At 46.8% G+C, this 288,358-nt stretch overlaps 4 protein-coding genes and 2 long non-coding RNA genes across 12 annotated transcripts in view; 1 reads left to right on the top strand and 5 right to left on the bottom strand.

Annotated features, from left to right (window-relative positions):
* Positions 1-2,968, bottom strand: part of Eif2ak1 (eukaryotic translation initiation factor 2 alpha kinase 1) — an 84,926-nt gene extending 81,958 nt beyond the window's left edge. Inside the window, exon 1 of one of the 2 annotated variants that reach the window (NM_013557.2) lies at positions 2,752-2,968. In NM_013557.2, coding sequence (NP_038585.2) covers positions 2,752-2,869 — 118 coding nt within the window. In that variant the 5' untranslated portion in view covers positions 2,870-2,968. The remainder of the gene's footprint in view (positions 1-2,751) is intronic. The other variant, XM_017320685.2, reaches the window with a different exon arrangement.
* Positions 2,969-55,817: 52,849 nt separating this feature from the next.
* On the bottom strand, positions 55,818-62,406 carry D130017N08Rik (RIKEN cDNA D130017N08 gene). The gene is made up of 2 exons (NR_015486.2): positions 61,971-62,406; positions 55,818-57,086 (listed from the first exon to the last, which is right to left on the bottom strand). It is a non-coding gene; the product is annotated as an RIKEN cDNA D130017N08 gene (long non-coding RNA).
* On the top strand, positions 61,007-110,435 carry Usp42 (ubiquitin specific peptidase 42). Of its 2 annotated transcripts, XM_006504754.4 has the most exons (26): positions 61,007-61,025; positions 64,915-65,071; positions 66,023-66,184; positions 67,389-67,550; positions 74,829-74,970; positions 76,505-76,635; positions 77,913-78,063; positions 82,716-82,815; positions 84,147-84,303; positions 92,734-92,980; positions 94,071-94,271; positions 96,755-96,865; positions 97,549-97,651; positions 98,406-98,473; positions 99,057-99,127; positions 99,530-99,612; positions 100,372-100,483; positions 100,893-101,033; positions 101,166-101,266; positions 102,683-102,836; positions 103,279-103,986; positions 104,089-104,183; positions 104,680-106,158; positions 106,923-107,224; positions 108,772-108,810; positions 109,418-110,435. In XM_006504754.4, the coding sequence occupies exons 10-25, from the start codon at positions 92,743-92,745 to the stop codon at positions 108,777-108,779; spliced, it is 3,975 nt and encodes a 1,324-aa protein (XP_006504817.1). In that variant the 5' UTR covers positions 61,007-61,025; positions 64,915-65,071; positions 66,023-66,184; positions 67,389-67,550; positions 74,829-74,970; positions 76,505-76,635; positions 77,913-78,063; positions 82,716-82,815; positions 84,147-84,303; positions 92,734-92,742; the 3' UTR covers positions 108,780-108,810; positions 109,418-110,435. The 2 variants fall into 2 exon arrangements, with proteins under 2 accessions (XP_006504817.1, NP_084025.2); NM_029749.2 differs by lacking the exons at positions 61,007-61,025; positions 64,915-65,071; positions 66,023-66,184; ... (4 more) ...; positions 82,716-82,815; positions 84,147-84,303 and adding an exon at positions 88,480-88,597.
* On the bottom strand, positions 85,329-88,305 carry Gm38737. Its single transcript, XR_868672.3, has 3 exons — positions 86,908-88,305; positions 86,053-86,206; positions 85,329-85,702 (listed from the first exon to the last, which is right to left on the bottom strand). It is a non-coding gene; the product is annotated as a predicted gene, 38737 (long non-coding RNA).
* A 74-nt stretch (positions 110,436-110,509) lies between the features above and the next one.
* Positions 110,510-198,313, bottom strand: Cyth3 (cytohesin 3). 4 transcript variants are annotated; one of them, XM_017320729.2, is made up of 14 exons: positions 198,087-198,307; positions 170,151-170,233; positions 136,282-136,364; positions 134,223-134,287; positions 133,716-133,782; positions 128,094-128,212; positions 122,964-123,044; positions 119,329-119,441; positions 119,015-119,163; positions 117,835-117,946; positions 113,600-113,676; positions 113,450-113,521; positions 113,211-113,365; positions 110,510-112,927 (listed from the first exon to the last, which is right to left on the bottom strand). In XM_017320729.2, the coding sequence occupies exons 4-14, from the start codon at positions 134,258-134,260 to the stop codon at positions 112,855-112,857; spliced, it is 1,056 nt and encodes a 351-aa protein (XP_017176218.1). In that variant the 5' UTR covers positions 134,261-134,287; positions 136,282-136,364; positions 170,151-170,233; positions 198,087-198,307; the 3' UTR covers positions 110,510-112,854. The 4 variants fall into 4 exon arrangements, with proteins under 4 accessions (XP_017176218.1, NP_035312.3, XP_030110069.1 ...); NM_011182.4 differs by lacking the exon at positions 170,151-170,233 and having other exon boundaries at positions 198,087-198,313; XM_030254209.1 differs by lacking the exons at positions 170,151-170,233; positions 198,087-198,307 and adding an exon at positions 169,334-169,523.
* A 57,915-nt stretch (positions 198,314-256,228) lies between these two features.
* On the bottom strand, positions 256,229-272,040 carry Fam220a (family with sequence similarity 220, member A). 2 transcript variants are annotated; one of them, NM_026050.3, is made up of 3 exons: positions 271,626-272,040; positions 269,219-269,351; positions 256,229-258,003 (listed from the first exon to the last, which is right to left on the bottom strand). In NM_026050.3, exon 3 carries the CDS (start codon positions 257,923-257,925, stop codon positions 257,143-257,145), a length of 783 nt encoding a protein of 260 aa, NP_080326.2. In that variant the 5' UTR covers positions 257,926-258,003; positions 269,219-269,351; positions 271,626-272,040; the 3' UTR covers positions 256,229-257,142. The 2 variants fall into 2 exon arrangements, with proteins under 2 accessions (NP_080326.2, NP_598464.3); NM_133703.5 differs by lacking the exon at positions 269,219-269,351.
* Between the last annotated feature and the right edge of the window lie 16,318 nt (positions 272,041-288,358).

Raw genomic sequence — 288,358 nt, 5'->3', positions numbered from 1 at the left:
AGTCCTTGCCTAGCAGACACGAAGCCCTGAGTTCAACCCCCCAGGCACAGTGGTCACACATAAGTGTGCCTGTGACTCCAGCAACATCGAGGGAGAGGCAAGAGGATCATAAAGTCTAAGTTTATCCTTAGCTACATAGCAAGTGAGAGGCTAACTTGGGATACATGGAACCCTGGTGTTAACAAAATACCATAAAATAATCTAAGAAGATGACAACGTTGAAAAGGCCAATACAGGCTAGAAAACTGGCTCAGCAGTCAAGACTACATAACCCGCTGAGGACTGAGATTCGGCTCCCAGCACCCACACCACGGGGCTCAGGAATCCAGCTCCAGGAGGATCCCATGCCTCTGGCCTCTACAGGGACCTGCTCTCACGTGCACACGCCCACACAGCGTCACACGTAATTAAAAATATTCTTTTAAAGGCTAACACTCAAAGTAAGTAAAATGGAAAACAAAGGCTGAAGAAAGTTCCAACTTCCCGGCCTCATCTACAAGCAGAAGAGGAAACATAGGTAAAAGGAGAAATGACTCCAAGTTCTCAAAGTACAAAGATGTCAGCTGCAGGTGCGAGCCGAATTGAGTTCTAGCTGCTTGCCAAGCAGGATGTCGGTAAACATACAAGACAGATAATCCGGAAACATGCTCCCAACAGCCAGGCCGTCAGTAAGGGAAAGCCTGGTCAATCAGTCCTCGTGCCCGCTACCTGGGAGGCTAATGCAGATTCCAATCCAGGCTGGGCTTCCGAGTGAATTCAATGGGCAACTTAATGACACCCTGAACAACGTTAACAACGTTAGCGGAGCGGAGCAGAAGCTCAGCTGCGGGGCACTTGACGAGCGTTCACAAGATCCTAGCTCAATCCCCGGCTTAACAAATAAATAAAGTATTGTTACTGTATTATTTTGTTTTTAGACAGGTTGAAGGATTAATCTAAGGTAATACTTTTGAAACACTGGTGACAGCTGGGCGTGGTGGCGCACGCCTTTGATCCCAGCACTTGGGAGGCAGAAGCAGGTGGATTTCTGAGTTCGAGGCCAGCCTGGTCTACAGAGTGAGTTCCCGGACAGCCGGGGCTACACAGAGAAACCCTGTCTCAAAAAAAAAAAAAAAAAAAAAAAAAAAAAAAAAAAAACCAAAACCAACCCTGGTGACTAATGAAAGAAAACGAATGTCTTGGAATACAGACTGGCTTCGAGACTGCGGTCTGCTGCAGCGAGACTGCGGTCTGCTGCAGCGAGACTGCGGTCTGCTGCAGCGAGACTGCGGTCTGCTGCAGAATTCCTACAGCGAACTGCGATTGCTCATTGAGGCTTTGACTTTTCTGACTCCACCGTGAACTGGCAGTATGATCTCTTCAAAGCATTCAGACCACCTGTAAGACATCACCTAACTCTTGGCCTTACACCCATTAAAAGTGATACTGAACGTTCCACAGACCTTTCTATGTTTAAAGGCAAAGAATCAGCTGTGGGTGAATACTCGTCATCTCTTTAGAAGAGGCATCACCACGGAAGCAGAGCCGTATTAACAGGAAGAGGGCAGAAGTTCGAAAGTTTGTCCTCGCTCACTCCCTTCCGGAATAATCTTTGGTGTGCAGACACTCTTATCACGGCGTCACAGAAGAGATGGACCTGCATGTTTACAGCTGGGCCCTCTCCTAGGACACACACTTGCTCGGCTCACGGGCTACAGTAACATGCCACTTGCCGTGTGGGGAAAATCTGCATATTCATTTAAAAGTTATCTTACAACCAGCCTCTATACAGCCTACTGAGTCACCACGATGAACAACTTTTATTTCTCATTGTGGTCAATTATTACAGGCAGGATTTAAAAATGAAAATGGAGAAGAAAAAAAAAAAACCCTGAATTTAGTGTACACTCCTAACTCCACTACAACATACTCATTTCTAGCTTTACTGTAACCTTATAAGCATTCTGTGTATACAGCTAAAACCTCCTTGGATGTATGTTTTGGGGGCTGGAAGATAAACCCAGGATCTCACTCATCCTAAAACATTCTCTGTCACTGCTCCACCGTCATTATCCTTTTTTGTTAGTTCGAGATAGAGTCGTATGTACTTCAAACTGCCCTGGAACTCAACATGAAGCTCAGGCTTGCCCTTCAAGTCCCGATCCTCCTGCCTCCACTTTCCATACGTCTGGGTTACAAGAGTGCACCACGACTCGGTGTATTCACTATCGAGAGCACAATTTCAGTTTTAAAACGGCTCAAGCAACTGGTACCAACCAACTGCACTTTCTGTAAAATACCAGAACGTTAACCTACATAAGAATCGATGTTTTGAAGACGACGCGCCTTACGTTACACAATTTGATTTACATGTATCAAAAGCCTCAAGAAAACTGGAGCGTTCGTGTACTACCTCGCTAAAAGAAATCATTACTTATCTAATCTTTACTTATCTAATCTCATTCTAGCAGTGAACAAAGATTACACTCAGCGAAGAAAAACAAGAAGCGAAAAGCGGCCTCGGGGAAGTGGCGCAAAACAGAAGTCAAGAAATACAAATGCCCACAAACGGGTAGAGCGTAGACGCTCTTGTAGTAAATATTTACCTAACCCTTGACAGCCTGCCCGCCACCTCCCGGTGCCCTACAGCTCTGGGCCCGAGTTCGAGCCCCGAGGCGGCCTAGGATCTTAGGTGACCACCGGGGACCACTGGCGCGCAGGAACTCATATGAACAGCGAACCGTGGGACTGCGCGAGCCATCCCTGTCTCACCATCATACTTGGGGTCCGACACCTCTGCGGGGAAGTCGATGGCAGGAGGCGCGGCCACCGCCCCCGCCGCGTCGTCGTCCGTGTCGCGCTCGCCGTCCACGGAGCTGCCCCCCAGCATTGCCGTTCGGAGCGTGGATAGTAACCTCGCTCTGCCGGTCCCCAGACGCTGCCGGCCACTAGAGCCTCCCCCCAAGCCGGAAGTAACACAAGAGCCAACGGAAGTCCCGCCCCAGTGACCAGGAAGTTTCTGTAGGGGGGCGGGCTCTCGCTGTCCCGCCCCTTTTTTCTCTAAAGGAAATGATTGGCTGATCCACTGCGGGTGTGCCCCGAGTGGGCAGGACAAGCAGGGGTGTGCTGGCGCGGCGTGGTGCGGCGCTGCCTGTGTAGGAAGGACCTTTCTCCTTGACCCTGTGGGTTGTGTCTGGTTCTCTGTTCTTCCCATATTATCCCTGTAGGCATCATAAACGCTCAGATCTCACACCTGCAAACTTTTCTCTGGAAAGTATAATAAGCAAGGGGACCCACACTCGGAAAGACAAAGACCGCGTGTTTCTCGCTCAAATGCAGATATCCTAACCTGTAATGGATATACGTGGGAGTAAGTGTGGGTAAAGCCTAACAAACCAGAAAGAAGACCAGAGAGAGTGAAAACTGATGTTGGGGCAAGGGCAAAGTAAATAAACCGAGGGGAAGATACATGGTGCGCGGGGGAGGGAGCGGGGAGACCGGGAAAGTAGAAGCAGTATTTTATGGATGTTGGTATATCAACTCTGCCTTCATATGTGTGTCTGTTGCCTATGGAGGCCAGAAGAGGGCATCAGATCCCCTGGGACTGGAGTTACAGAGGACTGATAACTGATGAGAATTGGACTAGGTCCTCTGCAAGAGCAGCAAATGCTGTTGACTACTGAACCGTCTCTCCAACCTCTTCTTTGTGTTTTAATTTCGAAAATCCAGCCATCTAAGGGACCTAATTTTAGAAGTGATGCATATATATATATATATATATATATATATATATATATATATATATATATGTACATGTATATGTATAAGTGATACGTATATATATAAAATAACTATCTTTTAAAAAAATCACCCATCGTAGTGGTTTATATGCTTCTAATTTTTAAATTTGAGCACTTGAGAGGTAGAAATGAGAGGACCAGGTGTTCAAGTACATAGTGAGTTTGAGGCCAGGCTGACTTAAATGATACCCTGTTTCAGAACAAAAACAAATTTATCTACAAGTCCTGACTCGAGTAGAGCAAACTTGCTTTGATCCATCACAGACCATAGCAAAATGGGAAATGCCAGAGAGAATCTAATCTAAAGGAAATTCTTGGGTTTTGAGACTAACTTTCCAGTTGGTTTCAAACCAAAGGTTTTTTTTTTCCTTGTGACCACCTGGAACCCACCCACCCACCTCCAAAGCTACCCTAGATGATGAAGTTAAGATTCAAAAATCGATGCTGGGACTTGGGAGTAAGTTTACTTGTTGCTCAAGCCTAAGGACCTGAATTCAAATCCCCAGAAACCCACACAAAAGCCATTGGCTACAACTGTGCATGTTATACTAGAACCTGCAAGGGACAGAAACTGGAGAATCCTTGGGGCTTGTTGGCCAGCCAGTCTTACCTAATCAGAGAGCTCCAGGATCGATGAGGAGCCCTGTCTCAAACACACACACACACACACACACACACATACATACATATGCATATATATGGTGGAGAAGGCTCAGTGGTTGAGAGCACTTGTTTTCAGAGGACCTGAGTTTGGTTTTCAGCACCATGTCTAGCAGCTCAAAACTATCTGTAACTCCAGCTCCAGGGGATCCAACACCTTCTGGCCTCTGTGGGCACACACACATACACACATCCTCACACATACACATATACATATACAAATACACACATACCCTCACACAGACACATACACACCCTCACACACACACACCCTCACACATACATACATATACACATATACACTCATACCCTCACACACACACACACACACACACACATATATATATATATATATATATATACATACATACACACAAATACACACACAAGTTTAAAGAAATAGGGTGATGAGCAGTAAAGAAAAACTGATACCATCCTCTGGCCTCCATATATGCATGCACATGAACATGTACACATGAATATACCACACATAAACATACAATTGTTTTTTAAAGGTTAACGTCTTTGTCCTCTGGTAATGTCCCTGCTTTGATTGTCAGTGCAGTGCTGTTGAAAATAATCCATAGTAGCTCTCAATGCAGATAAGTACAGCTGGCATGAGCATCTTGTTTTGTGCTCCGAATTTAGCGTGGTATGAAAAATTGGTAGAGTTGACATTTTTATTTTAACGTATGTTCCATATAGAGTCACGCGGTTCTATACAGCCTCTCTCGTGTGTGGGAAGAGAGCAGCCCTCCAGGAGAATGATTTAACTGAATGCATCCATGGGTTTTTTGGTTTGTTTGGTTTTTTTTGAGACTGTCCTAGAACTCACTTTGTAGACCAGGCTGGCCTCGAACTCAGAAATCTGCCTGCCTCTGCCTCCCAAGTGCTGGAATTAAAGGCCTGCGCCACCACGCCCGGAGCTGCACCCATGTTTTTTAAGCCACTGCTTATAACTCAACAATGCCCTTCACAGGAATGCTTCCCAAATACAAGGCTGAGCAAGCATGGTGTTGCGGGCCTGTGATCTCAGGACCTGAGTGTGGAAAGAGGAAGATCAGGAGTTCAAGACCATCCTGGGCTACATTGTCTGTTCAGAGAACAGCCTGAGACACATGAAACTCAATTGTTCTGTATTTAAAAGCCAAACACACATATAAATATCCATACAGGGATATAGACTGTAGGCATTAAAAACATTGATATGGAATCTGGTGAGATGGCCAGGGGTCTGGGGTGGGGGGGAGGTGGGGGAGGGAATGTGCTTGCAAGCTGTGCAAGCCAGAGGATCCAAGTTCAGAGCCCCAGCATCCATGCAAAGCCAGGCAGTACCAGGCTATACCAGTTCCTTTTCTGTTGCTGTGACAAACATGACGACTGAAAGCAACTTGGAGACGAAAGGATTCATTTCCTTGCAGGTTGCAGTCCATGGTGGAGGGAAGCCAAGGCAGGCACCTAAGGCTGCTTCCTGGCTTGCACCCTGGCTGTTGCTGTGACAAAGCATGCACCAGGAGCAAGTTGGGAAGGAGAGACTTCCATATCACTGCTCACCATTAAAGAACAGGAACTCAAATCAGGGCAGGAACCTGGAGGCAGGAGCTGATGCAGAGGCCATGGAGGGTGCTGCTTACTGGCTTGCTCCTCCTGGTTTACTCTGCCTGCTTTCTTATAGAATCCAGGATCACCAGCCCAGGGATGGCCCCACCCACAATGGGCTGGACTCTCCCCATCAATCACTGATTAAGAAAATACACTACAGCCCGATCTTCTGGGGGGCATTTTCTTAGTTGATGATCCAGTGCACTCCCTCTGACTTAATCAGCGACCATTTTTTAATTATTTCTTTTTACTTTTGTCTCACTCCATGGCCTGGGACAGCCTGGAACTGACATTGTAGACCAGGGTGGCCTTGAGTTCATAGACATGAACTTGCCTCTGCTTCCAGAGTGCTGGGAAAGACGTACGCCACCACAGACAGCTTCAGCACCATTCTTACACAGCTCCGGTGATTAGAAATTAAGAGAATGCCTTGCAGACATGGCCACAGCATGGTAGTCTGATCTGAGCACCTTATCAGTTGAGGTCCCTCTTCCCAGCTGCCTCTAAGGTTGTGTCCGGTTTACAGATGAAATGAGCAATGAGAGGGCTCTAACTCCAATGTGGAATTCTTTAGGAAGAGACAAGAAGAGCCTGGAGAACAGCTGGCCTGCCAGGATGGCTGAAAAAGCAAGGTCCAGTTCAGCGAGAAACCCTGCCTCAAAAAACAAGATGCAGCTTGATTGAGGAAGACAATCCTAACATCAGCTTCTAGCCTCTGTGAGCACCTCCATGGATGAACGAGCATGTGTGTGTATGTTCCAAACACACACGCGTACACAGGCATGCATACACAAGCACAAAGAAGACATAAGTTAGAGATAGAGCTTTAGATCTCAGTAGTAGAGCACTTGCATAGCATATACAAAGTCCTGGGGAAAGGAAAATGTGCTATGCAGTATCTGGCCCACGTCACTGTTTCACCATCAGTAGACATGCCCAGCGTTAACAAGGTCAGTGCTTTCAAGCAAGCACACAAACTAAGCAGAGTTTCTAGACGACAACATGCAACTTCCACTACCTGCTAGTTTCACTTCTACTCATATACAGTGTGATGGTTTGTATATCCTTGGACCAGGGAGTGGGATCATCTGGAGGTGTGGCCTTGTTGGAATAGGTGTGACCTGGTTGGAATGGGTGTGTCACTGTGGGTGTGGGCATAAGATCCTCACCCTAGTTGCCTGGAAGTCAGTCTTCCACTAGCAGCCTTTGGATGAAGACATAGAACTCTCAGCTCTGCCTGCGCCATGCCTGCCTGGATAATGCCATGCTCCCACCTTGGTGATAATGGACTGAACCTCTGAGCCTGTAAGCCAGTCCCAAGTAAATGTTGGTTTTTTTTTTATATAAGACTTGCCTTGGGCTGGTGAGATGGCTCAGTGGGTAAGAGCACCCGGCTGCTCTTCCAAAGGTCCAGAGTTCAAATCCCAGCAACCACATGGTGGCTTACAACCATCTGTAATGAGATCTGACTCCCTCTTCTGGAGTGTCTGAAGACAGCTACAGTGTATTTACATATAACAAATAAATAAATATTAAAAAAAAAAAGACTTGCCTTGGTCATGGTGTCTGTTCACAGCAGTAAAAACCCTAACTAATACATACAGGAATGCATACAAAGGAAATCACCAGCGTGGGAAGTTAAGATGAACCTGTAAGGAAATCCATGAAAGTGTGGCTCTTTCCCATTTTTGTCGCGTGTATGAGTGTTTCCCCTGCATGTATCTCTATGCACTGCTTGTGAGCCAGGTGCTCAAAGGGCTCACAAAGGGACATTCATCCCCTGGGACTGGAGCTACACATGGTGATGATGTGCCATGTAGATGCGGGGAGCCCAGGTCCTCTGGAAGAGCAGCCCAGGACTCTTAACCACTGAGCCATCTCTCCAGCTTCAATTTAGTTTCTTATTATTTTTGGAGGTGTGCATGAAGTGTGTGGGTGGGTGGATGGCCACAGTGTACATGCGGAGGTCAGAAAATGACTTTGCTTAGTCTGTTCTCTTTCCACCGAGGAGGTTTTTGGAATCACTTACTTGGCTGGGTTTGTTCAGCAAGAGCCTTTATTGGCTGAGTGACGGCGCACTTGTCCCCAAAGTGTGGTTCCTAATACAAAAGTCGAAAAGTAAATACTAGCAGAAGAATAGTCACAGCACATTACCATTACTGAACCTTTACGAGGCCACTGCAAAGTTGATACAGCATATTTCTTTGTTTCCATAACAACACATTCCTCTGGGGTCCCCCCCACTTTGGGTTAGTTTGTTTGGTGGTGGTGGTTTGTTTGTTTTTGTTTTGTTTTCTGTCTTTTGTTGGTTTTTTTTTTTTCCTGATTCTTCCATCTCAGTATCCTTTTTTTTTTTTCAAGACAGGGTTTCTCTGTATAGCCCTGGCTGTCCTGGAACTCACTTTGTAGACCAGGCTGGCCTCGAACTCAGAAATCCCCCTGCCTCTGCCTCCTGAGTGCTGGGACTAAAGGCATGTGCCACCACCGCCCATCATCAGTATCCATTATTGAATCTTTGTCTCTAGATGTATAAATTCTGTAGGACTCATATTATATCTGTCTTCAAATTCACTTAGGCAATACAGATGCATTACTGTGTCACCCCAGCCACGTTGACACATACCTACAATTCCAAAACATCAGAGATGTAGGCAGGTCCTAGTCAGCTACAAGGGAATGTGTCAAGAAACATACCCCAGAAATACCGGTGCCCAAGGGTATGCATTTGATGGTGTTTAGTAACAATATTATTGGTATTATAACAATGTTAAGAGCCCAATATCTGTAATGGTTAATGTTGTCAGCTTGATAGGATCTAGAATCATCTAAGAGATAAACCTGGAGGCACGCCCACAAGGGATTTTCTGTATTAAGGTTAGCCTCTGAGACTGTCCTTAAAGGATTATATAGATTAAATGTGTTATAACTCTGATTGGCACCATTTGCTCTGGGCTGGATTAAAAAAAAGAAAGAAAGTGAGCTGAGTACAGGCATCCATAGCTCTCTGCTTCAACACATTCTTTGTTTTTCTCAGTGCCAAGGACGGAAGCTGCGGCCTCACGCATGCTAGGCAAACACTACACTGCTGAGCTGTGTTCCCGGTCCTCTCTTGCTTCTTCTTGAATTTAAAAAATCACATTCTTATGTATTTTCCGTGTGCGCACATGGCTGTATGCATGTGAGCATGCGCTCCGTAGAGCATGTCAGAGGACACTTTGTCGTGTACATTAACTCCGTCTGAGTTGATCTCACCTTTACCACGTGAACCCTGGGGCTTGAACTCAGGCTGTCAGGCTTGGCTACAAGCCCCTCTTATACACTGAGCCATCTCGTTGGACCCGTTCTCTGCTTCTTGGCTGTGGACGCAGTTGACCAGGTTATCTCAAACTTTTACTGTTGTGACTTAACTGCCACAGTGGACTGTGCCTGTAAACAATGAGCCATCAACAAACAAACAAACCAAACCTCCTCCGTCCTTACGTCACATTTGTCGGAGTATTTTATCACAGCAGAGGAGAAACCTAGTCAATGTCCGTCAGCAGGAAGATGGACAAAGATTGTGAATGTAGAGTGACTCTTCCTGAGCACTGAGCAAAATGCTGAGCAACTGCTGGTAAGGAGGTGTCTTAATCAGGGTTCCACTGCTGTGAGCAGACACCATGACCAAGGCAACTCTTATAAGGACAACATTTAATTGGGGCCAGCTTACAGGTTCACAGGTTCAGTCTGTTATCATCATGGCAGGAAGCATGGCAGCATCCAGGCAGGCAACATGCAGGAGATGCTGAGTTCTACATCTTGATCTGAAAGCAGCCAGGGGGAGACAGTGACCCCTTTTATTCTTGACTCTAAGCCACATGGCCAAGGCTGCCAAGTTCTGCTTCTTGCTGGAGCTGGAACAGGCCCCCTTATTCTATTACATCTTCACCAGCTTTCTGTTTTCGATTATTTCCTCGACTGCCTAAGCTTGCCTGTTCTAGAACTTGGCTCAGTAGACTGACCTTGAACTCAGAGATCTGCATGCCTCTGTCTTTTGAGTGCTGGGATTAAAGATGCGTGCCACCAGACCAGGACCTAATTCTTTCTTTACCTTTTCATAAGATCTTTGTATATTCTGGATTGTAGTTCACTCCAGATATGGTCAAGTTGACAACCAAGAATAGCCATCACGGGGGCTGGAGAGATGGCTCGGCGGTTAAGAGCACTGACTGCTCTTCTGAAGGTCCTGAGTTCAAATCCCAGCACCCACATGGTGGCTCACAACCATCCTTATTGAGATCTGACGCCCTCTTCTGGTGTGTCTGAAGACAGCTACAATGTACTTACATATAATAAGATTAGCCATCACAGTAGTTCAGGTAGATCATCAGAGACATTGAATCATCCTAGTGAAGGCCCTAAGTCACAATGTAACTATAGTCATTGCTCCTGTTTACTGAACACTGTCATGTTAGCCCTACTACCCATCTTGCCTTAAGTATTTTCACTCACTGATTCCACATAACAACCATGCCATAAAGATACTGCGCTTATCTTATTTTATAGACAAGAACATAGGGGCACAGGAAGCTTTTGAAATACTTAGCCCAAGAACATACGACTTACACGTCGTGCAATTAGGATTTTTCCACATATTAATTTCCATTGGTATTTATATATTTTCCCTATTTTGTGGTGTGTATGTGTGTGTGTGTGTGTGTGTGCTCTGAACTTATGTGTATGCCTGTTCAAGAAGGAAGATACACATGTGTGCACATGCTTGTGAAGACCTGAAGTTAACATAGGAGTCCTTCGTTTCCCTTCCTCTTACTCACTGAAGCAGGGGCTGTCAATCAAACCTGGAGCATCTCTGATACAGCCAGTCAAGCTACTTAGCATGCTCTGGGAATCCCACCCCTGCCATTTGGGGCCACCATGCACACTCAGCATCTATGTGGGTTCTGGGGACCCAAACACCTGTATCTATTTTATGATAGTTTTGTTAAAATATAATTTGTATATTATAAGATTCACCCTTGTAAAGTGAATTTAGTATGTTCAGAGAAATTCAGAGCTACCGCGGATAATTTTAGACATTCTCATCACCCTGCAGAGAGACAGATCCTCAGCAGACTGAATTGAAACCCAGGCAGTTTGAGTCCAAATTTAGCTTCAGAAAGAACAGCATGGTGTCACATATGCAAATTTCTTTACATATGCCAAAAATGTATGTTATCTCTGCACATAGAGTCATACTAAAATGCTAAGACACACATGGAAATGATTCTGACCTTATTATTACTCTTCTTATTATTTTGGAGTTTATTTTTTCCTTTGAGACAAAGTCTCATGTAACTGCAGCAAGACTTGAACTTCCAATGTAGCCCAGACTGGCCTTGAACTCCTGATCTTCCCACCATCACCTCTCAACTGATAGGACTACAGAAATCCACTCTTGCCATGCCTAGCTTTTTACTTTATTCTTTGCAATGCTAAGGACCAAGCCCAAAGCTCCATGAACTCTACCACTGAGCTCTGCTCCCACTTAGCACTGGAATCGTCATCTTCTTCATCATCACCACCACTATCATCATCATCAACGTCATCATCATCACCACCATCATCACCACCACCACCATCACCACCATCATCATCAAAATTGAGAGATGATTTCTATGCATTCCACATTTGCCCAAAACACAGTATATAACCCAGACGGATCTTGAACTTTCAATTCTCACACCAAAGCCTCCTGAGTACTGGGATTACAGGGAAGTACCAACATGCCCAGATGGTTCCTGACTTTAAAAGCATAATTACTGGCCGGTCAGTGGTGGCACACGCCTTTAATCCTAGCACTTGGGAGGCAGAGGCAGGCAGATTTCTGAGTTCAAGGCCAGCCTGGTGTACAGAGTGAGTTCCGGGACAGCCAGGGCTATAGAGAGAAACCCAGTCTCAAAAAACCAGGTTAGGTAGATGGCTCAATTGGGAAAGTTTGAGTTTTTCGTGTCCTTGTATGCACAAAGACCTGAATTTGATACCCAAAGATCCAAGTTTGAGGGTCACAGAATTCATTTAAAAAAGAAAAGGAAAAGCTGGGCATGGTGGAACCCTCCAGTAGCCTCAGCATTGTGGTGCAGTGTGCTCCTCTCACAGTGAGAAGAGCCTCCTTAGTGAGCTCTAGGCCAGTGAGGGACGGTGTCTCATAAAACAGGCAAAAGTGCCAAGCCTGACAGCCTGAGTTCAATCCCTGAGGCCCACGTGGTGGAGAGAAAGGGCTGACGCCAGCAGGTTGTCCCCTGACCTCCACACATGCACCATGGCACGTGCCTGTGTACACCAGCACAATAAACAGAGTGTGGTTTAAAAAAAAACCCAAGGTGGATGGTGTCTGGGGAACAATACCCAAGGGTGTCTTCTGTTGTATACACACATACGCACATGCACACGCATACCTGAACACACACATATACACAGGCACACCTGACACACACAGGTATACACACAGGATAAGAGAAAACTCTAACTCTCTCTCTCTCTCATTTATTTATTTATTTTTTATTGAGACAGGGTTTCTCTGTGTGGCCCTGGCTGTCCTCGAACTCAGAAATCTGTCTGCCTCTGCCTCCCAAGTGCTGGGATTAAAGGCGTGTGCCACCACTGCCCGGCTTCACTATATTCTCAGTATGTAGCTAAAGGTGACCTTTGAACTTCTGATATCTCTGTCTCTACTTCCCAACTGGTTAGATTACAAGACTCTAACAACAAGCCCAATTTTATGTAGTGCCAAAGATCGAACCCAGGGTTTCAAGCACGCTAGGCTAGCACTCTGCTCACTGAGCTATGTTGCCACTCTTCAGAGCACTTATCTCAGGGTGTAAGGGGAGTGATTTCTGAAAGACTGGCATTTGGAATCCAGCTCTATCTTCGATCATCAGTTCTATAATAAAAGTAGTTGATACAGTCTGAGTGTGGTCTTCCCCCTTTCGGAAACCCATATCGAAATTTAATCTTTCTTATGAGATTAAGAGATGAGACTGGGTGGGACATCTAAAAGGAGATTAATTATCTGCCCTCATGAGTGGATTAAACCACTTATGCAATTAATGGACTAGTGGATTTTTTTGATTGATTGGTTATTTCAGGAGATTGCTGTAAAAGCCAGTTCAGTTGTCTTTCTCACGTTCCTGTTCTCTCACCATTATGACAGTCTGTGCAACCTAGGGACTCTGCTAGCAGGAGGATCCCAGATGTAGTTCCTCTAATTTAAACGTTAACTGTGAACTAAAATAAACTTCTTATCATAATGTGCTCAGCCTGTGGTAGTATATTATCCACTACATAATTTGTGTAAAGACACAAGTAAAATTCGACAGCAATGGTTAACTTGGTACATGGGGATGTGGGTATATTCTTTGTTTTCAAACTTTCATGTTCTTTGCTGTTTTACTTTGAAGTATTAGTGTTATGTGGATGGGTTTTTTTGTTTTATCTCGTCTTGGTTTTGTTTGTTTTGTTTTGTTTTGTTTTGTTTTGTTTTGTTTTGTTTTGTTTTGTTTTGAGACAGGGTTTCTCTGTGTAGCCCTGGCTGTCTTGGAACTCACTCTGTAGACCAGGCTGGCCTCGAACTCAGAAATCTGCCTGCCTCTGCCTCCCGAGTGCTGGGATTAAAGGCGTGTGCCTCCACGCCGGGCTCATTATTAATTTTTAGACAGAGTTTCATGTAGTCCAAGCTACCCACAAAGTTTCTAGGTAACCACAGACAGTCTTGAAGTCTTGACCCTCCTAGCTCTGTCCCTTTCAACAAAGAGTACTGGGAACCGGGCTGAAGCAGGGAAATAAAAGTAGATCCCTCTCTTCTTCTCTTGCCCTGTAGGAAAGTCAACTCAAAATAGATTTTAAAAAGAAAAGAAAAAAAAAACTACTTGTAATGGCTAATCCTGGTTGTCGACTTGACTATATCGGAAATTAACTACAATCCAGAATTGGAGGGCTCACCTGTGATCCAGGCCTTGAGGCTGGAAGACAAGTTTCTGACCTGGATCGTGATAGGGAGATCTTGAGGCATGGTGGCCATGAAAAGTTTAGGCCCAGGCCAGGTAGAACAGGCCTTTATTCCCAGGAGGTTGAGGCAAGGAGATCTCTGAGTCCAAGTTCAGCCTGGGGCAAAGCAAGTCCCAAATGCAGGCGTGGTGGTACACACCTTTAATCTGGAACATACCTTCTACTGGAGACCTACAGAAGGACATTGGAAGAAGGAAGATTCGCTCTTCGACTGCCTTCATTTACTTGCCAGCACATCTGTTGGAATCTACTTCTACAGAAGACCAGATGAAACAGCTAGCCTTGTGGAACTGAGCGACTACTAGATTCTTGGACTTCCCATTCACAGCTGACCATTGTTGAGGAGTTGGACTACAGACTGTAAGTCATCACAATAAATTCCCTCAATATAGAGATTCATTCCATAAGTTCTATGACTCTAGAGAACCCTAACACACTAATATATGACTTATACCCTAAAATTATTATAGGAGACAGTTTGTGTTGGGGTGGGGAGACTTCAAAACAGGCATAGGCAAGGACTTTCTGAGGGGGTTCTATTCACTCATCACGCCAACAACTGACAAATAGGATTGCATGAAATCAAACAGCCAGTACTTAAAATATAAAGTACAAGTGACCAGTGAACAGAGAAAAGAAGTTCAACATTATTGGCCATCAGAAGACTACTAATTAAAACTTCACTGAGGGACTAGAGGATGTAGGTCAGTTGCTAGAGTCTTTATCTAACATGCAAGAAGTCCTAAGTTCAGTTAACAGCACCTCATGAACACTTACTTAAACCCGGTACAGCAGTATATGCCTGTGATCTTGACACTCAGAAAACAGAGGCAAAAGAATCAAAAGCTCAGTGCCATGCCCAGATGTCTAGCAAGGTCAAGGCCAGATTGCTCTATATGTGACAGTCTCTGAGGGAAAAAAGTGTCACTCACAGGAAAATGATACAACTCGAGATGATTATAGTAAGCAAATTAAGTCAAGTCAATATCACATTAGAGGCAAAGATCACAGCAAGTTTTAGGCCTTTCTGTCCTATGCAGCAAGACTGGAAAAAGAATAAAGAAAAGAAAGAGCTGGGCGGTGGTGGCACATGCCTTTAATCCCAGCACTTGGGAGGCAGAGGCAGGGAGATTTCTGAGTTCGAGGCCAGCCTGGTCTACAAAGTGAGTTCCAGGACTGCCAGGGCTACACAGAGAAACCCTGTCTCGAAAAACCAAAACCAAAAACAGAAAGGAAGGAAGGAAGGAAGGAAGGAAGGAAGGAAGGAAGAAAGGAAGGAAGGAAGAAAGAAAGGAAGGAAGGGAGAAATGTTAGGCTTTGAAAATTGTTCCTTTGCATTTATTTCCTTATCTTTAGTTAGTGTACAAGTAGGGAGATTCACACGTTAGTGAGAACAATTTTCTGGAGCCAGTTCTGTCCTTCCGCCACATGAATTCTGGGGACATCAGTCTTGGTGGCAGGCACCTTTGCACCTTGAAGCATCTCTTTAGCCTAATGTCACACTTCTAAAGTCCTCCATTGGGTTGTCTGGGACCCCTGGGTAAAAGTAAAGAATTGCCTGGGAAAGCTTAATATTATGCTCATATTCCCATGATCCTTTAATCTTTGCCCTTTGTAGATTTCATTTCCTTTGTGCAATTATTCAAGTACTGCTTATAGCAGTCTTGTCCCCAAATGATGTCGGCTACTAATTACTAAATTTCCTAATGTTTTATTTTATAATATACATAACATCTTCTTAATTTATAAAGAGGATCTTGATGTTGCCCAAGTTACATTATGTAAACTGACACATCTACCTGAGGCTTTCTCTCCCTGTTACTGAACACCTGTCTTTTCTTGGCTGGGCTCTGATACTTTATTTTTCTTGGCTTTCTGAGCAACCTGGTTATAGATAATAATGCACTGCTGTCATTTGTCAGAAAGCATCTTCTCCCCTCGCATCCCGTACTTTTTCACATGAGTGTCTTCTGTCAGATGTGGTTTTTCTGTTAAAAGAGAAATCAGGGAGGCAGCGGGAGGAGAGGGGTAGGGAACCTGGGAACGAGGTCAGGTACTGAAGCATCATCATACTCCACGTTCCTAGATCTTGTGTAGTGTCCAGGCCAGGGGCAGCGAGGCCCCATTTGGCACCGGTACTTGGAGATGGACACCATAGCCGGAAGTAGCTTTTTGCCCAGGGGAAACTCCACAACAGCCACGTTTGCACATGGCAGTTTTGCTGCAGGCTCAGCATGGGGGTGGTGGGTGGGTGGGTGGGTGGTGGGTTTGGGCTGGAGTGGTGTTGGCTCAAACTTGGGGTGTAGTTTTCTAGTGGGTTTTTCTTGGGGTGGCCGGTAGCAGCGATGGACGTAGGACGCGGCTCCTGCCACCCTTCCAGGCTGTCTTCAAGAAAATCTACCCTCCTTTTTGGACTATGGTGCTCAGCCTGGCTTTCTGCCTTGCCCAGAAGTAAGCGTTATCTGCCGAGTGTTATCATGGGTTCGATTCTGTTGCATTCCATATACGTCTATATAGTATACAAAAATTGTAAGTAAGGAGCCTGATGTGGTGGCCTCTGCCTAGCATTTATAAGGGAGAGAATGAGGAGCTGAAGGCCATCAAACTGGGCTCCATAGATTGGTGTCAGCCTGAGTGCATTCTAGGAAACATCCTGTCTCCAAAAGCCAATTAAAAAAAATTATTAGAAAGAGAAAGGGAAGAAGAGGAGGAGAAGTAAGCAAGGGGAAGAGAAAAAATATAAACAGTGAGCAGGGGAGAAATGGCTCTTCTAGTGGTGGCTGAAGGATGGCCATGTGTCAAAGGGTTGTACCTCAAAATGTAGAGAACTAAGGCCCTGTTGCTCCAGGGTATAACCATGCTGTCTACTCCTTGACTCACAAGCTCAGCCTGCTCTACTTATAAAAATAAAAAGCAGAGACTATGCCGGGGCCTAGCAAACACAGAAGTGGATGATCACAGTCAGCTATTGGATGGGTCACACGGCCCCCAATGGAGGAGCTAGAGAAATTACCCAAGGAGCTAATGGGAACTGCAACCCTATAGGTGGAACAACAATATGAACTAACCAGTACCCCGGAGCTCTTGTCTCTAGCTGCATATGTATCAAAAGATGGACTAGTCGGCCATCACTGCAAAGAGAGGCCCATTGGACTTGCAAACTTTATATGCCCTAGTACAGGGGAACGCCAGGGCTAAAAAGGGGGAGTGGGTGGGTAGGGGATTGGGGGGGTGGGTATGGGGGACCTTTGGGATAGCATTGAAAATGTAAACGAGGAAAATACCTAATTAAAAAATAAATAAATAAAAAGCAGCAAACACAAAGCGATTGGAAGGAGCTTTTATGTGGGGCCAATTGTGAAGCCTTTCGCAAGGCTTCAAAAGGTGAGCCAAGCCTGGTGTGCTGGCCCACACTTGTGGGCATGGTTCTTAGGGATGAAGACAGGAGGGCTAGTTAGGTTATGGTGAGACTGAAACTCAGGAAGCCCTGGCTGGCCTGGACCTTGTGACCTTGTGACCTTGCGACCTTGTGACCTTGCAACCTTGCGACCTTGCGACCTTGCGACCTTGCAGTGCAGCACAGGATGACCTGCTTCTCCTGCCTCTGCCTCCCCAGGAGCTGGCATTACAGGCATGGGCACCACACTTACATTGGGTGCTGGGGAATCAAACGCAGGGCTTCAGGCAAGTTAAGCAAGCACACTACTACTGAGTTACAACCCCAGCCCTCGTATCTTTTCTAAGAATGGTCTCGAACCTTTGCTTCCAGGAGTCTGAGCTGCACTGCCAGTGCTGACTGGTGTCGTCCCTGCCAGAGGCCGCGGACCTTAGTGGTCGTTTCCCTTCACTACCTTTCGCCCTTAGGATCTCCCTTCAGAGAGAAGGCCCCATGGCCTTTACATTTCTGTCATGTTTCTTAGGGGGAGTTCAAATATCTGACTTTCTTTTTCATCTTAATCTTTTCCAACCCATTTCCTTTATAGCCTCAGATGACAACAGATATGAATGGTAAAGAATTTATATCCACGAGGTTGTAACAGAAGGGGACTTGGAAGGAAGATGGTTGTAATATCAAAAATCCCACTTAGAAAAGAGGTTGCTACATGTCAGGCAGGACAAAGATTAAACCCCGAGATTGGATAAAGTGGCTGGGATACTTTCCCTGGGGAGATGCTATACAACTAATAGGGAACGCACCACCTAAGTCTAACTTGGTGAACCAGTGAGTTTATTGGAATTACTTATAGGAGTATGGGTGAGGGGTTACGCACAGAAGCAGGGATAACTCAAAGTCAGCTGCATTAGTAAAATCCATTCACACATGGCCGACTCATGAAAGCTGGCGCTCTAGATATCAACAGGTTGAAGCACCTCTTCCTGACAGCTCCTCTGGTTCTAGTCTCCTCAGCAGACATTACTGTGTGTATAACCTTGTGGGGGTGGGAGCTTGTGCATCTGTTCAGTTTCAGGAACTTCCTGAGACTCGTGGGTTATTTACTTCCTGAATTGTAACCTCCATTCTGACCTTCCTGAGTTTTAGCCATCTTCCTTTTGGGATGAAATATTTCCATTAGAAGGAAATTGCTGCATATTTGGCGGCAAATGCTTCATGGGGTGGTATAGGTCCCAGTGCCCAGGAGGATGAGGCAAGAGAATAAGCCTGAGCTATAGTAAATTTCAAGCTAACCTAGGCTCGCAAAAGAAGTGAGATGATAGGGAGTCCTGAGGCAGAACCTTTATTGACAGTGGAGGGGGGGGGGAGCAGATAAGCTGCATAGCCTTGGAAAATTGAAATAATTCAGTTGGTTTCTGTTGTAAATGACATTTCTTTTCTTTTTTTTTTTCTTTTTTTTTTTTGGTTTTTCAAGACAGGGTTTCTCTGTATAGCCCTGGCTGTCCTGGAAGTCACTTTGTAGACCAGGCTGGCCTCGAACTCAGAAATCTGCCTGCCTTTGTCTCCCGAAAAGGAAAACCAACCCCCATGGATACTTAATTCCTCCTTAGAATAGTGAACAAAATACCCATGGAAGGAGTTACAGAGACAAAGTTTGGAGCTGAGACGAAAGGATGGACGACCCAGAGACTGCCCCACCTGGGAATCCATCCCATAATCAGCCACCAAACCCAGACACTATTGCATATGCCAGCAAGATTTTGCTGACAGGACCCTGCTATAGCTGTCTTTTGTGAGGCTATGTTAGTGCCCGGCAAACACAGAAGTGGATGCTCACAGTCATCTACAGGATGGAACACAGGGTCCCCAGTGTAGGAGCCAGAGAAAGTACCCAAGAGCCGAAGGGGTCTGCAACCCTGCAGGTGGAACAACACTATGAACCAACCAGTACCCCCAGAGCTCGTGTCTCTAGCTGCACATGTAGCAGAAGATGGCCTAGTCAGCCATCATTGGGAAGAGAGGCCTCCTGGTCCTGCAAACTCCATATGCCCCAGCACAGGGGAACGCCAGGGCCAAGAAGTGGGAGTGAGTGGTTAGGGGAACAGGGTGAGGGGAGGGTATAGGGGACCCTTGGGATAGCATTTGAAATGCAAACGAAGAAAATATCTAATAAAATAATTTTTGGTATTTATTTCATTTACATTTCCAATGCTATCCCAAAAGTTCCCCACAAGCTCTCCCACCCACTCCCCCACCCACCCACTCCCACCTCTTGGCCCTGGTGTTCCCCTGCACTGAGTCACACAAAGCTTGCATGACCAATGGGCCTCTCTTTCCACTAGGCCATCCTCTCATCCATATTCAGCCAGAGACAGGAGCTCTGGGGCGGGGGTGGGGGTGGGGCACACTGGTTAGTTCACACTGTTGTTCCACCTATAGGATTGCAGATCCCCCCAGCCCCTTGGTTACTTTCTCTAGCTCCTCCACTGGGGGCCCTCTGATCCATCCAATAGCTGACTGAGCAACCACCTCTGTGCTTGCCAGGCCCCGGCAGAGTTTCACAAGAGACAACTATATCTGGGTTCTTTCAGCAAAATCTTGCTAGTGTATGCAATGGTGTCAGCGTTTGGAAGCTGATTATGGGATGGATCCCCGGATATGGTAGTCTCTAGATGGTCCATCCTTTCGTCTCAGCTCTCTGTAACTCCTTCCATGGGTGTTTTGTTCCCAATTCTAAGAAGGGGCAAAATGTCCACACTTTGGTCTTCATTCTTCTTGAACTTCATGTGTTTAGCAAATTAAACAAGTTTTTTTTCTTTTTTGTTTTTTGTTTTTTTTGGTTTTTCGAGACAGGGTTTCCTCTGTGTAGCCCTGGCTGTCCTGGAACTCACTTTGTAGACCAGGCTGGCCTCGAAATCCTCCTGACTCTGCCTCCCGAGTGCTGGGATTAAAGGCGTGCGCCACCACGCCTGGCTAAACAAGTATTTTTAAGAGATGTATAAATCTTCTCTGTTAACTCTTTGAGAAACCTACTCACTAAGCATGCCTTCACATTTCCCTAATTTTTATTATTTGCTCTTTTTTAAAAAAAATAAGGAAATCATTCTTTCAGTATTTTTAAAAACACACTTAACAAAGGTGATTAATATTTTAAACTTTTATTTATTTATTTATTTAATGCATGAGTGTTTTGCCTTTGTGTAAGTATGCACCATGAGCATGCCCAGGGCAGGTGTTGGGGTGTTGAATCCCCTGTAACTGGAGTTACAGATAGTTGTGAGCTGCTATCTGGGTGCTGGGAATCAAACTTGTTGTGTAAGTTGAGGGTTTATGTTGCTGTGATAAAATACCATCACTAAGGGCAACTCGGGGAGGAAGAGGGTTATTTCATCTTACACTTCCAGGCAGTACTCCACTACGGAGATGTAGTCAGGACCGGAACTCAATCAGGGCAGGGCTGAAGTAGAAGCCCGTGGACGCATGGCTGCTTACTGGTTTGCCACACTGCTTGCTCAGCCTGCTTTCTATACAACTCAAGACCATCTGCCCAAGGAAAGTGGCACACCTGATGTGAGCTGGGGCCTCCCACATCAGTTATTCACCTGATGTGAGCTTGGCCCTCCCACATCAGTTATTCACCTGATATGAGCTGGGCCCTCCCACATCACTTATTCACTTGATGTGAGCTGGGGCCTCCCACATCATTCAATCTAGAAATTGCACTATAGACTTCCCTGCAGGTAAATCTTATAGAGGCTTTTTTTTTTTCAACTGAGAGTCCTTCCCAAATGACCCTAGCTGTGTCAAGCTGTCATAAACTAAGCAATTCACACGCGCACTCCAGAGTCTTGGTGTGCATATACTTGACTTCAGTAGCTTATTCAGTGGAGGAGTCACTGGTGACATTCTAAATGCTCACAAGTTTTCTGTCATTAATGTGCCTTCGTCTTTGAAGTGCCTCATCTTTGCCTTAGGTAACGGTTTTGTCCTGGCAGTGCTGACTGAGCCCATATGGGTCAGGGGACCTCTAACCCTAGTGGTCACGGCCATTCATTAGGCCTCACACCGTTAGGATCCCACTAAACAGGAAGAAATAGTCAAGGGTGACAGTAGTTAATTTTCTGTCTTGGACTCCTCATCAAGGTGAGTTAGATATTTGGCTTATCATCTATCACATATCCAAGCCAGACCCTTTCTACATACCCAAAGCAAAGTATGCTACGCCTAACCCTTAGCATACTAAGAATGCCCGTGTTGGAGGTAGGATGCCTTATTTTATTATTTTTCTCATATCCATGGTGTGGGGAGCGGGTGTGGCGGCAGTCCCAAAGGCGCCAGGGACTGCAGCTAAGTCATATGACTTGCACCTGACTTCCTCATATAAGACACAAACATCTTGAGTGCTGCGCAGGTGTACCAGGATACAGGTGAATCCAATTTGGTGGAGATTTGCCCCTGCTGCCCTGATTAGCTGAAGCTGCATGCCTGGTGAGGTGGCGTGGCCTGCTGTGCGTGGATGGGAACTGAAAGTATAAAAGAGTGAGAGGCCCAGGCTAGAGGGAGGATTATTATTCAAGAGAGGATTACTATTAGTGGGGAGATATAAAAACAAGGGAGATATGAACAAGGGAGATATGAACAAGGGAGATATAAACAGGGGAGATATAAACAGGGGAGATATAAACAGGGGAGATATAAACAGGGGAGATATATAAACAGGGGAGATATAAACAAGGGAGATATATGGAGAAAGAAGAAACAGGACTGAATAAATGTGTGCAGAAGGATCCTGTAGCAGCGTCGTTCTTCCTGGCCTGTTGAGCGCGCGCAAGAAGTGGTGCCGAGGGGGGCTGGTGAGATGGCTCAGTGGGTTAGAGCACCCGACTGCTCTTCCAGAGGTCTGGAGTTCAAATCCCAGCAACCACATGATGGCTCACAACCATCTGTAACAAGATCCGATGCCCTCTTCTGGAGTGTCTGAAGACAGCTACAGTGTACTTACATATAATAAATAAATAAATCTTTAAAAAAAAAAAAAAAAAAAAAAAAAAAAAAGAAGTGGTGCCGAAACCCGGGACGAGAAGACCTGGGACGAGAAGACCTGGGACGAGAAGATCTGAGACGAGAAAACCCGGGAAAAGAAACATCTTCAGGCAAGAGCGAAGACCCCCTGCTACAGGGAGGATTCAGAACTGCATCACGGGGAAGGAGTGGTTAATAAAGGTTCCCGTAAAACAGACTGTTGAGAAGGATCCGGCGTGGATTCAGAACTCTTCAGCTGGGGAACGGTACTGATGAAGAGAAAGAAGAAAGATGAGGACGGAATAAACTGCTGTTAGAAGGACTGGTGGTCGCGTCGTTCTTGCTGGTCGAGAGCGGGCGCGACAATTGGTGGCCCGTACGGGGAACCGACTCCCCCACCGAGTTCAGAACTTTCAGCAGTCAGTGGTTGCTGGCAGGGTAAGTTCACAGTGAGTGAAACTTGCGACCCCAGGAGTTTGGGAAGGACCTCGGTTAAAATAGAGGGGAATATAAAGTTGCCAGGAAGCAGGTACAAGGTAACTAAAAGTTCAAGGTTTTGGGATAAGTTAAGGTTCCCGGTTTGGGGACAAGTTAAGGAACTATGATAAGCTCAGTGTAGTGATCAATAGATCCTCGCTGTGTAGTTATGCTTTTTTCTCCCATTGACCCTTTGTGGGTAGGTCTGATAGTTTTGGTCTTGTTTGTTCTGATATATGGACTCTGTTACTGTTTGAATCGAGAGACAGTCAAGACAGGTCAGAAAATCCTTACAGAGCAACAAGAAAGTATGTCGGAAGAGGAAAAGGGCTTAAAAAGAAAAAGGAAAAAGAAAGGAGACACAGTGTTATCAGGTGGTCAGGAAGGACGAAACAAAAGAGCCGAGGCGGAGGAGGAAGGCGAATTAGCTTCTGTGCCTCCTCCCTATGCCTCCTCAGCAGTGAAAACTTGACTCTCATATTGACTCCCCAGATGGACACACAGGTGATTGAGGTTATGGTCTCATCACCACGAGGTATTGTGTCCATCCCCCCTGGGGATCGAGTAGATCAGGTGTTGACATGGGCGAGAGGGTCTGTTTGTGTGTTTCCACAGGACCAGACGGAACCTCTTTGGGTGCCGGAGAGATTGGTGAGACGCTGCAAGAATGAGGCTCCTGATCCAGTTGCCCCTGTGGATGTGGTGGATGATCCCACAAGCACAAACGATGGAGCCGAGATGGGAGATCCTTTCGGTATTCCAGAAGCCGATACCAGCTCGACATGATATTCTTTCCACGCTTTTTGATCCCTGAATTCCCCTTAAAGAGATAGCCCCGCTGGCCATCTATCCCTTGCTTCAGGGAAGATGAGTGGGGATGAGAGCCCTGGGATGTATGCTTGTTATAGTGTGTGTGTTGTGTGTTTGGCACATGTGTTAGGTGCAGAGTGTGCAGGCCCGCACTTTCGCCATGGTAGCGTAGGCTTTTGCTGCAGTGGAGGCGGGACAATCTCCTCAGATTTGGTTTGCCGCTCTAAAAGAAATTATGCTGCATTATGCCGTGGGGTGCGAGGCTAAGCACTGCACAGAGGATAGCTTGCTGTTGGCATCCTGTGGAAGGCACGTCTGATTGCATGAAGGTTCAGTGTCCTAGTTCCCTTCCCTCAGGAAAAACGACACGGGAGCTGGCCAAGACCTCTCTGGGTGATGAGCCTAAGAGATGGTTTTGTGTAGGGCCCCTATGCTTGCACACTGGGGATCAGACCTCTACCTTCACCCATGAGGCTTGCTTGCAGCAATTAAGATCTGGCCATAGGTTAATTAACATCCTGGCCTTTTGATGCACCTGCCGCAAGCAAAACACAATCTCCCCAGGTGTGGCTTGGCATAATAGAGAGGTAGTCAGTGATAAGACTCCCTGGGCATGTCACCAACCTAAGACAGGGATCAAACCAATGCTGTTTGTCACCCAAGGACGGGTAAGGGGCATGGCTGCGGGGGGCTATCTACAGACATTCTCTCTGCCAAAAAAGAAAAAAGGGGGAATTGTGGGGAGCGGGTGTGGCGGCAGTCCCAAAGGCGCCAGGGACTGCAGCTAAGTCATATGACTTGCACCTGACTTCCTCATATAAGACACAAACATCTTGAGTGCTGCGCAGGTGTACCAGGATACAGGTGAATCCAATTTGGTGGAGATTTGCCCCTGCTGCCCTGATTAGCTGAAGCTGCATGCCTGGTGAGGTGGCGTGGCCTGCTGTGCGTGGATGGGAACTGAAAGTATAAAAGAGTGAGAGGCCCAGGCTAGAGGGAGGATTATTATTCAAGAGAGGATTACTATTAGTGGGGAGATATAAAAACAAGGGAGATATGAACAAGGGAGATATGAACAAGGGAGATATAAACAGGGGAGATATAAACAGGGGAGATATAAACAGGGGAGATATATAAACAGGGGAGATATAAACAAGGGAGATATATGGAGAAAGAAGAAACAGGACTGAATAAATGTGTGCAGAAGGATCCTGTAGCAGCGTCGTTCTTCCTGGCCTGTTGAGCGCGCGCAACACCATGGCAAAATACCAACAAAGCCAGTTTAATGCAGCAGGTTTCCGTTGGTCCACAGCTGTAGGATGCAGTTTGCTGTGACAGCAGGAATTGGGGACCACTGATTACATTTCCTCATGGTCAGGAAGGAAAGATGATGCTGATGCTCAAGTCACTCTCTGTCTACTCATTCTAGGACCCCAGCCCACTGAATCACAAAGGCATCCATACCCCCGGAGACAGAGCCAACAGTCAAGGGCAAAGAGGCAAAAGCCACTCCTACCCTACAGTCTTTAAACTGACCCTGCAAACCCACACCTCTGCCTTAAACCCAGATGTATAGTGGACCCCTGCATGCAGGTTCTCTGCAGAATAAACGCTCTTTGCTGTTGCATACTATTTGAGTCTGGGGTATTGTTCTTCACGAATCACAGGCCTTTACAGTACAAAGTACTCAGACTTTCTCTAATGGCGTAGTCTCAGTAATGACCAGCACTCCTCTGGCTCTGCCTTGTCTGTAAGGTCGGTTTATTTTTTTCAAGGCTAGATGCTTTTCCCTGCCCGACAGCACATTTTTAATTCCTTGCTTCTTCACATTTGCTCTCTTTCATCTCTTTCATCGTAGACCTGGATAAAGGCAACTAACAGTGCCCTTACTGAAGCCTGAATGCTGTCCTGTCTTGAAATTTCTTCTGCCAAACAAATTAGTTCATCATCTTCAAATTCAGCTTCACCGAAGTTCTCAGGACAGGAGCAGATTGCACACAGGTTCTTTACCACAATACGGCACAAACACCCCCAGCCCAGTTCCCGATAGTTCGCCCTCTCCTCCCTTGTCTGTGTCTCTGTTAGTATTTTTGTTTTATAGGACTGCCACCAGAATGGCCATTAAGTTCTGCCTGCAGTAGTTTATGCCTCTTGTGGCCCACAAATGCATCTTTCCCAGGTTACCCACAAACCAGTTGAAACAGCCTAAGAACCACATTGTCAGGTTATCACAGCAACACCCCCACTCCCGATACAATTTTCTATATTAGTAATGTTCTTAGTGCTCTGAAAAAAAATACCTTACAAGAAACACCTGAAGGGAGGGAGGGCTCACTTGGACCACAGGGAAGTCCATGATGGTAGGGAAATCATAGTAACAAGAATGAAGAAAGAGCCAGGCTTGGTGGCGCACGCCTTTAATCCCAGCACTAGGGAGGCAGAGGCAGGTGGATTTCTGAGTTCGAGGCCAGCCTGGTCTACTGTTATTAACGCGTTCTCACGCCCGGCCAGGAAGAACACCACAGACCAGAATCTTCTGCGGCAAAACTTTATTGCTTACATCTTCAGGAGCAAGAGTGTAAGAAGCAAGAGAGCGAGAAAACGAAACCCCGTCCCTATTAAGGAGAATTCTCCTTCGCCTAGGACGTGTCACTCCCTGATTGGCTGCAGCCCATCGGCCGAGTTGACGTCACGGGGAAGGCAGAGCACATGGAGTGGAGAACCACCCTCGGCACATGCGCAGATTATTTGTTTACCACTTAGAACACAGCTGTCAGCGCCATCTTGTAACGGCGAATGTGGGCGCGGCTCCCAACATCTCCCCCTTTCCTTTTAATAAGAGCAAATAGGCCACCCATATTAATGAGAGTGGAGATAGAGGTCAAATCCCCAGTGTGTAGGTAAAGGAGCCATGTACAGGATTAGCTCTTAGGCTCACAGGCTTTTACCCAGAGCAACCCTGACCTGCTCCCGTGTCGTTTTGCCTGGAGAGAAGGACACTTGGACACTCAACCTTCTTGAAAGATGACATGTCTCCCTAGAATAGGCTCATATATGCCGCAGAGCCTTTCTACTGCAGTGCTTAGCCGTGCAACTCTCTCGGGCTGCTGAAGCACACTCACTCTATCCCGTGCAATGAGACTAGCCTCATGGGATATAAGAGCTGAGTGGCCAGCGACCTATTGCCTAAGCATAGATATATCAGGGGAAGCTCCATGTTCTAGTCCTGCAAGCGCCTGGGCAATAACCACCTTGTCTCTCCTAGTTTGGGCCTTAAGCTTACAGACCAATCAAAGAAGCAACACTAATCCACAGCAAAGTGTATCTCCAAATAATATTAATCCCACCCATTCTTTAAAGAAAGAAAATGCTGAGGAGATCCAATTGGGTAATCCTTTGGTCAGGGACAGGTCCAAGCGCGTGGAGTTGACCTGAAGTCTCAATTCCCGAAGGATCTGTTCAAATTCAGCCATCCAATTCTGTAACATATACTGAAAAAGACTTTTTGACAAATTAGCTGCCCTAGTAAATTTAACATACTGAATGGAAATAACACACAATCCCGGAAACTTTTGTTCACATCCCTGCTGAGTTATTTGTCATAATACATCTAGTTGTATCTGGACAAGATCCATGAGTTGATTAACCAGCATGAGACCTCTCTGTATCTTGACATTAGCTGAGGCCTGTTCATCTATGACTGTAGTCACTGAGGCTGACAAAGTGTTAATGGTGTCAGTCGTCTGGACCTGTCCAGACAGAGCCAAGGCTGTCTGAATTAAGGCCAAACCCAGTTCCCAGTTAGTGGTAAAAAAGCAGGAGAATACTTGAGCATTATACATCACCGTCATTGGGAGTGGAAATATCGACATTATCCCCCAACGCTGCTCTCTCTTTATTATTGACGCCCTGGACATCACCAAGACGAGGGACATTAGTATTCCCTTGGTCAGTCTGGATTTTTCGGGTGAGTCTTTCTGGTATCCAAAATGGGTTGTCTTCATTCTGTGGGAAAACACAGATAGCTCCCCTGGATCTTATCAAAATAGGATCCGGGCCATACCATTTATTATCAAGGACATTTTTCCATTTAACCATCTCATTGGGCCTATCTGGCTCTGTACAATGACGTTCAGCCGCAGTATGGCCATGAGCATCAATATTTAAAAAATTGAGTGTAAAGAGTGCCATAGACACAGACACTCTTGGTGCTCGGGGTAAAATCTCTTCAATTCCCCTCTTCTGTTTTATAAGATAGGTTTTGAGGGTGCGATGCGCACGCTCAACAATACCCTGTCCTTGAGGGTTGTATGGAAGTCCAGTCAGGTGGGTTACGTCCATCTGACGGCAGAACTGTTGGAATTTTTGAGACATATAAGCTGGTCCATTATCAGTCTTAAGGAGTCTGGGTTTCCCCCAAGCACTCCATGCCTCAAGACAATGTTGAATCACATGTGAGGCTTTTTCTCCGGTTAACGGAGAAGCAAACATGATGCCAGAACATGTGTCAATGGACACATGGAGATATTGAAGTTTTCCAAAGGAAGAAACATGTGTAACATCCATTTGCCAGACCTGTAGAGGTCGAATACCGCGTGGGTTAATTCCCACATGAGGAACTGGCAAGAACTCACAGCAGCTTTGACATTGAGTAACAATGTCACGGGCTTCTTTTCTTGTCAAGGAGAAACGACTGCGTAATGTTTCAGCCGTCACATGAAAATTGTTATGAAAATTTCTTGCAGCCTCTACCGGGGATGATAGGGCAGCAGCCACCACTTTAGTGGCCTTATCTGCCAAATCATTTCCCAGAGCCATGGGGCCAGGTAGGCCTGAATGGGCTCTAACATGAGTAATATAAACAGGAAATCTTCTAGATAACAAAACTAATTGTATCTGCTGAAAAATATTGGCAACTCTACTGGAAGGCTTAATCACTCCAGCCACTTCTAAAAGATTTACTGCATTAACCACATAATAGGAATCTGACACAATATTAAGGGGTTCTAAAAAGGTTTTTAAAACTTCTAAAACCACTAAACATTCTACCACTTGAGGTGAAATTTCATTATACTGTTTGGATACCACTTTACCATTAGCCACATAGGCACCTATGCCAGTTTTTGATCCATCAGTATATACCACAATCCCATTTTTAAGTGGGTTTCTTACTGTTATTTGTGGAAACACAACAGATTGATTTTGGGCAAACTGTAAGATTGGATGCTTTGGATAATGGTTATCTATTTTTCCTGAAAAGGAGGTAACTAAAACTGCCCAATCATTAGATGTGGCTGCCAAGGTTTGAACCTGTGCAGCGGTATAAGGTACAATTAAAAGATATGGACTTCGCCCAAAGTGGGTGATTGCTGCTTTTAGACCTTTAAGGGCAAGCTGTGCAATTGCATCAGGATACCAATCTATTATTTTAGCTGGGGATACGTTTGGATGGATCCACAACAATGGCCCATTCTGCCACAAAACTGCAGTTGGCAATTGTGCTGTCTTAAAGACACACAAACTGAAAGGCTGCGAATCCTCAATACGTTGTAATTGTGCATTCTGTAAGGCTTTTTCCACTTTTTGTAAGGCCTGGTTAGCAGCTAGAGTAAGAGTCCTAGGGGAGGAGATATGAGGATCTCCTTCTAAAATACCAAACAAAGGCCTTAACTCAGCGGAAGGAATCTTTAAAAAAGGTCTGAGCCAATTAATATCTCCCAACAGCTTTTGAAAATCATTTAAGGTATGGAGGTGATCTCTTCTTATCTCTACCTTTTGGGGCACAATCTTATCTGGGGACACCACAGAGCCCAAGAATTGTCCTGTATCAGAAATTTGGACCTTTTCTGTGGCTATCTGTAAACCCCACTGACTTAAAGTTTTAAGTAGAAAAGGATATGCCTTTTGTAGCATGGTAAGGTCTTTATGGCACAGGAGGATGTCATCCATGTAAAGGAGCAAAATTAAAGAGGGGAATTGTTCCCTCACTGGCAAAAGAGCTTCTTGCACATAAAGTTGACACATAGTAGGACTATTGGACATTCCCTGTGGTAAGACCTTCCATTGATACCTCTTATCAGGTTCCATGTGATTAATAGAGGGGATGGTAAAGGCAAATCTGGGCCTATCTCTTGGACACAAAGGTATAGAAAAGAAACAATCTTTAATATCTATAATAATTAAATTCCAGCCACGTGGTAAGGCGGAAAGTACAGGGAGACCCCTCTGTACTGGGCCAAATAAGTTCATTTGCTCATTAATGGCTCTGAGGTCATGGAGCAGTCTCCACTTTCCTGACTTTTTCTTAATTACAAAAATTGGAGTATTCCAAGGTGAGGTAGATGGCTCAATATGGCCTAGTTTTAATTGTTCCTCTACCAGTTGAATCACAGCTTCCAGTTTTTCAGAGGATAGGTGCCATTGAGGAACCCACACTGGGTCCCCTGTTTTCCATGGTATGGGTCGTGCTGCCCCAATGGCCACTAAGGAAAAACCCAGACCCTGTCTGTCTTGGTTTCCATTAGGTGAGATGGGCTCTATCCTTCCCTGTTCTTGATGTCCTAACCCTTTTCCTTCTTTATAACCCATCTTTGCCATGATATTTTTTGCTTTAGCTGAATACCCTCCCGATGGGGCGTTTTCATTGGACAAAATAAGGCCCAAATGCTGCATAATATCCCTTCCCCAGAGGTTAACCGGGAGTGGGAGCACATAAGGTATGAATTTCCCTTGCTGTCCTTCAGAGGATTCCCACGTCAAGGCAACGGAGCTTATAGTGGGACATGATTGATATCCTAGGCCCTGTAATGAATGAGATGACTCTGTGGTGGGCCATGCTTTGGGCCACCAATGTGTAGAGATTATACTTTTATCTGCTCCGGTATCAAGGATGCCTTCAAACTCTTTTCCATTAATCTTAAGGCGGAGCTTAGGTCTATCATTTAAAGATACAACCAAATAGGCAGAATCATTTCCTGAGGAGCCCATTTTCTTTATCTCAGGTCCTGCAGATTTCTCCCTGGTATTATCAGGGAGGAGCAGCAGCTGAGCTATCCTATCTCCTTTACTAATAGAAAAAACGCCCTTAGGGCTTGAGCACAGGACCTGTATTTCAGGGGAATGTTGACAATCCATAACTCCAGGGTGGACTACTAAGCCCTGCAAGGTGAGTGAACCCCGGCCGAGAATAAGGCCCATGGTTCCCGGGGGCAAGGATGGTATAGGCTCCACTGGCACCGGCTGAATACTCATTTGAGGCATTAATAGGAAGTCGGAGGCGGCACGCAGGTCCACCCTTGTGGGTCTTCCTGGGTCGCCTCTCTGACTGCTTCCTGGGTCCTGACAAACCGGTTCCCATATCTTTGAGGGCCCTGGGACCGAGGGCCCGATGACCCGTTTTTTGGCACATAAGCTGATTGACTATCAGGTGGGGGAAGAATTCTGCCCTTTATATCCCTCACAGAGCGACACTGGTCGGCTCTATGATAACCCTTGCCACACTTAGAGCAAAGAGTGAGAGTCCCTCCCTGTTTATCTGGAGCTCTGCAATCTTTCTTAAAATGCCCAGGTTTTCCGCAATTAAAACATGTCCTCTGATCATTTCTGCTCATGGAGCGGTTCTGAGATTGGAGGATGGCGGCCGCTAAGCCTGCATTGGTGAGAGGTCCCCCAAGCTCTCGACAGACCCTGAGCCAGTCTTGTAAGCCTTTGTTCTTTCTTGGGGCTATGGCCGCTCGGCACTCCTTTGTGGCTTGCTCATAGATTAGCTGTTCTATCAGAGGCGCAGCTTGCTCTGACTCTCCAAAAATACGCTCTGCTGCCTCTGTCATTCTGGCCACAAAATCTGAGAAGGACTCCTGAGGTCCCTGGACAACTTTTGTTAATTGACCAGTGGTTTCACCTGCTCGGGAGAGCGCCTTCCAGGCCCTAATAGCCGTGGAGGAAACTTGGGCATAAGCTCCCCAATGGTAGTTTGTTTGATCAGCAGAATAAGCTCCCTGACCCGTTAACAAGTCAAAAGTCCAATCTCTCTGCTCTGGAGTCAAAGCAGCTGCGTTTGCTCGGGCCTGCGCTTGTGCAGTTTCATGCCAAAGAGCTCTCCATTCCATATATTTGCCCATACTAGGGAGAGCGGCTTTTACAACCGTTTGCCAGTCGGCAGGAGTTAGTGCCATGCCGGCGAGCCTGTCTAACTGCACCAAGGTAAAATTAGCATTGGTTCCGTATTTACGGACCGACTCGGCAAGTTCTTTAATTTGTAAGTATTCTACCGGAGCGTGGACACGCCCACCCTCGGCTCCTTCAAAGACCGGAAATGCCTGTTGTATTTTCCTTTGTTCCTCTCTGGGAATGAATGAGTCTGCGCACTGCCTCTCTGCGCACTGCCTCTCTGCGCACTGCCTCTCTGCGCACTGCCTCTCTGCGCATTGCCTCTCTGCGCATTGCTGACGCACTACGCAGGGCGGGGGCTCCGCATAGGGCGGACCTTGAAACCGACTGCCCGGAGGTTGAACAGTACGCTGGCTTTCGCCAGCCGCTTTTGGCTTTTTTCTTGACCAATTAGCTGGCTGGTAATGGGCTGCTTCTTCCTCCCAGTCTGTTTCCTCAGAGGAGAATTCTTCATCTGCTTCAGAGCTACTAAGAGCTGGCTTCCTGAGCTCATCTAGTGACGAGTATCTCCTAGAGACCTCCGCTAATCGATCTTTTTTCTTTTCTTTTTTCTTTTCCTTCCTTCTAATCTCTCCCCAGGTATTCTTACCTGACCTAAACTTTTCCTCAGGTTCAAGACCCGTGGAAAGGCCTGTACGCTTATTTTGTGTACCATATTTTCTCTTTGCTCCTACTCTCTCTCCCCGCTTTACTTCTGATAGATTGTCCTGAATTTCATCTAGAATCCTCCCTGCCTTAACCACTTGATAACATGTGAAAAGGAACAAAAGGGCTTCTAACACTAGAAAAAATTCAAGGCCAAACATAACTTGTAAAGCCATTTTCCACTTTACTTCTGATAGACTGTCTTGAATTTCCTTAGAAAGTTCAAGACCAGACTTACCTCGTAAAGCTGTACTCACTGGTACTCTCGTTCCCCAGCTGAAAAGTTCTGAATTCATACAGTTGAATCCTTCTTAACAGTCTGCTTTACGGGAACCTTTATTACCGCGACCCGCAGTTCTGGTTCTGGAATGAGGGATCTTCCTTGCGCCAGTCCCGAGTTTTTTCTCGTCCCGGAATTCGGCACCAATTGTTATTAACGCGTTCTCACGCCCGGCCAGGAAGAACACCACAGACCAGAATCTTCTGCGGCAAAACTTTATTGCTTACATCTTCAGGAGCAAGAGTGTAAGAAGCAAGAGAGCGAGAAAACGAAACCCCGTCCCTATTAAGGAGAATTCTCCTTCGCCTAGGACGTGTCACTCCCTGATTGGCTGCAGCCCATCGGCCGAGTTGACGTCACGGGGAAGGCAGAGCACATGGAGTGGAGAACCACCCTCGGCACATGCGCAGATTATTTGTTTACCACTTAGAACACAGCTGTCAGCGCCATCTTGTAACGGCGAATGTGGGCGCGGCTCCCAACAGTCTACAAAATGAGTTCCAGGGCAGCCAGGGCTATACAGAGAAACCCTGTCTTGAAAAACAAAAAAACAAAACAAAACAAAACAAAAACAAAACAAAAACAAAACAAAACAAAACAAACAAGCAAAAGAATGAAGAAAGATGGAGCGGAAGTGTATACCTGTATTCCCAGCACAGGGGAGGCTGAGGCAAGAGAATCAGAGTTCCAGCTTACCCTGGTTATATAGGAAGTTCTAGGCTATCCCAAGCTCTCAAAATGGGGAGGGGGATAGAGTTAAGGGAGAGCCTGAGGCAGAGCCTTACTTGGAAAAGCAAGCCAAGGAAATGTACACAATAGAAGCAATTTTATGGGTGGCTTCTACCCCACTCTATTCCGTTTAACTTCCAAGTAATGTTCAGAGAGACATCAGATCTTATTAACGAACTGCTGGCACTGTGCTGGGCAAGTTCTGAACTCTCCTCACCCAACTAGGCTATTAATAACCAGATAATGCCCCGTTACTCGCCATCTGAGTCTTGCTCTGTCCCATGCGTGTCCTCAGGGTGAGCCACTTGGCCATGTGCTCCATCATGTCATGGCCACCTCCTTCTTCCCTTTCCTTTTTCTTCTCATGATCCCTACCTGAGATCTCCTCACTCAGTCCAAGGTTCTGTCTCCCCTGCCCAGTCACAGGCTCAAGCTTTTTCTTCACCAATCAGAGATTTTGGGGGAGCATTCTTTATAGCACATTGGTCAATATAGTGCCCATGTCCACACTGCATCTTGATTCTCAGTGTCTGAATACACCATGCACAAGACCAACCCCAACAATACACTGCTTAGCACTAGGAAACTGGACTGATTCTGCTGGGTATGGTGTAGGTGCAGTTCTAATTGTCTAGTACTTGACTTTGGGTAGCTTAGGTAAAGAGAACTACTACCTTGTGTGTTAAAGTTAAAGAAGTTGTTGGGAGTTTAGACAGGATTGGTTTGCTTGTTGATGAAATCCATATTCTTGCTAGAAAACTGTATTCCCCCAAATTAGCTAGTCTAGAAGTGAAGAATCTTTCCCAACCCAGGAAACTTTAGAATGCGTCAATAATATCCTAAGACAGTCTGGAGAGATGGCTCAGTGGTTAAGAGCACTGACTGCTCTTCCAGAGGTCCTGAGTTCAATTCCCAGCAACCACATGGTGGCTCACAACCACCTGTAATGGGATTGAAAGACTCCGAGAGGAGCCCCTCGCTCAGGCCTCAGGACAATAGCGGACACCCAAGAACTCACAACAGACCGAGCTTGTTGCAAACCACATGAGGCTTTATTCGGGGAAAGCCAGAGCTCTGGGGACGACTCATATCCCACGCAGGGGTAGAGGAGTCGACCTCGAGGGGAAAGAGTTCCCAGTTTTTATAGACCCTCAGGGGGGAAAGGAGAAGGGGAAGAGTAGGGAATTTCCAGATCTAAACAATATATATTCTCAAGAAATGGGTATGGGAGGGGTACAAGGAAAGAGTCTAATGAAGGTACAGCAATGGGCACATACCTGGTCAGAACATTGGCAGACACACAGGTTCAAGGAGTGGCCAAAGCATTGTGCACCTCTATTTTTCTAAATCAGTGAAGCTAGTTCTGCTAACACTGACGTCTATCTTGCCAACTTCAGGGCTTCTGTGTCCTTTTACATCCTGCCAGGATCTTTCAGGATCAGATGCCCACTTCTGTGTGTGTCTGAAGACAGCTACAGTAGATAACTAGTATAGGAGATAAAGCATTTATGTCAGAGGAGATCTGCTGTTTGTCCCATGTGCCATTGAGAGCTATTTGGCTACTTGCCAAGGACTGGGAACCAGATGGTCCCTTTTTGTAACCCATCATGGTCACAGGACGATCTGGGATACCATACGTGTCCTGAAAATCGGTCTCAGGATTACACCACTATCTTGTACTTGGAGCAACTTTGCACGAGGAAAGCACACTGGATGAAATTCCCTATGTATAGTATTCTATAGCCTCGTCAGAATGAGGACCTCCTTCGGAAAGGTATGTTAAACGGAGTGAAGTTAAGCCTTTGATAAAATGGGAAACACCTTTCCGCTGTTTGAAATTCCTCCAGAGGAGGATGAGCTGCTGTCCTCTCTCCTGGGTCAGGAGAGGGAGCCCCCCCCCCACTACTCCTCAGAGGCCTGGCCTCTTCCTGAGCTCCCCACATTCGCTGCAGAGTCTCAGCCCGCTCACATGGAGGCTGCACAATAACTTGATGTATGAATTTGCCTTGCTCCAGGAAGATCCTGGTTCTCCTAATTCCTCGAGCTGGTTATCCTTCCGCAGGAGCTTATTGGTGCCAGGCTTTTAGCTATCCAGCTTGTGGCTGCTGATATAAAAACAGTTCTAAAGATAAAAGGACTAGCCAAGCAAATGTGGTAGAGAGAAAGGTGTCTATTCAAGAAGGCTTACCACTGGCTGGATAAAAAGTCTGTTTCTTTCCTTCCTCCCTTGAGTTGCCCACTTACCTATGCAAGCAAGCACACTGATGACGCCAACACAGTTAAAGCACAGAAGTAAGTAACCATGCTCTTAGTGCCTGGACTCTAGGAGGAGCAGACCCTGGCAGGATTATCCCTTTAGATAAATAAGTTCAAGGATATTTGCTATCTCGGGCAGCACCTACGGATATAACCACTAGATCATTTAGATGCATGTGAAACCATGAAAAAGCAAGACCAGAAAAGAGAATCTATTAGAAATCCAGCAAAGTTGGGTTCCATTCTGGGGAGCAGAAACACTATCGGGAAGATGCTGGACCTACTTAGTGACAGGCCTTCTTTTAAAGCACTGAGCTTGGTTAGTTTAAAGCACTGTCCTGCTTAGGTCTCTCCAAGCCTCAGCTCAGGAGGGGAGGCACCTGTCTTCACTATCCCTCATTCTCACCTCCTTTCCAGGTAAGGCAGTCAGAATAGGTTGTCCAGCTGCAGCTACACCCTATTTGTCAAGGTGGGCAGATTGCAGCCCAATGACTTGCAGATCCAACTAGTTAAATCAGTCATTTCAGACATCAGGTGGGGAGCAACTAGGAAGTGGTGAAATCTGAAGCAGCGAGGCAGGAGAGGGTTTGAACTCCTACCTCCTGGCTGACTTGCCAAATGTTAACAGATGTCATTATCTGGACTGGGTGATTCCAAGTCCTTGGCATCTTAGCCAAAGAATGGAACACACACGCACTCGTGCATGCACGCTCGCATTGGCATTGCATCGGCAAGGGAACTTGAGTCCTATAGGTCAGACACACTGTAAGTGAGCAGTGGGCTCCTTGAATTAGAGTAGGCAAGGAAGGGCTCTGGGTCACTGCCAACCAAGGAGGAGCAACTGGCTGCTAAGGGGCATGTCATGAACTATGGATTGCTCTCCATTTGAAGTGTGTGACCCATCCTAAATGGGGCAGCAGTTTCTGGTGATAGCTTAGATAAAGGCAAGGAAAAAGGAAACTACTTTTTGCCTTCTTGCCCTCACTCTTGCTGGCATGTTCATCTGTTCTGTTCTTGCTGCTGCTGCTGCCGCCTCCCTGTTGAAAATTGAATGGACTCCTTTAGACTTCCGATGTATAATGAATACTAGAAGCTCTCCAGGGATCCTGTAAACTTTCAGCAGCAAATTGGGACTGCTGAGACATGCAATGCAGCTTCATGGACTGAGGAACGGCTGGATTCTCAGCCACTACAGTTGTGAGACAGCCATTGTTGAATTATCCAGACTACATCATGTAAGCCATGTATGAGATTTGCATATGTCACACACAAGTGTGTGTGTCTGTGTGTATTCAATGCATTTCACAGAAGCACATGTGAAGGTCAGAAGACAACTTGTGGGAGTCAGTTCTCTCCTTCCAGGTCATGTGGATTCTAGCAATCTAATTCATCAGATGCCCTGGAACCACAGTTACAGGTGAGTGTGATCTGCCATGTGAGCACTGGGAAATGAACCCAGTTCCTCTCTCTGCAAGATGAGCCAGCGCTCTTAGCCACTGGGCCATCACCGCAGCCCCCAGGAACAGAACCATAAAAAGCAAGCGACCTTGTTGGCGGCCGCCTCCCAGTGCCTCCCAGTCTCTAGGAAATCTGGAAAGACGGCATCTCAGGCAGGTGCCTCCGGACTCCATGTGGAGCCCACAAAACTGAGAGCCATGAGCATCAGCAGGCGGCCATGGGAAGAGGATTGCCCTAGCTGTTCTTAGACAAAGAAGGTAAGGACCAACTTGACCCTTAGCTCCTTCTTGCAGAAGGTTAACAACGAACAACTATGGGGCAAAGGGGCTCCCTGATCTGGCTTCCTATAGTTAGCACTGTTCAGATTTTCTCTGAGGAGTCCCAGGATCTGTCTACGGATGGATCTGGAGAGGGAGCTGAATTCTTTACACTGGAGCCAAATATGTTGTGTTCCCAAAAGAGGAGTATCCTGTTCAAGAAAGAATGTAAATTAAAGGGTATTGAAGCCAAGCAATAGAGCCCGTCCAATAGATTTAAAGCAGTGGTTCTCACCCTTCCCAATGCTGTGCCCCTTTAATACAGTTCATGTGAGGTGACCCCCAACCATATTTTGGTTACTACTTCATAACTGTAATTTTGCAACTATTATGAATTGTAGTGTAAATATCTGATCTGCAGGATATCTGATATGTAGCCTCTGTGAAAAGGTCACTCAACCTCAGAGAGGTCGTGGTGCACACCTTTAATCCCAGCACTCAGGAGGCAGAGGCAGGTGGCTACGAGTTCGAGATCAGCCTGGTCTACAGAGTAAATTTCAGGACACCTAGGACTACTCAGAGAAATCCCGTCTCAAACAACAACTACTACAAAAAGTACGTTAACTTTTTTAAAGATTTCTTTTATGTGCATTGATGTTTTGCCTGCATGTATGTCGGTGTTTGGGTACCAGATCCTCTAGAGCTGGAGTTACAGTTAGAAGCTGCCATGTAGCTGCTGAGAATCGAACCTAGGTCCTATGGAAAAGCAGGCAGTGCTCTTGATCACTGAGCCATCTCTCTAGGCCCAGTAGTACTTTGTAATTTAAGATTTATTTTTCCTTTTTTTCCCCCCCAAGAAGAGCAGGACAAACTGTTACCCATTGAGCTTCTCCAGGCCAGGCTTTTCCGATCTTGACTGAAAGGATTATACAATTGTCAAGGAAAAGGCACAGGTGTGTCTCAAGGACAGTCCAGCAGCTGTGCCTTATAATCCCCGGGGACAGCATTGCCTTCCTCCCACGGAAGCTGGCTTGTTGCCAGCTAGTCAGTCCAAGACCCTAGAGGCAACCATGGGGACTCTCAGGCATGGCTCTCAGGTTTCTGCTGTCTTTGGACTCCACCTCATATTGAAAGACCCCCGAAGGGAGACCCTCACTCAAGCACTCAAGCCCCGGGACAGCCGCGGACCCAAGAAGACACTGAGACCGTACTCAAAATGTAGAAGGCAAGATTTAATAGAACAACAGCAAGAAAGCACATGGAACATAGACCAGAGCTCTGGGGTCGAAACTCATGCACCTAGTGGTGTAGAGGAGAATCGACGACCAGCCAAATTTTTCACAGGCTTATATAGTAAAACTCAAGGGGGGAGAGCTGGGCAGGGAAAGTACAAGTTTACATCACTAGGGGGTTCTGCCAAGGGACAAGGGGTTCTGCCAAGGAATCTACGTAACTAAGGGGTCATGTCCTATTATTTGGCAATGTACCCGGTTCATTTTGAGGTTGTTCCAGGAGGCCCTTATCTCAAAAATGTTCTTGGAACAGTTTTTAGTTGGGAGGGTTCGAACTCTAGGGTGAGGAGTTCAGGAATGCATTCTGGGGTGAAGAGTTCAGTAAAAATTTTTATTCTTCATTCCCCACTTCTTTTAGGAGATAGCTCTAATCTTAGAGCGAGTTTTCAACCTCCTGAAGGACCCGATATTGTTGCCTTAGTACCATAACTTGGACTGCGTTTATCCTTTCTCTAATAAAAGCTACTAACTTATTAAGGATGCATGGGCCAAAAGTAAGCAAAAGCATAAGTGTAATTAAAGGTCCTGCTATAGTGGAGAGGAGAGTGGTGAGCCAAGGGGACTTATTAAACCAGCTTTCAAACCATCCTTGTTGGCTTTCTCTTTCTCTTTTACGTATATCTAGGCGTTCTCTAAGTTTAGCCATAGAATCTTTGATTACTCCTGAATGGTCAACATAAAAACAACATTCTTCTTTTAAGGCAGCACAGAGTCCTCCTTCTTTAAGGAATAATAAGTCTAATCCCCTTCTATTTTGCAGCACCACTTCGGACAGGGAAGTTAAAGATTCTTCTAATTTGGTTATAGACTGTTCTATAGTTCTAAGATCAATATCCATAGCTGCACGTAGTTCTTCATAGTATTGGGGGGTCTTAATTAAGGCAGCGGTTCCTGTACCTACTCCAGCTGCTACTCCCAATCCTAATAGAACTGCCAAAGTTAAGGTAACGGGTTCTCTTTTCCAGCGGACCCGATGTTCAAATTTATCTAAAAAAGAGCTATCATCATGATACAAGAGTCTGGGAATAAGCTGAACCAAAATGCAGAAATCTTTGGAACTATTAAAAACAGACATAGACACACAAGGAGTGAGACCGGTATTGCAAGCCCACACTGTGTCTAGGGGGGGCACTAGATACTGACCACTTTTGCTAGACTGGATGTTCTGGGTCTGATTACAGAGGTGCCCTTTATCCTGAGGTACCTGGCCCAAGCAAAGCCCTCTTCCTGAAACTGCTGCTAGAGTCAACTTTCTGTTTTCTCCCCAAAGACATTGAGAATGATCTGAAGTGATATTATAAGTCCTGATCTGAGCTATTCCTTCATAATAAGGGGGGCTAGAGGCATAGCATAACCAGCATGATTGAGTCATATTAGGGTTAGTTCTATTTAGAACTAAAAAAGCTCCTTGGACTAGACTGACCAGACGGTCTTCTGTTCCTAGGGGCGGTGGGGAAGCCAAGGTAGGCTTTATGAGGAGAGTATTAGTTCCTAGGGAGGGTACCACTGTGTTGGGCTGTGGAGTTGGTGGAGCTGGTACAGTCGGGACCTTTGGGGGAGCCAGTACGACTGGGGGGCCCTGTTCTATAAGGACCTTGTTGGGCCCTACGAGTGTCACTGCCGGGTCTCTCACTGTCAGTCTGATCGTGAAAATGAACCCAGGATCTCTTAGTGGAATGTATACGCGCCAACCCCACCTATTTCCTTTAAGCCAACTTAGACGGTGTTGTTTCCCGTTCTCGGTGAACCTTATACGTAGGGGGTTGCAGTATTTATCTTTGCATGGTCCTGAGGGTGCTCTGTTTTTAAAAGCGCACCCACTCTCTTGATATTTATAGGGGTTTCTTTCTCCTTCGTTTGACTTATCATAGCCACTACCTCGTTTTACCGTGATTAGGTCCCATTTAGAGGAGGGCTTCCAGTAAGCATCCCCTGTCGTTTCACATGTCCATTTACCACAAAAGTAATCTGATGCCCCCCCCCCCCCCGCATTCTTGTTGAAGCCTTTTGCTCTGACCCTGACCAGGGCAAACATAAAAATGTGCAGCTCTAAGATTAGCTCGGTAGAACTGCCCCAAACACCCATATGTGCTCCCTATCCCATTTGGGACACACCGCTCCTCAGGGGGTGGGTTGCTAAGATCAGTATGATTTGAGAGGTCCCAATTGGGGGATCCTGCCGCTAACTTACAGATGTCAGGCGTGAGATCAGGCCACCAAGTCCAGAGGGGATGGACTGCAGTGGTTGCCCATACAATGTTTCCCTTTTCATTAAGCACCTCCCAGGACTGTTGAATTGGAGCATGAGGGTTAAGGTTCCCTAGGTCTAGAGTGGCGCCTGCGGCGCAGACGAAGCTTAAGAGGATTGTCAGTGGCTGCCACTGTCCAATTGTCGTCGTGGTTTTCTTCATCTTGACTGGCGGCCCTCTTGACGTGGGAGGCGTGGATCCAGGAGGCGATTCCGTCAACTTTTACCGCAGTAGGGGTTGTCAGTAACACCAAATAGGGTCCCTTCCACCGTGGCTCGAGGTTGCCGGTTCGATGCCGTCTGACCAAGACTTTGTCTCCAACTCGGAACCCGTGGGGTACTGCGGTGGTCCCTGGGGTATAGGCTGCTTTCAGTTGGTCCCAAATCTGGGTCCTAATCACTTCTAGGGCCTTTAAATGAATAAGCAAAGAGGAGGGTAAGACAGGGTCAGAGTCGGAAACTAATGTTCCACCAGCTTCCATTAAGGGGGGAGGTCCTCCATACAGAACTTCAAAAGGAGTGAGCCCGAAACGATCAGGGGTGTTTCGGGCTCAGAAGAGCGCAAGAGGAAGGAGAGCCACCCAGTCTTTTCCGCCGGTCTCAATGGCTAATTTAGTCAAGGTCTCTTTTAAGGTCCTATTCATCCTCTCTACCTGTCCTGAGCTTTGAGGGCGGTAAGCACAGTGTAATTTCCAATCGATGCCCAACTGAGTGGCCAAGCCCTGACTTACCTGGGCAACAAAGGCTGGTCCATTGTCGGACCCGATTACCTTAGGGATTCCAAATCTTGGCAGGATTTCTTCAAGGATCTTCTTGACCACAATCTGGGCAGTCTCTGTTTTAGTGGGAAATGCCTCAACCCATCCTGAAAAGGTGTCTACAAATACTAACAGATACTTGTTACCATACATTCCAGGTTTAACTTCAGTAAAGTCTACCTCCCAATACACTCCAGGATGGTCTCCCCGTTGCCTCTTTCCAGGTTCTCTGTAGGCTTTAGTTGCATTAGTGAATGCACATGGTTTGCAGGAGTCTATAATCTTTTGAGCCACTGACTTCAGGTTGGGGACTTGGTATCGGGAATTTTTAATTAGTCTCATCATTTTTTCAACTCCCAGGTGGGTGAATTGGTGTAGTCCTTTCACAAATTTTATTCCTTCTTCGGGAGTTAATTCTATTTTTCCTTCAAAAAAGTATGGGAGGGGATCACTGGTCCACCATAGCTCTTTTATGTTATACCTCCCATCCTCAGGGCTTTTGGGCAGATCACCTTTTTCAGTTAAGATCATGGCCCCTTGAGCAACTTGTTTTGCCACTAAGTCTGCCATTCGGTTGCCCTTGGCCACCAAGTCTTCTCCTTTTTGGTGGCCGGGGCAGTGGATGATGGCTACCTTCTTAGGTGCATGTATGGCTTCCAACAGGGCCAGAATTTCTTCTTTGTTTTTAATGTCTTTACCAGCCGAGGTCAATAGCCCTCGCTGCCTGTAGATGGCCCCATGGATGTGTGCGGTAGCAAAAGCATATCGGCTGTCAGTATAGATATTAACGATCTTACCTTTAGCCTCTCGGAGGGCTTGTATAAGCGCTATAAGTTCAGCCTTTTGTGCCGATGTTCCTTCAGGCAAAGCGCTTGCCCAAATTACCTTTTTCCCGTCTACCACCGCAGCTCCAGCCTTTCGCTTCCCCTCTATCAGGAAACTGCTGCCGTCCGTGTACCAACTGGGAGCTCCAGGCCAGGGTTGGTCAGTCAGGTCACTTCTGGTCCCAGTTTCTTCAGCGAGGATGTCCATACATTGATGTACTGGGACGGAATCATTTGTTAGAGGGAGAAGGGTAGCTGGGTTGAGGATGGCAGGGGGCGCAAAGGTTACACGCTCATTTAGCAGCAGGCTCTGATAGTGTGTCATTCGGGCATTTGTCATCCATCTGTCAGGTGGCTGCCGCACGATACTTTCTAAGGCATGAGGGGCCACAACAGTCACCTGTTGTCCCATTGTCAATTTGTCAGCATCTTTGATCAGCAGGGCCACTGCTGCAATAGCTTTCAGACATGTGGGCCATCCACTAGCAACAGGATCTAATTTTTTTGACAAATAGGCTACAGGTCTCTTCCAGGGTCCCAGTGCTTGTGTCAACACTCCCCTGGCTACACCCGCTCTCTCGTCCACATATAGGACGAAAGGCTTAGTCAAGTCTGGTAATGCTAGCGCGGGGGCAGTCATTAAAGACGACTTGATAGCCTCAAAAGCTCTTTGGTGTTCTTCTTTCCACTCGAAAGGAACCCCTTCCTTAGTCAAAGGATATAGAGGTGCTGCTAGGGTTGCAAAGCCTGGAATCCAGAGTCTACAAAAGCCAGCAGTCCCCAGAAACTCACGTACCTGCCGTGGGGTAGTTGGCGATGGGATCATCATAACAGTCTTCTTCCGGGCCTCTGTGAGCCATCTTTTGCCCCCTCGGAGGGTATACCCCAGGTAGGTTACCTCAGTTTGACAGATTCGTGCCTTTTTAGCCGAAACTCGATACCCCAAGTCACTCAGTTCTGCGAGGAGCCTCTCAGTTCCCTGGTGACACAGCTCCTTCGAGGCCGCCGCGACCAAGAGATCATCCACATACTGTAGTAGGGTAAGCTGAGGGTTTCGAGCGCGAAAAGGCGCGAGATCCCGATGGAGGGCCTCGTCAAACAGGGTGGGGGAGTTTTTGAACCCCTGTGGTAGCCTAGTCCAAGTTAGTTGACCAGTCTGTCCGCCCTCCGGGTCCCTCCATTCAAAAGCAAACAGGAGCTGACTCTTAGGGTGCAAGTGCAGGCAAAAGAAGGCATCTTTTAAGTCCAGGACTGTATACCATGTTCTCTCAGGTGGGAGAGAGCTTAATAAATTGTACGGGTTCGGGACTGTGGGGTGAATGTCCAGGACCCTTTTGTTAACCTCCCGGAGGTCTTGTACCGGGCGATAGTCATTGGTCCCTGGTTTTCGAACCGGCAGAAGTGGTGTATTCCAGGGGGACTGACAGGCCACTAAAACTCCTTGGCCTAGCAACCTCTGGATATGAGGCCGGATGCCTTCTCTAGCTTCCTTGCTCATGGGGTATTGTTTTACCGAAATGGGGGTGGCATCAGCTTTAAGTTCTACCACAACCGGAGGCACTTGTTTAGCCAACCCCATTCCTGCTTGTTCTGCCCAGACATTGGGGAACGCAGTTAGCCAACCTGAAGAGACTGCGTTTTTGGGTTGTTCTTCATGTAACCGGTACTCTTCCTCTGTGTTGAGGACAAGGCAGGCAATAGGGGCCTTTCCCCAGCTTACTTGTGGGCCTTCTGAAGTAAATTGGACTTGAGCCTTTAGTTTGGTTAGCAGATCGCGCCCCAAGAGGGGAGCAGGGCACTCAGGTATCACCAGAAAGGAGTGGGTCACTATATTCTTGTCTATCTGAAGAGCTCGTTTGGTCGTCCAGGGGTAAAATTTACTACCAGTGGCTCCAATTACCATGGTCTTTTTGGAGCCTAGCTTGCCTAGGGGGTTAGTGAGTACTGAATGCTCTGCTCCGGTGTCTATCAGGAAGTTGACGGGAGTCCCCTCCACGGACAAAGTTACCCTAGGCTCAGGGAGGGGGTCTGAGCCCCGACTTCCCTAATCATCTTCTAGGGTCAGGACCTTGGATCGCTCCCGTTTTTTAGGGCAATCTCTAGCCCAGTGTCCTTTCTCTTTGCAATAGGCGCATTGGTCTTTTTCCAGTGGTATCTTTCTGCCACCTGGCGGTTTCACTGCCCTGTTGCCCAGGAGCCCTATTTTACCTTTTCCTGACTGTCTATCATTCACAACTGCGGCCAAAATTTTACTCAGATTTCTCTCCTGACGGCGATCCCGTCTATTTTCCCTCTCCTCCATTTCTTTCTTCTCTCTCTCCTGCCTCTCTTCTTCTGTTTCCCTCTTATGATAGACTTTCTCTGCTTCTTTTACTAAATCTTGGAGCGTATGATCTTGGAGCCCCTCCAGCCTTTGCAGCTTTTTCTTAATGTCGGGAGCGGACTGACCAATGAAGGCCATGGCTACAGTGGCTCTCTGCCCCTCTGACAAGGGGTCAAAAGGGGTGTATCTCCTATATGCCTCCATTAGACGCTCAAGGAAGACTGAGGGTGGTTCAGTCTGCCCCTGCAAGACCTCTCTTACCTTAGCCAAATTGGTGGGCCGTCTAGCGGCTCCTCTGAGACCTGCCACTAGAGTCCGGCGATAGACAAGGAGGCGTCCCCTACCTTCCGCGGTGTTGTAGTCCCAGTTGGGGCGGTTCAAGGGGAAAGCTTCATCCACGAGGTTAGGGAGGGCAGTGGGTGTGCCGTCCTCTCCCAGAACATTTTTTCTCGCCTCCATCAGGATTCTTTCTCTTTCTTCTGTGGTGAAAAGAACCTGCAAAAGCTGCTGACAATCATCCCAAGTGGGTTGATGGGAGAACATAAGTGACTCAAGGAGCCCAGTAAGTCCAGAGGGGTTCTCTGAGAAGGGAGGGTGGTTAGTTTTCCAATAAATAAATCAGAAGAGGAAAAAGGCCAGTACTGTAAAGGAATGAGATCATTAGGTCCTGGTGCTGGCCCTCCCACATGTGCTCTGAGTGGCAAGGCAACTGTTGAGTCTGGCCCCCCTTCCTCCCCGGGGCTTCGGCCTCGGCGACTCCGAGTCCCCCCCGCCGGTCCCTGAGCCCCTCTCGCTATTGGTCCCTGTGGTGGGGCAGCTGCAGGTGGCTGTTGGGGTAGGGGGTAAGGGGGAGGTTGGGAGTCCATCCAGAGGAGGTCGTCAATCTCTGGATAGATCTTGGGGGGTGCTGATGGGCCGGACTTTCCGGCTGCATCAGACTGGGCAACCACGACCGTCAGTTTCGAAGAGATTGGGGTCCAAGGCTTGACCCACGGAGGTGGGAATTGGACGAGATTCTGCCAGGTCACAATGTAGGGGATCTGATCAGGGTGACCCCCTTCCTCCTGAAAAACAATTCGCCTGACGGCGGCGATTAGTGACAAGTCAAAAGCACCCTCAGGTGGCCAGCCTACTCCAAACGTTGGCCACTCGGAGGCGCAAAAGGTCTGCCACGGACCCTTTCTGACCTCCACCGACTGGTTGTGGGTTTTGACCCGCACCTCCTTCCAATGCTCCAGAGTCAGAGAAAGGGGAGTGGACACAGATTGTCCCATTTCTAGAAAAACAGTAGACACAACAAGAGCGGACACGAGACTAAGACAAAAAAGAAACCAGAAACGGCGGCGACTCTGCGTCGACCACAAGCAACTCAAAGAATCAGATGGCCTTTCTAAGGCCGGCCGATTGAGACCCTCTGCACGAGGTGGGACTCGAACCCACGATCCCGTGACCAAACGCGAGGTGAGACTCGAACCCACAGTCTCGCAACAAGGCGCGAGGTGGGACTCAAACCCACGATCTCGCAACAAAACGCGAGGTGGGACTCAAACCCACGATCTCGCAACTGGGCACGAGGTGGGACTCAAACCCACGATCTCGCAACCCCAAATGGTCTCTTGGCCTCCAAAGGGGTCCACCAGGCGTCCCTGGTCCTCCCCTGTTCCTCCTGGGACGTCTCCCAGGGTGAACGGACAGTGGACACCTGGACACGTCTATCCTTATCCACCCCGCGTTCCCTCTCGGAGCGCGGTCTCACTGAGCGTCCGCAAAACCGAAACTGCGATCGCACCAAACTTAGAAACAGAACACAAACATCAGACCAAAACAGAACAAAGAACCTTACCTCTAAGTGGGTCTAGGACCTCTGGGTGGTCGCGCTGATTCCCGGCCAATGCACCAAAATGAAAGACCCCCGAAGGGAGACCCTCACTCAAGCACTCAAGCCCCGGGACAGCCGCGGACCCAAGAAGACACTGAGACCGTACTCAAAATGTAGAAGGCAAGATTTAATAGAACAACAGCAAGAAAGCACATGGAACATAGACCAGAGCTCTGGGGTCGAAACTCATGCACCTAGTGGTGTAGAGGAGAATCGACGACCAGCCAAATTTTTCACAGGCTTATATAGTAAAACTCAAGGGGGGAGAGCTGGGCAGGGAAAGTACAAGTTTACATCACTAGGGGGTTCTGCCAAGGGACAAGGGGTTCTGCCAAGGAATCTACGTAACTAAGGGGTCATGTCCTATTATTTGGCAATGTACCCGGTTCATTTTGAGGTTGTTCCAGGAGGCCCTTATCTCAAAAATGTTCTTGGAACAGTTTTTAGTTGGGAGGGTTCGAACTCTAGGGTGAGGAGTTCAGGAATGCATTCTGGGGTGAAGAGTTCAGTAAAAATTTTTATTCTTCAATATCACAAGCTGTAAGGACCGGATGCTGACTTACTTGAGTGACATGGACCCTGTAATTAAGCCACTAAAAAACCTAAAGAAGCCACTGGTGAGCATCTCTGCATTAAGTTCTGTGCATGAAAGGCAAGAGCTTGCAGCAGGTGCACTAATGCCCACACTGGAACCCTATGTCTGTGCAATTCGGGTACTGCCATGTTTTAAGGCAGTTGCTGCAACTTGCCTGCTAATAGACCAGATCTAACTATGGGCAGCCTCTGAGTTTGGGCCTCATACCAGGTGTCTAGAATTGCAGAAACAAAGAGCCAACACTGATTTTATTTTATTTTTTTAATCATGTGTTCATGAACTCCTGACCAATGCAGACCTGTTCAACCAAGGGTGTCTTCTGCTATCCAAGTCAATAGTCAGCTAGCTCTCTCAACTCTTGAGAGGAATTTTAGTTCTCCTGGCTCAGTGTTTAGTGTCTTGAAGCTGGTAGAAAAGGTATATATATCCAGGTGTCCTGGCAGGCGGGTGCCCTCCCTGAGCTGCCGCCACCCACCCAGAAAAATGTGCTTTCTTTTTCCTTCAAGAAACAAAACAGAAAACTTTACCTTTGTTAAAAATATATTCAGAAGCCAGGTGTGGTGGCGCACGCCTTTAATCCCAGCACTCGGGAGGCAGAGGCAGGCGGATTTCTGAGTTGGAGGCCAGCCTGGTCTACAGAGTGAGTTCCAGGACAGCCAGGACTATACAGAGAAACCCTGTCAAGAAAAACCAAAATATATATATATATATTCAGTGTCATACAAAGGGCTCTGTAAGGCAAAACTTTAATCTTTTAACTACATTACATCCCTCCTCCTTCCAGTCTCACCCCACAAAACCTTCCCCTCATTACAGCCCCTACTCTCAGAGAGGGGGAAGCCCACCTTGGATGTTGATCAGGAGGGTGCAAGCCACAGAGCAGGCAGCAGGTGGAGGGGGTCTGGGCACTTGGTTTCTATTCTAATGTAGTGACTGTCATTCCCCATTGGCTGGGGGCTGACCTCACAGACTTTTGAATTGACTATTTGTAAAAGACTGGGGTAAAGGAAATGTGGAAATTGGGAAGGGGTCTGCTGCTTCAGTCACCAAAGTTCTGAGACTGTAGCAGGGGCTTTGTATTCAACTACAAAGGTTTACTAGGTCTCGAGTCGGGAGGAGGAAGGGATAAACATTTGCATAATAGTCTTACAAGGTGGGGGAGATAAAATGATTTGAATTCATTCTCACAACCCAAGGTATTTATTTATTTATTTAATGTATGTGAGTACACTGTAGCTGTCTTCAGACACACCAGAAGAGGGCACTAGATCCCATTACAGATGGTTGTGAGCCGCCATGTGGTTGCTGGGAATTGAACTCAGGACCTCTGGAAGAGCAGTCAGTGCTCTTAACCACTGAGCCATCTCTCCAGCCCACAACCCAAGTTTTACGGTGGCTAATAGAAAAAAAAATATTTAATGTTTCTGACAAATCCCTCTTTGTTCCAACTCTTTAAGAAGGTGGTGACTTTCTTTTGCTGTCACATCTTGAAGTCAGAGACTAGGAGGGCGTTCGTGTTTAGTAAAAGCTGAATCAATAACCCTGGGAATGAGCCCCCGATGCACGGGATGGTCTAGCATGGTTTAAGGTGCGCACACATGGGTAGGGCTGCTCCCTTGGCCAGAAGACTGATTCGGCCCAACTACTCTCCTGACCAGAAGTGTTCCTGCTTTCTTCTTCCTTTTTCTTTATTATTTTTGTTTATATACTTATTTACTTTTTTTTTTGAGGCAGGGTCTCTCTATGTAGTTGTGACTGTTCTAGAATTTACTATGTAGACCAGGCTGACCTCGAATTCAAAGATGTGCCCGCTTCTGCCTCTCAAGTGCTGGCCAGTTTTTTTAACAGGCCTTCATTGACAATTTTTACACCCCCTCCCCCTCTGCAGCACACCTCCCCCACCCCATCACAAAAAAAAAATCATAGAATCATTTAGGAACCAAATCAGATTTTTGGCTCTTTGGTTTCTGTCAAAGAGGAGGCTGCCAAGAGTTCCAAGAAGCTTTCTGGCTGTTAGCCAAGAGATAAATTGTCTGTCTGTCTGTCTGTTTGTTTTTCCCCTTAAACTGCCTAGCCAAACCTCACCTGCTTTTACCATCCCGCTCCTCCTCTGAGAGATAACCTTAGGATTATCTGTATAACAGCCAGTTGTAGAGAGGGAAGAAAAGAAGTCCTTGCTTGGTACCCGAAGAGGGGTATGAGGCAGAAGTTATAGCAAGTTATTTGCAGAAACAAGGGAAGCCAAAACGGAGTGTTTTAAACATCCAGATCAAAGTTCACTGGAATCTCTTACCAGGCTCACAAGAACCTCCCTCTATTTGGCTCCTCTTCATTTTCCTTTGACTTTTAAGACTGGTCTCCAGTGATGGTCTGACCGATTGAGACCATCTGATAGATAGCCTTCGGAGTGGCAAGTCAGCATGACACCCCTCCCGTTTGGCTTCTTAAGGAGAGAAAAGAAACTCAGCCATTGTTTGATTTCTAGGTTAAAGCAGTTATGGGCCTGTCTCTCCGCTACTGATAGGCACTGCAGTTTTGAACTGAGGCAAAATCTGAAGTCTTACATCTGGGTTGCATTTTCTTACCAAGAAGAAAATTCTTAGTGAGAAGTAGTTATCTAATGTCTCATGGATTTAAGTCCAAAATCTGGGGAATGGATCCTTGGACTGTCAAGAAAACAAAACAACAACAAATCCCACATACTGAGCATCTTAGTTTGGGAGTGTATTTTCTTATTGGGTGTTTTAAGATCATATAGATGACCAAAATTAATCATTTGATTTTTATCGTCAAGGCCAGTTGCGGATCTGGTCCTCAGGGGTCACTTGGGTTTAAGAGGAGCCTCTGGCTGTGAGGACAAGTCAGAGGCCTTGCTTAACCACCCACAGCCTTCGCTTGGAAGCATGGAGGAAAAATGTCCTCTTTTTTGTAGACTGGTATGAGTTCACTCAGTAGGCTCACCATGGGCTCCCTGAACAAAAGGGCAATGACTTCCCAGAGTCACAGAACATTTGAGTAGGCCCCTGGCACCCGCTAACCTTGGAGGGTAAGGGGAAATATTCTCCTTTTAAGTCCCTTTTACAGGTAGTAGTGGTTCACAGCTTCAATCCCTGTGATCAGGAGGCAGAGACAGGCAGAGCTCTGAGTTCAAGGCCAGCCTGGTCTACAGAGCAAGTTCCAGACAGCCAAGACTCTCTCAAAACAACAAAACAGAACAAATCCCTCTTACCATATCCGTATAGGCCTCTAAGTATAATTATCAAACTCTTAGGGTTTCCATTGCTGTGAAGAGACACCATGTCCACAGCAACTCTTAATGAGGACAGCATTTAATTGGGGCTGGCTTACAGGTTCAGAGGTTCAGTCCGTTAGCATCAGGACAGGAAACATGGCGGCATGCAGCGGACATGGTGCTGGAGAAGGAGCGGAGAGGTCTCCATCTGGATTAGCAGGAAGAGTGAGGGAGCCACTGGGCCTGGCTTGAGCTTCTGAAACCTTAAAGCCCATGCTCAGTGACACCTCAGTGACACCCTTGTAGAAAGTCCTCCAACAAGAAGGTCACACCTAAGAACAGTGCCCCTCCCAGTGAGCCTATTTTCATTCAAACCACCACAAGCACCCAGAATGTCAATTATACCCTTTTGGTAGTTTTAACTACCATGTTATATTTAGATGAAACGTGAGCCAAGACCAAACATTTCAAAATAAACTTTGATTAGACAAACATTTTAAGCACTTCTTGTCATTGTTATCAAGAGCAGGTCAATAGCCCCCCTGATTTAAGCAGAGGCTTGATATCAGTATATTGGGCTTAAATTCTGAATACCGTCTGTATCATGTCTACACCTCGTCCTTTACATGCCTTAAATAACTTAGTCAGACCTTCACAGCTCAAATGAGCTTTCTGGCTTTCTTTTTACATCTGGAAACATCAACCATCTCAATATTCACTCACAAATCCTTTTCCTACCAAAATAGTTTCGTTTCTATAGCCTTCTAATATTTTTTGTTTCTTTAATACCACAAGGCATAATCACATTAACAAATGAATGTGTCGTTTATTGTGAGAGTTTTCCTTGCAGGGGCAGGGACCCTAAGCAATGTCTATTCCCACTGGACTCTTCACCCAGCGTATATTACAGCCTCCCCATCGATGCACAGGTGGAGCCCCCACTACCTAGTTTTTCTTAGAGCATATACTCTAGTCTGTCCCCCTCAAAAGAGCAACCATGAGGCCTCATAACATTAGGGCAGAATTACATCCAGCTGGTAGGAGAGGCTGGGTACTCAAGTTGAGGGTCCAGTGACTGTCCTTAACTCTCTTTTGCTATGAAGGGACATCTACAGGCAACAAACTCAGCTGGCACTGCAACAAGGCAGGGGACACATCTCTTCCAAGGAGTGGATCTGAACACTCTCCCAGATGGATCTGAAATCCTGGAAAAGCCCCAAAGTGTTAAAAATATTCTCAGGGTCACACGGAGGAACACCCAAACAAAGCCTAAGCAAAACTTTCCTCTTGATCAAAGGAAGCACTCAGAAAGGAAAGTGCCCAGGCGAGGAAGGACAGTTGGTGTTTATTTTAATGCCGGTGGTCTTTTCCCCATTGGCTGGGTCTGACCTGAGTTGTTGGTTAACTAGTTGAAAAGACTCAGAGCAAATGAAACAAAGCAAGAAGCAGGCTGCCTCTTAAGTCAGTTTACTTTGTGTAACAAAGGTTTTACCAGGTTGGGAAGGGATTAAAATATTTGCATAAAAATCTTACAAGGTGGAGGGATATATAGCATTGGAAATGTAAATGAGCTAAATACCTAATAAAAAATGGAAAAAAAAAAACAAACAAAAAGCCTGAGCTTCGTCATGCACATCAGCTTCACAGTATTTGATAGCGGCTAACATTTCTTATATTGCACCCTATGCGGGCTAGGCTGCACTGGCTTCAAACACAAGTTGTGAACCCATTGTTGTAGATTACACAATAAATTAATTCCATTGCAGATTCTGCACTGGTTTGTATTTGAAAGACATGCTCCCGGTCGGCACCAATTTTATTCCAAGAAACAGTGACCCTGCAGGGGTAAGAGGCGCTACTCAAGCCAGAAAGCTTGGGAAGATGTGAAAACAACCTAAGATACAGCAAGAAGTCAAGGATGACAGTGGACACACATCCAAGCCCAGCACTCCGGAAGAAGAGGCAGAGAATACTGCTGTGAGTTCCCTAGCAGCCTAGGATACAAAGTGAAACACTTGTTTCAAATGAGTCCATCGAAAGGAAGCAGGGAGACGTTCACCCACAGCCCCAGTCTAGAGGTTAAAGCAGGAGAATCAGGAGTTCAAACTGTAAATCTAGGGGCTGGAGAGAGAGCTCTGAGATTGACAGCACTGGCTGCTGGTTCAATTCCCAGCACCCACGTGGCAGCTCACAACTGTCATTAGCTCCATTCCAGGGGATCTGTCACCCTCATGCAGACATACAGATAAAACAATGCACAAGGAAATAAATCATTAAAAAAATCATCACCCTGGCTACATACCAGCTTTGAGTCCAGACCTTGTCTCAAAATTAAAAAAAAAAAAAAAAAAATTAAAGCTTATACACCATAGTGTATGACAAGGGTATTACATCAAAGACATAGTCTGTCACTCAAGGATCAGGGTTACATCAATCATAGGTTGGCTATTAGGATGGCCAGGGTCATGTCTCTGGCCAAGAGAGCTGATTTCCTGGGCTGGCTGTCCTGGTGATCCTCTGCAGCTGCCGTGAAAGTGACGATAATAATCTAAGGTGACAGGGTTGTGATGTCAACAGTGTAGCCACTCGCCAGGGAAAGGGTTTCATGGCTGACGGCCCCCTGCTCAAAATTCTTGTCGTGGACAGTTTCCAGGTTGGTTTTTATGACGCTAGGATTCATGTGGCCCAGGCTGGCCTGTAGATGAGGAGACCCATGAAGTCTTGATGATCCTCCTGGCTCCATCTCCTAAGTGCTGACCTGACAGGCACAGCTACCGTGTCTGGCTTTAAAGGTATTTTTCAGAGAGCCTTGAGTTCCCTCTAGTAACTCTTAGAGACAAGCTTTCTGCTGTATAACAGACAAGTCAAGGTCATAGCAAACACAGGCTGAAGCGAATCACCCTTCATAGAGCTTTATTAGGGAGAGCTACAGGCTCATGAGCAGAGGCGCCCACGATGGGGCCTGAAGCGGGAGAGCATAAGGAAAGAGAGCCACCAGGTACAGCATGATGGGGACCCTGAAGGGAAAGAAAGGGGACATTTTACAATTTTTTGGGGGGTGGGGGGAGGGTGATAAGATCCATATCACTTGACCTAGCTAGCCTATGTGGTGTGAGTCACAAGACAGGAAGGAACTAGATATAAGTAGAGTTATAAGTCGAGGTTGTCTGGGCATCAGTGTCTGGGCTTGGCACTGTAGGGGGCTTAGAGAGAATGGAACTCTGAGAGCTGTGAGGTCACAGCAGCTCTCTGAAGCTGGCCTTGAGAGACTGAGGGGTGTGGCCTCCCTCATTCTGGGGAGAGGGAGCAGTGGGTAGAGGACCTGGCTTCTGCCACTGCCCTCTGAGCACTCTTTGCAACCCCCTGTGTTGTGTCGATTTTTCTTTAAACTTTCCTGAGACTGGGACTCAGGAAGCCCTGGCTGGCCTCGACCTTGCGACCTTGCGACCTTGCAGTGCAGCACAGGATGACCTGCCTCTCCTGCCTCTGCCTCCCCAGGAGCTGGCATTACAGGCATGGGCACCACACTTACATTGGGTGCTGGGGAATCAAACCCAGGGCTTCAGGCAAGTTAAGCAAGCACACTACTACTGAGTTACAACCCCAGCCCTCGTATCTTTTCTAAGAATGGTCTCGAACCTTTGCTTCCAGGAGTCTGAGCTACGCTGCCAGTGCTCACTGGTGTCGTCCCTGCCAGAGGCCGCGGACCTTAGTGGTCGTTTCCCTTCACTACCTTTCACCCTTAGCATCTCCCTTCAGAGAGAAGGCCCAAGTCTCTGCCCTCTATTTCTTGAGGTTAATTACATCCCTGGCTTGGCATCTGTCCTGTGCCCTACCCAGCCCCTTTCCCCAACACCTGCAGTGTATACTATTCTTGCAGAAGTGGGAGGTGGCTTGGTAAAGACTTTATAATCCTGAGAGAGGACCTGAAGCAAGGAAGATGGCGATACAGTCACAGATCCCACCCAGAGAAGAGTTAATTCATGGCAGGCAGAGTGGAGGGATGTCCTGGGCTGGATCAAGTGGTGGAAGATAAGAAAGAGGGCCAAAACCAGCATGTGGTGATGTGGGCCTCTAATCCCAACAAGTTCAGGTCCCAGCTCTCCTATGGTTAAGAGGGCAGGCAGAGAGAGGAGGCTGTCTGCAGAGAGAGGAGGCTGCTGCAGAGAGAGGAGGCTGCTGCAGAGAGAGGAGGCTGCTGCAGAGAGAGGAGGCTGCTGCAGAGAGAGGAGGCTGCTGCAGAGAGAGGAGGCTGTTGCAGAGAGAGGAGGCTGTTGCAGAGAGAGGAGGCTGCTGCAGAGAGAGGAGGTATCTGGAGTTCATGGATCAGCTAGCCTGGCATATGCAAAGGACAACAAGAGACCCTACCTCAAGAAAGGTCAAAACTAAGATCTGATGCTCAGTGAGGCCCTGTGGCCTACCATCTATCCACCATGTCAGGTATTGGACAGACACACACACATACACACACATACACACACACACACACACACACACACGAGAGAGAGAGACAGACAGAGAGAGAGAGAGAGAGAGAGAGAGAGAGAGATTAAAAAGAATGAGAATGAGCAGACATTCAGATTCAGAAAGAGAGATTGCATTTCGTGGTCCCATGTAACCATGTAGGATATAACAAAGGACTCACTATAAGCCAGGTGTGGTGGCGCACACCTTTAATCCCAGCACTCGGGAGGCAGAGGCAGGCGGATTTCTGAGTTCGAGGCCAGCCTGGTCTACGGAGTGAGTTCCAGGACAGCCAGGGCTACACAGAGAAACCCTGTCTTGAAAAAACAAAACAAAACAAAACAAAAACCCAAACAAACAAACAAAGGACTATGTCCCCAGAGAAGAAAACTCCTGGTCCAGCTACCCCACCCTCAGGAGTGCAGGACTGAGCCTGGGCTGCCTTTATGTGTTCTGGCAGAAGGAAGGCATCGTTTTCTGCACACTAGACTGGTAGCACTCTGCAGTTGCTTTTTGTTCCTCGGTCCTAATGCCTTTTCTATGAATGTTTTATCACGTTCTTTTCTGTGTGCTGGCAGAGGGTGTGCAAGCCTCAGTGCACATGGAGATCAGAGGACACATGGAGGAGTCAACTTGTTCTAACGTATGGGTCCTGGGGACAGAACTTGAGTCATCACAGTTTACCCACTGAGCCATCCTTCTGGCCCCTTGTATCCTTTTTAAATAACAACCCCTTATCTTTTTTTCTAGAAGGCCTATTGGTGTGACAGATAGTAACTAAGTCACCAGGTCCTAGAACCTCTGACTCCTGTGGTCAAGTCTGTTGCCAGCCCCCCGCCCCCATCCTCCACTAAGAGGATCATAACTCAAAGAGGAGAATTCCCAATAGTCTCCGAGTTTCTTTCATCTATTTCTTGAGGTGAGTTAAGACTTTTGGCTTATCATCTGTGTGTCCTCATGCCACTTTCCTAGACACCTGTACTTGCTAAGGATGGGATTGAAGGTGGGATGGTAATAGCCCTGGGAGGGGACCAGAAGGAAACTTGGGAGATGGTTCTACTGCCACAGATCCTACCCAGAGAAGGGGGTGCCCCATGGCTAGGCAGGGCCAAGGGTGAGCACCAAGTCTGTCTGATGCAGTAGAACACAGGTTGATGGGAGGAGGCTCAGTGTGCAGATGTGCACGTGCAATCTCAGCACTCAGGAGCCTGACGCAGGAGAATCACAAGTTCAAGGTCAGTAGGCTACGTGGAAAGTTGCAGAGTAGCCCAAGCTCTTAAAACAAAGACGCAGAATGTGGAGGTAAGTCTGAGGTGGAGCCTTTGCTGCCATTCCTAAGGGAGAGGAAAACTTGGGCAGGCAAACAATGGCAAACTGGAACAGTTCAGAGGGTTTGGATACACAAGTGGTGGCTTGTCGCCTGATACCTGGCTCTGGGTGAGTTAGGAGAAGAGAAAAAATGGTTTGAGTGTGAGACTTAAATCAGGAAGTTGTCAGGAATACAGACTCAGGACTGGTTAGTTTGTTCAAGATAGCCACGCCCCTGGTAGAGAACGTTTTGAGGCTCCAAACAATGACTTACCCTAAGAGCATAAACTTCCCCCAAGCCTTCAAACTTTGGGAAATACCAAACCATCCTAACATACAGAAAGTAAACTGAGTGTGGTTATATACACCTGAAAACCCAGCACTCTAGAGGCCAGGGCAGGAGGCTTGCTGTAACTCAAGATGGGTTACAAAGTGAGACCCTGTCTCAAAATACAAAGCAGAGCTCTGCATGGTAGCACATGCCTATCATCCCAACACTCTGGAAGCTGAGGCAGTATGTCTGTCTGTCCAGGAGTCCAAAGCCAGGCCTGTCCATGTGAGTTTCAGGTCATCCAAGGACACCTAAAAAAAACAAAAAACAAAAAGAGAAATTTGTTAATAAAAGTTAGCTGGGTATGCAGTTTAGTGTTTGCCTATAATACTAGTATGTGGAAGGCTCCGTCTAGGAGATCACGAGATCATTAGTTTATCTGTTGTACCTTCAGGTAATGTCTCATAGTCTTAGTCCAGACAGGATAGAAGTCACTATGTAAGCCATAGGCTGTGGCCTCAAGTATAATAAAACCCTCTTGCCTAAGTGCTGGGATTTCAGACTTGAGATACCACATATTAAGCTAGGATTTCAAGTTTGAGGCCACCCTGAGTTATGGATTGAGACTCTGCTTCAAATAGTATCAGCACCATGCCCTCTGCCTGCCTTAACTAGCATGCAGGATCCATGAGGAGGAGGTAGAGGAACCGGCACAGGGGACAGTCAACCTCAAAGGCTTCCTTCCAGCTCTCACTTCAGTTATCAAAAAGCTGGGCGATCCTGCACTCCCAGCTGCTCAGGAGGCTGAGGCAGGAGGATCACTTGAGCTGAGAGATTTGGAACAGAATGAGATACTTTTTCTTTAAAACACTTTTAAAAAGTCAGATGTGGTACACTTGGAGCATGGGGCCTGCTGAGAGCAAGGCCAGCTGTGGCTAATTCCAGGCTATGAGACCCTGTCTCAAAAAATGAGGAGTACACCTGTGTGGCTTAGTTGGTAGTGTGCTTTGACCTCTATGCGGGGAAGCCCTGGGTCGATCCCCAGTGCCACATTATCCAGGTAGGGTGATGCACTCCCGAAATCTTAGCACTCAGGTGACAGCAGCAGGGGGTCTGGAGAGCAAAGTCATCCTTGCCTGCAAGTTCCAGGCTGACATGGACTGCCAATAAATAATAAAAATAAATAAAATCACCCTAGGCACCAAGACAGTACTGGGCAAAGAGAACAATGCTGGAGCTCTGGCCATATTTCAGGTTATCTTTCGAAGCCACCATAACTAACAGCATGGCACCTGCGCCAGATGGACACTGAGATAACAGACTGGGATGGAGACCCGGATAGAAACTACACAACCAGTCACCTGATTGTCGGCAAAGGTTCCTAAATATACACTGGAGAAAAGATGGTCTCTTTCAACAGTGTTGGCGAGTGAAACTGTGTAGATGAGTGTAGATGAGTGAAACTGGGCCTGTATCGTCTCTCCCTGGTGATCAAAGAGCCTAATGGAAGATGAGCTCTGCCACTGTCAGGAAGTAGGACACGGACTCTGAGACATAGACAAGGACTTCCCGAAAAGAACCTCACTCACTCGCATACTGCTAGCAACTAATAGGATGGCATAAAACTATAGGCTTCTCTATACCAAGAGCTGCATCTGGGTGAAGACAGCTTGTTGCCCACTGGAGAGGATCTCTGTGGGGACTCTCACCCGAGCCAGGGATTTAGAGCTACAATATACACACCTAATTCAAACACCCAACCCAGTCCATGAGTGTGCTAATGAATTGCCCAGCCAGGTCTGAAAAGATACAGATAACCAATGTACTTGGAAACATCATGCCGGGCGGTGGTGGTGCACGCCTTTAAATCCCAGCACTCGGGAGGCAGAGGCAGGTGGATTTCTGAGTTTGAGGCCAGCCTGGTCTACAAAGTGAGTTCCAGGACAGCCAGGGCTATACAAAGAAACCCTGTCTCAAAAAACAAAAACAAAAACAAAAAACAAGAAAACATCATTAGCCATCTGAGAAATTCCAATGAAAACTGCACTGGATGGCTGTGTGTCTAGCTCAGTACAGTGATTACCTAATCCACAAGTCACTGAGTGCCACGGAGATCCACTGCAACTGGCTAACACCTACCTTCTACATCAGGATCATATGTAAAATGTAGGTTTCCTTCATGACACAGTAAGGGCAAACTCTAAAGCAATGCCAATCTGTAATCTCTGTCTCTGTCTCTCTCTCTCTTATGTTTGTGCTTATTGATTGTCTACAGTCTCCTCTAACAACTACACCTTAATATGGGTCCTTCTATCTACATCCCTGTAGACTTAAGATCAGCCCTCTCAGGCTAGAGGCGTGGCTAAGTGGTATAGGACTTGCCTAGCATGCAGGAGGCCCTGGCTTTGACCACTTAATCACGAGCTCAGCTCTATAAATCACTACAAGTCAGCAGTGCCAAAAGGAAACTCAAGTCTCGACTACAGTCATGATTGCCTGGATATTTCAATAAGGTTGCTAACTGACTGCTCTGCATGGGTAGTACCACTAACTGACTGCTCTGCATGGGTAGTACCACTAACTAACTGCTCTGCATGGGTAGTACCACTAACTAACTGCTCTGCATGGGTAGTACCACTAACTAACTGCTATGCATGGTTAGTACCACTCATAAAACTGCATTTACTTGGAAGCAGAGAGTTAAGACCAATAAACATATGTAAGTATATACACGGTATCACATTTACACTCCTTCATTTCTTTAACAGCTCAGAGCACTTTGTAGATATTTAGTAATTGCTAACGAGAGAGAGTAATTTCCTTTTGGCTTCCATCCTCTTGCGAAGTTCCCTTTCACCCTAGTGAGAGTAGTCCGTCAAAGAGTATCACACGACTTTAAGATGGCAATCACCTTGTCACCTCTCATCTCTGTTTTAAGGTTGGGGGCGGAACCCACCAATGCACACAGATCTTGACCTTTTAAAAACTCAAGTATTTGTTTAGGGGTAATTTATGACATAGGAAGAAGGAATAGATGAATTAAACTAAAATGCCATATTAGGGGAAGACTGGCCAGTAAGACTTTGGTTGATTTGACTAGCTACCAAGAAGTGCTTGTGAGGCCATCAAGATTAGCTTACAGACTACGGCCTATGCTGTGACAGCCCAGGCTGGTCTAGAACACACAGCATAGTCCAGGCTAGCCTCTAAGTCAGTGCTCCTTCCGCCTCAGTCTCCCAAGTGCTGGGTCATACTGATTACAGCAGTGTACCACCACATCCAGCTTGCCTTCTTCACTTCCCCAAAAGGATCCTCACTGAAACCAACTCCTCCCATCCCTTGGTTCAACTAAGACATCTTGCGTGATGATTTCCACAGTTAACTGCCAATCCTTTCAGTCTTGAGGTCTCAATGTCAAGAGGCAAACACATTGTTATAAAGACTTATTTTTTTTGTTTGTTTGTTTTAATATAGGATCACAAAACTGTCAGGTGCCAGACTTTGGGCAAAGCCTGGCTAAAAAGTAGCTAGCCATGCAGAGTGGCTCATCTCCGTAATACATATATACCTGGGAGGTAAGGTAGGGGAACTACCTCAAGTTTGAGGTTACCAAGGACTGCATAGCCAACAGTGAGGCCCGCTGGGCTGCATGACAGCCGGCCTCCCAAAATTACGAGGATCAGGGATGGTGGGCATCTTGGGACATACCTATAATCCCAGCACTAGATAGGCAGACTTGGGAGCCCTGCCTGGTCTGAGGGAGAGGGGGATGAGTGTGCTTTAAATTAGACTTTGAAAAATGGCAGTTGCTAGCCTTCACAATGGTGCCTACCAAGAGTTACTTCTGGCTGCCACACCCTCGCCAACTTTCCTTGTGCTCTGTTGAGATTGGTCTGTGTGTTCAAGACCACAGAATGAACATTACATGCCTGTAAGATACGTTCGAGACACCAGAGTAGATATCTTGACCCTCTCATCTGTTTTTAAGGGAAGAAAAATAAAATCACACTGATATTTGGACTGTCAGAGACTCTAAAGTATTTGTTAAGGGGTAATTTGTGACACAGGAGGAATTAATAAACAAGTTCAACTATGTCTCAGGCATCAGGCTGGGGTGAGAACTGGCCAGGAAAACTTTTGTTTACTTGGTGCCAGGCAACACTTGTGATGTCATCGAGATTAGAACCCTCACTTGGTAGGTCCTCACCTACACAGTGACAGTTAGCGTGCAGACTCGGCTGACTCAGCAGGTGAGCACACCTACTTTTGCTCTCTCTCTCCTCCTCCTCTCGACTTGGTGTGATGCTGGGGGTCCGACCCAGGGCCTTGCCTGACCTAGACAAGCAAAGCACGACTGAGCGACACCCCAGCCACTTCTGCTGTGGTTCTTTTTAAAATATTTTTCCGCTTTTCAGTTTTCTGGCACAAGGTATCACTCTCTTGCCCAGGCTGGTCTAGAACACACAGTGTCATCTAGGCTAGCCTCTCAGTCAGCGATCCTTCTGCCTCAGTCTCCCAGGTGCTGGGATTACAGGAGCGTACCACATCTGGCTTGCCTTCTTCACTTCCTCCAAGGCGAATGGCTAAGGAATCCTCACTGAATTCCTTGGGTCAACTAAGACATCTTACATGGCGATTTCCACAATTAACCGCCAACATGAGAGGGTTGCTCCAATTTCAATCCTTTTGGCTTTGAGGCCTCAATGTCAGTACAAGAGGCAAAGGATATATTATTACATTGCTTTAAAAAACAAAAAACCTTTTCAAGAAAGTACACAAAGCTTCTGACAAAGCTTTAACAAACGCCTAGCCAGTAGCACAGTGCTGTAATTCCCAGCACTTATGCAGGATGAGAGGCAGGTAGGGGGTGCCAAGGCAAACCCCAGCTACAGCCCAAGTTTACAGACAGCTGAGCTAAAGCACACCCAGTCTGAAAAAAAACAAAGGCTGGACATGATGTCAGGCCCTGTAATTGCAGCATTGTAAGGCAGAGACAAGATTAGCACAAGTGTATGGGCTGTTCACAGCAAGACCTCATCTCAAAAATAAATGAGAAAAAAAGTTACCCTAATATTTTTAGTACCATTATAACAGTGGGTCCTAAAATAATGTCATTTTTGGCAGGGGTTGAGAAAACTATCTCCACGCACACGCACATGCACACACTGGTGAATAAGGATGAAGTTTTACTTAACCTGTGCCACGGCCCTTCATTTGGGAAGGAGATCTGGATGTTACCTAACTTGCAGGTTCCAAGTGAGATTAAATAGCTGGCGTATTTACAGCAGGCTCTCGGGAACTCATACCCCGTGTTGTGATCTTTGGTGAGCTCGGATCCTGTAGCCTTGGATCTTAGGAGATTTGTTTAAATTAACGCGCACCAATTCTTTTTTTCAGATCGATTTCAACTCGACTGCGAATCTGTGCGGTCGGGTCGGGTAGTCTTTTTTTTTTTACTTAGGTGAGCTGGAAACACATTCTCCAACACGCTTTGCATGGTCCTTAGCTAGAGCCTCAGCTGCTACCTAGATTCATATTTCCTGGTCCTTCAACATTAACAGGGGCTGGGTCCGAGGGTCCACAGTTTCTGAAGCATCACTGTATCTGAACTCCCAGAGGCCGGTGCTGTCCGTTAGTAACGCCCACTGCGCGCGGGATGCAGGGACAGCTCGCAGGCGCACTGCGCTGGCCGCGCTCGGCACCCGTAGGGTTAGGTTGGGGCGCAGTAACTGGAAGTGTCCCCTCCCCGGGAGGAAGTTACACATTGGCCTCTTGCGCCTGGTGGAGATAGAACTTCCGCCGGCTCCGCCCCCTTCCACTTCCGGTAGGGAAGAATGGGTTGGTCCCACATGGGCAAAAACTGGCTGGAAGACTTTAGTGGTGGCGTTTTGGGAGCGGCAGCCAAGGGTCGCATTCGACTGTGTGGCCCTCCTGCCGCCTTTACAAACTGTCTTTCAGAGAACCTAATCCCCTTTGACCATGACACCTAATTTCAGTCATTCTGCTGTGACCAAAAGTAAGCTCCGTGTCCACAATGGCCTCCTACCTTATACTCCCAAACACTATACATCCATGTAATATATATTTAAGAGCCACCCGGGTTTGGTTCTTTTGTCTTACTCAGACATCATGAGTAAGGAGTCTGGTGTGGTGGCCCATGTCATTAATCCCAGCACTTAGGAGTAGAAGCAAGTGTGTTAGGAGTTATATATCATCCTGAGGTGTATAGACCATTTGGTGAGAGCCTGGGCTACATTCAATGTATGTATAGAAAGAGGGAGGGAGGAAAGGAGAAGAGAGACCAAGGAGAGGGGAAATGCTGAGCAGTGAGGAGGCGCTGGTAGGCTATTGACTAGTTGACCTGGGCCTCCAAGTTCAAAACAGGAGCTAGGCTGGACTATTTAAGTCCTGAGAGTCACAGGCTTATGGTTTCAGGCCCTGACCCTAACCTGGAGTCTACTCTTCATATCACCACCTCAGGCCTGCCATACTTATTTCAAAAACCTAAATATAGCAAAAGATTTATGGGCCTAATGTAAAAAGATGGCAATGGCTTACTGCTTCTAAATTGTAGTCAAACCTAGTGAGGTATCAATATTTGTAATCTGGACATATGGGAAATAAAGACAGGGTGAGGAGGAGGTAATTACACAATTAGGTAAGGGCTACGTGAAGCCCTGTCTGAGAAAGCTGAGACAAACGGCTTTGGGTCGAAAAGGGTATGTGTAGCGAGAGTATTACAGCCATCATGACATTGTCCATAATGCAAATGAAGGATCGAGTTTGTACCAAAGGCCTTCAGGGAGAGTTGGGCAGGGGTAGCATCCTCCCCTGGCCCCTGTGAAATGGCTTCAGGGGCCTGTAGAGTTTCCTTTATTCTGTCTTGTTTAGGAATGCTGCTTTCTAAGGCCGGTGGTCTAGACCGGCTGTAACCATGGCAGGTCTTCAGCCATGCTTGCAGTGCAGCTGCTGTGGGGTCCTCACCATGACTGCAGTGTGGACGGCATGCGAGCTGCCCTGAGAGATGCACCACCTCAGCAATGAGGGTGCGCTTGACTGGCAGCTCCCACTCAACAGAAATGCCTTCCTCTGTTGGCGCTTTTGAAAAGGGTGTCATGCATCCTAGGCTGGCCTGTAGCGGACAGAAACTTGAACTCTTCATCCTCTGGTGTGCATCTCCCAAGGACTGGATGTACACACTTGCAAAACTATGAGAGATTATAAATATATTTTTCATAGATATATAATTTTTGTCCAATGACACCCAACAGAAGATACCAACAGAGGCCTCCTACTTTTACATCTACTTTTACACAAGCAATCCCATCAACCGAGAAAAGCCTTTCATCCCCAGGCACACGGACTGACACTCATTATTTGATTGTGATCAACTAAACCTAGAAGCTACAACATGAAAAGTAAAAGGACAACTACAATAGTCTCGTTAGGACCGTATGGCTTGATAATTACATAAACCAAGGGAGGGTGAGACCAGCGACACAGGAGCAGAAGATAGCCTTGCAAATCAGACGCACGAGCTAGCACCTCCAAGAGTGCTGGGAAGAAATGGGGTCCTGTAGAATATTTCTGTGATGCTAGGTTTGGGGGCTGGGGAGATGGCTCGCTCAATAAGAGCAATCACAGCACAAGTAAGAGGACATGAGATCAAGTCTCCAGTGCCCATGTAAAAGCCAGCGCGGCCAGGCATGGGCACACATGCTCGGAGATACAGAGGGACAAAGGCAGCACAGCCAAAATAGCTAGCGAGCCTCAGATTTAGTGAGCAGACCTCTTAGAAAAGTAAGGTGGAGAGAAAGGAAGGACAAAGTGTTCTACACTGATTGCAGTACACACGTGCAAATGAGTGTACGCAAACTGGACGAGAGGACCAGAGAGATGGCAGTGGGTCATGGTGCTGGCTGCCTTGCCTGATCACCTGAGTTGGGAGTCCCAGGACCCACATGGTAAAAGGGCAAAAACAACCTTTGCAAGTTGTCTTCTGACCTCCATATGTGTACTGTGGCATGTGTGCAGACATACATATGCATGAACACAAAAATTATGACTTTAAAAATCAAAATGGGTGATGTGACTGACTGATTTAAGATAGTTAATGAGTTTTCAAATATTTGTCCCTAGTTGTCTTGTTGGTGTGTGCGGACAGTAGGAACCAGTATTGTCAGGTCCCGGGACCTCTGACCCTTGTGGTTAAGTCCATTACTGGACCCTGCCAAGAAGCTCTCCCCTGCAGTAGATTTCTCCAGAGCCTCCACGTTACCTTCATCTATAGCTTGAGGTGAGTTACACACTTGGCTTAACACATGTACTAGACTCCCGCACGTAGATACTTCTGCACGCACACTACACACACAAATGGCAAGAAGTGGGAGGTAAAGACCTCACATCAGCAGGAGAGGAGACAAAGCACACTGGGGAGATGGTTAGATAGTCATAGCTACAGAAAGGGGGAGGGGCCAAAGGGGGAGGGGCCACCTGGCAGACAGGGAATCTCAGGTTGAATCAACCAGCTCGAGGATGCAGAGTCTGAGTACCCAGAGCACATTTGAAAACCGAGGGAGTACCACGGGCCAGCAATTCTATGGTGCAGTAGTAGAGAAGGAAGTCTATGAGGAGGCCTGTATGCATCTAGCCTAAATCACATATTGCAGGAGAGACTTTGTTTCAGAAAAGTTAGTCGGTGGGGACCATCCCAGCTACATCCTATTGCATCCATTAAGACAAGCCAGGGCATGTGTTTGTCACCACACAGAGTATGGAAATGAGATGAGATTCTGATGGAGAGCTTCTAGTGACATTTCATAGTCCCATGTAGTCAGGATTATTAAAGTCACTGTGTTAACATTAAACTAGTGATTAACTGCCTCCGTCTCTGGGAGAGCGAGACTCACATAAGTAAGCTCTGGGTGCCCCATATGCAAGGCTGGGAAGGAATAAATGGCCCACACCATGCTGTGCAGCACTTAATCAACCGACCTTAACGTTGTCACGATGCCCTTCATTTCATAAAAGCATTTTAAAATATTGTGTATGTTGGGGGTAGGAAGGGTGTGCTAGCATGAGACGAGGCAGCTGTGTGGTCACCCCCACTGAGTGGGAACCGCACATTGCACCATAAGGTTCTTAAGAATCAGAAGAATGGCAAAATGTGGTGGTAAAAGCCCAAACTTAGTGACAATCTACCGGACCAATATATCATGTTGGTGACAACCCTGAATCTTTCTCCTAGGAGGCTCGTGGGTTTGCCCCGGCCTAGGCCTAGGCCTAGGCCGTCAGGTCTTAGGACCTCTGACCCTCTGGGTCAAGTCCATTCCCACCCCACCCCTCACTGGAGCTCCCCGGCAGGAGGAGACTTCTACTCACCTCCCAAGTTACTCCTCTGTTTCTTGAGGTGAGTGGGATACTTGGGTTATCATCTGTTTCATGCCCCACTCCAACTCCTTCCCTAGACACTGAAGGATTTTGCAGGTGCAGTTGCAGATGGAGGTAGGGTGGTAAAGACCTTTCAGCCCCAGGGGGTCCAGAGACACCTTGGAAGGAAGATGGCTCCACACTTACAGATCCCATAAGCAGAAGCAGTGGTTCTTGGAGGGGCAGGAGGGAAAAGACTTGGATGGGTCAAGAGTTGTAAAAGCCAAGAATGGTGGCCAAGAGAACATGTAGTTGAAGGTGGTGGGGTGTGATATCCCAATAGAGATTTACTATTTAGACATTGCCTTACTATTTATATGCTTGCCTGGGAAACACAAAATCTGGTGCTTGCCTGGACTCCTAGCAATGAAGGAGAAAGAGAGTACTGTGGAGATGGCTTTAATGGGCAAGCCAACTCCCAGCTAGCATGAAGATCCAAATTTGAATTCTAGGAACACAGGCAAAATGATAGTCCCTACCCCTCTCTCTGTCCACCTGGGAGGCAGAAATGGAAAAAGTCTAGGAGCTCCCAGGACAGCTGGGAGGACTCCACAGAGTAAAGGGAGCAAGGGAGGAATCGCATCCTATGACGCCCGCCCACTGTCCTCCAGATTCTCATGGGAGTTGAGTGTGCATGAGTCTTCATGTGTGGAGACACACAGAAGAACAACTAATGACGTGAAGCAGAATGAGTGGAGATTCTGAGGGATAGCCATTAGTGGCCCCTCTAGGCTTCATGGAAACATGTGGGGCTGCCAGGGCCTCGCTGTGTCTCCATGGAGAACTTCAAACTGCTGTGACCTCTGCTGTCACCTTTGGGAGTGCCAGGATCACAGGCTTGTGCTGCTCAGTTACTGAGCAGGGAACCAATGGCTTCTGCGTGCTAGACTAGCAATCTGCCGACTAAAGGTGTTCCCTGCTAACACTATGGCTTCTCTTATTAAAGTTATTTGTATCCCATGGATTGTTTGAGGTGTGAACCCAGCAACTGTGTAACAGCACAAATGTGGGTGGGTCTTAGGACAACTTGTGGGTGTCAGCTGTCTGCTCCCTTGAGGGTCTTGAGGGAAATCATAGTTCACACTAGTACTTGGACTGGAAGCAAAAGCCTTTATCAACTGAACCACTCACTCACTCACTCTTAAAGTCCTTTCTTAATGACAGTCCTTCATCTTTGCTCCTAGGAGGCCCATTGGTGTGCCTGTCCACTAGAGACCGAGGACATCAGGTCTGAAGACCACTGGCACTCTGGATCAAGTCCAGTACCTCCCTCCCCACACCCATTGGAGAGCTCCCCTGCCGGAGACTTCTCCAAGCCTCCCAAGTTACTCCCCCTATTTCTTGAGGTGAGTTAGACAGTTGGCTTACCTTTTGTCCTGTGGTCCTCTAGCCCCTTTCTCAGATGCCTGCAGGGTGCTGAGAGTGAGGATGTAGGATGTAGAAAGGTAAAGGCCCTACAGCCTGAGTGGGGCCTGAAGCAGCCTTGAATGGAGCATGCTCGTATGTCTCATGTCCCACCTAGAAAGAGGATAGCCCATCACAGGTGGGCCAATGGGGAGCCTGTGATGACGTCATGTGGGAAAACACAAGGATGAGCAGGAGCAGTAGCATGCAATGGTGTGAGTGTGGAAACCCCAGTACACAACAGGCTAAGGAGGGGCATGAAGACATCCCTGTTCATCCTGGGAAATATAGGATGGTCCAGGGGACACTTTACACTCAAAACAGGGGTCTAGAGTACTCTGGTGAGATGGCTTGAGGCTTGTCCAGTGAGCATAAGGTCCGGTGTTTGCATCCAAGAACCCAAGTAAAACCTGAAGTGTAACTAGTCCAGATTCTATCATACCTTTGGTGAGATGGTAGAAAGAATTAGGTGGGAATTTTTAAGTTACTGGACTAGCTAGCCAGCCCTGGGCAGAAGATGACTCGAGACCCTACCTCCCAGAAGGTTGAAGGTGAGGACCCACATCTGAGTGTCCTGTGGCCTTCTATGCAGGCCAAGGTCATGGATTGCATATAATGTGTTTCTGCCTCTGTCTCTCTCTCTCATCCACTTTCCTTACTATCTCACACATACACATAGAACACACACATACCTGTGGACCCAATGGGACCCACAGTGACACACATAAAAGGGCACAAATTTACAAACTACCAGGATAAGAGACTATTCCAAGGGTGAGCCTTTAGTGTCTTTTCCTGATTTCATGTAGCCATGTAGGGTGCTTAACGGGTCGCCATGTCTCCAAGGAGGGCACTGACCCCTCATCCTGCTCCCCCACCTTCAGGAATGGCGAGGCTTCCCCCCTGAATCACTGCATGTGCTTTATGCCACACTAGGTAGGACCTCGTCACTTTGGGCATGGCAGGTTAGCGCTCTGCCAACTGAGTTTATCCCCCAGAGCCAATACCCCCTTTCTCCCCTAATCCTTTATGGGTTGATTGTTTTTATGTCCTGTCTGCTTAGCACACTCAGGTATGAGAGAAAGACGACCTCAATGTTATCAGTTATTTCTTTGTATTGTGTGCGTCCACAGATCAAACTTGAGTGGTCAGGCACATAGGCAGAAAGCTTTATATGCTGAGAATCTCGCCAAACCCTAATATCTTTTCTTTTTAAAAAAATCATTATTTATTTGTATGGATATTTTGTATGCATCTTACTGCTCATTAGACATGTCCCTGCCTGGTCCCTGTGGAATTTAGAACAGGAAACCAGATCCCCTGTTACAGGCAGGTGTGAGCCACTGTATGGCTGCTCGGAATGAAACCTGGGTCCTCTGCAAGAGCAGCCATTGGTCTTAACTGCTGAGCCATCTCACCAACTCTCCCTTAATGACAATCCTTCATTTTCCTCTTAGGAGGCTCATTGGTGTGCTCAGCCTATAAGTACCTCAGTGTTCTGGTCCCAACTCCCCTGACCCTCTAGGTTCAGCCCTTACCCACCCACCTCGCACCCACTGGCATTCCCCTGCAGCAGGAGATATCTCCCAGCTTCCCAAGTTACTCTTCCTATTTCCTGAGGTAAGCTAGACCCTTGGCTTATTTTCTTTCCTTACAGCCCCCCCCACCCCCACCCCCCACCTCCCTGTTCTAGCAACCTTGAAATATACAAAGATGCTGCAAGTGGTGTGGCAAAGTTCTTACTGCAGGACACCCAAAGGAATCTTGGAAGATGGTTCTAGTGCCACAGATCCTACCCGTGAGGGGGTTGCTCCATGGCAGGCAGGGTTGCATGGAAGTCTCAGAGTGCAAAAACTGGCAGAAGACAGGGATGAAAGCCTAAAGCAGCATATCCCATCGTGGAGCTGTAATCTCCACCGTCAGGGACCTCAGAGAAGGGACTGTCAGGTAGAAGTCAGCCTAGGAAATAAAGGGCATTCCAGGCTGTCCAAGCCTCTAAAGAATGTGAACCAGGAGGGCCGAGGACATGGTTCCATGGGTAAAGTGCTTACTAAACAAGCATGCCGCCGCCGCCGGGCAGTGGTGGCGCACGCCTTTAATCCCAGAATTTGGGAGACAGAGGCAGGCGGATTTCTGAGTTCGAGGCCAGCCTGGTCTACAGAGTGAGTTCCAGGACAGCCAGGGCTACACAGAAAAACCCTGTCTCAAAAACAAACAAACAAACAAGCATGAGGACCCGGGTTTGAGTCCCAGGAAGGCATGTAAGAGCTGAGGAGGCAGCTCCTCTATGGCTATCCGGAAGCATTCAGTGCATCTGAACTGGTCAACACAGCAGAGAAACAGAGACCTAGCACAAGGAAAGGTCGAAGGTGAGGGCCAGCACCAGGGAGCTGTGACCTCCACACTCATGGCATGACAAGTGACCCCCAACTTAGCACAGGCACAAAGAACAAAAAGGATGAACACAGTCCGAGGAGAGCCTTTAAATGGCATTTCAGAGCCTCACATAGCTGTGTGGCGTGGTCAGGGACCCACTGTGTGGCCACAGATGACTCCTGAACTCTAGACCCAGCCGCCTTCCCTTCTGGAAGCTAAGATCACAGGCCTACTGTGTGCCCTTTATGCAGGGTTGGGCTAGGCTAGCACTGCACAGAGTTTATTTAACAGCTTTTCTTGAAAACAGTTTTGTGTTACATTGATTGTGTGCACCCAAGCCGGCACTGTGACCCACCTAGGTAGATCTGAGATCAACTTGGAGTTGTCAGTGCTTTCCTGCTACCATGAGGGCTCAGGGAGCTGGGTGGTCCATTTAAGTGGTTACACTGTTACGAAAGCCTTCATCTTCTGAGCCGTCTCACTATCCCCAAATACAAACATAGTTTTCAATAACAGTCTCACGTTTTTGTTCCAAGGAGGCCCATTGGTGTGCTTGGCCAGTAAGGACCTAGGTCAGCAGGTCCCAGGACCTCTGACCCTTGGGGTCAGGCCCATGACTGACCTCTCTGGCCTCCCACCAGGAGGAGCTCCCTGGCAGCAGTAAGAGGATTCTTCAAGCCTCCCAAGTTACTTCCTTATGTCTGGATGTAAATCAGACTTCCTGCTTATCTCTTAGCTCATACCCTCCCAATACCTTTTCTAGAAGCCAGAAGGGTATTCAAACTGCAGATATCAGACTTTACAGCCACAGGTGTGGACATGAAGGAGGCCTGGAAAGAAGGTGGTTACACAATGACAGATGTCACTCAATCAGGGCAGAGCTGCGGGAGATCTCAGATTGGACAAAGTGGTAGAAGAGAAGACTGAGGGCCAACAGCAGTGTGTGAACCTCTACCTGAATTGTCCAGACACTCAGGCAGGAGAGTCATTAAGTTGAGGCCCACTTAGGAGAAACAGGAAGTGCTAGCCTGGATTCTCAAAAGGAGGGAAGACCGAGCACCAGGGGAAACAGCTTAATGGGCAAAGTGCTTGGCCACAAGTGTAAGCCTTGGTTTGAGTCCCAAGAAAACAGGGGAAAGTCCAGTGGCCAGCACATACCTGCACTCCAGCTGCCCACGGTAAGGGCACCAACAGAAATTGAGGGACTCTGCAGAGTCAGGAATCCTGGTATGCAGCAGAGATCAAGAGATTTTATGTCAAAAAGGGGGACAGTGAGAACCAACACCTGAGGTGACATAAGTCTCACACAAACACACACACACACAAACACACACACACACACACACACTCTTCCCTCAGATTCTTATGGAGAGTGTTTAATGGAATTTCATCGTATCACGTAGCCATATAGGGTGGCCAGGATCTCAGTATGTCACTAGGGTGACACTGAACCCAGATCCAGGCTCCCCAGTTTCAGGAATGCTAAGATGATAGGCTTGATGGAATTTGTGCCCTTTATATTTAATGTTGGGGAGAGGACTCGTGACTTTCTGTATTATAAGATAATACTGTACCCGTTGAGTTTATTCCCCACTTAACTCTCAGTTATTAAAAAGCATTTTATTGCATTTATTATTCTTTATGAGCACTGCTGTGTGTGCACAAGGCAGGGGACAACTTTCAGGAGTCTGTTCTTTTACTATGTGGGCCTTGAAGTTCAAACTTAGATACTCAAGCTGGGGGCCCAGGAGAGCGTTTATCTCTAAAATATCTTGCAGGCCTGTAAACTATTTTCTTAACGATGAAACATCCCCTTTGCTCCCAGAAGGCTCATTGTGTGCTCGGCCAGTAGGAACCTAGGTCAGCAGGTCCCAGGACCTCTGACCCTTGAGGTCAAGTCCACTTCTTCCCCCCCTCCTCCCCCCCCAAGCCTCCCACACTACTTTCCTATGTCTTGAGGTGAGTCAGATGCTGACAGTGAGAACCAACATGCCAAGGAACCACTGTGGAACATATCACAGCCACCCCTCAAATAAAACCATACAAAGGATTAAAAAGGAGGAGAATGAGCAGGTGAGAGTTCTCCCAGCTCCCCTGTGACCAGATGGCAGGCCGATGTAGGAGATGACCTAGAATCCCATGGGACAGGGAGCCTTGTACATGCAACAGAGATCAAGAGATACCGAAACTAGAAAGATGCCCAGTGAGGACCAGCACCTGTGGATGCTATGTGCACCCCGTGTGCCCCATAGCACAATCACAACTATGCCCCAAACACAAGTTGAAAGAAAGAAAGAAAGAAAAAGAAAGAAAGAAAGAAAGAAAGAAAGAAGTCTCTGAGGGGGAGTTGTTAATGAAGTTCCCCAGTAAGTCCTAAAAGATTACACTTCTTTTCCAGCCTTCTACACTTTCAGGAAACTAGGATGGCAGGCTAATCTGCCATGTGCCATTTATTTTGTGCAGGGAAGGAATTCCTGGCTCCCTTTACTCTTGGCTAGCGCTCTACCAGCTGACCTTATTTCTATGTCTAAGTATCTTTTCTTTTGTTAAAAAAATTTACTAGCCAGGCAGTGGTGGCGCACGCCTTTAATCCCAGCACTCGGGAGGCAGAGGAAGGCAGATTTCTGAGTTTGAGGCCAGTCTGGTCTACAGAGTGAGTTCCAGGACAGCCAGAGCTACACAGAGAAACCCTGACTCAAAAAAAAATTTTTACTATACACACACACACACACACACATATATATGTATATATATATATATGTATGTATGTATGTGTATATATAGTTTCTGTTGTCTCAAACCTCCATGGCTCCATATCTAAAGAGGTTAGAACATGAATGAATTAAGGCAGTCAATTCTTTCAGTCTACTATTTGTGTCCCAGGGGTTGAACTCTGATCATCAGATTTGAAGGCAAAAGCCTTTATCTGCTGAGACATATTCCCAACCACGAGTATGCCTTCTTTCCTTTCCTTTCCTTTCCTTTCCTTTCCTTTCCTTTCCTTTCCTTTCCTTTCCTTTCCTTTCCTTTCCTTTCCTCTCCTCTCCTCTCCTCTCCTCTCCTCTCCTCTCCTCTCCTCTCCTCTCCTCTCCTCTCCTCTCCTCTTTTCTTTCTTCTCTCTCTCTCTCTTTGTTTTTTGTTTTTTGTTTTTGAGACAGGGTTTCTCTGTGTAGCTTTGGTTGTCCTGGAACTCACTCTGTAGACCAGGCTAGCCTTGAACTCAGGAATCCGCCTGCCTCTGCCTCCCAAGTTAAAAGGCGTGCGCCATCACCGCCGGGCTCCTTTTCTTCTCTTTTAAGATTTATTTATTTATTATAAAAAGTACACTGTAGCTGTCTGAAGACAGCTCCAGAAAGAGGACGTCAGATCTCGTTAGGGATGGTTGTAAGCCATCATGTGGTTGCTGGAATTTGAACTCAGGACCTTCGGAAGAGCAGTCAGTGCTCTTAACCACTGAGCCATCTCTCCAGCATGAATATGCTTTCTTAATAGCAGAAAATCTAAATCTTTCTCCCCCCAGGGAGCTTGTTGGTGTAACTGGACAGTGGAAATCAAGGTCTTCAGGTCCCAGAACCTTTGAACCTTGGGGTCAAACCCATTGTTCATTCCCTACCTTTTGGAGCTCCCCAGCAGGTGGAGAAGTATCCAAGCCTCTCAACTTAATTCCCTTATTTTTTTTTGAGGTGAGTTAGACAGGCCTATCTTCCCACTTATCACCACCCTAGAGCCTTCTCTAGACATCTGGAGTGTACTAGAGGAAGGAGAGGTCCGAAGTAAGATGGTAAAGACCCTGCAAGCCTCAGACTGTGACATGAAGGTGACCCTGAAGGAAGGTAGTTATAAACTCACAGATCCACTCAGAAAGGAGATATCTATATGCCACAGAGGAGAACGAGGAGTCCTAGATTGGATCAAATAAAAGAAAGCAAAACTGAAAGCCAAAGGAGGTGGTTTGGGCCTATAATTCCAACATAAGGCCCAGGCAGGTGATTTACCAGTTGAGGCCAGCCTGAGAAATAAGTGTATTCCAGGCTAGGCTGAGCAATCAAAAATGGGGGGTGGGGTAGTAAGGGAAATGGTTTCAAGCATAGAATTGTTGTTGAACAAGTGTGAAGACTTGAATCGAGTCCCAAGAACACGTACGGCAGCCTGGCAGGTAGTGGGTGTCAATATGCCCAGCTCTCCTCTGACCAGAAGGCATGCAGACATCAGCGAGTGCCTGGGAGTCCAGCAGGAAGCTAGCCTTGTATATGCAGCAGAGAACAAGGGACCATCAAAATCTGTGGACAGTGAGGCTCTATCCCTGAGGATGCCTCATGTCCTCCCCAGACCACACACTGCACAAGTTACAATCTCCCCATCAAACTCAAGATTAAAAGAGGGGAGAAGAGTCGCTGAGATAGACCCTTCAATGACATTTCACCGTCTTACCCAGCCACATAGGATGGCCAGGTACTTCCTTATATTACAAAAGAGGACACTGACAGGGATGTTTCCACTCTCAGAAGGGCTGGTACACAGGCCATGTTCTTCAGGGTTGGGGAGAGGACCCGTGGCTTCCTGCCTGCTTGCCTATATTTTGCCAACTGAATTTATTCCCAAGTCACAAGTGTTTGTATGTATCGTCTAGTGTGTGTGTGTGTGTGTGTGTGTGTGTGTCCCTTACATGCATGGGACAGTGTGGGAGAAAGTAGAGGACAGTGTGTGGGAGTCTTTTCTCTCCTTTTACCATGTGGAACCCGGAGATTGAACTTCGGGCTGCTGGAAAGCACCTTTGTCTGTTAAACGATCTCACAGCACCCCCAAGAGCTTTTCTAATGGAGAAACTTCCTCTCTGCTCCTAGGAGGTTCATTGGTGTGCGCGGCCAGTAGGACCTAGGTCAGCAGGTGCTAGGACCTCTGACCCTTTGGGTCAAGTCCATTGCCCATCCAAACCTATTGGAGCTCCCCCGCGGATCTCCCACGCCACATCCCTCATTTCCTGAGGTGAGTTAGAACTTGTCATCTCTTCTGTCTTCTGCGCCCTCAACACCTTTCTTAGACACCTGCAGTGTACTAGTGGGTGGGGATGGTAGAGCTGAGCAGATGAAAACAGCCTCAGCAAGGTGACCTAGAGGAGACCTGGAAGGGAGGTGCTGATACACTCAGTGACCCACCCAGAGAGGAGGCTTCTCCCGCCAGTCGGGCATACGAGGTTTCCCGGTTTGGATCAAGTGGCAGAAGACAAAAATAAGGCTCAAAGCAGCGTGTGGTGGTTTGGGCAGTAATCCCAATACTCCAAAGGCCCCAGCAGGTGATTTAACAGTACGAACTCAGCCTACCGAGCAAGTGGGTGCCAGGCTTGTCTGGGTTTTCAGAAATGGGGGGACATGAGAGGAGGGTGAATGCAGTATAAAGTTTCTGTTGAGCGAGCGTGAGGGCCTGAGTTGGGTCCCAAGAACATGTGCAAAGGCCTGGCAGATAGTGAGTGTTGGCACTCCCCGAGGACAGGCAGGCAAGGCAAGTGTCTGGAGTGCCATGGGGCAGGCAGCATAGTTTATGCAGCAGAGAATGAGACACTAAATAAAGACAGTTGACAGTGAGGATGTCTTGTGCCCTCCAAATGTCCACTATGACATGTTATAACTCTCAAACAAAATACAAAAACATAAAGGAGAACGAGCAGAGACTTTGTTTGTTTGTTTGTTTGCTTTATTGAGACAGGGTTTCTCTGTAGAGCCCTGGCTGTCCTGGAACTCACTCTGTAGACCAGGCTGGCCTCGAACTCAGAAATCCACCTGCCTCTGTCTGCCAAGTGCTGGGATTAAAGGCGTGTGCCACCACCACCCTGCTCAGAGACTTTTTTTTAAAAAAAGAATTACTTATTATATTTTATGTACATGACTACACTGTCGCTCTCTTCAGACACACCAGAAGAGGGCCTCAGATCCCATTACAGATGGTTGGGAGCCTCCATGTGGTTGCTGGGAGTTGAACCTCTGGGAGATGAGTCAGTACTCTTAACCAATGAGCCATCTCTCCAGCCCAAGCAGAGACTCTTAGGGATAGTCTTTAATGGCATATAATGGTTTTATGTCGCACCTAGGATGACCCAAGGACTCCTTTCTCATCAATGGTGGCATTGAACCCACTTCAGCCAGCTGCAATCGTCTGAAGTGCTAGGATTATATCCGGATCTACTTTGGACTCTGTATTTAGTGGGGGTGGGGTGGGGAATCCTATAGACTAGGCTAGCACTCTACCAACCAAGTTTATCCCCCATTCCTAATACAGTGTACCTTGTTAAGATATTCTTATGAAATGTATTTATTCTGTGTGTGCATGCCACTCTATACAGGAGAAAGTTAGTGGATCAGTGGGAGTTTCTTCTCTCTCTGCTTAGTGGATCCCAGGGATCAGAATCATGTTAAGCCACAGAAAATTGCCTTCACCTGCTAAAACATCTGGCCAGCTCCCAAGATGGTTTTTGTTTGGTTGGTTGATTTTGTTTTTTAATGCTAAGCCTTCCTTCTGCTTCTAGGAGACTCATTATTGTGCCTAACAAGAGGGGACCAAAGGCCATCAGGTCCCAGGACCTCTGACCCTTTGGGTCAAGTCCACTGTTGGTTAGTGTGGGGGAATCTGCCCACCACCAATTGGAGCTCTCTGCAGGTAAATTTTCCAACTCTCTCAAGTTAACTCCACTATTTTAAAAGGTAAATTAAACCCTTGGCTTCTCTTCTTTGTCTTCTTGGCCCCTTTCACGGGTACCAGAGGGAGAAGCCAAAGGTGGGATGCTAAAAAGCTTCTACCCCCAAGGAGAAACCTGGAGGAGATGTAGAGGGAAATTGATTTTCTGTGTAGTCACAAAGGGGACTCCGCTTTGACAGGGGAAAGGAAGTCTCAAGTCAGACCAACTGGGAGAAGACAATTGGGTCCAAGGTAGCACGTGGTGGTCCGAGTCCCTAAAGCCAACACTTACGATGCTCTGGCACAGGAGTTACTAGGTTGAGGTCAGCCCAGGAAACATGCTCCAGGCAAGCATGAACTCTCAAAGAGGGTTGGGGCGTCGTGGGCAAGGCTCAAAGTCCCAAGAAGACACGTAAAACCCCAATAGGGGACACCAGCAGCATTTAGCCTGGTCCACGAGGAGGCAATGGATAATAAAGACGGCCATCTGAGGACGACAAAATGTGCACTCTGGCTCACACCACCCTTGCTATACCACACACACACACACACACACACACACACACACACACACACACACAGTTGATTTTGTTTGTTTTGCTTTTCAATACAGGATTTCTCTGTGTATCCTGGGGTGTCCTGGAACAGAAACCCCTGCTACAAGCTGGCCTGGAACTCATAGACACCTGCCTGTCTCTGCCTCCTGAGTACTGGGACTAAAGACATGCACCACCACTGCCAGGCCAGAGTTGATTTTTCTTTTTTTCTTTTTTTTTTTTTTTAAAAGTACCTGCGGTTCTAAAGCAGAACCTTTATGGTTTCATGTTACTATGTTGGATGACCAAGGACTGACCCAGTATGTCACCAAGGGATATTTTAAACTCCTGGTTCCAGCTGAGTCTGCCATCAGGAGTACCAATACTACAGTCCTGAGCCACCATGCAGCATTCACTGGGTGCTAGGAGAGAATGCATGCCTCCTTCCACCCCGGCCAGCTCTCAACCAACTGACCTGATTTCCAAGTCGAATGTCTCTTTTGTTGTTCTTAACAAATTTTAATTCCATTTATTTATGAAAAGCCCTCGGAGCATTAAGGAGGTTAGAGAGCGATGTAAGGTGTTCAGTACTTCTTCCTGGCACGATCTGGACCCATAGACTGAACTCTGGTGGTCAGGCTTTCAAAAGTCGTTATCAGCTGTTATCTGCCAGATATCTTGCCAGTTCCTGCTTTCTTAAAAACCCATTTCTTTTATCTTAAGAGAGAGACTCATTGGTGTACCTATACAGAGGAAACCAAGGTCATCAAGTCCCAGGACCTCTGACCCTTTGGGTCAAGTCCCCCACCTATTGGAGTTCCCCTGCAGTACAGAATTCACCAAGCCTCCCAAGTTACATTTCTTATTTCCTGAGGTGAGTTAGACATTTGTCTTATCTTCTGTCTTCTGTACTCTTGTCTTAGTTAGGGTTTTACTGCTGTCAGCAGACACTATGACCAAAGCAACCCTTAAAAGGACAACATTTAATTGGGGCTGGCTTACAGGTTCAGAGGTTCAGTCCATTGTCATCAAGGCAGGAACACAGCAGCATCCAGGCAGGTATGGTGCAGGAGGAGCTGAGAGTTCTACATCTTCATCTGGAGGCTGCTAGAAGAATATTGGCTTCCAGGCAGCTAGAAGGAGGGTCTTAAAAGCCCACACCCACCATGACACACCTACTCCAACAGGGCCACACCTCCTAATAATGCTACTCCCTGGCCCAAGTATATACAAACTATCATATTCCACTCCCTGGCCCCTATAGGCTTGTCCAAATATATGAATCTATGGGGACCATACCTAAACATAGCATAATGCAAAATACATTTAGTCCAACTTCCAGAGTCCTCATAGTCTATAGCAGTCTCAATAATATTAAAAGTCCAAAGTTCAAAGTTTCTTCTGAGATTCATCCAATTGCTTAACTGTAATCCCCAAAGCAAGATAGGGGACCAGCTGGGCAAACTCCAAACTCTGCATCTCCATGGCTGATGTCAAAGCAGTCTTCAGATCTCCAACTCCTTTTTCATCTTTGTTGACTGCAACAAACATCTTTCTCCTGGGCTGGTTCCACTCCCTGTTAGCAGCTTTCCTCAGCAGATAGACCATGGCCCTGGCATCTTGAACATCTTGAGGTCTCCAAGACAACTTCAATGTTACAACTTCTTGTTTCAATGTCTGGGATCCACACTTGATCTTCTGGGCTCCTCCAAAGAGCTGGCATCACTTCTTCAGCTCTGCCCTCTGTAGCACTCTAAGCTCAAGTTGATCCACTGCTGCTGCAATCTTGGTGGTCATTCCTGGCACTGGCATCTTCACTACACTGGGGTCTTCCACTACAACTAGGCTTCACCAAGAGCCTGTCATAGGCTCTCTTCATGGTGCCGGGCCTCAACTCCTTTGCATGACCCCTTCAGTCCTGGGCCATCGACTGCAACTAAGGCTGCACCTTCACCAATGGCCTTCCATGGCCTCTCACAGTGCCGAGCCTCAGCTGCTCTTCATGATGCCTTCATGCCTTCAAAACCAGTACCACCTGGGTAACTCTTATATATTACCAAGTACAACCGCAGCATGAGGTACAACCTTGACTATTTCTGGAACACAGCCTCTGTGCTCTCAGAAAACACTTCCTCAGTGATGCTATCTCTTTTTAATCACCACTCATTCCTTAGCTCCAGGTAACCAGCATCAATTGTCCCAGGAGTCTCTTCCTCTTCTTGACTACAAAGCCAGAGACACATGGCCAAAGCTGCTGAGTTCTGCTGCTTGCAGGAGCTGGAACATGGCCCCCATGTTCTATTACATTATCACCAGCTTCCTCTTTTCCTACTCCTTCACTGCCTAAGCTTGGCTGTCCTGGATCTTGCTTTGTAGATTGACCTTGAACTCAGAGATCTGCTTGGCTTTATCCCCTGGGAGTCAATGTGTGTACCACCATGCCTGGATCTAACTTTAGCTGGGTAGAATCTTGCCCCAAAGTCCCACTCCCTTCATTTGTTATGTCCTTGGACACAGGATTCAGCTCCATTTCACATCCTGTTGCTCCTTGAACCATATATTTATATTTTTCCTTTCTCAGTTTGCTACACTTGTTTAAGTGCTCTTCATGAGACTTAATCAGAGAACAAAGTCCATGATGGGCATTTCTGAGACTTCCTTTGTCAAAGCAATTAATCTGACTCTCTTTACCTTAGCCTCAGGTAGACTCTTCATACAAGGGCAAAAAGTAGCCACACTCTTCACCAAAATACCACAAGACAGTCTCTAGGCCACATATGGAATTTCTCCACTGAAGCCTCTTGGATCAGTTCTGCACAATTCAAATCACTCTCAGTAACAAAGTCTTCCATATTCCTACTAGGATAACATGTTAAGCCCTACTTAAAGCATTCCACAGCTTTCCAAATCCAAAGTCCCAAAATCCACATTCTTCCAAACAAAAACATGGTCAGGCCTAGCACAGTAATACCCAAGTCTCTGGTACCAACTTTTGTCTTAGGGTTTTACTGCTGTGAACAGACACCATGACCAAGGCAACTCTTATAAGGACAACATTTAATTGAGGCTGGCTTACAGGTTCAGAGGTTCAGTCCGTTATCATCAAGGTGGGAATATGGGGGAATCCAGGCAGGCATGGTGCAGGAAGAGCTGAGAGTTCTACATCTTTATCTGAAGGCTGCTAGCAGAATACTGGCTTCCAGGCAGCTAGGATGAGGGTCTTAAGCCCATGCCCACAGAGATACACCTTCTCCAACAGGGCAACACCTTCTAATAGTGCCACTCGTTGGGCTGAGAATATACAAACCATCATAGCCGTCTATGTGGAACTAGACGTTCTAGACACCTGCAGTGTACTAGTGGGTGGGGATGGTAGAGCTGAGCTGATAAAAACCCTACAGCCTCCACAGGTGACCTAGAGAGACCTGGAAGGGAGGTGCTTATTCACTCACTGACCCACCCATAGAGGAGGCTTCCCCCTGCCAGGCCTGGTATTAGGAAGTTCATAAGTTGGATCAAGTGATAGAAAACAAGATCTGGGGGCAGGGGAGGCTCAAAGCAGCATTTTAGGGTATGGGCAGGCAATCCGAACATTCCAGAGGCTCAAGGAATCTGCTGGAGGTTAACAAGAAAACCTGTTTTTTCAGGCTAGGTGGGCTTTCAGAAATGGGGGCATCAGGATAGTTCGCTTCACCCACTAAGTGGTCACACTTGTTCTAAGATGAGAACACATGCCAAGGCCGGTCAGGGAGGCCAGTGGGGGACATCAGTACTCATGCTGTCTTCTTCAAGAAAGCAGGCAGACACAGGAGACTGACTGTAAACTCAAGGGACAACAATCCTGGTGCAGACAGTGGAGGAGCAACCCTGCATCTAAAGCGTAGGACTGAGGACCAACCCTGGAAGATGTCTGTCCTCTCCACACACCCAGTACTACACAGCACACAAGCCAGCACCCTCATCCAACACCCAAAAAGGCTAAGAAGAAGAACGAGCAGAGATTCTGAGAGGTTGAGAGCGAGAGCCTTTAATTCCATCACATGGTCTCACTGACCTGACCATGTAGCATGGCCACCATTGGTGACTTGGAACCCCTGATTAAGCTGCCTCCATGTTCAGGAGCGCTAGAACTACAAGCCATATCTGCTTTGTACTCTTTTTTTTTTTTTTTTGGTGCTGGAGAGAGGACACATGGCTTCCTGAACGCTAGGACAGCACACTGCCAACTCTGCTCGATCCTAATATCACTTCTTTTGTTAAAACATCTAATTCCACTTATTCTTTATTATGTGTCATCGCTCCATGGGAAGGCAGAGGACAACTTCATGGATTCTGTTCTGTCTTTCCACTCTGCAGACCCTAGAGGGAACTCAGACAGCTAGCCTGGTGGCAAGTGCCCTTATCAGTTAAACCATCTGCCTTGTCCCTAAAACCTATCCTTAATGACAGTCCTTTCTCTTTTGATATAGGGCAGTAGGGCCCTATATCAGTAAGTTTCAGGACCTGTGACCCTTGGGCTCAAGTCCTCTGCCAGCCCCCACCAATTGGAGTTGCCCTCTCCAAGCCTTCCAAGTTACTTTCTCTACTTTTTTGTTTTTGGGTTTGTTTGTTTGTTTTTCGAGACAGGGTTTCTCTGTATAGCCTTGGCTGTCCTGGAACTCACTCTGTAAACCAGGCTGGCCTTAAACTCAGAAATATGCCTGCCTCTGCCTTGCAAGATCTGGGATTAAAGGCGTGTGCCACCACTGCCTGGCCTTTCTCTACTCTTTTGGGTGAGCTAGACTCTTGGCTTCTCCCCTTAACCCCCTTTCAAGATAACAACAGAGAACTATAGAGGAAGAAACACTGATTTAAAGCATGTATATGGCTAGGACCACACTAGAGGGAGGGCTTGATAAACTTCATCCTCACTCACGCATGCACACATATTAAAAATGACAAGGATTGGACGGGGTGGGGGGGGGAGCTTTTAATGCCACATCACCTTCTCATGTAGGTTGGCCATGGACTCCCTGCGTCTCTCATTCTGACACTGAACTCCCATCTCAGTTCCCTGCAGCTTTGTTGTTGTTTCAAGACAAGAGTCTCACTGTCTATCCCTGGCTGTAGTCTCATTGTGTATCCCTGTCCTGGAATGTAGACATCTGCCTGCCTCTGCCTGCCAAGTGTTGGAATAAAAGTCGTATGCCACTCTCACCGGCTTTTGCCTGCACATTTGGGAATGTTGGGATTCAAGCCTGACCTCCCACAGGCCCTTTCTACTGTACTTGGGAAGGAACCCATGGTTTCCTGTATGCTATGCTAGCATTCCACACAATGAATTTGACATTCTAAAGTAATTTCTTTTGTTAAAATATTTTATTACTCTGTGTGCTCTACATAATTTGCAATGTCAGAGGGTACTCATTGTTCCCCTTTCACTGGGTCCTGCAGGTCAAACCTGAGGAGTCTGCGCTTGCAGCAAACACCTTTATTCCTAAGCCGTCCTGCCAATTCTTAATAACATGCTTGTATCTTTGCTCCTAGGAGGCTTACTGGTGAGGTCAGCCTATAGGGACCAAGGCCACCAGGTCCCAAGACCTCTGACCATTCTTCATCTCCCACATTACTACTTATAGTTCTTGAGGTAAGTTGGACACTTGGTGGGTCTTCCATCTCCCTTTTCCTAGATGCCTGCTGAGGTCCAAGGGCGTAGATGTCAGAGCGGGATCTAGGTTCACTCTTACAGCCCCAGGAGGGCATGGGAAGACTTGTTAGGAATATGGTCACACAGTCACAGATCCTACACAGAGAGGGCGCTGCATCACACCAGGAGCAGGGTCAAGGTGAGGCCCCAGGCTAGCTGAAGAGGCATATGCCAGAATGAGATCCCAAAGCAGCATAATAAATAGGTCTGTAACTCCAAGACTCCGCAGCTTCAAGCAGGGAATTCACTAGTTGGAGGTTAGCTTGGGAAACACAGGATGTTTCAGATTAGCCTGGACTATCAAAAATGGGGACTGGGAAGCTGAGAAGAGGAATTTATGGGTAAAAACTTGTGTCAACAAGCATGAGGACCCGCCTTTTATATTTCAGTTTAAGTCTGCTGAAGCTGTGAAGCTGAGGTGAGGGGCCAGCACTCTAGGCTCAGTACCGTGAGAAGGCAGGCAGAGACCAGAAACAGTCTGCTGGGGCAATTAGCTTAGCATACACAGTAGACAGCAAGAGACCACTTACAAATGGTGAAAGGTGGGGCTAGAGAGACAGTTAGGTGGTAAAGAACACTCAGGGCTCTTCCAGAGGTCCTTGGTTCAGTCCCCATCACCCACAAGGCACTTTACGACAACCTGTATCCCCTGCTCTAGGTGATCTGGGGCTCTCTTCTGGCCTCTGCAGGCACCAGAAATGCACGCGGTACACTTAAACACATACAAGCAAAATACCCATACACAGAAAAAAATATATATTTTTTAAGATGAAAGATTAGGGACAACACCAGAGGCTGTCCCCTGGCACCTCTCCCTCCTCTCCCGCCTCCTCCCTCCCCTCTGAGATTCTGGGGCAGAGCCTTTTAATGTTTCATGTTCTCAGGTCACCATGTAGGATGGCCATGGGCTCACTGCGCTGCTCACAATAAGACTGAACTCCTGAAGTAGTGCTTCCTGTCTTCGGAGTCTGAGCATTACAAGTCCCAGCTACTATTTGCCCTTGATTTGTTTATGGAGAGGGGACCCATGGTTCTCTGCATCCTAGGGAATCACTCTATCCTCTAAGCTCAGGGGTTACATCATCCTTGTGTCTTCCTTTCAGAAAGGCTCCATTACATTTCTAGTGTGCTAGAGGTTAGAGGACAATCGTACAGCACTTGTCTCCTTCTGCTGTTGTAGGGATGGAATTCAGGTCATCAAGCTTAGAGCAATGCCCTTGACCTGATGGGTCATCCTTCATAATGACAAGCTCACCTCTGTGCTTCTCTAGGAGACTCATTGGTGAAGGCAGCCCTCAGGACCAACACCACCAGGCCTGAAGACCGCTGACCCTCAGGGTTAAGTCTATTGCCGGCCTGCAACCAATTACATCTCCCCAGTTGAGGAAAATTCCTCGAGTCTTCTACATTACTTCCTCCAGTTTTGAGGTAAGTTGATCACTTGGTGTGTCTGCTGTCTTATTGCCCCCTTTCCAGATAACCTGTAGTATATTAAGGATGCAGGTGTCAGAGGCGGGGTGATAAAGACATCATAGCTCCAGGCAGCTCTGTAGGAGCTCTGGAAGGAAGTAACAGCAGCTCTGCCCAACAGGGCCTTGATCCGTGTCAGTTGGGTCAGGCGGGTGCCAGGTTGGAATAAGCATTAGAATGAAGACAAAAAGCACTGTGAGGTATGGGCTTGTAAGCCCAAAATTCAAGATGCTTACGTTTGATTTAGTCTGAGAAACAAAGAGTATTCCAGGATTAGTCTGGACTGTCAACAGCAACAACAACAAAAGTAGGATTTTGGGAGCGTCTTAGGAATAATCTTTACTGGCATTTTTTATTAAAAGTAACATAGGCGCCAGTCGTGGTGGTGCATGCCTTTAATCCCAGCACTTGGGAGGCAGAGGCAGGTGGATTTCTGAGTTCGAGGCCAGCCTGGTCTACAAAGTGAGTTCCAGGACAGGCAGGGCTACACAGAGAAACCCTGTCTTGAAAAACAAAACAAAACAAAACAAAAACAAAACAAAAACAAAAACAAAAGTAACATAGGCAGTTAGGCAAGATAGCACTGACAAATTGTAATAATTTTAGTGAAGACATAGTTGCCTGTCACTTGTTTTTCATGATTTAGTGGTAGCAACATACATATTTGACAGTGAGTGGGGTAAGGATGTTTTTGTGAATAGAACATCAGCTAGTTTGCTTTGTGGATGGAAGACATCCTCTTGGTATATAAACTGTCTTTCAACAGAGTCAGCTTCTGTAAGAGGGGGAGTCTCCCCAAGTCTGCAAAGTTGGTCAGGATGATGTCAAATGTCATAAGATACAAGTTGTAAGTTACATCTAGTGTTTCATATTTGCATACCCAGCACTCAGGGAGCTAAGGTAGGAGGATTGCTTTGAGTTCTAGGCTAGCCTGGGCCACAAAGTGAGACCCTGTCCCAAGAAATGTAACCGTGGATGAAGGAGATGGGTCCTTTATTGAAACAGTTTTACATTTATTTGGTGTTGGGGGTGTTGCACATCTGCTGCAGCATGCTTGTGGCGGAGATCACAGGACAACTGGAGGAGATTAGTTCTCTCCTTCTTCTAAGTTGGTCCCAGAAATCTAACTCAGGCCCTGAGGCTTTCAGCAAGCGCCTTTTCAAACTACTTAGCCATTTCACTGATCTGTCCACCGATCCTCCAGTAAAGTTCTGCCAAGCAGTAAGAACTGAGATAGATGGCCATAACTCATATGCAGCTGTGGTGACATGGACTTGCTTGCCTAGGTCTGAGGTGGTAAAGCCTTTATCGCCAATGAGTCTAGCCTTCTTGGCATGTTCCAGGCCAGTGAAAGTCACTGTCTCAAAAACAAAACAACACAATACAAAACAAAACAAAACAGGATCTAGTGATGCCTGAAGTTCTCCTCTGGCATGCATACACACACACACACACACACACACACACACACACCCTACAGATGGTGTACATGTTTGTACACCCCAGTTATCTCAGTTCTCCTGAGACTGGTGCAGGAGGATCTGTGGTTCAAAGTCAGGTACACAGCTAGTTTTAGGCCAGCCAGGACTATATGATACCCTTTCTCAAAAAAGCCTGCTGTCAGAGAAGGAATGATCCGGCCATGGCATACCTCTATTGCTTAGAGTGGTGGCTATGGTAAGAATTGCAAGGGGGCAATTCTCTTACCTCTGAGATGTCTGCACGATCTTCTAGAATGCACTCTGTGCTTTGGGAGAGCTACTTTCCAAGGCCACAGCAGACGACCTGAAGTGCTCTCGGCGGGAACAGTGTTTCAGGCATAGTTGCAGTGGTCTTCTGTAGATGCTGTCTTGCCCTTCCACTTCCAGGGAGTAGAGAGGGGACATAGCACAGGACATGTGGATCTCAGGGGTTTGATGGATGCCATCTAACCAAGCTCTCAGTTCAGTGTGACACACGAAGATGCCAAATGTTAACCTCTGTTCTACACACACACATACACACACACACACACACACACACACAGAGGAAATATGAGAGCTATTAACAGTTGACTTCCTAATGAGCATGCACACCTGCAAGTGTGTCCATACACATACTACACAAATATGGTAGCAGTTGAAAAAAAAAACCACTTGATGTTGACCTGTTTTTGACATACACACACTCAGACATATCACACACACGCACACACACACACAAAATGCTTTTATAGTCAAATTGTTAAGGTGACCTGAATTAAAGAACATCAAACTTTGTGTAAAATCAAAGCAGAAGTGAGGGCCATTTGAGAATGTTTTGTCCACTGGGGCCAAATTCTCTTTCTTCCCTCATTTAAATCTGTAAGCCCAGCACTTGCAGATTGAGGCAGAGGTTGTAGAGTTTAAAGCCATTATACAGAATAAGACCCTGCCTCTAAAAACAAACACCAAACCCCATTCTTAATAAATCCCAACAGGGGCGGGGTAAACTTCTGGGACCTCAAAGGGAAGTGTTCTGAAATACCATAACGTTTAGCTAGATAACTAGTCCCTCAGTTCCTCAGCATTTGAATTTAATTACCTGGAAAAGGCAAAGTACTGAGCAGGTAGTTCTAGTCGCACAAATTGGTCATTTTCCTTGAGATGGGGTCTCAGTCTATAGTCTTGGCTGACCTGGATTACAGACAGGATTTTACTCTGTAGTCCAGGCTGGCTTGAACTCATGGCAATCCTTCTGCCTAAGCTGCTGAATTCTAGGATCACAGACATGGGTTATTTTACCTTTTGCAAATCTCTTAATAATGGTCTACAGTGGTGAAATTCCATAACCATTTTTTGTAAAGAAAAAAGTTGTGGTGTTAATTTTGACAGGAGATGCTGAAATGTGAGCAACTAGGATTCTCTTTCTCCTTTTTAATTCCTCAAAGTACTTGAGTTTTTTGCTCCAAATACTCAATAGACATTTTATAGCCAACCTATAGGGACTGTAATGAAGTTGGTAGCATGAGTAGGTATAGGCTCCTGACCTCTTTATAATGTTAAAAGCTTAACATAGCATGCTGTGGCTGGAATAAATGAAAGGAAAAAGGAAATATGGAGTTGGGTGTTTTGTTTTGAGACTGGGAGTCCTTCTGTAGCACAGGGTGTCTTCAAACTTGTGATTCTCCTGTCTCAGACTCACCTGTACTGGGAATCATTAAAATGGGACTTTTAATGCCCAAGCTAAAGAGCTTAGCTTCTTCTTCTGATCTGTGTTTTAAAATAAAACAAAAAACTGTGTCCACAAGAGTATAGTGAAACCAGAGTGGAGTGCTGGAGGAGTCAGTTAGACTAGGCTTAGTGAGAGAGAAGGCAAGTGGGTGGTGGGCAGGACCACAGCTCTTTAGGTCAGTAGGGTGTAGTGAACTGGTGGTCTAGGGGGTGAAAGGTTTTGATCAGCAGTGAATGCTCTTCAGGGGTGTGTACTAAATGGGTACCACAGGCAGGCGCTGGAGGGGAGAGAATACAAGGATGAACTACTTTGTCCAGCCTCAGGATCCAGGAAGTAACAAGAAGCATGACTGTAGGACTGGGGCGCAGTTGCCTCAATCTGGAGAGCTAAGACTTGAAGTGAGACGTTGAGGGGGGTGCATGGTCTGCTCTTTAGCCTGGCAGGGCTACGTAAGGTAGAGACAGCGGAGGCCCCATCGCGGTGAGGGCCCGTGGATCGCAGAGCCCAGTGGCCTCGCCACCGTAGTCCGCAGGGCCACGCGTAGGAGAGGCATGAGTCTCCCGGGATGGGAGCTCAGGTGTACTGGCTTTAGGGCCCCAACCCGGGCCACTCCGGGAACTCTGAACGGAAGCGGCCCCTCCCCGCCCTGCTGCCGGACACCCAGCCAATCAGTGCATCCCGCCAATCAGGGCGTCGGACCAATCAGTGTGCTTTCTCCGGCGGAGCCCGGCGCTTAGCTGACGCGTGAGGCCAGCCCGCGCCCCGCCGCCCTTGGGCGACGGCCCCTCCCGCGTTTGCCCGGCCCGTTAGCTGCGCGCCGCGCCTCTTGCGCGACGGCCCCTGGGCGGCGGAGGCCGTGGCGGCGGCGCGTGCGGGCGCGGCCCTGGTGCGCCCCCTGGCGGCCCGGCCGGCAAGCTGCGGGTGCGGCGCTGACCCGGAGGCGGCGGCGGCGGTGCCCGGATGGAGGCACGTCATTGTCCCCCGCCGGGCGGCTGGGCTGTGTGCGGCGGCGGCGGCGGCGGCGGCCGAGGGGGATGGAGCGAGTGCCGAGCCGGGTCAGGTAAGCTCCCGCCTCCTTCCCGCCCGCTGCAGGCCGGCGTGGGGCCGGGCCGCGTGTCCCTGGTTCGCGGCCTCAGCCGCCCCGCCGCCTTCAGCCGGCCGCGGCCCGCCGGGACTAGCGCGGCCCCTCGCCCGCCGCCCCCTCTACAGCCGCCGGGCGGCCCGGGGACCCCACGGCTGCGGGACTGGCGCTGCCGCCGCCCGGCCGGGCCAGGCCCGCAGAGCAGGAGGCGGTGGCCACGGCGGGCGGGCTCGCAGCGAAGGCAGCGCCGGGGTTGCACGGAAGGGCCGGACCCCCCTGGTTGCCATGGCCACAGCGCTCCCACCCCCACCGGCCCCAGCCCGCCCCCTCGGTCCGCTGCTCGGGCGGCCGGCAGCTACCGGGCCGCCCGGCGCGTTTGGAGCTGCCGGGGTGGGCGTGTGCACGCCGGGACAGTGTAGCCGGCGTAGCCGGCGTCCGGGGCCCGCCCGCCGCCCCCCCGCGTGGCTGCCACCTCCGGCTCCAGGGCGCCCCTCGGAGCTCCGGGCTGGCCTCCCCGCCCCCACCCCACCCCGACAAACTTTCCCACCCGGGCGCAGTCCACTAGGCTCCTCAGCAGAACACCCGAGTTGCCCACGCCGTAGCGGAGCGGACACCCGCAAGAGAGGCGGACAGCCGGGGGTGTTGGGGTGGGGGGGAGGAGCCCCGTAGCTCTTTCCCCTCCGAAAAAGCGAGTGTGCCTTCCTCCCCCAGGCTCTTTATCTTTTGGGGCACAGAGAACCAACTTACCTGGAGGAAAGGGCGGGTGGGAGGGATCAGATTCAGATGTTTGAAATGAAAATTTGACGGGACCAAAGTTTTACAATCTAGGACTTTAACCTCCCTAGAATACAGTTGAGATTACTTTTGTTGAATAGCTCTTTTATATCTGAAGGCCTTAGGACTTGCTTGTTTGTGGTTCTTTCAAGTAAATACACTCAAGTAACAAAAAGTGTCGGGGAAACTAGTTAACGCCCCTTTTACAAAGTAACAACCGGATCCAGGTTCGCACAGCTGTTTATGGAGGAGAACTTTTCTTCAAAGCATGCATTTTAAACGTTCTGCTTTTACCATGTCACTCATTCAGATGCTTAGGTCTGTGAATAATGAGTTACACTTATTTGTTTTTACTCAGGGACAGTTTCACTTTCTTTTCTGTAATCATTGATTCAAGACTACAGTAAGTACTTGGTTTGCAGAGTTTTACGGCTAATCATTCTGTTTACCAAAATACAATTAAAAACCAAGTGGTGTCTTTTTTTAAAGTTTCTTAAAACTGAAATGTTACCAGAACTTGTATAATACTGTTTATGAAGAGTTCGCATAACAGGTTTTTTTTAATGCGTTGACCTTATTTCTTCAGTGTATGTGGGGGGACACAATGTGTACATAGTGATATTCTTTCTTAAAATGAGAAAGATAAATGTAGCCTGGCATTTACTTATCGTAAAAGAGACCTAAGCAAGTAATTAGTCTTGCACATTTATTCAGCTTTGGTCCCTGGTCAGGTTTCAAAATGGACTGTTGTAACTTTGTATATCATGAAAAGGTGTTGGGACTGGCTGGGCTTTGAGTAAGTAGTTACCATTCACAGGCCGTTTTGAACACTAACTGTCAGACGCTTCACTTAGACTAAAAACAGGAGCCATATGAACCTGTCTTACACAATATAGCTGGGTTTTAAGAAAGGTTGGCTCTTATAGGTGGAGTTTAGTTTGATCCCTGGTGACTTTAAGGTGATATTCATTGGCTGAATATCCAAGTGAAGAAGATAGATGGGTTCTGTTATTCTTGCCAGAATCAAAACAATGACATATTTCTGATGACTTGAGTTGTGTTTTCCTTAATATTTATCTCCTAAGCCTATCACAGCATCTTTGCTAGAATGAGTACGGTGTTTTGTTTGGTTGGTTGTTAATCATTGTATGGAAAGGTTGCTTGTCCCAGGAAAATCAAGGGGTTTTACTATAAATGTTATTTTAAGTAAGGATAGACTAGCCTTTCCTTATTACGGAGTTTTGTCTCCTTCCCCTAACTCTCCCTCCTGTTCCTTTTTTTCCATCAATACACTGTGTGTGTGTGCACGTGTGTGTGTCTGTATGTGTATATAGAATTTCTTTTGCCTGTAGCATGAGAAATATATAAACTTTATTTGGCTAGTAGGCCCAAATTTTCTTGTGACTGAAGGTGATTTATCTTCATTTGATTAAGTATTCAAGTTATTGACTTTCTGATTTTATGTAACTGCCCCTACATTGTTAAGGTTGTAACTTCACTTGAATTAAAAATTGTAAACAAGAAGGTTGAAACTTTTAAGGAACAACTTGACTGTAAGCACCAACATGGGGACATCTGTTCACTGAAGTACACAAGGATTTTATTACCCTTTGTACTTTAAAAGGGGTGAACTTTTTAAAGGCCAAGTTTTAGAGGTACTCCCTTTAATTCAGAGGTTTTAAAGAATTAAATGAGATGCCATATATAAATCCCTAAGCACAAGCTGGTGCTACAAGCAAACACTAGTAACTTCCTGTTTGCACGATTTCATTCATTTGTTGAACACATGTTTGGAAAGCTTCCCCCATACCAGGTAGGGTGGAGTTAAGTTTTTACTACATGCTACCATGGAGATCAGCACAAGGACTTTTTAGGATTGGTTTCTTACCCAATCTTGGGGTGAAAGGTGTTGTCAAGGAAACCCTTTAGGATGGGTTTCTAAAAAGCATTGTAGAGGAATGAGTTCTAACCCTGACAGGGGAAGTGTTAACTAAGCAGAGGTAGGAGATGGAGAACATGTGAAGAATAGCTTGCAGGACCTCAGCAAGGAGCTTGGACTAAAAATGGGCCCTGTCTATGGTGGGAGTGTAACGTGCGGAGTGTTCCAGAGACTAAAGCGTGCCAAGTTCAGATGCTGGGAAGAACATAGGGAGGGCAGCTGAGCACTCCTGAAAGGTTTTCTTCAAGGTCTGACATGTAGATTTGGCTGCCTGGACATTTTGAGGACCATTCCTTAAAAGCACTTTGCTGACTTGGGTTGCATAATGGCTAGACAACGGTCCTGCTGGGTGCTGGGTGCTGGGTGCTGGGTGCTGGGTGCTGGGTGCTGGGGCTCAGTCACTGACCTTGCAGATTTTGGCTGATCTTCCAAAGGGTTATCATGAAAATTTAGCAAATAAATAAATATTCAGCAATTAATATGATACCTAGCACATCAAAAAAACTCAATTAGTAGATTTAAAAATAAGATTCAGAGATTTAAATACATATTTGTGTTCAAAGTTTGATGTTAGCAAAATTACAGGTTTAATTCTAAAAGTTGAAATACTTATAAATGCTGGACTTTTTCAGAAAAATGTATTTGCTTCACTGGTAAGACTTTTCTGTAGCTAAAATTTTTCAAAACTTCAAATTTCATACAATAGTATTTTAGACTTTCAATTAAAAATTAAAGCTAAATATTCTCTTTATGCAATTTAATTGACTTTTTTCCCTGAAAAATGGTATATGATTTAAAAATGTAATCAAATATATTAAATTGTAGACTGTTCCTAGCTTTAAGCAGTATGTATGTATGTGTATGTGTGTATATATATATATATATATATACACACATACACACACACATATATAAAATATATGTGTTTTTAGTGTATATAATTGTGTATATCATACACATATACACATATATATGTGTGTATACAAATATTATATACAATATATATATATATATGGTGTTTTTAGTGTACATAATTGTGGATTGAGGAGCCTGAGTATAACCTTGCATGGTTTGCGGGATGTGGTACAGGAAAAGGGTTTTTTGGTAGTGGTGCTGCTGCTGCTTCCAAAACAAGGTCTTTCCAAGACAGAGTCTTGTACTGAATTCTTGATCTTCCTGCCTCCACTTCCATTGCTGGGATTACAGGCATGTAACCACTAAGGCTAGGCAAGACCTCTACCACTGGAGCTACATTCCTGTTCCCACTAATGGTTTCTCTTTGTTGGATGATTTGTTTAAAGATAGTTTCACTTGGTTAGACACAAGTTTGGAGGACACAGTGACTGGCAAGTAGACTGCTCTGTTCACTCTTTGAAACAAATGTACTTTTTGTCTTTTGCAGGGTTGAAAAATGACCATAGTTGACAAAACTGAACCTTCAGACCCATCAACCTGTCAGAACCAGCCTGGCAGTTGTGAGGCGGTCTCACCTGAAGACATGGACACAGGCTCTGCCAGCTGGGGCGCTGTGTCTTCAATAAGTGATGTCTCAAGTCACACACTTCCATTAGGGCCAGTGCCTGGTGCTGTAGTTTATTCTAACTCGTCTGTACCTGAAAAATCAAAGCCATCACCACCAAAGGATCAAGGTATGAGTACAGAGTTACTGCCGCCAGGGGCTCCCATGCCGGGGATTCAGAAGGGCATTGGTCCAAGATTGACACCATTTCATTTTGCTCTAATGAGCATTCATTCATTTATCTACCACACCCACCCACAGATCATTATTACCATGTATAACAAGTAGGATAGATTGATTTTTAATTGTCAGATGAATTTTTTTTTAAATTCCCAATTTCTTGAAGGATAGACTTTTATCTTGGCCTCAGACTCATTATGTAGCCAAAGCTGGCCTGATTGTTTTGTCTTCTTGATTCTCTTGTCTCTGAATGCCGGGATCACAGGGGCATTGTGTGGGGATCAAACCCAGGACTTTCTCTGCATTCTAAGGAAGCATTCTGTGAATTGAGCTACATTTCCAGATAATTATTATGGAAAAAATAAAAAGTTGTAGGTCCAGTAAACCCATATATCCATCAGCCAGCTGCCGACAGTTCATGGCCTCTTAGCTGAACCTCCAACCACAGACCTCCCTCGTTTGTGTGTGTGTCTCTGTCTGTCTGTCTTTCTGTCTGTCTGACTTACACCCTCTTCTGGCTCTCACAGCACCAGTGCTTACATGTGCACAGGTGTGGCACACAGAAATGCATCTAGTCAATATTTAGATTCCTCTATTATATAATTTTAAAAGTATTATTTGTGTGTTTCCATGCTATGGTATATATGTAGAGGTCAGAAGATAAGTTTCTGAGGTCAGATTCTCTGCTTCTGCTGCAGGTTCCATGATTAAACTTGGGTTGTCATGTTTGTGTGGCAAGTTCTTTTACCTGCGAGCCCTCCTGCAGGTCCTCCAGTGTAAATGAAGCCCACGTTTGGCTTTAGGTGGACTTATGTCTTTGAAGATTCTTTAATTTGTTAACACCCCCCCCCCCCCGCCCCGGGTCCTTGAAGATGATTTGTTGAAGCCAAGTGAATGTGGAGTTAATGTCACCCTAGGCTTTGGACTTTGTCTTCTGTGTTTGTGGCAGGCTAGTAATGAGGTGTAGGGTCCTGATCAGATTTAGACGTTGCTATGTATTTTGCTTATTTGTTTTTAATTTTTTTGCTCTCTTTTTTAAGTCCTAGGTGATGGCATTGCTCCTCCTCAAAAGGTCCTGTTTCCATCTGAAAAGATTTGTCTTAAGTGGCAACAAAGTCATCGAGTTGGCGCTGGGCTCCAGAATTTGGGCAACACCTGTTTTGCCAATGCCGCATTGCAGTGTCTGACTTACACGCCACCCCTCGCCAATTACATGTTATCCCATGAACACTCCAAGACATGTGAGTGCCTCATGCTCTTGAGAACCTGTTTTCAGTGCTGTGGTCTGCTTTCCTGATGCTGTCTTCTTCTGAAATGAATGAAGAATGTAGTGACATTACACTACCACGGGCTGGGTGTGTAGCTCAGTGGTAGTAGCTCACCTAGCATGCAGAAGGCTCCAGGTTCAGTCCACAGCCTGCATTAAAAAAAAATCAAAAAAATCCAAGTTAAATGATCACAGAGAAGTTGGTTTGCTGGTTCAGAAGCTAGGGTGGGTGGGAGGGACTTTTAGGATTGGTTTTGGGTTGCATAAGGAACATTTCACACCTAATTTGATCTGTAAAGTATTTTAAAAGAAGTTTATTTATTTTGTTAGCTTTTGACATTTCAGAATCCCTTGGGGTGTGTATGTGTGTGTCTTGCTGTGTAATCTTCAAATCGAGTCCAAAATCCTGCTCAGCTTCCAGGTATGACCTGGCATTCCTAGATTTTTACATTTCTTTTAACTCAGTAGAAGCCCAGCTTAGTGTTGGCTAGAGAAATTTGAAGGTTGTCTGCTGTCCCTATCCCTCCCTGCCACAGTTCTTTTGAGGTGTGATTGATAGAAAGCCTGTACTGTAGATTCACACGCTGATGCGTGTTGACTTTGTGTCTCTGAGACGATGACCACAGTTATATTCATCAAACCCGAAAGTTTCCTGGTGCCTCTTTGCAGTCCCCACTTCCTCAGTCCCAGGCAACTGGCTGATCCACCTTACAACACATTAGCTTGATTTTATTTACTTTTTTGTATGTTGCATATATGGAGTTACAACATATATATTGTTTTATTTTGCCCGATCTGACATAATTCAACATTATTCTGTTGGTTGTGTGTATCACAGATTACACAGTTACACACTTGGGAAGTGAAGGCCAGGGGACCTCCAGAGTGAGTTCAGGCCAGTCTGGGTTACCTGGATCCTGTCTCTAAGAAATAATGAAAAAACCAAGTCTTTGTAAAACATTTTTTTTTTTTTTTTTGGTCTTAGGTCCATGTGTAAGAATGAAATGGCTTCCTCGTGTTCTGGGCACAATAACTTTTAAACATTTCAGAACCAGCAGGGGGTAAAAGTTCTGTTCACACCATTTCCCAATACAAGATGTGCTCAGGGCGTTTTGGTTTGGTTTGTTTTGGTACTGGACCTTGAGGCTGCACGCCTGTTAGTAGGCAAATGGTCTATCCCTCAGTTGTACCCTCGGCCCGGTCTTCACCATTGAGAGCATTCTCAGGAGTCTTCTGACTGTGGGGCTCTGCTCTGCCCTTCTCTGATTAGTAATGATGCAAACATCTTGTGGGGATTTGAACTCTAGATGTTTACTTGGCTGAAATGAAATGTCTTTTCGATTGTTTTTCCTGAGATAGGATCTCATGTAGGCCGGACAGGCTCAGCCACTTCTCCTCCTCCATCCTCCTATTTTTACTCTTGAGTCCTGGGTTTACAGGTGGTCATAACCAGGGCTTCCCACATGTGAGGCGAGCAGTCTGCCAATTGAGCTACAGCGCCTTCTCCCTCTCCCCTTCAAATAGTTCATCTAGTTTTCCAATATGTTGGATTTTGAGGGTTTTATAGTTTTTGGAAATGGTAGACTGAGATTTGTAAATGTTTTTTTCCTGCCTCACAGGTGTCTTTTCATTCATCTCAGTGTCTTTTGGAAATTGAAAATACTTGTCAGGATTTGTAGTTCATTAATCTTTTTTATTTTTTATCAGTTGTGTCTTAAATGTTTTATTAAGAAATACTGAGCTGGCAAGATGATTTTGAGGGGATCAGGCTGCTTGCTGCCAGGCCTGACAAGCTGAACTCACTACCTGGGGCTCCTCTTGTCGAAGGGAAGAGTTGACTCCCTCAAGTGGTCCTCTGATCCCTACACACGGCCGTGCGCGTCCAAACGTAACACATACATAAGACATAAGAGATAAAAAATCTTTGCCCAGTCTGAGGTCAGAGAGAGTTTTACTACATTTTCTTCTATACATTACCCAAAGGGCTTGTGATACCTTCTTAGTTAATTTTTGTTTGTGATGTGAAGAATGTGGGTTGTTTTTTTTTTCCTTTTCAGTGCTGGGGAATTGAATGCAGGGCCTCACATACGCCAAGTGAGTGCTTTGCCCACGGTGCCACAAAGACGTCTACTGTTGCAGTTGTTCATTTACACTGTTTGTACTCAGAGAGTAGTAGCCTTTCTCCACTGAAACACCCGGCACCTTTGCCTTGCATATCTGCTGCTTAATAAATACTTTCCTCTGGGTATATTTCTCCTCTTGATTTTAAAGTAGTCAGGCTATACTCATCCCTCGGTGTCCTAGATGAATTAAATGACCACTAATGATAGTAGTGAGCTCTGCACACACACGGTAGCTGGCACTGTTGCTGCATCCTGGGCACCTGCCCCTCATCTCTGCTCTACCTTCCTGTTGCACATTGTCATTTTGCTCATTTGGATTCTCATTATCTTGCAGGCCACGCAGAAGGATTTTGTATGATGTGCACGATGCAGACACACATTACCCAGGCACTTAGCAACCCTGGGGATGTTATCAAGCCGATGTTCGTCATCAATGAAATGCGGCGTAAGTCTCACTGCAGTAGCTCAGGGCAGAGCCATGTCTAGTTATCCTCCATACCCTTTCCTTCTTGACACATCTCCCGAATCATCCTCTCAGATGCTGACAGGGCCAGTGTACCACGTGCGGGGCTTGTATGCGCTTTTTTCTTCTTACCCCTTTTGCTCTCTGAGACAGCATCTCCTTTGTCTCAGTCTGGCCTGACTCCTCTGATTCCCACATCCCAAGCACAGAGCGTAGGTGTGTGTTGTCAGACCCACTGGATGATGTACTTTTTGCTTTTCCTACTGCAACTTTTTATCATTTAATTAATCAAGTTGTAATAAAAAGGAACACAAAACGCGAGGCTTCTTGCTGAGTAGCTGGGTGGCGAGTTGATTTACACAGTGACAAACTATCAGCCTTTTGCTTAAAAAGCTGCTGAAAGTCAGAGACTATGTGAGTGTGCTGATGCACATTTGTAATCCCAACACTTGGAAACTGAAGGCAGGAGGCTCAGGGGTTCAAGGTCATCTTCATTAAATGGAGAGTTGGAGGCCTGACTGAGATACGGAAGACTCGGCCTCAAAAAACCAAACAAGTCATTCAGGGATTTTTCCAGGCGCATACTTCAAGGTGTTGCTTTTAGGAGTGTTGCTATGGCATAAGGTAAGTAATAATAAAGCCTTGTCTTTCTTCAAATCTCATAGGTATAGCTAGACACTTCCGTTTTGGAAACCAAGAAGATGCCCATGAATTTCTTCAGTACACGGTCGATGCCATGCAGAAAGCATGTTTAAATGGCAGCAATAAGTACGTATAGCAGAGCATATGTTGCTTCATTAGATCATGCACTTAGCCTGTCTCCTTGAAGGCACACAGATCCATCAGTCTGATGTATCTTGGTGTCTCATCACCTTGCCCCAAGATTTGCATAATCTTAAAATGATATGCTTACTATAACCATTTGATTTTGTTGCTCTTAGATGCTGGGCAATAGGCTTCTGTCCTGTTGCTGTTTAGTTTCCAGGTCTGAATGTAGCTCCTTTTACTTTGTAGCCATGCTTAATGGTTTCCTTGTTCACCTTCAGACTCAACAATCTGCCCCAGCCCCACTTTAGTCAGCAGTTCTGCAGTTTCTTAAAACCCAAATGTAGACTCAGGAGGACTGAAGATGAAGGTGCTAAGGCAGCTGCTGTGTTGCAGACAGCTACGCGCAGCGCACACCTTGCTGTTGCTCTCAGTCTTTCCCGGTTATAGGATTGGCTCGAGCAAACGCTGGTGCCGAGCAGAGGAAGGCGCTGGCCTTCAGCTCCCCTGGCCAGGCCTTGGCAAAGAAGGCCAGATTTGCAAAGAGCGTCTTCTCCATTCTCTGCCTCAAGTTCCCTCATGACAGAGTGCTTTTGTGTCCTCTTCACATCTCTAGCTGAGACACATTCTGATGTCATTTGTGATTCTCCTGAGTTCTTATTCCTGTATAAGCATAGATGGCTTTAGAATGTAGACGCAGTGTCTCTCCATAGCAGTGTTTGCCTGGCTCTCATGTCACCGTCTGACTGTTTTTCAGATTAGACAGACACACCCAGGCCACCACCCTGGTCTGCCAGATATTTGGAGGCTACCTAAGATCCCGAGGTAAAATTTTTGTTTGAAGGTTCATCATAACATACATGCTTACAGTTTTAAATGTTAACAGTAGGGGCAGGATAGTAGGGAAAACTAGATCCCAGGTCTGCCCAGACTTCTGTTTACAGTGTAGCCTTCTGGTGCTTCCTTATGCGTGCGCAAGCTGGGCGCATGTTATGCATAAGATTTCCATAGTTCTCTTACTGTTAGAAATCTTATGTGTGAACACAGAGATGTAAGAAGTCAGTTCCATTTTATTTCCTAGTGAGGGACAAGTCAGTTCCAGTTCTGATGGTATCCGATACACGTACCTTCGTGTGTGTGCAACTGTGTGTTCAGGGTAAAGTTTTTAATTTCTGAATCATGCAGTATCCAGAGGGTATAGCAATTTATATTCCAACCAGGAGCTCCTAGGGACTAGGCTCATCGCACTTCTACCCACAGTACAGAGTATCTATTTATAGTTGTTTTTCCATTGTAATAAAAGTTGTATTCTTAAGTTCTTTATTTGGAGTATTTTCTGTTCTTTCAGTAGTTGGTAAGACAATAAGTACACGACCTTACTCACTATTGATATTTTCTTTTATTTCAGTTAAATGTTTAAATTGCAAGGGTGTTTCAGATACCTTTGATCCATATCTGGACATAACGTTGGAGATTAAGGTGAGCTCAGCGTTAACCGTAGGGAAGTTACGCAGCCTACTGTCACCTCGGACTCTTTATGCATTCTTGTCGCTGTCAAACTTAGATGGTTGTTCCTCTTAGAAACTTCAGCCCATTGAATTTTTTTACACATTCTTTTTTTGTTATTGCTTGGAGCTTTTGCTTTTCTGATTATAGATTCAGTTCTATGCTTTCTATATAAAGAAAATATTTCAGAGAAATGCAAAACTTGCCTCTCAGAGTTCATTCTTTAGTGCTGTGATCTATTCTGCTTCACAAGGAGATTGCTTGCTTAAAAAAAAATTAATCTTCAATGTATACGTGCATGCATGTTTCGTCTGTCTATTCCTCTCAACCTGTGGCAGTACGCATGGTGACCTGATGTTTATGCCCCTTTCCTAGGCTGCACAGAGTGTTACCAAGGCGTTAGAGCAGTTTGTGAAGCCAGAACAACTGGATGGAGAAAACTCCTACAAGTGCAGCAAGTATGACTGGGTGGTGGGCTCTTCCTGCTTGCCCGTGATGATCCAACTTAGAAACTGGCTCAGTTTTCAGTGCTTTTTTTTTTTTATTGATTTTTTTTTCCTTTGTTTTGTTTGTTTGTTTGGGTATTGGGTGTTGGGTCCAGAGTCTCACATGTGATAGGCAAATGCTGTTAGCCACTTAATGTCATCATTTATCGAGTGCTTGTCATTTTAAAGGCAGGTCTTCTGTGTGGCCCAGCCTGGCTTTAGATCTTTGATTATTCTGAACTGCCAGCTTACATCTCCTGTTATTGGTCAGTTCCCTCTGTAATTATTATTACTCCTCTGTGTGTGTGTGTGTTACAGAGGATTGAACATGGGCCCTTGTGCATACTCAGCAAACGCTCCACTGCCGACCTCCAGGCCTCATGGAATTTTAATTTTATAATTTTGACTATTGGTCTAGTTTCCTTGTTTTAAAATACTTTTTAAAAATTTTATGTACATTGGTGATTTGACTGTGTGTGTGTGTGTGTGTGTGTGTGTGTGTGTGTGTGTGTGTGTGAGTGATATCCTGGAATAGGAGTTGTGAGCTGCCACGTGGGTGCTGGGAATAGAACCCAGGTCTTCTGGGAAGAGCTACCAGTGCTCTTCACTGCTGAGCTACCTCTCCAGCCCTTGTTTTAAAATCTTAACGTAAGGTGTTTTAGAAAGTACAGACCAATACACTTGAGATGTTTCTACACTGAGTATCCCAACCCTTCCTTCTTGTGCTTTAAGGTGCAAAAAAATGGTTCCAGCTTCAAAGAGATTCACAATCCATAGGTCCTCTAATGTTCTTACCATCTCACTGAAGCGCTTTGCCAACTTCACCGGTGGAAAGATTGCTAAGGTATGCCCATGATTCATGACTGTTCTCATCTCTGTACAGTGAGTTTTCCCCTTTTCTTCACAATTAATGAAGGGTAAAGTGGTCAAGATGCACAGTCATGTGCAAGAGCTACAACACCACATGCTCCAGTCACAGAAACGTTATGAGTAATGTCTAGAGCTGTTGCTGCTGCTGCATTTGTTGAACATTCACAGTGTGGATCCTTCCTTATTGATGGCAAATAAAATCAATGGGGGTTTCCTTCAGGTCCCTTCTGTTCCAGGCATTAGGTTTCTGGGGTCAACAGTTGTAGGTCCTGCAAGTCCCTTCCTCAAAGCCCTTCCTTAGGAGTTATGCCAGTAGCTGAAAACGTGGGGTACCTGTGTCTTCAAAAATGGCAGAACTTTCTCTTGTTTCCATTTATCTTTAGGATGTGAAATATCCTGAGTACCTTGATATCCGGCCCTATATGTCTCAGCCCAATGGAGAGCCAATTATTTATGTTTTGTATGCTGTGCTGGTGCACACTGGTTTTAATTGTCATGCTGGCCACTACTTTTGCTACATCAAGGTAAGCTGTTGGGTGACTAATAAGTCTGTTGTGGGACAGCACTGTAAACATGGGGTAAACAGTGGAGCGAGACTGAATGACATCAGACTGAGTGCACTTACCACCCCTACCCCACCCTCCATCTCTTTGCAGGCTAGCAATGGCCTCTGGTATCAGATGAATGACTCCATCGTGTCCACCAGTGATATCAGAGCAGTGCTTAACCAGCAAGCTTACGTGCTCTTTTATATCAGGTACTGCTGTGGAAACAGGTGGTCAGCCTTACTGTTACAGCCATTTCTTCTCCCTCATCTGGAGAGTTAGTTACACTTGGAGCTAATTTGTACAAACAACAAGTTAAACATGAGTTGCCATGCACCCGAGCACAAGGAGGCCTTTCTGAGTGATGAGTTCGTTGTCACTTCTGACAGGTGTAGAAGGCGGGAATGGCCCTGAGGAGTGGTCTAGGGACAGTGGAAGCCATGGGAATGGGTTCTGAGTGCCTGTGTGCTCTCAGCCAGTTGAGCACAGGCCTCCAGTCAGGCCCTGCCAGCGCCAATGTCTGACCTGCTGCTGTAGGTGCAAGCTCCTAACTCAGCAGTGCTCTCTAGAGAAATGGGATGCCTGCCCCAGGCTGGCTTCTCTCTTTGTGAGGTACTTGGGTTAGAACCCAGGGCCTCCTCATGTGCCAAGACTTCTGTCAGGCCAGGCTGCATCCCCACAAGGTATCCCAAATAGCTGAAAATTAAGGCTATCTGCAGATACTCACCCATGACAGAGTGATCGTATCCACATGTTGAAATACTATGGCAATGTTAAGAGTGATTTGTTTGTTTGGGAAGTTGTGGGAGATAAGGGTCTGACTGGTATACAGGCTGACCTTGATTTCTTGATCTTTCTGCTAAGAATGATTTTGCATAAAGCCTTTTTAAAAATGTTCTGGGAAAGTGCTTGATGTATATGGAAGGAAGGGAAACAAGTCGAAATATTAAATGCAGGTATTGAAAAGAACAGTGGGCTGAAAGCCTATGGGAGAATGTAAATCAGAAGGGGAGATGTGGGCTTAGTGACAGTTCTCTGAGGAACAGTTTTGGATATTACAGGGTTTCTATAATGCTATATACTTAAAATTGAAAACATAAACAGAAAAATAGCTTTTCAGATAACAACTATCAGGATATACAGTTCAAAAAAATGAATTGAGAGCCAGACATGGAGGCTCATTCTCAGGCAGGAGGATTGCCACAAGTGTGAGGCAGTGGAAACTGCATGAGGGTTCCAAGCCATCCAGAGTTTTAGAATGAAACTTCCAAAACAGTAACAAAAAGACAGTAACTTAAGGCATAAAAACTCAAACTGAAACATTTCGTTGACTCATTCGGTGCTAGGTGTGGTGGCACACAGCAACACTCAGAGGCAGAGGCATCTCTATATGTTTGAAGCCTAGTCTACGCACCCAGTTCCAGACTAGCCAGGGCCGTATCGTGTGTCTTAGGGGGAGAAGAAGGGGTGTCACTGAATCGTGCAGCGCCTAATGCAGGTGATGTGTGCAGCTCTGAGTTGTCCGGAGCTCCAGCTCCTGTGTCTGACAGGCTGAGTAGTTGGATTTGTGGGTAAATCTCCTAAGGCCCCGCCCTTCCTTACACAGCCATTTCATTCTGTGTCCCCAGGTCCCATGATGTGAAAAATGGAGGGGAGTCTGCTCATCCTGCCCATAGCCCCGGCCAATCCTCTCCCCGCCCAGGAGTCAGTCAGCGGGTAGTCAACAACAAGCAGGTGGCTCCAGGGTTTATTGGACCCCAGCTGCCTTCCCATGTGATGAAGGTAACACTTGAGAGTCAACATTTTTCCCTTTCTGCTTGAATCCAAACCTGGGATCACTGTAGAAATTGCCTCATCTACAACTGAGCTTCTGGCTTGAGGGCACTGCAGCCCGTTATTACAGAGGCCTCAAGATGGGCGAGTGATCCAGTGGCTGCCTAAGGACTGTGTAGCAGGTCCCACTTACTGTGCACTCCCACACTTCTTACAGGCTAAATAGTTGGACTTGGGGAAGTGAAGCTCTTTACATTTTGTTCATGTCTGTGGGGTCATCTTAGGAATGTGGCAGTGTAAAAGGGGCTTGGGCTCATCAGTAGATGAGAGAATGGTAGGTATTTTATAGAGGTGAAGCTTGTTAGTCACCAAGACCAAAATGAGAAGGGTCCTAGCCATTGTGCGTCTTGTGTCCAAAGTGCTGACCCAGCTGTTCTCTTCCTCCTTCTAGAACACGCCACACTTGAATGGCACCACGCCAGTGAAAGACACACCAAGTAGTTCTGTGTCAAGCCCTAACGGAAACACCAGCGTCAATAGGGCCAGTCCTGCTACTGCTTCGACTTCTGTGCAGAACTGGTCTGTTACCAGACCCTCAGTTATTCCAGATCACCCCAAGAAACAAAAAATCACCATCAGTATTCACAACAAGTTGCCTGCTCGCCAGGGTCAGGCACCACTGAATAACAGCCTCCATGGCCCTTGTCTGGAGGCTCCTAGTAAGGCGGCACCCTCCTCCACCATCACTAACCCTTCTGCAATACAGTCTACCTCGAACGTACCCACAACGTCGACTTCCCCCAGTGAGGCCTGTCCCAAGCCCATGGTGAACGGCAAGGCTAAAGTGGGCGCCAGTGTGCTTGTCCCCTATGGGGCCGAGTCCTCAGAAGAGTCTGATGAGGAGTCGAAGGGCCTGGCCAAGGAGAACGGTGTGGACATGATGGCCGGCACTCACTCCGATAGGCCAGAAGCTGCTGCAGATGACGGTGCTGAGGCTTCCTCCCATGAGCTTCAAGAACCCGTCCTGCTAAATGGTGCTAATAGCGCAGACAGTGACTCACAAGAGAACAGCCTGGCATTTGACAGTGCCAGCTGCCAGGTCCAGCCCGAGCTACACACAGAAAACCTCTTTTCCAAACTTAATGGTCTTCCTGGAAAGGTGAGTGGGAGGGAGGATTCTCAGACCTCAGAGCTCCCATAGCTGGGGTTCAGTAGGCACGGAGCTGGCCGCAGGAGCTCAGGTACCTTTGTTTCATTGTAGGTGACGCCTGCTCCTTTGCAGTCTGTTCCTGAAGACAGAATCCTTGAGACCTTCAAGCTTACCAACCAGGCAAAGGGTCCAGCGGGTGAAGAGAGGTAGGAGCCGTGCCACCGGTGTGCGCCACCACGCCTAGTGTGTTAATAATGAGGACACAACCCAGGGCTTTGTATGTGCTGGGTGAGCACTGCCACCTGAGCCACAAGCCCCAGCCCGGGACGTGTTCACACGGGATCTCACCGTGTGGTGCAGGCTGGCCTCAAGCTTCCTGTGTAGATCGGCCTTGCTTCAAGTTCTTGCCCAGTTTCTCAGATGCTGGGCTTACAAGTATGTGTAGCTACCATTCTCGTCTACACTTGGCTCCTCAGATGAGATAGATACTTACCTGAAAGTATGAGGTGTCTAGAACTACAGAGCTGTGAAAACAGAAGGTAGTCTTGCTACAAGTTTTAGTTTTTACTGAATGAGAGAAGGGATGATAAGCTTGGTACTAGGTTTCATCAGATATGCTTAAGCTGCAAGTAGTTGAGTAGACCTGTCGGGTAGTCCTGTGTGGCAGGCAGGCTGTGACTTGGTTTCTTTGTCTTGCTGTAGTTGGACTACGACAGGGGGAAGCTCTCCAAAGGACCCTGTTTCACAGCTGGAGCCCATCAGTGATGAGCCCAGTCCCCTTGAGATACCGGAGGCTGTCACCAATGGGAGCACACAGACCCCTTCCACCACATCACCCCTGGAGCCCACCATCAGCTGTACCAAAGAAGACTCGTCCGTTGTTGTCTCAGCTGAACCTGTGGAGGGTTTGCCTTCCGTCCCTGCTCTTTGTAACAGCACTGGTACTATCTTGGGGGATACCCCAGTGCCCGAATTGTGTGACCCTGGAGACTTGACTGCCAACCCGAGCCAGCCAACCGAAGCAGTGAAAGGTGATACAGCTGAGAAGGCTCAGGACTCTGCCATGGCTGAAGTGGTGGAGAGGCTGAGCCCTGCTCCCTCAGTACTCACAGGTGACGGGTGTGAGCAGAAACTCTTACTTTACCTCAGCGCAGAGGGGTCAGAGGAGACAGAAGACTCTTCCAGAAGCTCGGCGGTCTCTGCTGACACGATGCCCCCTAAGCCTGACAGGACCACCACCAGCTCCTGTGAAGGGGCTGCCGAGCAGGCTGCTGGGGACAGAGGCGATGGAGGCCATGTGGGACCCAAAGCTCAGGAGCCTTCCCCAGCCAAGGAAAAGATGAGCAGCCTCCGGAAAGTGGACCGAGGACACTATCGGAGCCGGAGAGAGCGCTCCTCCAGTGGGGAGCACGTGAGGGACAGCAGGCCCCGGCCGGAGGACCATCACCATAAGAAGCGGCACTGCTACAGCCGAGAGCGGCCCAAGCAGGACCGACACCCTACTAATTCATACTGCAATGGGGGCCAGCACTTGGGCCACGGGGACAGAGCCAGCCCTGAGCGCCGCTCCCTGAGCAGGTATAGTCACCACCACTCACGGATTAGGAGTGGCCTGGAGCAGGACTGGAGCCGGTACCACCATTTGGAAAATGAGCATGCTTGGGTCAGGGAGAGATTCTACCAGGACAAGCTGCGGTGGGACAAGTGCAGGTATTACCACGACAGGTACACGCCCCTATACACGGCCCGGGACGCCCGAGAATGGCGGCCTCTGCATGGTCGTGAGCATGACCGCCTTGTCCAGTCTGGACGGCCATACAAGGACAGCTACTGGGGCCGCAAGGGCTGGGAGCTGCAATCCCGGGGGAAGGAACGGCCCCACTTCAACAGCCCCCGAGAGGCCCCTAGCCTTGCTGTGCCCCTCGAGAGACATCTCCAAGAGAAGGCTGCGCTGAGTGTGCAGGACAGCAGCCACAGTCTCCCTGAGCGCTTTCATGAACACAAAAGTGTCAAGTCGAGGAAGCGGAGGTATGAGACTCTAGAAAATAATGATGGCCGTCTAGAAAAGAAAGTCCACAAAAGCCTGGAGAAGGACACGCTAGAGGAGCCAAGGGTGAAGAAGCACAAAAAGTCTAAAAAGAAAAAGAAGTCCAAAGATAAACACCGGGATCGAGAAAGCAGGTGAGGGCTGCTCGCGGGCTGGCCTGCTCTGTCCTGCCGGCACCAAGCCAGCAGTATCTTTGTTTCACTCTAGAGATTTCATTAGTTTACATCTCTACATTTTCACACAGCTTTGAAGTTGTTGGTCCCTCACAGTTCTTCCAGGCCTATCACACATGTCATTATATCTTGTAACTGTTGCAGTTTCTTCTCTGCCTGTTTGCCTGCTTAGAGTGAGCTTAAGACACACCATTTATTTCTTTGGCCTTTTGTCTCCTTTTTAGGCCACCATTTCTCATTTTGAAGTCTAAATGTTTTTTGTATCTTTTTGAGGCCTGCGCTGGCCTCAAACTTAGATCCTCCTGTCTCAGTGTCCCCAGTGCTGGGTTACAGACTGTGGCCAACCACCTGATTGGTTTTACATAACTTAGGAGCTTAACTGTTGGCGATTGTCTTAATGGATGCCTGATTGGTAAGCATGAGTGTGATTCCTGGATTTTTTTTTTAGCTAATAACACTTAGCAGTAAACTAGTCAAAAACTGCCAGAGTCTTTGTGACCAGCTACAGACCACAGCTGCCTTCTGTCCTCTGCTTGAACACTGGGCAGACATGGCTGGGGAAAGTGGTGGTGGACTTAAAGACTGTGCTTAAAACTTGTTTCCATGGAAGGAAACCACACATGAGCAGGAGGCATCTGCCCACTATTCGTAAGCAGTGTTCCGGGGGACAGGGAGCGTAGATGGCAGTTTCCCTCGGTGCTAACCTCTGGCTGCTTCTTCTGCAGGCACCAGCAGGAGTCTGATTTTTCAGGAGCATACTCTGATGCTGACCTCCATAGACACCGGAAGAAAAAGAAGAAAAAGAAAAGGCATTCCAGGAAGTCGGAGGACTTTATAAAGGATGTTGAGATGCGTTTACCGAAGCTCTCCAGCTACGAGGCCGGCGGCCATTTCCGGAGAACAGAGGGCAGCTTTCTCCTGGCTGATGGTCTGCCTGTGGAAGACAGCGGCCCTTTCCGGGAGAAAACGAAGCATTTAAGGATGGAAAGCCGGCCTGACAGATGCCGTCTGTCGGAGTATGGCCAGGGTAAGGGAAGCAAGGACACAGCTCTGAGTCAAGTACTTTGGGAAAGGTGATAAACACAGAAACATAAGAGGCACAGAAGGGCCAGGCAGTGGTGGCGCACACCTTTAATCCCAGCACTTGGGAGGCAGAGGCAGGTGGATTTCCAAGTTCAAGGCCAGCCTGGTCTACAGAGTGAGTTCCAGGACAGTCGGGCTACACAGAGAAACCCTGTTTAAAAAAAAAAAAAAAAACAAAATCAAAACGGCACAGGAGGATATGAGAATGGACTCGATGACCAAAAACAAGACCTGCCTGTGAGCAGAGGTGTGCTTTAATCTCTGGCTGGGAGTGTCTAGCTCTGTGGAAGGCCTAAGTTGCAGAGAGCTAGCTAGGCTCAGCACAACCTGTGTACTCAGATCCCTGGAACTTGGAGCGTCTGTGAGTGTCACACAGTAGAACTTGGGCTATTAAAGCATTCTGTGCCCATATATGTTTTTATGTGCACATCTTTGTGTGTGTTGTACTAACTTCTGAACCCCTAAATGCACTAGTGTACCCCAGCTCCTAAGTCATAAATCAATAGTGTGATTGATCTCTAGAGGTGTAGCTGCAGTGTGGGGCTCTGGTATCCTTCAGGCTGCTGGTTTCTGGGGTGGTTCTTGCTGATCTCTAAGTGAGTAGGTCTGTATACAGCAGCCCCTGTGCCTTGACTTTCCTATGTAGTCCAGGCTAGCCTGCACTCAGAGTTTTATGTTAGCATCCTGAGTGCTGGGATTACAGTCCAGTGCCAGTGTGCTTGGCTGCTTTCTCTCCGTGAACATTCATTCTCTCTGGACAGGAGCATTGGGCTTGTAGAAACTGCATAGGCTGTGAACATCGGTGGGGCTAGTGCAAAGGCTGGCAACCTGCAGCCAGTCTAGCCTGGAGTTAGGAATGGCTCTCAACAGTTCAAAGTGCAGAAGACTGGCATGTGTTCACAGCGAGCACCGAGGTGGGAGGGTCAGGGTCAGTGCACTGTGGAAGCCCAGGTGCTATGTGTTAGCTCTGGTGCCACTCAGTAGCAGTGGACATAGCCTGTCCACTGAGACGTTTCTCATCACCTGGCCCTTGATATAAAAAGCTTGACAATTCTGCCTCGGACACCCAAAGATCATGGTCACAAATAAAGGACATGTGTGTCACTACAGAGATGTGGGCATCTTGGTGACCCCGAGTGGAACCTTCTGCTCCTTGGCAGTCCATTCATACACTGCAGCTGGATCTGCAGCTAGACACCGCTGCTCTGGGTCTGACACCAGCCCTTCCTCCAGCTCTTTGTATGACTCAGCTCATTGCTTCAGCCTGAAAGGATGGTCACCCACCCGAGAATGTGCAGCTCTGTGCTGGGGCTGAGACCTGGTCCCTCTTGTGTGGCTCTTGACGGTCCTGTGCCGGTGCTTTGTGGCACTGCCAGCTCATGCTGCTATCCGAGTGATTTTTCAGCAGCTGATAATGAGCTGTAGGAACTGATTATCGTTAAGTCTGCAGAACACACGCATAATAAAGATGTTCCTTACTTTGCCTTCTAGGTGACTAAACAGCCTTGGCCTTACAACAACAAAATTACGGTAAGCAATTGTCCCCGTTTTGGTCATTTGTGGAAGTGCTGAGTGGATATAGGTGGGTTTTCTGGTGAAAACCAGGGGTGGTGAAGGGGAGGGTCCTGGCGTGTCTGTGCCTCTAGGACTCAGTCACTAGCTAGCATCCAGATGTGGAAATTGTGCTAAGAAATGGAGTTAAGTATCTGAGAGCAGAGAGAGGCCAAACAAGGGTCAGGGTATATCTGGTTCCTAATGCTGGTGTTGTGTTGTGTGGCCCTGAGACACAGGAACTCAGAGCCCGAACTCTGTGATGGAGGGCAGGTCTAGTCAGCAAAGGCTTTAAAATGAGCTGCTGCTCTCGCCTCAGCTAATTCGCAGGCTTCCTCCGTGTCATGGAGACAAAGCCTCTGGGCCTCTCTCCTCCTCTGCCCAGTGAACGTGGTGTCTGAGGGCTGAGTGATTTGCAGCTTGGGGCCCAGCAGGTGGCGCTGCCCTGGCATTCCAGGGTTCTCTACTGCAGTTCAGGAAGGTAGAGAGGCAATTTCAGGAACTTTCAAAAGCCTTGGGAACACATCCAGAGAGTGTGAGACCAACCTCTGTTCGTCTAATGCCTGCTGCACCTCTTATCTTTCAGATTCAACATTTTGAACAGAAGCCATCCCCAACCCAGCTTAAATTATAAACATAGAGAATAACTTTGTCCGAACTGCGTGGTGCTTCTTTAGTACATACTGTACAGAGTTTACCATGGACAACTGTTTCTTTTTTCTTTTTTTTCTTTTCTTTTTTCAGTTTTTACCTTTTCTTAATTGCCCTTATTCCAAACGGATACTTTCTACACTGCTGAACATTGTAAATTACCGTGTACATAAAATCACACTGACAATAATGCCCTGGAATAGACCATCTCAAATGCTGCTTAACCACAGACTCAGGTTGACTACTTGTATCTCATGTAATGTTCCTCCACGCTAGACACCTGGTGCACGGCCAGCTGGGAACCATGGACTTCAAAAGGACAAGCGACAGTGCGTCTATTTAAATTAAAGACTTATTTAAAGACCCAAGCTCTCAGCGAGACCTTCGAGGGCTTCCTCTGCAATGTCTGATATAGAAACTAATTTGTTCACATTTTAGTTGTATTCAAGATTTGAAGATGTATTTTATAGACAAGTTCTGTTTTTGAACTTTGTGGAACTATTCCAATCAATTTACCAGTTATGATGAGTATTTGCATTATGAATGTATAATCCAGACATTATTTGTAAAGCCTACAGTATGTTTTTTTTACCTAACACTTTTTATACTGTGTCTCGTCTCGACAATATGATATTGAAGTCTGAGTCGTCAGCTTGATCCCTTCAAGTTTCTAGTTACAGACAAAAATCATACTGTGATTTTATTTTTAATATGGATATGCTATAAAACTGTGACACTTATAATTCACTGGTCCTGCATCAGGAGACGGGAGTGGGGAGAAGACTGTATTTAATACAGTGTGTATCTGAATACTCTGTATGGTTTATACAGTTTGTGTTGTTCAGAGATGTCTAAAGTTGATCTTTGTTTTTTTAAGATTAAAAAAGCACTTGCCCCACTGTATATATACGGCATGTAAGATTTATATAGTATATAAATGGCAGCAAATTAAACAACCGTCTCAGTTTTACTCTGTTCTCCGCAAGCTCATAGCCATGTCTGTTTTAAAGAATTGAGTCTTAGGCAGTTTTGGTTTTAGCAGTATGTTTTTATTTAGGGAACACAGTATTTGCAATAGTTCTGACAGCCGTAAGGCCCTCCATTTTACTAGCTGTTTGCTTTGCAATAAAATAGCCAGAAATTCTGATATCAACATTAATAGGATATTTCTTCATGCAGGTTGTAGGAGTATATACATTGTATAACACTGAAGAAATTAATACATATGTACATTATTTACATAGTAACTATTTATTGTAAATAGAAATGTTTTCTAAGATAAAAAGAAATCACAACATGGTTTCTGGTCTGTAACGACCTAACTTGTCAGCAAAGCACACCTGTAGCTCTGAACTCAGCATGACAGGAAGCACAGTAAGTCCCATCCCCAGACGGTTCCTAGTTACTCTGCAGTACCACATCAAGTCTTCTGAAACCCAGGAATGATGCCCAGGGCCCAGCAGGACAGGGAACTGTCTTTGGGCAGAGTAGGGCTTTAATGCTTCACTGACGAGTGCAGACAAAGGGTGAAGGGCAGGAGTGCCTGAGCCTTTACAAGCTCTGGGAGTGGCAGATGCCCTTGGGTTTAACACTGTCACAACATAACCTGAGTTAAGTGACTCCATGTGGATACTCCAAGAGCCAGTAACTTAGGATTCTTAGCACCAACAGCCATCAGGCAAGGTCCCCTCAAAGATGACTATGGCATCAAAGACAACATTAGGTAGCCTCATGCTTAACGTCCTGACCTCAATATCCCACAGAGAGCTCTGTTGCCCAGGGCCACACCTGGGTTGAACATCTGACCGGCTCACCATGGTCCTGATTGAAAAAAATGCCAGTTCCTACCTCCCTACAGGTGCCCCACCAGCAGTAAATTCAGGTCTGGGGTGGGGAATAGGGGATAGGGATCATGGAAGACTGGAAGCCAGGCTGCATACACACCAGCCAGGCAGCTCAAATGCAAGGGTTTCAGATTTGAGGTATCAGTAAAAGCAAAGCCTAGAAGCTTGGGAATAAACCAAAAAGTGATCAGTCTGGTGCACGAGCGAGGGAGCTCTGGCCTGCACATCCTTCTGTGCCATCTTAGATGGCAGCTACCACCAAGGTCAGGCAAAAAGCCTTAAGACAGCTCACTGAAAGTCTCGTGTAAGGGCATTTGGTTGGCGGTTTTCAAGGGCTCTCAGAACACCAGCTCCACGTGCAGGGGAAGACCATTTTCCAAATAAGCCATGAATGGGCCCTCTCATCTTACCCAGTCTCAGCCCAAGCACATATGCCCTGAAGGCATGCACTGGTGTGTGTGTGTGTGTGTGTTAGGGGTCTGGATGTCACACGTGTCCCTCAGTGCCATCTTCAGTTTTTCACCTCCTCCAAAGGATGTCAAATGTTGGAAAACATGGCACTCCAGAGAACAGGTGGATTACTTCTGGCTGCTTCTGCTTGCTTACTACATCAAAATATGTGTTAGCACTTAACCCAAGTTTGAAACAGCAAGCAACAAAAGTACCAAAGTCATGAGCCATGTGCACTCGGACCACATGAAACTGTCCTGTATGAAGGTCAGACAAGAGGAGGTTCTGCACATAAGTGGCCTGTTTTCCAGAGAAGGAACTCCATCTCCAGGCCTTGGCACTGACAGGATAAATACCCCGGCCATAGCTGTACCTTACTGATTCATCTTAGAGAAGCATGTGAGGGGAAGTGGCAGTCACGCCTGAATCTCCCAAGCACACTGCTCTCCACACTCACCCCAATGCCTCTTCACCCAGCTGACACTCTGTCAGGATGACTGTGCCCCAGCTGCTCTGGCCCCAAGTGCATGGGGGCTGCATATATAGACTGTTTTCAGTGCACAGTATATACGTGTGTCCAGGAGTTAAGTTTATAGCTGCCATTCTAAAAATACTACTGTTAGAAATTAAGTATCTTTCATTATAATTTTCAGAATATAAAAAGGCATATAAAAGCTATAATCCTATATATCTGAGAAAAATTCTGAATAAAAAAGTGGTAGGTTTTCCTTTCCCATTTTGATATAAAACAGCGACTTCTAGAACATCTAGTGTTGCCCCAAAGAGCAGGTGTGGCATGGTGTGGGTGAGGCTCTGGCTCCAGAACAGGAGTCCCATGTGGGCTGTGCAGATCTGGAGGCTGTATCACCAGGTGCTGTTGTGGACAAGGGTCCCCAAAGGTCAATGCCAGGCCGGTGGCAGGAAGGAGACACTCCCAGCTGACCAATGTCCCAGAGCACAGGCTTGAGGGCTCAGGCCTTGGCTGGCTGTTCTGGAGGGCCCGTGGGCACCACATCGTCCCCGGTCCTGCCGCTGGGGAGGCCAGTGTATCTGCTGGAGTCTGGATCCTGACATTTACCTATTTCTTATTGGCAATCCTCCTTTTCCTCGTGGCCAACATGTCATAGAACGGGTCCCTACTGATGCTTGCTCTGGGGAAGAAAGGAAGTAAAGTGGGCTGGAGCTTCGAGAAGGTCTGGCTGCCTGCCTCACCCACAGCTTCCCAAGCAGCAGGGTCAAGGGTGAGTTACCCAGGCTGGCCTGCTCAGTTGCTGACACACTGAGTAAAGGCATCCAACATGCATACACGTGCCCACACCCCTGACATGCAAACACGTGTCCACACACCCCTGACATGCACACGCGTGTCCACACACCCCTGACATGCACACGCGTGTCCACACACGACTGAGCAGCCTGGCTGTGCCCACTCACTTGATGGACTTCATCCACTCCTCCTTTTCCTCCGGGCTGGGGGCAGAGATCCGGTACACAACGTGGTTGCCCTCCACCACACGGCCATCGGCCTCCGTCTTGCAGGCCTTGATGACTTGACCTTTGTGACTGGGGTTATACAGCTCAAAGCAGTTCTGACAGAGAGAAGGGGGTGAGTGTCAGGGGCGTGGGGGTTGGGTAGGGTGGAAGGCAGGCCGCGGGCACAGGGCAGCACGTACCGGCTTCCGGGGGTCCTCCACCTCCCTGATGCTGAGGTTCTCCAGGGGGATGATGCCCCTGGGCTCCTTGTCCTAAGAGAGAGGCATGTGAGGCAAGGCCTGACAGACACGAGAATGCCAGGGCTTCGGAGGGTGTGCGGCCTCACTTACCGTGGTGTACTCAAAGTAGTAGAGGCAGTTATCTGTGAGGATGAACCAGCGCCGTTTCCAGGTCTTCACACGACCCCCTAGGAGCAGAAGAGCCCTGTGAGGCAGGTGTCCTGGCAGCTGGATCCCCAGGGCCCAGAGTGGGGCCCAGAATCCCCTACCCCATATCACTGCCTTGATCAAAGGCCACAGGAGCCAAGCTCATAGCTGGGCTTCCTTCCTCTTCAAACCATCCCATATGACCACAGTTATAAGTCAAGGGCAAGCCATGAGGCCTGACCATCCAGGATGGCTGGGTGCAGGGCTGGGGCCCCCATGCACCCCCACCCAGGGCCCACGCAGGAACTCTTTCTCCATGGCCACCCAGGGTCACCCTAGGTCACACACTGATTTAAAATCTGCTTCCTGGAAAAGTTAGTTGTAATGGATGGGTGTAATATTTCCCCCGTGAAATGAACACGATGAAGTCAGTGCCGGCTCACACAGGTCTGTCCAGGCTTAATCCTGTTACGTCAGGGTTGTTATCGCATTACTGGGACTCTGAGCAGCCCTGGGATCCATCAAAGTCAATTACTCTTGGCCCAGGGAATTATTAGATTGAATTAATCTTTTAACAAGATCTGGAGCTACACACACACACACACACACACACACACACACACAGAGTTATCTGTAACACACAGGGTTATCTGTAACTAACACACACACACACACAACCACACACACAGAGCGCTATCTGTACCTGCTCTTTACTATAGAAAAACCCTTTTTTCTGCCTTCTTCCCTGACATATTCAGTACTCTCAGTTACAATTATTTCTACTGACAGCTTCTGCTCTTGACAAGAAGTTTGAAAACACAAAGGGGAAACTGCTGGTGCTGACAAAGTCAAGTGTTCCACGGGGTGAGGGCAAGCGGGCCCTCCTTGCCCCAGAGGCTCATGGAACTGACAGTGCTCACAGAGGCCTTGGCTTGGCTTTCTCTAGGTGCTGAGAGGTGGGGTGCTAAGTGCCTGGGGCTGCATCTGGTGCCTCCTAAACTCTGCAGGCAAATGCAAGGGGCTGCAAGTGTGGGTAGGCTGTGGGAGGCACAGAAGGTGCCCAGCGTGTGGCTAGAGACATACAGTAGACAGTAGGAATAGGGGAGGAAACTTTACCCTGACAAGAGTGGAGAGTCTGGAAGGTAGGGAGGGGTCTGTAGAGCACAGAGGAATGTCAGGCCAGCCCCAACCTACCACACACCCTCCTGCCTCTTTCCCAGGCTGGAGCCATTCCTTTCTCACACCATCCTTCCTGGTGCCTGTCCTGAACTCCTGCTCCCCACGTTACAGCTTCCTCACTAGAGTCCTGCCCCAAGTCAGGGCCTGTCTCACTCTATTGCACTCTAGGGACTTATGGGAAGCCCCAGCCCATGAAGGGGCCCAGAAAAAGCTCAGTTCTGTCCCTCATGGCCCTAACTCCTCCAGTGAGAAGCAGAGAGAGGCATGCCAAGATCTAGCCAAACTAGCTTCTCTCAGCTGCTCTTTCAGGCCAAGGCTGTGACAGAATCAGGTGACAGAAAACTCACAACGTAGACACTAGTCTGCTGCCTCTTCTTCCCCTGGGGACTCCCACTGCATGGTCATCCTAGCTACAATGCTGCCTCCAGCCCTGGGCAGGCCGCCTTCCCAACAATAGCCAAAGCACTTGGAAATTAAAACGCCTAATTTCCCTCTCCAGTCTCGGGCTCCTCCTTGGCAAAGCTGCTCTGGTCTTGGTGGCAGCAGCCGCTGGCACACAACCCATACTAGCTGTACTTGCTCTTTACTGCGGGAGAGTCCTTCCACCTTCTGCCCTGACATACTGAGTACTGTCAGTCAAGATTACTTCCACTGACAGCTTCTGCTTTTGACAAGAATTTGAAAACACCTGGCTGTCAGGCCCGTCTGTGCGCCACTCAACCTCAAGCTACCTGGCCTGTCAGCCGTGGGCCCACAGCTGCCCAGTGGGCAATCTGTGAAGATGAAGGGCCTTGGTTCAATACCCTGGATAGCTCCACTGTTCTCACCGCCAGGCAATTGCTGGAGCCTGGCCAGTAGGTACCTACACTGAGCAGCACCGGCTGGGTTCCAGGCTGCCCAGCAGGGCTACCATTCAGCTCAGATGCAGGTCTAGAAGGGGTTGGGCAGTCCCCAAACTCCAAGTCACAGCAGACTCTGTTACAAAGGGTTGGGACGCTCTCTGCTAACCGTCCTGCAGCCAGCCCTGTGCAGAGGAGCTGTGCTCCAAACCCTTCCATGTCTGCATGTTTTCACTTTCACAGGTGTTAGCAAGCATGTGTAAGTGGACACACACAGCTGCACACACACAACACACTGACATGTACATGCCTACACACACCTTTTCCTCCATGATAATTCAGCTTCATCTACATCCAATGTACATCAATGTGTTTTTACTTGAATGCTCAAAATCCAACACTGTACACAGCCCCAAGACTGCAGAGGCTTCCAGCAGATCATCCAGTGTCCCTCCGGACACTTTTCCAGGAGCATCAGCCAGTTGCAGCAAATGCTAGCTATGTGCCCCACACAACTGAGGGAGACCCAGGGTATCAGGCACTGGGGAGAGGCCAGTGCAAGCTCTCCGTGCCACATGCTGGGGTGCCATCTACACCTCATGTAGCCATGGCTCTGGCTTCAGACTACCCCTAGAGCAGCGCAAACACAGCAGCTGCTGGTGTGAGCGAGGGAGAGCCTGGGTCCCTGCATCTGGCTGTACTGTGTGGAGGCCCAGCCCAGCCCAGCCCATCTCAGCCCAGCCCAACTCTGCACACCGACTTCATGGCCTGTTTAAAAGACCAACTAGAAACTAGGCTGCAAACCATGAGCCATCCTACAGCTTGATGTCATTCATTTGTCATCTTAGGGACTGGCCTCTTCCTAGCACAGGAGCTGTTTGTGCCACCATCCTCAAGGGCTCCCTCCCGGTGGGCTGTGGAGCCTCGCAAGCGTTCCTCTTTTCTCTGCTGCAGGTCCACACGCACAGCACACCTGAGGCCTGTAGTGTGTGCATCTAAGTCTCTCAGATGGCCAAGTTCAAGGGTACTGTCATAGGTTTAAGGCCAACATTGAGAGCATTTCTAAACGCTGACCCAGGGAGAAGCAAAGAGGAGGAGTGAGCAAAGTTTCCGAGACAGCAGGGCTCAGGGCCGACACAGTAGGCTACGGCAGCTGTCCCTGGCGTCACACCCCATCCTCCTTGGATCTTTTAAAAAATACCCTCAGAATTCTATATCCCTCATGTCTTTCTTGCTACAGAGTAATGACATTACCTGAACAGGGTCATGTCACGTGTCACAGGCTTTACTGTCAATCTGCAGTGACACTTCATCCCCCCAGAGTCAAATGAACCCTAAAAGTCTCAACTGTCCCATATGCAGGAGTGATTAACTTTCCTAGGGAAGCCCCTGTCCAGGCACAAGCACTGTTGGTAAGTGGGGTTGGGGTGTGGGGTGTGGGGGTGACACTGTAAGGACAGGCTGGTTACCAGCTTCCTCCCTGCTGCAGGGCCCTGAAGACAGAGGCAAGCTTACTCCCACAAGCCTCCCCATGCGCTTCTGTCCCAGGTGCTCTGGGTCCTGCTGCTGGTGGGTGGGTGTCACACACACTATGCCTGCATGATGCTGCCCCAGCCGAGTCCAAAGCCAAATGGATCAGATGAATGGCAACCACAGACCAGAGCTTCACACAGACCAACGTGGGGGAGAGAATGAGCCGCTGGGGAGGGGAGGAAGCCACTGGGTACCTACCTCCTAACGCAGGACAAGCAGGGACAGCCCGTCACAGAACAGAAAGGTGGGAGCCACAGGCAGAAGGAAAACAACAAGAAGGCACATTTAAACCACTCGTCAGAATCACAGCCACGCCAAAGCACGGGAAAGCACACAGGCTCTGGAGAGAAAGGCACTTGCTTGCTTCTCAGGCAGAGGACTGCCCGGATCCATGTGGACACTAACTCAGTAGCTTTCTGGGATGGGTCCTGCAGTGGATGCTGCGAGCATGACCCACTCTGGAAGGCCACAGCTCAGGGACAGAGCCACCGGTGCTGGGGGTGTGGCTGCCCAGAGTGGGCTCTGGCTTGACTGCACTTTTCCTTTTTAATCTTTCTGCCTTGTAGCTGGGGGCTGCAGGGCAAGGAGCCCCGGAGGTGCTGCTGTGGGCAGGGGCGCAGTGCAGGTACCCCCGCCAGGCTCACTCACCCAGCTTCAGCAGCCAGCCTTCTCGGTCTGGGTTGAAGAACGTGTGTGTCAGGTCATTTCCGTCGTCTTCTGGGATCTTAAACGGCTCATTCTTGATACTTTCATACAAGTTCTGTAAGGGAGGGCAACAGCCAGTCAGGGACTATACTGGGAAGCAACCATCCTTTCTCGCTCCTGCACAGAGTCCCCGTGCGGCCCGAGAGACCAGGTGCTTAAGGAGACAATTGGAAGACACCTTTGAAATCAACAAACCAGCATTACTGATTCTCACTGGATTGAGAGTATCTGAAAATGAAAAATAACTTTTGAGGCCGGGAGATGGCTCAGCTGGTGAGGTGCTCACTGGTCAGCAAGATTCCTATTCTGGGTCCCCAGCACGATGCCTCTGCGCATGTAAGAACCTAGTATCTGTGCCTGTCATCTCAGAGACAGACACAGGGGGATCCTTGGGACTCACCAGCCTGTGAGAGACCCCGTCTCCAAAAACAATAACAACAAATACCTGGAGGTTGGCACAGGCCCAGCAGGTACAGGCACTGGGTACACAGCCTGGCAACCCAGTTCCATCTGCACAGCTCACGCACACATGGAGGGAGAGAGCCAACCCCAAGTATAGTTCTCTGACCTCCACAGGCCACCACCTCACACACAGCATGGGCACACATCCACTACAAACAATAGTGATAATAGTAACAATACAGGAGAGGAATAACTGAGGGAAAACCCAACACAGAGCCCTCCATTCCTGCACACACACAGTAGGGAAACCCCAGGAAAGGCAGCAAGGACGGCGGCCATGCTGGCTCGCCTTAACTGTCAGCAAGACACAATCTGGAATCACCTGAGAAAGACTTGTTAGTGAGGGACTGTCTACATCAGGCTGCCTGTGAGGAGGGAAGAGGCAGCCTCACTGTGGCTGGTGCTGGTCCCCTTGTCTGGGTCCCACAGTATAGAGAGCAAGCGAGCTTAAGATGAGCATGCTCTGTGTGCACCTACCCCCTCCTCTGGCGTGGTGCCTGCCCTGACTCCCTACAGGGACGGACTGTGTGTAAACCTAGGCTTTGTAAGCTGAATAAAGCCTCCCCCTTAAAGCTGCACTTGTCGGTATTTGATCCCAGCGAGAGAAAGGAATAGAGGACAGACAGACGCAGAGCAGAGAAGCCGCTGCCTGCAGACTCACCCTCAGCAGCTCCTCAGGAAGGTCCCCACCCTCGTTGATGCCTCGGTTCATGGTGATGAAGCGCTCAGCGGTGGGCTTGTCGCGCACGTTGTGGTTGTGCAAGCTGGTGTTGAGCATGATGATGGCAAAGGAGAGCACGTAGCATGTATCTGCAACAGCCACAGACAGGGAGGGAAGCTGGAGCTCACTGGTGTCCCGCAGGGAGGGCCCTGAGCTGCCTCCCTGGCAGGATGGCCTGCCTACTTAGAGGGATGGTTCCCTACAGAGACAGCAGGGTTGACGGGGAGCGATGGTGGGGCACAGGGGCTGCTGACCTGTGGACTGGAAGACCCCAGGGTTGCACAGGCAGTATCGGGATGCAAAGGCCTCCATCATGCGGTCGATCTTCTGTGCCTCTCCAGGAAGTCTGAAGCTCCATAGGAACTGCCTACAAAGACACGATGCCTCACTGAGGGGCCCTTGGAGGACAGATCTGGCCAGGGTCCCAGCAGTTCCTGTCCCACACCACAGAAGAGCCTGGCCTGCTCAGCCGCCAGTGAGAACTCCCATGAGGGCAGCTGGTGTCCTCTCGTCCAACAACTGAAGACTGCAACTGCCCCCTTTTGTGTAACTACGATCAATTCTTCCAGATCTGCTGCAGATGCCTCAAACCTGTCCGGGATCCCAACACATTGCCTCTCATGTCCCCATCTCGTCCATGCACCAGATGGTCACCAGGGCCTGTAGGGGCACAGCTGTCATAGTTCTGACAGGATAAAGGGTCCTGCCTCTCAGAACCTTTCACCACAAGGCAAGGTCAGTCAATAGCCAGTGCCTACCCACACCTTCCAGGCCACAGCCATGGTGTGTGGTACCATTCCTGATTCTAAGGACCAGGCCAAGCTCAGAGACACTGCTGTCCTCATAAGTCCTTTCCCAGTAAGGTCTCCACTGGACACCCTATGTGAAACGGTAGTTCCTGCTCGATGTCTCCAACTCCTTGCCTCACTTTCTCAGTCTGCATGGCACCCACCAGCACTTCCCACCTGTCTGCCTTAAGTACTGTGGAGAAGGTATGGCTGTCCTGCCCTTTAAGGTCTCCCTGGCCAGTGAGGCTTATACCCAGTGCTCAGGAATAGCTCGCAACCATGGCTAAGAATGAAGATGAGAAGACACGTCAAACCCACAGGCTGGAGAAACCTCCTGGACTGCTGTGGGTCTATAGACATAGCTACTACAGTGATACCAGGGAGAAGGAGTGGTGTCCCTCTGGGCTCCTCCTCCCACCTGCGCTGGTGAGATAGGCTGGTTTCCTCTGGGCAGGGCCACCGCTCCCTCCCCCTTGCCACTGCCCTCTGCTTCACTGCAGAGGGACTCCTGCCACAATCAGTCCTCACTCAGCCAAAGCCTGGCTCAAGGCATCTTTAGTGAGAATTCTGGTTTCTTTACCAAACACAGAAATAGGCATGCTTTCCTTTTAATCTCAGATGTGGGTGTGAGGGGTGGGGCCGCTATAGGTTGGCCTCAGCAGCTATCATTGGCCTCGTATTCTGGTGGCAGGGGCATGATTTTGCCAACTACAGATTGCTTCTGTGGTTGTGTGACATTTGGAATTTTGGGGACGTTTTGGAATGTATGTAAATGCTGGGGCCCCAAGAGGCACGGTGGGTTGTTGGTTGGTGTTGGTCATGATTTGTTAAGTACTTGTACACAAAGAAAAGGAGGAGAAAGAGGAAAAGGAAGAGGAGGAAGAGAAGGAAACGGAAACTAGGTGACGACCTCACAGTGAAGATCAAACAGGAAGTGATCCAATGACAACATCAGCATCTCTCTGCCCCTGACTTTATCCCGAGACCTCACTCCGTCCCTCTCTATGCTGTTTCTCTCCTACCTAGTGGTAGTGGTAGGAAGGGTTGGAAGTGATAGAGAAGGATGGAAGAAAGAAGAGCCATCAAGTACTCAAAGAACAGCTACAAGCACGCCATGCTGATGTCCTGTTCCTACTTTCAAGGCAGCTGGTGGAGCCCATCTCTGATACTTCCCACTCTGCTCTTTACAGTCAGCAAAGTCCCACCAACATGCTCTCCCTGCCCCTCATCCCTGGAAGCCAGTGGCACATCTCTGCCCACCCCCGACCCCTACCCTGTAGCAGTTCTTCAGACTACAGGGCAGCAGCATCCACCCAAGCAGGGCCTGTGTCCTGGTTCCTGGTGCTTGCTCCATCCTCGGTTCTGAGGGTGGCCCCTTCACTCCACTAGTCTGATAAGTTCTTACTCAGTCTCACACTTTATCCCCACAGGAAGTAGTTTCTCAACACTACAACAGGCATTAGCAGTGCCACCCACCCCCCAAGGGATGGCACTATTAGGAGGGAGCCTTGTTGGAGTAGGTGCGTCACTGTGGGCGTGGGCTTTAAGGTCTTCTTCCTAGCAGTCTTCAGGTGAAGATGCAGAACTCTCTGCTCCTCCTGCACATGTCTGCCTGAATGGTGCCATGTCCCCACCTTGGTGATAATGGACCAGACCTCTGAACCTGTAAGCCAGCCCCAATTAAATGTTGTCCTTATAAGACTTGCCTTGGTCATGGTGTCTGCTCACAGCAGTAAATCCTAACTAAGACAAGGTCTGAGCCAATAGGACCTAAAATCAGTGACCCGGGTCCTCAGCACTCATGTATGGGTTTCTGACAGGAAGCTTTAAGCCCATGCTGAGCTGCTGAGCAGGGTTCCAAGGGCTACAGCCAAAGGCTGCCAATTCTTCAGTCTGGCTGAAGTAAGGCTGCGGAACAACCCTGAGGCAGGAGGAGAGGTATGAAGATACAGCAGACAAGACCAGCTATGTGTGCTTAGCTTGCAGCAGGCGGTGACCCCACCAGGACAGTCCTGTTTCCTCTTCCTATACCAGCTGGTACACCCTGGTGATGTCACAGTCCAAATGCCACACCTCCACAGAACAAGACACCAACTGCACAAGACTGAAGACCCAGCAGCTTGACTGGGCATCTGAAGTACATGCTATGTTCACTAGAAAAGCAGAACGCTGAGGGCCATCCTCCTTCCCTTACAAGTCAGAAGCCACAGGGTGACATCTGATGGTACACATCCTCTTTTGCATGCTTGGGGCCTGAGGCCAACTCTAGTGATAAGAGGCCAAGGAAACACTGAGGCTGCACCAAGCATCGCACAGGAAGCAAAGCACACACATGCTGTGATGGTTAACCTCCACTGTCAACCTGACTGGATACAGAATCACCACGGAGACACGCTATGGAGGGCTATTGAGGATGATGTTCCCAGAAAGGTTTCAATGAGGAGAGCCCGATCTGAATGTGGATGGTATCATCCATGCACCAGGACTGATCCCTCCCATCTCCCACCTCCACAAAACCTGCAAGAGCAAGAAACCGCTCTATCCTTAGAGCAGGAGGATCTGTCTGTCTGCCTTGTGGAACCTAGCATGCCATGTCTACACAGCAGTTCTGCTGCTTCAAGGCTGTACCGTAGCTGGGAGCCTGTAACTCTCCAAATAAAGCTATAGGGAGCACCTTACCTCAGATTCCTTTCTGCAACCTGTCAGCATCTTTTCTTGTTTATATGTATACCTTAGGCAGCTGCTATGCCTCCCCATCGTGACAGACTGCACCCTCAAACTGTGAACCAAACAAGCACTTCCTTAAGGCATAATCAGAGCCTTACGTTAGCGCAACAGGCACGGCAACAGCAAGTGCAGGGTCCTCAGACTGAAGGACAGCAAAGAGACTGAGAAGGGGCCGAAGCAGTGTCCACAGCGAGGCAAGCGTGCAATCTGCCCCTGAGTGAGTCTGCTTTCTGCCTAGGACTGCTAAGTGTCACACAGGAGAGGGCGCTGAGGCTGAGCAGCCAGAACTAAAGGACTAATGGGGAGTCCATTCAATGGCTCCTGCCACCCCAGCCTGCCCATCTGTCTACTCATGCTAGGAGGCAAGCACTCACCTTAAGGCCTGGACAAGGTTGAGATCAGCAAACTCATGCAGCTCAACAAAAGCCTGAAGAACTTTGATATTAAAGTCATCCCTAGGAAAGAGCACACAGGGAGAGCACATCACATCCCAGTCCTCTGCGGAGAATGCTTATCACACACATCACATCCCAGTCCTCTGCGGAGAGCGCTTATCATGGCAGGCCTTACAGATGACAACAGCTGACAACAAGCAACCATGTCTTCACTGTAAATTTGTCTTCTGAGTTTTTATTTGTTTTGCTCTTTTGAGAGAGTCTCTCACTAGACTGGAGAAGGCCTGGAACTCAGGATCCTCCCGGCTCCACCTCCCACATGCTGAGATTACAGGCTCCCAGAACCCGTGCTCCCCATCTTCAGGGTCAGTGCCAAGGACGCTGAAAGGCTCTCTGCTGAGTATTTCCTAACAGACAGGAGATGGAAAGGAGTCCACCAGAAAGCCTCAATTCATCTTCAGGCCAGCTCTACCTATGACAAGTTGTGAGGCCCCGGAATCTACATACACCCTGGAACCTCTCTCTGATAACCTCTGCTTCATAAATGGGGTTTCTGAGCATAAGGAAAAAGCAGCAGCACCCAGGTGATAAACCATCAAACGCAGCGACCAGGAAAGTCTAGGGAAAGACGTCATAGTGGGGGGATTTGATTTTGGAGGGGGGTGAGATCAGGTCTCATCTGTAACTCTATGTAACCCAGAGAATGCATTGTAATCCTCCTGCCTCAGCCTTATGAGTTCTGGGATTACCAGCACAAACCATACCAGTTTCTAAAAGTTAAACATGAAAATGCAATAAAAGGCTTTTAACATTGAAATAGAAATAGAAGGAGAAATGAAGTGTCTGTGTGCTTCACTGGATTGTACCTCAAGTCCCGCCGCAGGCTGCTCACATGTGCTCTACAGACATCCCCACTAGCAGCACCATGCCAGAGGTCACCTGCCCTGGCTCAGGACTAAAACCCACCATGAGGGCCAAATACCTACAACCTCAAGAAACACAGGGATTAGAGCAGACCTGGCAGAAAAGCTGGTCTGTACCACACAAACACTAGACATATCTTAGGCAGTGACCACAGTATAGTGCTGCTGCCCGTTGGACACCTCCCCCCCCCCCCCCAGGTGGAGGCTTCAAGTTAAAAGAAGGGAACACGGAAACAAAGCTCTGGTGGAGAAACATGGTACTGTTATCTCCAAAGCCCTTGATGGTTCCTTAACCTGTGTCCCCAGAAGGGGGCATGATGAGATCTTCCCAGGAGGCAAGCAAGGCCTATTCCTGCAGATCACAGAGGCTGGCTTAAGTCCCCAGTCTTGCAACACACATGTCAGATGAGCCACTGAACTGGCAAAGTGGCTTTGTGTGAGGCACACTTGAGCCAGGTGAGTGTCCACACATGCATGTCCCACTGCTGCTCAGTGTGGAAGGACCACAGTGGCAGCCACGCTAGGGCCACAGGTAAGGACAAAGCCTGTAACCACAGCAGCTTCCAGAGCCTCAGGGAATGGTGCCAGAGGCAGTGCTAAGGGCAGGACTCCCATCCTACAGTATTAGGATGTAGGACTGAGGCAGGTCAGACTACAAGACTTCTTCATATCTCCAGCTGTGTCTTATCAGTCATCAAGTATGATTTTCAAATGCTGCTCTTTGGGGGAGCTGCCCCACCTCTCTCTCTTTCAGGTTCTTCGAGACAGGGTTTCTGTCCTGGAACTCCCTCTGTAGACCAGGCTGGCCTCCAACTCAGAAATCCGCCTGCCTCTGCCTCCCAAGTGCTGAGATTAAAGGCGTGCGCCACCACTGCCCGGTTTCTGGACCATTTTTATCCTTATGTTAGTTGTGTGTGACCGACGGGGAAGGGGATGTACAGGTGTGTTTAGGTACAGCAGAGGTCAGAAGAGGACACCAGGCCCCGGGAGCCACTAGATGTGGGAGTCGCAAATACAACTTAGGCCCTCAGCCGAGCTCCTGCTCTTGCCTGCTGAGTCAGCTCTCCAGCCCCACAGTCACACGTCTGTCCTTGCGTCAGTATTGTACTTTATTGATTAGTATAATTTTTATTTTATTCTGTAACCAAAAAGTGGTTTTTTGAACTTTGTTCTTTTTCAACACTGTGGCTATTTTGATCCCTAAAATCTTCCACGTGAAATTTCATAATTAGCTTATGGAGTTATGTGAAGAAGCCAAATAGGGTTTTGGTAAGAGTATGGGATCTACCCATACCCGGTGGGGGTGCCGACTGCAGCAAGGCTCCCTCCCAACCCATCACTGCAGGCTGGACTCCCACCCACTCAGATCTCTGCATTGCCTGAATCCTTTCAGGTTGCAGGCTGTCTGCACGTCTTCTGCTAAATTCACTCCTGGTCTTTTTATAATGCTACAGACCTCCTTTCTGTCTGCTGAGGTGAGACTGACTTACAGAAACAGGACCGACTGTGGTACATGGAGCTTGACCCCGGCAACCCTGCTGAGCTTGCGTGTTCACAGTCTGGGGTGTGTCCTGGCTGGGTTTACTGTCAGCTTCACAAAAGCTGCGGTTACTGGGGAAGGGGAGCCTCAATTAAGAACAGTATCTATCAGGCTGGCCTGTAGCCATGTCAGTGAGGTTCTCTTGACTAATGGCTGTCCGCTGTGGGTAGTACTGTCCCTAGGCAAGTGGATCTGGGCTACAAAGGAAAGCTAGCTGATCAGTGGAGCTGGTTTGGCGGTGTGAGTGCAGGTGAGCCAGCCCTGAGGGCGTGAGGGCTGGAGAGCCGACCCTGCCTCCTTTGATGGTGGCATTGGATGGCCTACCTGGAGCGATGCTGGAGAGCTTGCCCTGGTGGTGTGGAAAAGGGAGAGCTGGCAGGCTGAGCAGCCCAGTTACCAACCAGGCCCAGTTCCAGGGCTCCTGAGTTGGCCCACCCCCAAGTCTGTATCACCTGTGACTGTTGGGGTTGTAAAAGGGCTATACTTGCTAATCCAAAGCTGCAGAATCTCCACGACACGAGGCAACAACAGGATAACCAGGAGTCCTAGTGGGAAGCCAATTATTGATGACATCACAGAAGCCAGAGGCCACAAAGCAGACCAATGGCTCACTGCATTTAACATTCGTAAGGTAAGATGTGTGGACAGAGGAATCTACTATGGGACACACTGTGACACTGCTTTCTAGGCTTTGTTTTGTTTACTTCTGTTTGTGTGGCTTTTTTTTTTTTTCATTTAGGCAGGGGGAAGGAGGTTGCAAGGGCAGAGAGTGGATACCAGGGGATGGGGAGATGAGTGGGGGGCTGGGGTGCATGGTGTGCAACTCTCAAAGGATCAATAAAAAGTAAAGAGAAAGATGGCAGCCAGCTGAGCACGAGGCTGCGAGCAAGGCAGAGCAAATGCTGCTGCTGCTGCTCCTCCGAGTCCTGCTCAAGTGCCTGCTCCGCCAGCCTCCCTGGAGCCCAGACAGAGATGTGTGTGCCACAGACATTCTTTCCTGCCCAAGTTGCTTTTGCTCTGAGTGTTTTATCACAGCAACAGAATGATATCAGGACATCGTGTATATGTATGTATGGTGTGTGTACATGCCTGCTTGCAAGTATGTTAGTACACACGTGTGTTTAGCTACATATGTGTGGAAGCCAGAGGCTAATGTCTCAACCACTTTTTGCTTTACTTTCTGAGGCAGGGTCCCACACGGCCTCTGCTCGCTTTCTGTAGGATTCTCTAGACACACGGATCTCGTCACCTGCAAACAGTCCACTTCTACCTCTCCAACATGCACTTTTCTCACTGCTGACTATGTGACCTGGCCAGCATCAGCAGCAGTGCTCCTCTGAAGAGCAAGAGTGAGGGCAGGCAGACTTCCTGTGCCCTCTCACTTCAGGCCTGACATGTGCACTGTCTGTCATGCTGAGGGAAACCCCTGCCTTTGCTACGTTGACTGAAGTGTCCCCATGAGTGTTGCTGTTTACTCTAAAGTATGTGCCACCATGACCAGCTTACGCAGTGCTGCCCAGGACTTGCATGTTATACAAGCACTCGAACTAATGATCTATATGGCTGGCCCTGAATTACTTGGTGTGTGTGTGTGTGTTGCTGCTGTTGTTGCTCAGGATGAATGCAGGGCCTCGTGCACACTAAGCAAGCATTGTACCACTAAGCATCACCAAAGCTCTGGGACTGACGTGACTGAATTAACTGCCCAGGGCCAGGAAAGCCAGGAGCTAGCAAGGAAGTGAGCGATTGAACACAAAGAAACGGCCATGTCACTAGAGGCTGTGTAGGCACTCGTGAGGCCTTTGGTACATAATCTTCACTTACTGATAAGTCTGATGTGCTAATTTGTTTTAAAAGTTCATTTCTATAGGCATAAGATGCTTGTTTGTAGCTTTTGGCTCATCAATGTCTTCTTTGGGTATTAACTGACCTCCCTGCATGAGTTGTTCTACTTTAGATCAAGTATTTTTAGTAATAAACTAGAAGCAGACCTGCCCTGACTAGGCAATGTTAGGCTTTAAATGCCCCCAACATTGGGAGTGGGCACCTGCTGCCACCGTCTTCCCACCTAGCCCCAGCTAAGCACAGCAGACGGCCCTTCAGGGACTGGTGATCCCCAGTAATCCCAGCCCTTCGAGCAGAGGGAAGAGATAGATCTAAGCATGAAGCCAGGCTAGGCTACATACACAGCAGGTCCTGATCTCAAAAACCAACAAAGACAAACAAACTAAAACCACCAGCAGACAGACCTTTAGCTGAGGTGAGAAAGTCACCTCGAGTGACAGGGGAGAGACCCATGAAAGGGCTGGGATACTTGTGGGCCTACCTGCAGACAGCACACATTCTTTTGAGGGCCAGGAAGGAATGACACTGGTGACAGAGAATGGTTCCAATGGGACACAGACCTGCCTGACTCTCAGTCACCCACTCCTGCTCTGTGTGCTTCTGCTGCACATCTGTCCAGATCATCAAGTTCACCCCTACGCCTCCTAAGTAGGGCTTTGGTCCACTTTAACATTTGGTGCCGTATGATCCCAAATGCCCGGGTGTCCCCATCCCTGTCCTCACTCGGCCCCCAGCAACCTGGGGTCAGTGCCTCTGTCCTTCAGCTCGCAGCTCAGGGGCTTGAGGGCCTCCTCAGCTTACCTCTCACCCAGGTAGTCTCCGATGACGGTCTTGTTCAGGCCCTCTCCTTTGTACAGAAACTGGGCGACATCCTCTGGGGAGCTCTGCAGCAGGTCGTTCTCAATTAGGAACTGAATGCCCTGAGGAACAAGGTGGAATGGAACATGCAGGTCAGGAGGGCCACTCACGATCCATTTTCACAGTTAGAACCCAACAGGTTTAGACACAGTGAAAATGCCAGAGACCTAGGAGGGCACACGGTCTGGTTTCATCCACTCGAGAAGGAGCCACTCTGTTTGTCAGGTATTACCCAAGCAGTTAAAAATCATCTTCACACTTGTAAAGCTAAGGGAAACATCTCGCTCCTGCTGCACAGACTTCGCTGTGGTGAGAGATGCTGTCAGCTGGGCAACCCAATGCCTGCCCCTAAGCACCAATCTCTGGAAACCTTGTATTTCTGTCTTATGTATGTGACTGCTTTGCCTGCATGGATGTCTGTGTACTACATGCATGCCTGGCAACTGCAGAGGCCAGAAGGAGGAGTCAGATCCTCTGAGACCGGAGTTACTGAAGGTCTGAGCTACCATGTGGGTGCTGGTAATTGGCCTCAGTCGTCCGGAAGAGCAGCTGAGCCATCTCTCCAGCAGCCCTTCCCCACCTTTTACAAGATAACTGTAAGTTATTAAACATAAGTAAACTTATGTTTACTTATGTGTGTGAGCCCACACACTGGCCATGATCAGAGGTCAACTTGCCATGGACTGGATCTGTGCATTTACCATGGTGTCCTGGGGATGGAACTCAGAGCTTCAGGCTTGGTGGGGCCTTTGCCTGATGACCTCCTTGTTCACTGCGATTGTGTGTCCCATGTGTGAGTGTCGTGTATGTGCCACAGTGCACAGCCTTCAGAGTCACACCCTGAGGCTGAACTCAGGTTACCAGGCTTGTGTGGCTTCCCATTCTGCCCCAACCCAACCCTTTTCAATGACCTAAGACATAGGCCTGGCCAAGCTGACATAAACGGAGGCCTGGAGGGATGCACGCTTCTACTGCCTTTCCTCTTTCTTTCCACCTTGAAGTCCATGCCATGACAGCACCACGGCGTCCCTCATGTGAGAGAGAGAAAGACTGGGATAAGCATCTTGTGCCTGTCACTTGGAAGACACTTATTGCCACAGCATCCACATGAGAAAATAAATTCCATTGTGTAACCAATTGGAGGGTGTGCGTGTGTTTGTTACCTGAAGCCAAAGACATGTTAACTGGCACACCGCCACTGAGCTTACACCAAGCAAACACATGCCTGCTTGAAGAACCTGCAAAGTGCACTGGCGGTTTTGAGAATGGGTCGTCCCGAGCCTAAATCAGCTGCACTACACCATCTCACGGGACTTCCAGGACCCATAATAGCAAACCTTCACCTTTCACACAACTTGAGAGCTGGTTTATACCAAGCTACCTTATTCCAGGCTGGGGAGAGCACTTGGGAGTCTGCTATCCATGTGCCAAGAGGCGTTTCTACAAACTCAGGGAGGCTTTTCCAGCTGAAACTCCCAGGCCTGCTGTGGCTTCCTCATCCACCCACAGTCCATCTGGCAGCCATATTTAGCATTCCCAAAAACTTCATACAGCAGCAGACAGCCAGTAAGAGAAAAGATAAAGATAGATGATGGAAGACTGCAACCGGGTGGAGAGAACAAAATGAACAAGAGCTCATAGACCTGGGACACAGCAAAAGACAGCGCAAGAGCACACGTGTGTAAATGCATTATGATCGCTGTGTGCGCGGTGCAGGCATGTGCATGTGCACATGTGGCTCATGCATGGAGGCCCTACGCTACTCTCATGTCTTCTTTGTGCTCCATTTTTAATTGTTGAGGCTGGGTCTCCCACTGAACCCAGAGCTACCAATCCTAGTCTATCTACTTAGCTACCTTGACCAGGGCTTTCCTGTCTCTGCCTCTCAAGTGTGGGTCCACTATGCCTACTCGGGTTTTGTGTGGGTTTGGAGGCTCAATCTCTGGTCCTCAAACGTGCACAGCAAACTCCACAGCCACGGAAGCCGCCTCCCCATCCCCAGGCAGGTGTATTTTCATTCTGCTTGCGCAAGGCTTAAAAAAGGAAAACCTAATTTTGGTGATCGTGTGGGATACCTGGGGGAATGGATCGGAGAAACAGTGGCCCCAGAAAGGTGGCCTACAACGTTCTGCAAGTACAGTTTGTTCTGGGCTGAGGGTTTTGTTTCTTAATTCGTCAGGAGGCTTCAGGACTTACATTTAAAATTTGTGGGCCATGCAACGTGCAGTTTAAATCTGACAGTCCTATGTTAACTCTTGTGTGTCTCTGAAGGGTCTATCTGGCCCCTTCTTGCTGCTTTTCTCTGCTTGCTGCCTCCACAAGCAAAGGGCCACTGCCACACCTGCTACCACACAATCTTCTGCCCCACCTCAGGCCCAGAGCATCCCGATGACCATGCCTGACTCTAAAACCATGGGCCCAATCTAATCTTTTTCCTTTAAACTCTGCTCAGTGATGAAATGTCTGATGCAGACTAAGCACAAATGGAGTCAAAAGCCAGATACCAAGCAAGTGGGTGTAAGAAAGTCTCCATCAGAGAGAGATACAGAAAGGAAGCAGAGGCCATGGGAGCAAGCCTGCTGAGTCCAGTCATCAATGTCCATAAAAGAGCAGTTAAGCCAGGTACTACGTAGTGTCACATGCCTGCACCCTCAGCACTTCAGAGGCTAAGGCAGGACGATCTTGAGTTCTAGGCCAGCCTGGACTACACAGTAAAAGGGAATGTGCACAGAAGAGAGAGAAAGCACAGAGGCTGGAGGCTATGTTCACAGCTAAGGCACACCGCTGTCAATCACCTACAGCTAGGATAGAGGCCTGGACAGACTCTCTATTCAAGTTTGAAAGGTATTTTGCTTGGACCTTCAGCTTGGACTCCTTGTCTCCTGTATGAGGATATATTTCTGTGTCTTAAGTTATCTAGTTTGGGGTAATTTGTTACAGAAGGTAAAGAGTACTAGACATTAAAAAAAAAAATCAAATGTCTCATTAGTAAAAAGGTTTTTGTTTTTTTGTTTTGTTTTGTTTTGTTTTTGAGACAGGGTTTTACTGTGAAGCCCTGGTTGGTCTGGAACTCACTTTGTGAACCAGGATGGCCTTGCAGTGAGTGATCTGTGTGCCTCTTCCTCTCTCTTCACTTCAGTCTTCCTCTAAGGGCATCTCACCCGAGAGGTGCTGGTGTGTGAGTCCTTCTGTGTATGTGCTTTGCCTCCATGTGTGTCTGTGCACCACAAACACACAAAGGCCAGAAAGGGCTTCAAGTTCTCTGCAACTGGAGTCATAGTGGATGTGAGTCACCCCGTGAGTGCCAGTCTCCAACCCACACACCTCGGACCACTAAACCGCCTCTCCGTCCCTGCTGGTATTACTTCTAACCTAGGTAATTTAGCCAAGTCAACAGCTTACTCTTCTCATCCCTTAGCTGGGAGATTTTTTTGGGGGCGGGTCTTTCGGAAGGAAGAGTTCATGAAACTCTGAAGCCAGGCCAAACCCGCCATGACCACGCCAAACCCGCCATGATCACACCAAACCCGCCATGACCACACCAAACCCGCCATGACCACACCAAACCCGCCATGACCACACCAAACCCGCCATGACCACACCAAACCCGCCATGACCACACCAAACCCGCCATGATCACACCAAACCCGCCATGACCACACCAAACCCGCCATGACCACACCAAACCCGCCATGATCACACCAAACCCGCCATGACCACACCAAACCCGCCATGACCACACCAAACCCGCCATGATCACACCAAACCCGCCATGATCACACCAAACCCGCCACGACCACACCAAACCCGCCATGATCACACCTTCTTCTGGAAATGTATAAACCTTAGTTTCACCCTGCTTTTCATGGCAGCCCAAAATCTTGACATTTAAACCTGTATGTGCCTCTCAATACCTAGAAAACCTCAGCAGTTTTTATTCCTCTCCTTTCTTATAAAATATACTGAGCGAATTTGGGTCTTCTAAAATACATTTTTTCATAGAACTCTCTTCTTGTTTAGACTTGGGGTTTGTTGGTTTCTTTTTGTCTTTTGTGTGGCTGTTTTAGGAGACGGCACATATCACATTCTGTGGTTTAGGCTGACCCTGAACTTGATGATCCTCCTGCCTTAGCCTCCCCAGTACTGGGGTTACAGCACCCCTGGCTCTGTGCACCTTCTGTATTCTGGGTGTGTTTCTTGTTTTAGGTATATTTACTCAGTTTCTCAATACTCAGACAAGGTCTTAGTGACTAACTTTTTGAGTCCCTGCATGTCTAAAACTGTCACTGCTTTGATTTTTCCATTAGGGACAGTCTGGACAGAGTTCTCAGTTTTAAATCATTTCTCCCCTTACACCCTAGAAGAGACTGTTTCGCTACTGTGCCTGACACAGCATTCTCTGGTAATACAGCTCCAGACTTCCTTGATCTAATCAAACCTTTCCTGATTTATTTATAAACTCTAGTGTTACTTCTAGACTCTAGCCCACTGAACAAAGTCAAAGCTCTTTGCTTAAAGTGTCATCGCTCAGAGGCTGACAGTCCCTCCTACCTGAGACTAGTCACTCTGGCATTTCCTTGTGCTTTCATGAGGTGACATGGCACCCTATGACACAGGCATAAATAGTGTTCTGAGCTACAAAGTGAGATTTTCTACTGTGTCTGTGGACTAATTGTATATGTCCCTCAAGATGCACACACAAAGCCCCAACCCTGTGACAGCCAGTGAAGGCAGAGACTGTGGGGTGATCAGGTAAGACAAGCTCATTTGGAGGTGCCGGGGTGGGTCAGGGCATACAGCGCCTGAGAAGAGGAACTCCAAACCCAGCTTCCTCCACAGCCTCAGCACATGAAAATTCAGAAAGAAGGCTGCCATCTGCACGGAGAGGAGGGACCTCAGTGAACACAGCATGAAAGCACCCATGGGTTCAGACCTGCAGGCTGAACAGAGAAGTGTGAGAAGAAAATCTCTGTGGTTCCCATCCCTGGCCTGGGTGCTGTGTTCACTTCCATGCATGCCAGTTTGTATGCATCCCAGGCTAGCCTCCAGTTGGCTTTGTAGGTCAAGACGACAGTGAGCTTCGGATCCTCTGGCCCTCCTGTTTCTACCTTCCAGCACTGGGCTTACAGCCTCACTCCACCAACCTGGTTTTCAAGGTGTGGTATTTTGCCATAACAGCTCAAGCTGACTAAAGCAAGTATCACAACCAAGTCTACAATACTAAATGATTTAAAAAAAATTCATGTGCAGACTAAATGAGCTTTAATTATAAATAGTTGAATAGAACCAGTAATTAACATAAAATTCATAAAAATACTTTCAGGTCAAAAGGGACATCGAGTGAAACCTACTAAGCGATTCACCACAGCCTGACTAAGCCCTGACGCCCTTGGATGTGGTGGGCAGACCTGGGGCTCTCAGCAAGTGACCGACAGGCCTGCACCCAGAGCCCCAGACCATGAGAAAGGTCCAGGTGCTTGTGACAAACTGAAACATCAACTCCATCTTTTCACAAGGCCATGGGAGTCAGCCATTTGCATGCTGAAGGCCAGAACTGTTCCTCACCTTTTTGGGGTCCATGTTGAATTTCTTCCTTCCCATGGCTATTTGCTTGTTCCTCTGAGTAGTTTTGCTATTGGTTTTAAACAATTTTGAAAAATCATTAGTATTTCACAGAGTACAGCAGAACCACACATCCCTGTTCCTTTTCCATCTCAGGTCAACCTGGGCATAAGGCAGTGGTGTCCCGCAGACCCTACTGCCCTCCACAGGTGACACTGCTGCAGCGTTTTGCATTTTCATGAACAGTAAGACTTCTTCAGAAAGGCTAATGGTGAAAAGCAGGGCCTTGCTACAAAGCAAGACTTTAGAATCCTGTTCTCATAATACAGAGTTAACTCAGAGTCCCTCTGCTTACTCCCACACCTACAAAGTTGGCGAGGACACAGGAGGCATGAGGAAGGATGGCCAAAAGCCCAACTTCCCAGCCCAGCCCTTGCTCCTGCTATAGTGGCTGGAGGAGGTGGCAGAAATAAAGAGGGGGAGGAGTCTCAACAGCCACAAGCATTTTACCTCTCCTCCACTGAAGTCAGGTTGTCAATCTCCGTCATCACTTCTGCAATTTCATATTTCAGCCTCTGTTAGAAAAGAAGGAGCCAGGTCATGGGGTATCTTCACTCTCCTATACTCATAGGCTCAGAGACATCCGATCTTCTCCAGGCACACGCTTTCCTAAGGACTCATATGAGCATCACAAGGCCCAAACTCAACATCTGTACCAGTAAGGTAGACTCAATGCCAGAGGCAGCACAGCACAGAGAACACAGGCAAGCAAGCATACACTCATGCACGCACACTCATGTACTCACACACTCATGCACACGCATATTCATGTACGCCCACACTCATGCTCGCCCACACACAATCTCCACCTCTCATCACACATATCACATGTGTCTAACTAGGCAGGCTCTTGAGTATCTGTGTAAAAAATCAAGAAGGGAGTAAACAATACAAAAGCATGGACAGGCAAGCCGGGGTCCTTAGCTAAACCATGTGGTCATCACATATAACCAGACGCATGGGTAGCCTGCATTCTGAGGGGAGCAGAGACTTGGATATGTCTAAGTTGACATCAGGTTTGCCAACCAGTCTCATGACTGTCACTTCATAAAAGATGAAGCCCCTCAGGGCTAGAGAAACGGCTTAGAAGTTAACACACTGTGCTACCCTCTTCCAGAGAACCTAAGTTCAATCCGTGCACACACATCAGATGGCTCACACCACTTAAGTCTAGCTCGAGGGGGTCCCATTCCTCTGGCCTGTGGGCACCTGCACTCATGTCCATAGATACACACACATATACATCATTTAAAATAATAAAAATTCAAAGTGATGATTAGTTACGATTCTCTTTTGTTTTTTGGTTTTTCGAGACAGGGTTTCTCTGTGTAGCCCTGGCTGTCCTGGAACTCACTTTGTAGACCAGGCTGGCCTTGAACTCAGAAATCCGCCTGCCTCTGCCTCCCGAGTGCTGGGATTAAAGGCGTGCGCCACCACGCCCGGCTAGTTACGATTCTTTTTAAAAGAGCAACATGAAGCCCTAAGAACAAGGCCCAACTCAGAGACATCAGAAACGGAGGGGACAGAAAAGGCTCAACCCCCTGTGGCTGGCTTCCCCACCTCTCTGCAGTCAGAGTTCAGGGAAGGGGCCGTGTTATTAAGCAGTACAATCACTCTGTCCACACGATACCCACTCTCACTCTTTAGATAAAGGACTTCTCTGGTTTGCAGAATTTTCCAAGAATGCAGGCTAACCTGACAGCCAAACAGCCACCAATTACCTCTCAAGTACAAAGACATTATATTCAGAACCCTATTATGTATGTGCCAACAAGTTCAAACTTAAACAAGTTCCTAGAAAGGAGCCATTGTCTAGGACAATCGTGGCCTGTGAAGCAACATTTACTTTGGCAGTGACAGTGACTAGGAGGCCCCTCAAGCCAAGCCACACAACCATCTTTCCTGAGGACCAGGCGGCCCCTGCGTGCCGTCTGAAGCAGCTCAGATCCCCAGCTCTGAATGTATTGTATGTAGCTTCACTCAGCTCTTGCCCTGTGGGACACCCTCCGCCCTGGCCTCCGAGTCAAGTCCACAACTGTGGGAAGGCACTGTTTACCCATCGGTTTTATTTATCTTCGTTTAAATTTGTTATTCTGCCCTTACCAAGCAGGCACATGGTATATAGTTAGAATCCAACAAGTATGCTTGTCTGTCTATTCAAAGGACACAGACTGCCAAAGATATAGCAGGCACTTCTCTAAGTGCCTGGAATAATATACACAGAAAAGGGCAGCTTGTGCAGGGCTGTTGCCACTGCTTCCACTAACACTGTACCTCTGAGGCCACATGACAACTACTGGGAATGTTAGTCCCATCGAGGTCTCTACCAGAGCTTGTGCTTTCTGGGATGGACAGTCTTTGCTGCGCCAGTCTGGAGAAGCCATCTCCTCTGTCTCTGTATTTCTAATACACACATACTGAAGATTCAATGTCACGTGTTCCTGAAGCTACCCTACTCAGTATGCCACACAAATCCACACGCTAAGACACTCTGCTGTTGCTGATTTACCTCAATGTCATCAATAAGTTCCTTTTTTCTTCTACGAATGTCCAAAAGTTCTTCTCGCTCTTCTAATGACAGGTCTTCAGGCACTGAAAAGAAGAAGAAAGAAGAAAGAAAGGTCAACACCTTCGGGGAACCCGGTCAGGCTGGAGACTGGAGGCGGGAGGTTGGGTTGGGAGGCCCCGCCTGCTGCTCTGGAGGAAAACAAAGCTAAAGGACACCAAGCACCTCTGTGCACACCTCACCCCACCACAGTGCTCATTATCCCGCCCCCGTGCTTTAGCACAGAGACCTGAGGAGAGGTCACCATGGTGGGGTACTTCTCTGTACCCTCTTACAGGCTGTAGTGCTAAGATAGACACAGATGCAACCAGCACACCCCAGCACGCAGCAGGGAGCAGTGGGCAAGGTGGGCCTGCTGTACTCAGCTCTCAACTGCATGTAGCCTTTCACTGAAGTGCTACATATGTAACGCATAAAACAAGCACTGAACCAGACACACACCAGTAAGAAAGGTCAACGTGGTTACACTCTGGGGACTGAGAAATGCAGTGGGAAGGCAGCGCGGTGCTGGCCGCCTACACTCAGCTCCACCGTGAGCCTTGTAGAACTAGGGGCTTTCTTAGGCACAACTATGAAACTGCATGCCAATCTCACTAGCTGGCTGTGCTGGGCTGGGAGCAGAGCTGGGAGCACAAATGAGCAGGAGCTTGGGGAAGCACTCAGGTACATCAGACAGCATCCAGGATGCAGCACTCTGCAGCAGTGCAGCTGGAGTGCAACAATGTTGAAGAAGCACATTTTATAGATTAGAAATTATCCAGGAAGTTAAATGCCACCCACAGGAGGCAGGGCAAGCGGGCTGGCCTCTCACAGAAAACCAGTTGCTATCAGGTGATTTCAGAATATCTGTGTAGACACTGCACACATTCTCTTACGAACCTCAAGAACAAAAAATTAAATAATAAATTGTTCAGGTATTTTCTTAGCTTTGTTCCCCACTGCCATGATAAAATACCCTGACAAAGCTGTATTAGGGGGAAAGGGTGCATTTAGCTCACAACTCCAGTCCACTGTCATAGGGACTCGGTGGAGTTTGAACACGCATCCAAGAGCAGACAGAACGAGTGTGTATGACCATGCTAGTGCACAGCTTGCTCTCGTCACTCACTAGGACCCAGCCTGTGCATGAAATGGTGCTGCCCACACTCACAGGAGGTCTTCCTCACCTTAACCCAATCAAGAAACTCCCGAACGGCCACAACCACAAACCAATCTATTCTAGAGAATTCTTTACTGAGACTCCTTTTGCAGGAGATTCTGTATTATATCAAGTTGGCAATTAAAACTACCCACGGATAGGCTGAAGAGATGATCCTGAGGTTAAGAGCGCTGGCTGTTCTTCCAGAGGACCTAGGTTCAATCTGCAACACCCACATGGCAGCTAACAACTTTAACTCCAGCTCAAGGGGATCCAACATCCTCAGACAGACATACATGCAGGAAAAACATCAATTCACATAAAACAAACAAATCATTTAAAAAAAGAAAAACTAACCACATAAATACATGTCATAACATGATCAGAACAATGAATGCAGAATGTGTAATAAGTACATCCTGTAAGGTGTGGAGGAAGGAGAGGAGCAGAGCGCCTGTTACATTGCTACCTCTTCTTCCTCTGCTCGCTCCACACCGAAACACGAATGGTGCCTTAGTGGTGTCCTTAGGTAACCCTCTATGCCAAAATGCTACTAAGGAAACGGTTACTGCTCTCCAAATAACAGAGGGCTATAAAATACCTGGACCCCTCAAAACACCATGAGGACAGTCATTACTAGCCCTATTTTAAAACTGAGGCCAAGAGAGATCGAATGATTTTTCCCTAGGAAAGAGATATTGAAGAAAGAATGGGGGTGGAAAGATGGCTCAGCACTTAAGAGCACTTGGTGCTCTATCAGAGGCTCAGAGTTTGATCCCAGTACCTACATCAGGCAGTTCACAAGTGTCTGTGACTGTGATTCCAAGGGCCAAATATTTCTTTAGGAGTCACTGAATGGATACACACACCTAGATAGATAGATAGATAGATAGATAGACAGACAGACAGACAAACTTAGATTTCCACAAGGTCCCTGGAACCAGTGTCTTCCTTCTACCTTGCAAAGTGCCAGCTTCATCATGGAGCTGCCTCCAGCCCTGCTATGCAGTACTTGGTGCTGAGGCTATGTGCTTCCTCACCCCAGAGGCTTCTACAGAGCCTCTCCTAAGTCTCACTAGCCTGAGCTGTCTCAGGTTGCCGGTCTCAGCTCAGACCAATCAGCAAAAGTAGGAGGCATGTCCAACACACACACACACACACACACACACACACACACACGACATTTTATGCCTTTTATGTCAAAGAAAAGACATAAAAGGAGCCAGCAATGCCCAATACCCAGAAAGATGAAGCATAAACAAGCATACATGTTTTCTCTTCAAAACTATTATCACAATCATCAACTTTAACAAAGAGAATATTTCTCAAATTAGGCAGCCTTTAGTGGTATTAGCCGGATATAATGTCAACCACACCGATCAGCTGCCTAAAGCCACCCTTAAGAAAGCCTAAGGCTTTTCTTCTGCTGACCTCTCCGACGTACGTACGTACACAACACAAGAGTCTAGAAGCAAAGAGCTGCAGATTTCAGGCTTCTGCAGATGGCTTCTCTAAAGAAACGGTTTCCTCTCCTGCCCTGGAGACAAGAAAGCTGCTAAGAATGAACAAAGGTAACGGAAACACCGAGATGGTTTCATCCTAAAGATGCCAGTGCTCATCCATCAGAGCCTTCCCACGCCTGCCTGGACCTCTCTCTTCTACAATGCCTGTCTTAGTCTTTAAGGCAAGGAGGCACTAAGCAATAAAGTGCTGCCCATTCACCTTGCCAGGAAGTCTCATCTTAAAGAGGAGAGGAGCTAGAGAGGTGGCCACAAGCAGAGTGCTTCCCGCCAAACCCAACCTGAGCGTGAGCCCCAGGATCCACATGTTAGGAGGAGAGGACTGACTGCCATATGTGTACCATGGGCATGCTTGCACACACACACACACACACACACACACCCACATGGGTGGGGGAGGGAATATGTAATTTTAAAAATATAATTTTTGTCAGGTAGGATAATTGTTGCAGTTATATAGGAAATATCCTTATTTTCTAGAGATTTATAACCAATTATTTTGTGGTATAAGGCTATTAGATCTAAATTTTACTATCAAAGACTTCAGAAAAAAATTGAGTAAGCTAAAAATTACAGAATCATTTGATTGGTTATCAGTTCTACATTCCAAGTTTGAGATTTCTAGGCCAGGTATGTGGGGCATGCCTTTAATCCCAGCACTCAGGAGACTCCAGCAGGTGGATCTCTGTAAGCTCAATAGCAGCCTGGTTTTCATATTAAGCTCCAAGGCTACACTGTGAGACTGTCTCCTGGACTAAGGTGGAAGAGGAGAAAAAGAAAGAAAAGAAAAGAAATTAAAATTTCTCATAATAAAAAGCCCCCCCCCCAAAAAAACCCTCTTTTGACTCAAACAGCTAGTAGCATCTCTTCCCGTAACATCTTTTGAGGTATCTGGCAGGAAACGGGACACTCTTCCACACATTAGAGAGACTAACAGGGCTGGGTTGTGTAATACAGCACTAATGCAAAGGATAAAAGAACATGATCCACTATCCCTGGACCAATCCCTGCATTTCCTCTGTCACTACTACACCTTTCCACACTGTCATGCTGTCAGGTGCCAGGATGCATCATGAACGTGGCAAGCACTGTTTGGTACTACACCTGGCATCTCTCTGCAGGCCCCTTCACATGCTCAGCTGCCATGTGAAGAGTGGAATGGCATGTGATGCTGGGGAAGGCTCACTAACGCTGCAGACCCTCCCCAGCAGCGGGCCGGTCCTTGCCCAGCAAAGTCCATACAAAGCTTGGACTCGCTTCTGACATCCTGGGCTCTGCTTTGTCACTTTAAGTGTCTTGGCTTAGGAGAAGTAAAGTTGTCTTAATGAAAAATATTTCCTCCAAGTTCAAGTAAGAAAAAAGGCAAAGCTGTCCACCCAGCACAGTCTTTAACATTTGGGCGTTTCCATTTTGCAAGAAGTACTCAACAGAAGGCGTGCTTTCTTTTATGAGAATCCCGAGTGACAGCTTCACTGTGGAGGGCTGTGAAGCCATTTTCTGTGAGTTGAGCTTTCAGCACGGGTGAAGGGTGTACCTGATGGTCATCTGATACGTCACTGCTTCTCCTGAGTAGCATCAGCTTAAAGTCAGACTAAAGGCAGTGCAGTGAAGAGCAATAGACGGGTGGTTCCTGCAAGCACTGCTGGCTTACATAGATCTCTGCTAGAGCGCAGAATGTTGCTCCCATCCCTTAGAAGTCAGATCTGGAGGCCTGCTGCAACTTCATGATTTCCACTACACCCTATGGAATAGAGACTGTTGACACGGCCTTCTCAGGCGTCTCTGCACTCTTGCTGGTAGTGGCCACAGATAGCCCCAGCTGGCGGTTAGGCTGCTTTTGTTGTGCACATTTGCTGTGATGACTGGGCGTTTGTGCATCCCTCTACTTCCTGTAACTTATTTTACTGTCACCATCCCTGAGAGTGTCATACTACTCAGAAAATTGTCAAACATCCGTCCATTAGAGGAGAAGCACTCCTCTAACTGTGGTAAAGCTTCCTCGATATTACTAAATAAGTCTCTGGGGATTTAATCCTCTTGCCATTCCTTCCTCTTTTCTTCTCTCCTTTCCTCCTCTTCTTCCCCTTTGTTTGTGATGCTGGGTATTTGTGTGGTCCTGTGCATGTGACGCTGTCACCTACCACAGAACTCTATCCCAGCCCAGCTTTGATCCCTTTTGTGTCGGAATAGGGAGCCTTGCACATGCCAGGTAACTGAGCTACATTCCAAACCCTTTCTTTATTTTGAGACAGTCTTGCTAAATTAACCAGGTTGGTCTTGAACTCATACAGTCTTAATTTCTTTATAAAGTTTTTAGGTTGGTGGCTAGGCAAAAGTTGGCAATTCCTCAACTCATAACATTTTCACCATATCCTACCCAAAGGCCGCAGCAGTGAATACAGAGTGAGAAACACTTCCTCGTGATCGCAAGCAGTGGAGGAAGAGAAGCAGAGGGGAGGCACTCCCTGAGCATGCCCACCCTGTCCGTCCTGCGTGTTCTCACTGGGGATGGACAGGATCTATATACTTTTAAGATGCCTTAAAAGAAGAGGATCCTTTGATGACTCTTTCCAGAAACTGAAGTGTTTATAGTGCTATGGTTTGCAGAAGGAGATGCTGAAAGAACCGCCAGCTTTGTTATCAGGAGCAGAACAGGGCAGCTTGACAGCCACTACATAGAAGAGCCCAGCTCCAAACACCAGGAGCCTTTACAGTCTGCCAGTTCAAGATCTACTCAGCAAGTCTGAACTCTGCTGCTCACTGCAAGCATAGCTCACATAAACCATTTGCCATACAGCGTTCTCATGTCAACAGGTGTGGTATGAGAACAAATAATGCCTTCCTGATTTCCAGGGTGAACGGTTCCAAAGTGAACAGCTCTGACTGGTGTGTGACTCACACTTCATTCCGAGTGGGGAAAGGGTGGTAACATCTGGATTCTGGATGTGGGCTGTAGTGTTTGCTGTTTCTCGTCTTATTCTACATGGAGGCAGGCCTGAGTTCTGTGCTCACATAATGAGGAGCCATACAGAACATAACTTCCATGACAGCAGAGAGCCCTAGCAGCACAGCACAGGCTAGATGCAGGACAGCAGGTACAGTTTCAGTTTGGTCCAAATTCTAGAGAGCAAACAAATGCTTTCACAAGGTAAAACAGTAGGGAAGGAAGGCAGGAAGTCCCGTGTTTCTGCTGCTGGCACAGCTTCAGAGAAGAGTCACAACAAAGTCATGACCAGGACCAGGCCTTGCTTTCTCAGGTACCTGCCTCCTTCAAATGAAGATTTGCAAATCAAAGCACCATAGCCTGCTGCTAGAGTCTGCTGCCAGCCAGGGTGGGCAACTAAACCTGGCCTTGACTTTGTCCGAAATGAAGGAGAAAGTGGACAAAATTCCAAACCTTGCAAAATAACTTTCAGAAAAGGTGAAACCAGCTACTTTTCAGACAATAAAATTTTAAAATAATTCATTGGTAGCAGATCTGCAGGCAGCCAGCTGTGGACTACCAAATGAAAAATCTTTATCTCTACAAAACAGTGTCCAGTGCTCAGAGGAGCAGCGTGAGCAAAGGTTCTCAACCTTGATGCAAGGCTCTTAAAAGATTTGGTGCTGCTGTCGGGACCAAAAGCAAACGGTGCACTGCTTTAGTAGGCATGAACAAGAACACAAGACTTGGAAGAGAAAATCAAATCACATTGTTCTGACATTCTTAACCTAGCTAACACCTGCAAACAGCTCAGGGCTGAGTCAAGAGAACCCCAAGTTCAAGGCCAGTCAGAGCTTCAGAATGAGACCTTGTCTCAGAAACACTAAAACAAGACAGATAACAAAAACAGGAGAAACAATATTATTTTCCTATATGAGAAATGGTATATAATGTTGGTGATAGACTATAATAAGTTGAAAATAAATTATTACAGGGCTAGAGAAATGGCCCAGAGGTTAAGAGCATCGGCAGAAGACCTGTCATGGGTTCAAGTCTGAGAGCCCACTTGGAACTCCAGGGGACATGACACCCTCTTCTGGTCTCTGTAGGCACCAAGCATGCATGTGGTGGACAGACATACATACAGGCAAAATGCCCATACAGATAAGCACCACTGTCTTTATAAACAGAATATAGTGTAGTGGCTGGGAAGATGGCTTAGTGCCTAAGAACACTCGCTGAGCAAGTATGTGAACCTGAGCGTACATCTCTAGCAGTCACAGAAGCAGCTGTCGTGGCTGTGCGCAACTGCAACCCTGGCACTGTGGGGACAGAGGTAGGAGGATTACTAGTCACTACATGCTCTAGTGAATAAGCCCAGCAGGACACTGAACAGCCTCCTCTATCCTCCACACAGAAACACAGCCCCCACTCCCCCCCCCACACACACACTATAAACCCTGAAGCAGCTAACAAGGTCGGAGACACTGTATGGAGAGAGTGGAGTCGAGTGCTGCTCTGTTTACCACATTCAATAAAATCCAGGCATGCACCCATTATACACTGCCTGTTCACAGACATTGAAGGATAGAAGTATTTACATCTCAGAATCAAGGAAAAATAGGGCCTTCTGTATATAGCTTAGAAAACATACTGGTATTTAAAATGTATGCTGACACTAAAGAATCAACAGTTACCTCCAAGATGAGCAAGCACTTTGTAACAGTGAAGTTATGTGAATAACTCATGTGTGACAACTTACAGGTGCCAGAAGCTGTCACTTCTCAGCTCTGGATTGTTGCTGTACCTAAGGTTCCCTTGTAACTCACCCCACTCCCCCACATGAGCATTGTCTCCCTGTGTCTCTCTCACATACTGTCCATAAGGCTAACATTCTGTTCTACAACTCTCCGGAGAAAAGATAAGAAGATATGAACTGTAACCAGAAACATTATGTTTTAATGTTTCTTTTGGTCAAAAGTCAAACATGTTAACAAATGATCCAATAAACAGAAATCTGACCACTTGGTTACTCAACCATATGTTCTGGCCCTCAACAGCAGACTGGAAATGGTATCTGCCACTTTCAAGTTTACTATCACTGCAAGGAATCAACACTAGCGCACCAAGCCTAACTTCCCTCTTGCCATTTGACAGCTTTTAGATTTTCTTGATTAGGGACATGCCAGTCCTACAGGATATTAACAAGGCATGAGCCCAGACACTGGTCCCCACTGATCCACTAAAGAGCCCTGTAAAGAGAAGCACCTCTCCTGCATTCCAAACACTAGCGACTCAAACATTAAGCATGGGTCAGAAAGACAGTTCAGAGCAGGGAGATCTGACAGCCAGGACAGAAGGGCAGCTGGGCACAGAAGCAGCGCTGAGCCTGTGGGTCTCACCAAGAGCCTCCTGACCTCTGAGGTGATAAGGCCAGGCAACACACTCACATCCAAGTGGGTCACCTGGCCAGTCACATGATGAGCTGGCTGGATGCGGGACTGAGCCACAGGGCCAGGTAAAACTGGGAGCCTCAAGGTCACATGGGAATTGCTAGTGCATGGTTACTCTCTTGGGTCCCCTCAACCTTCACTGTTCCTCTTTATTGTCCCAGGACTCTTTGCCTGGTCTTCTTTGAATTAAGTAAAACAATTACAGAGAAGTAAAAAGTGAATACTTTGCCACCTGGACACGATTGTTAGAGGAAACCCTGAGAAAGGACCGTTCAGAGAACAGATCTGAGCCAGGTGGAGAGGGAAGCCAGAGAGTAAGCACAGGCCCCTTCGGTCCACTCTGAAGGAAAGCCATGATGCAGCAGACAGTATCTCACAGAATAAAGAACTAGGAACTGGAGGCGGCAGCCAATGAACAGCAAAGCAAACAGGCTTCCCTCATGCTCCTGCGCGTTATGAACCATCAAGTGGAATCTTGACAAGATTTTATACGAAAATGTCCAGGCTACGCAGGAAAGGAACTGAGTTTCAAATTCCAAAGATTGGGGGATTAAGATTGGACTGAAGGAAAAATATCTATATCTATATCTATATCTATATCTATATATGTGTGTGTGTGTGTATATATATATATATATATATATAAATAAATAAAATAAGTGGGCCAAGGTGGTGGTCATTACAGCAATAGCCCTAAGTTCCATCCCCAACAGCACAAAATAAAACAACCAAAGACAAGAGACACCACCACACCACCAAGAGAAATTCAAAATATAAAAGATTAAAGCAGAAAAAATAGTGTATTGGTTCCTACTATAGGAGAGAAAAAAATAAGTCCTCTGTAAATTACAGTTCCAATCACGAAGAGGAATCTGTTTCTGACAGTGACTGCAGACTACCTTAGAAACTTCCTATGACCAAAGGAAGAGGGCAGATGTGGCAGTGTGCCGGGTCAAGGCCACAGAGCCTAATACCTCACCTCTCATATCTTGGAATCTGAGACCACCATGCTCTGGAGAAGCTAAGGTCCACAACCCTGAGGGGAGAAACCACACAGAGACAGAGCTGCAGACACCCCAGCTGGCACAGTCACCTCAGCTAAGCCCCCAAACACCAGGGTGTCACTGTGTATATGAGCTCAGCTCCCACATGACCTGCCAGCTTAATGTAGCAAGATGAGTGAACCCAGCAAATCAGGAGACAAAAAGACTATAGTAGCCAACATGCTACTGCCAGATTATAACAACTGTACTGGACAATGTGGTCTGCCATAACATGTAACTGGTATTTATACAATAAATATAAAAGGAAAACAAGTCACATTTAAAACCCTAAAGTTAAAAATAGAACAAAAATAAGGCTAATTTTTATGAAGAAGTGGCACATTTACAACAAACATAGTGTGTAACCGTTACAAATAAAAGCAAGAAGGTAGTGAGCAGGGAGATGGTCAGCGTGTACAGTGTCTGTCATGTAAGCACGAGGGCCCAAGCTCACATCCTTAGAAACCACATGAGGGTATGAGAGTGGGAGAGCTGAGAGCAGACCAGCTCAGGCCCAGATCCAGGGCTTTGAATTGGCCAGCCCCATCATCTACCCCATCAATCAACTGCTGGAGTACAGTTCCTCCAGAGCAAAACCACAGGATCTCATGACACAGGGCAACAAGAGGACTCCAGTATTGATAGAGTAGCAGAAGCCAGAGGCCTTGAATGAGAGCAGCGAGTCATTACGATCAACATTTGCAAGCAAAGAAGTGTGGAAAAGGGGTGTATTGTGGGACACACTGTGACACTACAGCTTCCACAACGAGACTTTTTCTCTGTTGGGGGGGGAGGTTAGCAGGGTGGAGGGCAGGTACGAGGGGAGGGCAAGATGAGTGGGATTGGGGTGCATGCTGGGAAGGCCACAAAGAACCAATAAAAAGTTTTAAGAAAAAAATCTAGGAGACTGGTGCGGAGGTGTAAGAGCAGTGGCTTTTGCAGGTACCCAGGATCAGCTAGAGCACCCAGATCACAGCTAACAGATAGCTGTAGTTCCAAAACAACCAACTCTGTCTTCTGGCCTCCAAAGACACTGCACGCATGTGGTGCATCAACACACACAGACAAATACAAACACACACACACAAACACACACACGGGGGGGTGCAAAACATAAAATAAGTTCTTTTTAATGTCTTGGGGGCTTGGCAGAAAGAGCAGTGTGGACTAGAACAAGCTATGCAAGAATAAGAACCCAAGTTTGAATCCCCAGCACCCACAATAAAGCTGTAAATGACCACACAGGCATACACCCCAGAGCTGGGGAAGCAGGGATAGGAAAATCCCAGGAGCTCTCTGGTCAGGCAGCCTAGCAAAACAGCAAGCCTCAGGATCAATGAGAAAGCATCTTGTTTCAGGGAAATCAGGTGAAAGCCATATTCATGCATAAGTGCATACACCTGTACATGCACATGTACAACACAAACACTGTATACATGTTTAAAATCGTTTTAACCTTTGGTGGATGTACAATGGATATAGTGTGGGGCCTAGATTAGATTCTGCATCACATGCGCACACGCGCGCACACACACACGCACACACAGGCACACGTGCACACACTTTCCCTCCAAGGGACTGGTGAGAGACACCTAAAGTATCTTTATCTATAGGTCTTGAGCCTTACTTACTCTGTGAAGACAGAGTGATGCTGGTCAGACAGAAGAACTGGCTCAGGGCTTCTGCAGAGCACGAGTAAGACAGTTAGGAAGCCAACTGCATACATGCCTACTGCTGAGAACAGAGATCTTTAAAAGCAGTACTGCACACATGAGGTAGTAGGTGTGGTTAGTGGCTTGATTTAATCATCCCACAGTATATCACACAGCAAAACATTATACTGTAGGGGCCTCCACCTAATGGATAAAGGTGCTTTCCTGCCAAGTTTAGCCACCTGAGTTTGAAACCAGAAACCTAAGTGGTGTCAGAATAGAGCCAACTCTCACAGGCTGTCCTGACATTCACATGTGTCATGGCACATGTGTGCCATCGCCAACATACCAAAGAAAGTAATTTTTTTTTTTTTGGTTTTGGTTTTTCCAGACAGGGTTTCTCTGTATATCCCTGGCTGTCCTGGAACTCACTCTGTAGACCAGGCTGGGCTTGAACTCAGAGATCCACCTGCCTCTGCCTCCCGAGTGCTGGGATTAAAGGCGTGCGCCACCATGCCTGGCTAGTAATTATTTAAAAATTAAATAAAAGAACTATCTAGCACACTGTCAATATACATGATTTTTGTTACCTCTACCTTAAAACTAGGAAGAAAAAATTTTTACCTTAAAATGACATTTCCAAATAGCTGGGAATGAGAGTGGATCCAGCGCCTGGAGACAGCACACAGGCCAGACACAGAGGCAGGTCAGAGTCCGCCTAGGCTTCTCTACTGGCTGCTTCTCAGAGAGCAGCAGACTGGGAACGGAGGGTTTCCTAGATCAGCATCTATTCACCCATGGAGTTTATTCTCTACAACTCTAGAACCTGTGAGCCCACTGCAGCCATGGCCATCTCCTAATTCAGGCTCCACCTGTCCCCGATAGGTGAGTCTGGAACTGAATGATTCCAGGCATGGCCACAGAGGTGAGCTCTCTCTTCTAGCCGTCCCACATAGTGAGCAGCCCATTATTCCTCATAGCACACCATCCATTCCTGCTAAGTCAATCACAGTGCTTTATTCCTTGGCTTTCATGGGAAGACCACATTCTCTGACCACAGAACCGTTAAGTCAGAATTCAGCAACAAAACAGTCACTAGAAAAACCACTTGTTTAGAATTTAAAAAACAACCTTAGAAGGGCATTATGTTAAATGAAATAAGACAAATACCACATGTTCTATCTCCTATGTGGACGCTAACAACCTGGACATCAAGTAGAAGAGAAAACAGCCGTTACACCAGTAAGAAAGGGAGGGGAAGGGGACAGAGAGTGGTGGCAGCATGTTCCAAAGCACAGTTACCTAAGAAGACAGTGCGTGCTCTCAAACACGACAGAGTGGCCAGGGCTGGCATCTGCCACAGAGGAGGCTCCAGGAGGAGGCAGGAGTTTCGGTCCCTGCTGGGCTGCATAGACCCTGAGGGGAGACCTGGAAGAGCGGGGAGTCTGCGGTGCAGAGCAGTCAGGAGAGATGCTAATTGCCTGATCTGATTAGTGTATGTTCTACTCAGGGATTAGAACTTTATCCCAAACAACCTGTGCAACTATGACGTTAACCAGAAAGAGAACGCTAAGGGTCCTAATGCAAGTAAGCTACTGGTCAGAGAAGACATAGTAAAAAATGGTTTCTCATAGTGAAACTTTTTTAAAGACCTAAAATGGACCGAGTGTGTAAAAATGTCACATACCAATGTTCATTGGCTATAGCTCTAATACTTAGAAAACCACAAGCTAACATGACAATTTTAGAAAACGAACTGAAAATGTACTCACTTTTTAAAGTAAGAAAAATAAATTGCTCAACCCTAAAGAAGAAAACACTTATTTTGTTAAAATGTGATACATTGTAGCCATTTTGGTGGCGCTTGGCAGATCTTCAAAGACCCAGGCTGCTTAATGCTGCAGTTCAGCTCCTAGGTGTGCATGGCAGAGAAGTGAGGACGCATGTCAACACAGAGCCCCGCATGCCAATCTCCAGAAGCACTGTTGACAACAACAGTCAATAGGTGAAGGGCGACATGTGTACATACATACTACAGACAGACAGACAGACAGACAGACACATAGAGTGAGAGGGAGGGAGAGAGGAAGATAGAACACGTGTGTGCCTAGTTATGTAAGAAGAGGCATCAGATCCCCTGGAACTGGAGCTGCACGTAGTTATAACCCACCATGTGGGTGCTGGAAGCCAAGCCTAGGTCCTCTGTAAGAGAAGCAAGTAACGGCTAAGCCATCTCTACAGCCCTCAAGACCACATTTTTACTAGGAAAGGTTGAGAGTAGGCCAAGAATAGACAAACCAACTCATGGGGATAGAAATCTGGGCAGTGGTAAATCTGAGGGTGGACGGTGCTGCCTGAGAAAGGGCACAGCGGAGCTTCTTAGGGGTGCCAAGTGCTCCATGCTGACGTGGGTGGTCACTACCCAGTGCGTGTATCCAGCATAGGCAGACATAAGACAGCTTGAGCTCTAGGATTACTTAGCAACTGAGGCCTCTGTTAGTCATATTCCTGTCACCGTGACAAACATCCAGGATAATCAGCTACAAGGGAAAACGTTTATTCTGGCTTGGAGTTTCTGAGGTTTTTAGTCCATAGCTGTTTGGCCCTGTTCCTTCTGTGTTTGGAGCAAGGGACAAATGGTAAAAAGAAACCACTTCATGGCCAGGACTAGACAACAAACAACAAAAAAAACCAAGAATCTGAAAATCTCTTCAAGAGCACACTTTTGATGAATTTTTAGATTTTTTTTTCACTTCCTCATTCTAGGCCCCATCTCTTCAAGGTCCACCATCTCTCAAAAGTGCCATACTGGGAACAAAGCCTTTAACTAATCCAAACTATAGCACACTAACCTAACCTTTAGCACACACTTTATTGTCCTGAAAGGTATCTATCTAGGGGCTGGGGAATGGTTTAGTGGGTTAGAGTGCATGCTCTGCAAACATGAGGAACTGAGTTCAAATCCCTAGCACCCATGTTAGAATCCAGGCATGGCTATGCAAGCCTGTTACCCCAGCATAAGAGTAGTGGAGACAGGTGATACCAAGAACCCCTAACCAGCCTGCCTAGCCAAACCAGTGAGTTTTCTGGTTCAGAGAGAGGTTCTTTCTAAATGCAGAAAGGTGGAGAATTTGTTCTGGTCTGCACATGTGTACACATGGGCAGTTGCTTCACACACACACACAAACACACACACACCTTAAAAAATTTAAAGAGTACACCTGAATAGTTGACTCCTTTCAACCCTTGATGAAAAAAAAAAACAGTGTTTGCTAAAAAAATAAAAGCACTAAGATAGTTTCTGAGAACAGACAGTAAGAACCAGCGACCAGCGTTTATCAGTGACTCCAGCTAGCAACAACACTGACTTTGTATACAACAGCCGATTTTTTTATCCAAAGTTACTACCTTTATCTCACAGTAAATAAAATTGTTTTAAAATTAGCACATTGCATATAGATTAAAAACAGCAGGGACTGAGAATCAGAGCAGTCAGTATAATTTTTAAATGTCAGCCTTGTCTTTATACAATGTTGCATATTAAAAAAAAAACCCTGTCATTGCAATGTCCTCGAATTAGCCTTTTGGAATCCATATAAACATCCTCTTGACAACTAGCATGCCAACCCACAACTGTTGCTCTTCCTGTTTGATGATGCAGTCAACCACCGCCAAGGAACAGAGGAACCACTGTAGTCCTGTGTTACTGTGGCAGTGGTAGAGGGCAGTTTACTCCCTGGCTCCATCCAACAAAACTAAACACAAAGACAAAGGACTCAGCCAGCTCTCTAAAACATGCAACAAACATGTTCCTTTAGGGTCTCTGATTCTAAATCATTTTCCACAGCAGTTTTCCACCATGTGGCCTATGGACCTTCTCCACTCAGAAGCACCTAACTGGGTCTGAGAGATGCTCAGTCAGTAACTGCTGACTTCCCAAGTATGATGTCTGCAGTCTGGGCTCCCAGTACTGCAAACAAAGCCAGGTACAGCTGTGTGACTGGGGACAGACGGGAGGAACCCTCAGAAACTGCTAGCCTGCTAGGCTGGCCACCAGAGTGAGCTCCAGGCTCAGTGAAAGCCCTACCTCCCAAGTGAGGCAGCGGGCCCTGACACTGACCCTGACACTGACCCTGACACTGACCTTGGGCCCATGCTAGGTCTCAAATCTTCTATCTACCACAGGCTAGTTGGGTGGCCCTGAGCTACCCATTAAGCTTTATGTGACTCAATCTTCTCAACTGTAAAAGAGCAGTGCAATTACTTTTAAAAGTTAGTCACATCTCTTCTTGATGTTGAAATTTTAAAATAAGTACTCTCTTTTTAACAAAAACAAGAAATAATTTTAAAATTTGAAGAATACTTGAAAAATTAACAGTGGACAATGAGACTTTCTACCCCCAAAAACAGTGAGGAAATAAATGTTTATATCAAACCTGACAGGGGGATTCTTTCCACACCCAGAGGTTGAGGTTGTGGAAGAAAGACAAAGGTTCACAAATATGTGAATAGGAGCTGTGTGCCAGCCTCTCACAGAGCTAAACACAGGCACGCAGTACAAGCCAGTGCTGCATTCCTAGAGACTTACCCAGCAGAGCTGAAAGCTGTGTCCACAGGGAGACCTGCCCATGAATATTTATAGCAGCTACTTCATTACTGGCCAAATCTAGATGCAACTGTGATGCCCTTCAATAGGTGAATAAAGACACTGATACTTGTCAGGCAGTGGTGGTGCATGCCTTTAATCCCAGCACTCAGGAGGCAGAGGCAGGTGGATTTCTGAGTTCGAGGCCAGCCTGGTCTACAAAGTGAGTTCCAGGACAGCCAGGGCTATACAGAGAAACCCTGTTTAAAAAAAGAAAGAGAGAGAAGAGAAGAGAAGAGGAGAGGAGAGGAGAGGAGAGGAGAGGAGAGGAGAGGAGAGGAGAGGAGAGGAGAGGAGAGGAGAGGAGAGGAGAGGAGAGGAGAGGAGAGGAGAGGAGAGGAGAGGAGAGGAGAGGATCCATCCCTACTATGGAACAGTATGCAGAAATCAAGTCTAAAGCTGTGTCAGTGGGGTTTTCACTGCTATGACAAACACTTAGAGACAGTCTAAGGATGTGACCCCTTCCCAGAAAAGCTGCAATGATCCAACCTCCTCACCTCAGCCTCCAGGTCACTCTCAGGTCTCACCCACCTGGGTGCTGTCCCCTCCTTGTTGGCACCAGTTCTGCTCACACTCCCTCCCCTTGAGATTTGAGCTGTAGCCTGACCTGCCCCAACCTACCAATAAATTAAAGACCCACAACCACTGCCTAGACGACATCACTCTGACCTGGCAGCGTTAGCAAGTGATCTAGAAGCAAGAGCCTGACTGAAGACTCCGTGCTCCAGGGTCAAGCCCAGGGTTTCATTTCTGGCTCTGTTCACTGGCTAAGCTGTGTGACACTAGGTTCCTGTGTTTCCCTTTACTCATTTAAGAACACCGAATGTTTGTTTGCTTGCTTGCTTGTTTCCAAGACAAGGTTTCTCTGTGGCCCAGGCTGTCCTGGAACTCATTCTGTAGACCAGGCTGACCTTGAACTTCCAGAGATCTGCCTCACTATTTACCATCATAGCCAGGTAATGTAATATGCCTGAAATTCCAGCACTTGAAGGAAGGGGCAGAAGAGTCCAGCATATTTGAGACCAGTCAGGGCTACATACTGAGACCATCTTTTTAAGACAACAAAATCAACCATTATAACCACTTGTGGGGGTGGAGTGCACCGGTGAGCATGCCTGTATCTGGGGACTGAACCCAGGACCTGACTGATTCATACAAATGAAACACTTTTCCGACTGAGCTACATTTCCAGCTCCTTGTGACAATTTTTAAATAATTTTATTTATGTGCATTGGTATATTGCATGCATGCACGTCTGTGTGAAGTGTCAGACAATCAGGAGCTTTGAGTACTGGGAACCAGAGTCCTCTGTAAGAGCAGCCACTCTATAAATGCTCTCAACCACCCAACCATCTCTCTCCAGCCCCCTTCATGACCATTAAGAGTGCAGTTCAGGGGCTGGCAAGATGGTTCAGCAAATAAAGATACATGCTAAAGGTGTTTACCACCAAGCTAGCTCCAACTCTGGGGTCCACAAGGTGGAAGGAGATAAATGACTCCCTCAAATTGTTGCTCAACTTCCACACATTCTGTGACATGTGTGAATGCATAACACACACATGTACACATGATAGATAGATAGATAGATGATTGATGGGTAGATGGATGGATGGATGGATAGATAGATAGATAGATAGATAGATGATTGAAGGGTCAATAGATAGATAGTTGATGGATGGATGGATGGAAAGGTTCCATAGTGTTACTAACACTCACACATCTTACAGATACACATCTGCATTAAATACTAAGCTAACCCCACTGTTCTTCACCCTTGAGAGTCACCATCCAAACCATCTGTCACTAAGAATCTGACCACTTACAGACACTTCATGTAGGGCTCTGGGAGAGGCTTACTACACTCAGGCCAGTGGCACCCTTAGGGTTTATCCAGGTTCTAGTATGTGATTTCCCTCCTTTAAAGAAAAAAAAAAGTCTCACTTTGTAAACCAAGGCTAGTCACGAATTCAAGGTAAGCCTTTTGTCTCAACTTGCCCGCAGTACTAGAATTATAGCATGTACAAGTTTAGAAAAAAGCAAGCTCTTCCTTCTAACGGCTGAATAATATTCCATTGTAATAACCTACCACATATTGCTTATTCATTTGTCAAAAGAACATTTTATTAGATTTATTTTATTTTATATTTATTTTGCCTGGATGTATGCATGTGCACCACATGTGTGTGTGTGGTGCCTGTAGAGACTAAGAGGGTATTGGATCCCCTGACACTGGAGTTACAGATAATTTTGAACCACCTTGTACGTGCTGGGACTCAAACCTGGGTCCTCTGCAAAATGAACAAGTGCTCATATGACTGCGCTCCCTCTCCAGCCCACAGTTTTCACATTTTATCTATGATTGGGGTCATGTGGCGTTCAACGCTTACTTTGTCAAGGAACGTCCACACTACCTGTAACAGTTATGCCTTTCACATTCCCACCCACAATACACCAGAGCCCTGGTTTGCCCATTCTACCATCTTTAATGGCAAACACAGGGAACACTGCTTTCCCATAACACTGGGAATGCTATGTATCAGTATCACCAGTAGCATCATGCTAAATTACTGTTCAGTTGTGTCTAACATAACACACAGTAGGTGCTCAGAAATTATCTCCGGGGTTGGATGCAAGCAATATGCTCTTGCAGCATATTTAAATAACTGGAAGAGACAGATAAGTGGAGAGAATTTTCAGAATACTTACAACACAGGTTTTTTCCTCTTCAAAAAATTGCTCAAGGGATCAGAGGCATTTGCTTATTAATGCCTTATAAAGAGCTGTTTCATGGGGCTGGAGAGGTGGCCCAGGAGATAAGAGCACATGCCGCTCTTCCAGAGGATCTGAGATCATTGCCAGCATCCATGTTGGTCTGCCTGTAACTCCAGCTCCAGGTAATCTGATGCCCTCTTCTGAACTCTGTGAGTACTGTATGTATATACACATACCCACACACATACACACATAATTAAAATGTAATAGTTTCTTTAAAAGAAAGAGTTGTTTCACTATTATTTTATAGTCCTAGTGAATTCCTGAAATCGGTCCTAGCACTGGCTGCTGTGTCAAATTATCTACAAAACAAAATTTGGGGAGGAAAAAAATATCTCTAATGATACATCAATAATATTTTAACTATTTTTGTGTCAAATAATTTTAGAGTTAGGATTCTTTTAATGACACAGAGCCCAGAATGTTAAGCTCTACAACACAATGAGGCAATGTAATCCTGGTTTGTGAAATACAATCTCATTCTTGGCAAAGCATCCCTCTTCCTTTTCCTCCTGGTCTTTAAATAACCAGTGAAAGTAAGTTTTAATTCTCTTGGCCCAAAACTCCCAGGGCTCTTGAGAATCAACGGTCTAGGCAGGTGCAGTTCTTCAGTGACTCTCACTGCCTTTGTGAGCTCTTTTAGTCCCTAAGAACAAAATCCATTCCTAGACTCCCCATCTAATGCAAGAGTATACCCTAAAACGAGATGAGCATTCCATCTTAGAGCTGGCAAAGCAAGAGTCTATCACTCTGGGGATGCTCTCCTGGACCACCTGACAGAACTCTACTCCACGTGGTTCCAAGATGCAACACTAAGCATCTGTCTGGGCAGGGGCACTCATCTTATGGTCTTGTAGGAAGGCTTATGGATGTAGCAGGGAAAGACAGGGAGTGAGACAGTCCCTGTACCTTTACTAGTCGCCACAGCTTCTTAGAGAGCACGGCTTCAATGGGCCCACCATGGAGTGTGTAAGATGAAAACAGGCCAAATGATAAAGTATATTGATAACTGCAACCGTGAAATGACCCCAAATATGGACTAATGGACAGTAAGGGATGGATAAACAGACAGATATGTGATAAAGCACACTAGGCAAAAGGCTAATTCTAGATTCGAGACAGTAGTTGCATTTCCAAAAGGGTCTCGGGCAGCCCAGACTGACCCTGAACTTACTATATATCCAAAGATGATACCTTAAACGTCCGACCTGATTTTCATCTTCTGAGTACAGAGACTACATGCAAGCACCACCAGGCCTAGTCTATTCAGCACTATGAACCGAGCTCAGAGCTTCATGCATACTGGGTAAGCTGCTGTAACAACTGAGCTACATCCCAAGCCCTCAGCCTAGTTACTATGAAAACTGTCAACTTCTGGGTATGAAAATTTTCATAATAAAACACGGAGCAACATTTAGATAAGTTCCAAGCTAGCCAGGGCTACATAGAGACCCTGTTTCCAAAGTGGGGGTTGGGGAGGCATAGGGAGGAGAAAAGAAAAAGAAAGAAATGAAGGATCTTTAAGAGCTGCTATAGCCAAGAGTGGTGGCGCATGCCTTTAATCCCAGCACTCGGGAGGCAGAGGCAGGTGGATTTCTGAGTTCAAGGCCAGCCTAGTCGTCTACAGAGTGAGTTCCAGGACAGCCAGGGCTACACAGAGAAACCCTGTCTCAAAATTCCAAACCAAACCAAACCAAACCAAACCAAACCAAAACAAAACAAAACAAAGCAAAAAAAGAGCTGCTATGCTCTTCTCTTCTACCCTAAAGGACAGAATAGCCAGGACGTCTCACAGCAATGTAGAATCTGCACTGGGATACAAGTAGACCTAAAACACAGGCTGCAATCAGTGCAGCATCCCTGCAGAAGGCTGAGCCTCTTTCCTGCTGCACTCACAGGGCCAGGGAAGAGATGACAGCATCCTCATTTCAATCAGCTTAGACACAAGACTCAAAATTCTTTTAGTAAGAAACAAATTTTCAACCAAATGCACCTAACACGATATAGAGTTCTTTTACATGTGAAGAGAACAGACTTGGAGGGAAGGTCTCCTGTAGTTCTGTGTGTAGGTTTGTTGGGGTAGGGGTGGAGCACGGCCAACGGTCAACATCACCTATCTTTGTCCAGACTCCCCACCTTACTTTTGAACACAGAATCATTCAGTGGGGCCTGGGTCTCAACTGTTCGCTAGACTTGCTGACCAGCAAGCCCCCAAGGATCCGTCTGTCTGCAGCTCCAAGCTCATCATCCCGTATGGAATGTGCAGCGCCACACACAGAGATTTTTATATGGGTGTTGAGAAGCTCGTGCAGCCGAGCCATCTTTAGCTGCACCTTTGAGCACGTTATCTGTGTCTCTCCTCACATGCAAGAGTGCTGCAGACAGAACATGCAATTCCAATGGGAGCCCCAAGTCAATAAAGAAAGGCCCTGAAGGTTCCTGATGGACCCTTCTCTTCAAGGAGCCAAAAGAAGGACCTACTCCACAGCTAAAGAGACATGGCAATCCACAGAGTTGTGGAGACCTCCCCAACCCAACCACAGACAAAGACTGCAAGCTGCAAAAAAATTTCTTTTACGGCTAAAAAACTTCTCAAGCAAACTCCCCCACAAACCTATAAATTCAAGAAGTTTATCCAAACAGGATAAACCTAGAGATCTATGCCAAAACACATCATAAATACACCCCTAAAAGAGAGGGGAAAAAGATAAAAGTTTCCAGCCAGAGAGAAAAATGTCTTACCTAGAGGAGACAGACATCCAGTCAACAGTGTGCTCACCAAAGCCTCCCGGTCTGAGGAAATAGCACAACATTTTTCAAGTGAAGAAAGAAAGAGCTGTCAACACAGCACATCTGACAAAATTATCCTTTGGGAACTAAGGGGAAACTGAAACATTCTTGAACAAAGGAAAAGCAAGCTGCATTTGCCAGGGCCAGAGCTCCCCTTGAAGGCCAGTGGAAGGCCACAGTGCAGAAAGGAATCTCGAGCCTTAGAGAGAACAGGTGGGTTGGTGAGGTGCTACGCCTACCTAACTGTGATGACACTCCACCCTGGCTTGCCTCACGTAGTACGGTGTGGACACCTTTAATCTCAGCACTCGGTAGAGCAGAGGCAAGAGATAGTGTGAGTTTGAGGCCAGCCTGGTCTACAAAGTGAGTCTGGGGCCGTGCTATATTTTATCTTGTATATATGGGAGGGTATGCATGTGTTACAGTGTGAAAGGGCAACTTATAGGAGACATTAGATGGCACGAAAAGTAGCCCCTGGAAGGCCAGTAAGATGGCTCAGCAAATAAAAGCATGTGGCACCAAACCTGATGATCTGAATTCTATTCCTGGCACATGGTAGATAGAAGTTGACAAATGACTCCTTCAAGTTGTTCTCTGATCTACATTTGCCATGGGAGAAGCATGTGCGCACACGCACGCACGTGCACACACACACACACACACACACACACACACACACACTCTTTCACTATTTAAGTACTACTGATAAATCAGGTACTTCTTCTTGGGTAGTATTATATATACACTTCATACCCTTTTTTGTTTGTTTTTTTCAAGACAGGATTTCTCTATGAAGCCCTTTCTGTCCTGGAACTCAACAGCCTCGAACTCACAGAGATCCACATGCCCCTGACTCATGAGTGCTGGAATTAATTCATAAATTACCACCATCCCACCAACTTCCATAGTTAGTCTACAAAAACCAAAGTGTGTTAATGCTGTTCTAAAGTAATTTCAGCTTTCACAGAATGACTCCTCCAGTGCTGTGGGACTGAAAGCTGTACAGCCACTCTGGAAGTCAGTCTGGCGGTTCCTCAGAAAATTGCACATAGTTCTACCAGAAGATCCAGCAATACCTCTCCTGGGTATATACCCAGAAGATGCTCCAACATGTAATAAGGACACATGCTCCACTATGTTCATAGTAGCCTTATTTATAATAGTGAGAAGCTGGAAAGAATCCAGATGTCCCTCAACAGATGAATGAATGGATACAGAAAATGTGGTACATTTACACAATGGAGTACTACTCAGCTATTAAAAACAATGAGTTTATGAAATTCTTAGACAAATGGATGGATCTGGAGGATATCATCTTGAGTGAGGTAACCCAATCACAAAAGAACACACATGATATGCATTCTCTCATAAGAGGATATTAGCCCAGAAACTCAGAATCCTTCTTAGAAGGGGGACCCATGGAAGGAGTTACAGAGACAAAGTTCAGGGCAGAGACTGAAGGAACGGCCATACAGATACTGCCCCACTTGGGGATCCATGCCATAAACAATCACCAAACCCAGACACTATGGCAGATACCAACAAGAGCTTGCTGACAGGAGCCTGATATAGCTGTCTCCTGAGGGCCTTTGCCAGTGCCAGGCAAATACAGAAGTGGATGCTCACAGTCATCCATTGGACAAAGCACAAGGTTCTCAATTAAGGAGCTAGAGAAAGTACCCAAGGAGCTGAAGGGGTCTGCAGCCCCATAGAAGGAACATCAATATGAACTAACCAGTACCCAGAGAGCTCCTTGGAACTATACCACCAATCAAAGAAAACACATGGTGGGACATGTGGCTCTAGCTGTATATATAGCTGAGGATGGCCTAGTTGGTCATCAATGGGAAGAGAGGCCCTAGGTCCTATGAAGGTTCTATGCCCCAGTATAGGGGAATGCCAGGACTGAGAATGGGAGTGGGTGGGTTGGGGAGCAGGGGAAGGGGTGAGGTGATAGGGGATTTTTGGAGGGGAAACTAGGAAAGGGGATAACATTTGAAATGTAAATAAAGAAAATATCAAATTAAAAAAGTGAGAAAAATACATAAAATTAAAAAAAATAGTCAGGTCAGGCTGAGGTAGTAAAAGCAGGCCTCTTTCATCACTCTGAGGTCCACACAATGCAGTACTCATAGAAGCTCACATCCTAGACGTCAACTCTGCTCCCCGTGAGCCACCCCTCTCTCCCCTGTAGCTTCCCTCCTTCCCACGAGCTCCAGTCCATTGGTAATAAACATGTTCCAAGCCCTCCTGCCCCCACACTCTGAAAGTACACATTCCTTTCTCCTCGTATAAACTATGTGAGAGCATGCTGATCCTCAACTCTGCTTCTCAAAAACAGGGATGATTTGAGTATGATCAACAACTTCAAGTTGGTAGGGAAACACTGGGGCATCTAAACATCCAATGATACTCTGACAAAAGAATATGGCACAAAAAAATGGGTAAAGCGAGCAACAAACTAAACTACAGAGCTTTAAAGCAGATAATCACATATTAAAAGTATTCAACACACTGCCAGGCATAGTGGCGCACACCTTTAATCCCACTACTTGGGAGGTTCGGCAGGTGGATTTCTGAGTTTGAGGCCAGCCTGGTCTACAAAGTGAGTTCCAGGACAGCCAGGGTTACAGAGAAACCCTGTCTCAAAAAAAAAAAAAAAGTATTCAACACAGAAGCTTTAGTGTGTGTGTGTGTGTGTGTGTGTGTGTGTGTACACTCTAAATGAAATCATCAAATAACAGGAGACATAGAGTCCCAATTGGTCATCTCTTGTCATCAAATGAAGCTCCGTATACTGGAATTGGATTACATCTAATTGAATTGTTAGCCAAAGGGGGTCCTGTGGGAATCCCAAACAACTCAAGCTGTTGCCAAGACTATAGGTTGCTTTCTACAACTGACAGCAAGGCCCCATTGCTGAAGCCAACACCTACACACCTCACTGAACATGGAGAAGCTGAGCTGGTGCCTACATAGAGCCTTTGCCCCTATGTGTCTTTGGTACAGGAAGGTACTTTGCACTCTACCAAAAGCTACCAAGCCAGCTACTAACCCTTTGATCTAAATGGTATACTGCCTGCAAGATATGTTAGGGCAGGAAAGCTTGTGGCACAGAAATTGCACGAGTAACCAACTAAAATCTGATTTGACTTAAGGCCCACACCATGAGATGGAGCCCATACCAGACATTATTTGGGTGACCAAAAACCAGAGACTAACTAGCCAGGGACCTCGGATAAAACCAAAAATCATGTTCTAAAAACAAATGACCAACAACAAAAACACAGTAATAAGATGACCCCTAATGACATTCTGCTAGACTCATAGCAGTGCCTTTCTCAGCCATCACCAGAGCAGCTTCCTCCTGCAGCAGATGGGAACAAAGTTTATTTATTTTAGGAGAAAGATGGATCAGGAGGTCAAGGTACTTGCTGCCAAACAGGACAACTTGACATCCTGAGTCAATCCCTAGGAACCACAGTAGTGGAGAAAACCAAAGACCTACAGCCAGACGTTATGCAGAAGGGGAGAGAGACCTGGGAACACTCAGCCCTACCTGGGACTTCTCTATCCGTTCCCTCGGGCATCAGAGAACCCGCAGAAGAGGAGACAAGAAAGGCCTAAGAGCCAGAGCAGGTAGAGGGCACCAAGAGAAAGGCCCAGGCCTGCGCCAGGTCCTCGGCATAGGTATTATGGCTACTGACTTGGTATATTTATGAGACTGATGAATGTGCTCTTGCTCTTGTCCTCTTGGGCTCTTTTTGTTCTACTTGTTTGCCTTGTTCAACGCCAATCTATTGGGTTTTTGTCTTATTTTATTTTATTATTATTATCCCTTAGAAACCTTTTGTTTTCTAATGAAAGACAGAAAGGAAGTGGATCTGGATGGGAAGGGAAGTGGGCAGGAACTGGAAGGAGCAGAAGGAGAGGAGATGGTAATCGGGATGTCTTACGGGAGGGGAAGCATCTATTTTCAATAAAAAGAATGAACTCCATAGTCCCTTCAAAAAAGTATGCCGAGACGATGGAGTACCAACAGGAAAAAGATCAGGTTATACTCCTACCCTCATATGATATCCAAAACTCCACTCAAAACGGGTAAGCTCAGGGTTCCTGCAGAGGTGGAGGCAAGGCCACAGGGCCTTATCAGAGCTATCACATGACCGTAAGCGCAGGGGCAGGAGGGGAGTGCAGTCGAGCTTGGGGTACTCTTAGAACTCAGCTCTCTGAAGTTAAGGTAGGAAGACAACAAGCTCCAGGCCAGCCTGAGCTACAGTAAGCCCACATGGAGACAGCTGGAGGAAGGGCAAGTGGTGTCTGGAGTAACAGCTCGCTTCTTAAGTGCACTACTGCTACTGCAGAGGACCTGGGTTCAATTCCTGGCATCCACATGGGGGCTCACAATCATCTGGAACCCAAGTCCCAGAGCATGCCACACCCTCTTCGGCCTCCCAAAGCATACACATGGTATACACACAGGCAGGCAGTCAAAACACTCATACACAAAAAATAAAATTAAATTTAAAAATTATTATGTACAAATGCCAACAAACACATGAAAAGAGACTGAGTACTGTTAGTCATAGAGAAATGCAAATCAAAACACAATATTCCATTTCATAGGCATGAGAATGGCTTTAATGTTTTTAAAACATAAAAACTAGTGTTGGCAAGCATGTAAAGAAATTAACTGTCCTGCAGTGCAAGTGGCAATATAAAATGGACTAGTCACTGTGGGAAAGATTGTTGGCCTCTTCAGAAAGTTGAACACCAGGTAAGCCTGCCATATGGCTTCTCTATATATATATATACCTGACAACAAACACTATAAACAATGTTCACAGATGCACCACTCACAGTAGCCAAAGGTGGAAACAACAGAAGTGTCCACCATGCCATGAGTGGATAGAAAACAGCTGTGGCAGGAGCTGAACGATGGATGGCTCAACAGTTAAGAATGGATGCGGCTCTCCCAGACGACCCAGATTTGCTTCCCAGCACCCACGTCAGGTATCTCACCATCTTCTCCTACTCCCTCCGTCAACACTCCCTATTCCATAACTCCAGCTCCCGGCGATCTGATGTTCTCTTCTTACCTCCTCAGACTCTCATACTCACATATGCACTGCCCCCAACACACACACACACACACACACACACACACACACACGTAAATGTAATAATACGATGCAGCACAGGACCCGGCTGTATCCTTGTGAACACCTGTAAGGCTGGCTGTGTGGGAATCTGACGCAGGAGGATCACTGATGTTCAAAAGACAGCCTGAGGAATTCTGTCTGATCTAGGCTTGCATACATACACAAACACACACTCACACACACACTCACACACACACACTCACACACACACACTCACACACACACACTCACACACACACCTAGGAACACAGAGACGTACCCAAAGGCACTCCTAGAAGTCTAGACCAACAAGTAGTCCATCATTACTGAATAAAATTTCTGATATTAATAAAGTCTATAAATCAAACAAATCAAGCCAGCACAGTGTGCCAAGATGCTTACACATCCCTACCACGTATCCAACTGACTGTAGCAGAAATGCTTTCTACACAAAGACCAAACTATGGGGTAAACACTGATGAAGCTCACACACACAAAAAAAATTAATCTACAGATTATCATGACAAAAAATAAAAGTTAGGTTTTGTCCTTAAACAAAGAAGAAATCAGTCTTAAGTGTTTGTTAGTGTCTTTTGACATATGTCTAATGAAGTAAGCCACTAAGTCTAATAAAATGTACCTCAGGCAGACACTATATGAGAGAAGATGGGGGGTGAAATGTCAAAGAAAGTGAGACAGGGTGTATGCAAAGACACACATGTGTGCATCATGTACATGAGGCTGGCTCCCTACCCCACCCCTTCCTCCATGGGGGTCAAGGCTTGGCAGGAAGTAAGTGCCTTTACCCAGTGAGCTGTCTCGCAGCCCCCCCTTATTTATTTTTAATTGTTTTCATGGGCATGGGTGCTTTGCCTGAGGTCAGAAAAGAGGGTTGGATCCTCTAGAGCTGGAGTTACTGATAGTTGTGGGCCACCATGTAGATGTTGGGAACCAAGGCCCAGGCCCTCTGGAAGAACAGTAAGTGCTCTCAACCAGTGAGCTGTTCTCCAGCTTCTTTCTTACATGAAGGATCTGACGGTCTCCACACAGGCTGAGGTGGCTCTGCACCGATCACACAAGCACAAACGATGTTTTTCAGTCAGTTGACTTAAGGAGCCTTGGAGATGCTCCCTCCCTTCTTGCTGGGAAAGCCTGAATCACTACTCCCTCGGAGGCAAACTGGATACAGCTGCAGAACATATGGCATTCCATTTCCCACTCACAAACATTTAGAAGGTAGAACACTTGAGGAATTTAATGTTGGGGTGGGGGTAGGGAAGTGCTATTTTAGGACACAGTGGGCAAAGAGGGGTGTAGCCCATCTGGTTTTCATCTTACAACCCAGGCATGAAGGTGAAGTGAGCAGTGGAGGCTGAAAAGGCTGCAAGGCTTCTCCAGCCACTCCAGGGCAAAGTCCTCAAGGAGCCTGTGGTCACATCTCAACACTACTCCAAGCCTTCGCTCTCCATCAGGGCCTCAAAGGAAAGGCCCTGTTGTAACATCTCACAGGTGGTCAGAACACCAAGGTTCCTATGAAGCAGAGAGTGAGCCAGGAAGGTTGCAGTTTGAATTGCAGGGGTGAGCTGGAGAGGGCAGGGTTAGCACATGGGTAGACTCTGCCTCTCATCTAACCCCTAAGTAGCACAAGTGGCTTTTTACAGAAAAACCACTCACGGTTCAGAAATGCTACTTTTTTTAAAAAGGACCATACTGAAGAAAAGCTTTCAGGAGACACAGGCGGCAGACTGAGAAGTTCGTATTTTAGAGTTTGAAGCCTGCAGTCACTGGGAATGCTTTGTTCACACTCGAGACAGAACCACAAAGAGGAGGCTCGATGTCCGGCTGCTGCACAGAGGATTTGGTTAGAGCATCAGTCTAGCAACCCAGAGAGAGTCAGGGCCTGAGAAGGGCCTTACCAGGTTAAAGGGGTTTGCCACACCACCCCAACAACATGAGTTAGGATCCCAGAACCCACAGAAAACCTGACATAGAGATGCATATCTGTAACCCCAACAGCCCTCCCTACCTTAGATGCGAGGCAGAGCTGGTGAATGCCTCACAGATCAGGGGCCAAGTGGCCCCAGTAGGAGGAAAAGCAACAGCAGAAAACCCTCCCTCAAACAACCTAAAACTCCACACTCGCACTGCTGCATATGGGAAATCCACCCAACACACACACACATCCTGACTCAAAAATTGTTTTGTTTTTAGTTAGCAATGTCCAGTGTGGTGGAATATGGCTTTGGGAGCACTTGGGAGGCAGAGACAGTCAGAGGGAGATCTGAGTTTTGAAGCCAATTTGATCTACATGGGGAGTTCTAGGCCAGTCAGCACTACAATAATGAGATCCTGTGTCACATGCACACACATACCATGAAATTAGGAATGAATGTGAAAATATGAACTTTCCCCTTCATTTACATTCTAAAATGCTCACTTTTTACTGTTAACTCGAGGATCATATAGGAATGGTCTAAGAACCAGAGGAATATACACATGAAGCAAGCATTTTAGCACAGAACTCCACCTCAGCCCACAAGTTATCTTCTTGACTCTTTATTCTCTCCAACCATCTGAAGCTACTGCTGATAGTGTTCCAGAGGCACGTTAGAAAGCAGATCACACACGTACAGTGCATTCATGAAGACAAGACTGTTTGCTAGCTTCAGAGTGCATGTTCTTCTATGGCCATGGGGACAGAAGAACACACTCAGCATGCCCTCTGGCTAGGCCTCTGCTCCAAATACTCAGCTCCAAATGTGGAGGTTAGGAGGAGGAGAGGGGCTAGAAAGAAAGGTCTTTGTGCGCTAAGGATCAAGTTCTTGATTTGTGTGGGAGGGTAGGATTCAGGGGTCAGGTCACACTGAGAGAGCTAGGCTGGAAGCAAAGACAGCCCCCACCCCATGGCCTTATTTAAAAAAAAACAAAAACAAAAAAACAAAAAAAAAACAAAAAAAGAAGAACTGTTTTAAACCAAAAAGTGGAGGCAAAAGAACTTATCTACAGCCAAGCCAATGCTCAACTTTAACATTTAGCTTCTGGAAATCCAGGCTGCCTCCCCCTGCTGAGTGCCCTCCTACTCCATCCTCCACAAAAGGATTCCCTCAATTCAGGCACTCTGCCTCATTTATAAAAATGTAAAAAGTGCCCCTTCTCATGGGGACTTCCTCCTCCCACTAGCCTTATCGTCCTTCCCTTCATTTATCTAAGGGGACACAGAGTCTAGTTTTGTTAGACGTTTTTATTGGTGGCTCGTGAGTTAGAGGCTACAGTGACAGGGAGGAGCATAAAGCCCTTTGCAACCGCTTCATTCTGAAGGCACTGAGTGCACACAAACAGGATACAGGGAGCCACTGTAGAGACGAAAACAACTGCAAGTTCTCAGAGGAGAGCAACAGATGTTTAACAGCTGTCCAGTGACAGTCTGAAATAGTGGAACAGAAGGTAAAACTTGAGCTAGCCAAATGAAGTGTAGAGGGAAATCCAAGGAGGAAACAGTTATATTCGAGTTGGCTGGGGAGCCCCAGTGCCCTACTGACTTGTGCCTCTCAATGGCTACGTAGCTACAGCTGAGAAAGGAAAGCAGCCCTGCTGCTCCTAAGTGCCCCAAAGGTGGCAAAAATCTGCTTCTAGTTTGAAAAATACAGTGCCTCTTTAGCCTTCTAAAGATGTGCAATTTTACTACCAGCTGTGCTTTAGCCCAGAGAGCAGGCTTGTTTGTCCAGGCAAGGCCCGAGAACCAGCAACCATGAGGCCACAGCTCAACTCCACCTTAGGTGTGCCATGAGGATTATTTACACAGGATATTTCATCTGATTAAGTCCCCGTTTTCTGGTCTAGTGACTAGGATTTATAGTGACTGCACATTAAAACTCAGGAAATTTACCAAGCTTATTTAAGAAGTAAACAAAACTCAGGACTCTTAGGAAGCTCCTGAATCCTACAAGATTCACAAGGCCCTCCCCAAGATTATTATACAAGCTACAACAACTGCTAAAGAGAAATGCTGTGGCCTGCCAAGGTGCCTGCATGCTCAGTGACACTACAGTGGATTTCTTTAGGGGATGCAGCTGCCTATGAATGTCATTCATACTCGTGTAGAAACCCCAAAATCTCACTGGTTCACTAAAGTGGAGTTGTATTGGAAGAACAGAAACATCTCCCCAAGAAAAATCATACTGAGCCGGGCAGTGGTGGCACACGCCTTTAATCCCAGCACTTGGAAGGCAGAGGCAGGTGATTTCTGAGTTCGAGGCCAGCCTGGTCTACAGAGTGAGTTCCAGGACAGCCAGGGCTACACAGAGAAACCCTGTCTCCAAAAAAAACCAAAGGAAAGGAAAGGAAAGGAAAGGAAAGGAAAGGAAAGGAAAGGAAAGGAAAGGAAAGGAAAGGAAAGGAAAGGAAACTCATACTGAACATGAGCAACCGACTCAAAAACTGTAGTAAAGATTACAAGTGAGCTCATAGCTCAAGTGGAAAGCGATGCCTCTACCACTGTATTGCTAGAACTTATAACCACATTAAATAAGGAGCCACAAGTCCCTAAAGCTAAAGTTCCTATCACTGTTCTAGACAGAGGAAAAGGAAATTGAAGTGAATGAAGAATGTCAGATGACTAATGCAAATGCCAGAACTATTCAAAAATAAAAATGAAGCCAAGTGTGATAGTGAATGCCTGAACCAACACGCAGAAGCTGGAGGCAAGGGAATAAGGAGTTCAAGGCCAGCCTTGTCTACGTAAGACCCCGTCTCAGACAAACAAACAAAAACAAGATTCCAATGTACATTCTACCTTACGAACAATCAGACTTAGAGAAAACTCTGTGTCTTGGGGAACTGACAAGATGGCAGAAAAAATATCTATTTAAGTAAAAAAGAGTCGCATCTCCACACAGAAGCTCACAACCATCTGTAACTTTAGTTCCAGGGAACCTGATGCCCCCTTCTGACCTCTGAAGGCTCCTGCATGTACACGGTGCACATAAACGCATGCAGGCAATGCATTCTTAGGCTTTTGGGTTTTTTTTTTTTTTTTTAAGTAGCAACTGCTGAACAAAAAGGAGTTTGAGGCACATGAGCATTTTCTCAATGTTCGCTGTCACAGGCAAGAGACTGTTAGATCTTCTAGATGACCAAGAAGTTACTCCCCCCCCCCCCAAAAAAAGTTACCTCCCAGAGTAGGACCCACTAAGAATCAGAAAACTGAGCAAACTGGAGAGGGCCACTCGTCTCACTACTGACACTTCCCAAGCACCTCCCAGCACCACTTCATCCCTTGAAGAGATTGATGGGTTTCTTAACAAACACTACTCATAGTGGCATTCCAGGCAATTCCACAATTTGGTTATTTCTGAAACAAACAGGAGACAAGTGGGCCTCTGACCCTGGGTATACCTACAAGAAGTACCCACTAGGACTGGAGAGTCAGCTCAGTCAGTAAGGTGCTTTGAACCACAGGAGTGAGACATAAGGCTAAGACCCAGCACCATGGGGAGGAGGGGGGGCGGGGGAGGGGGCAGGGGCAGGGGCAGGGGAGCAGCACCCTGACTGCATGTGCTTGTAAATCCAGTTCTGGGGAAGTAGAAACAGGCCTATCCCTGGGCTTGCTGATGAGCAAGTCTAGCCTAATTAGCAACCTACATCTTGATGAAAGAGTCCTATTAAAAACTAACAAACAAAACAAAACAAAACCAAGACGTTACCTCCCAGAGTAGGACCCACTAAGACAATGAGCAATACCACAGGAGGTTGACCTCTGTTCTCCACATCCCTCACATGAATGAGTACCCCACACACACATGCACATGCACTTTGTACATACTGACTGACCAGGCTCCAAGTCTACTGCTAGTTTAGGTTAGCTCATCGATCAGGATCTCTACCAAGTGTCCCCATGTCCCACCCTCTAACTGTCCCTCTCCCCAGCTGCTCCTTCTCTGCTCCTGTGACAATGGATCACACTGGCTGTCATGATGGGCAGGCTGCCATCACAGAAAGAAAAGAGCCCTCCTGTTGTGAAGCTGACCAATATGTGTACCCATGCTTGATAAAAATCAATCGAACAACAGCAACAAACAAACAAATAAAAACCAAACCAAGTAACTCAGAAAACCTTTTGCTAGCACTAGCAACAACCAGGAGCCTATAGTGGCAGCTGCAGCAGCAGCCACAGGGCTAAAGCCAGACTGCTCACACGGCCTGGCTATAGCTGTAGCCCTGGTTCTGGCTCTAACTGCCACTTCCCTTCCCTCTGGTCAGTTTCTGGGTATGGCTTTCCAGACTGCCTGTAGACTCTGGGACTTCCCCCTCATCCTTCCAGAGACTTCCTTACATACTTAAATGAACTAACACCATCTTCTGTGATTTGCAACGGAGAACTATGGTAGGCACAGACATGAGTTCCCAGTCCAGGCGTGGTACAGGAACTCCCGACCTCCCATGCGCCTCCCCGCAGTCTTCTGCTTTGCTCAGCCACAACTGCTCTCCCAGCCTTGCACTGACTTCTCAAACTCTTTCTGGCTCAGGTAACCCCGAGTTCTTTTCCCCCAAGTACCTTAACTAGTACTGGCAAGACCTTGTTCTTCAGTCGCCATACTCCTCATTGTAAATTCTCTCCTGGTTTTATCCTTGTGCTCAGTGCTGCTGCAACTTCACATATCCCCTGAGCACCAACAGGCTCCAACACAAAGTGCACATCTTCACTGGGAAAAGCTATACATACATCACGATGCTGGCAGAGCCGCCTGTTGCCTTGTCCTCTGCAGTCCGTTTCTACCCTGGACTCAACTCAAGCCTCTGCTTTCCACAATGTCAGACCAGCCCTAGCTTCGGCCCAGAGCGAAGACCACCAAATCCTGCAGACTGCACCTTCAAGTATAGTTGATGCAGCTGCAGTTTCTCCCCGCTTCATGCCCTTACCCTTTCTCCAGCCTCTACACTTTCTGTCTGTCTGACTGCTGTAACAAGATGCTCTTGATCAAGCTGCTTAGAAAGTACAGAAATGTATATGTCTTCCAGTTCTGGAGGTTGGAGTCTATGACTGGTGTCCGGAGGAACTTCAGTGTCTGGTGGGGGCTGCTCTCAAGGTGGCCATCTTTTCGCTGTGGCCTCATGGGGTGGAAGATGCAAGCAACTCTCAGGGGTCTCTTTTATGAGGGCACTAATCCCCATTCATGACCTAATCACCACCAAAGACCCCCAACTCCTAACCATCACCTTGGGGCTAGGATTTTTTTTAAAGGTTTTGTGTGTGTGTGTGTGTGTGTGTGTGTGTTGCCCGCAAATATGTATGTGCATGCCTAATGCCCATGGAGGCCAGAAGAGGGCATCTAATCCCCTGGAACTGAGGTTGCAGATGGTTGTGAGATTCCATGTGGGTGCTGGGACCCAAACCTGGACTTTCTGCTAAAGCAGCAAGTGCTCTTAACCACCAAGCCATTTATCCAGCTTAGGGGTGAGGGTAGGGGAGATGGTGCTAGGATTTCAACAGACGCATTCTGGAGCTGGACAGGTGGTCCATACCCACAGTCCCAACTACTCAGAAGACTGAGGTGAGAGGAACACTTGAGCCAGGGGTTCAAGGCCAGGCTGAGTGAATGTCCATGTGGCCGGCTGAGTCCAGAGCCACACGCCAGCTAGTTAGGGCCACTGAATCACAAAGCACCTGGATGGTTACACTCAACTTTTCAGAAAGCTGCCATGGGCTCTTCCTTCCACAGGGAAGCAAGCCACTTACCTGGAAGTGGTGACTAAATGACAAGATGTGCAGTCAAGAGCAGGCAGTCCCTTCCAACTCTCATTCACACAGTCTCCTGACACCTGAAAGTCAAGGACATTATACAACCCTTGAGGACAGAAACCCTCTCCGTTCTCTCCTCAACCATCTACAACACGTCTAACTACTTGTTAGGGAATACTGTTCTCAAGAGCTCCAAGTACTGGAGGCTACAGAGACAGCTCCATCCATAAACTGCCTGCCACACAGATGTGAGGACTTGAGCTCAGAACCCCTAGCATCCATATAAAAAGCCAGGCATAGCAACATCCATCTGTCACTTTAGTGCAGGAGAGACTGAGACAGAGGATCCCTGAATCTTGATGGCTAACGGGTTTAGCTCAATCACAGAGTTGCAGATTTACAGAGAGATTCTGTCTCAGAAACAACCACTGAAAAGCTGGCTCCATGGTTAAGAGCAGCTGTTCCTACAGAAGACCTGAGGTCAGTTCCCAGCACCCATCCTGAGTGGCTCACAACCGCCTAACCCTAGCTTCAGAAGATCCAATGTATTCCATGTGTACAAAGACAAATGCACACATAAAACTTTAGCGGCTAGAGAGATGGTTAAGTGGCTAAGAGAACTTGCGGCTAGTTCAGAGGACCTGGTTCTGCTCCTAGCACCCACATGGGAGCTTACAACTGTCCTTAACTCAAGTCTCAGGAGATCCCCTGAACTCTTCTGGCCTCCACAGGTACCAGGCATACATCCTGTGCATATACATACACATAAGCAAGACACCCATACACATAAAATGAAAAGTAAAAATTCAATTTAAAACACAAAATGTTTTAAAAGTTGAAGGATCTAGAGAAATGGATCAGAGGTTAAGCGCACTTATACCTCTAAAACAGTGCCCAGGTTCAATTCCCAATTCAATATGTGGTGCTTCACAACCAAATGTAATTCCAGTTCCAGGGGATCCAATGCCTTCTTCTGGTCCTCATGGGCACAAGGCAGCCATATAATACACATACATACACTAAGGCAAAATACCCATACACAAAATAAATTTTTAAAGGACACTACACTCGGTACAGAAATTTACCTGACTCCAGTATCGCGGGTCTTGCTTGCAGTCCTCTCAGAAAGCTATACACAAACTGTCTTAAGTCAAGTAGTGTAGAGTAGAACTGTTGGGGTCAGGCACTCAAAGCACAGGGGAACGGAGAAAGCACAAGGCTCGGAGGCCTGGAGGACAACCAAGGCTCCAGCAGTCTTCAGAGGACAGCTTGGCTCCATCCCACTGATAGATAATAAACCTCAGGAAGATGTGACATCACGAACTGAGACAAAGCACTAGCTCTCCAGCCATTTGGCTCTAATTTCTACTTTAAGACATGTTCATGAGCTAGAGAGACAACTCAGTAGACACAGTATGTGGGACCCAAGTGTGGATACCCAGCACCTACATAAAAATCCAGGTGTCCCAAAAGTCACATATATACAAAATCCCAGCATTGAGAAGGTAGAGACAAGGAGGGTCTCTGGAACTCACTGGCCAGCTAGCCTAGCCAACTGGAATGCTAGAGACTGATGGGAAAACACTGGCCATCAGCCTCTGCCTTCACACACACAGACACATGTGAGCACCGAGTGCTTACTCCCATCAGAAATTACCTGGGTAATTACCTAATTACCTGGGTCTCAACTCATGGGAATTGGAAGTCTCAATTTCATCTAATTTCCAGAGAAGACAAGAGAGGCAAAACACAAAAAAAGAACTTCATGATGCTCAGGGAAGCACTTGCCCTCTGTTGTTAGAACAGGGCCTGTACACCAATTTGCCTAGGATGTACAATTAGTGGAATTGGCTCTGTGCAAACATTGTAATTTACAAAAGAAAACATTGTAACAATCTGAGGCAACTGTTATATTTTATCAAGCACCCTTGCAAATGGTTGTCATTCAAACCCAGAAACAGACTATAGCTACCAGCACACAAATTAACTATTAATATTTTAACTCAGATGTGTTCTTTTTTAAATTAATTGCTTTTAAGTACAAGTTCATAAAAATGTTAAGCATCATGAAACTTGGTATCTATGTAATTGCTTCATTTGTAGTCAAAAGAAATAACCCTGGGGCTTGCAATCAAGCATAGGCCTCCCCCACAGGTAACTGCTGAGCAGTTTCCATTAAAGGAAACTCCATAGTCTTAAAAAGAAAAGGGTGGATGTAAAAATGGCCAGATTAAGAAGTGACTGCTAATACCCAAGATGAAGCTCTCTAGAGAGGATGCCTGGTAGGAAATGCAAAGTGCCGTGGAACGTAAATAACCTATACACATGGAGAAGTGTGCTGTGCAAAGATAAAAAATGTGTTAAAGCCCTGTAGGCTCAGGATCTCTCTCAGGGTAGTGTAAACTTAGAGTTCTCTTCCTAGTACCAAAGACAGGAGTGGGGAGGAAGAGAAGAAAGATTAGGAAATGGGAGCCCTTCAGTGCAACTGCTCTGTGACACTACAATGAAAACATGCACACTGTAACATTCAAATTTGTAGACCAGATACCAGTAAGGTAAAACCCAATCTACACCATGGACCTGGGCAGGGGTGTTGCACCCCAGTGGATTTCCACATGGCTACTGTTTGTCCAGTGTCCAACGGACAGTGTGTCCTCGTATGTTAAGGGCTTGGTTACCAGCTGACAGTCTTTTTGAGAGGTGCCTGAATCATGAGGGTTCTGACTTTATCAATAGACTAACAATCCATGTAAGACTGCTTGGAAGACCGAGGATGCTGAAAGGCACGGTCGGTCCCATGAGATGACCAACTGTCCTCCTCTTCTGCCATGATATTCCTACCTCACCATGGGCCCCAAAACGCCAGGCCAAGCAGCCAGAGACTGAAACTTCTCAAGCTGCATGACAAAATAAATCCTTTCTTCTTCACCTTTGTCAAAACAACTAGCAGGTGACTAACAGACAGACTTCAGCACATATATGGCTATAGCATGAGTGTGACCAGTGGGGAAAAGAGCAGGCGGGGCAGAGTACAGAGTACCTCCTTATCTTCAAGAACATATTCTGTGACCTCTAGGAGACATCTAAAACTACATATAGTAGCAATTTGTGTGTATATATATATATATATATATATATATATATATATATATATATATATATATATATATATATCTCTATTTTCCTCCACAGACATCTGTTGGTCTGATGCTGCTTATACTTAGTGCTAAATACTGGTTCCTCAAGATGTGGCAGCCACTGACAAGCAAGAGCCCACGGTCTCAAGTGAGGCCAGGTGGACCTTCTCCCCAGCTTAACTGTCGCTCAAAGGCCTGGGACTGGGCAGAGGAGGGAGAACGTGGGACTGCAGGTTTGAGAGACAGGGTTGCAGACAGAGAGAGGAGGAGAGGAGGAAGGAGGAGGAGAGGAAGATGCCATGGACAAGAACTGTGTGTCCAGGAGAAACAGCAAGTAACAAGTGGCATTTTTGTTGGGGAATAAGTTAGTATAGCCTAGATCTGCCCAATCTAGGCATACAGCTTATAAATACAATATTTGGACTATGTGTCTTTTGTATGGGCTTATTAGAACTCTAAATTCTTACTTCAGATATCTAAATAAGATCTGACTTATTATTTAGGTACTATAGAAGATTAAAAACCATTAATTGAGCCAGGCAGTGGTGGCGCATGCTTTTAATCCCAGCACTTGGGAGGCAGAGGCAGGTGGATTTCTGAGTTCAAGGCCAGCCTGGTCTACAGAGTGAGTTCCAGGACAGCCAGGGCTACACAGAGAAACCCTGTCTTGAAAAAAACAAAAACAAAAACAAAAACAAACAAACAAAAAACAAAAACAAACAAAACATTAATTGACTGTTGTAACATTTTTTTTTAAAGTTGCTTAAAAGTAATGAATATTTCTAGAACTTTCCATTTGGTATTTTGAGACCAAGGTGAGCCATAAGAAAGTGAAACTGCAGAAAATAAACCCACGTACAACCAAAGGCAGAGGATGGAGGTGACCACTGGGTAAGGGAACTCACTACAGGCTGCTCAGTTTTGTTGCTACCCAAATTGTTCTAAAAGAAGTCTGTTAAAAAGACAACATCTCTAGAATAAGGAGGTTAAGGCAAGACCAAGTTTAAAGTTACCATAGGCTATTCAAGACCTTGTCTTTAACAAAAGAAAAATAAATAAAAGAGGGACTTCTTTCCCATCCTCTCTGGTCTTTACACATCACCACCCACAATGCTAGGGTCACTGGGCCCTCAGCTCTGTCCTCTTTCCCTTTAACAAACACAAGTTCCCAATATTTCAATTCACCACCTACAAGTTAATGACCTCCAAAGCTGATGGGATACCTAATAACACTGTCAACTTGAGAGTATCTAAACTGCATAGAGAAGGGCAGCCGAGTGCCAGTACCCATCCGTTTCCTGACTATAGACAGGGTAAACATCTGCCTGACAGTCCTGCAGCCACGCCTTCCCTGCAATGACAGTCTACATCCTCAAACTGGGAGCCCAATTCTTCCTCCCTTAGGTTGCTTTTGTGGGGTTTTTGATCACCACAATGAGAAAATTAACTAACACGGCTGAGTCTAATCAATCGTTCTGAACTAGAGTACCAATGGCTGCTGAGACCAACAACTTACAGAAAATACTGGGTTATCTCTCTTTCATCTCTTTGTGGTAACATACCAGAGGACTTTCATGTATGGAGATTGTCAATTAGCTAGAGTGGGCAACAAAAGCTACAGAAAGTATTAGGAAGAACCACGAATATAAAATAACTGTTTTTCTAAGTTTTGGGTTGTTATTACATTTATACACTTCTTAAAATGTGTTAAATCATTGTGACTTTTGGTCCATTACAACGAAATACCTGAAACACACATGTTTATTCTTTCTCCCTAGACATGATCTCCCTGTGCAGCCCTGGCTGGCCTGGTACTGTAGACCAGGCTAGTCTCACACTCACAGACTCCCCTGCCTCTGCCTCCAGAGCACCGGGGTTAAAGGCCCCATAAATTCTCTCTCCGTCACTGCTGACCTGAGCTGCTGCTGTGGGGCCTCTCTCTCCCTTCGTTGCTGTTTACCACAGATCCAACCGAGAGCCTGGAGAAAGCATGCCTTTGAGAGATACCTATGCCTTTGCTCAGACCCTAACTCATCTCCAACCTCTAAGAAATTCATAAAGATCTAGCTTTAAATACCTCACAAGAATTTTGGGGTGAATTATAGGTTATCAAAATTTTAAATAAATATGGTCCTCCTCTCCCATCAGTATCCTACACAAAATGCCACCTGCTTAAATACTTCCTAAAAAAGAGCTGGGGAGAGAACTTCACTGGGGAAACATTTGCTGCACCACAAGCATGACCCAAGTTCAGCTCTCCAGCACCCAGCAGCCATGAGTCTCCGTTACCCCAGTACAGGGGTGGGGCGGGGGGGCAAAACAGGAGCATTCCAGTACTAGCTAGCCAATCAGTCTAGCCAATGAGCCCCAGGGTCAGCAAGACCCTGTCTCAGAAAGGAGGAAAGCAGCAGGGAGGGCATCGGAGGCTGGAAGACATGAATTCACAACGTGTGTGAGCACATGGAATCTCTACACTATAACAAAGTATTTAGTTATATTCTGAACAAAGGAAGGGAAAAACAGACCACAGCACGTTTGACTGGAGGGCCTGATCCCATAATCTGTTTTGTTTTCCTCCTCTTATGTGAGATGCCTTTATCTTATTTTAAATCTTCTAGTAGTTAGCTTACCTTCATATTGTCTTTTTAAATCACAGTACTAATACATTTCTGTAATTATCAATGTTAAAAGTAACAGCAAGTCTGGGTCCCCACCCTCACCTTGCCAGCTCCTCTAGTTCCCAGACTCATTTTATTAGAACAGCTCCCGAGGAACCAGCTGTCTTCTGTTCTGTTTTATCTTCTCATTGAATTCACTCAAACAGTTATGTTTATAATTAGACAAATTTATGGTTAAATTTCAATGACAGTGTTTTGGTTTCAATATCACAGCTTTCTCATTTAAGTTCTTTCACCTTTTTTGCCATTAATAAGACAGACCCTTCCTCTGTTGCCAGGCTGACCCTGAATGCTCCCATTTCAGGCTCTCTGGAAGCTGGTTTCAGGCACACCAATTAAGTCTTTTAGTTGAGGGTCTACTATGAAAACATTGTCTCTTTTTACAGAAAAACTCCTAAATGACATCACATCCTTGAACAGAAAGGACACTCTGGTGCCTGTCCAAGGATAGGTGAGCTCCCACTGAGGCCACATGCTACCTCTACCCTTTGCGTGTGCATGTGTGCAAGAATCCAGAGGTCGATGTAGTGTGCGTTCTTTTCGCTCTTGGTCTTACTTCTGAGACAGATGGCGGTAGACCAATGAGTTCCAGGGCTTCTCTGTTCCCCAGCGCTGGGCTACTGATGGATGCTCCACACCTGGCTTTCCGCGTCCGTGCTGGGGATAAGACTCAGCTCCTCGTGTCTACACAGCAGCTTTCGTGGACTGAGCTGGCTCCCACACTCCTAGCTCTCCCTTCTTTGTAGATTCAGAGAACTCCTTTCTGTTGTCTTTACAAGTTAGCAATGAGGGTGATTGATTCTTGGATACAATCTTTCTCCTAAAAACTTTCAGTCTTACTCTATCCAACAATATTGTAGGAAAGTCTAAAAGCATCCTGACTTCCCCCTTCCTAGGTAACCTACACACACACACACACACACACACACACACACACACTTGCTTTAGTTGGGCTGTTTTGGGTCCTTTATCCTGATATGTCTTTCTTACTACTATTTCAGCTAACGCAGAATAAGCCCACTGAATAGACAAAAGCATCTGGTGTTTTTCTTTCAAGTCAAAGACTTTCTCCATTGTACCTCTGATTACTGTTTCCATTTTGTTTTGGTATCTTCTCAGGAACAATACTTATTTAGATCACAGCACTAATTTATGTGCCACATGGCCAGTTTTCTTCCTCACAGATCCTAGTAGAGTTTAAAATTCTGCAAATGCATTTAGTAATCGTATTTTCTTTCTCTTGGCTTATTCATTTCACTTCATAATTCTGTCTCTCATCTCAATAAACTAGTTTTCAACTTGGCCTATGGCCTTTTTCATCTCTGTCGTGTGTGTGTGTGTGTATGTATATGCACACAAGCATGCCCGTGTCATGCGTATGCAGTGGCTATGAGGCCAGAAGAGGGTAGTGGATCCCCTGGAGTCATGGGAAGAGGGTGCTAGGAACCTTGCAAGAGCAGTAAGCACTCTCAACTACTGAGCCTTCTCCCTATCCCCACCCCCTTTAACTTTTTTTTTTTTTTTTTTCGGTTTTTCGAGACAAGGTTTCTCTGTGTAGCCCTGGCTGTCCTGGAACTCACTCTGTAGACCAGGCTGGCCTCGAACTCAGAAATCCACCTGCCTCTGCCTCCCGAGTGCTGGGATCCCCTTTAAAATCAACAAAATTACATTTTACCTAAAATTTTCTTCAAGTTTTTATAGTTCATTTTCTCTCATAATCACATTTCAGAATCTGTATCCCCCTTCATTTTATTTTGGCAGCAAGCTGTTGCTATTATTATTGAACAATGGCTTCCAAGCCCGAGCTTCCCCACCCACCCCCAAACAGAGTGGCTGGCCCTGCTTGTAACACCGCCAAGTTTGGCTGGGTTTGTTTTGTTTTACTTTTCTACCTCGCATGTGTGAGCAGGAGGGGCTGTGCACACCTCAACCACAGGAGCACTCCTGGGGTAGTCCAGCTTCACCCCTCAGACATTTTGTCAGAGTCTCCTAGGATAAACCCATCCTGTTGATTCTGGATCCTGATGTCTGTACCTAACTCTGACCTGGTTTCCACTCCAGGTGGCTGGATTGCTGCCCATTGCTCCAGGGGAGAGACTGCAGCGTGGAGGCAGCAGCCTTAGTACGTCTGAGCATATGGAGTGCACATGTGTCCAATGGCCTCCCAGTCCAGCAGCTCCTGATGTTAATTACTGTGCAGGAACAAATCCACCCCTGGCTGTCTGAACTCACTTGGGATCCATCATCCAGGCTTTTTCCTACTTCCCAAATTAGCAGAGCCCATATCACAGTTTACATTGTTTCTCGCAGCACTGAATGCTTAGGAAACAGTAAATGAGTCAGGCCCTGGTATTTCTTCACCCGATCCCACCTATTATGATTCAGCTTTTCACTCTCTTTCCTCTCAGTCACTTCTATCAGAAGCTGCTGATTCAGGAGGCAGGAAGACTGAAGTCAGGGGAACTCCAGCACCTATTCACTCACCCCATGTAAGTTGCCAATGATCATGTTTTAAAGTGTTCTTCCATCTTTTCAATTCTCTTTCTTTTGGCGTCAGCTATTCTTTCTAAAAATATTTTGAATTAAATCTCTCTCATGCTAATGGGTTTTTCCACCCATCTGGATATCCTTGTTGTCTGTACACATTTAAAAGTGAGATACCATTAGCGATGTGGCATCCTTCAGTGTTGTAGGCAAGTGTCTTCCCTCAGTAGATTCCCTCTTAAGGTTTGCATTTTGAGTTGAGAAAGTACATTAACTTTGGGGTTCATAAGCAAAGCCTAGACACTACCTTCCATCATGGTGAAAGGTGAGATAAAGTCTGACAAGCTCAGAAGCCCTCAGAAGGCAAAAATAAAAATAAGCAACTTTATTTGGGTTCTCAGGATATGTCCAGAGAGCCCCAATTCCCCTCTAGACAGAGAACTCAACTTTCATAGAGAAATGTTTGCCTAAGAATAAATATCTATCAACTATGCCCTTACTAAAGAGGAAAAGGTGCAAACGGAGGGAAGAGTCTGGGGAACATTGGGGCACAATGGCTTCCAGATGGCCTTTTGAATCCAGTTTGTGTGTGAAACAATTCCCACACTGGCTGCCCTTGCACAAGCATAGCCCTGCAAGAGGCTGCCAAGAGCCTTTCCTGCTTCTTCTAAACGCCCATTCCCACACTGCGCCCATTCTCACACTGCATGGTGGTGCCACAGATCATCATCCCAACACTCTGGGGGGAGGCAGAAGTATCAATTCAAAGCCCATCTTGGCTACAAAAGAACTCCCTCAAAAAATAACCCTCATTCTGTGTGATGTGTTGGTAGGTTTCCAATGTCTTGTTCCTTCTAACAGCTTAACTCTCCCTCTCTACAAAAGGGTCTGTCCTTGAATTTGTCTCCACTTAAACTATAGCATAACTGCCAATGAAGTCCTATGTATCAGAGGGGTGTAGTGCCATGCACCTTTAATCTCTGGAGGTAGAGGCAGTGGACTCTATGTGAGTCCAAGTTAGGTCTAATCTATAAAACGATACTCTGTTTCAAAGAGCTATTTGATATACATACATATCATGAGATGATTATCATTCAAGCCAATTAAAATGGCCACCTCCAACAGTTACCAAATGTGATAAAAACTAAAACTGATGAATTTCAAGTATATGATACAGTACTAAGCAGTCACCATGCTATACAATAGCTATCCAGAATTTACTTACAATGCAACCATCTCACTACCTGCCCCATCCCCTTTTCCTAGCCTGTCCTGTTGGGAGTTGTTTTTAACTTTGCTATCTGTCAGAACTTCAGAGTGAACAGGGGCTGACGGTCTGGCATCCAATGTCCCTCAGAAATAGATCTCCCACAGCTCTGTTCATTTAGCTCAGCTTCTTGTATCTATGCACTGGCCTTCAGAGTAAACACCTTCCAGACAACCTGCTTCTGCCTCACATGCTACTGCTGCCCATACACACCGAGAGGACACGACCACAGTCCTGCTCCACGTGTAGTGATGCCTACCTAAAACACAACTGCATCTTCTCTTGTGTACTCTCATGTGCACTGGGCTTCCCCATCACTCTTCACTCTTTTTATTGGGGTAGGGAAGGGGCACCCCATGGCCTGTCTGTGGAAGTCAGAGGACAACTTTCGGGAATTGGTTCTCACCTCCTCACTTGCTGAGGTAGGCCCTCACTTGTTTCTGCAGGTCAGCTGGATAGAGAACGTGTGCACAAGTCTCCTGACTCTGCCTCCCATCTCACAGGGCAGTGCTGGGATTAAGGGTGCTTGCTTGCCACTGCGCCAGCTTTCTTCCATAAGTTCCAGAAACTGACCTCAGTTTCTCAGACTTGGGCACCAGGCACGCTTGCCCACCAAGCCATGCATCGGCCCCTTGCCTTACTCTTTGGTACAAACTCTGATGAACCCAGAGCTTGCCTTTTCACTAGACTGGCTGAACAACAAGGACTTTCTCTGCCTGTCTCAAGTCCCCAGGCTTGGAATTACAGGTGCCTATCCAGCTTTAATTTAATTTAACTCATGTTTGTACAACAAGTACTTTCAACAGTTGAGCCATCTCTCTAGCCCTGCACTTCAACATTTGTCAATGTGACAAAAATTCAAGCAAATCTAAAAGCCTTCAGGATAATAGACCAGCCACAAGTTCAAGCACAACACACACCGAGGACACAAGGCGAGCAGACTCCCACCACTCGCAAAGCTCAAACCAATCAGCTCCTCACAGGAGTCGCACGGTGCTGGCTGCTGCGTCTATAACTTGCATGAGCCTGGGACACTGCAACCTGCCACAGCATAAATGAATCTGCCAGGGGAAAGGAGTGGAGCACAAAGGCCCTGTGGTCTACAACCACACTAATATGAAATGGAGTAGATAAGTGGTTGCCAGATGGAGAGACTGTTGGAGGTAAGGACAGACTTGTGAGATGATAAAAATTTTCTAAAACTGGGACAGTGCTGATAGTTCAACGTTTGTAAAAACTGAGACAAGTGTCTCATATAACCCAGGCTGGTCTTGACCTCTCTGTATAACTGAGGGTGACTTTAAACTCCTAACCTTCCTACCTCCACCTCCATATCCCACCCCAACCGCTCCCCACACTGGCATGATAGGTCTGTACCCCCACATCCAGTTTCCATAGCACTAGGGATGGAATATATGAATTCTGTCATGCTACGCAAGCATTCTGCACCTACTAAGCTACATCCCAGCCCTCAACTGCATACATTAAAAGGCTGACACGTAAGGGCTGGGGGTATAGTTAAGTGGTGGAGTGTGTGCCTAACACGTGCAAAGCCAGGCCCTGGGTCAGTCCTAACACTGTGTCCCCCACTAGATGTTACTGTTATGACATTAATTTTAGTGCTTTAAAAAATTAAGTATTTTATTGTCAAAGAGTCTAAAGGGTTACAATTCCTGTTAGTTTATAAGATCTAAAACTTCTTACAGATCTTTGATGCTATAAAAAAAAAACAGCAAGTCAATCATTTATAAGTAAGAAGCTATCAGATTATTCTAATGTTAACAAACAAAAAGGTAGGTAGCACTGATGAGCCAAGAAGTGGAAGTTGTGCAAGAAGTGCCTCGGGTATAAAGCTGCTCCTCTAGTAGGAGGCAGAAAACCAACAGAGGAGGACCAAGGAGACAGTACCCTTCCTACTGTAAGATAGATAGGAGACAGTACCCTTCCTACTGTAAGATAGATAGGAGACAGTACCCTTCCTACTGTAAGATAGGAAAGAAGACTTAGAAACCTGGCACAGACCCAGCAACACTCTAGGAAGTAGATTTTCGTCCCTTAAACTTGTCCGGCAGTGCTAGACCGTTACACACACAAAAGCACCACTAGCGTGGTTTTCTATAAAGTCGAAATAGCCTTTAGATAGTGAACATTTCTGTGCTAATATGTATGTATTGCTAATGCCCTGAACCACAGAAACATAGATCTAAAAATAGTGCATGGGAGTTTTCAAGGAAACCTGCCTATAAAATCAAATCTAAGAAGACTAACTAAGAAGGCTTCCACAGACCGCATGATTTCTTCACAGGCAGCACTGGTCTCAAATAGCCCCCAAACAGGATGTCTGGCTACAATTAGAAGAAATATGAGAAATGTGACTCCCACACACACACAGAAGAAAAACAAAATGTCCAAGATGCACAACTGTGTGAAAGCCACTAACTAACCTTACAATCAGTCCACTAATCACAAAACTATTTCCCTTCAGTTACAGGGTGATAGTATATTGGTTCTTAAAAGGCACCAAGATCCAATGGCTTTCTATAGAAAGACTTAAACAGATGCAAATTAAATTTTTCATTGAGCTGCTGACTCTGAACTTAATGGCTTGATGGTAAATGCACACATAGGAGTATTCCAGAAAAAAGGAAAAAAAAAAATGAGAGAACCTGGCTTTCCTTAACGGAGTGGAGCTGGCGCTATCCCACCCTCAGCATAGACTGCGTTTTGAAGAATTCTCACTCTGTTTTCCATGAGGCGCAGTTGGGTCCTCTGGGTTCTCACATGTTACTATTTTCTGCCTCCCACTGAAAATGTGTCAGCCTCACGTACACTCTCTGGTTACATGGTGTATGCATAATATTAAAAGGGAAAAAACTAAAACGCCTACTAGACTAGTCACAAACAGAATTAATACCTCAGAATGGAATTTAAGCCGGCCTCTGAGCGGGAGACTCCTAGATCCCGCTGCTATTTCTTGAATGCTTTTATAGGGTGTCACTCTTTCCCACCCTGCCCTTTTCCTTTATTGAATTTTCATACAATGACTTTGCTATGACCATCACCGGATGTAAGAACAACAGCAAAAAGTTACAGCTGGATCCTGTATTGGCTTCAGCTGCAACTAAAGTTCATTTCTTTTTAAAGACTGAGGAGAGAGAGGGAAGAAAGAAAGACCATTTCCTGCGAGAATTTAGTGTGCTCTATATCCAAGGATATAACGGCAAATATTTCTTTTATGCTATATAACTACACTTTGTTTAAATTCTTCAGTCCTATAGTCCATTTCATTATAAAACCCTGGCCAAATATTCAAATAAAATCTTCACTATGTCAAGCCAGACGAGAAATCACCTTCACATGGATGTGAGTCTAACAAGCCATCAGGCCGGCCAGTTCCAATAGCTCTCTCTCTCTCTCTCTCTCTCTCTCTCTCTCTCTCTCTCTCTCTCTCTGTCTCTGTCTCACACACACACACACCACTGGCATCTGAGTCATTTGGTCACTTCTTCTGGTGACCAACTTAGGCCACATTTACCAAAAAACACAAGAAATGAATACAACTTTGACCTTGAATTTATACAATGATTTTAACATATTTGTAATGAAAGTGGCATTAAAGAAGAAACTAAGTCTTTAGAGCATCTCTCTAGCTCATATAGATAATCTAGTCTACAGTATGCAAAGAATATTAGGCAATAGGACTATACTCATCATAAAAAAAGGAAAACTGAAAGACCATATGATGTAAATCTTAATCAGACCTAAATATGTAAGAAAAATAAACAGTGCGGCTGAGAGATGGATCAGCAGTTAGGAGCACTGGCTCCTCTTCAGAGGACCCAGGTTAGAGTCCCAGAACCCACATGGCAACTCACAACTTTCTGTAATTCCAGTCTCAGCAGATCCACCGTCCTCCTCTGGCCTCCACAGGTACCAGGGACACACACAACATACAGATGAACATTCAGTCACAGCATCATATACAAAAAATAAACAAGTAAGGCTTAAAAGGAAAAATAGCTTGAACAATCTGAGATAACTGAATTTGGATTATTATATAAAATACTATGAAATACTATGTGTGTGTGTGTGTATGCACATGTGCATGCATGCTTGACACAAAGTCTGACTGTCTACTTGTCCAGGCTGGCCTAAAAGTTACTAGATTAAATGGGCAGCATCCTGCTTCAGTCTCCCAAGTGCTGAGATCACAAGCCTGAGCCCCAGGTCCGTTGGGAATTGCTGTTACTTTAAGTGGAACCATGGTTGCTGATTCTACCGAAGTGTCCACAGCAAGCCAGATACTTAAGTATTTATGGAGAAAATGTAATGATACGTAGAAGTTACTTTCATATAGCTTCTCTACACACACATACACACACACACACACGACCATTTAAATTATATAAAGAGGAGAATGAACAAAATGTCGGCAGTTCAGATGCAGAAAACAAACAAATGAAAGCTGACTGAACTGCTGACTCTGACCTTGGCGGCTCCGAGGGAAACGTTCAGGACTGTTTGTCGTAGTCTTCTTTCCAAACATGTACACTTAAAGACATGCAGAATACAAAGCGTAGAGATAAAAACTACTTAGCTTGCAAACCACAAGTCTCTCCCGCACCCAAAGAAGCCAGTCCAGCTCACTGTCTGCCTGAGCCTGGGGCAGGCAAGCGGCTAACACACTGAGGACTGGCAGATGTGTCTGTCCACTATTTGAAGATTCACTTAGAGCTCTGAACATTCACTGCACATATGAGAAATCTGAAGCTCAAGGAAAGCAACTTACACAAATCAGGAAGGTAGAAACAATGTACATGTCAATGCCAAGTGCAACTACTAGGTTCACCATGTCCACAAACATGTTTATGTATGTAAGCACACTAAGTACAGACTTAATTCAGAAGTCTCAGACTTTATAGCCGATGCTTCTGCCACCAAGGAGAGGGTTGATTTTTTTTTTCAGTGCCTGATCTAGACTATGGGAAATGGGTAAGTCTGGGTAACAGGAGGTGTCTTAAGAAGAAATGGCTGCTCAGCTATTTCCAGCAGCACAATTCCTACCATGTCAGCCATGAAGATGAAGGCTGGTAACAGAAAAGGCTCAGGTGCTGTGGCAATCCTACAGTTCCAGAGGCCAATTAACTTATGGAAGTAATGATCTCTACATGGAGGTAAGAGAAAGGCATGTCCAACACATTAAGAACTACGGACATCAAGTTCAATCCACACAGAATAGAAGCCACGCTCTCTGACTTGTATGTGACAGCCCAAGCCTGCCAGCCTTCTTCTTCTCTATCAGTGGCTGGCGGAACAGCCCTGCCACCAGCACTTTACAACTCTCTAGTTACGGAAAAGTTACACCTGTAAAAACCTGTTCCTGAAATCGCTCACCACTAATCTACTAAAAGCAAAACAAAAACCAGCCACCCCAAACTCCTCAAACGGGGCGAGCGCCCTGGAGAACTCGTTCCTCTAAGGCAGCAGCCCTGAAAGCACACTCCCACGTTCTCAGGCTCCTGGGCCACTGCTCCGTGCTTCACTACGGCTGTGCTGAGGATGGGGCCCAGAGCCTCACACTGCTCAGCTACTGAGTCCGCCTAGCCAGACTGAATTCTTTTCTGCCCTATCAAAACCCTTTATAACTAAATCAGGAAAGTCAAATAAATAAAAGTTCTTGATGTGGAACTTGTAAAAATCTTCTAAAATAGATGGTCTCCATCCCTCTTCAGATGCAAGACCAAAATAATCCATAAAAATGGACAGGGAGACCAACTATCCTCTACTGTGAAGGAGAAAGGTAGAGGCAATGTGAAGGCTAACAGTCTTAAAATCTAAAAACTAAATGTCAAAGCCTTAATAGCGGCAGGATCCCAGGGGAAAGAGCGTATGTTCTTTTCAGATTTAAAAAGAAAGATTAGTCATGTTCTGCATGTCCAGCCATATTACCAGGCATCTTATGAAACAGAACTGCTACCCCAGCAGCCAAATGAGGGTGGGACACATATGTCCTACTTTGACTCTGCTCTGCTAATGGTTGTCGTCAGGAGTGAAGGCCATGGGACAAGGCTTGGGGACCGAGAGGCAGAGGAGGCAGAGCAATCTGAAGGGAGGAAGGGAAGGAAGCTCGAGCCCTCTGTTACCCACGTGACGAGCATAGAGTCCAGCCCTGTTTCAGAGGACAGAAGCTAGCAAGAGCCAGTCTCTAAAACAGAGAACGGAAAGCGTTGGAATCAATCACTGGCAGCCATACTCCTGAGGAAATGCAGTTTTGGAGGCTTGTCTTACATGACGATTCTCGCTCTCTGCCTGTGAAAGGCATCCTCTTCTCACACCATCCATACTCGATCTCAACAATGCAGTCTGTACTGCACCAGGGTCTGCACTCACTCAGCCTCCCTCCCACACGTGCATGTACAGCCTTGTCATAGGAGCAGGCCAGACACTAAAAGACGCTACAATCCTCTGCTTTCCCATACTCTAACACAAACAAAAATGAATTCATTTGTCTGATCTCTCTCAACTCAAAAAAATTTTAATCTAATTGGTGAAATTTGGCAAAGGGCATTCTTGATCATTGTCCTTTATTTCCTCTCTGCTAAGAACTGAAAGGGAGTCTGTCTTCTAACAGCATGTTATGCTGCCCATGCCCGCTCCACTATTCCTCGCTGCATTAAAATATATATATGCTTGAAAGAACCATAATCATAAATGTCTGCCAAGCGCAACTATAAATACATCCTAAGCATATGAAAACATAATTTTGTTTATATATTTTATGCAGAAGAACAAAGTGTCGATCTCAAAAAGAAAATATAACCTACCTCAGTTTTTAGAAAGAAAAATATATATGATTAATATACTTACAGAAAAGGAAAATACCTTTCACTCTGCACTCTATAGCAATGTAATCCTCGCTGAGTGAGAGAGACGGAAGCTTCCCTGCTGCCTCACTGCCTCAGGCCTGTCACCTCTGACTCTAAGAGACAACACCTCTTCCTGGCCATTCTAATAAGGAATGTATTGCCCCTGTGTGACAGGAAATATAGAGACAACAATGCTACAGGAGGGGTAAATCTAGCAAAGTCACCTTCTGTGAGAATGTGGGCTCAGAACTCCGGCATAAAGGATACCATGCCTGCAAACTGGCTAGCCATCAAAGCTCAAGGAAGCTCAGTGTAATGAAAAGAACCATATCCCCCATGTAGTTATTTAAGATGGGAAATTTCCCCAAGAAACCCCTTTGTGCTGGCCCACCTCCCGGGACTGGCGATAAGCAGAGTAGCTGGACTATCAGACTCTGTGGTGTCCTGATGGGGAGATAGCCTCTGCACAACTCCTGGTTCTGCGCACAAGAAGAAAACAGGGTGGAGCTGTGGCAGGAGAGCAAACACAGCAGTGATGACACGCTTCCCAGAAGCAGGCAGCAGAGGAACGAACAGGCTGCTCACTAATCCTTCTCTCCTGCTCCCCTCCCACCAATACCTAGGTCCTGGTTTATGGTTTCACTCACAGAGCATGACTTAGGTACTGCTTTATAGAAAAGAAAAAAATTACTTAATTCCATCAGCCACCCTATTATTTAAATCAACTCTAGAAATAGCTAAATAGTTGCTGCTTTAATGAACCCTCACATTATCAAATTGTGGTTTTTAAAGAACCTCCAGAATGTGAAATAATAAATGCAACCCAGATGTTCACTAAAAAAAGAAAAAAGAAAAAAGAAAGAAAGAAAGAAAACAAGACTGTTTTTACTTCATAGCAACCAAATAGGTCAGCCCATTTCCTCCTTCCGAGAATCCTCAGGGGACCGCAAACGCCACTCCAAGAGCATGTGTTTCATATGCATCTGTCCACAGAAATAGGAAATGCCGCTGTCCAAAGTAAACGGGGAATGTTACATGTTCCCATGAAAGTGAATTTAAGACTGCAGTCAGACCGTTTTCTCTAAGTTGCCAAACATCTGGATGAAAACAGGGGGAGGGTAATTAGTAATTACCTTTCAGTCATCATCAAAATGCTTAGTGTTATGGGACATTTCTGAGCTTATTTATCAATTACAGAAGTATGTTTGTCAAAAGGGGAAAAAACAAAAAAACAAAAGGAGCCCAGCACTGACTACAGCCCTGCTGAGAGCTCAGGGCCGGAGCTTTATCATCCCCTATTTGAACAGTGTTCTTGGTGACTTACTAGAACTGAGACAGCCCAGAAAGTCAATTTGCTCTGTGAAAGTAAATTACAGAATCATCTTGGCCAACTAAGCTGACTTGAGTAGGCCTCTCCTAATATTTACTCAGGACTGAAAGACATTTATCTGAAATAAAAAGCTTACTGGGCGGTCTCTAGGCAGAGTACGCAACATTTCTGAACCCCCAGCCTATCTTACCATGCTATTGGAAAGGCAGACAACAGCTCTAAAGTTCATGAGCACAGTTAGCTTCAAGTCTGAGGAAGACGGGAGGCATTTTCCACCCTTACTTAAATCATTCACTGTTTTCCCAAAAAGTCAAAATATTTTATGTATCTTCAGCAGATTTTAGGCTAGGTTGATAAAATGTACTTTTAAGACCGTTTAAAGAGCTGGAGAGCTGGCTCAGTAGTTAAGTACGCTCACTGCTTTTGCAAAGGACCAAAGGTCAGCTCCCAGGATCTATTGGTAGCTCACAACTGCCTTGTATCTCTAGCTCCTGGATAGTCAAAAGCCTCTCCAAGCTCTATGACTCTGAAGCCAGCCTGGTCTACATAGCAAGCTCCAGCAAAACAAGGCTACACAGTAGAGAACTGTCCCAAAAAGCAGGGGGCAGAACCCAAAAAAAGTTTTTCACTTAACAATCGTCCTGTGTGATATAGACCTGTATTACACACTGACAAACTCACTTCCTCCAAAACTTTTCATCAGCTTCTTGAAGCTCATCGACCTCTTTCCAAGGGGTGACTCCTACCAGTGCTGCTGAAGCAGTGTGGGGTGCTCACCTATACTCTAGCATAAGGAGTCACTCACAAATACATGCAGGTGCACACACGCACACACACAGAGCTTTAAATAATGAGAAGCACAGAAACTAGTCTCATATGTACACACACGACAACACAGAAGACACACCTAGTTACATGCAATCAGCGTTTCAGGAGAAGGATCAATGACGAGACAATGACCAAGAATTCTGCACATCCTATTTAAGATCAAGCCTTGGCATGGCCTTTCCAAGAAGAAAAACAGCAGCAGCAACTCATCCCAGGCAGGACAGATCAGAGGGAAGCCACCTCGGGCCCAACACAGCTGACCGGCAAACAAGAAGACGGCCGAAGGTGAGCTGTGGAGAGTCATACTAACTTCAAAGGAGCAGTGAGCCTGAGCAGATTGCCCCAGAGACACTGCAGCCCATGCATGGCGATGGATGAAACAAACTGTCCCTTCCCAGCACCTTGGGAATAAACTTGGTACTCAATAAAAACAGCCTTTGAAGGTAGAGAAGGCAAAGACATTTTTGACAAAACACGCAAATGAACCCTCTCTTCTGCTCTCTAAGCCTACTCACAGAAGCTAAAAACCCCAAATCATCTTCCACTGCTAACCCCTCCAAACTGTTAGTGTGTCCCTAAAAAAGCAGCAAGAGCTACAGCTGTGGGGCTGCAGCAGTGGCTCCAAGGCTGGGAGCACAACCTGTTCTTCCAGAGGTCCTGAGTTCAATTCCCAGCACTCACACAGTAGCTCATAACATCTATAGTGGGTCCCAACACCCTCTTCCGGTGTGCAGACATAGGTCCAGACAAAAGACCCATATACTTACAAAGAAAAAAGGATACATTAATGTATCTGACTCTTGAGGCAGGTGGACATTTAGGATAAGAGCCAGAGCACCAATGTGGATTAAAATGCTGGGGCTGCTGGGAAATCAGAGTCGCACTCACCAGATCCTAACGAGATGGCAATCTGCTGGAAATGTAGGGAAACCCAAAGCAGGAAAACCATAACCGCTGGCTGTGATGCCAACACAGACGCAGAAACAACAACAGATCCAAAAAGCCTCACACATTTATGAAGAGATGCAAGCCTACAGAGCTCATCTCAATGCTGTCTGTAACCACATCAATAGAAAATCAGCAAGTCAGAGTTCAAGACGGGACAAAGACAGAACGTGGGTGGGGGAAGTTAAAAGCAGCAAACAAAAGTCCCTGTACCATTAGGTGGGTCATCTTACACTTACATGCACACTGCCAAGCATCCATAGAGTCCACACCAGTGTCATCGTTAAAAAGAAGACATAAACACACACCTCTCGAGGAATCAGTGGGAACCACACTGACCTGTAGCATGACAACTGGAGATAGTTCAGTGGTGAAGGGCCTGCTGCACAGGCACCCAGGAAAAGTCTAGGCAAGATCCTGCATATCTGCAGGCCTAGTGCTGGGGAGTCAGAGACAGGCAAATCCCAGGAGTTCAACAGCCAACAGCTGGTGAGCCCTGGGTTCGGTGAGCAACTTTCTCAAAAAACAGTCAGAGGGGATGGAGAGGTAGCTCGGCAGTTAAAAGCACTGGCTACTATTCCAAAAGGTCTGGGTTCAATTCCCAGCACTCATGCAATGGCTCACAACCATCTGAAACACCAGTCGCAAGTGAAGTTGTGCCCTCTACTGGCCTCTGTGGGCACTGCATGTACACATATTCAAGGAACACAAACATGAAATAAAAATAAAATTGTTTAAAGGTGAAGAGCCCTTGAATAGTCCTTGTGTATGGTGTGAGCAACACCAGTCATCAACCTCTGGCCTCTACATACACAGACATGCATGTGCACATACAGACCATATCAAAATAAGTAAATAATTTTACTGAGGCCTGATGTACAAAAGATGCACAGAGTGCTATTTTACATCTTAAAGTCATGGCAGCATATAATATTTCTTCATCCACACAACCTACATTCTTTTAAATTATTTTATTTTATTGAGACAGGATCTCGATGTGTAGCCCTGTTTTCACAAAGGCCCTCCTGCCTCTAACTCCCAAGAGCTTAGATTAAAGGCATATGCCAAAACGCCTGGCTAGAACTTACACTCTGTGAGAGAAGTTGACTACAAACAAATACACAATGGGCAAGGGGTGCTGAGTACGGAGAAGTGGAACTCGAAGAAGAAACCGAGAACGGAGAAAAGGGAAGACTGACATTGGGTGATGCTGGACGGCTGCCTGAGGGAGGGCTCCACAGTAAGGAGACACTGTAGTCACAAGATTCTGAATGAAATCGGAAGGCACCAGGTGCAGCTGGCCAGGAAAAGCCTGGGGGCAGCTGAGAAAGGTCCTGAGGCAGGGGTTACCTGGCAGAACCCAGGAGGTGTACCTGGAGTGAAGGGAGAAGGGAGTGGGGAAATGTTGAACTAGCAAGACCTGGGGCTGGGGAGCACTCGCAGCTCTTGCAGAAGACCTACGTTCAGGTCCCAGCACCCATGTCAGGAGGCTCACAGCCACCTACTAACTCTACTTCCAAGGGATCTAACACTCTCTTCTAACCTCCACAGATACGGAGGCAGGTGGGCAGGCACACACATACAAGCAAACAAACAAACAAACAAACAGCAAACTCTTTTTAAAGAAGATGGGCGATGCAGGAGCCAGATGTAATGGCAAATGCCTTTAATATTAGCACTTGGGAGGCAGAGGCAAGCAAGTCTCTGAGTTCTAAAACACCCAGGGATATATAGTAAGAACTTGTCTCAAAAACAAAGCAAAACAAATTAAAAAAAAAAAAACTTACAAAGGGGTCAAAGAGAACAAAAGGACTTTTTATTTAGCATCTATTAAAGTACATACATTAGGATATATACTAGTCCTAGCATATATCCTACTGTATGTACTTTAATAGATGCTGTGGTGGTGGAACATACTCTGGCTGTATGGTAAACAAGGACGAGGAGCTGGGTGGGGGAGGGTGTTTGAAGGCTAAGGCAAAGAAGTGAAAGATAGCACCCTATGTTTGGCTGGAGTATTCAGAAGGATGCTGCTGCTATACACTGAGACAGAGGGTCAAGCCTCTGCTATATACGAAGATGAAGGGACTTATCTGCAATAATACCTAAAGTCATACCACACACTGTCAACAGCTAGTATACTAATTCTGAGAGATGGAGACATTATGTATTGTGCACGATGGTTTGTCTGTCTGTTCTGAATCTCGGTCTCACTCTACAGACCAGGCTGGCCCGGAACTCACAGATGCCTGCTTGCCTCGGCCTCGGCCTCCAGAGCACGCAGCTTTGTATGGAGACAAATCCCATGGTCTTTCACCCCTTTACCACTGCTTCCCCAATCCTGCAGCTGATGTTGACTGTCACCTGCACCACGACAAGCTCCTCACTGTGCCCACATCCCTGGTTCTTCCTCCAACCCATTCTTCACTGGGACCCAGGAACACCTTTCCTAAAAGGGCAAGGTGGGCAATGGTTAAACATACATACAGCCCGGCATGGTGGTGCACACCTTTAATCCCAGCACTCGGGAGGCAGAGACAGGCGGATTTCTGAGTTCGAGGTCAGCCTGGTCTACAGAGTGAGTTTCAGGACAGCCAGGGCTACACAGAGAAACCCTGTCTCAAAAAACCAAAAAAAAAATAAAAAACAAAAAACCAAAAACATACTACAGACTCAAGCTAGGCTGTGACAGGGCCTGCCTTTAGTTCAGTGTTTGGGAGGCAGAGGCAGGCGGATCTCTGTCTACAGAGCGAGTTGCAGGACAGCCAGGGCTACACAGAGAAACCCTGTCTTAAGAAAAAAAAGAAAGGAAGGAAGAAAGAATACAGACTCAAACAAGAACACAGATAAAAGTCAGGCATGGCTCCACCACTCAGCAGCTGTGACATTTGAAACAAACTACTTAGCTTCCCCTCTCCCTCCACTTTTCTGTCTGTAGCTAGTAATACTTGGCAGTGTAGTAAATCAAGATATGGAAAGCACAAAAGACAGGACCTGACAAAGAGCATTGTATAAACATTAGATAAAATGATTGAAACATAAATGTAATGATGTTGTCTTGTTTGAAATGGACTTCCTGCACTGTGAGTAACACCACACACTGGCTCACCAGCCCCTCAGGCTGACCCTGAGGGAGTCCTTCCTCCAAGAGGCTGTCTAGGCCAATGGCTTTCTCCCACCTCCCCCACCTTCCATGCCCTACCTCCAACACCCTTCTGGTCATCTCTTCATGTCTTTCAAGTCATTTAGAATAATTTTTGATTATTTTAGAAATCTAGTTACCTTTTAAATCTGTCTCGCCATGCCAACGTAAGTTCCATGAACACAGGAAGCTCGCCTGCCTTACTTGTGATGGCCGCCCTTGTGGCAAGCATAGGAACTGCCACTTGATACAGACCATATCACAACCTGAATTACTGCTAGAGCCCGCTCAACGCATAATATCAAAGCACTGTCCCACCATACATTCTCAAGAGTAGAGTGGTTACTGGTGAATGCATGCAGGGTACATACTCTATTATACTTAGTAAGTATTTTATCTTACATTAATTTCCTCAAAAAAGGAAGTTTTAAGATGTAAATCTCTTTGTAAAAGGAGATGTCTTCCTTTCTCTTGTAGGGGACGGTGTGTATTTTATTTTTTGCTTGCTTTGAGAGTTTTGTCTTGGGTTATATTTTGTTTTGTTTTTGAGACAAGTTCTCTCTACATAGTCCTTGCTGACCCAGAACTCACTATGTATATAAGACTGACCTCAAACTCATAGAAATTCACCAGCCTCTGCCTTCTGTCCTGGGATTAAAGGTGTGTCCCACCAGTCCTGGTTTCGGAGAGATAGTTTTTTGTTTGTTTTGTTTTGAGAAGGATTTATTCTGTAGCCCACACTGTCCTTAGGACCCACTCTGTACTTCAGGCTGGACTTAAACTCTTTGCAAGTCCCCTGCCTCAGCCTTCAAGCACAAGAATTAGAGATATCCCCTGTGCCCAACAAAAGAAGGTGGGGGCGGTTTTGACTAGCACAGAATAATACTTTTCCCAAGAACTTGTTTTCTAATCTTAGCATGGTGCGGACAGATTTATTTCAACTTTATCCAATTTCGAGAAATAAAAAGGCAGAGAATCAAACATTTCCTTCCTGTCTAAATTCATCAACCTGTCTGAACAGGTGATCATTGTTCTTAGTTCTTTGTTTAACCTTCCAGAAAATGTTCATTCATCTACAAGCACTTCCTTAAAAAACAAAAAAAAACAAAACCCAGAAACTAGCACACAATTTATATTTTCGTACTTTGCTTCTGTAGTTTAGCAAAACATCATGGAGGTGTGTCTGTATCAACTCAGTTGCCTCTTTCCTCAACTCTGTAGCTTCGGAGTCACCATCCCCTATATTAAGAATTTATTCTCCCGAGTCTTATGCTGATAAGACATTCAAGGCAATGAATAATCTTTTGCTTTTATTGCCTCACACAAACACAAATGTATTCCCACATTAAATTCCTAGAACTGCACAGTTGGGTCTGAGGACTTACAGTGTGATTTTAAAAGATAGTGTCCTGCATTTCCCATAGATATCAGGGTCTAAACAGGGTAAACAGCCATCTCTTTAAGGCTCTGAAGTAGAGGGAAATTGGCCTAGGGAATTGGTTACGCATGTGACAGAAAAACAGGAAACAGTAAGACAACGCAGAGACCAGGAGGAGCCACCAGATCTCCCTTCTGTTGGGAGTTTGAAGACAGAAGGCATTTCCAGAGCTCGGAGCTTAGGAAAGCCAGGAGTTAGAAGCAGAGACCCTGTGGCAGGAGCAGGAGCAAGAATAAAGGAGGAGCAGCTGCAGAGACGCGGCCTGGGGCAAGAACCTTACCCGAGAACCTAGGTTCTCCTTCCTTCAGCTTCCAAACTCCCCAGTAGCTCCCACTGGCCAAACCCAGCCGGCAAGACCACTCACAGAATGTCTGGGAAATACACCTGCAGGTCACGGTCCCTCCCCAAGGCAAGAGCAAGAAACAGATCTGAGCCAACAGGACCCAGGCAGGGTACATTAACCCTTCCTGAGAGCTGTGACTAATTTGCAGTGCCGCCGGCAAAGGCTAAAGGCCTTACCAACAGTGTTTTCGAACTTCAGGCTTAGCACTTGACTGATAGGTCAAAGTGGTGCTCTCAACCCAGCTTTGCTTTCCTGGTTATTGAGTTCCCTGAACTTCAGAGCGCCTGAGCACAAACTGCGCCTGCACCCACACAGACGGGAGCTGCAGCGGGTACAAGTCAGACCCATCACCTCATCGGTCCCAGCGGCACATTCAGAAACATGCATCTGGCAACGGTACAAGGCCAAACTAGCCAGTAGAGGCCTAGTTCAAGAACTGTGCTAGATACTCTGGAAGGGAAAACACCTTAACTACACTCTGCACACACTACAAGGAACAATGTGTTCCTGTAATCTTGTACCCCCACTCGTTCCTCCTGGTAACCGCCCTCCAGCCATTCCTGCGCCATCCTTTCCTTATCGCACACGGCAAAGAACAAATAATTCAAGCCTGGACAAAAAGTTCAGTTATAAAAACTACAATTTCTGAAGTCCTTTTTGCCTGATCAACACAGTAACAATAAAGAAAATCTTTCCAATCACTTTTGGTCTATTTGAATAAATTTAGCTTTTTTTTTTTTTTAATCTTCTAAGAAAGCTGAAACAGGGGTCCCAGATGTAGATTAAAGGCTCTCCTATACTCTAATGATATGCCAAATAATGCTATGCTTTGTAACTGCCTGCAACTGCAACAGTTTTATCAAAGGGCCAACAAAAACAAAACAGAACAAAACAAAATCTTTTCTCTAAGCAAAGCAGCTGTTTTGAAAATGGAAATGGGATAACTACAAGAACTCTATGTGAACTTCAAATCTCCACAGATAAAGGGTCACACAGAGGCCACCAAGTTCACACAGTAAGTATACAGTAACTCACATGTTTAAGTTGTGAGAGATTTTCACTGGGTTCGAAGCTCTAAGACTGCCAAAAGCATCCCTAAGTATCTTTCCATAATGTGAGGAGGAAAGATTTTTTTTGATAAGCTAAATCAATAAAAATTAAAAAGCTGTTTCCTATCATATAGCACACTGTCTGGCATTTCAGTAGAAAAAAAAAAATCAATAAATCTCTTCATTGTCAAATGTTCCAGGAAGGTGAATTAAATCACCCTGTATGTTTAGAATATCCACATCTTTCATAAGCTGAGGGTTTTTTTTTTCAAATTTGAAAGCATGTGTTATTATTCAAGAAAAATCCATAATGATAGCAGTCTTTACACTGTTTAGACCAGAATGTACAAAATAACTGCTTATTCTTGGTTACTTTTTAAGATTGTGTGTGTGCACAAGCTTGTTGCTGCTTGCCTAAGGAGGTCAGAAGACAACTGTGGGCGTCAGTTCCCATGTGGCTCCCCAAGAGTCAACTCCAGCTGTCCGCATTACTTGTAATGTCTCCCTGAAGTAATCTTACCTGACAGCCGTTACTGTTTCTCATTTTTAAACTTTTTACCATGGAATACAGTATCATTGAATATAACATCTTTTTTAATTTTAACATCCTCTGGTATATTGATATACCCAGAGATATTGATAGTCCAGAGATAGCTTTAAGCCTTTTTGACACTTTAATATTGACCTTTACTATACTTCTAAATTCTATGAACTGCTGAAACACACTGGTTTCTAAGTTTTCCCCACTGTATCTGCTTTTACCTTCAGCTCAGCCACGTGTTGACTCAACAGACTGTGTAGCACCTGCAGAGCAATCGCCAGCTCAGCTAGCTTCCTAGATCCCAATGTCAAATTGCCACTGTCTTTTTTTCTAAACGACAATGTCAGACTGTGCTATAGGCGAAAGGCAAGGCATCCTCAGGGACCCAGTGCCTCCAGACCGGCAGCCGGTATGTAGGAGGGTTTGCAACTGGGTTCTTTCTTTTCATAAACAAAACACCCACTCGATGCCACTGTGCTACCCCTGGCTTTTACTATGAGAACTGAACTTGGCAAATGCCACGAGGAGTGCCAACTTCCTACAGCCCAGCCACTTCGTCTCTTTCACAGGGAAGAAAAAAAAAAATCTGAGAAGCTCTGGAATTCTAGAAGGCACCTTGATTAACCACTTCACGAGGAAGTCTTCAATACTGCTGATTCTTACAGGCAGCTGCTCCAGCAGCCTGTAATTAAGACTTCTTTTTCCCCCTAAACACTCCCTTATTACATGGGATTCTGATCATTCTGTCAGCAAAAAAGGAAGATCGTTCCTCAAAGTCCAGACAGCTTCAACTTGGGGTGTTTGGGTAAAAAATGACGGGTACATTATTAACCCTTTGCTTACTTCAAGTAAAGTCCCACTCCACAAACGGTGACTCTTGATGTTTTGGGAAACCAAATTCATGAAATGACACAACAGGAATCTGTACTCCGTTGAGTAATTTGCAACCGGCTCATTTGCAGCAGGGTGGAACTCAAAGTCAGGCACATACATACAGCCTGAGCAACACGGAGAACTGATAGCCCACCTCTGGAAGGGTGTCTGTCACAGGCACCTGTCCAGGAGTCTAACAGTCTCGCTGCTGTGGCTCCCGCATCCCACCCTCGGCTTTAAAGGAATCCCACCTGACCCCTTTAATTTCTTAATTATATTTTCCATTTGGTGGTGTTGGGGATCAAACTCAGCGTCCTGGGCATGCTAGACAATGATTCTATCATTTGTGCTATTTGGCCCCCTTTTTATTTTTACACCCGACCCCTTCTCTGTAGCATTTTTTCTTTTCTATTTGATAAAAAAATGCATACTCAGACCTGGACTGGAGCTGCCTGCCCCTCATGTCCTTTAAGCCATTCCCAATGAGTACTTCTGATCTAAAAATCAGAGACGTGGTCATGACTTCCAACCTTCCTCCTCTCCCCCGACCGATCCACCCCACCCTCCGGGCCCTCCGAGTCCTCCAAATTGAAAACTTTCCCCTCCCCATCCAGGAGCTCCCAAGCTCCAGACACCTGAGGAGAGCTGAAAAGGAGAGGGGCCCGTCCGAAACAGCTGGGCTAGGGAGGGCGTGGACGCCCTTGGCAATGAGACGCTGGGAAGGTCGCCCCGCAGAGTGGCCCCATCTCAGAAAGGCGACCTGGAGCTGTGCTGCGGAGACCCCGGCCTCGAACCCGCGACCCGCGACCGCGCTGGGCGACGACCCCGCGGTCTCCGACATGTCCTCTCACCAGGGCAGCGAAGCCCGAGTCCCCGCCTTACCCCGCGCACCTCCCCACGGTCGCCGCCACCCCACCCGACACCCGGCCCCACGTCTCAAGCCTGGGCTCTCAACAGCGCGACCCTCGGCCTCAGGGCCGCCCAGAGAGCCGGCCACACCTCCATCACTCACCGCTGCCGCCCTCACCGCCACCGCCTTCGTCCATTTTGAGGCCACTCCCCGCCAGCCGGCGAGCCCGGAGCCGGCGGGAGCGACTGGGCTGAACGCCGGGACTAAGAGAAGTGGTCGCGGGGAGAACCGGAGAGCTCCTCAGCGAGCGCGGCCCGGGTCGCGGCCGGGCCTCCACGGAGGGCCGGGCGGAGCCTCACTGCTCCGGCGCCATCACGTGACACAAAACCACGCCTCCCCTGTCGGTGTGGGCGGAGCCTAGACGCCGAGCGGTCCCGCCCACCAGACTCCGCCCGGCCTTGCAGTAGCTGCAGTAGCTGCTTAGCTAGGAGACTTGGATCCTGCAGCGCAGCACTCTCCCTCGAACCTCCTGTCTGCCCCTCTAGAGCATCCTGGAGAGGAAGCCGGGTCTATCAGGAGCACGAGGACGCCCTGCTCTACAAAACCTGATGGCTAAGGGCTGCGACTCGCAAATGCATAGAGTAGGGAGTGAGAAACTATCTGAAAAGGAAGGCTGATGATTGGCTCAAGTGGCCCCCACTTAAAGGCAGAAGGAAAGAACTGACTATAAAGTTTTACTGTGACCGCAGCATGCGTGGGCGTCCACACATGACATACACACAGTAATAATTGTGTGGGGATGTAGTTCTGTTGTTAAGAGCACTCGCTGCTCTTGAAGAGAATCAGAGTTTGGTTCTCAGCACCCACAGAACCCTTGTAACTATGACTACAAAAAGGATCCAATACTTCCGGCCTCCAAGGGCACCTGCACTCATATGACGGTTATCTGGCACACTCTTACCTCCACCCACATCAGGCATGCTTGTAGTGCACACATATATGTGCGGGCAAAACACTGATACACACAAAATAAAATTTTAAAAAAACTTTTTGAGATAGGGTTTCTCTGCATAGCCATCAATGTCATGGAACTCTTTCTCTGTAGACCAGGCTGACCTTGAACTCAGAGATCTTCCTGCCTTTGACTCCTGAATGCTGGAGCTAAAAGGATGAGCCACCATGCCCAGCTAAATAAATCTTTTTTTAAGTGTTTATTTTAAAAATAATAAAAACTGGGTGCGGTGGCGAATACCTTTGACCACAGCAAGCCAATCTCAACAGAATCTTAGTGGGTTTAGTCTGCTTAGTGAGTTCCAAGTTAGCCAGGGCTACCTAGTGAGTCTCTGTCTGAAGTCATCATCATCATCATCTGAAAACGAGCCCATGAGAAGACTCTCCCCACCCCCACCTCCTCCCTTCTTTACCCTCAGAATGTTAGGGTAATTCCAGCCTTTTATCTTTTGGGTGTATAATAATAATGGAGTCTCATTTTTCCTGCGGATTGGATGCATTTTAGAATTAACAAAGTATTAGGTTGGTAAATGAATATAGTGATGCTGTTGAACCCTAACCCCAGTCCGGCACAGCTGGGGCTCGGCTCTCAGAAAGCATTAGTACAGGGGTTGGCCAGTCTGGCGTCAGATGCCCGTGCAGTTGAGCGTTAGTCTCCCTTGGCTTGCTGCCAGCTGCCCTGGATTTATGATGCAGTAGGAGCTCTGAATTCAATTTCCCGTGGGCACAGCCCAGGGCTGGGCAGACGGACTCAGTACTCCCCTGTTCCAAATCTATGGCTCGATTTTCTCATTCCGTATGTCTCGTTTCCAGTAACTTCTCCTTAACGTTGCATGTGTGCCCTCCCAAGCCTTTCTGCTCGAATTAAATTGCATTAAAGAAAAGCAAACATTATAAGGGAGGAGATGGCTCATCTGTAATAAAATTTTCCAGCAACTGTTTTATATTTACAAATTGCCCATTGAATCAAAGGATACTTCCTCCACCGTCCATCTATCAAAGCAGACAGCCTTCACCTTTTTGCTCAAGGTTAAAGAATGGTTTCAAAGAGTCCAATTTCCTGATAACCTCAAGAATTATAACCCCGGATATTCTGTTGCCTCCTAGACTGTAAGATAGGCTTCTGCGAGTTGATGAGATGTTTAGCAGCTTGTACAAATCCATAGATAAGTGATCTGAGAGTCAAGTGATGTAGATTCAAGTCCTGATGAACTGTGGCTTCCTGATCCTGTCCATTTTGTTATCTCAAGATAACAGCATCTGAGGGAAAAAAAAAAAAAAAAAAAAAACGATAGCACTCTTTGAAGAGGATAATGTCCTAGGGTGGAGCTTTGAACTCAGACTCATCAATTATAAATGCTTTTCAATATTAATTCCTGGGCTGGTGAGATGGCTCAGAGGGGAGAGGTGTTTGCTGCCAAGCCCAACCACATAAATTCCATCCACAGGACCCACATGGGAAGAGGAGAGGATGGACTCTAGCAAGTTGTCCTCTGATCTCTCCACATGTGAGCCATAGCACACCCATGTACACATACATACATATATGCACAGGTAGCAATAATTAAATTATATTTAATATATTATAATGTACTGTATGATATACTAATATTAATTCCTAATGCTTCTATTTCTTAGATTGTAGTTGGTCTATAGGTACATCTAAAAAACTGCTTCTGATAGCATCCAATCTAATCTCATTAGCATAATGGATACACAAGTTATTTGTAAGCAATGTGTATTATCCCCATGGGTTAGCCTGAGCCCCCATTTTGACAAGGTCTGAAAGAATGTTGGGAGAAAAGATGGCTCGTTGTGCCAGGTAGTGGTGGCAAATGCCTTTAATCCCAGCACTCAGGAGACAGAGGCAGGCAGATCTCTGAGTTCGAGCCAAGCCTGTCCTACAGAGCAAGTTCCAGGACAGTCAAAGACACACCAAGAAACTCTGTCTCAAAAAACAAACAAAACAAAAGAATGTTGGGAGAATAATAGAAGCTGTGGGTGTCATTTCTGTCATTTATTAAATAAATCAGGAGACATTCAAAATTCACAGGTATTAATATCAAGAAAAAAATGGATTTTTTTAAAGTAATGTTTCTGGTATTTCATAAATCTGACAAAGATATCTGTTGTGCCTCCATATTGGGACATTTAATGGTCTCATTAAGGCACTCGATTATAGCTGGTTTTGAGTGGTTGTCTCAGATGTTTAAAACATATTATATTTATTTATTTGTAGGGGGCAGTGCATATGTGCGAAGGCACTGGTGTGAAGGTCATGATTACAGGAACCACCTCTCCCCTTCCACCTTGTGAGTCCTGGGATTCAACTCAGGTTGCGAAGCAGCTGCCTTCAATTCGGAGCCAGCTGGGGCACTGAGATTTTTCTAAGTAAATGTTTAAGTAAAAGGACTCTTGGAAAAGAAGAGGAGGGGAGGGGAGGGGAGGGGAGGGGAGGGGAGGGGAGAGGAGAGGAAAGAAAGACATGCTCCAAGATAATTGCATTGAACACAATTATCACATTGTTCAGTTACTGGGTCAGAAAATAGATAGAAGTACCACTTTTATTGTTTTACATTTCCTCATTGCGTATGTGTGGGCGCACACATGTGACACACGTAAGGGAGGCAGAGTACAACTTTCAAGAGTTGATTCTCTCTCTCTTTCCACCATGTGGGTCCTTGGGGAATCAGACTCAAACCCTTGTCCAGGGGATAGAACTTGGACAGTAGGTATTGTTACCCACCTAACTACCTTCCAGGCCCCTTAGAAACCTCTTAAGTTCCAGTCTAGGTGCTCAGAATACAAAGATGAAAAGGATGCAGCCTCTGTCTTCCTGGGATTGATGGACGAGAAGGGGAGCATCATCAAGGAAGCCATGATATAAATATTTATCCATCCCAGTCGCCCCCCACCCCACTCTGGTTCCAGGGAGGCCAGGGCAGATGCTAAGTACCCACTCTCCGCATTATAATTTTTTTGATCCCTGTCCTATTTATAGCCATTCTTGCGTTTGCTGGTTCATGCCTTACTGGCTTTTCAGCCTTGCAGAGATGGTAATCGGTCTCTACACTCTCCTGCAGGGTGTGGCCGTGTAAAAAGGGGAGAAAACACCAGTTAATTGCTGGAGGGACAGATCGTAAGCAGTGGAAGACACTCTGCAAACATGTTGAAACCCATTTATCAGTCTCTTAACCATGGAAGAAATAGTTGAAGAAATCAAGAATGTGCACATTCCATCGAGGTTGGGATTTTTTTTTTAATATGTTCATCTCTCTCTTGCCCAAGGAAGTCTGTGAAAGCAGACAGAAGCCTCTTCCAGAACTAAGAGCACAACAGCCAAGGCCTGCCTAAAACAAAAGTTTTCTCTTCCCTTCCTCCCTCCTTCCTTGCCTCCTTTCTCCCTTCTCTCCTTCCTTTCTTCATTCCTTCCCTCTCTCCTATCTCCTTTTCTATCTTTCAAGTGGTCCAGGGTGGCCCTGAACTTGCTACCTAGCTGAGGATGATCTATGCCTTCTGGGACTAATCAGTGTCTGGTTTCTCTGTCTCTGTCTCTCTCCCTCCCTCCTTCCCTCTCTCTTTTTTTCCTTCTCCCTTCCCGTCTTAACAACATCTCCTTGTATCCCAGGCTGGCCTTGGTGGCCTCCTTCCAACCTTCTAGATGCGGGAATTAACAGGCGTGCACCAATACTCTCAGATGCCCTCTTCTTTTGGCCCTTTTCTCTTTGCATGATCAGGAAAAAGCCCGCCCACACTGCTGAGCTCTGGCTGATGCCAGATCCCGGGCAGAACATTTCCCAGCTCCTTTGATAACAGTCAAAGAACACAGACACAGTGGTGACAACCAGCAGACCCGGACTGGACTAATAGGTTACATGTGGTCAGGGGTCTGGTCCAGTCTGGGGAACGCGCTGAGAAGAAGCCAGCTAGCTCCCTGTGGGCTCAAAGTCACGAAAGGAAAAGTAATGGTTTCAAAAAAAAAAAAAAAATCTAATTTCACCTAGGACTAGAGAGGATCTTGAACAGATTAGCAAGCTCCAGGCTCCACTCTGCCCAAGCAAACAGGAGGATTTCATGTGGCAAGTCACAGCCTTCATTAAATTTTCAAAAGCCCAGACACTCTGTCCTTCAGGCTCTGCCTTTCAGGGTTCAGTGCCATCCACCTTGGCCTCATTTCCCCCTGGAACCCAGCGTTGACAGCAGTTCCCCAGCCTCACATTACTGGGGGCAACTTCATTGGCTTTAGATTGATTCCTTTTTTTTTTTTTCTCCTTTTTTTATTTTTCAGGAACAAAGGCGGCCACATTTCTTTTCCATGGTAAACTTGGAAAGAAACTTGGAAACTGGAGTGACTGCTATGCCCAGTTGTTTGTCCTTGAAATCTGGGCATGCTAGACATCCTTTTTTTGTTAAGTAATTATTTCGTTAACTGATTCTTGTTATTATAACTTAAATTTTCTTCTACAGTACTAAAATGCTGTGTTGTTGGTTTTGTTTTGTTTTGTTTTTTTGCTTCTTCTGTCTGTTTTTGTTTAGTTTTTGAGAAAGGATCTCTAGGTGTAGCTACACCTCACTACCCCTATCTTGATTCTTGATCCTTTATGGCTGCAATTACAGGTGGGCCACCACACCCATCAGACATTTATTTATGTGGACTTTGGGGGCATCCAAACTCAAGTTATCATGACTGCAGAAAACACCCTAACTGCTAAGTCATCTCTCCAGACCAGGCCCCAAACCCAGCTTTTTTTGAGACAGAACCTCTGCTATTGCTAGAATCTGTGAACTGAAACATTCAGGACATAAAACCTGCAAGTCCCAGGAAGTTCCCAAGACTTAACAGAATTCCCAAGATACCCTACCTCAACCAGGTTATGTAAGCAGCGAGGATTTCTGGGAAAGAGCTCTCTCCTAAGAGCTCCAGGGTCACAGCTTTTCCTGAGTCATGGTAGAGTGGGTTTCTGCTGACACAGCTGCCCTTGAGTCACTCAAACTCATGTAAATTCACTGGTTCACACTAGGCTAGACTTTGGGTGGAATCCTTTCTGTCATCATTGCCTTACCAGGAAGTGAATAGTATTTTGTGTTGTTTTGGGTTGTTTGTTCTTCCTGGGAATACTCACCCAGCAGTAACTTACTCTTACGCGGTCTTTTATTCAAATGATGGTTTCCCTGCTTCCACCCGCTCAGTGGGTACCAGCATGCTAACCTGGATAATATCGTTGTTATCTTTATCTAGTTCTTTGATTTTATAGTTTGAGCCTGCCCTACTGAAAAAAAGAAAACTAATTTCACACACACAAAAATCAGGTCACAGTCTGTGGTACACAGCTTAAAGCTATCATCAGATATTGTCCTGGAGTTCAGAGTGTATAATCAGTCAGGGGATTAAAGAGGTGAAGGGTGAAGTGACAGATATAAAGACATAGAGCATCTGTCTGTGATTGAGGTCATCCACGCAGACAGTGTGCTCCTTGCCAACAGATGATGGGATGCTAAGTGGCCCTGACCTGAAAGGACTGTGACTCAAGAAGGCTTAACTAGACCCAAGCAACGGTGACTCCATAATGTGGCCTCTCGGAGTGGAAGCCAATCATGAGATCTGGCCATGTCACACCAGTGTGCCTCTGGGTTCTAGCCATGAAACATCACGTAGTACCACCATTGGTACCTGGATAACCCATACTTTCCAATCAGAGGGACAGAACACTGTTCCCTGGCTGTGGAACCTGGGGCAAATTGTTTCACTTCTCTGTGCCTTACTTTCTATAAAATGAGACCAACAACTAGTTCTGGCTCGGAAAGGTGTCGTGAGAAACTGCTGTTGGCCATGGTGGTGTATGACTGTAATCCCAGCACTTGATAAACTGAGGCAAGAGCACCAAGTTCAAGGCCAGGACCAGAAAGAGCACTGGCAGCTCTTTCCAAACAGCCTTGATTCCATTCCCAGCACCTACAGGGTAGCTCACAATTGTACACAGCTCTAATTCCAGAGGATCTGATGCCCATTACTGGTCTACACAGGTGTGTGTGTGTGTGTGTGCGCGTGTGTGTGCAGGCAAGCCACCCGTACACATAAAAATTGAATTAATTATCCCAGCTCTCTCCTCTGCTCTCTAGAGAGCATCCTGGGTTCCTAAACCTCTGGTCTGCTGCTCTGATTGGTCAGCAGCCCAACATAGGTTCATGCCCTGACTCTGCTGCTCTGGAACTGCTATACCTTTTGACCTCAGAGATTAGGATTAGGGCTTCCTAGTACTCGCTGCAGACATCAAAAGCAATGTTTCCAGGGTCGCAGAATGTAATCCCAGTTACCCAGGAGGTTGAGGCAGGAAAATCAAAAGTTCAAGGCCAGCTTGTGTTATAGAGTGAGTACAAAGCCTGACTAGGCAATTTCAGAAGAATCTGTCTCAAAAAAAAGATTACTAGGAATGTGGTAGAGCCCCTGCCTAGAATCCTCCAGTGAGGGGGCTGGGGGCGTGGCTCAGTGGTAGAGCCCCTGCCTAGAATCCTCCAGTGAGGGGCTGGGGGCGTGGCTCAGTGGTAGAGCCCCTGCCTAGAATCCCCCAGTGAGGGGCTGGGGGCGTGGCTCAGTGGTAGAGCCTCTGCCTAGAATCCTCCAGTGAGGGGCCGGGGTGTGGCTCAGTGGTAGAATATTTGCCTAGCATGTCAGGCCCTGTGTTCATTCTATAGTATCACTAAAAAAAAAAAAAAAAAAAAAAAAAAAAAAAAGTAATTTATACAGATTTCTGATTCCAGATGCAGCAAAAGTGACCACAAATCCTCTCAATAATACAAGTGACTCGGGTGAACATTGTATATGAAACAAACACAAGATAGAAACTGTAAAGAGAAGTCCAGACGGACTCCGGACACACGGACCCAAGGAACACCCTCCTCTTCTTTCTGCCTACAGTGGAGGCTGGTGAAACCAACATTCAAATGCTCAAAAACACTAACTGGTATCTAGGGGCTGGGGTGGGGAGTGGGGGGAAAGAATCAACAGAAATAAATAAATAAATAAATAAATAAATAACAGGCTGTTCTCTTGAGCCAGGACCAGGAAAGGCGTCGCCAGCCAAGACAGAGAATGTTTAGCCGATAAAGCTCAGCCCCCACCACCCTGCTCCTAACATAAAAACAAAAGGCCGAGTAGGGAGGCTGCCCTCCACCCTCCCGGGGGCTGCCAGAACACATGGCAGATCCATACCTCCCTCCCTGAAAGGCTAAACAATGCAATGGGACTGATTTCAGCTGCAAAGTAAATAAGGTTCCCCTCCCTGCCCACTGAGGTGATGTTTGGGAAGATGGAAGGGGAAATCAAGACTTCCCCTCACCTGCCAAGGCCTGGGGGTATCCAGAAAGCCCACCCACACTCAGACACAGGAAAGTACCCCCACAACCCGATATGGCAGCAGAGGTCAGATGGGAAAATGCCACTTCCATCCTCAACTATTCCTAATGAGAAGATGCCCCCGCTTTGACAAAAGGATTCTAAGACCTAGAGTCTAGTGACGTATAATTTATGAAAACTCACTTATGGAGACCTTAGCATGTTTGTGTATGCCTGTACTTTCTCTCTAATCACCTTTCAGTTATTATTAATCCACCTAATTGGTCCTCATTCATGACTAGAGTCATAGGGAACTAATATCCTTTTACCTTTGATTCAGTCACTGTGTTTTGTTTTGTTTTGTTTTGACAGCACCTCATGTAGTCCAAGCTGGCTTTGAACTCACCATAGCTAAGGATTAACACTCTGAACTTCTGGTCTTCCTGTCTCAACTTCTGGGAACAGAGCTAACTAACCACTCTGCTGATGAAGCCACGAGCCCAGTCTCTATTTCTATTTCTATCCCCACCACAGTACCACCCTTTTTAAACAGAGTCTCACTAAATAGCTCCGGAGGTCCTAGAACTCCCAGAGCTCTGACTGCCTCCGCCTCGGAGATGCTGGAATTAAAGGTCTGCTCCTCGACAGCTGGCTGTTTTCTAGCCTTGTAAAGCTAGTCTCACTATTGACCCCAGGCTGACCTCAAGCCCAAGATCCTCCTGCCTCAGCCTCCTGGGTGCTGGCATGACAGGATACGCCACCATGCCCAGCTGAAGGGCATCTTGCTAACAGCGTCCCAGGGAGAAAGCAAAGTTTTATGTGGAGACTGTGTCAGCTCTGTCCCCGTCGCTGCTTCTGTGGGAAAATGAGTCCCAGATTTGATCTGCAGCTAAAGAACTGCCTCTACAAAAAGAAAGAGGGACACTCCCTCAGCCAGGCAGCATTTTTCTACGTTGACGGAGGAGTTGAATAACAAGCAAACAAAATCACTGTCTAGTGGAGATGCCAGGTCAAGGCAGTGCCTGGGGCACCCTCTTCCCCTGGAGCCTGCCTTGCTCTCAGTCAGAAGGCTCCTGCCCAGTCCAGTGGCTGGGAGCTTACTAATCATGGCCTTTCAAACCTCCTCCACAAGGCCAAGTTCAAAGGAGGCAGAGAGGAGGCTCAGGGAGACCCTGAAGGAGCAGGTGAGGCTGGATGAAAGAATCTCTTAACTTCTAAAAGATGTCTGTCGGTCTCCCTCTCCTCCCTTCCCCTCCCATCCCCCCTTTATTCTCCCTCCCTTCCTCCCTTTTATTTGTTTGTTTGGTGGTGGTGGTTGGTTTTTTGGTTGGTTGAATGGGTTTGTTTTGGTTTCCAAGACAGGGGTTTCTCTGTGTAGCCATTGCTATCCCTGCGCTTGTTATATAGACCAGGCTGGCCTCTGCTAGGATTAAAGATACAAGGCACCACACTCTGCTTCCTTTGTACTTTGTAAAAAGAAAAAAGCTTCAGTTGTTTTTGTATCTTAGTATGTGTGTGTATATTTGATGATGAATGCACACATGTCTGTGCAAATGTGCACCCGTGCTTGCTCGCAGAGGCCAGGGGAAGATGTTGAGTGTCCTTGCTTTAGCATAGCCTGTCTTACTGGCTGAGACCAGGCTGTTTCACTAACCCTGAAGGTTGGCTAGGATGGTAGCCAACCTATGATCTTATCTCCTCCCCCATAGCTCTGGGGTTATAGGTACATATGTATACATACACATATACATACACACTCACACATACACACATGCATGATCACACACACACACATACAAAATCATGCCTGGATTTTTTTTTTTTTTTTTGAGACAGGGTTTATCTGTGTAGCCTTGGCCATCCTGGAATTCACTCTGGAGACCAGGGTGGCTTCCAACTCACAGAGATCTGCCTGCCTCTGCCTCCAGAGTGCTGGGATTAAAACTGTGTGCCACCATCACCCGGCTCATGCCTGACTTCTTAATTTGGAGACTAAGGATCCAACCCCTCCCTTGGCTTTTTTGTTTTCGTCTTCCGATATAGCCTAGCCTGGTCTTGAACTTGCCATCTGTCTGCCTCTTGGATGCTTTGATTACAGGTGCCATTACCACCTGGCTCTATCCTCTCTGAGATTTAGCATACTAAATGAGCGACTAGAGGCTCCATTCTGCCCATACCCAGCAAGTCCATCAACACCACCAACGTCAGCATCACCACAGCTTCCTTACTTTTCAGGACCCTCTGAAGACTAAGCTCAGTTCACACAGTCCCTGGATCCCTCCCAGGATCCTCCCATACCCAGCAAACAAGGCAGATACTGTCCCTGTTAGAGCCTGGGAAGTGAGACTCCCAGACAGTAACTCGTCTAGGACCACACAAGACGACAGGAGAGGAGCCAGCAAACATATTGCTTCCACTGGCCCCGTTCCTCTGGAATCTAGTTCAGTTTCAGCGAATGTCTTTTGCCTTTTCTTTTCCCCTTATTCTTCCTTCTCTAACTCTCAGTGCTGGAGATGGAGGCCAGGGCGTGGGCATGCTAGACAGCACTCTATAGCTGAGCCCTGCTCCTGGGCCTTCACTGAAAGGCTCTACCTCTCTAGCCCCTCACTGGGGGATTCTAGGCAGGGGCTCTAACCACTGAGCCACGCCCCAGCCCCTCACTGGGGGATTCTAGGCAGGGGCTCTGCTACTGAGCCACACCTTAACCCCACCCCCTTTTTTTTTTTTTACTTATTCTGATACAGGGTCTCACTAAACTGCCTAAACATGTCCTGAATTCACTCTGTATCTCAGAATTTGAATTTATGATTCTCTTGCCTCAGTCTCTGGGGAGTTAGGATTCCAGGCCTATGCCACCAGGCCTAGCTTTTTCCTTCTCTTCTGTCATGTCTTTTTCTTTTCTTTTTTGTTTTTTTGTGTTGTTTTTGTTTTTGTTTTTTGGGATAGGGCTTCTTCTCTCTGTAGCTCTGACTGTCCTGGAACAAATTCTGTAAACTAAACTGGCCTAGAACTCACAGAGATCTGCCTGCTTCTGCCCTCCAAGCACTGGGGTTAAAGGCATGCACTACCACACCTGGCTAGTGTATATTCAGGTTCTGTGTCTATTTCCACCAAATTGATTTGTCTTTCTCCTGGAAGGTAGACCGAGACGAAGGATGTAGACGACACTTATAGAGCACAGGAAAGAAACACCTAAGTCTCCCGAAGCTCCTGAGACTTATAAGACACACACAAACACATACACACAAAACGTATACACACACACACAAACATATACACACAGATGCACACAAACATATACACACACACACACAGAGAAACATATACACACAGATGCACACAAACATACACACACACACAAACGTATACACACAGACACACACAGTCACACACAAACATACATACACAGACACACACAAACATATACACAGAGACACACACAAACACATATACACAAAACATATATATATACACACACACACAAACATATACAGAGACAAACAGAAACATATATAATACCCAGACACACAGTCACACACAAACATATACACGTACATACAAACATACACACAGACACAGCACATACAAACATATACACAAAGACAAACACACACACACAATAAATAAAATAAATCTCTTAATTAAAAAGTGAATAGATGTGGTGGCACACACCTTCAATCCCAGCATTCGAGAGGCAGAGGCAGATAGTCTACTCTCGATAAGCAGGAGTTCTCACCCTTCCTAACGCTGCATGTGACACTTCAATACAATCAGTTCCTTGTATTGTGGTGACCCCCCCCAACCATAACATTATCAATGCTACTTCATAACTGTAATTTTGTTACTGTTATGAAGCGTAAATATCTGGCATGCGACCCCTGTGGAAGGGTCATTTGACCCCCACAGGGGCCGAGGGCCACAGGTTGAGAATTGCTGACTTGGTGAGTTCCAGGACAGCCAGGACTACATGGAGAGACCCTGTCTCTAAATAAATGAATAAATAAAATACTACAAAGTGGTTGTCTCCTGAGGAACTACACCCAAGGTTGACATCCTCTCTTCCTGTCTGCATGTTCACCCAACACACATTCACAAAGTAGCTCGGGAGAGCAGAGGTCCTTCTATTACCAAAGCTGCCAGCAAGCCGTACAGAGATTCCTGGGGACTCAGCTCCAGCATCTCCCATGCTTTTTGACTGGCCTCTCCGTGGTTTTTGCCACAGCCTCCTTTGAGACATCCATGCTGCTATAAGAACCACCTCTGCCACACTCCTGTAAGGAATCCATATAAACTCACTGGCAGGCTAAGCTAGCCGTGGAGAGTCCGTGCTCACCTCCCCAGGAAAAGTCCTAATAACAAAATCCCAAGACCCTGTGAAAAGCCAGGCTGGGGTAGAATTTCAGTCACACTTGGCCCCTCCCACTTCCATATCTCCACACCCGACTGCCGCACCGTGTCTGCATGCGAACTCAGGTGAGACAGACCAACCAGAGACTTGAAATGACGGCTCTTTGGAGAGGTGACTCAGGATGGTGGATTCTTGTTACGCCTGTCCCTTGGAATCTGGCATTTCTTCTGCGCACTTCTGGAAAACTAATATCATTAATTTAAACCACATCCTAGGGCACCCTTCCCTGAACGTATGTATGACAAGGCAGCTTACTAATTAATGGGTGGCCACTGAGGTCTGTGACCCTCAGAGACATGTCACCCATCAGGTTTGCCAAGAAGGGCTGCTTGTCACACTGCATCAGGGAGGTCACAGTAGGATCAGCCTGGTTACAAGTGAGGAAGGACAAGTGCCAGCCTTTTGTTATATTTTGTTCTTTTGATCCTCTGTGTGTGTGTGTGTGTCTGTGTGTGTGTGTGTGTCTGTGTGTGTGTGTCTGTGTGTGTGTGTTGTGTGCACTATGTGTGTGCTTGCATGTTCCTGTGGAATAATAGTTCTCTACCAGGCACTATCTTTCTTGTGACAGTGTCCCTCCCTGACCTGGAACTCAATGAGTAGACTAGGCTGGCTGGCCAGCAAACACTGAGAGAGACCTGTCTCCACCTCCCAAACCTGTGCAAACGCCCTGAGATTTCTTTGTTTGTTTATTTGTTTTCTTTTTGACACAGGGTTTCCTGTGTAGTATTGGCTGTCCTGGAATTAGCTCTGTAGACTAGGCTGGCCTCTGGCTACTGAGTGCTGTATTAAAGGTGTGTGCTGCCACCACAGCCACCACCACGACCAGGACCACCACACCGCCACCGCCACACCGCCACCGCCACCGCCACCGCCACCACTGCCGCCGCTGCTGGGCCTGCAGACTCTTTCTTACATGGCAAGCACTGTATCCCCTTTTGGGAGACAGGTATTTGACATGAAGCCCACAATTGCCTTGAACTCCCTACATAGTCCAAGCAGCGTTTTGAACTTGTGATCCTCTTGCCTGGGCATGCTAAGCCACTACAATTACACATGTGTGCCATTACATCTTTTCTATAGCTTGGGAGCAAGCCTCTCAGCTAAGACAACTGAGAACAAAGAGCAGTCGGTCAATATAGCCAGAGCCATCCAGGCAAACGCTTGCTGCGCGGTATGCTCAAAGCAGTAGCATTCCTAAGCTGCAAGAGGAAAAAACCGCCCAGACATCTGTCCGTGGCTGTACACGTGCATGAATACATGGATAGTGGAATATTAGCTGTAGGAAGGAAGACTTGGGGCTCAAGCCAAGGCCTCAGCAGGTAAAAACACTTTCTAAACAATCAAAAGGACCAGAATTTGGATTTCCCCCATCACCCATATAAATGCCAGGTAGGTGTGGCGGCTCACCTGTAATTCTAGTGTGCAGGATGGGCAGATAGGGGATCCTGTCTAGAGATAGCTGGCTAGCTGGTTGGCCTAATCAAAGCTCTGTGCTCACAAGAGAGACCCTGCCTGGATAAGTACGGTGGAGGGTGACCTAGGAGATGCCTCCACAGCCACAGGTACACGCATGCACACGCACCCACGTGAATATGCATGCACACACGGCTGCCGAAATAAAAAGGAAGGCAGGCTCGATACATGATGCTGAGTGGATAAACTCCAGAAACATGCCAAGTGACGGTGCCAGACACAAAGACCACAGATTGTGTGATTCCATTTATAGGAAATAGCTGGGATAAGAAAATCCATAGAGACAGGGAGGGAAACAGGCTGCCAGGAGCTGGGGCGGTAGAGGGAGGGAATGGCTTCGGAGTGGGTATGTATTGAGAGTTTCTTTGTTGAGAATATTTGGGAATGGGATGTAATGTGAAATGTAAGATATTAGCCAGGTTATAGCATGGCACCTGTAATTTCCAGCATTTGGGAGACTGAGGTAGGAAGATCTCAAGGCTTGACCAAAGTACATAGCAAATTCAAAGCAGGGCCTGGGTACCATCGCAAGGTTCTGTATCAAAAGGAGCAGGAAAAGAGCAGGGCGTGGTGGCACATGCCTTTAATCCCAGCACTTGGGAAGCAGAGGCAGGCGGATTTCTGAGTTCAAGACCAGCCTGGTCTACAAAGTGAGTTCCAGGACAGCCAGGGCTATACAGAGAAACCCTGTCTCAAAAAAACAAAAACAAAAACAAAAACAAACAAACAAACAAACAAAAAAGGAGCAGGAAAAGGAACCATGGGCTGTATCCCAGTGGGAGAGCGCTCACTATAGTTTGCTTGGCGACTTAGGCTCAGCAATACACCCCTCCCCAAAATAAAACCCAGTATGGGAGCCTACATGTCAGCCATCCCAGCAGTCGGGAAGAATGATAGGAAACTCAAGTTATGCCTAACTACATATCCAGCTGGAGGTCAGCCTGGGCTACTCGGTCTCAAGAAGGAGGCAGGGAGTTGAGGAGATGGCTCAGCAGGCAAAGACTCCATTGCCATATGTGTGCGAGGACCTGAGATAAAATCCCACAGTAAAGCCAGATGCAGTTACCTACATCTGTAAGGAGTCATCCCCAGAAGCCAGCCCATGGGCAACCTGGTCTGGGATATAGAGAAGAAGATGACAAAGAGACTCCTCCCCAGATAAGGTGAAAGACACAAACCAGCAGCCAAGGTTGTCCTCTGACCTCTACATGCGAGCTGTGGCATGCACGCACACGCAACACAGAAGGAGGGATGGGGGTAGAATTAAATGGTAGAGCGTGTACGTGGTCTAATCCCTGGTCAGCAGTGCAGAACACCAACCACGCAACAGAATTCAGCCAGGCCCTTTCCTTAGGGGACTGATGAGATATCCACGGGAGAAAAATGTGGTCCGGGGTCTGAGAAATCTCAAGTTAAAGCACACAAGAGAAAAGGTGACTGTGTTGTGGTTTTCAATCTAAGTGTTCGGTGCAGACAACTCGTCCTGCTAATGGAAAGCGCCATATCCGCTTCCTGGATTTTGTGAATGGGGTAGAGACCCCTAAGGAAAACAGACAGACAAAAAAAAAAAAAAAAAAAAAAAAAAAAAAAAACAACCTCCCAAGGAACACCCGGTCCATTAGTTTTCTGGGCGTGACTTCAGGTTTAATTATTTATGATAGGGCTACAAGAGAGGCGAGAGCAGCACACAGCCTTCTTGTAATTCTCTGGTTTCTCAGAAAGAGCCCTAGCTTAAGCATAGCCCAGCGGGTCTCCAAGATTAGAATGAAAGGGGAGGGGGGAGGGAGGGGCAGCGACCTGCATATAAAATGAATAAATAAATTAATTAATGGAAAAATCAAAAAAAGTAAAGCGAGAGAAGGGTTGATTTTAGCTTACATTTCTACATCATAGTTCATCGTAAGGCAGCCAGGGCAAGAACTCGGAGCAGGAACTTGGAGGCAGGAACCAAAGCAGAGGCCAGCCGGGAGCAGAGCTTATAGAACCCAGAACCACCTGCTCAGTGGTAGCCACACCCACAGTGGGTTGGGCCTTCCTACAACAATCATGCACCAATATTATTTGTTGTTCTTGTCGTTTTTTGAGACAGGGTTTCTCTTTGTAGACCCCTGGCTAACCTGGAACTTGCTCTGTAGACCAGGCTGGCTCCAAACTCAGAAATCTGAGCGCCTCTGCCTCCCGAGGACTGGGATTCAAGGCATGCGCAACCATGCCCAACAGTATTAATAGAAACAAATTATGGAGAATCCCATTAGCTGGGGAATAGGTAGAAAAATGATTTGTTAATAAAATAATAAAATGCATTATTATTGTAGAGTTAAGAAGAGGAATTAAGAGAGCATGCACACAAAATATGTATATGAAACTTACAAAGAATTTTTTTTCAAAAGGGGAAGTGAGGCAGCACTGGTACACACCTTTGATCCCAGCACTCAGGAGGCAAGCAGGAGGCTCTCCATGCCACACTGTCTGTATAGCTGGTTTCAGCCAGCTGGGGCTATATAATGAGGCTCCAAGTCAAATAAAACAGTATGCTGGGGGGTGGGGTGGGGGGGGGAGGTCCTGGCAAGTGAGTTCAGTGAGGAAAGGATCTTCCTGCCTGAGGACCTTAGTCCAATCCCAGGTCCCATATGTAAGAAAGCTGAGTCCTCTTACACACACACACACACACACACACACACACACACACGCACGCACGCACGCATGCACGCACGCACGCACGCACGCACACATTAATAAAGATGAAGTGTGCTTTGGTCTGGCCCTCAAAGTAGCCAACATATTAAGAATTAAAGGGAAAAGTTAGGGCCAGGTGGGCTGGAGGGATGGCTCAGTGATTAAGAACTCTTGTCATTCTTACAGAGAACCTGGGTCCAGCTCCCAGAATCCTTCTCAGGCAGCTCAGAACCAGGGAATCCCATGCCTTCTTATGACGCCCATGGGCACTCATGAAACACACATATATGCATAAAATAAAATATATATATTTTTAAAAAACAGTTGCTAATAACCAACCTTGGGGAGAAGTCAAACAGGGGAAACAATGTCTCCCTAAAGACTTCCCACACTCCTGCAACCAGACACGTAGTGGAGCTGGCCAACAAGTCACCTACCTGATACAAAGCACATTAGATGCTGATCCTGAGACCACAGTAGCAGAAGCCTTCCTCCCATGGAAAATTCCAGAGCTAAGCAAGGTGGGGGAGGGGGAGGGGTACATGAAACAAACCAAACTTCCACTTCTCAGAAGATCACACACGGGACAGCTTACGTGCATTGACTGTAGTACTAGGGGCTGAACCCAGAGCTTTGTGCATTCTAGAACACTCGCTGTCATCGAGCCACGCCCCAGCCCCTCACTGGTGGAGTCTGGGCAGGGGCTCTAACCACTGAACCACACCCCCCACAAGTTTAATAGGGAAGGAACGTAACAGGAAGAAAGAGAGGGCCTTTATATGGTACAGCATGAACCTCGGCCCTGAGTTAAATCCCAGCACCACCCACATCAGACCTTGATGGGCTACAGCACACTTGTATCATTTGTTACATGGCAACGTGGGCTACATAGCAAGTTCATGGCAGTCTGGACTACATGAGACCCTGTGTAGGAGGAGGGGGAGAGAGGAAGAAAAGGAGGGAGAGAGGCAAGCCAGGCATTCTGATACACACCTGTTACCCCAGCACGTGGAGGGTGAAGGCAGGAAGAACTCGGGTTCTGTGTTGTCCTGGACTACACAGAGAGTTTGAAGCCAGCCTGTCAAGAGAGGGCATGGGGAAGGAGGGGACAATCCGGAGGGAGGGGGAGAGAAATGCGATGTGATTTAAATGTGCTGTGTTCATTTACTTAGCATCCCCTCCCTAGCCACGGTTGACAACTAAAACCTGAGACTTATCCATTTAAATCCCCAATATTCTTCCTTAAGAGGAAAGTGTGGCCAATTAAGACACAATGAGAAGTCCCACTTGGAGGACATGACCTGAGCCCATCCCCTGGAGGAGGCTGCATTTCCATCCCACGGGGCAAGGCTGCATCTTGATTGATTCCGAGGCACACTGCTCTCCTCACATCTCAGCAAGAACTACTCATTTAGGTGTGAAATCTAATAAGTGACACATTTAATTATAGATGTTGACTTTGCCTGTCTGTCCTGGAGGATGGAAACAAAATGACTCTGATGAAACCCAAGACAAGCAGAATGAAGAAGCTGTGCCTGGTGGACCAGGAACTGTAGCCACCCACCACTGCGTAATCAGACACCACCATGCAGAAATGGAGAGGGGTGAGGATGCACCTCAGGGTAGACCGCCTGCCTAGGATCCCCCAGGGAGGGGCTGAGGGCGTGGCTCAGTGGTAGAGCCCCTGCCTAGAATCCCCCAGGGAGGGGCTGGGGTGTGGCTCAGTGGTAGAGCCCCTGCCTAGAATCCCCCAGGGAGGGGCTGGGGGCGTGGCTCAGGGTAGAGCCCCTGCCTAGAATCCCCCAGGGAGGGGCTGGGGGCATGGCTCAGGGTAGAGCTCCTGCCTAGAATCCCCCAGGGAGGGGCTGGGGGCGTGGCTCAGTGGTAGAGCCCCTGCCTAGAATCCCCCAGGGAGGGGCTGGGGGCGTGGCTCAGGGTAGAGCCCCTGCCTAGAATCCCCCAGGGAGGGGCTGGGGGCGTGGCTCAGTGGTAGAGCCCCTGCCTAGAATCCCCCAGTGAGGGGCTGGGGGCGTGGCTCAGTGGTAGAGCCCCTGCCTAGAATCCCCCAGTGAGGGGCTGGGGTGTAGCTCAGTGGTAGAGCCCCTGCCTAGAATCCCCCAGGGAGGGGCTGGGGGTGTGGCTCAGGGTAGAGCCCCTGCCTAGAAACACAGTGAGAGGTTGTGACATGGTTCAAAAAGTAGAACATTTGCCTAGAATCCTCTAATGAGGGGTGGGGTATATAGCTCAGTGGTAGGTACCTGTGTGACATGCACATAGCCCTGGGTTTAATCCCCAGCACTGTCTGTTTCCCCTCCCCCTCCCCAAAAATCAAAGAAATGGAGAGAAGAGGCAACATGGTCTACATAGTGAGATCACCCAGCAGTGGTGGCACACACCTTTAATCCCAGCACTCAGGAGGCAGAGGCAAGCAGACCTCTGTGAGTTCGAGGCCAGCCTGGTCTACAGAGCTAGTTCCAGGACAACCAGGGCTACACAAAGAAACCCTGTGTCAGGAAGAAAAGAAGGAAGGAAGGGAGGGAGGGAGGGAGGGAGGGAGGGAGGAAGGAAGGAAGGAAGGAAGGAAGGAAGGAAGGAAGGAAGGAAGGAAGGAAGGAGACACAAGAACGGCTGTAAGTAGAACTGTCCACCACTCAGTGTTTTGAGCATCCTAGCTCAGGAGGCATTTACGTGCCGTCCAGGGAAGCCATGGCTGAACCACACTCCTTCCAAAGTCATTTCTTTCTCTCATGACTCTGAATATTCAAGTTTACAGAATTCAAAGCCATTGCAAAGTCAGAAAGCTGCTCTTAAATTTCCATTTCATAATGTGGGTCACAGACGATATAGAACCTTTAGAAGTTGTGGTGGTGAGGGGCTGCGGGAATAGTTAGATGGGTAAAGAACTTGTTGCTAGGCCCAGATCTCCAGCACCGCTGTAAAAGCCAGGGATGGTGGTACCCACTTGTAATCCCATCACTGGGGCCAGAGATACAGGGAGAGACAGGCTAGATGAGCCAGGAAGCTCCGGGTTCCGTTAGAAACCCTGTCTTAAGAAATAAGGCGGTTTCCTTCAGTGATGAACAGTGCTAGGGAAATGTAAGCCAACTAATCACACACACACACACACCTCTCTCTCTCTCTCTCTCACTCACACACACACACACACACACACACACACACACACACATCACACACACACACACACACACACACACACAAATAAGAAAAATGTAAAAGAGAAAATTAAAAAAATAAAAAAGGGGCTGAAGAGATGACCCAGTTGTAAGAGTGCTTGCTATTCTTTGAGAAGACCAAGGTCCTGTTCCAAACATCTATGACAGGTGGCCTGCCATGACCTTAACTCCACCTCCAAAGGATCCCTCTCTTGCTTCTTGGGGCACCTGTACTTATGTGCATGCCCCGACATGCATACACACAAAGAAACACATGCAAGCACACACACACACATGCAGATCCAGACACACACACATATGCACACACACACACACACAAGAGATTTATAAGGAAGAGAAACAAAGGAAGGGGAGGAGAAAGGGGAATAAGAAATTTGCAAGAAGCAAAAAGAACGTCTTCTGGGAGCTTTGAGATCTCGACACGGGCTGGCCACGTGCACAGCTCAGACTTGACAAGGAGGCAGCAAAGGTTCATCTGCAAGGTCACTGAGCTGGAGATGTGCCACTATGTATGTGTGGCACTGACGGCATAGGCTAGAAACAATCGGGTCAGTCACATGAGGCGAGGCAGCAGTGCAGCGTGACGTGAACAGACCCTGGAGGAGGAGCCAATGGACACTGTCTCTCTGCGTTGTGGTTATTGCTGGGTTTCAAGGCAGGGTCTGGCCTCAAACTTGCTATAAAGTGAAGAATGACCTTCAGTTCTGATCCTCTTGCCTCCCGAATGCTGGGATTCCAGGCCACCATCCCTGGCTGACACTGTCTTTGGGAACCTGAGAGGGGCTGGCAAAATAACATCAGCCACCAAGCCTGAGGACCCCACCTACCAGAAGGTGAGAACCGAGTCTCAAAAGTTATCCTCGGAGCTGGATAGTGGTGGCGAAGGCCTTGAATCTCAGAACTCAGGAAGCAGAGCCGGGTGGATCTCTGAGTTCAAAGTCAGCCTGGTCTATAGAGCAAGTTTCAGAACAGCCAGAGCTATGCAGAGAAACTCTGTCTCGAAACAACAACAACAACAACAAGAAAGGTGTCCTCTGATATTTATACTTATGCTATTGTATATGCACACACACAGACAATAAATAAGTAAATAAATAAATGCATGTAAGCAAAATTAAAAGCCTTACAAATGTTTGTGTCCCCTCACCCAGTAAATTCCACCTCTCAGAATTCAATTTAAAAAAAAATTACAGAAATACCGATGAATTTTCAAATCTCTCAGAAATAAGTAACAATTCAGCTACCCAAATCTCTGCACTGCAAAATGAGTTAGTTGTATTTTTTTAAATAGAGAAAGTTATCATTTTATTACCTTTTATATGCGATATGCTAGTGTGTGTGTGTGTGTGTGTGTGTGTGAGTGTGTGTGTGTGTGAGCACAATCATGCAAAGGTCAGAGACAACCTTGTGAAGTTGGTTCTCCACTCCCACCTTTCCCATGGCTTCGTGGGATTGAATTCAGGTCATTATGCTTGGCAGCAAGCTCTTTTACCCGCTGAGCCATCTGACCAACCCTATTGTGGTCTTAATAAAAGAAAAAAATAGCTGGGTAGTGGTGGCACAGGCCTTTAATCCCAGCAGATGTAGAGGCAGGTGGATCTCTGAGTTCAAGGCCAGCCTGGTCTACAGGGGTAGTTCTAGGGCAGCCAAGGTTACACAGAGAAAGCCTGTCTCAAAAATAGATAGATAGATAGATAGATAGATAGATAGATAGATAGATAGATAGATAGATAGATAGATAAAAAGAAAAATATTTATATTTTTTAAAAGGCAGAACAACAGGATGTAATCCTAGCAATTGGGAAGCTCAGGTCAAGTCTGATAAAGTGAGTTAAATCCCAAGAACCCAAACAGTAGGAGAGAACTGATTCCCAAAAGGTGTCCTCTGACCTCCACACTCACACTGTACCTACACACACACACACACACACACACACACACACACCCCACATGCACACACACACACACCATATGCACACACAAACCACATGCACACACACACCACTTGCACACACACACCACATGCACACACGAATTTGAACACACACCACACAGAGTAATAATAATAAATGTATTTTTAAAACAAAACAAAGATCTTTGAAAGTTTGAAACCAACCTTGGCTACATACCAAAGCCCTGTCTCCAAAAGCCTAAAGAAAGAAATTAAATGAAAGTCATGCCAGTGCTCACAGATATAGCCTCCTCCATAAGCCGTCCTTTTAAACATGACAAAGTATTCTACAAAACAATAAATAAAGAGCTGGAGAGATGGCTCAGTGGTCAAGAGCCCCTGTTGCTCTTAACCAGGGTTCAATTAACCAGCACCCCCATGGCAGTTTCCAACTGTCTGTAACTCCAATTCCAGGGTCTCCAATCTTTTTTTCCCACCTCCATGGGTACCAGGCACACATGTGGTGTGCAGAAACACATGTAGGCAAAAAATACATTTAAAATAAAATTGCACATAAAATAAAAATAAATCAGTCTTTAAAAATTAAACAAATAAAGTCCTAATATCAGGGTGGGAAGATGGCCCTATAGAAGAGAGTGTCTGCTGGGCAAACCTGATGACCTGAGTTCAAGTCCCCAGGACTCATTAAAAAAAACAGGCATAGCACCTGTCACCACAGCTGGAGGCAGAAAATTAGGATCTCTGGGGCTTGCTGGCTACCAGCCCTAGTTAGCTCTAGGTTTAGTGAGACATCCTGTCTCAAGGAAATAATGAAGCAGGGCACTGACTGTTTCCCTCTGGCCTCTGTACGTACAAATGTGTGGATGCAGACAAGAGTACACCTTCACATACCACATACACTTTTATGCACCAAAAAACTTTCAAAATTTTACACAAAAATAAAAGGGCTAGCAATATGGTTCAAGTAGCAAAGGAGCTTGCTGCCAAACCTTATAACCCAAGTTCAGTCGCTGGGAACTACAGGGTGGAAGGAGAGAACTGACTCTCACAAGTTGTCCTCTGACCTCCATACAAGTGCCATCACACACACACACACACACACACACACACACACACACACACATACACTCCTATATACGTGTAAGTAGATAAAATATAAGAACCACAAGACTGGAAAGATGGCTCAGAGGTTAAGAGCACTGGCTGCTCTTGCAGAGAACCCAAGTTTGATTCCCAGCACCCACATGATGGCTCACCTACACCTTTAACTCTACTTCCCTCTTCTTGCCTCCATGGGCACCAGGCAGTATATATGGTGCCCAGAAATATGTGCAGATAAAACACACATACACATAAAAAAAATTTAAAGGGATAAAATTAAAACCCAGAACTGTTTTTAAAAATGCTGAGAGTAAGCCCGACGTGGTGGCGGATGCCTTTAATCCCAGCACTCGGGAGGCAGAGGCAGGCGGATTTCTGAGTTCGTGGCCAGCCTGGTCTACAAAGTGAGTTCCAGGACAGCCAGGGCTATACAGAGAAACCCTGTCTCAAAAAAAAAAAAATGCTGAGAGTAGTTTGCCTATGTGTTTCCAGTGCCTCGACTTGCCATGTTTTGGCTAAGCACAATCCTACTCTCTTCCATTCCCATGAACTTAAAAGACACAGACACACTGCAGCTAAAACCATGCTTTTGCTAGTGATTTAGTTTATGAGTGTTATAAATATAATTGACTTGTAAAGGAGAGAGCACATTCTTCCAGACTCTGCATGTCTCTTCATATGGGCTCAATTAAGACAGAATGCTCTGTAAATAAAACGCCTCATCAGAACGCATGACGTTTTTAGAACTTGAACATGACCATGGAAGCTTCAAGATACTAAAAAATATTGAAAGCAAGCATTCTTCTTTGTCAAGAGTCCCAAAATATGTCTCAGTATGCACACACACACAAAAAATCCAAGACTCCAGAACAAAGACTCTGGGCTTGATATTTTAATACTCACATTTAAAAGACCAAGAAATATGACCACAATCTGGATGAAATTGGAAAAAATCTGGAAGGCGATCAAATAACGGAAGGAAGTACCACTCGACATAATAATTTCCAGTTTGATTAAGGAGACTTGAACTCTACCACAAGAGAGGGCGGAGTAACATTTTCAAGGCAAACGTTATTGGTTAGAGCTGGGAGATGGTAAGCAGTTGAAAAGTCTGGAACCCCAAGAACCTACATTTGATAACTAGCTTTGTCAACCCAGCACAACCTAGAATCACCTGGGAAGAGTCTCAGTGAGGGGCTAGTTGTCTCATGTTCGCCTGTGGATATGTCTGTGGGGAGTGGTTTGAAGCTAACTGACATGGGAAGAATCAGCCAACTCTGGGTGTCACCAATCCCTAGGCAGTGTGAGTCCTGAACTGTCTGAGAACGGATATACTGAGCCGAGCACAAGCAAGCAGGACTGCAGTCATTTCTCTCCACTCTTGACTCTGGGTGTAGTTCGTCTAGCTGTTTGAAATCCCAATCGTGACTTTCCCCAATGAAGGACTCTAACCTGGAACTGCCAGTTGCAATAAGGCCTTTTCTCCTCTAACTTGCTTTTTGTCAGGGTGTTGTATCACAGCAACAGATACCAGGCAGGCATAGTCATTCTAGTGCTCAGGAGACAGAGACAGGGGAGCCTCAAGAGCAAGCTGGCTATTGAGACTAGCCATATAGGTTGAGCTCCAGTTCAATTAAGAGACCCTGCTTCAATGGCTAATAAGTAACTGAGATGACTGAGGAAGATATCCAACATCAACGTTGGGGCTCTACATGCATGTATACAGACATTCACCTGTACATACATATACACATATGTACACACAAACAAACAAATGTAATCTCTTAGTGGTATTATTGGTTAGAAGAGACACAATGACCATGGCAACTCTTATAAAGAAAAGCATTTAATTGGGGCTGGCTTACAGTTTCGGAGATCCAGTCTATTATTATTATGGTGGGAAACATGGCATTTACAGGCAGACATGGTGCTCAAGAAGGAGTTGAGAGTGCTACATCTTGATCTGCAGTCAGCAGAAGACTATGTGCCACACTAGGCACATAGCTTGAGCATAGGAGACTTCAAAACCTGTCCCCACAGTGACAAACTTCCTCCAACAAGACCATACCTTCTAATAGTGCCACTCGCCGTGGTCCAAACATTCAAACATAGAGTCTATGGGGTCTAAGCCTGTTCAAACCACCACATTCCATTCTCTGGCCCCCCTAGGCTTGTAGCCATAACATAACGCAAAAATATATTTGGTCCAACTTCAAAAGTCCTCATGGTCTATCACAGTCTCAGCAATATCTAAAAGTCCAAAATTCAGTCTCTTCTGAGATTCATGCAATATCTTAAATGTAATCCCTATAAAAAAAAACAGATCACATACGTTCAACATACAATGGCACAGGCTATACATTACCATTCCAAAATGGAGGAGAGACATGAAAGTGAGGGAAAACTGAATCTAAGCAAGAACAAAAACCAGTCAGACAAATTCCAAACTCTACATCTCCATGTCTCCAACTGTTTTCCTCATTGTTGACTGCCAACACACTTTTCTTAAGCTGGTTCCACTCCTTGTCAGCATCTTTCCTTGGCAGGTATCCCCCGGCTCTGGCATCTCTAACCTCTTGGTGTCTTCAGTGAAATCCACTTCACCTTCACAGCTTCATACAGTGGGCTCTCTAGACCTCCATGCAGGGACACCCCTGCCACCCTTGGTGACTTTCCTTAGTCACAGAGGGAGGGAAAACTCTATAACCCCTTTCTTCTATCCTTGACTCTAAAGCAAAAATCATGTGGCTAAATCTCCCAAGTTCTGCTACTTGCTGGGGCTGAAACCTGGCCCCCTTGTTCAGTAACATCTTTAACAGCTTTCTGTTTTAAATGGTTTCCTTCCCTGTCTAACTAAGATTGGCTGTCCTGAACTTGCTCTGTAGACCAGACTGGCCTTGAACTCAGGTACCTGCATGCTTCTGTCTCCTGTGTGCTGGGATTAAAGGCATGCACCACCATGACTGCACCTAAGCTTTTTAAAAACGTCTTTTTCACACGTTAGAAGCTTAGCTGAACGGGATCTTGCCCTGAGGTTACCACTCCCTTTATTCCATTTTTAAAAACCTATCTTCTTGAGCCACAGGATTCAGTTCCATTCTTCCCCGTGCCCTTTTCCTCCTCAAAGTGTACATTTTGTAACTTTTCCTGCTCAGTGTGCTCCTTTTTATTATTGATCTTTATAAGCGTGGCCACTAATAATCACATGACACAGTCCACGCTAGGCTATATTGAGATTTCCTCTGTCATTGCAATTAATCCAAAATTCTTCAACCTAGCCTCTGGCAAATTTTTTGGATAAGGGCAAAAAGCACTCACATTCTTTGCCAAAATATCACAAGAACAGTCTCTAGTACAAATACTAACATTCTTCTCTGAAACCTCCTGAGCCAGGCCACCACAGCTCTAACCAATTTGACATCACTTCTTCCATGTTCCTACTAGGATGGCCCATTAAGCATTACTTAAAGCATTCAACTGGTTTTCTAAACTACAGTCCCAAAGTCCATATTCCTCCAAACAAAAACATGGTCCTGCCTATCACAGCAATACCCCACTCCTGGTACCAACTGCTGTCTTAATTAGGGTTTCTATTGCTGTGAAGAGACACCATGACCGTGGCAACTCTTATAAAGCAAAAACATTTAATTGGGCCTGGCTTATAGTTTTGAAGATTTAGTCCATTATCATCATGTCAGGAAACGTGACGGTGTGCAGGCAGACGTGGTACTAGAGGCGCTGAGAGTTCTACATCTTGGTCCACAGGCAGCAGAAGGAGACTGTTTGCCACACTGAGCACATAGATTGAGCATAAGAGACCTCAAAGCCTGCTCTCACAGTGACAGACTTCCTCCCACAAGGTCACACCTCCTAATAGTGTTATTCCCTATGGGCCGAGCATTCAAACACATGAGTCTATTGGAGCTAAATCTATTCAAACCACCACATATGTGTATCATATCCAGATACAAATGAAAGAAAAAATTAAAAACAACAAAAACAGTAGAAGGACATTTTTAAAGTTATCATGGGGCCGGGCGAAGTGGCCTTTAAATTCAAGCCCTTAAGAGGCAGAGGCAGGTGAATCTCTGTGGCTCAAGGCCAGCCTGGCCTATGCAGTAAGACCCACTCTCAAACAAACCAACCAAACAAAAAAGTTGTGGTGGGCTAAAGATGAGGCTCAGTTGGAAGAGTATTTGACCTGAATGCACAGAATCCCAGGTTCTGTCCACAGTGCTGCGTATAACCATGCACGCCTGTGTTCTTAGCACTCACAAGGGGGAGACAGAAAGATCAAAAGTGCAAGATCATCCCTGGCCACTTAGTAAGTGTGAGGCCAGCCTGGGCTACAAGAGACTGTCTCAAATATTTAAAAAAAAACAACAACAACAAAAAATACCTTTTCCAGTTTTACAACCTAAAAAGGTTTCGTTGTTGGCACATTCGACTTAATGCGATAGACTTTGAAGGTTTGTTACATTTTCCAAAGTGATTGCAGCCTATAGCATATAAGGAACAAAGAATAAAGTGGGTTCCTTCCATTTTCAAGCATGGATATGTGTGAGTGTGTGTGTGTGTGTGTGTGTGTGTGTGTGTGTGTGTGAATGCACACACACTCAGAGGTTGATAAGGTTTTTCTCCTTAGTAGACAAAACAGGGCCTCTCTCAATCAAATCCCAGGCTTGCTCATATGCAGCTAGTTTTGCTAACAGTTTGCTGTGAGGATCTCCCATCTCTACCTTGGGAGGCTGGAAGTACAGGCCACACCCGCCCAACAGCCACAGACAAACAAGGCTGTTTGTGTGTCTCTGTGGTAGAACACATGACTGACATATGTGAGGCTCTGGCTTTCATCACACACACACTGCTATTGAGCCCAGGGGTATAGCTTGTTTTGTGGTGTACTTGCTTAGCACACACAAAGCCCTGGCTTCCATCTGAACAAAACTGTGGTGTGGGCGGTGGAGGCAGGGAGACCAGAAGTTGAAGGCCATTCTTAGCTACACATCAAATACAGTCTGGGCTGCATGGGATTCTGTTGGAAAAAAAAAAAAATATATATATATATATATATATTTGCCTGTTTCATGGCTTACCCTGGTGAATTTGTGTTGATGAGCCTCTTGGCACAGAAATTCATCAAAAACCACGGGAACCCTGGGGTCTGCTGATCTGGCTTCTCTGCCCTTGCCCCACTACCAAGGCCACTGCCTGGTTCTGAGTTGTTTATAGATCTATGAACAGCTCAGAGACTTTGAAGCTTGAGGTCATATTTCATTTCTCAATATGCCCATGAACTTGCAGAAAAAAAGAGTTTAAATGACAAGTGATGAAATTTAGTGTGCATTCTCCTTTTTTTTGTGGGGGGAGGAAGTGTGTGTGTGTGTGTGTGTGTGTGTGTGTGTGTGTGTGAGACATTGAGTCTGGCTGTCCTGGAACTCACTAAATAGCTAAAAATAACCTCTTCATCCTGTCTCTTCTACCTTCCAACTGTAGTCACTCCACTAAACCTGGCTTAGCAATTCATTCTTTTAAAAGACATTTTTTTTTTTAAATTTTGTCCCCCTCGATGTGAAAGGGATTATGCCACAGCACACATATAGAAATCAGACAGAGGACAACCTGTGAGAATCTGTCCTCTCTTTCCACGGTAGAGACCCAGGAATCGAACTCAGGTTGTCAGGCTTGGCAGCAAGCACCTTTGCGGGCTAAACCATCTCACTGGCCCTTCGAGTAAATCCTTAATGAGGCTGGGCGTGGGAGTGTGGGGAGGGGAGCCCAGAGTTTTGAGCATTACAGGCATGTGCTCTGTCCTTGAGTTGCATCCATCAGCCCCGTTCTTAAAACTTGCCATCTGAAATTCTCAGGGCGGAAAGGAGTTTACAAACGACATTTCAAAGATGGGTGGACTCCGTATTCACATGTTTCCCAATAAAGAATCTACTTTCTGTTTCCAAATATATCAAATGCCCTGAGCATGACCAAACTCTTGATTCTATTTTTTGCCAGGGAGGGTTGGGCTGGAGTAGAGTCAAATGTGATAAAGCAATCCCCTTATAGAATCATACGTTTTCCTAAGTTATTTGTCTATTAATGTGATTTTTTAAAAAAATATTCTTTTGAGACAGAGTCTCACCCCAAGCTGGCTTCGAACTCACTATGTGGCCAAGTGCTCTGGCTTCTACCTTCTGAGTGCCGAGATTACAGGCACACACCAGGCTTGTGGCATATGCTGGGAATAGAACCCAGAGCTTCATGCATGCTAGGCAAGCACTGTACCAACTGAGCCATCCCCACATAGAATGTTAGGGGTAGGATGGATAGAGAAAAAGAACAGCTTTGTGGGGGCAATAAGGTGTCTCCTAACACTAGCAGCTCATCCAGACATGCCCAGGTAGTCAGAATGGGTGAATGGGGTAGAGGGAGGAGACACATCACATCACTAAGGGGCAGCAAATACCAGGCCTTTACTGTCAGTTAGCTGGAGAATGGGATCCGAGACTGCAGCCAGAGAGTAGCTGGGTGGAAAGGTTGGGCTCAGTGTGGACTGAGGTAGTGCCAGAAGCCAGGATGGAGGGAGGGAAGCCCAAGCAAGAATGCAGGCTGTCATCACAGGACGTCCAGCCTAGCCAAATAGTCCTATTATCTGAACATATTACCTCAGAGAAAGAAGCCAGACGCAGGGGCTACATGTTACATGATTCCATTCAGAGGACATGATCGGAACTGAGGGCCCATAGGGACAGAGAGCAGGGCAGGGGGCGGGGCTGGGGGGGAGGAGGATCAGCAGAGCATATGTATCTGCTTATAGGATACAGGATCTTTTGGGGGTGATGAAAATGTCCAGGAAGCAGACGGTAGCAACAGTTGCTCAACAATTCTGGAAGAACCAATCATCATGAATGGTAAGTTATCTCATGGGGTTTTACTAGAATTAAGGCGGGCTAGGGGAAGACAAGAAATAGATGCCTTGCCTGGTGATGTGTGCTTATAATCCAGGCACTTGGGAGGTGGCACAGGTAGAAGGTTTGGGAGTTCAAGGTCAGGTTCTCAGACACACAGAGAAAGAGAGGTGGGGGGGGGGGATGGAGGAAAGAGAGAAAAAGAGAGGAGAGAGAGAGAGAGAGAGGAACAAAAACCCAAAATTTGGTTGTTAGGAAGTAGAGAAACGGTGTAGGAGTCAGTGTTCAGTGAGTTTCTGTTTCAAAAGATGAAGAGCCCTCTATGGACGGCAGAGGCAATGGATGCCCAACACTGTGAGTGCAAAGGAGACTGCCAATCAGACAGAAAGGCCACCAACAGACTGGGAAAGGATCTTTACCAATCCTAAATCCCATACAGGGCTAATATTCAATATATATAAAGAACTCAAGAAGTTAGACTCCAGAGAACTAAATAACCCTATTTAAAAAATGGGGTATAGAGCTAAACAGAGAATTCTCAACTGAGGAATACCGAATGGCTGAGATGTACCTTTAAAAAATTATTCAACATCCTTAGTCATCAGGGAAATGCAAATCAAAACAACCCTGAGATTCCACCTCACACCAGTCAGAATGGCTGAGATCAAAAACTCAGATGACAGCAGATGCTGGTGAGGATGTGGAGAAAGAGGAACACTCCTCCATTGCTGGTGGGATTACAAGCTGGTACAACCACTCTGGAAATCAGTTTGGTGGTTCCTCAGAAAATTGGACATAGGTCTACCTGAGGATCCAGCAATACCTCTCCTGGGCATATACCCAGAAGATGTTCCAACCGGTAAGAAGGACACATGCTCCAATATGTTCATAACAGCCTTATTTATAATAGCCAGAAGCTGGAAAGAACCCAGATGTCCCTCAACAGAGGAATGGATACAGAAAATGTGGTACACTTACACAATGGAGTACTACTCAGCTATTAAAAACAATGGATTTATGAAATTCGTAGGCAAATGGATAGATCTGGAGGATATCATCCTGAGTGAGGTAACCCAATTATAAAAGAACACACATGATATGCACTCACTGATAAGTGGATATACTGAATTCTTACAATGTTGCAAATATCAGCTGATAGAGGGCTTTCCCAGTGCACACAGAGCCCTGTGTTTCATCCCCAACACCATAGTGTATGTAAGTGTGTGAGTGTGCACATGTGCGTGTGCAAGCATGTGGAGGTCAAAGGACAATTTCTGGATATCAGACCTCTCCTTCTACTGAGTGGGTCCCAGAGTGTGTGTGTGTATGTATGTATGTATGTGTATGTGTATATATATATGTATATATATATATATATATATGTAATATGTGTATTACAATTAATTGTGAGGAATCTTTGGGCCAAAATCATTTCATTCATAGTTCAGAGAAGAGGAAGAGGAAGGCAATAAATCAGAATCAAATAGTTCTTCATCCATGGTGGAACCATCTGGGACTTTCCTATGGGACATATGTGAAAACCCCAAAAATCATGCCATGGTCCTAAGGTGACAAATTATATTATTGATAGTTTGTTGAATACACATAAAGCCCTGGGTTCCATTCCCAACACTATAGAAACTGAGCACGGTAGTACATGCTCGTAATTCCAGCACTCGGGAGTTAGAGACAGGAGGATTATAAATTCAAGGTCGTCCTCGCTACATACTGAGTTCAAAGCCAGCCTGGGTTACAATCTAATTTTGTTGTTCTTATGTTTTGTTTTGTCTTTGGTTTGTCTTGGGGAGTGTTATATTTCATTCATTATTATATGTATTATATACATTATATAATATACATGATGTATATTATATACATTATATAATACTATATTATATGTATTATGTATTATATGTATGTGCATGTACATATATAACATGTGCATGTAGGAGCTAGAGGACAATTGTGTGGGGTCACCAGGCTTACAGACTGTCTTAGTTAGGGTTTCATTGCTCTGAAGAGAAACTATGACCAAGGTAACTCTTATAGAGGAAAACAATTTAATTGGGGCTGGCTTACAGGTTCAGAGGTTCAGCCCATTAGCACCACGGCGGGAGCATGACGGCATCGGGGCAGAGATGTTGCTGGAGAAGGAGTGGAGAGTTCTATATTTTGGTCCGAAGGCAGCCAGGAAGAGACTGTCTCTTCACCCGTGGGCACAGCTTGAGCACTAGGAGCCCCCAAACCCCACCATACAGTGACACATATCCTCCAACAAGGCCACACCTATTTTAACAAGGACACACCGAATAGTGTCTCTCCCTGTGGGCCAAGCATTCAAACACATGAGTCTATGGGAGCCGTTCCTATTCAAACCACCACACAAACCAAGTGTCTTTACCTGCTGAGCCATATCAATGTCCCATTGTGTTTTGGTTTTTTTTTTCAGACAGATTTTCACATTTTAATCCAGGCTGGCCTAGAACTCATGATCCATCTACCTCAGCCTCTAGGAGTCCTGGGGTGGGAGATGTTAACCACACCAGGTGGGTTGTTTGTTTGTTTGGCTTTTCTGAATAGGGTTTCTCAGTGTAACCAGCCCTGGCTGTCCTGGACTCACTTTGTAGACCAGCCTCGACTTCACAGAGATCCGCCTGCCTCTGCCTCCCAAGTGCTGGGATTAAAGGCATGCACCACCACTCCTGGTGAATTATTTATTCATCCTCATTTTATGTGCATTGGTGTTTTGCCTGCATGTATGTCCGTGTGAGGGTGTCAGATCTTGTTGTTACAGATGGTTGTGGGCCACCACGTGGTTGCTGGAAATTGAACTCAGGTCCAGTGGAAGAGCAGTCAATGCTCTTAACCGCTGAACCATCTATCCAGTTCACCTGGTGGTTTGATTAAATGTTTGTCTTAATTAAAGAGGCTTTAAGAGGGTGAGTGTGTGTGTATGTTTGTGTGTGTTTATGATTGTGCTCTTGTGTGTATATGTGTGAGTGTGTCTGTGTGAATGTCTGTGTGTGAGTGTATGTGTATGCAAGGGTGTGTGTGTGCGCCCACGCATGCATAAACTAGAGGCCAACACTGGGTATCTTTTTCAATCTCCTCCCTTTATCTTTGGAAACAGTGTCTCACCATACTGAGCCTGAAGCTCACCAATTCAGGCAGACTGGCCGACCAGCAAGCCCCAAGGATCCTGCCTCCATCCCACCCGTCACTGGGATTACAGGCATAGGCCACCACACCCATCTTTTAAATGGGTGGTGAGGATCTGAACTTGGGTCCCCAAGCTTGCGTAGCAAGCACTTTACCAACTGAAGCCACGGGCTCCGGAGAAAGAGCAGCCGGAAGAGGGTATCTCCGCAGCTCAACACTCAGCCAGCAGGTCTCTTAGAGAGGGGTCTACACTAGGCGTCTGCTGCAGCTGGAACCCATCCAAGTCGGGGAGACGGGAGTAGGGAGTGCTGATACCGAAAGGCCTGGAGCAATTGTGAGGACTTTGATTCTTAATCTGAGTCACAAGGGCAGTCAGGCGCTTTTGTGCAGAATATCAGATCGTTTTCTCTACAAAGTAGCAAAGAAAAGATCCCGGAGCTCTGTTCCCAGGGTCCACGGGAGCTCGAAACCCGAGAGTTATTTGCCTTTGATGTTGAGTCAAACCGGGAACAAGAGCCTCCTGGAGGAGCGCTGGGGAAGGGGTCACCCGTGTTAAGGAAACTTTATAAAAACTGAATAGGACATTTAGCCCACGTGACTAATTTCTCAGCTAAAGGCTTGAGCTCTGTTAAACTTGGGAGCATCTAAGATAACAAACAATCCTGCACTCCGGGAAGATTTGGGGCCAGATCTAACCGGAGCGGAGAATACCATGGGAGCATGCGTGCTTATGCAAGATGAATAGCAAGCTGGGCCATTGTGGCTCTAAAGTCTTGTATGTATAACCAGATAATGAGGCACATGTTAAAAGGTTAGACACTAGCTTACAGGATGGATCAGTGGGTACAGACGCCTGCCACTCAGCCTGATCCCCAGAACTCACATGGTGAAAGAAAAGAAAGGACTCTGGAAGCATTCTCCTCTGACCTCCACATGCGTGCTGTGGCAAATGTAGACACATGACCCCTTCCCTAGCTCTCCTCCACACCCAAAAGCTGTCTGCTGACCTCCACACCTACTACATGGAACCCATGTGTCCACATTCATAGACATACATTTCATATGCATACTCAGTAATAATAAGTAAAATAGATAGCTAATAGCAAAAGTAACTCAGATGTACATCAAAAAAGAATGGATAAAGAAAGTGTGTAGCCATACGGGATCGACAGAGCAGGTACCAGGACAGTCAGGACTACACAAAGAAACCCTGTCTCAAAAACCTAAAATAATAATAATAATGATAAAATATATAAATAAAAAATTTTAAAGTAAAGAAGAGGAGGAGAAAAGGGGCAGTAAAGAAGGGGGGAGAAGAGGGGGAGGGACAAGATAAAGGGGAGAGAGAAAGTACAGGGTGAGGGTGAAGTGGAGGGAAAGGGGTGTGATGGTTTCAACAAGAGATGTCTCCATAGTCTCAGGCATATGAGCACATAGTCCCAAGTTGATAGTGGTGCACACCTTTGATCCCAGCACTGGGGAGGTAGGTGAGTTCAAGGCCAGCCTGGTCTACACAGCAGGTTCTAGAACAGCCAGGGTTACACAGAGAGAAGTTGTCTCAAGAAAATAAATAAATAAGTAAATAAATAAATAAATAAATAAATAGGACGGGGCTAGAGTTTGGGGTCTGTGTTTTGGAGCAGCAATGCTCCTACCAAAGAGCCAGGCTTGGTCCCCAGCACCCTAGGGACATCACCTGTGACTCCAGTTCCAGGGGATATGATACCTTGTTGCAGGATTTCCCCTGTCCAATCACATTAGGGCAGTGAGAGGCTTGTGATTGGACAAGAGAAGGGAGGCGGAGTGAAGAGTTGAGGAGAGAGAGAGAGATTGATCGATCTCAGGAGGAGTGAGAGAACCAGAATGGAGGCTGACAAGGCGTTATCAAAGGGTTAGAATAATTGGGTTAAAGCTTTATCATTGTCATTTGGCTCTGAAATTATTGTATTGGCACCTTGTAAATTGTGTTATTATTGATACATAAATCTTATTGGCTAACTAAGCATTAAGAGTCTTGATTCTACTGGGTAATTAGATGTTAAGATGGCTAACCAAGGGTGCATGGGGCATTTCGTGAAAGCAAGAGGAACTCAGGGGGCCCCGTCTGAGAGATGGCAAGGTGGGAGCCATGCGGCCTCGCAGGGCCAGGCGGGCCAAGAGACCGAGCAAGTGAGATCACCTGGTGCAGGGGATAGCTCTAGAGAGTTGTTGGCAGCAATGGGAGCACAGGAGCATGGCCTGGCCCCACTGAGAGTTGGTGGGTTCATTTTTTTAATATTTCCCGCAACGATACCTCTTCTCATCTCCATGGGTTCCTGCAGGCACGTGGTGCACAGACATACACCCAGACAACAAATAAGTACTTTAAACAAAATAAAAATATTTTATTTTTCTCTTCATATGCTAACCTACAAATAAAACTTTTAAAAGGACCAGGGAGATGATGGCTCAGTCGCAAAAGGCGCTTGCTGACAAGACTTCCGGCCCGAGTTCAATCCCTGGACCCACACAAAGAAAGGTAGAAGGGGGAAGAAGTGTCAGGTTTCCTCTCACTTCCAAGTATGTGGCCAGGGTACACACACATTCATGTGCCCAGTAAATCAAATTTTTAAGGGGGGGGGTTTGTTTGGTTTGGTTTAGGGGTTTTTTTGAGACAGGGTCTCTCTGTGTATCACTGGTTGGCCTGGAATTTGATGTGTAGACCAGAGTAGCTTCAGACTTACAGAGACCCACCTACCTTTGCCCCTTGTTCCGGGAAAAGAGGCATGCAATACCACATCAGCACACTTTGTTTTGAAAATGAAGAATTTGAATCAAAAGGGATTTGAGCAATTTCCTAAATCCAGGTTGGTTGAACTACTGTACTTTGAGGGACTTTTATTCTTGTAGGATTTATGTTTGTGGCCCGTGTTTGGAATACATTGTGTTCTCTTTAACATCAGAAAATTACATAAGGTCATTGTCACTTTGGGGACCTCCCTAGAATTGTCTTTCAAACCCTGCAAGATGTTTGTTTTATTTGGAGCACTCTCTAACTCTTATTGTATAAACTGTACCAGTGGCTCAAAGCGCAGTCGCTATAATAACTGGAAATACTTAACGAAAGCACAGCCAAATCCCAGCCACCTCCCACCTCCCCGCCCCCGCCGGTCATCTGACTAGCAAAGCTGGATGGACCTCAGCAGTCTGCAACTTTCCGCCACCCTCAAAGGCTCACAGATCAATCCTACTTTGTGAAATGGTGGTATATATACAGATGTCTTGTGTCTTTTATTTTTTTGTTTTGTTTTGTTTTGAGACAAGGTCTCCAGAAAATTGAATTATTTTCCATGGGTTTATGGGGGCGGTCTTCAAATTTGACTTAACTCATGTTTTTCTGCCTGTGCCTGTGTCTGCATGATGTACATTACATCCCATGAGCACACCTGCCCCATGTTGAGCACTTTGGAGCTCAGGGGATGACCCTGTGGGGTCAGTTCTCTCCTTCCTCATGCATGTGAGTTCCAGGGCTCGAACTCAAGACCTCGGGCTCGCAGGCCAAGCACTTTACCCACCGAGCTAGCCAGCCCGCCCTTATCGTTTTCTTCACTACATTTCTGCCACATGAAAAATTGTCTCCCTCTATTTTAAGATTTATTTTCATTTTGCGCATAAGTATGTTTGCCTGCATGTATGTATGGGTACCCCTGGCACACCAGTTACCCACAAAGATTAGGAAAAGGCATCAGATCCTCTGGAACTGGAGTTACAGGCAGTAGTGAGCTGCCATGCAGTTGCGAGGCCCTCTGAATGAGCAGCCAGTGCTCTTAACTACTGAAAGCACCAAGCTGCTAGATGCTGGAGATGAACCCTACAACTTCCGCAGCTTCAAGCACGTTAGATAAGGCTCTACAGAGGTGCGACCCCCAGCCCCTTTCACTTTTTCTTTTGCAACTATTTGTTTATTTACTTTTAGTTACTTATTTATTTATGTTCATTTAATGTCTCACCAAGGTAACTCTGGTGGCTCTGAACTCCTTTTGTGGGAGTTCTTCAGGCCTGGCCCTGAGTAACACTTTTTTATTTCAGTGTTAGGGAACGTTCAAAGTGAGCACTCTTCCACTGAGCCACACTCCCAACTCATAAAGTTTTTTGTTTGGTTTTTCGAGACAGGGTTTCTCTGTGTTGCTCTGGCTGTCCTGGAACTCACTCTGTAGACCAGGCTGGCTTGGAACTCTGAGATCCACCTACCTCTGTCTCCCGAGTGCTGGGATTAAAGCTGTGTGCTATCATTCCTGGCACATTAAGTTATTTTCGCAGTGTTCAGTCTCACAGCAAGTCTTCCAGTTATGATGGGAGTAAAGTGAATGACCTCATTCGAGCCCATGGTGGAGTTGCCTGATGCTTCCAACCTTAAGTGTCCATTCCTGGGACAGAGCAGGGTTGGACAAGCTGACCTCCTGGGGGCCTCAGAGATTATTAAGCAATTCCATTGATTATTAAATAATTCAATCCGGCCTTTACAAGATTCATAGCCAGCATATTTCACATACTTCAGATTCTCATAACTACTCCTCGTGAGTCACTCTCTTTGTATGTGAGCCTGCCTATGCTTGTGTTCCTGTGTGAGGATATTCATGCATGTGAGCGTGTCACACAGGTGAAGGCCAGTGGCATTTATGTCTTCCTTTCCTGTTTTCTGCCACTATGTAGACCAGGCTGGCCTGTCAGCGTCTGCTTCCTGAGTGCTTGAATTAAAAGCTTATACTACCATATCCTGGACCCACTGTGTGTGTGTCTGTGTGTGTGTGTTTAATGTTAACTTCTTTAACTATAATTGTTCTTATTTTATGTTTATGGGTACTTTCTGGCATATATGTATGTACACCACCATGCATATCTGGTGTCCACAGAAGTCAGAAGAAGGCATCTGATCACCTGGGACTGGATGGTAGGGAGACACTATACTGAAGCCCAGTGCTTTGCAAGAGTTGTCAGTGCTCTTAACCACTGAGCCATCTCTCCAGCCCCAGAATTGGACTTCTTATGTAGCTGGGACTAGCCTTGAACTCCTGATCTATCTGCCTTTACTTCCCCAATGTTAGGATTTTAGGCATACACCATCCCACTCAGGTCCACCTTAGCCATTTTTCGGTGAACAGTTCATTGGCATTAGTATTTCACAAGTGTGAGCAGCAGTGAGTAGTGCCCTCTGCCCATCTCTAGAACTTGGTCATCTTCTCCAAGTGATGCAGGCAGGGAGATGGCTCAGCCCGTAAAAGAGCAGAAGACCGTTCAGTCCGTTCACTTGCGGCTGTTGGTTTCCGCCGAGGAACAAGGCATCCTGGAGGAAGCTGCACCACTGCAGCCTTGGCTTTGTGGGTTTTAGAGATATCAGAAAAATGAAACAATGCAGATGAAACCTGCAATGGTAATGCACCAAATTCAAAATACACTCAAGGTGGCACTGTGACTCATGGTGGGGTGGGGAGGGGATGCGTACTGAGCCAGGAAGAAGAAGAATCTGAACTTGAAAGGATCAGTGTGCATGCCTACCAAGAGACTCACTACAGCAAAAACACCCGGTGGTGAAGGTTTCACCGGGCTTGCTTCTGATGAGAACCTACAAGCGACTCAAATTTACACAGTCCTTTGAGGGTTGTTAAAACCACTTTCAACAGCACTGGGCCAGGAGTGGAGGCCAAAGTCACTGCTGGAGACGACTAAATCAGCTCTTTTAATAAATTGATTTAATCAGTTGATAAAAATATAGATAGATGATAGCTAGATTGGTAGATAGATAGCTGTGTTGTCCTGCATCTGTAATCCTAGCATTCCCACAGCAAGATGGAGGGAAGAGGCAGAAGAATCAATCAGCTCATGAAGGCTAGCTTCTCCATGGTACACTGTACCCAGGTCAACATGCTAAACTCTGCCTCAACAAGGTAGAAGAGAACCGGCTCCTAAAAGTTGCCCTCTGACCTCTGGCCATGATACACACACATATCAGGGCGTGTGTGCATTTTGTTCACACAATAAATAAGATACTTTTTTAAAAAATTAATAAACCTGTGGTCAGGGAGCCGGAGCGATGGCTCAGTGGTTAAAAGCATTGGCTGCTCTTCCCGAGGACCTGGTTTGGCTGCTCATCCACCGTGTGGTCACAGTGTGATCACAATGATCCTTGATTCCAGCTCCAAGGGCTTAAACGTCCTCTTCCAGCACCAGACACTTGGGTGGTGCAATTCAGGCAGAACACCCATCCACATAAAATGAAAACGAATCAAATCTTTAACAAACACCGTGAGGATCTGGAGAGATGGCTTGGGGGTTGCGAGCATTCACTGCTCTTGCAGAAGAACTGGGTTTGGTTCCCAGCGCCTACATGGCAGCTCCGGATCCTTAACGCCATCTCAACTCCAGTTCCAGGGACTCAGACTCCCTCTTCTGGCCTCCTCCGGCACCTGCAATGACACACTCACATACCCCTGGACACTAATGCACATAAGTGGTTTAGAATAAAATAAATCTAAAAAGAAACCCATTGACATCTTTTTAAAATCGACTTTACACATTTTCAAAAGGGAAGCAATGTTCACTTACGGCTTATGAAAGGAAAGCCAGACTCGGAGCCTATGGAAACTGGGTTAAGACCGTGGGAAGATCCACCAGGATGCACAATTTCTAGATACACAGAAATGAAACACATCCGTTGACCTAAACCAACTTCCATTCTGAGGCTAACCCAAAAGAAGTTAGAAGGCTAGTTAATTTATTGTTTATCTCTTTCAGTTCTGGAGATGAAACTCAGTACTTTGTGCATGCTAGTTAAATCCTAGAATACTCATTGGGGCATTTTAGGCAAGTATTGTCATTGAACCATGTCACTGGAGGATTCTAGGCAGGGGCTCTACCACTGAGCCACGCCCCCAGCCCCTCATTGGGGGATTCTAGGCAGGGGCTCTACCACTGAGCCACGCCCCCAGCCCCTCACTGGGGGATTCTAGGCAGGTGCTCTACCACAGAATTATGCCTACAACATGCCCCCCCCCCATTTTTTTTTTTTGCTTGTTTTTGGTTTTGTGTGATACAGAGTCTCAGAGTACAAGCTGACCTTGAGTTTACTATGTTGCTTGAACATCTCTAAGCCAAGAACCTCCTCCCTCAGACTCCTTAGCACTAAGGCTACAGGCATGCACCACCACACCCAGCAAAGCTACTTCTCCCCTCCTCCTTTTTTTTTTTTTTTTTCAAAAGAGGGTTTCTCTGTGTCGTCCTGGCTGTCCTGGAATTCACTGTGTAGACCAGGCTGGACTCAAACTCAGAAATCTGCCTGCCTCTACCTCACAAGTGCTGAGACCAAAGGTGTGCGCCACTACTGCCCCGAGCAAAGCTACCTCTTAAATCAAATAGGAGAAAGGGTGTGGAGTGGCATACAGTTTGGGCTCAGGTGTGCTTCATTTATCATTGATGAAGGTTAACTTTCTGCTTAAAAATAGAAAATTCCGCTCTAGCAGGGAATTCACTCCTCAGAGCGGCTCACAGCGATCCTCCTTTTCTGTTTCTGCTCCTCTCAGAGCAACGAATCTATCGCCTGCATTTCCCACGTTGGCGCTATTTAGCAACTGGCTATTTTTGCTAATCTTTTGGATTAGGCTTTGAACTGCTAGAGAATCACCGCCTTAAAAAGGAAATGTTTCTGCCTTAGAGCTTCTACTCTGGTGGAATAGCAATGATCAGTCCAAAAAAATAAAAAAATAAAAGTGCTGTGCAAGTAGCCAGTGGCTTACCTCAAAATGGGTCCCAGCAAGCAGCTAAAAATAAGCCCTTAAGGAACAGCAAAGCATAGGCCAGGCACGATGGGACCAAAAGACCCTTCTGGAGTTGAGGAATCTCAAGACCCAAAAGCTAACCAGCTCTTAGCTTACTTTGATCTAGTACAAAGACCAAGGCTGATGCAGATATATTGTATATATGAAGCAAAATGTTACCCTGCCCCTTATAAATATGTTCAATTGTAACATACCACTCAAAAGGAAATACAGGCTGGGGAGTGTGACTCAGCAGTACAGTGCCTGCCTAGAATCCCCCAGTGAGGGGCTGGTGGTGTGGCTCAGTGGTAGAGCCCCTGCCTAGAATCCCCCAGTGAGGGGCTGGGGCGTGGCTCAGTGGGTATAGTATAATCTAGGTGCAGTGGTACCTGCCTCTGAACTCAACACTTAGGAGAAAGAGGTGGGGAGATCAAGAGTTCAAGTCAAGCTTCAGCTACAACCATAGCAAATGTCAGGCCACCCTGGGCTACAACAGATCCCTTCTCAGTAACAAAAAGTCCACAACTCAATATCTTGTCACATGTGCATTGAGTTAAGCAAACAGCATTACTGTCACTACCCTCAACTTTTTCATCACCCCCCTCCCCAAAAAATCCCCTGAATCTTACTCATCTTTCCCCCTTAGTCCTCTGAACCTTGCCCCAGTCCCTGGCAACCACTGTCCTATTTGCCGTCTGTGTAGAGCCACTTTGCCTGACATTTCATATGAGCACAATTATGCAATCGGTGACCTTTATGTCTAGCCTCTCTACATGCTTCCAGAATTCATGGGAGTTGTAGCATATATGAATTCCCCATTCTTACTAGGTATCAGGTAGGGGACTTACCCTGCTGACCAACCCACTGATCCATACCCTGAATCCCACTTCTCTCAGTGTGTGTGTGTGTGTGTGTGTGTGTGTGTGTGTGTGTGTGTGTGTCTGTGTGTGTCTGTGTCTTGCACACACACACCTGCTTATGCAGGCCAGAGCTTAGCCTCAGGTGTTGTTCCCATGGCTTTATCTACATTGTTTATGGTCAAGAAGGCTAGGCTGGCTGGCCGCTTAGCCCCAGGGATCCTCCTGTCTGCTTCTCTAGTGCAACACACCTGGCTTTCGCACACGGGTTCTAGGGCCCAAATTTAGGTCCCCAGGTTTGCACAGCAAGTGCTTGAGACTGACTCATCCCAGCTCCCTGTCATTCATTTACACACTTCTTCCCTTTCAGGTTTTGGAGCTCCAACCCCAGGTCTCACATATGCTAGGCAAACTCTCTGTCACTGAACGACATCCTCTGGCCAAAGTAGGTAGCATTTGGGGCTGGGGAGATGGCTCAGCAGTGAAGAGCACTGCCCACTTTTACAGAAGAACTGGGTTCCAGTCCCAGCCCCTACACGGCAGCCCCCAACCATCCTAACTCCTGTTCCAGGTGATCTGATGCCCTCCTCTGGCCTCCACGGGTATCAAGCACGCACATGGGTGCACAGACATACTACAGGCAAAGCATCCAAACACAGAAAACAAGAATACAGACAAAGCACAGCCATTTGTTTCTCGCCACTCTGGAGGCAGAAAGCTCCAAGATCATGGAGCTGATGAGATGGCTCTACAGCTGAGAGCACTTGCTGTCAAAGGACTCAGGTTAGGTTCCCAGTACACACACTGGGCAGCTCACAATGTCCTGTAACTCCAGATCACGGAGTCTTGTGTGTAACTCTCTGAGGAATCACCAAGCTGTTTCCCCAATGCAGCAACAGCCCCCACATTCCCACCAACAGCATCCCAGGGCTCCAATTTCTCTACATCCTCCCCCAAGCTTCCCATGACTCTCGGGTGATAGCCAGTCTAGTACATGCAATCTGCACTTCCCTTGTGGCCAGATGCTGAATGCAGTTTCGCTTGAGTTGGTCGCAGATATGACTCATCTCTTGTTCCCCATTCACGCTGAAAGGACAAGAGTGAGTACGGTAAGTTCTCCCCTCCCTGGATGGCTCCACATTCTTACAAGCTTGAGGATGTCATCCTGACCCTCAAGATTAGAGAAGGGGAAGAGACCAAATCAGCCTGTGTCTAGTACATGGATGTGCCTCGGTCTTCTCACTTAATCTTTGCATTGACTCTGGGAGGATGATAGTACAATATCTGTGTATGTGCACGTGCGCGTGCACACAGGCAGGAGTGTGCAGACATGTGCAAGTGGGGTGTGTGTGTGTTATAGTGAATGGAACACAGGTCTTTGCATATGCTAGGTAGGCTGTCTGAGACTTGAGCCACAACCCCAGTCCCTCACTGGGGGATTCTAGGCAGGAGCTCTACCACTGAGCCATGCCCCCAGCCCTTCACTTGGGGATTTTAGGCAGGGGCTCTACCACTGAGCTACATTCCCAGTATAAGGCCCTCTGTCCTAGCTAGTTTTATGTCTGTTTGACACAAGCTAGAGTCATTTTAGAAGAGGGAACCTCAATTGAGAAAGTGTCCACACTAGACTGGCCTGTGGTACATTTTCTTGATTGATGACTGACATGGCAGGGTCCTGCTCAATGTGGTGACACTATCCCTGGGCTGATGGTCCTGGGTTCTGTAAGAAAACAGGCTGAGAAAGTCATGTAAGTAGCACTCCTTCAGGGCCTCTGCATAAGCTCTTGCCTCCTGGTTGCTGCCCTGTTTGAGTTCCTGCCATGACTTCCTTTAATGGTGGACTGTGATGTACAACTATTGGCTGAAGTAAACCCTCCCCTCCCCAAGTTGTTTTTGGGCCTTGTGTTTTATCCCAGCAGCAGAAACCCTAAGTAAGACAAGCTTCCTTACGTAGCCCAGAGTGCCTTCAAATGTGCAATCCTCCTGTCTAGAGAGATCCTAGTCTTACAGACATGTGCCACTGTACCTGGTGCAGCCTGGACTTGGCAAATAAGGAAAGCATGAACACAGCATTGAAGGAGATGCTGCTGAGAGATCAGCTGAGGCTGACCCTGGGTGTACATGTCTGTCTCCTTTGTGATCTTGCCCCCGGGGATCCCTGCAGTAACAAACATAGGAGCTGACAGTCTTGAGTCTGTGTGACACATTCTCACGAGCTGTTATTTAGATGTTATTAGTCTCCAAAAGCGCATGTATTGGAGAGTTGGCCTCCAGAATAGTGGCAGTGGGAAGTGGCACATGTTTTAAGACTGGGTCTTGTGGGAGGTCCTTGGATCATACAACAGACCCTTCAGGTGTCATTTCCTGTGAGGAACTGAGCATTGAGAGATAGAAGGCCCCACCCATAGACATAGATCCTACAGATCTATAGGGTATTGCCATGGTCAGCTTTGTCACCTTAATACAACCTAGAATCTCCTGGGATGAGTGTTTGTTTGTTTTGATTTTGTTCAAGACAAGGTTTCACTGTGTATCCCTGGCTGTCCTGGAACTCACAGAGACCCATTTGCCTCTGCCTTCTGAGTTTCTCCACCCAGCTGGGATGAGAGTCTTCATGAGGGATTGTCTACCTTGGGTTGACCTGTGAGCATGTCTGTGAAGGACTGTCTTAAGTTAGTTGATGTGGGAAGTCCTAGTCCAGTATAGGCGTCACCATCCCCTAGGCGGGGGGCCTGAGCCATTCTATGAGTGCAGGAATCAAGGTGAGCACACGGAAGCAAACAAGCTTTCATTTTTCACCCTAAATCTTCTCAGTAAAACTCCCACTTAGTAGCTAAAACAATTAGTGCATATTTCTCCATTTGTCATCATAAGTAAGAGGATCATTGTTTATATTAGAACTTGTAATGAGGTCCAGCAAGGTGGCTCAGGCAGTAAAAGTGCTTTCCACCAAGCCCCATGACCTGAGTCGGATGCCCCAGATCCACATGGTAGAAAGGAACTGACTCCAGCAATTGTCCTGTGATTTCCACATGTGCCTCCCACACCCCAACAAATAAATAAGACCAAAGACAACAGAATTTACAATGTATCACTTGAAGCATCAAAGAGAAAATGGCTTCCGAGGGGTTTTGAGAAAAGAAGGGGGACCAGTTGAACAGGGGAGGAGGGCTCAGGAAGGGTAACAGTAATAGGAGGTGGCAGGAAACATGACCCAAATAAAATGGTACCTATGCATGAAAGTGGCATGAGGGTCAGGTGTGTGTGTGTGGTTCAGGTCCCAGGGTGCTTGCCAAGTGTGCATGAAGTCCTGGGTTCAGATTCCAGTACTACATAAAATGGGTCTGCTGGTACATGCCTAGCATCCTAGCACTCAGCAGTGGGGGCAGGAGGGTCAAGGCTCATCCTTGTCTACAGAGTAAGTTTTAGGCAAGCCTGAGCTACAGGAAAGTCTGCGGGGTGCTGGGGAGATGACAGGGCTATTATGGTGCTGTACTTTTCCCCCAACATCCAAAGGTCCAGGGTTAATTTTGTAGCCTCACTGGCCCTTCTGCCTCTGGCACACTTGAACTTCTGGCCTTTGGAATGAACATAGGGTTTGGTGTGGCTGTGTGGGTTTCCCAGGGCCTTGCCAAAAGGATGGTGGTCTTGTATATTTTTAATCCCAGCACTCAGGAAGCAGGCATAGGCAGATCTCTGCGAATTTCTGGCCAGCCTGATCTATGTAGAGAGTTCCAGGACAGCGAGTGAGACTATCTCAGAAAAAAAAAAAAAAAAAAGAGAAAAAAGGAAGGAAGGAAGGAAGGAGGGAGGGAAAGAGGGAGGAGGGAGGGAGGGAGGGAGGGAGAGAGAGAGAGAGAGAGTGTCTGTGTGACTCTATGTGCATGTGTGTGTATAGGTGCCTTGGAGGGCAAAGGGAATTGGAGTTTACAGGCAGTGTGAGCCACCTGATGTAGGTGCTGGAATCGTAATTCCGGCCCTCATGATAGAGCCTCATACTCTTAGCCAGTGAGTCGTCTCTCCAGTCCCCCATGTGTGTGTGTATTGAAATAGAGTTCCCAACTGATATTGCCCAGACTGGCCTTGAATTCACAGCAGTTTCCCTGTCTGAGCTTTCAGAGTGCTGGGACCACAGGCAGTGAACAAAAGAGGACCCTGTGGACAAGGTGGATGATGAAGATTGATACCCAAGGGTGTCCTCTGATCTCTATACATGCACCACGGCATAAGAGCACCCGTATGTGCACGCACACTCTCACACACACACACACACACACACACACACACACACACACACACAGAGTCACACACTCGTACATACTTAGAGATTTTTTTTTGGTTGTTTCTTTTTTGGTTTTTCTGTGTAGCCCTGGCTGTCCCAAACTTGCATTGTAGACCAGGCTAGCCTTGAACTCTCAGAGATCTGTCTGCTTTTGCCTCTGGAGTGCTGGGATCAAAGGAGTGAGCCATCACATCTGGACTATACACTCAAAATGTTTAAAAAGACCCTAGGATATAGCTCAGCACTTGTCTGGAATCCCACATTGAAGGGTGAGGGTGTGGCTCAGCAGGAGAACACTGAGCGTGGCTGTGGGTGACATCAACTTGACAGACTCCAGCATCACCTGGAAGGTGGACCTCTGGGCGTGCTGGTGGGAGACGAGCTAAATAATGTTAATTAATGCCAGGCAGTGGTGGCTCATGCCTTTAGTCCCAGCACTAGGGAGGCAGAGGTAGGTAGGTAGGTTTCTCAGTTCCAGGCCAACCTGGTCTATAGAGTGAGCCAGGGCTACACAGGGAAACTCTGTTTTGAAGAAGAAGAAGAAGGAGGAGAAGGAGGAAGAGGAGGAGGAGGAGGAGGAGGAGGAGGAGGGAGAAGAAGGAGGAGGAGGAAGAGGAAGAGGAGGAGGAGGAAGGAGGATGAAGAAGGAGAAGAAGAAGAAGAAGAAGAAGAAGAAGAAGAAGAAGAAGAAGAAGAAGAAGAAGAAGAAGTAGTAGTAGTAGTAGTAGTAGTAGTAGTAGTAGTAGTAGTAGTACTGTGGGAAGAACAATCTTAATTGTGGGCCAGACCATTTCCTAGGCAGGGATCCTGCATACACTAGAGAAAGCAGGCCGAGTCTACCATACATGTACTGAGTTTTCTTCTAAGAATGTTCAAGTGGCCAGTGGCTTCAAGCCCTGATACATTGTTTTCCCACCATAACAGACTCTACCTCGAACCATGACCTAAAATAAAGCCTCTTTTCTAACTGAGGATTTTATTATAGCATCAAGAAAAGAAACTAGGGCTGGAGAGATGTTCAGAGGCTAAGAGTGCTCTCACTGGCTGCTTTTCCAGAGGACCATGTTTATTTCCCAGCACCTACACAGTGTCTCAAAACTGCCTCTTATCCAGTTATACTGAGGATGTGGTGCCCCTTTCTAGTCTCCTGGGGTACTCCACATGCATGCATGTGGTACATAGACATATATGAGCGCAAAGCATCCATCCATATAAAATAAATTAAAGAAATGGTCTAAAGGGAGAGAGAGCAGCAATTAAGAGCACCGGCTACTCTTTCAGAGGACTCAGGTTGGGTTCCCAGCGCCTAAAAGGCAGGCACAGCTGTCCATATCTCCAGTGCTACAAGATCTAATGGCCTTTCCTGGCCTCTGTGAAATCCAGGGACACACATGATGCATATACATACATCCAGGCAAACACATGTTACAAACATGTACAAAAAAGAAAAAACCATGTTACAAACAAACCTTTAGAAAAAGGAAGAAAAAAGAGCTAAGACACCGTGCACCAAAAATAAATAAAACCTGCGTGAAGCAGTTGGGGCTGGTATGAATAGAAGCCGGACACATGGTTAGCCAGTGCGTGTGAGCCTCTTCCATCCTGTGTCTGGATGCCTCCCAACTTGGAGAGCAGTCTCAGGCCTTCCACGCAGCTGTATGTTAACAACCGACTTCCTTCCGAGCGTGCAGATACAGGAGATGGTCTCCGGTCTCCTTCATCTGTTTATCTTTAGAGCCTGGCACGAAGACAAAACATTCCCTAGAAAACCAAAATGACTACCGTAGGATACTCCAAGTACCTGACCTGTCTGTCCCGCTTTGGCTGTACAAGTCCCATTCATACGTGAGGCGAGCCAGCCAAAGGCTGTTGCCGGCTCTGATCTTGCTTGAATCTTGTTTTGTTTGGTTTTGATTGAGGCATGGTCTCACTCTATAACCTAGGCTGACTCACAACACACCATGTAGTCAAGGCTGGCGTTTGCTCCTGGAGCCTCCCAAATGTTGGGATTATAAGAGTGTTCCACCATGCCCCACTTCTGCTCTGATCACAGGGAAACTAATGATGGGTGACCTCATTGTTTATGGGAGCCTTGCAGAACCCAGGACAGGGTCCAAGCAGATGGGAAACACCATTGCTAATATTTGTGCTGACTTTGTTTATAAAGTGGACACACCCCAAAGCATCCAAATCTAGTAATGTTAACATGTTCTTCCTTTTGGTGGGGGTAGGGGGTAGGGTCTTGCTACGTGTCCCAAGCTGACCTTGAACTCACATCCCCCGCTTCATAAATACTCTCTAGTACTGTGATGACCAGTGTGTAGCTTCGTGCTGGTATGGACAGCATCCTAACCTAACCCGTCATGCTTTAGGAGAGCAGATTTGGTGCTGAGGACAGTATGGAGGCACAATCTTGTGATTCCAGCACTTGGGAGCTAGAGGCAGTAGGATCAATGCCAGTCCCGACTGTGTAGAGTTTGAGGCCTGCCTGAGCTATTACATAAGCGCTCAGAACAATAAGAGATCGGACTGAGGCTGAAGAGATGGCTCAGCAGTTAAGAGAGGATACTGCTCTTGCAGAGGACCCAAGTTCAGTTCCCCGCACCCACACTGGGCAGCTCACAACCATCTATAACTCCAGTTCCAGAGGATCCAAAGCCTCTCCCTTCAATGGGCAGCTACAGTCAGCTCCATGTATCCATGCACAGACACACACACTGTGGATAAATCTCTGTCAAGTACGTCTGTAACCAACTAAAACCCAAGCACCTGGGCATGTCTATGAGGTTTTACTGATTGCATCATTTGAGGCAGGAAGACTCATCCTATATCTGGGCTTCACCTTCTGGAATATGCTTTTGCGTTCTGCCTGCTTGCCCTCACTCTTGTTGGCAAGTACATCTATCCTACTGCTGAGGTGTTCCTTCACTGATGTTAGAATGGACTTCGGTAGACTGAAGACCAGCAGGTCTCTAGGAACAGGACTCCTACCAACGAATTAGAGCTTTTGATACATCCAGCCTTGTGGACCAAACGATGACTGGATACTTGGCCTTTCCATCAGGAGACAGCCATTGTGGGACCACTCAGATCTTAGTCTGTAAGCCACTCTAAAAAAAAAAAATCCCCTTTACAAAAAGTAGACACACATACACATATACAACCATAGTTCTGTTCCTTTAGAGAACCCTAATTACACATGCATACACACACTTGAAAGTAAATCTTAAAAAAGAAAAGAATATACTATGCTTTTAGACTGATTTTTTTCAAAGCCCTTCAGGAGCTGGGGAGATGATTTCGTAAAGTCCTTGCTATGCAAGCATGAAGACTTAAGCTAGAGGCCCCAGCACTCACAGAAAAGCTGGGCATGGCCTTGCTCACCTGTCGCCCTGGCTCTGGGGAGGCAGACACACCCTGGGACTCACTGGCCAGCGGGCCTACCAGAATCAGTAAGCTCCAGGCTCAGTGACAAACCCTGCCTCAAACAAGTAGAGGTGGCCACCCTTGGGAGGCAGAGGCAGGCAGAACTCTGAGTTTGAGGCCAGCCTGGTCTACAGAGCAAGTTCCAGCACAGCCAGGGCTACACAGAGGGACCCTGTCTTGAAAAGCAAAATGAAGAAAAAAAAATGAGCGTGATTAAGGAAGATAATTTGCTCTGTCCTCCATATACACAAGCACGACACACACACATGTACATATACACACATGTACATGTCACACACATACATATCACACACAGAAACATACATATAGAAATACATCATACACACACACACACGCACATATACATCATACACACCACACACAAACACACACACAAACACATATACACACAAACATACATATACACATATACATACATAAACATACATACACACACATACATCACACACACACACACACACACACACACATATATATATATATATATATATATATATATATATATATATATCATATATGCCACATACAGGCACACACACAAACACACAAACATACACACACACAAACATACATACAAAGACACATATACAGACACACATACACACACACACACACACACATCACACACAGTAAAAAAAAAAAAGAGGGGGGGGAGAACAGATAGCCACCTTCTAACCCGGCCCTAATACTCTTCAGCTGAGTGGGACTGAAAAGGAAAGCCCTCCCTGGCCAACTCCACCTCCAGGGGACCTCCCAGGCCGGACCGGAAAACACTCACTTCCTGCCTCTGACTATAAGATGCATTATGTCACATGGGGAATGCTCCAAATCCTATTTCTGGGAAAAGAGGTAATATTGGAGGCAACTAGGAAGGCCAAGCCCCGCCTGGAGCTGGAAGATGCCCAAGGGCGCCTTAAGAAGCCTTGCAGTGCTTGAGATTCCAGGGGGACAGATACTTTAAAGTCCTGCCTCCCCGTCTTGGGCATCAGCTCTCATAGTTTGAGTCTCCAGTGGCTCTTGTGGGGGACAGTACAGGATGTTCTCATGAATCAGCCCAGACTTGATGAACAGTCCCAGAACCAATGCCAAGGTCAAGTTTTAAACCTGAATATGGGTTTCATCTGGAGTGTTTGGCTCTACTGCTGGAAGTTGTGCGTTTGGGCTGCAGGAGAATGAAAAACAGTGTTTCAGATGCTGGGAGCACAGACCTGGAATATCACAGAATATCCTGGTGAGGCGCTGTGGACATGGCTCAGCGGTAGAACCCTAACCTAGCACGAACAGGGTGGAGTGTAGGAGCTTAGGAAGAAGATGGGGCTGGAGAGATGGCTCAGTAGTTAAGGGACTTAGTGATCTCACAGAGAACATGAGTTTGGTTCCCAGCACCTATGTTGGGTGGCTCACAACTGCCTGTGACTCCCTCTCCAGGAATCCAACGCCCTCTTCTGGCCTCCACAAGCACCTACACTCACATGCACAGCCAACACACACACACATACAAACACACGCCCGTTTTAAGATCATAAAAAGGTGAAAGAAGGAAAAGGGGCAAAAAAGAAATGTTTCAAAAGACATAAGATAAAAAGAAGCTTTGAAAACGTTTGATACTGAAATTGCTTAGGATCCAAGACTATATATTTTGAGATACACAAACAAGGCAGAGTGAATGTTACTCACAGTGTGTCCTAGGTGCCCAGGACTGGGCTAACTAACCCTTTCCATCCTTGACCAAAGGAAAATCATACACAGAGTATAGTGTGTGGCTCAGTTGCTGGAGTGCTTGCCTAGTTTGTCAGGAGTCCTGGGTCCCATTCCCAGTTCAGCATACACATGGCGTGCAGTCCTTCAGCTGCAGGGGACAGAAACAAGCCCAACAGAACTGTATGGTCCTTCTCAGCCACAGACTGAGTCTGAGGTCAGCCTGTGTCACCGAGACCCTGAGAAAAGAGTCGCTAACTACTCTGTGTATGTGGCAGCATACACCTGTAATCCGTACGCAGGAGGCTGAGGCAGGAAGGGCACCAGTTCCAGGACAGCTTGGGCTACACAAGACCCTACCTGAAAAGAAACTGTGGGGAGCAGCTTGATGGCTCAGAGGGCTCAGGTAATTTTAGCCAAGTCTTAGGATCTCAGTTCAAGTCCCAGGACCCAGATGGTGAAAGAGAAGCTACTCCAAGCCTGGTTTGTTGTTGTTTGCGTTTTGTTTGTTTTTTTGAGACAGGGTTTCTCTGTGTAGCCCTGGCTGTCCTGGAAGACCAGGCTAGCCTCAAACACACAGAGATCTGTCTACCTCTGCCTCTCGAGTGCTGGCATCAAAGAAGTGTGCCTGGCTATTTTGTTGTTGTTTTACTTTGTTTTGATACATGGTCTCACGGTGTAGCTCTGGTTGTCCTGGATCTCACTCTGTAGCCCAGGCTGGCCTGGAACTCATAGAGTTCACCTATCTCCCGAGTGACAGTGTATGAACCACAACCTACACCCTGGAAATTTGCTTTCTGTATTATCCCTGTGGTTCCCTTGCCAGTATGCATGTGTGTGCACATACATTTGTGCACATATACACACATGTATTACATAGGATTAAATTTTAAACTTCTTTGTAGAGCTATGAACAATGTGCAAAGGCACAAATTTCTAGAATAAATTACTTCCAAGTTTTGTGATCTTGCAGAATAGATCAGTCAAGTTTTGAATATTGCATGCAAGACCCAAGCAGAAGACAGGAAATAGCTACCCTGGGAATTGTTCTGTCACAGGGTAAACCAGAAATATTTAACAATGAGAAAGCCTGGAGTTGATCCCAGCAAACTGCTTTATTTGAACAAGTCCTAAGTGGCGCTCAAAACATCTCTGAGATACTAAATAGCTTGCAAGCTATTTATACACACTCTGATTATCCCAATTTATCATTAAACATTTCCTCTTGAAGGACCTACTGAAATGCACAAGGAATCATGGCAAGCCATTGGAATGAAAAGAAAGCAGCAGGCCACAACCTTTCACACTCATAGAGCTGTTTGTTATTTTGGGGTGCACACGTGCCTGTGCCAGCATCCATGTGGATGTGGAAGCCAGAGAACTTTGGGAAGACATTTCTCTCCCTCCACCATGCGGGTTCTGAGGATCGAACCAAGTTTGTCGGACTTGGTGGCAAGCCAGTTTACCCTCTGAGCCATACTCCTAGAGCTTAGGAATATTTCATGAAGGGCCATAGCAATGGCTCAGTGGTGGAGAGCGATGGTGGCGCTTCCAGACGACTGACTGCAGTGTGGTCCCAACGCTTTCAGGGGCCTCACAATGACCCCAACTCCAGCTGCAGGAGACCTGACACCTCTGGCTTCAGTGGCATCTGCACCACTCACATGTTCACACACACACACACACACACACACACACACACACACACACGGCTGGAGAAATGACTCAGCTTTAAGAGTATGGCTTGCTGTTCCACAGTACCAGATCTCTATGAGTGGTGGTCCCCAGGCATCCGTAACTCCCACTCCGAGGGATCCAGGGCTCCTCATCTCTGTGGCCACTCCACACACGCACGACAGGTAAAATATTCATGCACATGAAAAGAAAATCTTTTTCTTAAAATTCATTTCGTTTTCTTTTATGTGCATTGGTATGAGGGTGTCAGACCCCTTAGAGCTGGAGTTACAGACCGTTGTGAGTGGCCATGTGGGTGCTGGGAATTGAACCCGGGTCCTCTGGAAGAACAGCCAGTGTTCTTAACCACTGAACCACCAGTCCAGTCCCCCCCCAAAAAATCTTTAAAAATAATACATATCATCATGATATTGTCATGATTCAGTCTTGTCTGCTGTAAATTATTCTTGTTCTAATTTGGCAATTTTCATTCTTTTCTATGTGATGTGTGTATGTGTGTGTGTGTGTGTGTGTGTATACACACACGTTCTCATGGGACTAGAGAGATAGTGGCTCACTGGTTCCAGGTTCTTGCAGCTCTTACAGAGGACTCCAGTTCAGTTTCCACCCTCATCTAATGGTTCACAACCACCTATAACTCCAGCTCCAGGGGACTGGACTCGGGTAACCTGCACAAACGTGGCTCTCTCTCTCTCTCTCACACACACACAGATAAAATAATAAAACTATTTCTCAAAACAAAAAAGAACATACAGAATCCTGAGTTCAGAACCATGAATCTATTTTGTTGTCTCATTTGTTATACAAAACACATTTTTAACTTCTATCAAACTGTTCTATATGTAATCCACTTCCTTATGTTTTAACAAATAAGCAAAGCTATGTAAAATCTAGTGCTTCTCAAGTATCTATGTACACTGGGGCTACAGATGTGACCCAGGAGGTTGGCTGCCTAGCATCCACAGGGCCCTGGGTTCAGTCTTCAGCGATGGATATCATGTACACACAATTCAATGTATTATCATGGGCCATGTAGTCTTATGGAGTGTAACTTCAAGTATAAAAAATAATACAAATGGGAAACTTATCAAATGCGAGTTAAACCTAGACATGGGGCTGATCCATAGAACTCTCTCTGTAGGCTAGGCTGGCCTTGAACTCACAGAGATCACCTGCCTCTGTCTTTCAAGTGCTGGGATTAAAAACATGGACTTACCACCACCCAGCTTCAAAATACTCTTTAAAACAATTTTTTAAAAGCCAGACATGAGGATGTATGCTTATAATCCCATTACCCAGGTGGGTGAAGCAGGGTAGCCAAGAGTTCTAGGTCAGCCTGGGCTATACAGTGGGTTCAGTATGCAGGTCAGTCAGAGTTACATATTGTTTGTATAGAAAAAGAATACATGTGTGTGAGATTTCACATATATATATATGAAATATATATGAAAATTTTATATATTCATATATATTATATATATTTCATATATAGATAGATTTCATATATTATATATATAATTTCACATATATATGAATATACATATATGTATATATGTGTATGTGAAATTCTCTCATTCATATATATACATATATGAATGAGAGAATTCATATATATGAATATATATTATGAATGAATTCATATTCATGAATATATATATATATATATATGAATGAATAAAATGTGAGTTTGATAGTTTGACAGAAGCGGGGAGACGAGAGGCAGGAAGGGAAGAAGATAGAAACAGGTAGACAAAGAGACCTCAATAAACTAACCACTTAAAGAGAAAGCTTTTGGAAAGCAGCTCATTTGCCTAGGTGGACATGTGGCTCCCTCTGCTGGCAGGTCTGATCCTTGCATGCACAGACACGGTAAGTTTGTCTTCCTAGCTCCAAATGAAGGACCTTCCTTGATCCACACTACCTTTCAGGGGTATCACAAGCACTGTGGCTCCCGGAAGTTCCCCTTCAGGTTAGATTTTCTACTGACATCTTTGCGTGTGTGACATTGGGAAAGGAAACCACTAGGACACACGCCCATCCTCTAAAACAATTTGAGTTGCTGTGGATTGAACCCAACGGCTCCTGCGTGCTACCCAGGGACCCCTTGAACAACTATGCCGAGCTGGATGTGCTGGCACGCACCTTCAACCCCAGGACTTGGGAGAGAGAAGTATATACCAACCTCATCTACAGAGTGAGTTCCAAGACAACAGAGGTTTTTTTGTTGTGTTTGTTTTAAGGTCTTAGGGAGCTGGCTCAGTGGTTAGCAGCACTGGCTGCTCTTCCAGAGGACCCGAGTTCAGGCCACAGCACCTACCTGGAGGCTTACGACTCTGTAACTCCAGACCCAGGGAGTCTCATGCCTGTCTGGATTTGTAGTCACCATTGTTGGAGGCATAGGGAGTTGGGGCCCAGTCTGGACTATAGGAGACCCTGCCTCAAAAGCACGGTGTCTTAATGAGCTTCATAAAGCAAGAATTTAAAGCTCACCATCCTATGAGCTTTATCTTTGCTGAACAACTTTGAAAACAAGCTGTGCTGGTGCAATGACTCAGCAGGTAACGGTGCTTGCCACCAAGCCCGAGTTCATATGTACAAGAGGATGTTCTCTGGACTCTACCTCTGTGCAATGGGTGTACATGTACACGTACACACACACACACACACACACACACACACACACACACACACACACACACACACACACACAACCTGTAATGAAAACTCTTTTAGAAAACTCTTTATTTATTTATTTATTTATTTATTTATTTATTTATTTATTTATTTATTTATTTATTTATTTAGAGACAGGGACACTATATGGTCTAAGCTAGCCTCGAACTATATAGATCAGACTGGCCTCAAATTCACAGAGATCCACCTGCCTCTATCTCTCATGTGCCTGGCTTCCTTCCTCAAATTTTTTTTTTTTGTTTTTTTTTTTTGTTTTTCGAGACAGGGTGTCTCTGTCTAGCTCTGGCTGTCCTGGAACTCACTTTGTAGACCAGGCTGGCCTCGAACTCAGAAATCCTCCTGCCTCTGCCTCCCAAGTGCTGGGATTAAAGGCATGCGCCACCACGCCCGGCTCAAATTTTTACTGTACAAATATACAGCTCTTTAATGAAAGGTTGAGCTTGAAGTACAAACTAAAGGCCTCTTGAGTTCTGGTAACAAATGTACACATTATATAGTGACTTCCACATTAGCACTATTTAACACACACACTCATCCACAAAACCAATGTTTAACAACAACAACAAAAAAAAAATTGTTAAATACTTGAGGGGCTGGAGAGATGGCTCAGAGGTTAAGAGCACTGGATGCTTTTCCAGAGGTCCCAAGTTCAATTCTCAGTAGCCACATGGTGGCTCACAACCATCTGTGATGGGATCTGATGCTCTCTTCTGGTGTGCATGAAGAGTGAGCACTTATACATATTATGCATATATGTAATATGATAAAGTTATATATATTATGTAATCTATAACATATGATCTTCAAAAATACTTGTGTATAAATATCGTTCTTATGTGACTTGATTTTATATATAGGCACAAGCCATGTATTATACAACTTAAGTGTAAATCCTTGGATACTCAAATTTATAGGCTGATTGCTCTGACCCCACATAACAGAACTGCACTGTGGGTTCTCTCTACACCCACTGTGTTTATTTATTTATTCACGTACTATCTGTGCATGGAGGTCAGAGGACAACAGGCAGGAACTGGTTCTCACCTCCCACCGTGGGAATTCAGGTTCTTTGGCTAGGAAGCGTCTTTTCCCATTGAGCACTCTTTACCAACCTGATTCACACACGAACATTTAATTTACTCGTTACTCTCCACAGCCGTGAACCCTCCCCCCCCCCCCGCCCCGATGGCTTCAAGGCCTCATCATTCACCCCAATTGTTTTAAAGAAAGGAAATCACCATTTCCAGATGTGAATAACAAGCCCAGCGCTTTCTACTTGGCATAGTTGCTACACTTAATTGTTCAGCCCTTCAGAGGAGCAACCGTGGGGGCTGGGGACCCGCAGAGAAACCTACGGATTGAGTTCTTGCCTAGCGTGCGGGCCACCTTGTGACTCATCCCCAGCATCACATCAGACAGGTGGGATGGTGCACGCCTGCAGTCCAGCCCTCAGGGAGTAAAGGGTGAGTTGAAGGGCACCCACAGCTGAATACAGCAAGCTCAAGGCCAGGTAAAGCTACATGTTCTATGGAAACTTCATCTGGGGGCAGGTGGGGAGATAGCCTTGTCACATAGCTCAGGCTGGCCTCAAACTCATATATGAAACAACCACACACCCCACCCCATAAGTTTTGCTTGAAGCATGCTAGGATTATGGACGTTCACCAGCCAGCCAGTTCTGAAGCACCATATTTCTGTACTATGTCTCAAATGTTTATATAAAAGGCCTTCTTTGAAGTCACATGCCTGGATTTTTGTTTGTTTTGTTCTGCTTCTGAATGCTGGGATTACAGGTGTGAGCCACCATGCCCAGCTTTCTTAGTATTTTGAGATAGTCTCATTATATAGCCCAGGCTAGCCCTCATCTCTTAACACTCCTGCTTCTCTGCCTTCCAAGTGCTGGGATCACAAGTGTGTGGCCATATGCAACCTGAGATGATTGCTTGACAGGCACGCTGCACACCCAGAGGCTCACACGCAGGTGTGTGTAGGCCACATCTGCCTTGGCTGCCACTCTCCTCCTCCACAGACATCATCTCTTTCCTGACAGGCCCTCTCACTGGCCTGGAGTTTACCAACTAGGCTAGATTGGCCGGCCAATAAGCTCTAGGGACTCACACACACACACACACACACACACACAACCATTCCGAGTCCTGGCTACACTGGGCTGTCCTAAGTGGGTTCTGGGAATCAACTTCAGGTCAAGCTTGAACAGAAAACAGGTTCCCATGTCTCTAGCCCCTTATTCTGTTTCCTGAGACAGACTTGCTTTGTAATCCAAGTGGGCCTAGCACTCAATTCCTAAACCAGGCTGTGTCTGAACTCATGAATCAGCAGCACAGGCTAGCCCGAGATTCATGCCGCAGGTCTCCTGTGTGCTGAGTGTGCTACATTAACCAGCTATAGTGCACTATTTCATAACCTGGAGAGAGGGAGGGGGACAGGAGCTCAGGCAGGGAGGGAGGGAGCAGGGAGAAAGGGAGGAAGAGGAGGGAGGAGAGGGAAGAGGAGGGAGAGGGAGGAGGAAAACTTCAAACCCATCTTTGTGTTAGGTTTTTTTTTCTTTGAGCTGATTCTTAAGTCTTCACCAGCAACCTTTCACTCACTGCTAAAGATGCTGAAATCCTAGGAAGACGACGACATTAACGAAAAGATAAGGAGAACATACGCACACACACAAAATAAAACATATTTATTATGCTAAAGAACAGATTTTATTATTTTCCCAAAACACTAAAATAGCCCATGGCATAGTAATTTAGGACACAATATAAATGACATATACAGTCAGGGTCCCCCAACTCTCCCATGGCTGTTTTTAACTCTGTCTTGGGTAGGGAGGCTGTAAAATGTCCACTCTTTAAATGACCTTTATTAAAGTTACCAAACCACAGAAGGAGGGAGGGTCACTTTGGAAGAAAATCTTAATGTAAAAGAAATCACAAGTCCTGGGCCGGTATAAAGGAAAATGCTTCATTGCTTCGTTTGCTGTCTGTGTTCTGTCGGCAGGAAAGCTTCAGACTCTTCTGTAATTGTAAATTATCCTCAATTTAATATTGCAACTTCTCCAAAGTGCCTCCATTAAAAACTGCAACTCGGGCGGAAGGAGGGGGACACGTGAGAAGGGACCTCTGGCCGAGTCAGTACAGTGCAGAAATGGCAAGCAAGACTCTTCATGACTGAAGCAAGGCTTACAAGAAGTGGAAGGCGTAGCCTACAGGCCTCCACTTCCATCAGATGGCCAGAGGTGAGCGGAGGCAGGCGGCATCCGGACGCTAGCCCTTGAGGATGGGTCTCCATGATTTAGAACTCTGTGATAAAGGTTCCTGTCTGATCTTATACGGAGCACATCAATCATTTTCCTGGGGGAGGGGGGGTTCCCAGTTCTGAGCGTCTTTCCGAAACGATTGAGAACATGCTCGAAAACGTCCCCCTCTGCATCAACCACCGAGGTGCGTCTGGTTCACAGGAAACAACAGGAACTGAACGGCTGCAGCATACGCCAGACTTAATGCAAAAGAAACTGCAAGACAACCTTTATTAAAGTTAATCTGCTATTTTTCTTGTTCTGCTTGAACCTTAACTATGGCATCAGAGACTTGCTAATCTGGAAGATTGCAGAGCCAGTGACCCCACGACTATCTGCGGACCATCTGAAGAACTTGAGAGTTTTCTCATCTTCTACTGTTTCCTCTGAAAGCCCGGGATTGAAACGGTCAAGGGACACACACCTCAGCTCGCCTTCTGGGAGAACTTTATAATAGGGGTAAGCATATGGCAGCTGGCCCAGCTCAAAGTATCGGTGAGACAGTTCTGACCAGGTGCCTAGCCCCTTGGGGCCAGCACTTGGTGGTTCACCTCTTAGGAATCCCACTTCCCTCAGTTTTGGATGGCCTGGCCGTCCTGACACCCAGGACTCTCCTTTGAGGTACTGTCCACGGTTGTCTGTGGCTCTGGGCTCTCTTCCTGGCCAGTCACTTCCTAGTGCATCCCCGATGCCATGGGACATCCCGGCTAGTTGCTCTTCTGAAGGAGCAGGGGACAGAGCCACAGCCTTGCCGAGGGAGGCTGCTGGGGCTGAACTCCTCCCCACTGATCCCTTCAGAGACTGAAGCACTTTGAAGCCACCATGATGCAGGAGGCTGGCCTTGCTCTGACCATGCTTCATTTCTGAGGCTGCTGCCCCCGTGGCCCGTGACTTTCCATGGCTATCTGCTACAGGCTGGTCTGTCCAAGAAGGCACAACTGATGGGCTGGGGTTCCTCTTCTGACTTCTTTTCTTAAGGCCACATGCTAGTTTGTCCGGGTCACCTCCTTGTGACTGTTTGGCCAGGCAGACACCCAGGGTCCCTCTCCCAGCCTTCATGCTCTGTGCCCTTTGATGCAGGGAGTCGGGGTGAGGCCTATCAGTCAAGGATGGCCTTCAGTGGATCTCAATGTGAACCTGGAAAAGATAATCAAATGAGAATTCTGTGACAGAGGGTTAGTAAAACAGTCACACACATGCAAAATATCACCAAACACCAGGTCCTTGCAGAGTGGGGCCACAGAGCTGCACAGGAGCCAGACAGCGAGAAGCTCTGTCCACTGCCATAGGTCGCCCTGAATTCCAAACAAGATGGAGAAAGAGGATCATAAGTTCAAGGCCATCCTTGGCTACATAGTGAGTCTGAGCCAGCCTGTGCTACACTGAGACCCTGACTCAATCAGATAAGTATACAAATCAAGTACACATAAGATATAGATCATCAGTGCCCTTGGGCTAGCCTAGTCTTATGAAGCTCCCAAGCGCACGTCAGGTCTACAAAAGAATCAATGCTGTTAACTTATGGCAAACCACCCTGCCCAGCAGAATGTGAGAGAGATGAGCTGATTTCCAAGTACTGGGAGTCAGTTCCTCCACACCTGCTCCCTCCACCCCTGCTGAAGATGTTCCTAGCTCACAATGTAACCGAGGAGTGGGAGAAAGCTCCCTGCTTTGTCCAAAATCCCCAGGGCAATCTGGGGCCGGCATCTTCCACCCCAGTCCTTCCCCGTGTGAGGCAGCCGACCTGCTCGATGACAATAGGCCTGACCCAGTTAGCAGCTGCCGCCCTGCCGGAAGCCTGTCTCCTCACCTTCCCTAACCCAGGCTATTAATGGCCCCAGGCACCTGACAGTCCAGACTACCATTGCTTTGTAACCTAAAAATACCCTGCTCCCAATACTTTCCAAAGCAAATTAGCAAGGCTGCTCCTAAGGGGACAGGGAGGAGTCACAGTGAGTAGGGCAGTGGGCCTCAGTGACAGCTCGAGCACACTCTAGACAACCCGCCTGCAGGGGTGCAGCATGGGTAAGTGGGCCCTGACTAGAGGCTCAGGCTGGAGGAAATTACTAGGGAGGATGAGGAAAGGTGCCAACACCACCCTTCTGAATGAAGCTGACTCATGACCACACAGAACACGTCACCGAGTTTCTTCTGACCAGACAAGCATCTCTGCATCACACCAGCTGTGCCCTCCAGCCACGCCTTGTCTCCTGGTAACATATCTGCTCAAAAGCACCTTCAATGAAGAGAGGCTCCACCCAGCTCAGGAGGAGCTGGGCATCCTTGTGTCGTGCTGTGGGCTCCGTGAGGGAAAGCACGGAGCGTGCTCTCCAGCAGCAGTGGCAGCTTTTGTATCAGGGTTGGCAAGTGTCTCGGGACAAACGAAAGGTGGCTGGGAGGTTTGGTAAAGTGAAGAGCAGAAAAGGACCCTCAACAGACAGTGCATCTCAGTGGGCAGCGAGTTCAATTCCCAGCACCCAGGGATCCAATGCCTTCTCATGAACCCTGTGGGCACACATACATACCCACAAATAACATTTTCAAATTAAGATGAAAATAAGGGCTAGAAAGACATCGATTCCAGTTCCACAATCCATGGGAAGGAGGCTTTTCTTCCAGCACCAGGAAGGTAGAGACAGGCAGATCTGAGAGTCTTGCTGGCCAGCCTAGCCTACTGCACAGTTCAGGCCAGTGAGGGAGACTCTCTTAAGAACCAAGAGGGCAGCACCTAAGGAGGCCCTGGAGGTTGTCCTTGGCCTCCACATGCACTGCCTTCAAAAGTTAGAGTGGACCTGGTGTGGCCGTGCGTGCCGTACTCTCAGTACTCAGGAAGAGCAGAGAGAGGAGGGTCATGAGTTCAAGGTCATCCTCAGCTTTTCAGGAAGTCTAAGGCCACCTTAGGGTTACCCAGACCCTGTCTCTAACCCTCCTCTCAAAATAAATATGGAGGGACAGGAGATACAGCCCGATGGTAGAGCGAGTACTCTGTTGTGTTGTTTTTTTTTTTTTTTAAATATGTTGGACCTTTTTTTTTTTTTTTTTTAGATTTATTTATTTATTATGTGTAAGTACACTGTAGCTGTCTTCAGACACTCCAGAAGAGGGAGTCAGATCTCCTTAATGGATGGTTGTGGGATTTGAACTCCGGACCTTTGGAAGAGCAGTCGGGTGCTCTAACCCACTGAGCCATCTCACCAGCCCTAGAGCGAGTACTCTGGTATGCAAAAGGCTCTTAGCTGACTTGGTTGTTTTGTTTTGTTTTGTTTTTGAGACCAGGATCTCATCATGTAGCCCTTGCAGCCTAGAATTCACTCTGTAGAAAAGGCTACCCTTGCTTGAACTCAATGAAATAAATCTATCTGCCTCTGTTTCCCAAGTGCTGGTGTGCACCACGAACCTGGTTAAGGCTTTCATTGATTTCAACATCAACAACAACAACATACACACATACACACACACCACACCCCAAGCTGAACAACAACAACATACACACACACATACACACACACCCCAAGTTGAAATGAGCCAAGTGAGGTGCTATATGACTATAATCCAGGTATGGAGGAGGCCAAGGCAAAGAGGCTCTCGAGCTGGAGATCAGCAATGGACTATATGGTAAGACTCTAGCTCAAAGACATACGAAGTAGGCACCAGAATATTGTGAATCCCTCACGCCCTGGGGGTTGGGAAGGACTTTCTAGTGACAGCAAACACCAAGCATTAAAAAAAGATTATTAAACTTTGACTCAAAAAAGAAAAATGTCAGGGGTGTGGAGAGAGGATCCAGCGGTTAAGCGCACTGGCTGCTCTTGCACAGGACTGGGGCGAGAACTCAGCACCACACGGCTGATTCCAAGCTCCCGTAACTCCAGTTCAGAGAACCTGACGCTCTCCTCTGGCCTCTGAGGGCCCCAGACACATGTGTGGGCACTCACACCTACACAAAGATTAGAGATAAGTTTTTAAAAACAATTTTCAGGGTGTGCATGGTAGTACAGACCTGGAATCCCAGCACTTGGGATGATAAGGGGAAAAAAATTTCTAGCTCAAGGCCAGCCTGGACTACACAAGGAGCTCCTGTCCCAAATAGGTCAGCCTAGACTACACAGTGAACTGTCTCAAACGCCCTTCCCTCAGAAGTAAACAAACAAGTATGGCCCACAGGCAAAGCCAAACTCCGAGAGGCTAAAACCCTGTTTACTCCTACAGAGTGTCTCAGACCTCTGTGCATGCGCCCCTCCATACGTATTTTGAGAGGAAAGTTAAAGCAGGGTCTTACGTAGCCCTAGGTATGGGTGGCTGGTGTCTCAAGGTGTGTGGCAAGAGGACCATTCTGGGTTCAAGTTCTGTGAAGATACATGAAGTTTTAGAACAGCCTGGATATAAAGTCAGGGTCGGGGTAGGGAATGGGAGTTGGGAAACCCACTCAGGCTGGGAAGATGTCTGGGTGGGTAACAGCACTTCCTGAGCTAGCACGAGGACCTGAGTTCAAATCCCCCACATTTAAAACAAACACACACTCAAAAAAAGGTGACCACGGCAGCACCTGTAACCCCAGCATCTCCAGGATGGAGACAAAATCCCCAGCAGCTGCTGAAAGAGCAGGCTTCCAGCTCAGTGAGATAACATCTTAATGTGCACTTGGGTACAAGCACACACACACTCATACACACACACACACACACACACTCATACACACACACACACTCACACACACACATACACATACACACACACACTCATACACGCACACGCACACACACACACACACTCATACACACACACATTCACACACACACACTCATACACACACACACACACACACACACACACACACACACACGAATGTGCACACAAATGCCCACAGCAACATTACTCAGTGAGACAGTGACAACAACCCAAAGGTCCAGCCGCCAACTGGAGATTATCTGGAGAAATGGCAGCTATTAATAGATTCCAAGTGGGATCCAGCAGTGGAAAAGCACACTGGTGGAAGAAACTGGGGCCAGCCAAGTGCTAGTGCTCACACTTGGAGAAGGGGCAAAGGTCTGCAGGGCTTCCTAGGACTGTCCTTCCTTCCTTCCCTGTCTCTCTACCTATCGCCCTGTCTGTCTGTCTGTCTGTCTATCTTGGAGACAAGGTCTCAAATAGGCTGATCTCAAATGGCTATCTAGCTGAAGGTGACCTTGAACTCCTGGGACTACAGGCCTAGGACACCTTGCCTTGGTTGTATGATGTCCTAGGGATGAAGCCTAGGGCTCAGGGCATGCTAGACAAAGCCTCTTCCAGCCAGGCCACATTCCCAGTGCCCATTTTCATCTACTCATCCACTCACCTGTCCACAGACTTGATGCTGCTGTCTTTGGGCCACTGTGTATTAAGACTGGAGTCCCGGACTTTAAACCGTTTTCAAACCTCTCAGGTAGACTTACTAGACTGTGCGTTAAGTCCATGTTCAACTGTGTGAAGAACCACCAGACTCCCACCCAGCAGCACAAAACGACAGAGGACAGCCACTGCAACATCTGCTCCTGCAACCCCTCCTCCCACCACTGCCCTGACAACAGCCATCCCGACAGGTGTGACGTGGCCTCCCACTGCTCCTGAGTGGTGCGCTTTCTTCTACAGTCCAGTCTCAAGGACATGCTGGCCATCTGTCTATCTTCTCAGACAAACCTCTACTCCAACACTCTGCCAATGACTGGATTGGGCTACTTGGGGTTTGTATTTTATTTATTTATTTTTAATTGTAAAAAATCTTTCTGTATTTAGGGTATTAATCCTTTACCAAATTAATTTACCAATAAATGTTTTCTTCAGTTCTTGAACGTGTTAGAGATGGACCTAGGACCTCATCATCCATGCTAAGCTAACATCTGACCACTGGCCTACATCCTTAGCTTCTCCTCCATTCGTTTTGGTTTTTGTTTTTGTTTTTTTGCATGTAGAATGAGTTCATATTTCCTCAAATTTAATTGCATCTCACAAAACTATCAGGTGAAGAAACTGGCTCTTCTTTCCCCAGGTACAGGCACACCGGGGCTGGAGCCCGGAGCCCAGAGCCCAGGACACACAGGGTAGCCCCACAAGGAAAGCAAGCACTTTGAAGCTCATTTGTTCCTATCACCTTAGATAGGATAACTAGCTTTTAACATTAGTATAACTAGAGTGAGCTCACATGCTTTCAAACAGCTGTTCTGTGTGTGACGGATACACATGTGAGTGAGTGCACGTGTCAAGGTCACAGGACAATCTCTGCTGTTGGTTCTCACCAATACCACAGCCCCAAATCTGTACACTGTAACACCTGCCCGAACCACACACAATGATTTCTAGAACTCTCTCAGAAACAAGTCAAGGGAGCCTGCCATGGTGGTACAAGCCTATAATCCCAGTGTTCAGAAAGATGAGGCAGAAGGACTTGGGGTAAAAGGAGTTCTACGTCAGCCTGATGAGACTGTCTCAAAACAACCAAGCAAGTCGGGAGGGAATACAGGAAAGAGGCCGGGGAGCCGTTGGAGGCTAGGAGTGTTTGCTGCTCTTGAAACGGACCTAAGTTCTGTTCCCAGCACCCACACCAGGTAGTCACTAACACCTGTAACTCCAGCTCCGGAGGAGCCCACATCTTTTCTGGCCTCCAGATACACCTGCATAAACACACAGACACATTTCAAAAATAAAAAAGAATGTAGGTGCTGGGCCAAGCAGGATGGCTCAGCAAGTTAGGCAAGGAACGTTTCCTGATACCAGGCCAAGCCTGATAACCCAAATTTGATCCCCAAGACCAATGTTACAGAGCGAGAACTGATTCAGACAAACCATCCTCTAACCCACACACACAACTACAATAACCAAGAAAAACCAAGAGGAGCTGTCCCTACGCCCTTTGCACCAATCTCCCGCTCTCTTCCGGGCTCGCTGTCCCAGCCTGCAGCTAGCTCCCTGCTGTTCTGGGATTGCCCCAGATGTGGGTCCTGTGACAGCTCGCCCTGTCCACACTCCACTCCTCCGGCCAGACATCAATGTGGTCATAGACCTCACCTCTGCCAAGGTTTTGCTCAAGTGTCCTTTTATCAATGAGGTCTTCCCAGTCTTATCAGAATGCCAGCCAACTCTCCTCCCCACTTAGAAGACCTGAGAGATTTCCATGTGATGGGGAAGCTCTGAGGATGGGTGGTGACAACTGCCCAATATGGAAAGGTTTTAATGTCCCTGGGTTCTACACTTAGCTGCCATGATGCTTTTGCCTTTTGAGATGCGGTTTCAGGTAACCCAGACCGGCCTCAAACTCACTCTAGCTGAGGGTGACTCTGAGATCCCCATCCTCCTGCCTCCGGCCGGCCCCTAAGTCATAAGCTTGTACCACTGCACCTAGTTTGCAGGATGCTTCCTCCCTCGGCATCTCTACCTGCTAGGATTCCAGGCCTGTAGCATGATGCCCGGTGTACTGGCTAGTTTTGTGTCAACTTGACACAGCTGGAGTTATCACAGAGAAAGGAGCTTCAGTTGAGGAAATGCCTCCATGAGATCCAACTGTAAGGCATTTTCTCAATTAGTGATCAAGGGGGAAAGGCTCCTTGTGGGTGGGACCATCTCTGGGCTGGTAGTCTTGGGTTCTATAAGAGAGCAGGCTGAGCAAGCCAGGTGAGGCAAGCCAGTAAGTAACATCCCTCCATGACCTCTGCATCAGCTCCTGCTCCCTGACCTGCTTGAGTTCCAGTCCTGACTTCCTTTGGTGATGAACAGCAGCATGGAAGTGTAAGCCGAATAAACCCTTTCCTCCCCAACTTGCTTCTTGGTCATGGATTCCTGCATGATGTTTATGCAGGAATAAAAACCCTGACTAAGACACTGGTAAAGCAAAAACTCATTAAGTACAAGGGGAGAAAAGATGTCCAAGTGGTGAGGCGGCACAAGACCCACGGAGCTATAGAGTTGAACAGGTTCAGAGAGGAGAGAGAGCGGCTTGGCCCGTGAGCCAGCTCAGTGGGGAAATGCGCTTCCTGCCTCATCACTAGAGTCCGAGCCCCAGGACCCACACTGTCAGAGACAAACTCCTGCAGGTAGTGCTCCGACCGCCACACATGCATTATGACATCCCACGTGCACGCGCGCGCGCACACACACACATATATACACACGTGCTCACACACAGAGATATAGTAGAAAGCAGAAACTAGAGCCAGAAACCAGGGATGGAGCTCAGTGGGAGAGTGGGTCCAGGCCCCGGCTGGGTGGGTGGTGGTGCGTGCTTTTAATCTGGGGCAGAAGCAGGCAGATCTCGAGTTCAAGGCCAGCCTGGTCTACAGAGCCAGTTCCTAGACAGCCAGGGGAGAAACCTTGTCTCCAAACCTTAAATGGGGGGTGGGGGGAGGGCAGTTAAGAGCATAGAAAGCTAAGACAGGCTCAGCACCTTGCTGAGCACAGGGCGGCCAGGGAGAAAGCAGCTGCAGGTGAAGCGAGGTCTCCTGCTGTGATAACCGTCTGTGTTTGCCACATCTCTTCTCTGTTCTTTACAGGCCTTCTCTTTGGATGACCTGGGGCTAAGACGCTCCAGTCCATGTTTCTCATGGGCTGTGTAAGCAAAGGGTTGTAGGTGCGGCTTGTCCAGAAGGTATTCATGATACTATGTCTGTGGGTTCACTTTGGTTTTTTTCAAGACAGGGTTTCTCTGTGTAGCCCTGGCTGTCCTGAAACTCACTCTGTAGACCAGGTTGGGCTCAAACTCAGAGATCCATCAGCCAAAGGTGTGTGCCACCAACACCTGGCTTTTCTTTCTTGCTGGTTGGGGAAGGACAAGGTATCATATAGTCCAGGCTGGCTTTGAACTCCAGATCCTCCAGCTTCTACTTTCCAAGTGCTGGGATTACAGGTGTGTGCCGCTATGGCCCGCCCGGAGAGCTTTTACTGTCTCTAGTGATTGGGATAGATTCTCACTTTTTATATCTGTATGAAATTTCCATGGCGTATGAAAAAGTGGAGTGCTAGTAACCTCAGATGATTGAGGCTTGTTTAAAAGCAGGCCTCAGTGGGAGAGGATGTGCCTAGACTTGCTGGCACTAGATGCTCCTGGGTGGGGTGGTACCCAAGTGGGGCTTCCCTTCTCAAGAAGCGGAAGGGGCAATGGGGGAGGAGTTTGTGGGAGTGGGACTGGGAGGAGAGGAGCAAGGGGCTGTGTAAAGTGTATTAGGGTGTAAAGTGAATTTAAAAAAAAAAAACAGCACTTTATTTTTCTTTCTTTTTTATTTGAGACAGAGAAACTGTGTAACCCTGGCTGATCTAGAACTCACTACCTAGACCAGGCTGGCCTTGAACTTGCAGAGATTGCCTGGCTTCAATTTGTAAGACTTTGTTATTTTTAATTGGGTGTGGGGTGCCCTCAGAGGCCAGAAGAGCTTGAGAGATTCCCTGGAACAGGAATTACAGTGGCTGGGAGCCACTAAGCTCCAGCCCCCTCCAACAGCAGCCAGCTCCCCTCTAACCCCTTTTCTCTATCTTGGGACAGGGGTTCTGTCACTGTGTTGTCCACACTGACCACAGACTGGCAAGGAGGCAGCTCAATCAAGAATTTAAACACACAGACACCATGACTTGTCTGCAGACAATACTTTTAGAAACATTTTTGCTACGTGTGCTTATCTGTGTATAGAGTAGATGCACGCGGTCACTCCAGTCGTCATAGACAATCCTCAAAAGAGGCTCTTTCCTTTGACTGTGTGGGTTTGAGGGCTCCAATTCAGGTTGCCAGAGTTGGTGGCAAGCACCTTTAAGCATCTCACTGGCCACAAACAGCTGTTTATTTTTAAAGACTTATTTGTGGGCTGGAGAGATGACTCAGCAGATAGGGGCACTGGCTGCTGCTCTTCTAGAGGACCAGGGTTTGATTCCCAGGACCCACATGGCAGCTCACAACGCTCTGTAAGTCTAAGGGATCCGGTGCCCTCTTCCGGCCTCCAAAGACACCAGGGTCAAGTGTGGTGCACATATATGCAGACGATACATTCATACACAGAAATTAAAAATGAAGTGTCTTCAAGAAATTCAAGAAGAAGGAAGACCAATGTGTGGATACTTCATTCCTCCTTAGAATAGGGAACAAAATACCCGTGAAAGGAGTTACGAAGTTTGGAGCTAAGACAAAAGGATGGACTATCCAGAGACTACCCCACCCGGGGATCCATCCCATAATCAGCCACCAAACCCAGACACTATTGCATATGCCTGCAAGATTTTGCTGAAGGGACTCTGATATAGCTGTCTCGTATGAGGCTATGCCAGTGCCTGGCAAATACAGAAGTGGATCCTCACAGTCATCTATAGGGTGGAACCCAGGGCCCCCAATGGAGAAGCTAGAGAAAGCACCCAAGGAGCTGAAGGGGTCTGCAACCCTATAGGTGGAACAATAATATGAACTAACCAATACCCCCAGAGCTCATGTCTCTAGCTGCATATGTAGCAGAACATGGCCTAGTCGGCCATCATTGGGAAGAGAGGCCCCTTGGTAAACTTTATATGCCCCAGTACAGGGGAATGCCAGGGCCAAGAAGTGGGAGTGGGTGGGTAGGGGAGCAGGGCGGGAGGAGGGTATAGGGAACTTTTGGGATAGCATTTGAAATGTAAATAAAGAAAATATCTAATAATAATAATAATAATAATAAAATGAAGTGTTTTGCTGTAGATCTGTTCTGGCTTGTGAGCATGACTGCTTTGCAGGCTTGTGTGTCACAAGCCCGCCTGGTCCCTAGAGAGCTGGAACTGAAGCTACAGATGGTCGTGAGCCATCTTGTGGGTGTTGGGAAGGAACCCAGATCCTCTGCGAGAACAGCAAGTGCTCTTAACTGCTGAGCTGACTCTCCAGTCACAGAACGTTAAAATTACAACTCTTCTGAGTCTACAAATCCCTTTTACATCCATTCTCTTGTTCGATCATCTTTCAGATTAAAGAGCTCGTTAGTATGGCTAAAATGCCTCACTGCTGGGCTAGGGATGCAGCTCTGTGGGAGAGTTAATCTTCAGTGTGCACAGGCCTTGGAAGCCATGCCCAGCACTGCCACAGGCCCTAGGAACAGGAGATTTAAACACCCGGGTAATCAAGTCCCACAGGACCCAACCCTTTAAACTCATTCCAGTTCCCCTGAACAGAGGAAGGGAACGATATGCTGGAGGGAAAAAGGCTGTGAGCTACTGAAGTGTCCCCTTTAGTCAGACTGCTTCTCATTATTCTTCCTTTTACTCAAAATCAGAACTAAACCCTAAACAAGTTCAGTTAGATATTGTTCACAAAGGGACAAAAGTCCTAAAGCCTTCAGGGGAACTTAAGCATCAGATATAAGAATTTTCAGTATAGCACTTTCCCAGAGCCCCTCCCTCCCTCCCAGAGGATGGACAGGCTGCATTTGACTAGGTCCAGGATCAAGCCTGAAACCCTTACAGGGGCTTTAGAAAACCCTGCTCTGGCTAGGCAGTGGTTCATGTCTTTAATTCCAGCATGTGCCATAAGGAAAAGGAAGGCAGGTCTCTGAATTTAAGGTCAGCCTGGTCTCCATAGGGAATTTCAGAGTTCCAAGCTAGCCAGGGTTGTACAGTGAGACCTTGTCTCAAAAGAAAAACAAACCAACTCTCCCCAAGCTCTTGGAGAGGCTATCTTACCCTCTGCCTGGGCCCACTTGATCCAGAATTAAGAGAGTCCATGTCTGGTTCTCCAAATTCTCTAAAACAGGTTCTACCTGAATCCTAACTTGATCTGGAGCCCACAGCTGCCCTTGCTATCGGTGGGCCTGCACTAACTCACAGCTCACACCACTGTTATTACAGATCTGTTTCCCTCCTCCCAAATGCATTTGCCTTCCTTCAGCACAGTGCACACTCCCCATTATGAAATATGGATTTGAATCACCTTTCCAGAGATGATCTCACTGTCCTACAAACAGATGCGCATTAGGAAAACACCGGGAATGGAATCTGCCCGTTTATTGCTTATAAATACCATGAGCCTTCACCACTCTTGCAGGGAAGAAAGCTGTGCTCCATTACAAAAGTTCCCTCCAAAAGAACTAAACTGTGAGAATGTCCCCGCCAAGGAAGACACTCGCCATACCTAGGCGCAGGAAGAGAGTGAATGAATGTAAATTTTGTAAAGAGGAGGAGTCCCTGACAAAGCCTACTCAGTCATCTTGGTGCAAGCTGGGCGAGGGGTGAGTGGAAGTCATATCCACACATGAGAAGGCTAGGCATGGGCATGCTGTGGTCCTGTTTAAGGATGCCAAGACATGACAGATATGTTCAGAAGACTTCTCTAGGGAGCCAGAGAGATGGCTCAGCTGTTAAGGGTGCTTGCTGTTCTTGCAGAGACCTGGACTCAAGCAGTTCACAACTGCCTGCAACTCCAGCTCCAGAGGATCCAGTGACCAGAATCTTCTGGCTGCCGCCTCCGCCTCTTCCTCCTCCTCCTCCTCCTCTTCCTCCTATTCCTCTTCCACCACCACCTGCAGATAATCACACATAGATCCATACATACACATAATATATATCATACACATTTTACACACACACACACACACACACACACACACACACACACACACACGATGCCTCTAATTGACTAGTGTAAAACAGAATACACAAAATTTCAGGCTAGCAATTAGAATAGCCTAGACTCGAGAAGGGTACACAGAGAATTGAACACATGAGGACATTTTAGGGGTTTTGTCTCTTTAGATAGGGTCTCGAGACATAGCCAAAGGTGAGCCTGGGGCTGAGTCTCTTACCTCCACCCTTCAAATGCTAGGATTATAGACATGGATCACTGTACCTAGTTTATGCAATACTGGAGACTAAACCCAGGACTCTGTGCATACTAGGCAAGCACTCCACCTCCTGAGCTACAGCCCTAGCCCCGTTGTTTGTTTGTTTTTTGTCTGTTTGCTTGTTTTTAATGTTACAGAACACAGCAATCCAAGATATAACATTTTGTATTAAGTAAGCTCTTGTAGTCTTTCATGTAATTTTCTTTCTTTCTCTCTTTCTTTCCTTTCTTCTTTCCCCCCCCCCTTCACTTTCTCCTCCTCACTCCGGCCCCCACTTGCTCTGGCCCATAGGTTTTTTTATTTGTTTCTCATTACGGTTGGTTGTGAGCTACCATGTGGTTGCTGGGATTTGAACTCATGACCTTCAAAAGAGCAGTCAATGCTCTTAACCACTGAGCCATCTCTGCAGCCCTCATGTAATTTTCTAGCCAAATACAAATCATATGTAAAACTGGACACCAGATTCCAAAGTGGGACTGGATGGGTCCAACACAGACTGCAGACAACTTTTGCTTCATCACCAAAGGTTTTTTGTTTTTGTTTTTGTTTTTTGTTTTGTTTTGTTTCCTTTTTGAAAACTCTGAGCTAACTTGATGTTCACAAATCAGGAAGTCTGATTTCTCAAGTCTGATTTCTCTCGGAGGTGGTTACCAGATCTGGCAGAGACACTGGAGCCATGTTTCTACAGGTAGGTAATTGGCAGGAACACAGGCTTTCTGGTTGATCTCACTTCCCACACCCAGCACTCCACTCATTTGTGGCACCTGCTGTAAAGGCTTGACGGTTCTGCCCCATGGCCTGATATCACTTAAGATGCTACAAGCCCTGCTCATGCTTGTCTAACATTCACAAAGTCCCGAGTTGATCCCGGCAGCACCTCATAACCAGGGTGGTACACACACAACACCTCCCCACCCCCCCCCCAAAAAAGTAAAGAGATTCTGATATGGACCTCAAATTTGGTTTTTCTTAACTCCTTTTAACCAATTTTGATCAACATATTTGGCTTCCGATTTCATGTGGTCTGTGTCATGGACCATTTACACACACCAAGTCCATTACACTCCAACTTGACCCAACTGCAGAAAAACTAGGTAGCACTATACTGAACTGGCGCCTCTGCACACCAGGGAACAACATAAGCACAGTAAGGCTGGGGTTAGGGCTGGCAAACCAATGCACCCACCGGGTTCATTTCCAGAACCACAAAAAACCAAAAACAAAACAAAAACAACAACAAAAAACCTCTGTCAGATTACATGCTTCCCAGGGGTGGAGCCAAGTCCTTCCTTCCAACACAGCCTGTGACACTCCAAGGTGTGTAAACAGAATCCAAGTTCACTATGCAGCCTTTCTTACATTTTGAGACAGAACACTCAGGTCCGTAAGACCTCTCCGCTAGAAAAAAAAGCATTTTGTAAATTCAAGATAGAGAAATGTCAGTCATTTTCAGCAAATGAGGCCTCCAGAATGCTGATGCAGGCATGCTGTTAGTCCACGTCTAAACTGTTGCAGGCCTCTAAATCTGTTTTCCCTCTTTCTCTCTCATCTTCATCCCTATCGCCATTTCTAATCCCTGGTCAGAAGATACCGAAAACATTGGTCAAGACACCATTAACTTTCAACCTACAGTACAAGGATAATATAATATACCGTCACAAAGTTTGGGGAACCAGAATTCACAAAGGAACTCGCAGCTACAGGATCGCCAACAATTTGTCATTTTTGAGGACAAAGCGTCCTAAGGGACCTTCCTGTCATCTTTCCTTGGACCCCACCCCCAGATGTGGGAACCTACCTTCTGAAGCATCCTCTATGCAGAGTAGGGTAACGGGGGTGGGAGGGACGCGGTGTTTGGTTCACACTCAGCCTCAGGCTGATAGCATGAGCCCCTTAGCACCTGCATCCCGCCGAGCCAGGTGGGCAGGGATGCGGAGGGCGCGGCTCACCTACCTGCAGGCGCACGTTGAGCATCATGGAAGCCACGATGTAGAGGTAAGGAAAGTTGATGCGCAGCCGCCAAGCCAAGTCAAAGAAGATGAGCAGCGTGCGGGTCAGCCCCTTGCAGAAGACCCCATAGGAGCGGGCGGCGGCCGAGCGCGACAGCCGGACAGCCAGACCCGACAGAGCCGTCGCCATATAGAGATCCGCGGCGCCCCCACTGCCCGCCCGCCCTCCCTCTCCGCGCCCCGTCGCCCAAGGCCTCCTCTCCCGGGCCGCTGCTCAGCGCTCAGCGATCTCAGGGAGCAAGGGAGACCGCGGCGAGGCCGGCAGGAGGGCGGGCCGCGGGGGAGCCGAGTCTGCGCGTCACTCTCCGGAGGCGACTCCACCAGCTACCACCTGGATTCCCGGCCGGGCCGCGCGGCCTGACGTCACAAAGCCGGCCCGCGCCTGCGCAGGCAGCAGACTCCGCCTCCCGCCCCGCCCCGGGCCGCCCCGCCCCTCGGGCGGCTTTCCTGCAAGTGAAGTGCGCATGAGTTGGAGACTAGGGTTGGCTGCGTTGCATCTGGCGTCCTCTAATGGTGAAGAGTTGAGAATAACGACACAGGGAAAGTGGCGTGGTGGCGCTAGCCTGTTAATATTCCAGCACTCAAGAGACTGAAGCAGGAAAAACATGAACTCAAGGCTGGCTGCTCCTCCAGAGGACCCTCAGTTCAGTTTCCCGTACCCACACTAGGTGGCTCAAAATCCACCTGTAGCTGGCTCCAGGAGAGCCAATATCTGACCTTCCTGGGCATCTGCACTCATTCGCACACACACCACATCCAAATAAAAATCAATCTTTAAAATATAACAGAAAAGAGATGATGCCTGGGTATGGCCACAGGTACTTTATAACACACATATTCCTAAAAATGGTTACAGTGAGACCAGCAAAATGGTGAAGTAGGTAAAATGCACTTCCCATTGCTCCAGAGGATCTGAGTTCAATTCCTGAGACCCTCATGGTGGAAGAACACAAGTGACTCTAGGGTGTTGCCTTCTATGCTGCTCATTTATTTTTGTTAACGTGACACAAGATAGACCAGCAGTTCTCAACCAGTGGGTCGCGACCTCTCTGGAGACCGAACGATCCTTTCACAGTGGTTAGCCTAAGACCACCTGTATATCAGATATTTACATTACGATTCGTAAAATTAGCAAAACTAAAGTTATAAAGTCGTTGTGAAATAATTTTATGGTTGGTGGTCACCACACGAAGAACTGTATTAAGGGGGTCGCGCATTGGAAGGCTGAGAACCTCGTCTAGAGTTATCTAATTCCTAGAGTTATGCTGGAAAAAGGAACCTCAATTGAAAAACTGCCTCCATCAGGTTGACCTGTAAGCGATTCTGTACGGCATCTTCTTGTTTGGTGATGGGTGTGAGAGGGTCCAGGCCATAAAGGGTGATATCAACTCAGCAGCAGCCTCCTGAAACTGGAATAGCAACAGGTTAGCGCTGCCACGCCACGTTCCCTGTTATCCTCAGCTTCACCATTAGAGGGCGCCAGGACGCAACGCAGCAACCCCACTCTACGACTCACACATGTAAGAAAACAAGGTAAACCTGGTGGTCCGTGGTGGTGATGGTGCATGCTTTTAACCCCAGTACTCAGTAGACAGAGGCAGGCAGATCTCTGTGAGTTCGAGGTCAGTCCAGTTTTTAGACTGAGATCCAGAACAGCCAAAGCTACACAGAGAAACCCTGTTAAGAAAAGAAAAGAAATATAAGGCAAAGGCAAATAAATTCTTTTCTCCCCACCTTGTTTTTGGTAATAGTGTTTAGCACAGCAGTAGAAATCAAAAAACACATCTTCCCATCTCCTCCAGCCTGCTGTGTTACATGCATGTATACACACACACAAACACATAAACTAAATAAAATGTGACTTTTGTACTGGCTGGTTTTGTGTGTCAACTTGACACAAGGTGGAGTTATCTCAGAGAAAGGAGCTTCAGTTGGGGAAATGCCTCCATAAGTTCCAGCTGTGGGGCATTTTCCCAATTAGTGATCAAGGAGGGGGGGGAGGTCCCCTTGTGGGTGGTGCCATCCCTGGGCTGGTAGTCCTGGGTTCTATAAGAACTCCATTTTATGCCAGGTACCCATCTTGCTACACGCTAAGCTGTTTGTCTCTGATTCCAGCCCCTGGAAGATAAGTTCCCAGTAACCTTAACTCAGTGGCCCCCACCCAAAATGTATGGCCGTGACTATCTACTTGCTATGATATGACTATCTGCATTTCTGGCTTGATACAGCTTGCTTATACAGAAACTAGAGTTTCTTTAGCCTTCATGTAGACCCCCTGTAACTGTAGTTACAAATAGTTGTAAGTCACTATATGGGTGCTGGGAACTGAACCAAGGTCCTCTGTAAGAGCAGTAAGCATTCTTAACTGCTGAGCTATCTCTCCTGCACTATGAAAGTTGTTTTTTTTTTTTTTTCATGCTCATTTAGTTAACCTGAAGAGAATGATGCAGGAGGAGAGAATGGACCCACATGATCCAAGAAGTGGGTCAACAACTTTTTCTAAAGCTTAGGATATGGTGGTTCACACCTGTAATCGCAGGATTTGGGCAGCTGAGGCAGGAGGATTGCCTGGAGTTCCAGGCTAGTTTTAGCATTGTTACTTCCTCTGAATTGAAGCATTTCTTCCTGGAGGAGGGAGAACATCTCATGTAACGTGAAAGGCTTAGGGAATTTATACAACTTAACAAGGCTCAGGAAGGTAGAAAGTTATAGGATTCACAAGGCTTCTCTCCAAGGTTATATAAGCAGCCAGTAATTGCTGGGTAAAGAAGACTCCCTGAGTGGCTAAGCTCCCTAACACGTTGTTCAGTGAGCTTCAGGGATGCAGCTCTCCTGAGTCATCACCTATGTTGGGGTGAACTATAAGATGACATAGCAGCCTTTGAGTCACCCAGGTTATTGTAAGTCACCTACATTCCTGTAAGTAATTCAATAAACCCACTGATTGACTAAGCTAGAGTAAACAGGGAAGATCATTCCTTTGGTCTGTTGTCTGTGATTATCTGAGATGAATAGATAGCCGTCCACCTCTTCCCAGGGGAAAGTCACACAACGCTGAGCTAAACCAATAAAATTATTACAATGAAGAAGTCCACAAAATTGAGAGTTGTAGCAGGATTTCCCCCCGATTAGTTTAAATATTAATACAAGAAGCCTGTGATTGAACACGGGAAAGGGAGACGGAGCAAAGGGTTTCAGGGACAGGAAAGAGGAGAAGGAAGAAAGATGGAGGAAGAACAAGATGATCCAGAGTCCACAGGGCTTTAAATAGCCACAGGTAGCTCTGAATATCTTATAAGAGATGGATAATTACAGGACAATTTGTCTTATCTAGGTGGGCAATTTATATCATTATCAATTGGCTCAGAAAGTATTGTGTGGGCATCTTGTGAATTGAGAATTTATTGATATATAAATCTGACTGAGTAATTATAAGCTTCTAGAGTTTTGATTTACAGGGTTAAAGGGATTTGTGACAACTAGCTACAGGGGGTAGATGGCTGAGAAGGTACAGGCAAACTGGAGAAGGGAAGACTGCTGACTGGGGCTAACCAAGAGGCAGTGAGACCACCGGGCAGAGATTAGTTGGGAATAGTGTGGGATGGTGCCAATTTTAAAATATTTCCCTCAACAGAGATTATGGTATTTTATTTAATGATACTTTAGAAAGGAAGAGAATCTGTGTGTGGACAAGTTGTGGGACAAGTTACTTGGGAGGCTAAGGTGACAGATGACTTGAGTCCAGGAGTATAAGTCTTGCCTGGATTGCATACTGTCTCAACAACAACAAAACCGAGTGAGGTTGGAGAGGTGACTCAGCGGTTACAATAACTTGTTGAGTTCTTGAAGAGGACTAAGATTGGGTTCTCATCACCCCTATCAGGTGACTCACAACCAGGATACTCCAGCTTGACATGGAGGCGCCCTCTTCGGACACTGTGTACTCACGCTCACTTGTGGAACATGTCGGGGGAGGGCAAAGAAAAAGAATATCCTGTCCATCTTGACCCCAAGCAGGAGACCAGGGCCAAGGAAAGAACACCCTGTTCCTGGCTTGACCTGGGTTCCTGAGACGTAGAAATCCCTGTTCCTGTGACTCAGTGTTAATAGCCAAACAATACTTCTGTGTAGTAAGGATTTTGGTTTCTTAAAAAAAAAAAAAAAAAAAAAAAGAACAAACCCCAAACTGTTATGTTCTAATCCCATGTGGCTGCTTCAGATTGTCCACAGCCGCTATGATTTGTCTCACGCTCCAGGAGGGGCGTGATTTTTAGCCAGCTGTAGATAGTTGATGTTCAGCATTCTGGGGACTCCTAAGAGGGTATATAAATGTCAGAGCCCTAAGGGGCTGTGGTGGCAGCTGCTCCTCTCTGATGCTGGTTCTTGTGTTTGCTGCTTTTGCTATTGCTGGATTGCTCGTTTGCTGGTTGGAGATACTGTCATGACTGCTCCAAGGAACTCGATACCTCTAACTAGCAGGAAGTAGTCTAAAGAGGTCCACATCCCGTTTCCCCTCTAATCTTCTCTCCTACCTAGTGTTGGAGGTTGTACAGGATTAGGGCAGAATAAGGGTTGGAAGGGTGGTAGGTATAAACTGGCAAAAGTCACGCCCCTCCTGGAGCATGAGACAAATCCTAGTTAGTGGCTGTGAACAATCTGAACCCAGTGAAGTAGCCAAAAAGTCCTCCTTTCCTCTCAACCTTCTGCTGTCTCTATTCCTGCTCAGAAGCAGCCACCAGTCTGTCTCTTCCCCCAATGAATACTTTGTGTGAGATTTGTTGTGTGGTGTGACTTTTATGTTATCCCTTGGCTCCCAATTGCCAAGATACCCTTGCTCTGGAAACACCCTCTCATTGGGTCCCTGATTTGGATAGGCCCTCCTGGTGCCTGAGCTCCCCATGTGGGTCTGAGCCATACCAAGACCCTCTCCCCTCATCTCCAGCCCACCCACAACACTCAGCTTCCAGCTCAGCACCCTGTTCTCTAGCAGTCATTCTGTAAATCCCCCTGTAGTCGGTATAAACACATTCTTGAGTCAGAAGGGACCACTGAGCGCCTGGCGCTCCTCTGGTCCTCTTGGCTCTGGGTTCGTTGGGGGCAGTCATCAGACTATGTCCAATCAGCAAACCAGCAATGGCAAAGGCAGCAAGGGTATTGACCCCTCGCCATGGTATTTACGGCTATGGCTGGCCCTTTTCATTAACCCCATCACCCTCCCACCCCCTGCAGCTGTAATCTTCAGTTTCCTTAGGCCTGACTGACCCTCCCCACTCTTTCTGCCTCCCCCCTTGAAGCTGCCTACAGTTTCCCCTTGGTGCAAAGTCACCAGGATGGATGGCTTTGTCAGGGTATGTGTCCCCTTCCCTATGAAGCAAATTCTCTCAGAGGAAAAAAAAAAAAAAAAAAAGCAAAAACAACAAGGGTCCTATTTTACCAATTCTTCTACCTTTATTAAAGAATCAATATATGACCCAGTCTTACAATCTCATCTTCCATGGCGTCTATATGGTCCTCACCAGCAACCTTCTCCCTGAGGAGCAGAGGCAAGTCTGGGAGCAGGCAAGGGTCCATGCAGAAGTCCACCATATTGACACCACCCATCCAGGTGGGGCTGAGGCAGTCCCTGAGTGGGATCTAGAATGGACCTACATTACCTCAGGGGCAGGGGCATTTTAGTTAGAGATCAATTTATAACTTGCCTGTTGCCGTTACTTTGGGGGTTACCTTTATTGTGTTGTTATTTACCAGCCTTCCAACCATTCATCACTAGGTAGGAAAGAAAGACTACTTTCTGCTGATCATTGAGTTACTTCAAGTCCAATCTCTGTCATCAGGATATCTCCAGCCAGCAGTCCAGCAATAGTTAGCAGCAGCAGTAGCCCCAGGCCCTCTTGGGGCTCTGGAGTTTAAAACCCCTTAGAGTCCTCAGAACTCCAAACATAAAACATCTTCAGCTGCAAAAATCACGCCCCTCCTCGAGCACGACACAATCACAGTTAGCGGCTGTGGACAATCTGAAGCCGCCCCATACCGGACACCCAGGATTAAAACAGAAATATAACCATGTAACATAACTGGGTTTTTAAAGAAACCAAAATACTCACTGTACCTGCCTCCTGGCCTCCTCCATAAAGCTGCCCTTGAAGCAGTACATTATGGAAAAAAATGTAAGAGGTCATTTAGGACAAGCATGAAAACCCCTCTCAATTCCTGGACTGCCTTACAAATGCCCTCCTATCAGTATACAGTATCCTGTATACTGTATATACAGTACAGGATACAATATCACAAGGCTGGTAAACAGCTCCTCATGATCTGCTTCTTCTCCCAGAGTTCCTCTGATACTAGGGCCAAGCTTAAACGTCTAAAGAAAGGACCCCTGACTCCACAGGCCATGGCCTTCAAGGTATATCATGGGAAAGATGAGAAGGTCCCAAAACAAAAGTACCTGATGTTGGATAAGGCTTTTTGGGCAGCCATAGCAACTCACTTCTGAAAATCAGAGAACCTTGGGGTTCCTGCTTCAAGTGTTGTCAGGAGGCTCACTGGACCAGAGGCTGCCAGAACCCTCACGAACCACTCTGACCATGTCTAAGTTACCATCAAGAGGAACATGAGGCAGTTGACTGTCCCTGTGTCCCTCTCAGCATGTGCCCATCAGACCCAGATCGCCTTCCAGCTGACCTCTGGCTATGGACAACTGAGGTTGCCCAGGCTCCCTTGGCCCAACCACTGCCATCTCTAACAGGGAGCCAGGGTAGTCATTGCTATCCGGGTGACCTGTCTCCTTCCTCCTGGACATGGGGGACACTTACTCCATCCTGATACAGTTTTGGGGGGCCCATCTCTCCGTCTGGATGGGGGGGAACCTTACCAATGTCACCAGGTTGTACTTTTTGGGCTCTTCCCACTTCTCACTCCTTCCTTCTGACCAACATGTCCTCGTTAGGAAGGGTACTCTTAACCAAAGTGGGAGCCTCTATTTCTTTTGCTCCCCCAATCTTCTTAACCCTGGGCTCACCAGCTGCACCTCACAATCTGACATGCTTTTCCCTCTTCCGGCCTCTCATGTGGACCCCACGTAAAACTCTTCTATAGCCAAACATTCCCCTCCTGTCACCGATTTGCAAAGCCCAACACCCACCCTCTCTCCAGTGTCTCGGGGGATATAAGCCTCATATCGCTGACCTCTTAGGGAAAGGCTTGCTTGCTTTATTTATTTATTGGTTTTTTTTGAGACAGGGTTTCTCTGTACAGCCCTGGCTGTCCTGAAACTTACTTTGTAGACCAGGCTGGCCTCGAACTCAGAAATCTGCCTGCCTCTGCCTCCCGAGTGCTGGGATTAAAGGCGTGTATCACCACGCCTGCCTGGGAAAGGCTTTTTCTGCCCCATGTCTTCTCCTTTTAACACAGTTTAAGAGTCCAATAGAGCCTACCACTTGGTTCAGGATCTCCGATTTCGTTCTGCAGTGGAGTTCCTCTCCACCCCATAGTACCCCACCCCTATACTCTCGTCTCCACTGTCCCCTCAGGGACCTCTCATTTCTCTGTCCTGGATCTCAAGGATGCCTTCTTTTCCATGACTCTCAACCCTGTGTCACACAATATCTTTGCCTTTACTTGGACTGACTTGGACACCCACTTTTTACCCAACCTACCTAGACTGTCCTACCCCCAGGGTTCCGGGCCAACCCACATCTATTCAGCTAGGCTCTGGCCTCTGACTTACTCTCTTTTCTCCTCCTAAATCCAAGCTTATACAATACATAGATGATCTTCTCCTCTGAAGCTGCCCCTACACATTAACCAGGCTGACTCCCCTACTCTACTAAACTTCCTGCCTGACTGGGGATGTAGGGTCTCACCCTCTGCATTCCGGCTGCTCAGCCTCAGGTTACTCCTCTGGGACTTGCTATTGTTCCAATTTACAGGGTCATTACCCTAGATAGAAAATGCTTCAATTCAGTCCCTCAAACTCCTTACAAAGAATGAAATTCTATCCCCTCGGGATGTCTGGGTTCTTACGATCTTGGCTCCCCTCTTTCTCCTTTCTTGCTCATCTCCTATATGAGGGAGCCCTTAGACCTTCACATGAGAGCCCCTTTGCCCCTGTTACCAATCCCTTCTGTTGGCTTCAGCAGGCCCCCCACTAGACCCTGGCCCCACACCTTCCAGATTTAACTCCCCCTTTCTCTCTGTGTCACAGCAAAGGAGGGATGGGACCTTCCTTTGCTCCACTGCAAACTAGCAAAACAAATTATACCATACTATCCAAGAATAGGGCACCTTGCCTGTGTCTGGCCTTATATTCTGGTCACCTTCCACTGTCTTCTTCTCTCAACACTTATCCCCTTTCCTAACATACCAGTGTCTCCAGACATTCCCTCCCTCCTGGGTTCTCTCTTCAGGTAGCACTGATATAGGGTACCACACTCATTCAACCATGACCAACTCTTAGCATCTCATGGTAGTGCCCATCTCACTCGTGCATTAAACCCCCAGAATGACATCTCACATGAGGGAGTGCTACCTCAGGTCACCTACACTTGGCACACAGGTGGCAGCTCCTCTCTGCAAAAGTGGGCACACTGTTGTTTCAGATCCTCAGGTGGACATGGCACAGGCCCTCCCAGCATCACAAACCAACAGGCCGAACTGTCTCTCTAAGATTTATGTATTTGTTTTATGTATGACCGCTCTAGCTGCATGTATGCCTGCTTAAAAGAAGTGGGCATTTGATCCCATTACAGATGATTGTGGGCCACCATGAGGTCATTGGGAATTGAACTCAGGACCTCTGGAAGATGGCTCTTAACTGCTGAGCCATCTCCCCAGCCCCTGAACTAATGTCTCCTACCTGTGCCTTTAAACTAACAAAGGGACAATCCCTAAACCTTTATCCAGATTCCAAATATACCTTACATATTCTCCTGTGACATGCAGCCACCTGGGGGAGTGTGGACTACTCACAACAAGGGGAATGTCAGTAGCCAACTCAGACCAAATTGCAGCCATGCTAAGAGCCTCTCAATGTCCCACAGCTGTAGGCATTATCTACCATCAATCCCATCAAGCAGGCAATTCTTTTATCTTCAAGAGGAATAACTGAGCCAACCAGCCATTGAGGCGGCTAGAGTTCCTGGAGGCCCGGATCCCTTTCACAGCTCATCAAGCATTCCCCACATCACCACATCAGGCATCCCTACCTTACTGCATCATGCATCTCCACGTTACCGTCCATGTCTGTATTATCATCCCCAGACACTGGACGACTTCTGACCCATCTGCACTGGCTATTTCACCCTAATAGCTAGGTTTTGTCTCATTTCATTAAAACCAATTTCATTGCACCCCTCGGGATATATCTTCTCTAACGGCAGTCACTGCTTCTTATAACATTTGTCAAACTCCTAATCCCACCACAGGGGCTTAGGGATCTTCTTTTCTCACTCATCAAGCTAAAGGACCACGCCCTGGCATGGACTGTCAGCTCGACTTCACCCATAGGCTCATCATTAGACATTCTGAATAGTTTTTGGTCCTGGTAGACAGAGCCTCAGAAAGGGTAGAGACTTTCCTCGCCACAGGAGTTTCTGTGGTGATCTCCATCACAGATAGTCTCTGATTTTCCGGAGATCATCTTGTTTCAGAGTTCCAACCTTCCTTCCTTCAGATAATGGTGCTGAGTGTCAGCCTCAAATCTCTCAAAAAAAAAAAAAAAATTAACCAAAGTGCGCATCATGCTGTGCTTTCAATCCTGATAGGCATTTTCTTATCGCCTGTCATCCCTGGTTCTCAGGCAACGTCGAATGAACCAATTGCTCTCTCAAAAACATCTTCATCGAGCTCTCTTGAAAACTCCACATAGATTAGATAAAGCTCCTGCCATTGGCTCTTCCTGCAACTAGCTTCCTCCCACCCACCCCCACTCCCCCACCGCCCTGAAACCTCTGTCAGCCATTTTGAGCTCATGTATAGATTCTACTTTCTACTTCCTGGCCCTATGTCTAGACTGTCACCTCTCCTCGACCACCTTCTCACGCCCTTGTTACACCATCTTCAAGCCTTCCTTTGGAATTTCACCAGTCACTACTTGCCTCTGCTTCATCCTGACTGCCTTCCCTCCTCAGTTAACATCAGGGACCCGGTCCTTCTTTCTCCTCGTGGTCACAATCCCCCTTCACTAAATGGATGGCCTTTTGGGTTGTCCTGACTATTCCAGCTGCCACTAAGCTCAATGGTTTTCCTTGCCAGATACACCTTTCCCACCTTAAGCCCTTTATGAGAGTGAAGGGAAGTGGAAATTTCTGGTTTCTTTGGAAACTCAGTTGTGGCAGATGACGTTTTGCTGGGGCAGACACATGAGAAGATGTGTGACATTTAGAAAGAATATAAATATAAATAGGACCCCAAGACAGTGGAGGAGGCTCCAGCGTTGGTTCCCCTGGCATGGCTGGTCTTCACTTGTCATGACTTCATAGAGACTACTTTGCCAAAGAACTTCCCTTGATAGCCCAGTGGCTTCTCGCCATTCACGCAGACTCAAGCCTGTTGGTGAAATCTCTCGGTTTCTTCTGGATGGAACTACCATTGCTGATTCATGAGTAGTGTTGCTAGAGGAGTGGACTGCTGTCAAGGGAGATTGGAGCAATGGAGATTATAAGTGTTATAATCACTGTCCACTGCTCTGGAGATCATTCAGTTTAGTTTCTTTGTTAGATGTGGCTATGTGAAGGTCAGAGGACAAGGGACAGGCATCTGTCCTGCTTTCCACCATGGAATGCCAGCACTTGGGAGGTAGAGGCAAGAGGATCAAGACTTTAAGGCTATTCTTGGCTATCTAGTAATTCTGAAGCCTATCTTGGGTACACGACACTGTCTCAAAACCAGAACAAGATAAAAACAAAAAATAACAATACATATTAAAAAAAAATAAAGATAAATCCAGACATACCTACAGTCCTTACACTTGAGAGATGGAGACAGGAAGGTCAAGAAATCTAGGTCAAGTTCATCAACAGAGTGAGTCTAAGGCCATCCTGTATGGCCTGAGATCCTGTCACCAAGACCAAAAGAAAGAAAATACATAAATAGAAACGTGAAATAAGAATATACAGAATTATATAATTTCCTTTAAAAAAAAAGAGTTACAATTTGCATTGGTCTCAACTATTTCATTAAAATCTATATATTGTTTTCATTTTTTGTGTGTGTAGAGTGTGCATATGTGTATGCACTCATGCATGTATATAGGTTTACACCTCACATGTATGTGACTGTGTGTTTGTGTGTGAGTGGTTTGTGTGTGTTTGTGTGTGTGTTTATGTGTGTGTGTGTGTGTGTGTGTGTGTGTGCAATGTGCTTGAAGGTTACAGGTTGATAGTTGATGTCGGGTTTCTTTCTCCTTTTCTTCTTCCTTCCTCCTCTTCTTCTTTTATTTTAATTTTTTTTCTCGAGACAGGGTTTCTCTGTGTAGCTCTGGCTGTCCTGGAACTCATTCTGTAGATGAGACTGGTCTCAAACTCACAGAGATCTGCCTGCCTCTGCCTCTGCTGGGATGAAAGGTGTGTGCCAACCACCCTCCAGCTCCCCACTTTACATTTGAAGACAAGATCTCTCACTCTACCTGCAGCTGGATGATTTAACTAGACTGGCTGACCAGCACACCCCAGGGGTCCTCCTGTCTCTGAAACTTCACCATGGGGATTACAGTGCCTGGGACTGAACTCAGACTTTGGTACTGTAAGCACTATACCGCCTGAACTAACTCCCAGTCCTCATGCCTTTTGAATTTATTTTATTTTATTTTTTTTAGTGCCAAGCCACAACTTCCTGTTCTCCCACAGGACTTCCTCCACCCCACGTGTGTGGTCCTGTCTCTTCCCTAGTGGGTGAGTAAGGGACCAGACAACCAAGATTCTCTTTCCCCCTCCTCACAACTCAACAGTTTCTCTGGAGTGACACAGGGACCTCAGGCAGAAGGGCTACATTTGTGATGTCAACTCCACCAGAATAAAAGCCTTCAGGTCCCAGGTCTAGCCTCTGAGTCTTGGTTACTTTTTTAACTTTCATAAACAGTTATTGGTGTATGGGTGCATACACATGTACACATATATGCACAATTTAATTAAATTTTTTGTTTAAGGAAACCTTTCCTGATGGGCAGTAATGGCACACACCTTTAATCTTAGCACTTGAGAGGAAGAGGCAGATGGATCTCCAGGACAGCCAGGGCTACACAGAGAAACCCTGTCTTGAAAATCCAGAGAAAGAGAGGTAGTGGGCAGAAATCCTTCCCCAATGTTTTCTTAACATAGAGTCTTTCAATGTACCCCTGGCTGTCCTGGAACTCACTATGTAGACCAAGCTGGCCTTCAACTCAGAAATATCCATTTGCTTCTGTCTCGTAAGTTTTGTGATATGTGCCATTATACTAATCAGGCCTGAACTTTTGCAATGTGGCAACTAAATTTGAAGAACTGAATTTTTAGAGGCTGAAGAGATGGCTCTACAATAGAGCACCTGCCTAGAATCTCCCCCACTCCCACCAAGAGGAGTTGGGGTGTGGCTCAGTGGTAGAGCCCCTGCCTAGAATCCCCCAGTGAAGGGCTGGGTGTAGCTCAGTGGTAGAGCCCCTGCCTAGAATTCCCCAGTGAGGAACTGGGGTATGGCTCAGTGGTAGAGCCCCTGCCTAGAATCCCCCAGTGAGGGACTGGGGTGTGGCTCAGTGGTAGAGCCCCTGTGAGAAGGGCTCACTAGGGAGAAGCTAGGGAATAATTCAGTGACAGAGACACACATGCACCATGACACCTGTGTGTCTGTGAACATGCACATATATTTTTGGTTTATTAAGACAGAGTCTCACTATGTAACTTTGGGTGGTCTTGAACTTGATGTGTAGACTCAGCTGGCCTTGAACTCACAGAGATCTACCAGCCTCGGTCTCTCAAATACTGGAATTAAAGATGTGAACCAGTACATCCATCTTAAAAATTAGTTGTTGTTGTTTTGTTTTTGTTGTTGTTTTGTTTTTTGTTGTTTTTTGTTTGTTTGTTTTGTTTTGTTTTTTGAGACAGGGTTTCTCTGTGTAGCCCTGGCTGTCCTGGAACTCCCTCTGTAGACCAGGCTGGCCTCGAACTCAGAGATCTGCCTGCCTCTGCCTCCCGAGTGCTGGGATTAAAGCCACACCTGGCTCAAAAAATTAGTTTTGAATGCATAGTAAAGTGGGGGAAAAAATCTACAGTGAGACACCTCGACTTGAAACCCACCATCTTGCCATTTTAAAAAGGATTTAGACTAGGGGTAGAGAGATGGCTCAGTGGTTAGGAGCACTTCTCTCTCTCTCTCTCTCTCTCTCTCTCTCTCTCTCTCTCTCTCTCTCTCTTTCTCTCTCAGATTTATTCATTTATTATATGTAAGTACACTGTAGCTGTCTTCAGACACACCAAAAGAGGGTGTCAGATCTCGTTACAGATGGTTGTGGGCCACCATGTGGTTGCTGGGACTTGAACACAGGACCTTTGCAAGAGCAGTCAGTGCTCTTAACCACTGAGCCATCTCTCCAGCCCCACTTCTTTCTCTTGCAGAGAACACAGGTTCAGTTCCCAGCACCTCTGTAGTAGCTAAGGACAATCTGTAACTTCAGTTCCAGGGACTTCAATGTCTTCTGGCTCTGTAGGCATTAAGCATGCACCAGGTACATACATTGCCCACATATACATGTGTAGGGAAAAACACATATACATACAATAAAAACAAATCTTTAAAATAAAACATAATAAAATTACTTAGGCCTTGTCATTTTATATGGGAGACAGTGGGGTGGAATCCCGTGCTGTCACCAGCCTGGTTCCTGCATGTCACTGATCTCTGGAACACTCCTGAGTCACCAAGCCTTTTTGATCATCTGTGCAAAATGAGGAGCATGAACCTTGTGCTCTCCATTCAATTACAGGCTCAAGAGGGCCATAAAGATGGGGGAAGAGTGAACTGGGCAAGGTATACTCACCTTTAATCCCGGGGCTGGAGAAGCAGAGGCAGGAGGATCATTGTGAGTTCCAGGTCAGTCTAATCCACATAGAGAAACTCTACCCACTCCGGCAAATATGGGGGCAGTTGGAGAGATGTCTACGTGATTAAGGCTACTGCTCTTGCAAAGGACCCAGGTTAGGTTTCCAGAACAAATATGGGGTGGGGGAGGGTGACATCAAGTCATCCAGGGATCCAATGCCTTTTCTGTTCTCTGAGGTCACCTGTACTTGCTGTACATACATACATACATACATACATACATACATACATAAAATTTAAGCTAGGGTCCCCAACTCACTATGTAGCTGAGGTTGCCCCCCCTTTTTTTTTCCTTTGTTTTGTTTTTTTCGAGACAGGGTTTCTCTGTGTAGCCCTGGCTGTCCTGGAACTCACTCTGTAGACCAGACTGGCCTCGAACTCAGAAATCAGCCTGCCTCTGCCTCCCAAGTGCTGGGATGAAAGGCGTGCGCCACCACTGCCCGGCTAAATTAAAAATAAATATGTAAAAAAAATAGGAGTAAGCTATGATTAGATCAGTAAGCAATGCTTTGATGTATGTGTGTTCGCATGTGTGGGCATGTGTGTGTGTGTGTGTGTGTGTGTATGGAGGCCAGAGTTGACACTGGGTAACCTCTTTACTTTCTTTCTACCTTTGGGGGGGGGAATGGAGGGGGGAAGGAGTGTATTGGTTTTTCAAGACAAGGTTTCTCTGTGCAGCCTTGACTGTCCTGGAACTCACTCTGTAGACCAGGCTGGCCTCAAACTCAGAGCTCCGTCTGCCTCTGCCTCCAGAGTGCTGGGATTAAAAGAGTGCATTACCTCTGCCCTGCTAAGCCCTTTCCTTCCTGAGCCATCTCTCTAGCCCCTATTATTTGACAACTGTGCTATGCTAGCTGTACTATGTGTATGATGCATTTTTATATATGGGTGCGTTTGTGTTTCTGAATGCTGGGAAGAAACAGGAAACCAAAAAGTAGGTAATAGCCTCCGCTGTGAGTGAGTATTTATAAATTATCCAGAGTGTAGTATTTTGTTATAGCAGCAGAAACAGAGGTTAAGAGTGCTTACTGCTAGCCGGGTGTGGTGGTGCATGCCTTTAATCCCAGCACTCGGGAGGCAGAGGCAGGTGGATTTCTGAGTTTGAGGCCAGCCTGGTCTACAAAGTGAGTTCCAGGACAGCCAGGACTACACAGAGAAACCCTGTCTCAAAAAACCAAAAAAAAAAAAAAAAAAAGAAAAGAAAAAAAGAAAAGAAAAAAGAGTGTTTACTGCTCTTGCAGAGGACTGGGGTTGGCTCACAACCACCCAGCCATCCATAATTCCAGGTCCCAGGAATTATAATGACTTCCTCCTCCCCCCTCCCCTTCCCCCCTCCTCCTCTTCTTCTTCTTCTCCTCCTCCTCCTCCTCCTCCTCCTCCTCCTCCTCCTCCTCCTCCTTCTTCTTCTCCTTCTCCTTCTTCTTCCTCCTTCTTCTCCTTCTTCTTCTCCTCCTTCTCCTTCTCCTTCTCCTCCTCCTCCTCCTCCTCCTCCTCCTTCTTCTTCTTCTTCTTCTCCTACTACCACTACTACTATTACAAGTCTTCCTCTTCTTCTACAGCAGCCTTTAAAAATAGAGATTTTCTTTTATGTGCATGTTCTTCCTATATGCTATGTACCTGGACCACATGTGTGCCGAGTAGTGTGGAGGTTAGAAGAAGGCATCAGATTCCTGGACCTGGAATTGTGGATGGTTGTAAGCCACCACATGGGAGCTGAGAATCAAAGCCAGGTTCTCTGCAAGAGCAACAAATGCTCTTAACCGCTAAGCCATCTCTCCAGCTCTGTCCTCTTCTGACCTCTGTGGTCTCCTGCATGCATGTCGAGTGCACACATACATTCATGCACATAACCTGGCAACCAGAGATCAATTCCCACAGCCAGCATCCACAGGTAGATGCTGTAGCAAAGGTCTATGATATCACCACTCCTACACTCCTGTAGCAAAATTGGAGGTGGACACAGGTGAGTGGGTGAGTGACTGTGAAGCTCAGTGCTGCAGAAAGTACTGTGCTGAGCCGGGTGTGGTGGCGCACACCTTTAATCCCAGCACTTGGGAGGCAGAGGCAGGCAGATTTCTGAGTTCGAGGCCAGCCTGATCTACAAAGTGAGTTCCAGGACAGCCAGGGCTATACAGAGAAACCCTGTCTCAAAAAACAAAAAACAAAAACAAAAAAGAAAGAAAGAAAGTGCTGTGCCTTAAGGAGATAGAGGTTGACAGGTAACTGCAGAAGCCAGGTGTCATGGCGCACACCTTTGATCCCAGCACTCAGGAAGCAGAAACAGGAGATTTCTGAGTTCAAGGCCAGTCTGTCTGGTCTACAGAGTGAGTTCTAGGACAGCCAGGCCTATACACTGTCTCAAAAACAAAACAAACCAAAATTTTAAAACCTCCATGGACACACCACAGAACATGTATGTGCACTTTGCACAAAATAAATAAATAAGGTTAATTAATTAGTTTATTTGAGGGAAAAGGGTCATAGTGAGAAGATCAGAGAGACCCACCTCTCCCAAAGGGACCTATGTAGAAATTGAGTTCTGTGAGAAGGCTGTTAGATCACTGTTAACATTAATGAGGCACTCCATTATTACAAATTCTCATTTTA

This window comes from Mus musculus, chromosome 5 (genome assembly GCF_000001635.26).
Source record: "Mus musculus strain C57BL/6J chromosome 5, GRCm38.p6 C57BL/6J".
Classification (NCBI taxonomy): Eukaryota; Metazoa; Chordata; class Mammalia; order Rodentia; family Muridae; genus Mus; species Mus musculus.
The sequence above is the reverse complement of the archived record's forward strand: the minus strand, read 5'-3'. Positions and strand labels throughout refer to the sequence as shown.

Excerpts from the sequence above, each read along its gene's own strand:
- Usp42 (XM_006504754.4), top strand. The coding sequence starts at position 92,743 with ATGACCATAGTTGACAAAACTGAACCTTCAGACCCATCAACCTGTCAG. Across the intron at positions 97,652-98,405 it reads TGTTTAAATGGCAGCAATAA|ATTAGACAGACACACCCAGG; the intron begins GTACGTATAGCA and ends ACTGTTTTTCAG. Across the intron at positions 106,159-106,922 it reads CACCGGGATCGAGAAAGCAG|GCACCAGCAGGAGTCTGATT; the intron begins GTGAGGGCTGCT and ends CTTCTTCTGCAG.
- Cyth3 (NM_011182.4), bottom strand. The coding sequence starts at position 198,120 with ATGGACGAAGGCGGTGGCGGTGAGGGCGGCAGCG. Across the intron at positions 136,365-198,086 it reads TGGCGGTGAGGGCGGCAGCG|TGCCTGAAGACCTGTCATTA; the intron begins GTGAGTGATGGA and ends TCTTCTTTTCAG. Across the intron at positions 113,522-113,599 it reads ACTACTTTGAGTACACCACG|GACAAGGAGCCCAGGGGCAT; the intron begins GTAAGTGAGGCC and ends CCTCTCTCTTAG.
- Fam220a (NM_026050.3), bottom strand. The coding sequence starts at position 257,925 with ATGAAGGCTGGGAGAGGGACCCTGGGTGTCTGCCTGGCCAAACAGTCA.